The 252,035-nt window shown below is 40.9% G+C and overlaps 7 protein-coding genes and 7 long non-coding RNA genes across 38 annotated transcripts; 4 read left to right on the top strand and 10 right to left on the bottom strand.

Moving 5' to 3' along the window:
- Positions 1-16,727: 16,727 nt before the first annotated feature.
- LOC135283244 (uncharacterized) lies at positions 16,728-18,168 on the bottom strand. The gene is made up of 3 exons (XR_010349087.1): positions 17,090-18,168; positions 16,984-17,011; positions 16,728-16,889 (listed from the first exon to the last, which is right to left on the bottom strand). It is a non-coding gene; the product is annotated as an uncharacterized LOC135283244 (long non-coding RNA).
- A 131-nt stretch (positions 18,169-18,299) lies between these two features.
- LOC135283243 (uncharacterized) lies at positions 18,300-20,004 on the bottom strand. Its single transcript, XR_010349086.1, has 4 exons — positions 19,941-20,004; positions 18,796-19,863; positions 18,654-18,695; positions 18,300-18,569 (listed from the first exon to the last, which is right to left on the bottom strand). It is a non-coding gene; the product is annotated as an uncharacterized LOC135283243 (long non-coding RNA).
- Positions 20,005-20,090: 86 nt separating this feature from the next.
- Positions 20,091-20,838, bottom strand: LOC135283245 (uncharacterized). Its single transcript, XR_010349089.1, has 3 exons — positions 20,453-20,838; positions 20,347-20,374; positions 20,091-20,252 (listed from the first exon to the last, which is right to left on the bottom strand). It is a non-coding gene; the product is annotated as an uncharacterized LOC135283245 (long non-coding RNA).
- Positions 20,839-21,662: 824 nt separating this feature from the next.
- On the bottom strand, positions 21,663-23,366 carry LOC135283396 (uncharacterized). The gene is made up of 4 exons (XR_010349172.1): positions 23,304-23,366; positions 22,159-23,226; positions 22,017-22,058; positions 21,663-21,932 (listed from the first exon to the last, which is right to left on the bottom strand). It is a non-coding gene; the product is annotated as an uncharacterized LOC135283396 (long non-coding RNA).
- Positions 23,367-23,453: 87 nt separating this feature from the next.
- On the bottom strand, positions 23,454-27,795 carry LOC135283397 (uncharacterized). Its single transcript, XR_010349173.1, has 4 exons — positions 27,781-27,795; positions 23,816-23,878; positions 23,710-23,737; positions 23,454-23,615 (listed from the first exon to the last, which is right to left on the bottom strand). It is a non-coding gene; the product is annotated as an uncharacterized LOC135283397 (long non-coding RNA).
- Positions 27,796-28,900: 1,105 nt separating this feature from the next.
- On the top strand, positions 28,901-59,361 carry GARNL3 (GTPase activating Rap/RanGAP domain like 3). 2 transcript variants are annotated; one of them, XM_064394149.1, is made up of 29 exons: positions 28,902-29,107; positions 31,282-31,351; positions 32,424-32,498; positions 33,695-33,794; positions 34,254-34,372; positions 34,997-35,061; positions 35,676-35,739; positions 35,951-35,977; positions 36,349-36,424; positions 37,005-37,103; positions 37,643-37,746; positions 38,926-39,034; positions 40,133-40,178; positions 40,465-40,571; positions 41,376-41,497; positions 42,179-42,283; positions 43,013-43,087; positions 44,017-44,128; positions 44,875-44,973; positions 45,874-45,990; positions 46,678-46,850; positions 47,155-47,313; positions 49,165-49,231; positions 49,872-49,979; positions 50,401-50,519; positions 50,747-50,882; positions 51,914-52,120; positions 52,444-52,555; positions 53,300-59,361. In XM_064394149.1, exons 1-29 carry the CDS (start codon positions 29,052-29,054, stop codon positions 53,454-53,456), a joined length of 2,985 nt encoding a protein of 994 aa, XP_064250219.1. In that variant the 5' UTR covers positions 28,902-29,051; the 3' UTR covers positions 53,457-59,361. The 2 variants fall into 2 exon arrangements, with proteins under 2 accessions (XP_064250220.1, XP_064250219.1); XM_064394150.1 differs by lacking the exon at positions 32,424-32,498 and having other exon boundaries at positions 28,901-29,107.
- A 1,194-nt stretch (positions 59,362-60,555) lies between these two features.
- Positions 60,556-70,798, top strand: FBXW2 (F-box and WD repeat domain containing 2). Of its 6 annotated transcripts, none has more exons than XM_064394161.1 (7): positions 60,556-60,870; positions 62,358-62,867; positions 64,097-64,291; positions 65,086-65,219; positions 65,817-65,903; positions 66,549-66,648; positions 68,156-70,798. In XM_064394161.1, exons 2-7 carry the CDS (start codon positions 62,378-62,380, stop codon positions 68,245-68,247), a joined length of 1,098 nt encoding a protein of 365 aa, XP_064250231.1. In that variant the 5' UTR covers positions 60,556-60,870; positions 62,358-62,377; the 3' UTR covers positions 68,248-70,798. The 6 variants fall into 6 exon arrangements, with proteins under 6 accessions (XP_064250231.1, XP_064250228.1, XP_064250229.1 ...); XM_064394158.1 differs by having other exon boundaries at positions 66,549-66,718; XM_064394159.1 differs by having other exon boundaries at positions 60,580-60,942; positions 66,549-66,718.
- On the bottom strand, positions 66,341-78,962 carry LOC135283394 (uncharacterized). 8 transcript variants are annotated; one of them, XM_064394170.1, is made up of 3 exons: positions 78,656-78,962; positions 77,770-77,919; positions 66,341-72,892 (listed from the first exon to the last, which is right to left on the bottom strand). In XM_064394170.1, exon 3 carries the CDS (start codon positions 72,830-72,832, stop codon positions 71,525-71,527), a length of 1,308 nt encoding a protein of 435 aa, XP_064250240.1. In that variant the 5' UTR covers positions 72,833-72,892; positions 77,770-77,919; positions 78,656-78,962; the 3' UTR covers positions 66,341-71,524. The 8 variants fall into 8 exon arrangements, with proteins under 8 accessions (XP_064250240.1, XP_064250241.1, XP_064250243.1 ...); XM_064394171.1 differs by having other exon boundaries at positions 77,770-77,914; XM_064394173.1 differs by having other exon boundaries at positions 78,739-78,962.
- Positions 78,649-81,579, top strand: LOC135283395 (uncharacterized). The gene is made up of 2 exons (XR_010349171.1): positions 78,649-78,795; positions 79,043-81,579. It is a non-coding gene; the product is annotated as an uncharacterized LOC135283395 (long non-coding RNA).
- RALGPS1 (Ral GEF with PH domain and SH3 binding motif 1) lies at positions 80,579-145,569 on the bottom strand. Of its 5 annotated transcripts, XR_010349170.1 has the most exons (23): positions 145,413-145,568; positions 143,008-143,124; positions 140,970-141,157; positions 139,066-139,188; positions 138,584-138,691; positions 138,147-138,197; positions 135,117-135,200; positions 134,542-134,631; positions 132,869-132,961; positions 130,917-131,043; positions 110,891-111,028; positions 110,063-110,156; positions 101,459-101,526; positions 89,829-89,955; positions 89,121-89,272; positions 87,896-87,947; positions 87,541-87,621; positions 86,649-86,754; positions 85,568-85,660; positions 85,288-85,393; positions 84,512-84,632; positions 83,813-83,904; positions 80,579-83,424 (listed from the first exon to the last, which is right to left on the bottom strand). XR_010349170.1 is itself a non-coding variant. In XM_064394154.1 (22 exons), the coding sequence occupies exons 4-22, from the start codon at positions 139,120-139,122 to the stop codon at positions 83,395-83,397; spliced, it is 1,746 nt and encodes a 581-aa protein (XP_064250224.1). In that variant the 5' UTR covers positions 139,123-139,188; positions 140,970-141,157; positions 143,008-143,124; positions 145,413-145,569; the 3' UTR covers positions 80,579-83,394. The 5 variants fall into 5 exon arrangements, 4 of the variants coding, with proteins under 4 accessions (XP_064250224.1, XP_064250221.1, XP_064250222.1 ...); XM_064394154.1 differs by lacking the exon at positions 84,512-84,632 and having other exon boundaries at positions 132,869-132,958; positions 145,413-145,569; XM_064394151.1 differs by lacking the exon at positions 84,512-84,632.
- ANGPTL2 (angiopoietin like 2) lies at positions 117,970-130,243 on the top strand. Of its 2 annotated transcripts, none has more exons than XM_064394157.1 (5): positions 117,970-118,348; positions 122,299-123,155; positions 127,449-127,642; positions 127,879-128,149; positions 128,662-130,243. In XM_064394157.1, the coding sequence occupies exons 2-5, from the start codon at positions 122,348-122,350 to the stop codon at positions 128,859-128,861; spliced, it is 1,473 nt and encodes a 490-aa protein (XP_064250227.1). In that variant the 5' UTR covers positions 117,970-118,348; positions 122,299-122,347; the 3' UTR covers positions 128,862-130,243. The 2 variants fall into 2 exon arrangements, with proteins under 2 accessions (XP_064250227.1, XP_064250226.1); XM_064394156.1 differs by having other exon boundaries at positions 117,970-118,398.
- A 3,421-nt stretch (positions 145,570-148,990) lies between the features above and the next one.
- ZBTB34 (zinc finger and BTB domain containing 34) lies at positions 148,991-162,196 on the bottom strand. 3 transcript variants are annotated; one of them, XM_064393908.1, is made up of 3 exons: positions 161,598-161,710; positions 155,763-155,877; positions 148,991-155,135 (listed from the first exon to the last, which is right to left on the bottom strand). In XM_064393908.1, the coding sequence occupies exons 2-3, from the start codon at positions 155,801-155,803 to the stop codon at positions 153,614-153,616; spliced, it is 1,563 nt and encodes a 520-aa protein (XP_064249978.1). In that variant the 5' UTR covers positions 155,804-155,877; positions 161,598-161,710; the 3' UTR covers positions 148,991-153,613. The 3 variants fall into 3 exon arrangements, with proteins under 3 accessions (XP_064249978.1, XP_064249979.1, XP_064249977.1); XM_064393909.1 differs by lacking the exon at positions 161,598-161,710 and adding an exon at positions 161,134-161,547; XM_064393907.1 differs by lacking the exon at positions 155,763-155,877 and having other exon boundaries at positions 161,598-162,196.
- Positions 162,197-163,162: 966 nt separating this feature from the next.
- On the bottom strand, positions 163,163-172,422 carry ZBTB43 (zinc finger and BTB domain containing 43). 5 transcript variants are annotated; one of them, XM_064393911.1, is made up of 4 exons: positions 172,282-172,300; positions 171,500-171,548; positions 170,195-170,342; positions 163,163-170,080 (listed from the first exon to the last, which is right to left on the bottom strand). In XM_064393911.1, exon 4 carries the CDS (start codon positions 170,055-170,057, stop codon positions 168,663-168,665), a length of 1,395 nt encoding a protein of 464 aa, XP_064249981.1. In that variant the 5' UTR covers positions 170,058-170,080; positions 170,195-170,342; positions 171,500-171,548; positions 172,282-172,300; the 3' UTR covers positions 163,163-168,662. The 5 variants fall into 5 exon arrangements, with proteins under 5 accessions (XP_064249981.1, XP_064249982.1, XP_064249984.1 ...); XM_064393912.1 differs by lacking the exon at positions 171,500-171,548 and having other exon boundaries at positions 172,282-172,341; XM_064393914.1 differs by lacking the exon at positions 170,195-170,342.
- A 64,484-nt stretch (positions 172,423-236,906) lies between these two features.
- Positions 236,907-244,787, bottom strand: LOC135283249 (uncharacterized). Its single transcript, XR_010349095.1, has 3 exons — positions 244,702-244,787; positions 244,055-244,550; positions 236,907-240,219 (listed from the first exon to the last, which is right to left on the bottom strand). It is a non-coding gene; the product is annotated as an uncharacterized LOC135283249 (long non-coding RNA).
- Positions 244,788-252,035: the final 7,248 nt, after the last annotated feature.

Genomic DNA, 252,035 nt, shown 5'->3' with positions numbered 1-252,035 from the left:
AACCCTAACCCTAACCCTAACCCTAACCCTAACCCTAACCCTAACCCTAACCCTAACCCTAACCCTAACCCTAACCCTAACCCTAACCCTAACCCTAACCCTAACCCTAACCCTAACCCTAACCCTAACCCTAACCCTAACCCTAACCCTAACCCTAACCCTAACCCTAACCCTAACCCTAACCCTAACCCTAACCCTAACCCTAACCCTAACCCTAACCCTAACCCTAACCCTAACCCTAACCCTAACCCTAACCCTAACCCTAACCCTAACCCTAACCCTAACCCTAACCCTAACCCTAACCCTAACCCTAACCCTAACCCTAACCCTAACCCTAACCCTAACCCTAACCCTAACCCTAACCCTAACCCTAACCCTAACCCTAACCCTAACCCTAACCCTAACCCTAACCCTAACCCTAACCCTAACCCTAACCCTAACCCTAACCCTAACCCTAACCCTAACCCTAACCCTAACCCTAACCCTAACCCTAACCCTAACCCTAACCCTAACCCTAACCCTAACCCTAACCCTAACCCTAACCCTAACCCTAACCCTAACCCTAACCCTAACCCTAACCCTAACCCTAACCCTAACCCTAACCCTAACCCTAACCCTAACCCTAACCCTAACCCTAACCCTAACCCTAACCCTAACCCTAACCCTAACCCTAACCCTAACCCTAACCCTAACCCTAACCCTAACCCTAACCCTAACCCTAACCCTAACCCTAACCCTAACCCTAACCCTAACCCTAACCCTAACCCTAACCCTAACCCTAACCCTAACCCTAACCCTAACCCTAACCCTAACCCTAACCCTAACCCTAACCCTAACCCTAACCCTAACCCTAACCCTAACCCTAACCCTAACCCTAACCCTAACCCTAACCCTAACCCTAACCCTAACCCTAACCCTAACCCTAACCCTAACCCTAACCCTAACCCTAACCCTAACCCTAACCCTAACCCTAACCCTAACCCTAACCCTAACCCTAACCCTAACCCTAACCCTAACCCTAACCCTAACCCTAACCCTAACCCTAACCCTAACCCTAACCCTAACCCTAACCCTAACCCTAACCCTAACCCTAACCCTAACCCTAACCCTAACCCTAACCCTAACCCTAACCCTAACCCTAACCCTAACCCTAACCCTAACCCTAACCCTAACCCTAACCCTAACCCTAACCCTAACCCTAACCCTAACCCTAACCCTAACCCTAACCCTAACCCTAACCCTAACCCTAACCCTAACCCTAACCCTAACCCTAACCCTAACCCTAACCCTAACCCTAACCCTAACCCTAACCCTAACCCTAACCCTAACCCTAACCCTAACCCTAACCCTAACCCTAACCCTAACCCTAACCCTAACCCTAACCCTAACCCTAACCCTAACCCTAACCCTAACCCTAACCCTAACCCTAACCCTAACCCTAACCCTAACCCTAACCCTAACCCTAACCCTAACCCTAACCCTAACCCTAACCCTAACCCTAACCCTAACCCTAACCCTAACCCTAACCCTAACCCTAACCCTAACCCTAACCCTAACCCTAACCCTAACCCTAACCCTAACCCTAACCCTAACCCTAACCCTAACCCTAACCCTAACCCTAACCCTAACCCTAACCCTAACCCTAACCCTAACCCTAACCCTAACCCTAACCCTAACCCTAACCCTAACCCTAACCCTAACCCTAACCCTAACCCTAACCCTAACCCTAACCCTAACCCTAACCCTAACCCTAACCCTAACCCTAACCCTAACCCTAACCCTAACCCTAACCCTAACCCTAACCCTAACCCTAACCCTAACCCTAACCCTAACCCTAACCCTAACCCTAACCCTAACCCTAACCCTAACCCTAACCCTAACCCTAACCCTAACCCTAACCCTAACCCTAACCCTAACCCTAACCCTAACCCTAACCCTAACCCTAACCCTAACCCTAACCCTAACCCTAACCCTAACCCTAACCCTAACCCTAACCCTAACCCTAACCCTAACCCTAACCCTAACCCTAACCCTAACCCTAACCCTAACCCTAACCCTAACCCTAACCCTAACCCTAACCCTAACCCTAACCCTAACCCTAACCCTAACCCTAACCCTAACCCTAACCCTAACCCTAACCCTAACCCTAACCCTAACCCTAACCCTAACCCTAACCCTAACCCTAACCCTAACCCTAACCCTAACCCTAACCCTAACCCTAACCCTAACCCTAACCCTAACCCTAACCCTAACCCTAACCCTAACCCTAACCCTAACCCTAACCCTAACCCTAACCCTAACCCTAACCCTAACCCTAACCCTAACCCTAACCCTAACCCTAACCCTAACCCTAACCCTAACCCTAACCCTAACCCTAACCCTAACCCTAACCCTAACCCTAACCCTAACCCTAACCCTAACCCTAACCCTAACCCTAACCCTAACCCTAACCCTAACCCTAACCCTAACCCTAACCCTAACCCTAACCCTAACCCTAACCCTAACCCTAACCCTAACCCTAACCCTAACCCTAACCCTAACCCTAACCCTAACCCTAACCCTAACCCTAACCCTAACCCTAACCCTAACCCTAACCCTAACCCTAACCCTAACCCTAACCCTAACCCTAACCCTAACCCTAACCCTAACCCTAACCCTAACCCTAACCCTAACCCTAACCCTAACCCTAACCCTAACCCTAACCCTAACCCTAACCCTAACCCTAACCCTAACCCTAACCCTAACCCTAACCCTAACCCTAACCCTAACCCTAACCCTAACCCTAACCCTAACCCTAACCCTAACCCTAACCCTAACCCTAACCCTAACCCTAACCCTAACCCTAACCCTAACCCTAACCCTAACCCTAACCCTAACCCTAACCCTAACCCTAACCCTAACCCTAACCCTAACCCTAACCCTAACCCTAACCCTAACCCTAACCCTAACCCTAACCCTAACCCTAACCCTAACCCTAACCCTAACCCTAACCCTAACCCTAACCCTAACCCTAACCCTAACCCTAACCCTAACCCTAACCCTAACCCTAACCCTAACCCTAACCCTAACCCTAACCCTAACCCTAACCCTAACCCTAACCCTAACCCTAACCCTAACCCTAACCCTAACCCTAACCCTAACCCTAACCCTAACCCTAACCCTAACCCTAACCCTAACCCTAACCCTAACCCTAACCCTAACCCTAACCCTAACCCTAACCCTAACCCTAACCCTAACCCTAACCCTAACCCTAACCCTAACCCTAACCCTAACCCTAACCCTAACCCTAACCCTAACCCTAACCCTAACCCTAACCCTAACCCTAACCCTAACCCTAACCCTAACCCTAACCCTAACCCTAACCCTAACCCTAACCCTAACCCTAACCCTAACCCTAACCCTAACCCTAACCCTAACCCTAACCCTAACCCTAACCCTAACCCTAACCCTAACCCTAACCCTAACCCTAACCCTAACCCTAACCCTAACCCTAACCCTAACCCTAACCCTAACCCTAACCCTAACCCTAACCCTAACCCTAACCCTAACCCTAACCCTAACCCTAACCCTAACCCTAACCCTAACCCTAACCCTAACCCTAACCCTAACCCTAACCCTAACCCTAACCCTAACCCTAACCCTAACCCTAACCCTAACCCTAACCCTAACCCTAACCCTAACCCTAACCCTAACCCTAACCCTAACCCTAACCCTAACCCTAACCCTAACCCTAACCCTAACCCTAACCCTAACCCTAACCCTAACCCTAACCCTAACCCTAACCCTAACCCTAACCCTAACCCTAACCCTAACCCTAACCCTAACCCTAACCCTAACCCTAACCCTAACCCTAACCCTAACCCTAACCCTAACCCTAACCCTAACCCTAACCCTAACCCTAACCCTAACCCTAACCCTAACCCTAACCCTAACCCTAACCCTAACCCTAACCCTAACCCTAACCCTAACCCTAACCCTAACCCTAACCCTAACCCTAACCCTAACCCTAACCCTAACCCTAACCCTAACCCTAACCCTAACCCTAACCCTAACCCTAACCCTAACCCTAACCCTAACCCTAACCCTAACCCTAACCCTAACCCTAACCCTAACCCTAACCCTAACCCTAACCCTAACCCTAACCCTAACCCTAACCCTAACCCTAACCCTAACCCTAACCCTAACCCTAACCCTAACCCTAACCCTAACCCTAACCCTAACCCTAACCCTAACCCTAACCCTAACCCTAACCCTAACCCTAACCCTAACCCTAACCCTAACCCTAACCCTAACCCTAACCCTAACCCTAACCCTAACCCTAACCCTAACCCTAACCCTAACCCTAACCCTAACCCTAACCCTAACCCTAACCCTAACCCTAACCCTAACCCTAACCCTAACCCTAACCCTAACCCTAACCCTAACCCTAACCCTAACCCTAACCCTAACCCTAACCCTAACCCTAACCCTAACCCTAACCCTAACCCTAACCCTAACCCTAACCCTAACCCTAACCCTAACCCTAACCCTAACCCTAACCCTAACCCTAACCCTAACCCTAACCCTAACCCTAACCCTAACCCTAACCCTAACCCTAACCCTAACCCTAACCCTAACCCTAACCCTAACCCTAACCCTAACCCTAACCCTAACCCTAACCCTAACCCTAACCCTAACCCTAACCCTAACCCTAACCCTAACCCTAACCCTAACCCTAACCCTAACCCTAACCCTAACCCTAACCCTAACCCTAACCCTAACCCTAACCCTAACCCTAACCCTAACCCTAACCCTAACCCTAACCCTAACCCTAACCCTAACCCTAACCCTAACCCTAACCCTAACCCTAACCCTAACCCTAACCCTAACCCTAACCCTAACCCTAACCCTAACCCTAACCCTAACCCTAACCCTAACCCTAACCCTAACCCTAACCCTAACCCTAACCCTAACCCTAACCCTAACCCTAACCCTAACCCTAACCCTAACCCTAACCCTAACCCTAACCCTAACCCTAACCCTAACCCTAACCCTAACCCTAACCCTAACCCTAACCCTAACCCTAACCCTAACCCTAACCCTAACCCTAACCCTAACCCTAACCCTAACCCTAACCCTAACCCTAACCCTAACCCTAACCCTAACCCTAACCCTAACCCTAACCCTAACCCTAACCCTAACCCTAACCCTAACCCTAACCCTAACCCTAACCCTAACCCTAACCCTAACCCTAACCCTAACCCTAACCCTAACCCTAACCCTAACCCTAACCCTAACCCTAACCCTAACCCTAACCCTAACCCTAACCCTAACCCTAACCCTAACCCTAACCCTAACCCTAACCCTAACCCTAACCCTAACCCTAACCCTAACCCTAACCCTAACCCTAACCCTAACCCTAACCCTAACCCTAACCCTAACCCTAACCCTAACCCTAACCCTAACCCTAACCCTAACCCTAACCCTAACCCTAACCCTAACCCTAACCCTAACCCTAACCCTAACCCTAACCCTAACCCTAACCCTAACCCTAACCCTAACCCTAACCCTAACCCTAACCCTAACCCTAACCCTAACCCTAACCCTAACCCTAACCCTAACCCTAACCCTAACCCTAACCCTAACCCTAACCCTAACCCTAACCCTAACCCTAACCCTAACCCTAACCCTAACCCTAACCCTAACCCTAACCCTAACCCTAACCCTAACCCTAACCCTAACCCTAACCCTAACCCTAACCCTAACCCTAACCCTAACCCTAACCCTAACCCTAACCCTAACCCTAACCCTAACCCTAACCCTAACCCTAACCCTAACCCTAACCCTAACCCTAACCCTAACCCTAACCCTAACCCTAACCCTAACCCTAACCCTAACCCTAACCCTAACCCTAACCCTAACCCTAACCCTAACCCTAACCCTAACCCTAACCCTAACCCTAACCCTAACCCTAACCCTAACCCTAACCCTAACCCTAACCCTAACCCTAACCCTAACCCTAACCCTAACCCTAACCCTAACCCTAACCCTAACCCTAACCCTAACCCTAACCCTAACCCTAACCCTAACCCTAACCCTAACCCTAACCCTAACCCTAACCCTAACCCTAACCCTAACCCTAACCCTAACCCTAACCCTAACCCTAACCCTAACCCTAACCCTAACCCTAACCCTAACCCTAACCCTAACCCTAACCCTAACCCTAACCCTAACCCTAACCCTAACCCTAACCCTAACCCTAACCCTAACCCTAACCCTAACCCTAACCCTAACCCTAACCCTAACCCTAACCCTAACCCTAACCCTAACCCTAACCCTAACCCTAACCCTAACCCTAACCCTAACCCTAACCCTAACCCTAACCCTAACCCTAACCCTAACCCTAACCCTAACCCTAACCCTAACCCTAACCCTAACCCTAACCCTAACCCTAACCCTAACCCTAACCCTAACCCTAACCCTAACCCTAACCCTAACCCTAACCCTAACCCTAACCCTAACCCTAACCCTAACCCTAACCCTAACCCTAACCCTAACCCTAACCCTAACCCTAACCCTAACCCTAACCCTAACCCTAACCCTAACCCTAACCCTAACCCTAACCCTAACCCTAACCCTAACCCTAACCCTAACCCTAACCCTAACCCTAACCCTAACCCTAACCCTAACCCTAACCCTAACCCTAACCCTAACCCTAACCCTAACCCTAACCCTAACCCTAACCCTAACCCTAACCCTAACCCTAACCCTAACCCTAACCCTAACCCTAACCCTAACCCTAACCCTAACCCTAACCCTAACCCTAACCCTAACCCTAACCCTAACCCTAACCCTAACCCTAACCCTAACCCTAACCCTAACCCTAACCCTAACCCTAACCCTAACCCTAACCCTAACCCTAACCCTAACCCTAACCCTAACCCTAACCCTAACCCTAACCCTAACCCTAACCCTAACCCTAACCCTAACCCTAACCCTAACCCTAACCCTAACCCTAACCCTAACCCTAACCCTAACCCTAACCCTAACCCTAACCCTAACCCTAACCCTAACCCTAACCCTAACCCTAACCCTAACCCTAACCCTAACCCTAACCCTAACCCTAACCCTAACCCTAACCCTAACCCTAACCCTAACCCTAACCCTAACCCTAACCCTAACCCTAACCCTAACCCTAACCCTAACCCTAACCCTAACCCTAACCCTAACCCTAACCCTAACCCTAACCCTAACCCTAACCCTAACCCTAACCCTAACCCTAACCCTAACCCTAACCCTAACCCTAACCCTAACCCTAACCCTAACCCTAACCCTAACCCTAACCCTAACCCTAACCCTAACCCTAACCCTAACCCTAACCCTAACCCTAACCCTAACCCTAACCCTAACCCTAACCCTAACCCTAACCCTAACCCTAACCCTAACCCTAACCCTAACCCTAACCCTAACCCTAACCCTAACCCTAACCCTAACCCTAACCCTAACCCTAACCCTAACCCTAACCCTAACCCTAACCCTAACCCTAACCCTAACCCTAACCCTAACCCTAACCCTAACCCTAACCCTAACCCTAACCCTAACCCTAACCCTAACCCTAACCCTAACCCTAACCCTAACCCTAACCCTAACCCTAACCCTAACCCTAACCCTAACCCTAACCCTAACCCTAACCCTAACCCTAACCCTAACCCTAACCCTAACCCTAACCCTAACCCTAACCCTAACCCTAACCCTAACCCTAACCCTAACCCTAACCCTAACCCTAACCCTAACCCTAACCCTAACCCTAACCCTAACCCTAACCCTAACCCTAACCCTAACCCTAACCCTAACCCTAACCCTAACCCTAACCCTAACCCTAACCCTAACCCTAACCCTAACCCTAACCCTAACCCTAACCCTAACCCTAACCCTAACCCTAACCCTAACCCTAACCCTAACCCTAACCCTAACCCTAACCCTAACCCTAACCCTAACCCTAACCCTAACCCTAACCCTAACCCTAACCCTAACCCTAACCCTAACCCTAACCCTAACCCTAACCCTAACCCTAACCCTAACCCTAACCCTAACCCTAACCCTAACCCTAACCCTAACCCTAACCCTAACCCTAACCCTAACCCTAACCCTAACCCTAACCCTAACCCTAACCCTAACCCTAACCCTAACCCTAACCCTAACCCTAACCCTAACCCTAACCCTAACCCTAACCCTAACCCTAACCCTAACCCTAACCCTAACCCTAACCCTAACCCTAACCCTAACCCTAACCCTAACCCTAACCCTAACCCTAACCCTAACCCTAACCCTAACCCTAACCCTAACCCTAACCCTAACCCTAACCCTAACCCTAACCCTAACCCTAACCCTAACCCTAACCCTAACCCTAACCCTAACCCTAACCCTAACCCTAACCCTAACCCTAACCCTAACCCTAACCCTAACCCTAACCCTAACCCTAACCCTAACCCTAACCCTAACCCTAACCCTAACCCTAACCCTAACCCTAACCCTAACCCTAACCCTAACCCTAACCCTAACCCTAACCCTAACCCTAACCCTAACCCTAACCCTAACCCTAACCCTAACCCTAACCCTAACCCTAACCCTAACCCTAACCCTAACCCTAACCCTAACCCTAACCCTAACCCTAACCCTAACCCTAACCCTAACCCTAACCCTAACCCTAACCCTAACCCTAACCCTAACCCTAACCCTAACCCTAACCCTAACCCTAACCCTAACCCTAACCCTAACCCTAACCCTAACCCTAACCCTAACCCTAACCCTAACCCTAACCCTAACCCTAACCCTAACCCTAACCCTAACCCTAACCCTAACCCTAACCCTAACCCTAACCCTAACCCTAACCCTAACCCTAACCCTAACCCTAACCCTAACCCTAACCCTAACCCTAACCCTAACCCTAACCCTAACCCTAACCCTAACCCTAACCCTAACCCTAACCCTAACCCTAACCCTAACCCTAACCCTAACCCTAACCCTAACCCTAACCCTAACCCTAACCCTAACCCTAACCCTAACCCTAACCCTAACCCTAACCCTAACCCTAACCCTAACCCTAACCCTAACCCTAACCCTAACCCTAACCCTAACCCTAACCCTAACCCTAACCCTAACCCTAACCCTAACCCTAACCCTAACCCTAACCCTAACCCTAACCCTAACCCTAACCCTAACCCTAACCCTAACCCTAACCCTAACCCTAACCCTAACCCTAACCCTAACCCTAACCCTAACCCTAACCCTAACCCTAACCCTAACCCTAACCCTAACCCTAACCCTAACCCTAACCCTAACCCTAACCCTAACCCTAACCCTAACCCTAACCCTAACCCTAACCCTAACCCTAACCCTAACCCTAACCCTAACCCTAACCCTAACCCTAACCCTAACCCTAACCCTAACCCTAACCCTAACCCTAACCCTAACCCTAACCCTAACCCTAACCCTAACCCTAACCCTAACCCTAACCCTAACCCTAACCCTAACCCTAACCCTAACCCTAACCCTAACCCTAACCCTAACCCTAACCCTAACCCTAACCCTAACCCTAACCCTAACCCTAACCCTAACCCTAACCCTAACCCTAACCCTAACCCTAACCCTAACCCTAACCCTAACCCTAACCCTAACCCTAACCCTAACCCTAACCCTAACCCTAACCCTAACCCTAACCCTAACCCTAACCCTAACCCTAACCCTAACCCTAACCCTAACCCTAACCCTAACCCTAACCCTAACCCTAACCCTAACCCTAACCCTAACCCTAACCCTAACCCTAACCCTAACCCTAACCCTAACCCTAACCCTAACCCTAACCCTAACCCTAACCCTAACCCTAGTTCGTACAAGATGGCGGCCCCCATGCAGTCACGTGGTTGGCGGCCAAGATGGCGTCCTCCGTGTCGTCACGTGATCGGAGTCAAGATGGCGGCGGTCATCAGGTCACGTGGTACGGCAGCCAAGATGGCGGCCACTAGTGGGTCACGTGATTCCGTACAAAATGGCGGTTTCCGGCCCGGGGTCCTGCTCATCGATTTTTGTCGTTTTTTCTGCGTGTTTCGCGTTGCGGTTTTGCTCGCGGTGGCATTCCGGTGTCGGTGAATCGATTGGCGCCGTGCGGGGGTGTTTTTGGAGCCTGGGGTGGGTTTCTGCGTTTCGGTCAGGCATCTGTGTGGACGCCTATGCCTTGGGGGCTTTCCTGAGGCGCTGGGGGCGGGGTCGTGGGCGGGGTCTAGCTGGGGGCGGGGTTAGGGGCGGGTAACGGGGCGTGACTAGGGGCGGGGTGACGTATGGACGCAGTGACGTAATGCGGGGTGTTCTGCCTGCAGTTGCTGGTAGCAGTCGCCAGGTGGCGGTGTACTTGCAGATCCGCGCTGCGGGCACCAGGTGGCGCTGCAGTGGCAGTACCTAATGCTGGTCGGCAGGGGGCGGTGTGGTACTGCTGTCGGCGGGATGTGCCCGGCGCGGAGGGGTTTCTTGAGCCTAGGTGGGTTTGGTGTTCACGAGGGTGGTGTGTTTGTGTACGTAGGTGTGTGATTAGTGTTTGACTTGTAATGTGGGTGCGGATACTGATGCTATGGTGCTTGTTTACTGTTTTGGGGTCCCCGGGGGGGGGGGGGGGGGGGAAGGAGGAAACGAGAGAGGGTGGCAGCCCCCCCAATGTACTGTATGTATAAAAAGAAGAAAAACTATATGTCTGGTGCAGCAGTAGAACCTTTCAGGCTCCCAGGGAGTAAGTAGATTTAAATTTAAAATTTTTTTTTTTTTTTACCCCCAGGGAGCCTGAAAGGTTCTACTGCTGCTTTTTTTTTTAATATCTAGGAAGAGAGACAAAATTGAACTGAAAGGTAGAGAGAAAATAGAGAGAAGGAAAGAGTGAGACATAGGTAGAGAAAAAGACAGGGAGAGAAAGGAAGAGAAATGGAGAAGACAGAGAAGAACAAAGGAGAGGGACAAGAGAGGAGAGTGAAATAAGATGAGATAACAGGAGACAGCAAAAAGAGTAGAGAGTGAAAAGACAAGAGAGGAAACAGGAGAGAGTGAAAAGAGAACAGAAGTCAGTGGAGAGAAAATAGTGAAATGAGAAGGGAGAGAACAGCAGTGAAAGAAGAGAGAGTGAAGAGAGAAAGAGTGAAAACAAGAGAGCAACAGAGTTAAGAAAGACCCAACTCAGAGGGAAAAGGAAGACTGGTTAGGGTTAAAGTGAAAATGAAAAGGAGTAAGACCAAAAAAGAGTGAAAAAGGGGAGGAGAGGGGACAAAGAATGAGTGACTGTAGAAAAGAAGAACAAAAAGCTACAGTTAAGGCTACAGAGAAGAAAAATAGTTAGAGAGAAATAGTACAATACAGAAACAGAGGGAAAACAAATCAGGGAAACAGTTACAGAAGCACACAGCTACAGGCACTGAAAAACAAACACACAGTTAGAGACAGACAGAAATGAAGTTAGCAACAGAAAAGTAAAGCAAGAGGTAAAAGGAAGAAGGGCAGTGGAAAAAAATTACTAAACCACACCAAATAAAGACAGGAGCCAAGGGGGGGGGGTGTGGGGGAATCTTTATTCAGGTTGATTCAACTTTATTGAATGAATTTTCCTATTTACACTTGAGCAAAACACATGGAAAGAGTGTATACAAATGCAAGTACACATACAATCCATACACATGCTGGTAAAAGTCCAATTTACATACAGAGCAATATACAGAAATGCAAATACAAGACAACACCGAACATAAGCCAAACACATATTAACACAAGATGACAACCTTTTTTCTACTTTCATTACACTTGGATTTATTGTTACAGGAACCCCAAAACAAAGGCAGCACACAGAACGCAACACACATCCATTGTGAACACCTCCTTCACATTACACGCAAACCCATCCTCGCTCGCACCTCAACCGCCCTGCTGACCCCCGGCACGCATTCGTGCCGCTCCTCGGGAACGTGGTTCCCGGGAGCCTCCAAAAAAATCCTCCTGCCTGACAAAAACCCCGGTCCCGGGACGGTCCGCCCCCAAACTTTGGCGATGAACGTCGCCTCGCGGACCGGCCGGGACCAAGGAAAAAAAAACCCAGCCGGGGGGAAAAAAAAAAAACCCCCCCGGCTGGGGATTTTTTATTCTAAATTTTAAAATGTGTTGAAAAACCTGAAAGGAAAAAGTCATACGCACAAGGTTAGAACCAGTCATCAACACACGCACCCACGGCTCTCCTTCACCTTACACGCAAACCCATCCTCGCTCGCACCTCAACCGCCCTGCTGACCCCCGGCACGCATTCGTGCCGCTCCTCGGGAACGTGGTTCCCGGGAGCCTCCAAAAAAATCCTCCTGCCTGACAAAAACCCCGGTCCCGGGACGGTCCGCCCCCAAACTTTGGCGATGAACGTCGCCTCGCGGACCGGCCGGGACCGAGGAAAAAAAAACCCAGCCGGGGAGAAAAAAAAAAAAAACCCCGGCTGGGGATTTTTTATTCTAAATTTTAAAATGAGTTGAAAAACCTGAAAGGCAAAAATCACACACACAAGGTTAGAACCGGTCAGCATTCACTCGCTTGCACACACACCTCCTTCAGCTTACACACAAACCCCAGACAGCGGCACGCATTCGTGGCGCTCCTCGGGAACGTGGTTCCCGGGAGCCTCCCTAAAAATCCTCCTGCCTGACAAAAACCCCGGTCCCGGGACGGTCCGCCCCCAAACTTTGGCGATGAACGTCGCCTCGCAGACCGGCCGGGACCGAGGAAAAAAAAACCCAGCCGGGGGGAAAAAAAAAAAAACCCCCCCGGCTGGGGATTTTTTATTCTAAATTTTAAAATGAGTTGAAAAACCTGAAAGGCAAAAATCACACACACAAGGTTAGAACCGGTCAGCATTCACTCGCTTGCACACACACCTCCTTCAGCTTACACACAAACCCCAGACAGCGGCACGCATTCGTGGCGCTCCTCGGGAACGTGGTTCCCGGGAGCCTCCCTAAAAATCCTCCTGCCTGACAAAAACCTCGGTCCCGGGACGGCCCGCCCCCAAACTTTGGCGATGAACGTCGCCTCGCGGACCGGCCGGGACCGAGGAAAAAAAAACCCAGCCGGGGGGAAAAAAAAAAAAACCCCCCGGCTGGGGATTTTTTATTCTAAATTTTAAAATGTGTTGAAAAACCTGAAAGGCAAACATCACACGCACAAGGTTAGATCTGGTCAGCATACACTCACACACACAGAGACAAGCGGACGCAGACGGGCGCTCACACTCACGCAGACTCGCACGCTCTTCGACTTACACGCTCGCTGCAGCCCTACTTGAAACCCTGAACAACGTGCTTCGACGCGTCATCCGGCTGCCGCTCCTTGACGTCAAATGGTAGATTCCGGGAACATCGGTCGCCTCGGGGACCTGTGAGACAACGGGAGGTGGTCAACGAGTGGCTATCTGACGGCTAGGACTTGTCCCTGCTCCAGGCCCCTAAGTTTTCTACCCAAAATCCCATAGAAGATAGATGAATGGTAAAGTTTTTATAACTGTTCTACCTAACTGTGACTACATGCCAGGGCAGGGCAGCTCCGACCGTAAGTGGCGCAATATAAGTACGCACAATATAAGCCAACAGAATTACATACCATACAAGTACGCACAATATAAGCCAACAGAATTACATACCATACAAGTACATGCAAATATATGCCAACATAATTAGATACAATATAAGCACATACAATATAAGCCAACATAGATTCATACAATATAATTACATACAATATAAGCCAACATAGGTACATACAACATAAGCACATACAATGTAAACCAGGACTTCGGATAACTCTCTGGAAGATTAATTCTTGAGCACCGTACCCTTTGAGAAGATGGAACCTACAGAACTATGGCAGTCACATGAGGAGGGTGTAAGACACTCCCTATAGAAGCCCAAGAGAATAGCACAGGAAGAAAAAGGCACTACCACAGCTGAGACGGAAGACTGATGAGAACCTCTTGTTTACTTCTTTGTGTCTCAAAAGAGAGATGGCAGAATAAGCAATGTCTGGGAAGGAACGCGAGTAAAATATGGCCGATACGGCACGGAATGAGGCCGATATGGCGTTGAGATGTAACAAAGGCCTACGACACGGAAGACGATGGACACAGACTACATAACGCAGACACCGTAACGTAGACAACATAACACAGACACAGGTGACATAACACAGACACAGGTGGAAACTGCCTAGCAGTTTCACCTTATGGACTCAAGATTCCTAGCACAAGATGAGCCAGAGGCCAAAGATGCCAAAGGAAAGCGAGTCCTATGGCAATAGCGTGTGATGATGAAACGTAACTCCTTAGTGCCAAGAAGTTAAGAGGATGCTCAGGAGGCTCGGTGGGCCTAGAGAAGGAAGCAAAGACTGCCGGGTGATGGTGGCTATAGCTCTGGACCTGAAGGCGAGCTCCTCGGGAGAAAGATCCACAACGACGTCGAGGGTTGAAGGAGGCTGACGACGCAAAGTTCACGAGAACGCGGAGACGGGTCGGAACTGCCCTGCCCGGCAAAGGCTCTGGTGAGGCCGAGGAGAAACCCTCTCCCTTTACTTCCAAGGGACCTGTTCCGCTACAGATTGCTGTGCTAAGCTAACATCAAATTGCTTCCTGTGACAGTAAAGGTTTTTCCCCTTCTCCCAACTACTTAGCTTTTGGAAGGCCCCAGCACTTAGCTTTTGGAAGACGAGCTGACAAAAATCCATCGCCAGTTGGACGTGGATGTTGAGACGGTCTCGTGTGCTTCCAAACTTGGGCTACAAAGCTCCTCGCAGTACCTAAGACAAAACAGAAAATGTGACTATTGCCCTCAACAACAGTAATCCCCGGGACTCCTCCACACCACTGCCCCGGCTCACCTTAAATCTTGATTTGACTCCAGAGTCTGGCCGGAAGATACCTGCAAAAAAAGAAAAGGTACATGCTTAGCATGCTGCTGCATAATGTTCACCTATGAGTCACGCTGCCTAAACAGCGACTCACCCGCTCGCCTCTGTTCCTTGGCGCACCAAGGGCAGTGACGGCACCTGCAAAGAAACAAAGCAAAAAAGCATGCTGAGATACTGTGAAAACACAATCTCCCTAACCTGACAAATAAGCCAGAAGTACACAATAAGCTTGCACCCACCTGGCATCGGGCATCCTTGGCCAGTATGGGTTGCAAGTGGACCACCTAAAATAAAAAAACAACAGTGGATGCTTAGAGTGCCACCAGAAATTGAGACCCCAGTGTCCACTGGTCACTGCTCACCTTGACTGCTGCTATATGGCTTTACTTCCAAAAAAATAAAGAAAAAGAACAATACTGTAACAGAAAGTCACCATTTACATTCCCCCTTGCAGAGACAGGGACTGACCTGATCAGGGGAACCCACTCACCTGGGATAGGGTGCTCTGCCATGGATTTTATCCGTCTGCATCTGAAAGAAAGTCAGAACAAAAGTCAAAGGGCTGCAGAACAACTTCACAGCTCCAGACACCTTGGGTCAACCCAGGAATACCATCCAGAGTCCAACTACACCCCATACTACAAATTTCAAGCCCCCAGGATTTGTCCTATTACACCAGGCTACGCAGCAGGGCAGAGCAGCTCCGGCACAAATAGTGCAGACACCCGTGACACAGGACAGGACGTGACAAACAATGCGGACACAACAGGGACAGAAATCTCTTGACAAGAAGAATTACTGCAAGGACAGAGAGAACGCAAATTAGACGACTGGGGTGAGACCGATGGCGAGCTGTAGAGGCTCAGAGAACCCTGGAGGAAGAATCTGCTAAGACAATGGTCTACACCAAGAACTACAAAGATGGATGTCTGAGAATCCTACGGTCAGAATCCTCTACCTATCCTTACATTCTTACAATTCCTAATCTGCCATAATGGATCCTTGCAATGCACAGCAGTATGTACTGTTCAGAACAAGACCTGCAAAGACATCAGACCGGATGTTCTAAAGAGAAATGCAATTCCAATGCCTGTCTGAGCTCCCGAGTCAAAAGTCCTATGGCATTAGGGCCAGGCCAAGAAATGCAGGGATCAGAGATGCTAAGAGTGATGCCAGGGTTTCTGATGGGCCCCTCAAAGGGCTAAGGTAGATGATGTATGACATGGGACATATAAACAACACATAAGGCACGTTAGACAAGTGACACAACACACACCGGGACTGCTCTACCCTGCACACCTCAGCACTCGGATCAAAAGCGACACTTTCCCTTTATGTGGCCTAAGGGGACACTTCTTAGATAGCCTCAGCCCCAAAGCTGACTCAAAAACCCCTCCCAGCGAGTCCCAACCCAGCAACCCCCTTTCCTCCCCTCTGTGGTTCATAGCCCTCGACTTATCTCTCAGACATCGGGGGATGCCAGTCTGCATCAGGTGCAAAAGAAGGCCACCTCGCCATCTGGGAAGTTCCTGCTGTCACTGGGCTGCTGCCTCAAAGCTACATTAAAGAAAACCAAACATCAGTGTATGGTCCTGCCAGCACATTGCCCAAAACCCAACTCTTCCACTACTCACCATCTCCTAATGCCATTAGCTTCAGCAACACTTGGAGGCCAATGCCATCATGGCAGGGTGTGCCTGGTTTAAGGGGAGACAAGGAGATGAGGCATTGCTGAAACCTGAGCGGACCCTCACTCCTCCTCCCTATTCCCCGACTCACCGCAACTCCTCGTCGGCTGCCGAAGGCCAGCTCGATGGCACCTTTAAACAGAAAGGTTCAGGGCTTCATCACAGAGTCCTGCAATACTTCCACAGGGCTCACAAAAGCAGCAATCCCGTCCATCAGCCGGCTGGAGAGGAGGGCTTGGCATACTCCAAATGGATTACCTAAAGCACACAAACAAGAGTGAAGGCTTAGAGTTGCACCAGAAACTGAGACCTCAGCAATAACAAATGCTTCTGTCCACTGGTCACCGCTCACCTTGACTGCTGATATCTGGCTTTACCTCCTAAAAATAAAAACAAAGAACAGTGCTGTAACAGAGTTACCATTCACACTTCCCCTGCAGAGACAAACGGTGACTGACCTGCTCAGAGGAACCCCCTCAGCCGGGATGGGGTGCTCTGCCACGGATTTCATCCACCTGCATCTGAAAGAAAGTCAGGGCAAAAGTCAAAGGGCTGCAGGATAACTTCACTGCTCCAGACACCTTGTGTCCATCTACAAATCCCATCTAGAATCCAACTGCACCCCACATTACAAATTTCAAGCCCCCAGGACTTGTCCTATCACACCAGATTATGCAGCAGGGCAGAGCAGCTCCAGCACAAATATGTGCAGACACCCGTGACACAGGACAGGACGTGACAAACAATGGGGACAAAACAGGAACAGAAATCTCATGGCAAGAGGAATGAGTGCAAGGAATGAGAGAATACAAGATTAGATGACCGGGGTGAGACTGATGGCAAGCTGATGAGGCTCAGAGAACCCTGGAGGAAGAATCTGCTAAGACAATGGTTTATTCCAAGAACTACAAAGATGGATGCCTGAGAATCCTACGGTCAGAATCTTCTACCTATCTTTGCAGTCTCACAAGTCCTAATCGGCCATAATGGATCCTTGCAATGCACAGCAGTACATACAGCTCAGAACAAGACCTTACAAGACATTTGACTGGATGCTCCTAAAGAGAAATGCAATTCCAATGCCTGTCCGAGCTCCTGAGTCAGAAGTCCTATGGCATTGGTGCAAGGCCAAGGAATGCAGGGATCAGAGATTCTAAGAGTGATGCCAGGGTTTCTGTCAGGCCACTCAAAGGGCTAACGTAAAAGACATGAAACAGCCAAACAACACATAATGCACAATAGCCACGCGACACAACACAAACTGGGACTGCTCTGCCCTGCACACTTCAGCACTGGGATCAAAAGTGACACTTTGCTTTTGTGTGGCCTCAAGACAACATTTCCTGGATATCCTCAGCTCCAAAGCTGACTCAAAAATCCCACCTGGTGAGTCCTGACACAGCAGCCCCCTTCCATCCCCTCTGTGAGTCATAGCCCTCAACTTATCTCTTGGCTGTCCAGGAATGAGAACCCACATCAGGTGCAAAGGAAGGCCACCAGGCTGTCTGGGAGGTTCCTGCTGTCACCGGGCTGCTGTCTCCTAGTCTGTCAAGATAAAGAAAACCAAACATCAGTGCATCATCTTAGCAGCACATCAACCAAAACCCAACAATTCTGCTACTCACCGCCGCCTAAGAATGTTCGGGTCCTTGGGCTGCACGCTTCAGCCGTGCTTTGAGACCGATTCCATCATTGCAGGGTACGCCTAGGTAAAGGGGAGACACGTGAGGTGACACTGCTGAAACCTGAGTGGACCCTGGCTCCTCCTCACTACGACTCCATGGCCATTCCTGAGGGCGACCCAGAAGGGACCTTTAAATAGATAATTTCAAGGCTTCATCACAGGGTCCTGCAATACCTCCACAGGGCTCACAAGAGCAGCAAACCTGGTCCATCAGCTGTTGGTGACAGGGACTTGGCATAATCACAGTGAATTACCTAAGGCACAAAAACAAGAATAGATGCTTAGCGTTGCACCAGAACTTGAGACCTGAGCAATAACTGCTTCTCTCCCATGCTCACCTTACCCACTCCTCCTTGACTGCTGCTATATGGCTATACTTCCTGAAAATAAAGAAAAAGAACAATGCTGTAACAGAGTCACCATTTACGCATCCCCTGCAGAGACAAACAGTCACTGACCTCCTCAAGGGAACCTACTCACCTGGGATGGGGTGCTGTGCCATGGATTTTATCCATCTGCATCTGAAAGAAAGTTAGAACAAAAGTCAAAGGGCTGCAAGACAACTTCACAGCTCCAGACACCTTGGGTCAACCTAGGAATACCATCCAGAGTCCAACTACACCCCATACTACAAATTTCAAGCCCCCAGAATTTGTCCTACTACACCAGGCTACGCAGCAGGGCAGAGCAGCTCCGGCACAAATAGTGCAGACACCCGTGACACAGGACAGGACATGACAAACAATGGGGACACAACAGGGACAGAAATCTCAGGGCAAGAGGAATTACTGCAAGGACAGAGAGAACGCAAATTAGACGACTGGGGTGAGACCAATGGCGAGCTGTAGAGGCTCAGAGAACCCTGGAGGAAGAATCTGCTAAGACAATGGTCTACACCAAGAACTACAAAGATGGATGTCTGAGAATCCTACGGTCAGAATCCTCTACCTATCCTTACATTCCTACAATTCCTAATCTGCCATAATGGATCCTTGCAATGCACAGCAGTATGTACAGCTCAGAACAAGACCTGCAAAGACATCAGACCGGATGTTCCTAAAGAAAAATAAAATTCCAATGCCTGTCTGAGCTCCCGAGTCAAAAGACCTATGGCATTGGCGCCAGACCAAGGAATGCAGGGATCAGAGATGCTAAGAATGACGCCAGGGTTTCTGTCAGGCCACTCAATGGGCTAACGTACAAGATGTGTGACATGAGATATATAAACAACACATAAGGCATATTAGACAAGTGACACAATACACACCGGGACTGCACTGCCCTGCACACCTCAGCACTCGGATCAAAAGCGACACTTTCCCTTTATGTGGCCTAAGGGGACACTTCTTAGATAGCCTCAGCCCCAAAGCTGACTCAAAAACCTCTCCCAGCAAATCCCAACCCAGCAACCCCCTTTCCTCCCCTCTGTGGTTCATAGCCCTCGACTTATCTCTCAGACATCGGGGGATGCCAGTCTGCATCAGGTGCAAAAGAAGGCCACCTCGCCATCTGGGAAGTTCCTGCTGTCACTGGGCTGCTGCCTCAAAGCTACATTAAAGAAAACCAAACATCAGTGTATGGTCCTGCCAGCACATTGCCCAAAACCCAACTCTTCCACTACTCACCATCTCCTAATGCCATTAGCTTCAGCAACACTTGGAGGCCAATGCCATCATGGCAGGGTGTGCCTGGTTTAAGGGGAGACAAGGAGATGAGGCATTGCTGAAACCTGAGCGGACCCTCACTCCTCCTCCCTATTCCCCGACTCACCGCAACTCCTCGTCGGCTGCCGAAGGCCAGCTCGATGGCACCTTTAAACAGAAAGGTTCAGGGCTTCATCACAGAGTCCTGCAATACTTCCACAGGGCTCACAAAAGCAGCAATCCCGTCCATCAGCCGGCTGGAGAGGAGGGCTTGGCATACTCCAAATGGATTACCTAAAGCACACAAACAAGAGTGAAGGCTTAGAGTTGCACCAGAAACTGAGACCTCAGCAATAACAAATGCTTCTGTCCACTGGTCACCGCTCACCTTGACTGCTGATATCTGGCTTTACCTCCTAAAAATAAAAACAAAGAACAGTGCTGTAACAGAGTTACCATTCACACTTCCCCTGCAGGGACAAACGGTGACTGACCTGCTCAGAGGAACCCCCTCAGCCGGGATGGGGTGCTCTGCCACGGATTTCATCCACCTGCATCTGAAAGAAAGTCAGGGCAAAAGTCAAAGGGCTGCAGGATAACTTCACTGCTCCAGACACCTTGTGTCCATCTACAAATCCCATCTAGAATCCAACTGCACCCCACATTACAAATTTCAAGCCCCCAGGACTTGTCCTATCACACCAGATTATGCAGCAGGGCAGAGCAGCTCCAGCACAAATATGTGCAGACACCCGTGACACAGGACAGGACGTGACAAACAATGGGGACAAAACAGGAACAGAAATCTCATGGCAAGAGGAATGAGTGCAAGGAATGAGAGAATACAAGATTAGATGACCGGGGTGAGACTGATGGCAAGCTGATGAGGCTCAGAGAACCCTGGAGGAAGAATCTGCTAAGAGATTGGTTTATTCCAAGAACTACAAAGATGGATGCCTGAGAATCCTACGGTCAGAATCTTCTACCTATCTTTGCAGTCTCACAAGTCCTAATCGGCCATAATGGATCCTTGCAATGCACAGCAGTACATACAGCTCAGAACAAGACCTTACAAGACATTTGACTGGATGCTCCTAAAGAGAAATGCAATTCCAATGCCTGTCCGAGCTCCTGAGTCAGAAGTCCTATGGCATTGGTGCAAGGCCAAGGAATGCAGGGATCAGAGATTCTAAGAGTGATGCCAGGGTTTCTGTCAGGCCACTCAAAGGGCTAACGTAAAAGACATGAAACAGCCAAACAACACATAATGCACAATAGCCACGCGACACAACACAAACTGGGACTGCTCTGCCCTGCACACTTCAGCACTGGGATCAAAAGTGACACTTTGCTTTTGTGTGGCCTCAAGACAACATTTCCTGGATATCCTCAGCTCCAAAGCTGACTCAAAAATCCCACCTGGTGAGTCCTGACACAGCAGCCCCCTTCCATCCCCTCTGTGAGTCATAGCCCTCAACTTATCTCTTGGCTGTCCAGGAATGAGAACCCACATCAGGTGCAAAGGAAGGCCACCAGGCTGTCTGGGAGGTTCCTGCTGTCACCGGGCTGCTGTCTCCTAGTCTGTCAAGATAAAGAAAACCAAACATCAGTGCATCATCTTAGCAGCACATCAACCAAAACCCAACAATTCTGCTACTCACCGCCGCCTAAGAATGTTCGGGTCCTTGGGCTGCACGCTTCAGCCGTGCTTTGAGACCGATTCCATCATTGCAGGGTACGCCTAGGTAAAGGGGAGACACGTGAGGTGACACTGCTGAAACCTGAGTGGACCCTGGCTCCTCCTCACTACGACTCCATGGCCATTCCTGAGGGCGACCCAGAAGGGACCTTTAAATAGATAATTTCAAGGCTTCATCACAGGGTCCTGCAATACCTCCACAGGGCTCACAAGAGCAGCAAACCTGGTCCATCAGCTGTTGGTGACAGGGACTTGGCATAATCACAGTGAATTACCTAAGGCACAAAAACAAGAATAGATGCTTAGCGTTGCACCAGAACTTGAGACCTGAGCAATAACTGCTTCTCTCCCATGCTCACCTTACCCACTCCTCCTTGACTGCTGCTATATGGCTATACTTCCTGAAAATAAAGAAAAAGAACAATGCTGTAACAGAGTCACCATTTACGCATCCCCTGCAGAGACAAACAGTCACTGACCTCCTCAAGGGAACCTACTCACCTGGGATGGGGTGCTGTGCCATGGATTTTATCCATCTGCATCTGAAAGAAAGTTAGAACAAAAGTCAAAGGGCTGCAAGACAACTTCACAGCTCCAGACACCTTGGGTCAACCTAGGAATACCATCCAGAGTCCAACTACACCCCATACTACAAATTTCAAGCCCCCAGAATTTGTCCTACTACACCAGGCTACGCAGCAGGGCAGAGCAGCTCCGGCACAAATAGTGCAGACACCCGTGACACAGGACAGGACATGACAAACAATGGGGACACAACAGGGACAGAAATCTCAGGGCAAGAGGAATTACTGCAAGGACAGAGAGAACGCAAATTAGACGACTGGGGTGAGACCAATGGCGAGCTGTAGAGGCTCAGAGAACCCTGGAGGAAGAATCTGCTAAGACAATGGTCTACACCAAGAACTACAAAGATGGATGTCTGAGAATCCTACGGTCAGAATCCTCTACCTATCCTTACATTCCTACAATTCCTAATCTGCCATAATGGATCCTTGCAATGCACAGCAGTATGTACAGCTCAGAACAAGACCTGCAAAGACATCAGACCGGATGTTCCTAAAGAAAAATAAAATTCCAATGCCTGTCTGAGCTCCCGAGTCAAAAGACCTATGGCATTGGCGCCAGACCAAGGAATGCAGGGATCAGAGATGCTAAGAATGACGCCAGGGTTTCTGTCAGGCCACTCAATGGGCTAACGTACAAGATGTGTGACATGAGATATATAAACAACACATAAGGCATATTAGACAAGTGACACAATACACACCGGGACTGCACTGCCCTGCACACCTCAGCACTCTGATCAAAAGTGACACTTTCCCTTTATGTGGCCTAAGGGGACACTTCTTGGATAGCCTCAGCTCCAAAGCTGACTCAAAAACCTCTCCCAGCAAATCCCAACCCAGCAACCCCCTTTCCTCCCCTCTGTGGTTCATAGCCCTCGACTTATCTCTCAGACATCGGGGGATGCCAGTCTGCATCAGGTGCAAAAGAAGGCCACCTCGCCATCTGGGAAGTTCCTGCTGTCACTGGGCTGCTGCCTCAAAGCTACATTAAAGAAAACCAAACATCAGTGTATGGTCCTGCCAGCACATTGCCCAAAACCCAACTCTTCCACTACTCACCATCTCCTAATGCCATTAGCTTCAGCAACACTTGGAGGCCAATGCCATCATGGCAGGGTGTGCCTGGTTTAAGGGGAGACAGGGAGATGAGGCATTGCTGAAACCTGAGCGGACCCTCACTCCTCCTCCCTATTCCCCGACTCACCGCAACTCCTCGTCGGCTGCCGAAGGCCAGCTCGATGGCACCTTTAAACAGAAAGGTTCAGGGCTTCATCACAGAGTCCTGCAATACTTCCACAGGGCTCACAAAAGCAGCAATCCCGTCCATCAGCCAGTTGGAGAGGAGGGCTTGGCATACTCCAAATGGATTGCCTAAAGCACACAAACAAGAGTGAAGGCTTAGAGTTGCACCAGAAACTGAGACCTCAGCAATAACAAATGCTTCTGTCCACTGGTCACCGCTCACCTTGACTGCTGATATCTGGCTTTACTTCCTAAAAACAAAGACAAAGCACAGTGCTGTAACAGAGTCACCACTTACACTTCCCCTGCAGGGACAAACGGTGACTGACCTGCTCAGAGGAACCCCCTCAGCCGGGATGGGGTGCTCTGCCATGGATTTTATCCGCCTGCATCTGGAACAAAGTTCGGACAAAAGTCAAAGGGCTGCAGGATAACTTCACAGATTCAGGCATCTTGTGTCCATCTACAAATCCTATCTAGAATCCAGCTACACCCCACATTACAAATTTCAAGCCCCCAGGACTTGTCCTATTACACCAGGCTATGCAGCAGGGCAGAGCAGCTCCGGCACAAATATGTGCAGACACCCGTGACACAGGACATGACAAACAAGGTGACGCTAAACACAACAACACGTTATGCTACAAACAATGTGACACAAGGATGAGAAAAATGTTTCTGGTAAGATTTATAATGGCAGGGACTGAGTGGTTGCCAGAAAGGATGACTGATGGTAAGGCAACTGTGGATGGAGGGGGCTCCTTTAAGGAGCAGAAGAAAAGACTGGAACAGTGTGACCTCTTATAGGAACTGTTGGTCACAACGATCAAGATGGCTGTGAGACAATGCTACGTTTAGAATGCTCTCTGTATTGTACGATCTTATAAGCCCTAGGTTTGAGAGCCTAGAGATGATGGCTGATGCTTGCAGTAAGGGCCTCAAGGGGAAAAGGCGGAGATCTCACCCAAGGGACTCCGAGGACACACTAGCTAACACAGTACACCAGATAACACAACACAGACCAGAACTGTTCTGCACTGCACACCCTACAGCTGTAATCAAAAGCAGAGCCTCTCCCTTCAGCTATCCTAAGAAGTCTCTTAGAGAACATCCCTTTACCCTCTGCTAATTTTTAGATCTGTCCCAGGAACTTCCAACCCACTATTCTCCTACCATCCCATCTCCAGGCAGTGGCCCCCAACATATCTTTTTGATGACCGGTGATGTGAATCCTCTTTGGACCTGAAATAAGCCTGCCTCAGAGGGCCCCGTGACTGCCCATTAGCCTCTCAGTCAGCTACAATAAAGAAAAACAAAAACAGTGTATGAGTTTAGTGTTATGTGGGCCAAATCCCAGCAAGTCAGCTACTTGCCCTTGCCTGAGCGTGCCTGGGTCCTCGAGTCCCCAGCTTCGTCCTGCATCTAAGGATGTGGTTGTTATTATGAGTGGCACCTGAGTTAGAGAGAGCCAAAGTTACACAGCATTTCTGTGAGTGCAGTGGATGAGCCTGTGTGCGGTAAGACATGCAAATGCCTCTGCTACGCTTGTGAAACGCCTTGGGGGGGGCCCTCAAATAGACACCGTTTCTCACCCTGCTGCCTTCAAAACCACCCACAACAACTCCTAACTGGATTTATTAAAAGCTCTTCATTCTCCCTCTCCTAGTCACAACGCTTAACTCATTTGAAGCTTCAATCTCAAATATCATCTTGGACACCGAGCAAATCCCTTTTGTGACATTATGAATCTGCTGAAAAAAGTACTCCACTTGACACAATCTGGAATTTCAGAAAGTTGCATTCCTCCCAAAAAGAAGGAAAAAAAAAACCAAAAAAAACAACCACACCCCACAACAAAAACAACAAAAAAAACCACAAAACCCAAAAAAAACCAAAAAGAAAAAAACAAACAACAACCACAACCAACAACAACCACAACCAACAACAACCACAACCAACAACAACCACAACCAACAACAACCACAACCAACAACAACCACAACAAAACCCCAAAAAAACCAAAAAGAAAAAAACAACCAACAACAACCACAACAAAACCCCAAAAAAACCAAAAAGAAAAAAACAACCAACAACAAAACCACAAAACCCCAAAAAAACCAAAAAGAAAAAAACAACCAACAACAAAACCACAAAACCCCAAAAAAACCAAAAAGAAAAAAACAACCAACAACAACAACCAACAACAACAACCAAAAAGAAAACCACCAACAACAACCACCACCAACAACAACCACCACCAACAACAACCACCACCAACAACAACCACCACCAACAACAACCACCACCAACAACAACCACCACCAACAACAACCACCACCAACAACAACCACCACCAACAACAACCACCACCAACAACAACCACCACCAACAACAACCACCACCAACAACAACCACCACCAACAACAACCACCACCAACAACAACCACCACCAACAACAACCACCACCAACAACAACCACCACCAACAACAACCACCACCAACAACAACCACCACCAACAACAACCACCACCAACAACAACCACCACCAACAACAACCACCACCAACAACCACCACCACCAACAACAACCACCACCAACAACCACCACCACCAACAACCACCACCACCAACAACCACCACCACCAACAACCACCACCACCAACAACCACCACCACCAACAACCACCACCACCAACAACCACCACCACCAACAACCACCACCACCAACAACCACCACCACCAACAACCACCACCACCAACAACCACCACCACCAACAACCACCACCACCAACAACCACCACCACCAACAACCACCACCACCAACAACCACCACCACCAACAACCACCACCACCAACAACCACCACCACCAACAACCACCACCACCAACAACCACCACCAACAACAACCACCACCAACAACAACCACCACCAACAACAACCACCACCAACAACAACCACCACCAACAACAACCACCACCAACAACAACCACCACCAACAACAACCACCACCAACAACAACCAACAAGAAAAAAAACAACAACAACCCCACAAAACCCCAAAAAAACCAAAAAGAAAAAAACCAACAACAACAACCACCACAACAACCACACCACAACAACCACACCACAACAACCACACCACAACAACCACACCACAACAACCACACCACAACAACCACACCACAACAACCACACCACAACAACCCAAAAAAAACCAAAAAGAAAAAAACAACCACCACCACCAACAACCACCACCACCAACAACCACCACCACCAACAACCACCACCACCAACAACCACCACCACCAACAACCACCACCACCAACAACCACCACCACCAACAACCACCACCACCAACAACCACCACCACCAACAACCACCACCACCAACAACCACCACCACCAACAACCACCACCACCAACAACCACCACCACCAACAACCACCACCACCAACAACCACCACCACCAACAACCACCACCACCAACAACCACCACCACCAACAACCACCACCACCAACAACCACCACCACCAACAACCACCACCAACAACCACCACCACCAACAACCACCACCACCAACAACCACCACCACCAACAACCACCACCACCAACAACCACCACCACCAACAACCACCACCACCAACAACCACCACCACCAACAACCACCACCACCAACAACCACCACCACCAACAACCACCACCACCAACAACCACCACCACCAACAACCACCACCACCAACAACCACCACCACCAACAACCACCACCACCAACAACCACCACCACCAACAACCACCACCACCAACAACCACCACCACCAACAACCACCACCACCAACAACCACCACCACCAACAACCACCACCAACAACCACCACCACCAACAACACCCCAAAAAACAAAAAAGAAAAAAACAAACAACAACCACCACCAACAACCACCACCAACAACCACCACCAACAACCACCACCAACAACCACCACCAACAACCACCACCAACAACCCAAAAACCACAAAAATACCCAAAAACAGCAACAACAAAAAAGAACAAAAACAAAAAACCCCAAACAAAAACAAAATAAACCCAAACCTAAGAACAAAAGCAGAAATTACAAAAGCACCTTACCCCCCCTGAACCCACAATCCAAAAATCATGAACTTAAATACTCTCTATGCTCCATGCTGTTTTCCTCATGGTATCTTCAAAGCTTCTGTTGCTTTACATACCCAAAAGCACCTGCTGAAAACAAGCTGATATAAGCTGAAAGAGCCTCTTCACTGAAATAAGAGGAGAGCTCTTACCTTAGCAGATCCCCGAGAGGGAATGAAGCCCCTTAGCAAAGGCTGGGGTTAATATACCCCTGATGGGGCCCGCCTCTCGTTGCCACAGCCCCTGGGAAAAGGGAGGGGGCAAATCCCACCCAGTATAAAAGCCCTCAGAGCAGCTGCAGCTGCTTGGCTCCACTCACTTGAATTTGAGGGGGGTAAAGAGCTTACTGTAGGAGAAAACTCTTCAGAGAAATGATAGTGTTTTCTTTTTGCTACAACTGCTTGGACTAAAAAGGGCAGACACGGGTAAGAAATAAAACTTTGTGTTTAGGTTGCGTGATTAGATAAATTGCATAATTTGCTCTTACCTTACATAATTATTTCTTGGTGAGTCCTGAGCGGTGCTTCACATGTGACTAAGTAAGGAGAATGGCAAGCCCAAGGGGCGTGCAGGCTATATCCTTCTGATCACACAGGTGCAATCTGCAAACTCACCCTCTTCTGCTATTACCCTCCCGACCCCCAAGTAAACTGCTTTCCAGTGTCGAGCTACTGAAAGACAAAACTTGTAATTTGACACTAGGATCCAAAAAACGTCTGGGTTTAGACTAGTAACTGCGTTTAACTGTGCTTTATTGTTCAACTTTCAGGACTGTTTTGTAGGAGCTTCTTCTGAAATGAGAAGAAGCTAGTCCTCTCTCCTCTTCATCCTTTGCTTTTCATCTGGTAGGCGAACCACCATGCAAGCTCACTTTTGGTCATGAAGTGTAAATGGAAATCATTGTGGTGTGACACCTGGACTTGAGAGCAGCATTCCGCAGCAAATCTGACCTGTTCGCTTGGCTGTCAAGGAACTGACTAGTTTCTGCTACGTACAGGCATATCGAATAGGTGTACTTTCCATGCAAAACTCTCAGCAGATGTCTGCAACGATGTTTTACCTTGACGTTTACAAAGCCGGCATTTGGGAGGGGCGGTGCTGACTAAGGTCAGCACCAGTGGGCTGCTCCCCGCACAGGAACGAAGGACCTGTTTGATTCCCTCGCGGAACTGCAGCTCCTGGCGGCGGAGGATGGACCGGTGGCTCTCAGTCCGAGACTACAACTCCCGGCAGCTCTGCTGACGGCGCAGCGGCCGACGCGGCGGCCGACGCGGCACATGAGTGGTTGGCGGGCCGGGGCGGACGCGCCGGGCCGTGCGCCGGGGTAGCGGGATGTGCGCGGGGAGCTCCCGGCGCCTCTCCCGCGCGGGACGGAGCGGCGGGAGCGACGCTGGAGGGGTGAAGCCTCCGTCTGGCTGCCCGCATGGAGCTGAGCAGCGCGGAAGGGGCGTCCACCCGGTTCCTCGGCCTCACTCAGCGGTACCAGTGGCGGGAGCTAAGCTCGGGTGGGGCGGGGCGCGGCGTGCTGCCGGTCGCCGATGGCGGAGTGGGAGGCGGTGCTTTGCTTCCGCGGACTGGGAGCTGGAGGGGCCGCCCGGACTGGCGGCGCCGGACGCTCTCGCGGCGTGGGGTGGCTGGCCCTCGGGCTCGCGGAGCAGCAGGAGCCCCCGAGCTGCAGCCGTCTCCCTCGGGCTGCTGCAGGTGGCCTGGGCGGAGTCGGGCGAGCGTCTCGAGTCGGTTTCGCAGCGTATTCAGCGTTGCAAGCAGGTAGCACTGGGATATCAGTAGAATTACACGGCTGCCGACTGCGGTAGCGCTTGTGACTCTTTCTTAAGTGAAAACAGATGGACCGATACTGACTAGTAAACATACAGATGGCAAGGAGAATGGCAAGCCCAAGGGGCGTGCAGGCTATATCCTTCTGATCGCACAGGTGCAATCTGCAAACACACCCTCTTCTGCTATTACCCTCCCGACCCCCAAGTAAACTGCTTTCCAGTGTCGAGCTACTGAAAGACAAAACTTGTAATTTGACACTAGGATCCAAAAAACGTCTGGGTTTAGACTAGCAGCTGCGTTTAATTGTGCTTTATTGTTCAACTTTCAGGACTGTTTTGTAGGAGCTTCTTCTGAAATGAGAAGAAGCTAGTCCTCTCTCCTCTTCATCATTACTGCTCATTTATACAACTGCACCTATGTTTCCAGAAAAATGGGAAAGGGAGGTGTATATACTGTGTAGATACTGTACAAATGCATGTAAGCCGGTTAGTTATATTCATATGAATAAAGGTGCATCTGTATTTAAATACTTTACAATGTAAGTAAATTTTAAATTATTGAGCCCAACTAATGTGAAGCACTGATAAACTAACCTCCTCAGTGCTGGCAGGTCATCTTAATAAGATGAAAACTACTCTAAAAGGGTCATAACTGGAGTAGCTATTTTTCTTATGTAGATCAGGACTGAGGAAGGATGTAATTCAATGAAGAAAATTAATATGAACAGTTGATTTTAATCACACTGTATTTTTTAAATTAGTGGATATGATATGTCAGAGAGTTGAGTACAAATCTTGGTGGTTACCGAGAATGAGAGCCAAAGAGGTATGCAGGTGCAAGAATTCATTAGGGAGTGTTTGCGCTTATGCAAATAGCGTGATAATGTGAATCTTACCTGTGCCTAAATTGAAACTCAGTTGCCTAATCTCTATGAAGTTGTCTCTATAGCATTTATGTTAGTGTGAGATTCTGCTTTAATTACAAGATATGAAGCAGGTGATGTGTGATATAGAGTAGTTAGGTTGAGAAGAAGCAGAGATTTGCTCTTGGGTATAATTCTGATTTTTAAAAGGACTGCTAGTGTGTTTGAAGTTTAGATACGTTTTAGGTAGTTTGAATTGGGACACATGAGAATGTTGATATTAAAGGAGTTTTGTTTTAATCATTAGCTCAGATATACTCCTCTTTTATGAATTATTGAGAGTGCTGTCAGAAACATGCTTTCGATAAGAAAGGGTATGGTTTGTGGCAAGGCAGTCTGTCTTCAAGTTGGTGGAATGCAGTTTATGAAGAGGTGCTGAGTAAATTTATTTGATGGTATGAGGTAGTAATGAAGGTGGCTTTTGAACTCGGCATTCTAGGATTACTTTTGTTTGCTGTTTGTGTTAAGGTGGTGGAGGGAAACCTCTGAAATGCTGTTGTTTCCTCATGCTCTTAAATTAAAATACTGGTTTCTTTTCTCATTGTGTGTAGGCTGAAAAAAGACTGAAAAAATCAGTAGCAACCTGTGGTCTTACAGAGTTGTATAGTGCAGTTGTCCTCTTTGAGGCATTAAGTTTACTTTTCGAACATGGTTGTGAGCCACCACCTGCTTTGGAACTCTGATTGCATCATGCCTTTGTATTTCATTTAATCGTAGCTTTTTTGCTTCCAGTCAGGACATGGACATTTGCTTCGGGAGTAATGTGAAAGCCAGACTGTGATGGCTTCTACAGACTGTGCATGCTGTAAGAAGTGTTCCCTGCATCAATGAGTTAATGTGCTGTGAACCCTGTTCGGCAGAAATGATTTTTTTTTTTAACGGCAGGGTATAGTATTGTGGGAAATGGAAGACTAGTTGACTCGTTTACACTGATGAAGCATTTCCATTCCAGCTCTGTCTCTGAAGATCTGGGTTGCAGACGGGGAGAGTTTAGCAGAAAGCATTACGGATCTGTGGAGCTTGTAAGTGCACATAGCCTGCCCTTCAGTTTATCAGCTTATAATGCAGAGCTTTAATCCTTTTCATTTCCAAGTAAAAGAATTGGATCTAGTTTGGAAAATGTGCGTTTTCAGCTAGACTTGAAAGTTATAAGCTAATACAAAGCGGCTTCTGAATAGATATATATCAGACCTGTGATAGGAGGTCTTTTTATTACCTTATTGAATAATTTTTCATTATAACAGGAAAGGAAGCTTTATATACATACTGTATTACCTCCAGATGGAAATTGAGCCTTTTTTCCTCTTAGAAACTGAAGATGGCAAAATATTATAGGGTAGTATTTAATGAATTACTAGCAATTATGTAAGCTATAAACTGTATACATGCTCATGTGTGTACATACACGTGTGTGTAATTTTATATGTACATGACTCATAGTAGTGGGAGAGGGCTTAAGACTAAACGAACTAGTCAGAATTAGGATTTTGAAAACAGTTCCCTAGAATGTCAGTTTTTCTGCATTTTCTTGAAATTCAGAGATTAAGTTGGCACTACATTTTTCTCATATATCATTTTCTTCTGCATTGTGAAAGTATGTGAGCAGTTAAAACAGTGTCATTCTGATTGCGAGGTCATAATGAAATTTCATAAATTTATTGTAGGATAACAGAAGTGGGGAGGAGTTAAGCAAATGAACTCCACCTCTGTTACTCTGGGATGAAATCACAAGTTTTCTACAAGCTATAGTTGTAATTTTAAAGTTCTTGGGTAGTATATTTACTAACGCGTATGTAAATTGGGTGTAAAATGGAGGCCTAGTTGCTGGAAGTTGCATGTTTAGTTGCCCTTTCAAATTTCTAAATGTTTCAAACAGCTTTTCTTGCTTCATGTTTTCCACAGTAGCATCTCATTCATGTCGCAGAGTTCTTACTGGGTCATTCAGAATTTTTAGTCAAATTGGTAATAGCTGGACTGATCCCATCTCTGTGGGGAGTCATGATGCCTGGAACAAAAAGAAATGATAGTAAGCTTTGATTGCCAATCGTATGGCTATTTTTGGAACTAGAATCTCTATGTTAAACTCTCCTATAGCTTATATCTAGTGATGCTGATGGAGCCATTCAAAGAGCTGGACGGTTCCGTGTGGAAAATGGCTCCTCTGGTGAGGTAAGTGCCCAAAAATGCTCATGGAATGCTGAAGAAAATTTTGCTCGCTCGATCGTGTTAGGAGAAAAATATTTCTGAATGACGCTTCCCGGTCTCCAGTTCATCACTCTATATATATCCTGTCCTGTTGGTACTATGATTTTCAAGCTGACCTCTGTGTTTTAAAGTTTGCTTCTTGGCGTGATGAGGTTTAGTTTTATTTTTTTGACCCTTAGCTATCTTTTGGGAGCTGTGCTTATCTTTAAATAAGAGAGAAAGAAGTTGAGTGGAGCCTCAGAAAGTAATTACTTTCATCTTTCTTGCTGCTAAACTTGCAGTGTGTCCCTGCAACTAATTCAGTGACAATTAGGTTTCCGCTTACCTTCATGTTTTATCTTCCTTTGCAAAACTTTTTCATCTACCATCTTTTTCATCAAATACCATCTTAATATTGAAAGAAAGAAGACCCTCATATTCCAGAGATACTTGTAAGATTTTGGTAAAGAATGTATTGAACTAATAGCAACAGCGAGCTGTTACTGATCATCTGCTTGCATCAGCACTGGCTGCAGAGTTGAAAGCAATCTAACTATTTTGCATTCATTCTTTGGGGAGTTGTGTTTGTTCCTCTGTCTTTTTAGTTCAGTTTCATGCAGTTCAAAAGCCGATTAGCTCGTATCGCAGAAAGATTCGTAGAGTGGGTGGTGGACGACCACATGGTGAATGAATATGGAGAATGGCTTTTTCTTCGCTTGTTAATTCATAGCGGGAAGGTGCTTGAGGGATGCTTGGGAATTTACCTTAATTTATGAGAAACAGCACCGAAGAACTTCCAAAGCACGTTTTGGTCAAGCAAGGAGATTTTGGGGATTAATTTGGGAAGAACTGAGAAAATGAAAGCTGAAGGCATTAATTTAAGTTTTTAAAATGTTTGTCTTCAAATTCCACATTGAAAAACCTTCTTTTTACTGACATTCTAAGATATTACACATAGGAGTGGTACAATAGGGCAAGACTTATCTACTTACAGAGAAACTAGAAAAAAGGGTAAATGAGGTAGAAATTTTTCAGTTACACACCGAGTGACTTCACAAAAATCCTTGCTTTTTAAGTAGCAGTGTACAGCTAAAATTTCACTCTTTATTTGCTTTTGCCTGTATTTTGTCCTTTTTTTTTTCACTTGGCATTTAATGTAGCAATCTCCCATTCTGTTTCAGAATACAGACTGTGCTCCGGGTACATGGCACAGAACGGATGTGCATTTGGAAAACCCAGAGTATCATACGAGATGGTACTTGAAGTATTTTTTGGGGAAAGGTAAATATTTTTTTTTTGCAAATGGATTGGAATTTGGACCAATGAAAATGTAATTTGCAGAAATGCTGTTGCTGTTTCTGTAGTTTTGAACTGTTATTATTTCAATATGGAAAAAGGTATGGTGTTAATTTAGTACTAAAACATTTTCTGTCCTGTACATAAAACAAGTCCTCGCTTCATGTGTTTTTAACCTGAAAGCAGAGGATGGGTGTCTGTAAGGAGTAAAACTCCTGGTACCAAAAAGGGACGTTTTGAAATCCTTCTTGGCTTTGAAAACCATACCCATCTCTTTGGGTGGTTTTTTTACACATCTGTATAAAAATACGTAGTTATTTATGTAGACAATTATATACTTTTACATATGAATGCATATGTTTACGGGTGTCTCTCTGATTCTGCACGAGTGAGTGGGTGTGTCTTCCTTATGATTGATGGTGCTGCTTGTTTTTCTTCCAACAGTTCATCAGAATTATGTAGGTACAGATGCAGAGAAGAACCCTTTCTTTCTGTCTGTTGTACTGTCTGACCAAAATAATCAGCGCATTCCTCAATACCATTCAATACTTTGGAGAAAAACAGTAAGAAACAAATACTTAACTGCCGTTCTGCCGGATATGTTTATCATACTCATTTTCCTCTTTCTTCAGATTCCAGTATTTATTACATATTTTTATTTTGTATAATAAGAACATATCATTCTACCATAGTAGATAACACTAAACTAAATTTGCAGATAACATTATATTAAACTTTTTGACAGAAATCTGTAATGTCAGATATTTTCTAATTCTTCTAACAACTGCTTTTTTTTGGAAATTATGCCTAAATTGTTCTTGGTTACGTTCTATGATCAGTTTAGGTAGTGACTTTACGCTCCTTTTAGGATTTTCTTGTACAATAATAAGAAAATAGGCAGGTCTGATACCGGTTTCACTTTTTTTCCACTTAACGTTCCATGAGATTCTTTTATACAAGCAATTGTTTTAAAACTCTACTGTAGGCATGTATGGTTCATCTTTTTTCTTTTCTTTGCAGCACTCATGACTTTTTTTTTTCTCTAAATAAGCAGTAAATATAGCTAAGTAAAATTACCTTGGTTTTCTTCTTTCTTTTTTAACTTAATTGTTTTTATTAATATTCCTATTTAAATAGGCAGAAAAAGTTTGTGTCCTGTAACATGTCCTAGCTTTTCTTGTTTGCAGGGTACTCAGAAAATATGTCTCCCTTACAGTCCCACAAAAACGTTATCAGTGAAATCTATATTAAGGTATGTATTTACAAGTAAATTATCAGTTTAGATATCTGCCTGTATACCTTTTCCTGTAATTCAGAGCTTGCATTGTTATTTTTATGATAAATATATAAAAACTGTAAAAATGGCTTTGCAAGTCTTAATCATTGAAGACAGCAAAAAGCGGTTTTAAAGCCTGTGCTTGACCAGACAAAGTGAAAAAGTGTGAATTTGATGCTGAACTTCTCATTTTTCAATTGACCTGCCTTGAATTCTTTAAGATGAGAGAGAACTAGAAAAAGAGAGAAATATAATTGGTTATTGAGCCCTTCTAAAATGCTCACCGTGATTATGTTTAGAGCTGAAGTGAAGGGTGATGTAATAGAGCTCGGTGCTTTATAAGGAAATTAATTTAAATCTGATCTCCACACAGGGTCTTACTAATTTCTGTTTTTAAAGTACAAAAGAAGTTTAGGAAGTGTTGGAAGTTAGTATTTTGGGAAAGAAATGGCAGTTCCACAAAACATTCCATTTAACAGAGGCTCTTCGAACAATTCATTTGGTAACCGTTGTAACTGCAATCAGTTGGTGGTTCAGCACTGAAATGTGTATTTGTCCTTCTATAAAGCACTATTTCATTTGCATTTCAGTGCTATGAGTCTTGATAAATTTGAGAAGAGCCCAAGAGAAATTTTTCATCCTGAGATACAAAAGGTAGGAAGTGACTTTTTTTTGTTTGGTTCTTTTTCTTTATTATTTTCTGGAAATACAAGTAATTAATTATACATACTACTAGTTTGTTTCTTCCAGTAGCAGCTAATAATAATAGTAACATAATACTATTTAAACTTATAAACACAAATAAACCATCATCCTTGTAGAATCTTTTATACGAGTGTGCTAAAGATGCTGTTTTTGTTTACAGGATTTATTGGTTCTTGAAGAGCAAGAGGTAAGTATAAACCTAACTACTTCTAGCTCACAGACCCGTCCAGTGAATAGAGCTTTGTATTTTGATGTGCTTATGATGACTTTGAAATCAATTGCTGATTCCAGTAAAAAAATTAATGTTTTTTGAACATGACAGCAAAAATAACTTTAAGCCCCAACTTAATAATAATAGATCACCAATTTACATTAATAATTTTATGCTATACTATCAAAGTTTAAAGGTAAATTATTATGTATTAGGAGATGGTATAAAGTATATGTTCTAATGTGTATGTATACAAAGACACATACATGAAATTCCTTAGGGGAAACAAATTTTTAGGTCTTCTGTTTGACTGTCTTTTTATAATGGTATTTGATTTTATTTCCCAGGGATCTGTGAATTTTAAATTCGGAGTCCTTTATGCTAAGGATGGTCAGCTTACAGATGATGAAATGTTCAGTAATGGTGAGATTTTCACCTTCTCCTTAATTGTTTTGTTCATCTGAAAAAAAAAAAGGCAAGATAGTGCCTGCAGTTGGAAGCAGGCTGGGAGGTAATGGTTATATGAACAGTCATTTGGTTTCATGTGTTGGGTGAAAAATTGTAGCATAGGGCCTTCTATGTCTGTAAGAAGTTGCAGTAGGAAGCCTATTGTTACAGCTTGAGAGTGAAATCTCTCTTCTAGAAATAGTCTGTGTGACATGAACATTTAGAAAAAAGAGGCATTTGAAGGAGACAACTCATTAACTCACTGCTTGTAGTACTTTCACTCTTTTACAGCACGATCACATTCTCCTATGCACTTGAGCAGCATTGGTGCTAGCAAAAGACGTCACTGTTTAATGTCATGTGATGATGCCTGTTCTGCACTGTTGAGGTGCTGTTTCTGGAAAGGCAGTAGGCTTGGAAGACATGAAAGGAAACTAACTCAGCTGAAACTTGTGTCCTGGAAGCAGGACCCATTTCCTTATTTTGGTCATTTTTGAGATTTGTTCTATCACTACAGATGTGCTTGTTTGGTAACATTTCTCCCTCCCACATGTAGAAACTGGAAGTGAAAGCTTTCAACGATTTTTGCATCTCTTGGGTGACACAATTACTTTGAAAGGCTGGTCAGGCTACAGAGGAGGACTGGACACTAAAAGTAAGAACTCATGTGAAGCAATGAAATGGGGGTGGAGCTGCATTCTAAATGTTTCTTCTTATTGCATATTGTGCATATTATATATATCATCGTTATGAAACAATCCCAAAACAGGCTTCCTTGTATGTGTACTAAATGCTCTACTTCACCACAAATGAGTCAGGTTAGCTTAAGTCACTGGTATGGAATGCAGTTATGACAGGTATTATCAAGGCGAACAGTTTCATTTTAAGTTGGAATGAGTTGAACAATAACCTGACATGTTACTTGCTTTGTGATAGAAGGACATTGTGGCTGGAAGACCCATGTGATTTCAGGAGGGTAGGTGAAAGGTGTTGTAGGTTTTAAGTGTGAATATGCAGATGAGATGCAAACTTGGGTTCGGACTCACATGAAACATGCAGTGTGGACGTTTTCTAAAATGTGTCAGACAGAAAAGGGTAACCGAAGAAGATTCGGTAGAAAGACTTGAAATATTTTTTGGTCTTCAGAAAACTTAGAGGAGATACTCCTCCTTAAAATGTTGCCTTCCCTTGCAGATGATACAACAGGAACCTGTTCCATCTATACAGTTTTTCAAGGGCATGAAATTATGTTCCATGTTTCAACCATGCTGCCATATTCTAGAGAGAACAAGCAGCAGGTACATACTTCTCTCTTTATTTCCCTATTTATTTGTTAAATCACAAACTCCAAAACTTTATAAGAAATAATGGAATTCTTGTCTGTTATTATTTGAGAAATGTAAGCCTTGAGACTTTTGCACTTTTTTCCCTCCATATTCTACCTGATGCTGAAAATTTCATTGTTTATTAGAAATAATGCATCCTGTCATTTCCATTAAGGTACAAAAGATACTTGTGAAGAAGATCTAAATTGCTTCACTGACAAGCAATTAAGTGTGATGTTCAGATGACTTGAAGAGCTTCCCTGCTGTAATTATTACCTCAAAGACTTTAGGAAAACTGGAAGTTAGCCTTGTGTGTGAATTGTAGGAATATTCACATGTGTAACATGTGTATATTCACATGTGTAACGCATAGCTCCTGCTTGCATAACAATTAGTGTCGCTTGAAAGAAATGCCCCTTGTGAGCATGTTAATGTTGGTAAGCATAAAGAAGTGCTGTCACACTGCCATGGATTAACTAGCACAAATGTGCTGTCATTTATTGTTCAGGCCTTTCTTTGTGTTTATGATGAAAAAAATGCTTAATAGGCACATATGTTTACTATACATAGTACATCCATAATGATTTACCTAAATTACTTACAAATTACTTGATTTATTATTTATTATACATTCTTACAGTAATATAGTTAGACGATGTAATTAAAATATACTTTTTCTGTTTCTGTGTCAGTTTTCTCATGCTTTTTGCTTGGACTGACGACAAGATCACAGAAGAAAACTGAGGCCAATCAGGATTTTCTTTTTTAAAGAATAATTCAGCACCAGAGTTTTTTGTCCTTTTATTTCAAGTGGTAGATTTGCTTTTTTTTGAATGCTAGAGTTTCCATGCCCGATTCATGAATATTAATTATGGAGACTATGAGTGCTTTTCTAAACATATGCAATATCTATTTTTCTAGAACCTGACTTGTTGTGTGCACCATGTCATGGCTTGGCTTACTTGCTTATAGTTAACTAATGATTTTATATTGTCCTCAGTCATACTGACTGCAATTTTTCTGTTTGCAGTTTAGGAATATTGTTTTATTATTCTGTCACAGAATTGCTAAGATACTTATGTATGTCTTGTAAGTCACTGTGTCTTTTTTTCTGCCTCTTTTTTTCCTTTTTTGTTTTCCTTTTATTTCCAGGTAGAAAGGAAGCGACATATTGGAAATGACATTGTCACTATCATATTTCAAGAAGGTGAAGATTCTTCTCCAGTATTCAAGCCATCCATGATTCGCTCTCATTTTACACGTATCTTTTTCCTGACATTTTCTAATGCTTTGGGTTTGTTTTTTTTTTTAAGATCAACATTCCTTTTAATTCTGCCCTAATTCCTCCCTATATGCTCTTTATGGAAGTGAAACTTACTTTATGAAGATAATTGCATTCTTGCATTCTTCACCTTCAGCTTCTTGACTAGGAGTTTGCAAGTCTGCAACATTAAACAGTGTTTGTTAAATCCGTTAGAAGAGGGGGTAAAAGCAAGAATGTGAGTTTTAAATCATTTTATTGAAAGCATTTATTTGTACAGCCTGTGTTTTTCAGACTTCTGATTGAAAACATTTTGAAGACTATATGATTGCAAAAACCAGCGGCCTATCTCTTGGAGTTACCATTGGGTCACAGTAGTAGTAATCTGTAGACCTCAGCCTGGCATGTGTTAGACTAGATAGAATGGAATGAGGAAAAATGAATTAAAAGAAAACTCTAATTTCTATCTATACTCTGTTGCTGAGTTTTAAAAAGTTATCACAAAGCTTAAGACTTCCAAACCTGGTTCTCAGGCAGACTAAATGTTCCTAGCACCCACTTACTAGGGGATGAAAATGAACAAAGTTTGAAAAAATAATAAAAATCTTTACATATCAAAGGAACCTAAATGCTAGGAAGAATTGTTTACCACATCAATGTAACTACATTGATGTAGATGCTGTACTGTAAGAGCATCAGCCTTAGTATAACTTGCACTTTAAACCATTCTCTCATTTTGCTTATAATTTTGTTGGCTCAATTGTTTCATTGGAATCTTTTCTTCAGTGGAAGCTTTGGTATAAGCAAAGTTCAGTACCATATCAAATACAAATAAGACAAACTTCTGTATGTCTTATGCTGTGTCTGTGGTAGTAGCTTGATTTTGAAAACTGTTGATCAAGCAATAACATTTTCATATGGGACCCATTTTATAAACAGTAAAATCTATATAGTCTAGAATTGTTTATATATTTACATTGACTTGATTAATATATTTTACCTTTATTAAATTTGCAATGTACTGCAGGAAAAGAAAAGTTTATTATAATGCAAGTGAGCTGGATTAGAACTGGATTATCTTCCTTAACTGTATGGCAGATATTTTTGCTTTAGTGAGGTATAATAAGCAGAATGATAGTTACAGGTAGGTGCTGATTGTAACAAATAATTTCACAATGAATTATTGATGGTTTAGAGAAAATGGGAAAACATTTTGGCAAAACATTTTCTTAGTTTGTGTAAAAGAAACATAACTTTGCTCTGCTGAGTAATTCCGTGTGAATCTTTTTTTGTTACCCCCTTTGCAATTCTTATGTAAGACATCCAGGAAGCAGTTTCCATTTTTTTCCTTTGGTTCTGCATAGTGTCTATAAAAAAGGTAGGGTTTGATTGTGACTTTCAATGTAGATAAAGATTTGTACTTTCAATAGGCTGAAAATATTTTCAGAAGAAAGTGTTCCTCTCTTTGGGCCTCCCCTTCCATCCCCACCTGTGTTTACAAATCACCAGGAATTCAGGGATTTTGTGTTGGTGAAATGTAAGTAAGTTTTTCTTTTGCTAGAAACTCTCTTTTAATAATTGTGCTAACAAATTGAAATTCGTGATGCTTAAAACGTATATGCATTTTCTTGTGTATTCTGCTGATCTGTATGCAATTATTTTTTTCACATCTGTTAGCATAGTTGGGATGTCCGTTCTATCAAACTGTTACAGTCAGATTAACAAATAAAAATTTTTCTCAGGCTACTAGACAGAGGCTGACTTTCACGTTTGCAGAACGTGCAGCCATATTTAGCTTTGCATTTCTGTAAAGGGCTTGGGAGATCTGAAAGTGTTTATAATGCTGTTCATTATTTAGTAATAGATGATGTTAAATTAGTAGCTCTGAAAACAGCATCTCTTCTGAATATATTCTTAAAGGTGCTGAAGGATGCCTATGCAGCACTTTTTAATTCTGTAATCATTCAGTTCCGATTTTCATTGATTTGTATTTGCCCTTCTAAATCAGCAAGAAAGGAATTTTTGAAAATTGACCACGTTGATTACAATTAGACCTGAAAGGAGCTTGGTTGTTCATTTTGCGTATGTAAATTGTTTAGTACTTAAATTGACCGGCAGTTTGTCTTCAGTTTTTTATTAGTTAGGTATTTATTCTGATGCCTTGTGGAATTCTTCTATTACAGATTTTTCTCCTTTAACTTAAGTGGGAGTTATTCACTTAAAAAAGGCAAAAAAGAGACAATTTTAAATTAATAGGGGCAGAGCAGGTGTTTTGGTACAGAAGCAAACTAGAGTTGGTGGAGATTGTTGAAGTTCATTTACTTTTTCCATAATCTTTTAGTAATAAATGGTGAAAAAGCCACCTTGGAAACACCAACATTTTCTCAGAAACGTCAGCGCACTCTAGACATGCTGATCCGCTCTTTATACCAAGACATGATGCCTGACCTACACAAGGGAAATGTAAGTCAGAAGTTTCTGCATCCCTCACGTGTGCTGTCCTGTTCTATCTAGTAGCTTGAATGTTCTGTCACTTTAAAGGACTGTAATCCTAAAGAGCACTGAATTGCATAGGATTAAGCTAAATACTGTTTATTGTGTAACTTACTTTACAGTTATATGAAAGCTGACAGACAGTCCTTTTTGAACAGGACTCTTCACCAGGTGTGAGGAGAAGCATAAAAATGTCATCCTTCATCTAAGCTTACCTGTGGCAAGGGAATAGGGAATTTAGGTACTAAAAATACAGGCATTAGTCTCATCACCATAAAATATGCATTTGTTCCCTTATGTGTAAATTTGGATGATTCTTACCCCTGGGTACCTATGAAATAACTTTACTTTGGATGATTAAGACTTACTCTTAAGGTGATTCTTAACTAACTAAAAATAAGTTCAGTACTTCTAAAACTAACAAGGTGCTATTTTTTTCGACCAATGTTTATTTCTTTTATCTATATAGATCTGCTTAAACTTTTCTTTTTCATATATTCATGTCACATATTCATGTGGTATGACTGTACACAGAACGTGACAGTGGTAAACTACGACAAGTTGCAAGGTAAAGCACTGGAGGATTGGAAGAGTTGCAGTTTTTCTTCCCTGAGAAGCTGTGCAGTTAGAAAGAAACATTTTCTGTTTTAGAACATGCTTAATAGAAGATCCTTCAGTGATGTGTTACCAGAGTCCCCAAAATCAACACGGAAAAAAGAGGAAGCTCGACAAGCAGAGTTTGTTCGGCTTGGTCAGGTAGGGTCAGTTTAGAAGGTATGCAGCTATCTTTATAAAGGCTGTGTCACTCCTTTTGTTAGACTTTGATTACCTTGCAGTTATGTCGGGATTTAGTGCAGTTTTCTGTGACCGGAAATAGTTTTGTAATATTACATTATTGTAAGTTACATTAAAATAAAACATGAATAGAAGTATTTATCTGTAACATCTGAGGTATATATGTACAAATATTGATATTGTACATGAGTTAAATGAAGGTTGTAAAAATTGTACCTGAAGAGGATGCCTGGCAATATATCTAGACAGACATATGTATAGTTTGCCTTAGTGTTCGTTAGAAGGTTTTGCAAATCTAAGGTAAGTTTGTGTAATTGACAAGAGGATCCTCTATCTGGTTTCATTATAAAGTAAACTGTGTAGATGATTAAATTCTGTAGTTTGAGGTGGAGGTTTTTCTCTGTTACTATGTTTGACTCTTCTTTTCTGAGTTGCCATTTAGAAAGCAAGTAAACAAAAAAAAAACGCTAACCAAGAAACAGCCAACATAGGTTTTGGCTGAGAGGATACCTAGTAACCATGTGACGTTGCTGAGGATACAGAATTCTGCTTCTTTTTTCATTACTTAAAATGGCATAGGAATTCCAAACTGGAATCACTTTCTAGTCCTAAATTGTCCTTTTAATATAGTCTTTAGTTTGGGTATTGCTGACAAAAACTCAGTTTAAATAAAACATCTGTTTGTATTAGGCGTTGAAATTGAAAACCACTGTGAAAGGGGATACCACAGCTAACTTGGCAACCACAAGCTTTTCTAAAAAGGAGGTGAGTAAATTTGTCAGAGAAGTTATGCAACATTAAACATTATCTAGTATGGTATATATTTATTTACTTCCCTAACTAGATCCTGCAGCAGAAAAGATGAAAGGTACAGTGTCAAAGTGATTCTGCAGTCACTGTTAGATTAATAAAGGATGATCTTGGGACAGAAGCACTTCTCAAGTTAAAGCAAGTGTGGACATTTTTATACCTGAGAAAATTTGATGAAGGTGACATCTTCCATGTGCAATCATCTTTTATTTTAATTTCAGCACATTTGAAACAAGATTCAGAATGAAACACAGTTGTTTTCATTTCCTTTTATTTCATTTGGATTTTCTTTGAAGTCATTAGGGAGTGAAATATGCCAGCTGCACTCTTCTGTGTGCGTTTTATGTACAGAAGCTTCAGAAGTGCTTCTAGAATTTCAGAGATTCCAACTAATATATAAATTGTAAGAGGAGGGGCAGGCTCTGGGAGGTAAGTTCAGAGAACACAGGATGGAAGAACAATTTGGCAGAAAGGCAGTTTTAACTGTACCATGTGCTAGTCACTAAACATCACAAACTGAACCATGAAATGTAAGCAAACTGCATATGCGTAGTGGTACAGACATTTTAACTATATAGGATTGGGATTTTTAAAGGAAAAAAATTACTGCATGATGGTTGCACTGAGTTTCAGCTGCATGTGTTTTAATTCTAGCATTTCAGGTATGTGTCTTACACTTATTAGTCTCCAAACCAGAATTGATGCAGAAAGTCCTCTGCGAGAAAATTATTTCAGTTTTGATATTTCAAATTCCAACAATATACTGTTTGGAATTGTATCCTGCCAAAAGCATTGATGTTATTGCCATTGTCCATCACATTCTGTGTCTGTATTATCTGTATTTTTTAGTGTACTTAATATGTATCCCTTATGTTACTTCATAGCCTTGGGAATCTCAGTCTTTCTACAGTAATTTTCCTCATGAGGTTGTCTGTGCAGATTCTTGGGGCCAGTCCTTGCTGGTTTCTACAGATGCTGGCATCTTGTTAATAGATGGTTAGTAAATGATCTAGTGTTTTTGTGACAATTTTTATGTATCTGACCATTTTCTCGAAAATGTGTGTTCATAAACTGTTCAGGTGTTAGTAAATCTTTATGTAGGGGGATAGTTACTAATCCAAGTAAATCTATTACATTTATGTAACCTAGTTGCAAAAGTTCGTTCTGCAGTAGAATCAAGCCACATTGGGGAGCTAGTGTTAATGCAGATTTCTGAATGTGTTCTTATTTCAGATGTTGTTTTCTTGACCATCTTAAAACCTGTAGGAGGTCACATCCAGGTTCAAGAGGTGTCTAAATGGCTTGTCTGGTTTTCTTAGCCCTTGATAATAGTGAGCATGAAGCCAAGGGCTTACGTGACAATGAAATCCTACTTCTTCCCTTAGCAATGATATTGCTACCCTGACCCCTTTATAATCCTTTGTGTGCTACATAAAGCCAGTGAGATTGAGGGAGTGAAGTTAGTGCTTGGTCATAATTCTCAAACTTGCCAAAGGAATGTCACTTTTAGATTTCAAACGCTTAATCTGATTCATGACAATAATAAAACTCTCCTGTGAGGAAGTATTGACTGTGATGGTGTGGCACATGTAGGAGCTTTGTGTGGTTCTTTTTGGGTTTTTTTTCCTCTTAATTTTTGTAAGAAAAAAACCCAAGACTTTAATTAGAAGAAAGAAATGGTTCAAAACCAGCATCTAGCAAGTTTTAGTAGGGTTTTGAAGACATGTGTGTTTCTTTTTTAGATGGTCAGCCATCAGTGCAAGTATTTGATAAAACTCTCCAAATAAAGCAGATGAATGTGTTGGAAGCTCTGGATCTTTTGATTGCCCGAACAGACAAAGGTAGGAGAGGTCCCTGTTCTTGGATTCTTGCATGATTGCAGATATTGCTGGATATATATGTCTCATGATAATTTTGTCTTGTTTAGAAGGCTTAAATGTGCATAAAATGTGCAATTTTTTAGTGAGGTAGTTTTTACCCAATAAAAGAGTAGTCTGTGATTGAGTTTCATAAAGGGAAAATACACAAAGCAAGATCAGGAAAAGCATTACAGATATGGTTGGTTTATTATTTTTTACCCTGTTGTGTCTATTTCCTCAGTATTTGCTGAAGTTCTGCTTACCCAAGCTTTGGGAAAAACATGGTTCCTTCTGTATCACTGGGAGTTGCCCAGTTTGGTTGCATCTGGTGAAATTCACCCTGAGATCTTACAGAGCTAGCTCAAACTACATGAGAGCCATTTGCAGTTCTCTCAAGACACCTGGAGAATGGCTGACATTTCTGAGGATCTGGCAAGTGTAGTTATATCAAAACTTAGTTTGTGAAATTTCTAGAAAACACCCTTCTGTATCCTGAAGGGTTCAAACTCTGAGGATCCAGTTATCAGTTTCTCAGCTGGATGGTTCCAGCTCTTAAAGTTAACCCTTTTACTCTTGCCTTGTAGTTTATATCTATTGTATTTTTGTTATTTTGCAATATTTTGTGTATTTGCAAAATATTGTGCATTTCACTGTTGGGAAGCTCTCAGATCATTCTTTGGTGCAGCACCACCTAATGGGAAACTCGGCCACTGTGCTGAAAGGGTTGGTTACTAGAACTGTAAATCCTAGAGAGTTCTTAAGTTTTCTGTCCCCAGAGAGGTATTATTTTGCTCTGTTTGTTGCTTCTCGTCGGAAGCATTAATTTCAAACTACCACGTTCTTTTTTTAACTTGTTTTTTCCTGGTTCTCTCCATACATCAGGGAAAGACTCTCGTATCCTTGTCTTCAGACTCAGTGCTGTCCAAAAAGATATAGAGACAAAAAAAATTATAAGAAGCAAATATGACTGCAGAGAAAATAAACTGGAGAGAACCAAAGGTGATATTGTTGTCCTTATCCTGTGTTAAAAACATCTACTGTGCTTTGATGCTGGTAGTTGCCAGGAGTTTATTAGCTCTCTTTGGGCAGGTGTAGGTGTTCGCTTTTAGTTTTTTCTTTGGACAAGTCAATTCAAATTTTGTTAAACTTGTATTTGAAAATTACTCTAGTACAGTCCGGCATGACATTTTTGAATGTTGTAAAAAAACCATGTTACTTGGAAATTGAAGATGATGAAAAGCTTTAGAGAAAAATAGGATTTCAGGGTTGGGACAAATGAGAAGAATTTTGTGGGGATCTTAGACTGAAATAAAGCACACTTTAAGCTGGACTGGCACACTGGTACATCCCCTATTAAACAGTAGTGCTTAGATTAGTCTGGGTGTTATGCGTTATTTTTGTAGAAATAAATGTTTCCTGGTCTTCAGAAGCAAGCTGCTTTGAAAAGCTGGACGTTGCAGAATAGTGACAATCCATGTACTTCGGATTAAGGATAAAAGTAGATTTCAAAAGGGTCATAGGCTTTTGTCTTTTCCTGGAAGTCGATGTAATCCTATTGAGGAGTTTTTAATTCTGTGTTGCCAAGTCATCCATCAGAGCCCTGTTTTATTAATCATCATACAAATACAGAACAAAACAATCAGACCCTATCCCAACCACTTAGAGTCTAGAACATTATTTCCTCAGGCTGCCATTTGTATGCCATTAATACTCACCATGGAAGCGAACTGAGGATTGTTGCAGCTATTCGGAACAAACTACTTCTGGTCACAAAGAAATATAATTCGGATGACACTTCAATCAGCACCTCACTGCTATCGTCTCCTGAATCTCCAGTAGAGGAGTTCCAGTACATCCGGGTATGTGTAATCTAGTTACTAATTATCTTAACACACTGAGCAGCAGTCAGCTAATGGGGGTGCAGGGAAGGCAGAGTATGCATTGTCGTCTTCCTGAACCTACAGACAAATAAAAGTGAGAAGCCAGATGGTGGAGATCAATCATATATGCTAAATAAAACTTTCAGATTTTTTTAAGAATTGTTTCTGCTTGTTCTTTGTTATGCTTCTGTGCTTAGAAAACATCCCTTTAAAGTCATAGAGTACCTGCAGCACCCACAGTAGGAACTTGAGAAAGAGTGTAATTCTATTATTTACGTTATAGGAAATATGCCTTTCTGACCCTCCAGTGGTTATGACACTGGTGGATGGACCTACTGGAGACAGTGACAATATGATCTGTGTAGCATATCGGCATCAGTTTGATTTAATTAATGAGAGTACAGGGGAGTCCTATAGATTGCATCATGTTGAAACAAACAGGGTAAGTTTTCATCATTGAAACTTTTTTTGTAGACCCCCACTGAGCATAGTTTGTTGCAGACTCATTGCATGCTGTGCTGACTTCCTAGGAGTGTAATTTATGGAGATGCTCATGTGTGCTACTTTTCACTTCTATAACCACTGCTTTAGGACATTCTGAGATATTTATTCCTTTTGGGATACATGATGATAACTCCCAAGAGAGGTAGTTATAACATGTGATATGGGGAAAAAGCCTGTGTTTCAGGCTCTGGAATGTTGTTGTCAAAAATTAATTTTTCTGCTTTCTTAGCCAGTAGTTAGCTTTTTGCTTTATTTTTGTGGTATCAGTATTGTTTAAAAAATTGCTTCAAAATAACTTGAATGGTTGACCACCAGTATCTTATTCAGATTTTCCTATTTGCATGTAACTAAAATATTTATATATAGTTTATCATTCTATTTAAGAAACTGCTGTCCAGTCAACTAATAACTGAATATCTGTCTGTCTAGGACATAGGCGTAGGATTTAGGCAATGTCTTTGTTTTCAGAAAAAACTTCCAGTATAGTTTCTAAATAAGGATGTGGATATGTAGCTTTAGACAAATAAAAAAAAAAAAAAGGAAGATTTTGCGCAGGTAATCTGTTGCTGACAATGAGATAAGGGACGACTTTTTTCATGTGATGCTTCTTGACAAGTTTGGTTTTTTTTAAATCGTCTCTATTTTCATTTGGATCTGGTGATGAAGAGGTGCTCCTGGCATGGTTGATCAACTGTAAATGTCTCCACAGCACTGGGAATCAATCTTAATCTGGATGAAGAGGAACTAGAAGTAAAGAATGGGGTTGGAGAAGTACATTACCATCACCATCCACCCATTTCTTTTCCACACCAGAATCCTTATTTCTTTCAGGAAGACAAATAAAGCAGACAATTAATATGAGCTGAGCTAGTGATTTTTATAGTGTTGAAATGGGTTGCCTGCTTATTTCTCTGGACAACAGAGCAGCAACGGCTTTCAGTCACTACAAAAGACAGGTCAAAATGCATTTGGTATGATGTGTAAACGTTCAGATTTTCTTAACGGTTCTTGACCTGCACAGTAATCTTAAATGAAGGAACGTCATGCTGTTCATGGAATCAGACTCTCAGCCTTCTCCCTGTCCAAGTAGTATATATGGTTTGGGAAGCATTTGTCTAATGTAACCTGATGCATTTCACTAATAAGATCTCATTTCCTGAACAGATATCCTACTTTTTGTGGCTGTTTTGGTTTGTTTTTAATCTAAAAGACAAAACCAAAGTTGAATTAAGAGAATTTATGTAGCCTAATCTATGTAAAAAATACTGTGGTTTAACCAGCATTGCTTCTCAATTTGTAAATTCAGACTGTTCAGTAATCCTTAGGTACATCCCTGTTGACCTCAGTAAATGTTAGTGGTTTTGAACCAGTAATTGTTGTATCTGATCTTTTTGCTAGTCGTGATGTGCATTTGAAGATCACTTTTTGAAAAGAATTATTATCTTTAACGTACCATGTTGATTCATAGCTTCCTGAAATCATCCTATTTCCCAAAATTTGTATTGCTAAATAAGTTATATGTTTTTATTGCTTTACACTGTGGTATGGTTATGTATGTTCGGTACTGCACAGAACCAAATACAAAGGAACTAATTTTCATCTTGAGAACATCCTGAAAATTACATGACAAAAGAAGCTATTTTTATAATTTTTTTCTCTTTTTTTTTTTCCCCTTTTATCTGTGGTTGTGCACTTCCCCAGCCGATTGTATTGCTTGTTAGTCACAACCCAGTTGTAATAACCACAGTATCTTCTGTCTGTTTGTTAATCTTTTCCGTTATCATTGCAGGTTAATTTTGTTGCAGCTATTGATGTGTATGAAGATGGTGAAGCTGGTCTACTGTTGTGTTATAACTGTAAGTGTTTAGGGAAGGCCAGAAATGGTAATAGCGCAACCTGCATATGTAGATCTTCTTTTATTGGAGTCTAGGTCTGTATCTGAAAATAAATGCTAGCGTTTCATTGAAAGTTTGTCAAAATACATTCTTTGGAATTTAAATGCATTTTGAAGAAATTACGAATGCAAGTATTTTAGTCATACTAGCTGTTTTATAGATGTGCAGGTTATATGATTCATGAAATCTTGGTATCTGTAATAACCCATGTGCATAATAGTCTTCAAAGAATGTCAATTACATGAACATATGGCTACTTGAAGGGCAGAGAGATACAATTCTGCAGACACTGCTTTCTGAATTTTTCTTGTCTGTTTCTGTATCTATAGACAAGTTAGGGACCTGGTAACTGCTGATACAGTAATACTTAATTTGTGAAATAAAACAGGTTATTAAAATATAGGTCTTTTATTTTGGTCTTTCCAGTGTGTTCACAGTGAAAGCAGCTTTTGCTTAGCTGTTTGGCTGTAGAGGGACTTTTACATGAATGTTTGATTGTGTGTGAATAATGTCCACCCTTCTGCAAAATCTCCCTATGAAATGGGTGGTGGTCGCTTACCGTGTAAAGTGATGGATGCTTCTTTTTTCCATTTTGCTCCAGATGTTTGTCAATACAGAAAGGTATATCCTTTCAGTGGAGGTTCTCCACTTGTCCAGCCATCAGCTTATGACTTCCACTTCAGCTGGAATCAAGTTCCTTATGCTGTTGGTAAGAAAATATCTCTTTTTAGTAGATTTTTTTTTTCACTACTGTTTTTGCCTGCACTTGGCTCTGGTGGAATTCCGCCAGAGAATCTGGGAATAAGCATGTTACGTTCATGATGCCACTTGATTTAAGTTTCTGGTTAATTTTGAAAAGTGAAGCCTTGGTAGCAAGTTCATCCTTTGTTGAACTTTTTTCCCCTTTCTTTTTTGTGTTTCTCATTTTCCATTCCCTCTATATTCTGCCAGGCATGAAGAGTGAAATTTTCGTCAGGCTCAATGTAGCTCGGTGTACACCAGTATGTTAGACAACACTTTTCTTAAGAAAGGAACATGTCAGAAGAGATCAAGAACAGTTTTCGTGGAGCATCCAAGAAACTTTTGCTTTAACCATTTTTCCTTGCCAAATAACTTCTATTTTGTTGCAGTCTGTGCTTTCCCTTATGTTCTTGCCTTCACTACTGATTCCATTGAGATCCGATTAGTGGTGAATGGGAACTTAGTCCACACAGCAGTTGTGCGTGAGCTTCAACTTGTAGCATCAAGGGTAAGACAGAAAAAATCACGTTTGACTATTTCTGTGATATATTGGGATCTAATTAACATAAAAAGTTGCTGCTGCTAAAAACATAACAAACAAAACCGAAATACACGCTTACTTTATCTGCAATAATTTTTTATGTGTCTGCTCCTAGTTTATATCAACAACAAAGAGAATCAGAAGATGGTTAAGAAAGTCTCACAGTATTAATGATGGGTTATTTGTCATTTCAGTCGGATATTTATTTTAAAGCTACTGCTGCAGTAAGTGGATCATCTGACAGCAGCTCTAAGGAAATGAGTTCAAAGAGTTCTCCTCAAACACCAACAGCTTACGAAAAGCCAGAATTATCTCTTCCTTCTCTAGAAGGTAATGTGATCTCTGATCGTTCCAACAGTTACCAAATCTTGGTGCGGCTGGTCTTATGTAAAGATGGTAAAAAAATTTGTGAAGGACAAGAGATTCTCTGTTTTCCACACATATAAAGCACTCAGCTGAGCTTTTGTACTGTAGTATCTTTTCTGAATACATGGTAGCGTTGTTCTGAAGAAATAAATTCTGTAGGAAGAGAGAAGTTAAACCTCAATATCCTGATGACTCTTTCGCAATGTGACCACGAGTCATAATGCAAAAAGGGGCATAAAATTGTGAGAAAACTTGACATTTCACATACACTATTCCGTTCATTAAAGAAAAGCTGAATAACCACTGAAAGGCTGAAGCTGTTTTGCAAAATAAAAGTAAGAAGCCTTGAAAAGCTTTGCACAGACAATTTAGTGTAATATGATCTACGAACGGTCAATCTATAGTGTAACAATAAAGGAGAAGCGAGGGAACATCAGCTAAATAATGGAAGATGTGTGTACACCTTTCTTCCTTAAATCTGCTGCTTTACTGTTAGCAGATAGGAAAAGGAGAAGGTAATCACAATTTTCTTATTTGTTGGTAAGTTTGGGACTTTGGTTTGTTTTTCTTCTAGGAATTAGGAAAACATGGTACTTTGTTACCTAAGAGGAGGAGTCATAATTTAAATCACTTGGGATCCAGGCTCCAATATGTTTGCAGTATTTTAAAACACACAGGAAGTACTGCACAGAGTGCGGTGTAATAGTCAGAGTACCAGCTGCAGGTCATAAAAATTCACTTCCTAGTTCCGCTCCTGGTTCATCGTGTTGCCAAGAGTCAATCTTCTTTTTCTCTTTAAATCAAATTGGTTCTATTTCTTCCTTCTCCTAGCTTATTTGTATTGAAAGTTCTTTCTCTAGAGCAAGAAAGAACTTTGTCATTTCAGTTAAAAAGTGCCCAGCTCAAGTATAGCTTGTATTTATAACTCTTCATTTGGAATTAAGAACTGATTCTGTTGTGCAAGTGTAATATTCTTTTTTCTTTCTGTGTTTCAGGTGAAGTTCCATGCAAAAACCTGTACAAAATACCTCTCAGCAATCTGGTTGGGCGAAGCATTGAACGACCTCTGAAGTCACCTTTGGCTCCCAAGGTCATCACTACTACATCGAGTGGCATTACCTCTCTTCCAGTTACGCACTCACTACCTTTATCTCGTATGGAAATTAAAGAAATTGCAAGCAGAACACGTAAAGAATTGTTGGGTAAACTCTCCTCATTCCTCAGTGTTACATATCAATTGCCAAACATATACTTTCTAATCTTTGCACCATCACGGGTAGGTTTGTAACATGCAGCTAGTATTCATAAATTATTAAAATTAAAAAAAGGAAACAGTGAGGAAGCGTTATTTGCAAATAGTATAGCCATTGTCTGATCACGTATAAGATGGCCATATTCTAAACTAGGTAGAAATGATTAGTAATGTAACCCAGCAACAGATACCTTAACCTTTTCATGAATACTTTGTTTTCATGAATACTTTGTTTTCTGTTGAAAGTATTAAGTCTTATATTCTTTTATTGAGGTCTCTTGGATGAGCCTATACCCAAGACAGAAAGTGCACAGAAGCTGAAAAAGGTTTCTCGAAGACAGTCAGACCCTAAGCAGGGAGCTGTAAGATCATCTAGTAGTGACAGGTAAATATACTTTAGAAAAGAGCCTAAGTTAGACTGCAAATATTTTCAGAATTGATTGCTCATGCTTATCTCAGTTGGCATAAGGCTGACTGAAACCTACGTATATCCATGTGCATTTTATGCTAATGTGTTTGTTGAAGTATCAGAGTACCATAAGTCCTGAAGCAGTTACACTTTTTGCTAAAGACATGTTAATGAGCAAGCCAAGACTAAATGGCGTTTTGTGGGACCTGCTGCAGCTGAACCTGTTATAAAGATTTGGACTACTGCAGCTGCATTGTGCAGACTCTCTCGTTTTCTTTGTATGCTCTTGTGTTGGTATTTTCAGAATAAATTTTGTGGAAAAAATACTGCAGCATATGTCTGTTTGGCACTCTCCCAAGTTTGCCCTGAACCCGGGTACCCCAGTGCCATTCTCTTGTTTTCATTGTTTCCATAACCTATGTTTGTGTAGAGTACTGGCAGAATACAGAATACTGGCAAGATACAGGAGACTGAGAGTAACAAAACAAAAAATATCTTGCAGTGTGAAGCTATGTTCGATACATTTCCCTACTTGGAAGTTATCTGGGTGAGGGCTTCATTAATACTGCCTTTTGATAATTTTTAGTAGAGTAAAACAGGAGGAAACTTAGTTGTAATGGTCTGTGTGTCTTTAGGATAACTTGATTGAATCTAGAGGTAGCCATTGTTCCTTCCTGTCCATGTGTGTTTTTTTAGTAACTTTTGTCTTTCTCTCTGCAGAATAATCTCAAGCTCGTTTGAAGGCTATTCTGAAAGACGTCATTTTTCTACTAGTTCAGATCCTGATACTTCAGCAAACAAGGAGGAGAGCTCACCATCTAGCTATCCATTTCAGCTGATTTCTTTATATGATGAAGACATCATTGACTTAAAATGAAGACACTTTTAAAACCCTTCTTCCTTACTTCACATTTTCTTACAGCTCTGTAAGCTCTATGGCAATGTCACAAACACTGCTTCTGGTAGTAAAATGTGGCTGAAGTACTGGTGATAAATCCTTATGGAACCTGTGTTCTGGTTAGCACACCCTGATTTGGCAATGCTTGTATCTTTGACGTAGGTATGTTTTCTCAGTTAATGAAGCATTATACTTTTCATGGCATTCTAACAGTAGGTAATCAATGGGAGATTTAGGCTGAAACTCAAGTAAACAAAAAGTATTACTTGTTCTAAGCTTCTTATAATTTGACTCACCTAAATGACATGCAGCAAAGTTAATTGCTGTTATTGCTATCATGAGTTGTTTTACAACAGTGTACGTCATGTTGGAAGAGGAATTTTATAACACAGACCACTACTTTTGGTTTTTCAGTCTTTAAAAAACAAAACAACAACAGCGACAAAAAAAAGGCTTGCAGGCAAGGTCATTTCAAACACTGGAGTCAGGCCCTAAATTGATGTATCTGTGGTATGTTCACTGAAGAATCAGGTGAGATATGAAGATGGTGTTTCCTTGGCTCATTGCTTAGAGAAACTTGAAAACACTTTTGGCATAAAGAATCTCTGGGCAGAGAACCTTTCTATAGGACACACAAACTTCCAGAATATTTCTTAAAAATTGGAAACTGAAAAAACTAAAAAACCACAAACAAATAAAAAAATCCTGAAACAAAAACTCCGGTCCATCATCTGGAAAACTCCTATTGTAGTGCATCTGCAGATGTTTCCATTACAGGCAGAAAAGGTGACCCAAATTGTCTTTGACTACAAAAAGATTCTTATGCAGAGGTCATCATTAGCTGCTGTCTGTACTTGCACCAACAGTATAAGTAATGATTTCAGATAGTTGTATTTTCTAACTGGATGCAGACTGAAATTTCAGTGGTAATAAGGTCTTCTGTGATGCAACAATGATCTTGTCTCTTACTGTGTTAAAGAAGAGGAGTTTATATTTAAAGTTTGATTTTTTTTTAACCCTTTCCTCTAGAACACCTTTGCAAGGATTTTGTTTGGTCGTGGTTTTTTTTTTCATGAAAGCCTTTCTATCTATGATGTTTTTAGCTTTATTAGCAAGTGTTTCTTGTTCTAAATGTAGAAATATTTCTGTATCCTTGATTTTATTTCATAATACCACCCATGTGTCATGATTTCACTTTTATTCGAGCATGATCGTCTGGAGAAGCATGCCTTTTGCTGCCATCTGTCTGAATGTAAAACTGGTTTTGCAAAGTGATTTTTTTTTCTGTTTGTTGTATAATATGGCTGAATTGCTTCGCTTAAGAAAATATGCAAGGTCTTATCTGGAATCATAATTTCTTACTCTCAACTGGGGTAGCTAATCAACAGAAGAAGCAGTATTTTCAATAGTAATTAGTCTAGGAGCAGAAGGCTATTATTACTTTAGTGGGTTTTGCACTCATAAATGTGTGGGGTGAACCTTAATAAGCATCTAAAAGGAAGTACCAGATTGAAGTATTTACCAAAATTTGTAATTATTTTTTGAGAATGTTGTTTGCAGAGACTACCCTATCCTTATTTATTTGGACAGATAAGGTTTAAAGAAAATCAATCTGAAAGTACCACATGGTACTTATTTTCCTGGAAGTTGTAAACACTTCTGAATCCACTGAATCCACTTTTGGAGTCACTGCTGACACATATTTTTAAAAAGGAAAAGAACCGGCTTTTTCCAAGAACAGCTCTCTCAATGTAGTATTTGATTTCTGGTTTGTGCCTATTTTTGAAGACTATCAGTGTGTTGCAAAACTGGGGCTTTAGTTAAAATTTTAACTGGAAACTTTGCTTTAACCTGTTAGGATACTGGATTTTAAATATACTGCAGATGTTCACCTGTGCTATCACAGCACGATTTAAAATTATTAACTATTGTTTGATAGCAGTTGAAACAATATATTGAGATTTTTAAACTTGTTTTGAAGAACCTGAGTAAACACATACTTACGTATCCTGAAAGACTAGCCTTAGAGCTGGAGCACTAGGGAGAACAAGAAGAATGATAAAAGCTTGACAGAAAGCTTGACAACTGTCTATGATGGTAGTCAGAATGCATACAGATACAGCATTTGCATTATATCGTAAACATGATTATAGAAGAAAGGGCTATAAAGCAAGAGTTATTTTCTTGAATCAGAAGTGCAGCAGTGGCTGTAAAGTATTACCATTAATTAAGAGAGTGTTGGGGGAGTGGGAATGTGTCTGTGTGTGTGAGAGACCCTTTGAAGGTTTGCCTGTAATTACAGCATTGATGACATCTAGCAAATGAACTCTAAGGAGTACAGATACTGGATTACTGAAGCACAATACCAGATCATACTGGCTTCATGATACATACCTGGAACAGGATATTGGTATCATTTGAAGAGGGAAGCCCAGCAACTGCATCCCTGCCCACCTGCCCCAGCTGCTTTTATGCTATAGCATGACTTAATGGGTCTGGTACAAGCTGCTAAGCAAGTCACACTGGGAACTACCAGACCTTAACAGACTGTTGCTCATATAGGAGAGGAAGGAGCTGAATCCTGAGAAAAAATTAATGTCTTCATTCTTAATGTATCCAGTAAGTGCCTTGTTAAGTTTTTGCTTCTGTACTTAGAGTGTCGTAGAGGGATAATATCTAATGTGGCAAAAGAAGTAGAGAGCGATACAACATTTTGTTTGGGTTATGTGACACCTAGAGTTCGTAGCTGAGGCTTTACAGTCATGTATATGTAGTTTACTACCTAGTTACTGTATGAGAGCAGCCCAGAACATAGGTAGAAGGCAGAGAACATGGAACTAATATTCCAATTTTATTTGCCACAAGCCACAGGAACCAAATTCTGTGAAGGTCTTTATCACATTTATTGTATCCAAAAAAAAAAAAAAAATTACCAACACAATAATGTGAAATTGCTAGTGTACACAACCTTGTACAAGGATGTGGCTTCTTTGAGTTTTTAGTAGTCTGAACAGACAACTATGATTTCCATGTCTCTTCATGTGAGGAGAACTAGCTTCTATCTCAAAACATCATCCTTACTATTCAGACCGCTAATTAAAACTAGAGGCAGTTGGTGGTATTGATACTGAAGCTCTTGTGCATCATTTATAAAGGGCAAAGTTCTTACACACCTGTGGAACCTCTCCTTCTTAAGACTGGCGTAAGATGACAAGGCTTGTTGGAAGGCTGCTGGGATGGCTGTAGTGTTGTTTACTCCAGTGTTGGAGCCATGTTGTTTGCCCTCTGTTTTTCCAGCATGTGCATGCATATACTTTCTAAAACTTAAAAAGTAGTCTTGGGCACAAACTGTAGCCATGTCCACTGTAAGCACAACCCTTTCTCCTTTCACATCAGATGTTCAAGCTGCCTGTAGGCTACATTCTTGATGCTTGCTGATCATCTCATGGTTAGGAGAAAAGATAATCTTTGAATCTACTGTGTAAGATGGGTGTTGTTCTGAATGGAAAACAGAAAAATGTTGCTACAGATGGACAGAAGGAAGGAATTATTTCTGTGAAGGAAGAATTGTTACCAGATTGAACACTTGCTAAGGCTAAGTCTAACTGAAGGCCCATTCTGGACTCTTGGCTAAGTTTTTGCAATAAATACTTTCTATCCCAGTGTGCTGGATTTGTAGGCAACAGCAGGACTCTTAACTCCTTCTGGCTAAATGGTGTTGGTCACCACTTCATCCCTGTGCCTTAGTTTGACTAAATTAGAGGAATGTCATTTACATTAGTGCAAGCATTAGATTGTAAGGTAGTTAATTTAGAATGTACTTATGTGTTCTCACCAGCATGGTTAATAATGCATGGAAACACAAAATAGTTGAGGGTAGAAAGGACCACTGTGTTATCATGTATTTCATTACACACACCTGTGCACCACCATTCAAAAATCTGTTCAAAATGGATATGCAAGATTTTGGGCTACTTGTCATCTTTGTCATGCATTTGAATTACAGCAAAACTATCACCACAACTTTGAAGTGTGACTAGAACTTAAGAACCCCCAGACACATAGCTAAGTTAATTCACACATACACAATATGGAGCCCTTAAGGCTTTGATGAGCTGTTTGCAAGGTCCCTAAAGCCCCGTTTGGGCTTTAGAAGCCAGTACAAAGAGTAAGTTTTGTCCAGTTCCTTATTCCAGTGGCAATCCAGTACACATAAATATTTTAAATGTGTTCAAAAGTAATGAAACACTTCCACAGTACCAAGAGAACTGCTCTCTAGGTTCAGTGAATGCATGCATACATTCAGTTTCCTGCTTTGCAAAGAAGTAAGGCCTATTCTAGTTACAGTCCTTTACTAGTTTGGGGGTGTGGCAGGGATTCTTGGTTTGGTTTGTGTGGTTTCTGGAGGCTGGTGGTATGGGCAGGTTTTTTGTTGGTTTGTTGGGATTTTTTTTTTTTTCAGGTTTTGGAGGGGTGTCTGGCTGGGTTTTTTGGTTGTTTGGGGGTTTTTTTTGGTTGTTTTTTGTGGGGTTTTTTTTTTTTCGGTTGGTTTGCTGTTGTTTTTCAATGCATAACATACTTGCAAGTATGCACCTGGAATGATCAGCAGGTTTATTCTCTGCCTTCATGTGATTATTTCTATAAATGTGCATGTAACTTGTAATTGATAGATTCAAATTGAATTTTTTAGTACTTGACAGTAAACAGAATAAATATTTAAACAGTACTTAAGAGGGCAGGGAATGGGTAACGTTATTGCTTAACTAGTTACATATGGTTAAGGTTGCTACTCCTGACATATATTTTCTGCTGTTCTAAGTATATTTGACCAGTAACGGCTAGCTCAAACATGTTTTTCTAAAGGTGTGGGTCTATAACTTGTCCTTACAGATGCAGTGGCTTTTCCAGAGCTGTTGGCTTAGTCTGCATTTGAAATATATAACCCTTTTCATTTGGATTTGGTTTTTACTATATATACATATATAGGTGTATATATATTTGTAATTTCTGCTGTAAATTTTCAGGGATTAAAAATCCTGAGTTATATATATAGGAATTTAAAGTAATAGGATCGTAAAAGGCAGGGGAAGGGAAAATCCCATTAGCAAGTGATAAGGTATTTCCAAATAATTTCTGTTGCCTTCTGTGTATGAAAATGGGTATCACGCTATTTTCATTCTTAACAATTCGATGTCATGGTTCATATGCACAGTGCTTGCTTATTCTGTTAAAGCACTTGTTTTCTCAGATAGGCTTAATCTGTTTTTGTGAAGGACTAAATTATACTCTGGGGAACCCAATATTAACAATATGGGAAGGCTCAAGAGATTATGCAGCAAACATCTGTACTTGCATGCAGGTTAGAAAGTATTTTTACTCTTATTACTTGAGCACAGCAACTTCACCAGCCTGTATACTGCTTAGCTGCTTCACTTTGTTGCTGACCTGTAACTGACTGACTCCTCTTTGCTACTAGAAGCTGTGGTACTAGCATCTGACTTGAAGAGAAAATTGAGATAATTTTTTGCATATTTACCTGGTTGAATGGAAAATGTTATGTAAAGGTTTATGCATTATCAATCTAGAATGTCAGTTTAATTGTCTTTGGTAGCAGACTGCTTTGTAATTTCATAATGGCATATTGTTAAGACTGTTGCTACGTTTGTGATCAAAGACTCTTTACCATTGGTCCTAAATGCTCATGTATAACCATTGTTTTTAATGTCATATGATAGCATGCATAGCATGCATGGTTTGTATTTTAGATACAACATCCAAATAGAAACAGTCCTATTACATCTAAAACTGTTTTAAGTGCTATTTATCACCTTTGTGAAGAAGAAACATTACTTATTTCTTCATCTGTAATAAACTATAAATTTGACCCCACCTGTTTCTTTCACCTGTTTCACGCACACAGGACTAATGATTTTCAAATTTGCAAAGTAAAAAGATGAGAAATCAAAAAGACAGGATGTAGTACAGAGCACTGCTTTTTCCATTTGAGTTTTCTGAAATGCTGTATCATGCCTATGAGATTGCTGTTTGTGTCTTAAGCTTTAGCCATCTTTGATAAAAGCCATAATCTAGCTTTGGTTTATGTTTCCAGGCATCTTTTAGACTTTTGGAGACCTGCTTCAGAATTTGTAAACTAACATGACAATGTAGTTTTTCTCCCTTTCTGGCTAAGTGTGTATTCTTACTGTTTCCAAGACTTCGCAATTCCTTTTGAAAAAGCAATCATCTTTCCTGAAGTATTAGTGACATTCTTTTAAGAGCTACAACCCTTCTTGTGATTTAAATGTATTCTTAGCCACCTTGACAATAGGAAAAAAAAACTTAAATCCATGAAAGTCAAGAATTCATCTCCATTTGGGATTAATACTTAATTTTGTGGTCAGAATGAACAGAAATAACAGCCACACAAACATCAAATACTGCAGTCTGAAACTAACATTACCCAGGCTATGTTGTGCACCATAAGGAAAAGCAAGAAAATTTTATTTATTTATAAAATTAGATTTTATTTTACATCTTAGAAGAAAAAGATACTGACCCCAATACAATTAATATTCTCACATGGGCATTACAGTCAGTACACTAGGTTAAAAGAACACACGAACTGAAGAAATGAGTGCAATTCACGATGCTTACTATAAAATCCCAAAATTCTTTGGACCCAGGCAAAGGCAAAACCTGCAATTACAAGGTGAAGACAATAAATGCAAGTTAAGTAGGAAAAAGTAAATTATGTCCAGATTAATCAAATAAGGGGGATGCAGTTTTCACGTAAGATTTGTGCATGGTTCCACCAACACCGTACCTCTGCCAGAAGGAGAGAGAATACTTGATTTTAAGTCAGTATGATAAACACTAGTGCATTTTTCATCATAATAACTACAGGAATATTCTTAACAAACAGAACTTGCTAAAACCTCGGGTACGAGTGGGAAGCGGCGGAACCCAGCAGGCAGCGGGATTCCGGGGGATTCCTGTGGGAAGCGCCCGGCCCGTTCCCGGCGGCCTCTGGCCGGGCCGGCGGAAGCGGCGGGGCACGATGACGCTGGGGTGCGCCGGAAGCCGCCTGGCCGTGAGAGCGACGCGTCGGGGAGCGCCTTCTCTCCGGTGCCGGCGGATCGCCCAGCGCGGGCTTGGCCCAGCCCTCCCTCCCTTCAGCGCCGAGCGGTCGTGAGGCCCTAGTCTCGTCTTGAGAGCGACCCTTCTGTCGTGGGTGCCTGGAGGTTGTGGCGCGGGCTGCGGAAGCGCTGAGAGCCGGTCCTGCCGTGGGAGCGATGGCCGCAGGGAAGCACCCGGCCGTGCTGGACTCCGGGAGTCCGCGCAAGCCGTGGCGACTGCCCGCCGACGGACACCCCGCAGCGGGCTGCTACCTGAGGTGAGCGACGCGGAGCTGCCGGCGGGAGCGGCGCTGAGTCTGCAGTCCTCGCCGTGCTCTTTGCGTGCGGAGGTATATTGGGAGCGGGCGGGGAGAGCGGATAGGGCTGGCTGCGTAGCACCTGGAAAAGAGGCTCGAGCACCGGCTTCAGCGGCCTCACAGCAGCCCTTGATTTCAGTAATAGCTTCACGTATTGAATACAGCAAATGCCTTGGGGCTCACGGAGTTTCTATTCGTAGCCGGCCTATTAGAATTTTTTACTTGCTTTAAAGAGAACACGTGCCTGTTTCAACAGTAACTGTATTCACTGCCATATGTGCTGAGGAAAGCCGGTAAGTGCTGTCTGCAGTAAAAGTTACTGTAATGAATCAACATAGTGATTTAATAGGAGCCGCTGCTTCTGTGCATTTGACATCCAGAATCTTCTTGTTTGTTTTATCAACAATTGCATGCCATGTGCAGCCTTTTACATTGGTGACTGTAATTTTCTGTACTCCTATGCCCTGTTAAGAGGTGTACTCTAAGATCTTCTATGATGGTAAAATGTCTGTATAGAAGTAAGCATGCTGTTGAGTCCCACTCAAATATCTCAGTTCTTTCAGTTTGGTAGTGCTGTGAAATTCAGACAGTTATCTAATGAATTAGACCTTCCAGAAAAAATAAATGTATGTTATTTTTTAACTGTTTACCTGATGTTTAACTTCTTAACCAATGTCCCAGGTCACTGAAGAAACTTGAGATGTCACAGGATAGTATAAGTGCTTTCAGGGAGTGGTATTCAATTTCACAGTTAAGTCTCAGTGGAAATAAACTGAGAAAATAGGAAAAAAAATACAACAACTGGATTTTTAAAATGCATTTAGGTCAAAGTGGTGCAGACTCATCAAAACTGATGCTACACCAGCACAAGTTCAGGTCTTTACCTGCGCCAAATAGAAAGATTAGAAAGACTAACGTATCCTCCAACACAGTTTGTCAGACATCTCTGTATACTTTTTTAAAAACTAACTAGTTACCTGCTTTGTATTTAAAATAGTTCAGGAGGAAGGTATGAGTAAATTATGTCAGCAACTAGCTTATCGCTCTGCTTATGTGTTTTGTTTTTTCCTTTTATCAGAATAATCCATGAGTGAACTCTAAGATACTGTTTATTGGCTGTAATAGGTGTAAAATGTAAACTAACTCCTACCTTATTGGACTCAGAATTTGAAAGTGTTAATCTGAAACAAGAGATATGTTAACATTCATAATGAATGCTAACATTCACTAGCTACATACAATTTACTTGTAAGTCTGCTGTGGGACAAATGATAGTTCAGGGTGCATGCAAAGGCTGAGTCCTAACCTAAAGAATATTTTAAAAGGCATTTGGTCGCTTCAATCTGTGTGTTAACATGCTATTTGGAATACTTATGTACCAGTAATAAAGATGTGATTCATACCTTATTTTCTGAACGGAACTAATACAGTATTTTGATGTATCACAGGTAAATTTTTCCATAACCTTATGGAGAAAAAGGACTTTGAAGCATGGCTTGATAACATTTCTATTGCATTTCTTTCTCTGACGGACTTGCAGAAAAATGAAACTCTGGATCACCTGATTAGCTTGAGTGGAGCAGTCCAGCTCAGGCACCTCTCCAATAATCTAGAGATTCTACTCAAGAGGGATTTCCTCAAACTTCTTCCATTGGAACTTAGTTTTTATCTGTTAAAATGGCTTGATCCGCAGACCTTACTCACATGTTGCCTCGTCTCTAAGCAGTGGAACAAGGTTATAAGTGCCTGTACAGAGGTGTGGCAGACTGCGTGTAAGAATTTGGGTTGGCAGATAGATGACTCTGTTCAGGATCCTCTACATTGGAAGAAGGTTTACCTAAAAGCTATTTTAAGGATGAAGCAACTGAAGGACCACGAAGCCTTTGAGACATCCTCTTTAATTGGACACAGTGCCAGAGTATATGCACTTTACTATAAAGATGGACTTCTGTGTACAGGTAGGAAGGACAGACAACTTGGAAGTCTTAAAATTCTTTGTTTTCTCTTCCCCCTCATAAGATTAATGACAATTTGCTTTTCTTTTACCAGACAAATTATTTTCATAGTGTGAATACAGATGATGATTCAAAATTACTTAATTTTTCTGTTTTTTAAACATCTGGTGTACTAATAAACTCATTAGTCACTTTACTAAGAACACAAGGAGACCGATGTCTTTGTTGGATAAAGAAATAGTAACAGTAGGGATCATTGTCCCTGCCAATGGCACGGTGGTTGGAACTAAATGATTTTTAAGGGCCCTTCCAGATTGCTCTATGATTTTGATCATGCTGTTACTTTAAGTAAGCCCATTTGAGAAGTACGGGTATGTTAGCTGTCCTCTTAGACGATAGCTTTCAATTAAAAGGACTTCGGGCTGTGAGAGAACTTCCGTCTCCCAGAGCATGGAAGAAAAAGTCAAGAAGACAAAAGAAAAATGTCTTCTTTGAAACAAGGCTGTAAGCACTTTCAGTTCCTAACATAAGTGTTTTATGAAGTGCTGTAAAACTAGATTTAACCTTGCTACTAGTCTGACTTGCACATAATTTCAGCTTCCTCCCTGAAGAGATTTCAATATTTCAGTTTAAACTTAAGTTACAGACAGAACATAAATGAAAGAATAATAACAGAGTTACAGTGAATCGCTGTCAGAGCATGTTCCAAGGATTTTCCAGTCATTTGGTATGACAGTGTTATTCTCAATGTAAGTTGGGAATACTGACTTCAGTCGGTCATTTGCTGGTACATTAGGATTCTTACTAGAAGCCAACAACTAGATTCTAGCCAGTCTTTCACTTACCTACTCAGCAGTGAATGTTATACACAGAAAACAGCATTGTCAAAACTTTCTGACAACTTTTATACTGAAATCCCCAGGAGAGGAAGCAGATGTAAGGAGTCCAGGGTTTTATTTTGTTCTCCAAAGATAGCAGTTGAAAAAAGAGGAGCTTCAGGCAGAGAAAAGAAAGTGGCAGGATATGAGGCCTGGTATTCATCTATATTTCAAGGTTTGCTGGAACCCTTTCCTTCCTGGAAGAAACTAAAGTTTGCAGTATAGTCAGTGGCTCTGCAAACCTGAGTAATGTGTCACGTGAACTTCCATGCATCTGTTTCAGTAGACACTATCAGTAACAGGTAGTGCCAGAATCTACCAATCTTGCATTTATCCCGTTGTTTTATATTCTAGGATCAGATGACTTGTCTGCAAAACTGTGGGATGTAAGCACAGGTCAGTGCATATATGGTATCCAGACACACACGTGTGCTGCAGTGAAGTTTGATGAACAGAAGCTTGTAACAGGATCTTTCGATAACACAGTAGCCTGTTGGGAATGGAGCTCTGGGGCAAAGACACAACATTTCAGAGGACATACTGGTGCAGGTATGTTGAAATTTGAAAATTGTCATTTCACCAGTGAAGTAAGATACATCGTCATCAAACAAAATATAATTTCAGTTAGCTTTTTGCGCACTAGCTTTTTTGGTTTGTTCAGCCTCTGTTCTCTGTCACCTGAGTCCCCTCAGTTGCCATCGACAGGGAGTGACTAGAACAGATATACACTTGTCCTTGAATATGCTAAAGCTTAGCCATGTAGCATTTTGCAATTGCATGGGAGTAACAATAAATGCCATGGTTATTCAGTAGCTCCATGTCTCAAACAGGTGCAAATCTCAGGTAGCAGGGCATACATGGCCACGGCCATTTTTTCTGTTCCCACATTGGACATGAGCTTAAAACGAAGAGCAAAATAGGACCTGGGAATTTGTATTTGCATTGCCCTCATAATTAAATTATTTGTCATGTACTTAGAAATACCGTCAGCTCAGCTGTAGTTTTTTTTTTTTTCCTTGTGTTTATAAAATACACTAATCCTGTGGAATTGTCTTACTAAAACTCTGGAAATAGGAACCACCTTAAGTTACACTTTGCTACAATCCAGCCATAAAGGAAGCACTGATATACATGCTCTTAATTTGGGCAAAAAACCAGTAATTTCACAATGTAAACTTAGGCATCCAGAGCAATAATTCATTTATATAGTTCAAGAACAATTAAAGATGTAGTAGCATATGAATTTAGAAGCTGCTGAATTCATATAGATACTACTAGTGTCTCAGAGAAAAATGCATGCATAGAGACTGGTAGTCCTTATTTAGTTCCTTCTTTGCTTGAAGTTTTTAGCGTGGATTACAATGATGAACTTGATATTCTGGTCAGTGGCTCTGCAGACTTCACTGTGAAAGTGTGGGCCTTATCAACAGGAACGTGCCTGAATACCCTTACTGGACACACAGAATGGGTCACTAAGGTGGGAATATTGATTTATAATTAATCTCACACACTTATTTTCACTAAATTTGTAACATGTTCTAAATTTTTATTTCCTAATCCTGCATGTAAATTTAGAATCAGAAGAACATCTGGAAATACTACAAAATAACATTTCAACAGAAAAAATATTTAAGCTGTAATTGAACCTTTCAGACCATTGAAGGTATTTCAATTCCAAAGCTGCTGGGCTAATACTAGGAAGCAGTGTTTTGATTCAAAGACTGAATAAAAACTGGTTCTGAAAGAAGAACGGCTTAAAAAGTTTTGTAAAAAATTGGATTATCTTGATAACAAAAATCTGATCATGAAACAATATTTTTCCTCTGGTTATTTCAGAACTTGAAAGATGAAGGGTGTGACTGTAGAGGTGAAATATGTATGTTTGCTTATTAGTACAGTAAATTATCTCTAGTAGGAACAAGAGGAGTGTAAACTGTAGTTTTCCTTCAGTTGCTAAAAAGTATTTGTACTGCCTTTATACACTATGCAGGTGGTCAGTGAAATGAAAAATGCAAATGAAAATTTTGTTTATTTAACAGCATCAACATAAATCATTACTATCCTTCAATTACAGGTCGTTTTGCAGAAATGCAAAGTAAAATCTCTTATGCATAGTCCTGGGGATTATATTCTCCTAAGTGCAGATAAGTATGAAATCAAGGTATGTACCATATATCATGCATGTATTATTTGGTACATTGGGAAACAAAAAGCTTGAGTGATTTGCTAAAGTTTACAAACAATAGAAGGATTTCGTTTTTCCCCACATTTCCCGCTTTAGAGGCTGCATGCAGAACATGAAACTCTTTGGAAGCTAATTTTTCAATGCTTGCCTTAGCATTTAGTTTTAAATGATAGCTCTACAACAATGGTAATGCAGAGAATCTGTGCTTCCAGGTCATGTCAGTGAAGCAGGTAAATGCAAATACTGTTACTGTTGGGGACTTTGGGCTTGGAAAGTGCTGTAAGTTTGTGGCTATAGAAGTGCTTCATAACTGAAGCACTGTTACATTTGTGTCCCAGTTGGATGGTTGATTTTTTTTTTTTTCCATTCTTTAAAGTACCCATTTTCACTGGGAATTTTTTTTGCTAGTAACATGTGCTGCACCAATACTGTAAGACAAGTCACTTGATGTTTGAGGAATTGATGTTCCTACATGAAAAAGATAAATGTTTCTGAAAAAAACTCATGCACACATTTACCTGATGCTTAAAAAAAGACTGTGAGGCTTGCTCTATTTATGTGACAGTTTTTATGGGTTATAATATGAAGTTTTTATGGTCTTAAACTGTGTTTTAATTGTAGATTTGGCCTATTGGAAGGGAAATAAACTGCAAATGCTTAAGAACATTGTCTGTTTCTGAAGACCGCAGCATCTCCCTACAGCCCAGGCTGCACTTTGATGGTAAATACATAGTGTGCAGTTCAGCACTAGGATTATACCAGTGGGACTTTGCCAGCTATGATATTCTCAGGTAAACTGTTCAGCTTAGGATCAGTCTTCATTAAATAAAAAAGAAGTAATTTACCAGTTTTAATTTACCTTAAATGTGGACCAAAAGCATCTTGAATAAAATCCTGTAAACATTTTGCTTTACACATATCGAGTGGTTTAATTCTAATCTTGTCATTTGATAATATGAATCATTTCATTGCTGTTTTGGTTTCTGGCCACATGCTAGTTCTCTTCCGTATTTTCATTCTGTAAGCTGAAGTGTTTCTGTATAGACTTAAACCAGACTGCAATACTGTAGTTGGGAATGTGGAAATGTAGTGATGCAGAGCTAATGTTACCATGGAGACTGCTATACAGAGAACCAAGCAGGAATTTCTGGGGGTACTTTGATGGGACAAGAAATTAAAAAGACTCTTTTTCCTTATAGTACTACTGATCTGTCACTTCTTCTAATGTTGTGGAATGACAGTGAAATCTATCAGACTGCAATAAGGGACCAAACATGATGGCATTCAATTTCCACATAAAGAATCAGGCTGTATAAGTTGGAAATGGTGGCATCAAAGATAGTTAGTAACTAAAGAAAAAAAAAAGCATTTTAGAACTGCTAGCAGACTTCTTAATTCAAATAGCCTGAATAATTGTGGATATTTGAAAGATCTCCAGAAATGCTTCTTATGAGTAAGAATAACTGAGTAATTTCACCTCTTAGTTTACCCTCCCATCTTTCAAAACAGAAAGATGGTCTCTTACTGCTGAGAGCAGATTTTCATCCCCACACATTTTGCTGCCTCAGTTCTTTGCTTTATGGTATTATCAAACATGCAGGCAGTTGTGGAAGACTCAACTCTTCAGTTTCTGTTCCAAGTTTTATTTATTAAGGGAAGACATCATAAAGGTGTTGGGGAACTTAAAAATACTTTTATTTCTCCCCATGGTTAATTTAACATAAAACATCAGTAAAACAGCACTCTAAGGACCAGTCTTGGATGATTTATCTGACCTGCTTATCACAAGAAGGCGTGTCTGTGTTTCACTTCTGCCTTTTACAGGGGTGATCAAAAGAATATTAACAGCTTTTACCTCTTAGTGTAAAGATACTGATGCATGAAATCCCTATGGAAATTTACTGTAAAACACAAGTACATTTGCTCTTTCATTTGTATGTGGAAATGGCTGTTTTTTTCTTGAGCTCTGCAGAATAATCCGCTTAAAACCTTAGCTTTCACTTATGTTCAGATGGGTCTGTCCTGAATGCATAAAGTCAGAAGTGAAACCACAGGCCCTGACTGTGGCTAAGTGTTCAGTTGCTTAAGTTGAAAGATTTGCATACAGTTCTTTCTAAATTACTTCAGAATGATTAATTTAGACGCATTTTTTGTAGACACACAGGATTTGCTTTAGTAATTCAAGCTCATGACAAGGGAGATTCTAACACTGTTTTCTTGTCTTCTAGGGTTATCAGACCTCCAGACTTCTCAAATGTGTCGTTGCTGGGCTTTGGAGAGATATTTGCTCTACTGTTTGACAACAGATACCTGTACATAATGGACTTGAGGACAGAAAAACTGATAAGCCGCTGGCCTTTACCAGAATATAGAAAGTCAAAGAGAGGTTCAAGCTTCTTGGCTGGTGAAATGTCTTGGTTAAATGGACTAAATGGCCAAAATGATACGGGCTTGGTTTTTGCCACCAGTATGCCAGACCATAGTATCCATTTGGTGTTATGGAAAGAACATGGCTGAAAAGCTCACACATACAGAATCTTCAGGAATTGATGGCCTATCAGCAGTGTGTCCATAAAACGAGACTTTGCATGAACCAAAGTTGCACATCCAATGGTATCATCATGCAATGCACAATCATTTACTTTTATGTGGGCATTTGGGAATGGGTTGTTTTGGAAATAATGCAATGCAGCATGCTAACAGTATTCACCACAAATTTTTGTCTATATTCATGTTTAAATATACCTATTTGGGCTCTGAAGTATAGCTTGTAATGTTTAAACCATTCAAATCTACTACCAAGTCTGAAATCAAGTTGTGCTCGACCTGACTTCTGACCTTTTTTTTTGTTGTTGAAACAGAAGGTGAAGCTACTGTTTTAGAACCATAGGCTTTTGTACGTCTAACAGCAAATACTGGTTGCAGTGCATGGCTGCTTAACAAAAATGAGAAAACAACAAACCCTCTCTCTCTCCAGAATCTTTGTCTTCAAAATGTTTTTCCATATGATAGCTTTAAATACTTAGCCTTTGACACAGAAGAATCAAACAAGTCCTTTAACAAATATTTTTCCACATTTTTGTGCTATTTGACATGTCGTTAAAAGTTGTATCTACATCACATGCTTTAGAAATGCTTTAGGTTGACCTACCTTCCTTCCTGCCTTCCCTCCCTCCCTCCCTCCCGCCTTAATGTCATTTGTTTTTTACACAACTTGAAAACATGGGTTTTCATGAAAATTGGTTCATGCCCTTGAAAAGACAAAATTGTCTAGCATTACTAGTGTGATTTTTTTCTTCCCATTATTCAAGGAGACCTGATTTCATACTTAATACTGAATGAAGGCCACAATTCCCAAATGTATGTGGTATTAATTACACCAGTGAAGGAGAGTTCTCATATGCAAGAATTAGGATTTGAGGATGCCATAGGAGTTGCTTAAAGTCACAGTGGAACAATCTCTTAAATACAAAGCCAGACTCTTAAGCATTCAGTTTTTCCACCTTTACTCACATCAATTTACGTTGAAAAATGTTGTCTGTACTCAAGGATTTTATCAAGCAGAAGCCAAATTCACAACTCTCCAAACTGCATTGTGTGGGGCATAAATGATGAGCTCACAAAAGTGAGCTTTTGTTGTCTCACTCCTAAGTGAAGAAAGCCTCCGTGAAAAAGAATGTTTTCAGTAACTTAACTTCAATAATTTATCTTGAAACCCAGTTCTCATCATTCTTATTGTGGGAGTAACATTACAGTATCATTATGATGTATGCTTCTGAAGGAACCACCTATACAGCACTGCATACTTTGAAAGACTGAGGCATGCCAGAAATGTCCTTGTTTCCAAGTCAGCAAATCAGAAAAACTTGGTTAACTACTTCTTTTAGTGACCTTGATTATACAGAGTCCACAGAGAGGTGGAGTGCAAGATGGCTGAGAAACAGACCTAAGCTGAGCCCTCCAGATGGGAAAATGGTGGGCATGGGATGGGGAGGCACTACTACTGTCTCCAGCTAACTAGTAAATGATAAAGAAAACAGTGTCGGACTGATTTTGGCATCTTGCAGCAAGACAATGGTCAATGGTTCTTGTGACAAGAGAAATTCTCCACAGTGAGTTTATTTTAAGACTGAAACAGGTTGCTCAGCCTTCCTAGACAATGCCAGGGAGTTGGACTTGCAGATGCCCCTTCTAAACAATGAGTCTGAAATTTTACATGGACCTGTTGCCACACAAGGTTGTATGACTGATAGCAGCAGGTATCTCATATCCTAACACAGCTGCCAGTTTGTTGATAAAGACTGGGAGATGCTACCAGTCACTGTGCATCGAAGTAAAAGTTACCTTTGGACATTGCTAATGATACTATTCCACTAATAACTGAGCTCTTTAAGGGCACACGTATGTGCCACTACCAAGTAGATAAAGGAACGACAGCATGAAACTAATGTAGAAATTTTAAAAAGCATACTTGCTCTCACACACTTCTGTCTGACACCAGTGTCAGGCTATTGCTGCCTTCAAATGTACCTTCAGTAGGAAGGTATGAGTATATTGCCACAACACATGCAATGCATGTAGTTCTGGGGGCTTGTCAAACTGAAACTGAAACTGTGAAACAGAAGTGAGCAAATGGCTCTTCTGTTTGCTTTGGTTTCCACCTAGCCCTTCAGCAAAAGTCACTACTTAGCACTATTTCCAGACAGAGGCTGGAAAAAATGCAGCTTCTATACCCTCACACCTACTAAGGAAGCAATATAAATCAACTTACCTATCACATAAAGGACTAAAATCCAACTTGTGTCTAAATTTCATAACATTTTCTAATGAGGCTTCAAGATGCCAGAAAAAAAAAAAACAAACCAACAAAATACTACATTTCATAAAAGTTGTTTGGCCATCTATTTTTTCCTCCTTGAAATAGGTTCTTTTTGGTTCACAAAATTATCTTTTTCATTAAGATGAATCTCTGTCCCTTTCCTCTACACAACTCAGCACTTACCACTTTAGTAATTCAGAACAGGTGCAATCACTCTTCTCAAACTTACATGTCTCCAAAGCCCAGTAGAACAAGACATTTTTTATCAGCAAAACTCCAACTGCTGTGTTTAGTGTTACAATCCATCACATTTCTAACATACACTATTTCCAAGAATATAAGGGGTAGTTTTTTCACAATTGAAAGAAAGATTGTACTCAATTACTTGTCTACTTTTTTACTCAAATTGATGCATACAAATTTAGTACACAGTGACATACAAACTGCAAGAATTAAGCAATGCTACCTTTAATACTAGTGATTGTATTTGTACTTTTTGTACATAGGTTGAAAACGGTATTGCATTATTTGAATCAGTTGACAAATACTGACTTTAATTATTTACTGAAAACAAATTGTACATTTCTCAGAAGAGGTATTGCAATCTGCATTGATCATTGGTATCATTAAATGATTCATGGCTTTGCTACAGATTCCCTAAATAATTGCAGAAAAATGTAGACTCCATGTGGAAATCAATGTCATGTGATTTTTAAATTATATCCTGTCTTCCCACAATACAGGTAGCCCTCCACTTTCACTCCCTATAACTGAAGTTTCAATTTTGAGTTTGCAGCATGGTTTGAGATAGAACCTTGTTAACATTCATGATTAATGATGAGTTATATCTCCACAGTGTTGTATCCCTGATGAGAGATTCTCTGGGAAGGTTTCCTTGAAGGCCCTTCCGACAGTGATAAATGAGGGCAACATCCATGGGAACATTCACACTGTTCCCATAAGCACGTAGGACAGAATGGACTGAAGTCTGAATCACCTTTCGTGGATCAACTATCATTTTCCTGGGATTGATTACATCTTTCCTGTCAGGCTCTCTGTATACATGCTGTAATATGTTAACACCTGGCAGAGTATTCCAAGATGAAATGTTGAACATGTGAGAAAATACCGTTTCTGGGAAGATATGGTTCTCAAAGAGGAAAACACTAGTCCCTGGGTTTTGCTCCTGAAGACTGTTCATCATTGTTTTCCAGTCTGGGTGGTTAAGGGGAAGAATTATTTCATCAGCATCATTAAGGACCACAAACTTGCTCTTTTCCATGTTACGGTATATACAGTCATTTAGAGCCGTGATTTGTCCATAGTAGCCAATGTGTGTCCCGTCTTGCATGTAGCGCCAATTAGAAGAAACCCTGAGGTGTGAGTTTATTGGCCAGGGAATTACCTCAACAGTTCCTTCTTCTATATAAAACTTCAAGACTTTCTCCATCAGATGGCTACAGTTGTTCTTATAGATCACCACTTTCTGTACTCCAAGAATCTTATACATTTCCATACTCTGTATAAACTGCAAGACATTGTTGTAGTTTCCAAACATGGCAGAAATGCACACGGTGAAGTCAACAGAAAAGGTCTCAGGCTCGCGATTCTTAATTTCAAACCTCGGCAGCTGGTCAATATTTCCATATGGAGACTGATGAATTGATACATGTGTTGGATCACAATTTTTAGGTTCCAAACAAACTATATCTGTTGCACCATAAGGGAATCCAAATCTGTCTGAGTGAACATCAATTTTTGCTTTTGATACATATATCTTTCCATTGCCCTGACAGCAGAACCAGCAGTACAGCTGTTTTACATCTTCATGGTGAACAATCCCAATCACACGAGTGACTTTGCTTTCTCTGCCATCAAAGTATGGGGATATAATAAAAGTTTTGTTACCTTCTAATGCTGTTATTGTGCTAATGGCAATTTTCCCTCTACATCTTCTACCTTCTTGAATTACTTTTGGCTGATGAGAAAGTCTCTGTAACTTCAGATAAGAAACTGCAAGCATTGAAGTTACAGTCATAATGCACACAGCTGCAGCAAAGTAAGATTTTTTCCCAGCACACAACATTTTGAACGTATCTAAATGTCCATGCAAATTTCGTTGTCCTTGTACTTTATGCTGCCTTATCTGCAGAAAAGAAAAGGCTGTATGAGATAATACTGAGCCACGATCATTGCTGAAGAACTTCACAAACAAGATGGGGGTAAGTCTCTATCACAGTGCACTGACTTACTCAGAGACCCAGCTACTGTGTTTTTATAAAAAAACAGACAGAGAACATGCATTTAATGATATGTATGGTATGTGACACTGAATGCCTCTATTTGTCAAATGTGTGGAGCAGTTTCTCTACATGGAGGGTTCTGTAGAAGAATATAACAGAGGTCTATATACAGCAATACAAGGAGTATTTTTTTTTTCAAGAAACCAAATTTTAGAATATCCAATTTAATAACTAGGCAGTAATTCTTAAAGCAAAGCAAAACTTTTCTTTTTTTCCATCTACACTGTATGTATGTAAATTATGTTTAAAAAAAACAAACTCAACCAGACTTCTCATAGACAAGAATTAATCAAGTTCATAATAAATAGGCTAATTAGGAATTACATGATGGTCCAGATATAATCACAAATTTATGAATTCCCAAACTTTCAGATCACCACAGATGAGACCATACACACAGAGGAAAGTCAATTCATATAATCTAGCAAAGGCAGGTGAAATCAATGCAGGTGTAAAACTCAGTTTGCCACTCTACCCTACATAACCCTGTACGAGGCAGGAGCTGCAGGAAAGGTCATCTCATATTAATGCTTACTAGAGATCTGGGCCTCTTCACACTGGATCAACGCTGTCTCAGCTCCTGGCATGATTTGGGGGTGAGGGCTTAAAACTCTTGCTGCTGCAGGAACAGGTAGGCAGTCCTGAGTGACTGGATAACCGAAGTCTTCAGCAGCATTTGTGCTAGCAAGTGCCAATGCCTGAGTGGGAGTTTATGCCACTCTCAAGCACTAATTTCTGCAAGTGGAGCCTAGATAAAAGTTTTCTCTACAAATTCATCTTTAGGTACTCAGATATGATCCATAAACAGACAAGTCTCCTCAAAGGCCTGCTTGTACCACAGAGATTCTTGGGGAAAAAAGGTGTCCCAGATTAATTAAATTCATGTCAGATCAGAAAACTGCATTGGTAGAAGAGAGTTTCCCCAACTGCCAGCAGGAAGTGTGTAGTAAAATGCCAGGATGGAATGAACTGATACTGTTGCATAAGACAACAAAAATGTTTCTAGCAGGTGAAAAATAATTGCCTGTGCCCTCAAAATAATGTACCATATTTTCACAATTGCTATTTCATGAAAAAGTGAACTAGGAAGAACCACAGTTACAACACACTCCTGAAAATGTCCCATATGCCAAGGCTGAAGTGATTTACAGCAGCCTTTGCCAGCTACCAAGAAACTGCTTTTCAGAAGAGAATAGTCATAGGGGCACTGAAAATCTCACTACATCACACTAGGCACCAAGCAGAAAAGAAAGCACTGACTCTTCTATCTCTGAAATGGAGATAGTATCCCCATAAGGCCTTAAAATTGACAGCAGAACAGCAAATACATGGTAAGAATCTGCTACTGCCATACGACTTCCAGCTGGAGATTTGTGACTGAAAGCAACTCAAACATTTTAAGTCTTTTTATGATACATTCTAAAATACACGTTTCCCCCAAGCATTCTTATTCCAAGGTTGTTATATATTTTAGCGTTTTTACAAAGAGAAGGTCACTTTTAACATTCTTCCCCTTGGTTTCATCTATTTATGACTTAATATATTGATCTATCTTACAAATAACTATTTTTAATTAAAGAAATATCAAAACACATCAACAGTAAATAACAAAATAAATGTATTACCTGTTCTTTCTTCTGCTTTTTCTAGCAATAAATAACTAACAAGGAAAAAAATATCTTTTCAATTGCATTTTGAACAGCAAACACTGGAAAGGAAAAAGTACCTTTTATAGTAGCAGAGTGGGGCTCTGTTTAGTCCTCCCTTCATTTTTTTTGCTAAATTATTTTGCTAAAGTAATCTACTAATTGTTTATTTTAAACAGATAAAAACTTAAATACTTTTAAGGTAAATTGCAGTAATTGTTCAATACAGAACAATACTGTGAGGATAAAAACTGGCACAATACCTAAGATACTTCCTGGCACATTTTATTTCACATAGCTGTTGCTATTTTAATGTCAGTAACAGCCACACCTACCAGAAAAACAAGTTTCCCTTCTCTTGAGTAAAGTACACACAGTTGTGTTGCAAGAACTTAATGCAAGTTACAAATGAGTATGGAGATGTTGAAGAAAATCAAACATTTTTCATGGATTTTTTAAGGCTACTTAAGTTTTCTTCTGAAAATTAATCATGAATGTTGATATAAACCCAGTTCACACACGTACTTAAAAAGAACTAGAAAAATAGACTATATATATCTGCATTTCTTGGACAAATATTTTTTTCATAACATGCTATAAGGCCTAGCTAGAACATGTAGATACAAATTCTGATTAGGAACTGTGAGAGTGCTGAAACAACAGCGAGTTCTAGAAGCTAAGAAAAAGAGCAAAATCAAGAGCTCAAAGACACACAGAGCACTGACTCTTAAAGAAAAGAAATATGTAGTTATTTGATGAATGAAATTCATGGTTTCCTCAACACAACTCATTAATTTTGCTCTCCTGAAATAAACAGCACAAATATGCAGTCATAAAATACATTAAGTCAGTATAATTAAAAATATTACATTTATATTTCCTCACTATAGAAAGGGTAAAATGGCAAATTTTAACTTTAAAAGTATGCTTTCAGTATATTTAAATGCTCTTCTTTTATAGTAACAATTAATTTAGATTTTGCATTTTTTAATTCCAATTACTATACAAGTAAGCATGACACAAATTATGCAGATTTGCTTTAATACTAAATTTACCTAATGGTATCGATGGCTTCTTTGCAGCATTCCACTTAACTATAAACAGACTTTCTTCCTCCCCACCGCCCTGACAGACTGCAGTAGTATTACCTCCTCATCTTCATGTTCATTACCTTTTGATTCAACACCATTGTTTCTTATGACAAGGTTTTACCTTTCATTGAACTGTCTTCCTTCACCAACTGTTTCTCTGCAGTTGGCTCAGTTTCCATTACTCTCTAGTACAGGAGACTAGAAATGTCTGTACCTTATCCATTTGAGTGTGGCAAGTTAACAAGCCCTCATCATTGTTAGAAATTTTCCTTCTTAATGTGTGCTAGGACTACATTTTTTGGAGATGCAACATATTGCACAGATACATCTGAGCTTGTCATCAGCCTACAACTGATATATCTGCCCAGTCAGTCAGGCAAGTGCAGTTACACAATGTTTTCTTCTGAAGCAAGGTCATAATAAAGAGCTCTTGTCATGGTTAGAATCACAGAATGGCTTGGGTTGGACAGGATTTTAAAATATCTAGTCCAAATCCCCTTGCTGTAGGTGAGATCTTTTGCTAGACTGAGCTGCTCAAATTAATAATGTTTCTCCGTATTTTGTTGGTCACAGTCCTGCTAAAATGTACTCTAAAACCTTGTATGGGACCAAGAACACACTTTAAAACTTTCATATATTGAAATCATCTTTATTTCCCCATCCTAAACCAAGGAATCACTCATGCTCTAGCCACACTGTACCACTATGCTCACAACACATTTATTAATCTCCCATTACAGCTTCTTCCAATAGCTTGTCTTTTTAGAATTTTGAAATTCTTTTTTTTTTTTTGTATCGCCTTCAAATTGGATGTTGCTATTACCTTTGCTGTCCAGCTTCTATTTTCAGACCTTCCTTTCCAACATCTTTCTAAAACCCTCCACAACTAGCACTGTCCTTACTGAAAGCTGGTACCAATTGCTAATTTAGCTCAAGAATCATTCCTGAGAAATAATTAATCTCCCTCACATGCTCTATGCATTATGGCCTTCCTTTGTTTTGTTCGCATGGAGAAGGCTGACAACTATTTATGCTGCTCATTTCAATATCTTGACAACGTTTACATTGTATTAAGTTTTTCATAACTCTCATCTTATTACTTTATCTCCCAATCTAGGGTAAGGATAGAGGGCAAGTAACAAGAGGTGACTGCAGTTTGAGTTGTTAATATGAAGTATTAGCTTTAGCAGTATAAGAACAATAAACAACCTAATCCTTGTTTATCCAGGGTCCAATTAAAAACCCCCCACCAGAAAAACAGGCTTACAAAACTTACCATTTTTGAAAAAATATTATTCTCTATAGTTTATGATTTTTGTCAAAGGCAAAACCACAGATCACTGTGTTATTAACACAGTGTTAATATTAACAAATATGAACAATAGTTTACCATCTTTACCTCAACTGCCTGTTGTTAATCTTTTGATAGCTTACTTTTTTCAGAAAGGTTCTTTGACACACCAGGTGTCCTTCCTCTTTTATAAGATCCAAAATCCAAAGCATATTGTTTGAAGGATTAAACTGAACGCAGTACTTTTCCATCAATAAAATACTATTCTAAAAAAATTAGTGTCTATTTATATTCTAAATACAAAGACAGTAAGCCAGAACAATATACAGTGTTGTCATACAACTGTCAACATACAGTTTTTTTACTTATTTTGTGCTATTAGAACTGACAAACCCCACACTTCCTGTATACTCAGAAACTTCCCCATTATAATCTGCTGTACATCCGTAAGCCAAACTCCTCCTATTGTAAACATTTAAACTTTGTGTCCTTTGAAAATCAAACAGATTGGGCAAAACAAAAACTGCATGACATTTCAAAGACTGTTATTTCAAATTTTTTCTTTCACACTCTACTTTTTTAGCTGGGGCCGAGTTAATTTTCTTCCTAGTAGCTAGCAGGGTGCTGTGTTCTGAGACCAAAGCAAGTGCTTCAAACACACTGATGTTTAGCTATCACTGAATAGTACTTACACAGAGTCAAGGCCATCTCTGCTTCTCCTGTGGCTCCTGTCCCAGGAATTGGATGGCACAAGAAGTTTGCATGGAACACAGCCGGGACTTCTGAACCAACCAACCAAAGGCCTATTCCACACCGTATGATGCCATGCTCAACCATCTAAGCTGGAGGAAGAAGGAGAAAGGAGGAAACACACGACATGACGGCATAGGGCTTCCCGAGTCACTGCTAAACCGGATGAAGTCGTGCTTTCCTGGAAATGGCTAGAAACATGCCTGCTAAGAGGACACAATGGATAGATTACACATTCTATTTTACATGCTGCTTTGCTTTACCCTTTATCCTGTCTTTATCTCAGGGGAAACCCACAGGATTTCCCACGTCTGCCTTTCTGATTCTATCCCCATCCCACTGCAAGAGGAAGGGTGAGCCTTGAGCTGCCTGCCCGGATTAACTCACAACACACACTGGAACTATGCTTTGGAGGAGTTTTGCATTCTTCAAATCTAAAGTTAACCTCCACCCTCAGTACGAATTCAGACAGAGACTCAGAAATCCTGCTTTGGACAATTAATAGGTACCTTTAACTTACCGTTAAGCGGTTAACCCCACTACTGAAAAATAATGCTACAGCTGATCACCATCCTCCTATTTCTTGAGTGGAAATAAAAGCCCGAATCCGTCGCGCCTCTCCCGCGAGCGCTGCCGGCCACAGGACGCCGAGCAGGCGCCGCTGCCCGAGCTCCGCTTCGGCGGCGGCAGGTTCACCGCGCTCGCAGAGCCGGCAGCGCGCCGCTTCCCGTCCCGCGGGGCCCGCCCCTCCGGCGCGGGGCGTGGGCGGCGGCGCCGGAGCCCCGTGCGGAGCTGGCTCGGCGCCGCTGGAGCCCCCGTGTCTCGTACCTGGGTCCCTCTGCGGTACCGACAGCAGCACCCGCAACACGCCTCCGAGGCCCGGGGCTGGCGGGAGCGCTGCGTCCTCTCACCTCTCACCCGGGAAGGCGGCGGCGGCCGTGATCGCGGAGACCCCGGCCGTACCTCAGGTAGAGCCCCCGCCCGGCGTGGTCCGGGCGGGGCCGATCGCGCTTGGAGCGGCTTCTCGTCGCTTCGAACCGCGGTGGCGCCTCCGCGGCTTGCTGTGCACCGTCGGTGGGCGAGCGGCCCCGCCGCAGCGCGGCTCCGGGGGTCTTGTTCGGCGAGCGACGGGGAGTCCGCCTCGGACGGAGGGATCCCCACCGGCGCGGGCGGCAGCCTTCCCCACCACGCCTCTGGCCTCTCCGCCACTCCCAGGTGCCCCGAGGCTTTGGTGACGGAGGCCCCCTGTAAGACCACGAATGGGGGGAACGCGGCGGCCTCTGGACGCTAATGCATTTTGGGGAGCAGAGCCTGCCCGTCCCGCCGCAGATCCGCACGCCAGCGGCTCCGGAGCGCTGATTACTCAGGTCCACAGGCTGTGCCCGGGGGGAACGCTCCCACACACCACATCCTGGAAATGAACGGCATAGGCGGCACAAGTGCAAAAGAAGAACATCAGCAGTGGTGCACTGTTCTCGAGGAGGTCTCTGGATTCGACCCCGACGCCTGTCAAATTAACTTTTATAAAATGTAGAAACACAAACTAGCCATTATATTTTCAAAATGCAAGTCAATTTTTAAAAAGTACAGGGAAATTGATAATTACACAATGATAAAAATCCAGTAGCTTACTGGAGTCCTGTCCGCTTTTAGAGATAGATGTGACAGCTGAATAATTTCTACTAATAAAATACATATTATTAATATTTCTACTAATAAAATACAAAGTTGGCATTCGTAGGAGCTCTGTGGTGGGATTTTCTTTTCTAGTGCCAAAGGCCATAAGGCCACAGACCTTTTTTCCAGTTATAGAGACCTCACACATAGAGTGTCTTTATTTCTGGGGAGAACACAGGAATAAAATGCTTATTACAATGAAATGCTTTAAATTTCATTATTACATTTAAAACTGTAGCATACCCAGCACAGCTCTCTTTCAGAGCCAAAGCTGTGTATCTCCCAAGGGATGGATCCTTGATAAGAGGTATGTCACACCAGTTTCCTGCAAAGACCTGGACGGTGCTATTAGGCACTTCCCAACCAGCTGCAAATACCTGTAGAAAACAGCAGACTGAGGCCTCAACCATCCTATGTGGACCAAATAATTTTTTCCAATTTGAAAGAATATCTTTCCTAGATACATTGATCCAGTTCACAACAGGTTCACATCTTTCCTACCAAGGACTTGAGAGCTGGATGAAGCACTCCACGTGAGATCTCACGTGAGCTGAGTGGAGTGAGGGGCAGAATCACCTCTGTCACCTGCTGCCCACACTGCTTTTGATGCAGCCCAGGACATGGCTGGCTTCTGAGCTGCCAGCACACATGGCCAGGACATGTCCAGCCTCTCATACAACAGAACCCCCAAGTCCTTCTCAGCAGAGTTTCTCTTGATCTGTTCGTTAGAATTATGTCAGCCCAAGCCACTTATCAAGCTTGTCCAGACCCCAGTCCTCAGGTGTGGCAACTGTATGACTCAGTTTGGTGTCATCTGCAAACCTGCTGTGTTAAAATTTAAAGTGCAAAGAAATTTGTCTCTACTTTTTTGGACTTTCAAAATCTCACTTGAAAAAGCTGCAAATTTGTAGGCTTTTTAATTTTTATCCCAGAAAGGTTGATTCCGTTGTATTTATACTACTAAATGGCTAGACTCTGTGCTCCATAAAGTCTGTTCAATTATATTACCATTCATTCACAAATAAAACATGCATGCTGCCTTTGAGCTAAAACATTCCTTCTGTACCTCTGCTATTCTTTTTCATAATATTTTATTGTCAACAGCATACATACCCTGCACATTTTTAAACTTACCACCAATGCTATTACTGTTGTAGTAAACAAACTTTTTTTTACATTAAAGTATTTAATTAGCAAAACAATCATTATTATCAATGTAACAAACTGAAAAATGCAGCAACTCGATACAAGACTGAGGTAACAAAATTGCCAAAAACCTAGATTTCAACACCAGAGTTCTTACAGGTGAGACAGTTCACAAGAATTATAGAAAGAATCCTTTACACAAATGGCATGCAGTGGACTGCTGGAAAACACAGCCAAATTTAGTGCAACAGTTTCCACACAAAACAAACCAAAATTTTGAAATTGATTAACATTATAGTGTGACAAATCAGTCTCACTTTGAAAACTAGTTTCTTTGCCTCATTTTAGTGCTATTTGGAAAAACATGCATTTTGGCACTGAATGACATAAAAATTAATAAATAAAAATAAATAATGGTTAATTAAATAATAAAAATTAAAAATTAATTAAATTAATTAATACATTCAATAAACGAATAATATTACCTATAGTTATTATATCTTCACAATTCTGAAAATGGTAATTATGAGATAATGTTTACTTTTACATAACTATTGTAGTTGTTCTCTTTGATGGAGAAAAAACTTGTACGGCTTGTGATTTTTTTTTTTTTGTGGATATGCTGTAACAATCAGTAGTGACAGGCAACCTATTATATTTCAATAGCAGCTTTCAATTAACCATAGAACTACCTGGTAATAGCAAATGGTACCAAATGGCATTGTTACACCTCTAATCAGCAGCTACAAACTGTTTAATACTTGAAGACTAATTTAAAATTGTTTTAAGATGTTTTACTAGTATTCTTTCACTGCCATCAATCCGAATTTCTCAATACTGTGCAGAAATTTCACAGTTGTGCTATACGGGAAAGATGTTTAATCTCATTGATGACGAATCACAAAAATCCACAGGTGCAGAACAATTCAGACTATATCATTGCCTAACAGTATGAAGTCATTCACTGCTGTCAGGATGTTACCACATTCAAAAGCTTCTACACCATCTCTAATGGCGTGCGATGCTCTGCCCTTGCAGATAACCATGTTTTTCCTAGTTCCAAGTTAAGTTAGCAAAGAAAGAGAAAAACAATACAAATATATATTTTAATTACCACTCTTTTCACACAGTTCCTCAGTTATCAAACAAATTTTATCAACTTTACATACATTTTCTCATGTCCCAGGATCTAAATGCAGTTGTCATCAGGAGCTGTTTTTCTTGAACACCTGGTATATATTAGGCTTTCAGGATTGTAACATGAACTCTTAAAAGAACAATAAATTTACTTTTGACCTACATTTAACAATACAGTTGTTTTTTTCTCCTTGTTGTTAGAGAAATTTCAAAATTAAAACAGAAAAAATCATGGAAGTCCACAGAATACATACTGCTAATGCCAAGGAGCTTGTTCTAGTAGAGGTTCGGTTCACTTAAACTGACTTTCATGGTGTTCCTGGTTTGTAAATTAGAGGCTGGCTTGCTAATTTCTCCTCTACGCAATCTTAGGAAAGTCAGAAGAGGTTCTCTGGTGATTGATGAAGTCGGAATAATGATACTATATGCCAAGAGAGTTTCAAAAAGAAAAAGTGATGAATTTAACATGCGAACAGAAAACGATTCTGACTGCAGGAGTGGCAGGGTACAGCAGGAATACAGCACAGAGAGAGTTCCTTCAGAGGAGAAGATGCAGTGACATTTCTTTTGTTTGTTTGCTTATTCTCTGCATATAGATGTGGAGTTGTACTTGCTCCACTGTTACACAGTCTTTCACTGCCACCACAATTTTATAATAGCAGTACCATCTACCAGTACTAATGTCCTGAATTCACAACACATACTGGAATTGAGTGGAGCCAAGTCGTCCACAGAAGGACAGAACAGAAACAATGATATGGAGTAATTCTGAGGAGCCAGGACCATGTGATATAAAACACATGATTACCTGCTTCCCTGTGCTAAGGGATTTGAAATGAACAACCAAACACCAAATTTATACGCAAGTATGCCATTGGTAAAAGAACAAAAGACAAACTTCAGTACAACATAAATCTAAACAGCCTTAAATCTATTACCAGTGTATTCCTGACCAAAATAACTGAATGAAAAAGAAAACCAACTGTCCTACGCCAAAACACTTTTTCCCAAATAGCTCAAATATGAACAGCATATTGTCCAGAGATTTGATAGAAAATTTGAGGCAGCCACATTGCTAAGCAACTCAGTGCACTTAGATTATAAAAATGTTGTTCCACAATTTTCTATTCTAATTGACACTTTGGAGCAAGTTAACACTGTCAATCATTCTGTGCATTAGAAAGAATTGAAACCCAACATGGGCCAAATATTCTTCAGTCACACAAAGCAGCTTAACAATAAAAAGAACCATTTGAAAAAGAACAGGCAGAAGATATAATGCTCAGTTTGCGGCCAAACACCATTTCATGCAGTCTCTGACCACAAATAGTTGAGGGCTCTAGAATCCTGCAGGAGTCAGGATTCATCTTCTGTCCATCTAACTTGTCTGTTTTCACTCAGTGCATGAGACTTTATCTGGTCCTAGGGATAACATTCACTTTCTGCTTTTAAAAGCTGTGTCAGAGTCACTTTCAAGTTACATAGGAAAGTGCTGAAATATCTGAGGCTGGCTCATGTCAGGAAAATCATTCTCCTCTTCCTCCTTAGAGAACAATAACCTGTTTCTTCAGTTTGGCACTTGAAGTCACACCAGGTAGGAGAGGAAATTATTCGAATGACATTAGATTAGCAGGTACCTGGAAGAGATTGTAAATTACTCATAGAATCATTACATTTGGGAAAGATCTCTAAGATCATTGAGTCCATCCTAGTATGTTGCTTTCATTTTCCATGCAACAGTCCTTCTAAAGAAGAGACGAGGTTATCTTGCTTGAAGCAACTGAGAGTAGAGGTTATATGCTCTTAAGGTAACCAAGCCAATAGCTAGACCTGCACAAAACCTGATTCTCTAATTTTAAATAATCTTTCTTTCTGCTATTGAAAAAATGGATCAGTATACAGAATGAGGAATTATGTCTGTCCCAACAGGAATGCGTATGCACACAGATTGAAAGAGCTTTTCAAGTAAGGATTCTCTGGAAAATAGGAAAAATAAATAGGTAGAAATAGTTTTCACAACCTTACCTGAGGCTTGTTGCTTTTGCACGCGTCATCCAGATGTTTATGCCATAATATTGCATGAAACCTTGAACCAGTCTGAAACTTGTAAACATTGCCTACAAAAACAAGAAAATGAAAGACTCAGAATTTGCAGACAGACATGTAGTTTCAAAGGACTCTGATTTCTGTGCAGAAGCCAAAGTCCTGAAGTAAACTCTTACAGTAATTTGCACCTCAAATGCTCAAATTTGATGCTGCTAATATAACAGAGCCCATGTGAGGCATGTTACCCAGCAGTTCTTGGGTGAAGCAAGTATGAGAACATATGTGGCCTCATAGGCAGAAAGGCTGAATTACAGCCACAGAAAAGACCATGTAGGTCGGTGTGCGGCAAGAAAACAAAGAACACTTAGTAATAAGAGAACAAAGCCCACTTGGTTAAGAAGAACCAGAACTATTCAGTCAAGGCATGGCAGATGTAACAAAGTTTCTAAAATGTAACAGACAGCAGAACCTCAGTAATTGGCAGAAAAAACTGTTATACAAGCACTGGATTTAAAGAAAAAATGCTGACGTGAATACTAGGAATGTGATCCCTTAAATTATTGGTTAGCAGACGCATGAACAGTTACAGTATTGGCTATCCAGGCGTGTGATATTCTAATCTGATACTGAAAATATTATAAAGCTATATACACTTTTAATAAATGTTTCTGGTTATACCACAACTGGGGACTCTGCATCATTCATACGCCGCAGGTCAGATCTAATTTAATCCTGGCTTTCTTCTCAGCAAGGCTTCTGTAAACTTAGTTTTCTTCAATGTCCTACTGCAAATTGTTTCCTGCAATCAAATATTTTGTGCATTTTAGTTAACACCCAGATGATGCACTTCACAGAATAGATGGGACTCCATATCCAGCACCAAAGCTGAAAACATGGAAACTGAAGAAAGCCTCAAGAACCTGTAAGCAGCCACTCAAAGTGCAAAATAACTCCAGGAGTTTTCTTATCTTTTGAAGTTTTTGAAGTTTAATCAAGGGAAATGAGTTATGGCATTGCAAAATTAATTATTAAAAAGTGATAATTACTTAGCAGACTTATTTTGGTAAATGGCTTGATATTTTAATTTGCCTCAGTGTAAGTCAAGATTTGATACTGACTGATTTTAAGGAAGCTATTCAGAGACTTGGAGATCAATGTAAGGAGATATATGGACGTGCTGCAATCTCATATTAGCTGAGGAATTTCTGCGAAACTTACAGTAACTGTCAAAAGAAAGGAATCTCTGCAGGCAGCACAGAAGCACCACAGCATATTGTAGAAATACGTTCCATTTAATTTGTACGCTCCCTGGAAAATTCTGTATTGAAGAGCTCCCTCTTCAGTATTTATGAGTGCCACTGCAAGTTCTGTAATCTACAAGCTCATTAATAGATATTAATCTACTTCCTGTCACAGAAATGTAATGCAGACATTGTCCATCTTGCAATATCTACCTTTGTCAGGGTTATTTAGCTGGAAAATATCAGGATGCTCTGGGTCATCAGGCAGTGCCACCATCCAGCCTACAATGGAGACTTTTTTCCCAGGTGTAGATTTATACTGGAAAAGAAAGACAAATCAGTCATAGCTGAGACTGTAGCAGAGATTAACTTTTGACTGTAGAAGTTGTGCAGAAATATGGCTTAGTTTGGAACAGAAAGTACACTTTGGATGCCCTTCCAGATCTAGTTATGAGTATTCAATATTTGGTTTTAGAATAAATTTAAAACTTACATGTTTTCTTTCAGTGCCTCTTAAAGCTTTTGCTCCGAAGTACAAAAGAGTTGATCCTGAAAGCATAACCCAGTATCTAGTCCATGAGGAGAGCTGAAAAAAAAGAAAAGAATTAGGAAAAACTCTGCATACCTCTGACATTTCAAAAATTTTATTCACAGGCAAGTGAATTGCCATGACTTTGGTGCTGGCTGTGAATACAATCATTCTTTGTTGGGTATCTCATGGAAGTACCAGTACTGATTGTTTAGAGAAGAACAGTGTGCAGCCTTCTCCTATACAGATCTTAGGCTTTTGATTTTAAAAAAAAAACTGAGTTGACAACTCTGCAATTCTTCAAATCTTTTAGCTCTGTACTAAATCTTTAGAACTGTACTGGGTTGCATGAGAAATACATAAATCAACTCTACAGAAAATAAATAAATTATCAAATGCATAGGACAAGAACCATGTGAAACCCTTGAATTCAAATTAAATATGAATTGCCATGACTTTGGTGCTATGGGTGGCTGATCTGCAGCCGTTCCATTTTAATGTGATATCTCAAAAGCACCAAAATATATTGTAGAACTATGATCAATTGTATTTGTACCCTCCCTTGAAAATTCTGTATTGAAGAGCTCCCTCTTCAGTCTTTTATGAGTGCCATTGCAAGTTCTGTAATCTACAAGCTCATTAATAGATATTAATCTACTTCCTGTCACAGAAATGTAATGCAGACATCTTGCAATATCTGCTTTGTCAGGGTTATTTAGCTGGAAAGTATCAGGATGCTCTGGGTCATCAGGCAGTGCCGCAAGATTTATTTCTGCCCTCACAACATTGCTTGCTGGTTACACAATTGCTTCACTCCTGCTCTGCTGTCACAGTTAGAAACCTGACTTGCAAACTGCTGTATATCAAATGACACACAAAGGTTGCAACCTCCTTACAACCTGGTTATAACTTTGATCAGAAAATTACAACTGATAAAACCATTGTTTTGTGTGGTATCAAGCTGCAGGTTTAATATAATTCTGAAAATTAAACCAGCCACTAATGAATTAGGGCCATAGGAATAATTATAATTAGAATCACTTACAGTAGGTTTCTTGCCTTCTTTGAGCAGTGTTTTTCTTCTTAAAGGCCCTTCCATAGTAATGACTCCTGTGGAACCACCTGCTGTGCAGCTGCATGCACCTGTTAGGCTGGAGAGACAAAGCATTCCTCTACTTGAGCAGACAAATAAGGATGACAAGTAAGAAATATAATTTAGCTCTAAATATATCTTACCCTGCACTGCTTTATGTATATTGTATAAACTGAAATGTGACTCTAGAATATGTGTTTTCATAACCTAGGTATCAAATAGGAACCAAGATCTTTCAAAAAGGTTTCTATTCTGGGGGCTTAGACATGAAAAAATAAAACAGAATAAATACTGAAACCCAAAGTCAAAGTGAAACAGGCACCACTTCTCAGTGACTAGCAACATTGTGAGCACCTACATATGGCTTGTGGATGTTCCCTCTCTTACTTGAGGTCCAAGGTCCAACCCTTTTACTGAACAAAATCAACACACTACACAGACATGGAAAGATATCATGGGTAGCTGTCTGGTAAATCAAGATTGTGGGAAAGGGTCAAGCAGGCATCCTTCTAACATCATCATTTGTAACAGGAGTCAAAGATGGCCTTCATGACAAACCTGCTTCCATAAAGGTTTCATAAAACCCCAAGTAAAGCCTAGTTTTCTGCAAAATGGGAGCCAGACATCATTAGTTAAATCAATAGCTAAACTGAATTTCATCTGAATGGGCCATAACCCTGCTTTATCATTAACAGGAATTCTTACAAGCAGGAGGGGGAAACTTCGTAAATTGTTATGGGCACACAAGGATATTTGGACACAAAATACATTACACTAGGAAAGCATAAAGACCCAAATTGAAGTTTAGCACCTTACAATGAAAGAAGCAGACCCTGAACTGTACCTGTAGACACAGCTTCGACTCCGAGGAGAATTCCTGATTGGTACCCTCCAGTTAGGTCCCAGTGTGGCATATAAACGACCCCTGTTTGTGAATGCAAATATCTGATGAAGGATATTCTAGTTTGAGACTTCAATAGTTAGGGTTTGGTAAACATGACAGAGATAGTTCCCAATCTTTTCAGGTCCAATACCTTTACAGTGCTTTATTTCAAAATGTTTGCCATTTTTTTCCTAACTAATCAATAATTTGATAAAAATAACTATTGATTTAGGGCTTACCTATGTATGGGATCATTTGTGAATTTCTTAGCTAAGTCTGTAGAGTGCTCAGTGAGTGTACATGAAGACTAACTCACCTTTCAAGCCCTGACGGCAGCTCCTCACTAAATTCTGAGCTTTCACTGCTATCTAGAAAGAGAGTAGTACAGAGAAGGAGTAAGAAAACCACCCATGTGAAAATACAAAGCCAATGTATGTGGATCACCAGAATACTCTTTTGTATAGTACCATGGACACCACTTACTCAAATCATGTTTTGAAGAAGTGTTTAGAGTTCGTGGTAAAATCTTTAGTTGGAGGAGACCTACATGAGCCTCTCCATTTATATTATCTCACTCTTAATTCATGTTATTGCTGTGTTTTAATACCATTACTTTAATTTTCATCATGCTTTTACTTCAGAAGCTGAGCACTTCACGTACATAAAATCCAGCTCCTTTGTAAGACAATATTTCTACCACAATATCCATAAGTGAATTGAAGTTATTAGATATGGTATCATGGTTTATTTTCAAGAAGCAAACACACCTCTAATAGAGGATCTATCAGCTGTATGCTGCTGCTAGGAGTTAATAATATATATATATATATATATATGATGGTATTCACAACTAAAGTTCCTATCTCTCCTTCAAGCCCATCACCTATCTGTCCCTTTTAATTTGCCCAGGACTGATCTTCTAATGCTCAGTTTTAATACAGTGAGCTGTTCCTGTATTTTCAGAAGTGCAAAGATCATCTCAGTGTCCAACTCTTGGTCAAGAAATGTGCTATCTTTTACAGTCAATTATTCTAGAAATTGCCCAAGTCTCTTAAAAGGTGTCTTTCTCTTGCTTAGAACACAGATTCTTCATCACTTTTTTGATATTATAATAATTGCTTTATTTATTGTAATATCATAATGTGTTCATTTTATGTTTCTTTGTAAGTCTTAGAGAGTACTACCAAACAAATCCCCTAGCTTCTAAAACATATAGTCAAAATTAAAGCTTTCTTTGTGTAAAGGTAGCTTTTAAAATACATATCCACTTTCCCTGTGGTAAAAGCTGACAAACGCTTTGTGTCACACACCGAGCATCTACAAAACCAAACTTCATGCCACTTTTACCAAAAGCATCAGTGGATAACCGAGGAAAGCTGATGTAACATTGACCAGGTAGCAGTTCTGGTCAACTTTCATCCATGAAAACAATCAGTCTTTGCAAGGGAACTAATAATCCTCCTAACTCTCTGCTTTCAGACAGTGAGTCTGCAGCGTCCTGGGGACAGGAGCGCGGCTGTCACTCCCCAGGCACACGGTACCTATGGAGAGGCCGTTGGCAAGGCGCGTGCCGGGTGTGTGGCCGCGCACGGGGCTGTGACACTCCAGGACACTGTCATCCAGCAGGTGCCGCGGCCGCTCCGTCGGGAAGGTGGCGCTTTTGCTCTCCACGACGCTCAACTGACACATCATACTGGAACATGGAAGAAGAGAAAAGCATGAAAGCCCTCTTATGTCATCTAACAGCAACCCTAGGCTCACATTATTTCCACTCAGCCTCTGCCTCATCAGCAGGTTATTAAGGAGCAGGCAATTATACGCTACCATGTACTGTACATATGCTCCTTTACTACCAAAATGAGTTTCAGATTTTACTTCTCTTTGTCAGTAACAATTACTAAATTTCTGCAGCTGGGAAGTTGTAAATGTTTTAACTCCTCCATATAAAACCTGAACATCCTTGGTGGCAGCAAAAGCAGAAACCAAGAAAAAGGAGACATACCAGGAATCCACAGACCAAAGTGGATAAGCAGCTTTCAAGTATTGCCAGTGCCTGGCACTAGCAGAGAATAGAGTCAGCAAAACTAACAAAAGTGTAAAGAGAAAACCTAGAGAATACATAGTAGAGCCTGAAACATTTTTGCAATACAAGAATTTGAAAGGACAAATACTAGTACGTTCTCTGCTGCTATCTTAAATTTTTGTGACACACGTAACTGCCTGAGCATAAGACAGCTGAGATTACACACTTGTTTCCTAAGCTGTGACTCTTCCGGTGCCTTGGTACAGGAGGTGTAGGTAGACTTGCTGCTACTGAGGCATCAGGACATGTGGGTCTCCTGCTGAATTTCATAACTGCTGATATATCAGACGGACCTAAAAGACAGAGATATTTAATACTAGACTGATGCAAATTCCAGAAATTTCATTAGCTGGTGTGTTTAGGAACTGATTAAAATTAATTTTTACAGATAACCAAAAGGCACCATTTCTGAAGCACTGTTTCTTGCCCATTAGGGTTACACCATCCATTTTTGTTATAAATTCATCTCCATAATCTTGAACTCCCTGGAGTAATTTTTTAAAAAGTTTTGCTCATACTTTTAACAATGAACTACAAAATCTCTCAGTATCCTTACAACAGCTGGATGTGCCAAAGCATAATATGCAGAGCCATAAAGTCAGTTTGTACTTCAAGTGTGAACAGGAATGTTCACGTGTGTTTTGAATTTTGTTCACAACTTCATGTTGTGAATAAACTGTAAACAATCTTCTCATGCTGACTCACAGCTTGAGCATGTAAGAAAAACCAAGGGCTCTTCATATACCTAATGGACAGACAGATGTATTACTTCTTAAACATCTATGAACTCTAGAGATGTCTCACTGCAATCATTCTTCCTCTCAATTTAGAGAATTTATGAGGCCTCACATGAAACATGGACAAGCTGGTTTTGTTCCAGCTCCTTGATGCTGTTCACGAAAGGCAGGCAGTGACCTTTGTAATACAGTGGAAAACATGGACTATCATCATCTTTAGTAAATGCCAGGCTCTTCTTGGCTTCACAGCAAACAGTTGAGATTTCACTTTTAAACACTTAGTTATGGCATTGGTGTTTGTGATGAAAGTGGGAACAGTGGTCATGAATCTGCCCCATATCTTTCTCCTTGGGACAGTCCAGGTACTAGCAGAACAGATTTTCCTCTACATTACAAAAAATCACTTCTTGGAGGTTCCAGCAACCTCAGCTTAGTCAGCTTCTGGACTCTTACCAAAACCCACTCATTAAGAGGTTGACACAAGAAGAAACTTTGTGATGTGAAAAGCCATGTACAATCATCATCAGAATCTTTACAAAAGTGTCTGGAATCAAATAAGTAATAAACTGAAAGAACAAAAAAAAAAAACCCTCAAAACCAATCCAAAACACCAACATTCCGCGGCACAGTTTGACAACAGGATGTGAACATGAACTTTTAACAGAAACAGTTCTGAGAGACAAGACTTCCCAGGGAAGTGGTCATGGCACCAAGCCTGTCAGAGCACAAGGTGAGTCTGGTTATATCACAACACTCTTAGTGATATAATGTAGTTTTATGTAGCCCTGCCAGGAGCAGGAAGTTGGACTCAATGATCCTTACAGGTCTCTCCTTATTTGAGACATTCTATTTGTTATACAGGCTGCTCCCTCTATCCTGACACACCCTGAAGGAAGGTATCAACTTCTGCCTTGAACTGGCGATTATGAGACACAAGAAGAAATAGGAGAAACAGTAATGAGTTTGTCTTCAAAAAGAGGACAAAAAAAAAAAAAAAAGAAAAAGGACAAAAAGTAAGAAGCAAAAAAACCCCAAATAAATGCAAGATGCTTTCCTGCCCATACTCACTCGGCAATATAGACTTAATCAAGTTGTAGGGAACATAGAAATTAATTCCAAATTATCTGTATTTTTATTTCGCCCTAGCCCAGACTCTGGAATCTCACTGTGAACTGGATTGTAACTAGGAAAAATTGCAAAGGGTTTTCCCTAGCAGTAAGGGGAAAGATTTAATCCACAGAGTATTCTGCACATTTGAGCAAACAGTTCATTATGTTGATTAATTAATAATGAAGGGAGCCCCAAGACAAGCAAAAAGACACAATTTCTTTTAGCAATACAGAGAGGAGGGACAAGTTTGTTAGAGGAACCTTCAGTAGTATTATTCATCACACCATCAATTTAGTAGGAGAACAAAGACAAAACAGTTTCTAAGCATGTTTTCTGCCTCATTCATATATACCATCAGGACAGCATTTTTCCCTGCCCACCTTTGTTACCAACACACAACTGCAAATCTGTGAAACACAACAGTCATAGCATCAGTCACTGGCATATGCAGCTTCAGAGAAGGTCTTATACATAATGGCCACATGCAGTTTAAAAAAATGCACTTTCAGTCATTACTTCATCCAGAGATTCACCTAAAGACACACATCTGGGATGTTGGAGAGGGCCCAGTACAACGTTCTTGCTGCACATGCAACTAAAATTTTGGTGCATTTGGGCTGTAACACAACACAGGAAGCTTCTTCCCTAAAACCAAAGCAGTTCATCTTCCATTTCTGCCATGGAGTTGAAGCACAAATTAGGACAGAAAAAGTATGATTATGAATGCAATTATGTGTTGCCTAGTTTAATGTAAAAACTGTATGGATTCCTGGATTTCAGACCTATGGATTAGGTCTGAAAAATCTTATCTGCTGCATTAGTATCAAGAATATACATTTCACTAAAGTCTTTTACCATGGATTTTCATTACAAATTCAAATGTATGCAGAGACAAAACAAATGCCTTCAGAATTTTCAGAAATTTTTACAAGTTCTTTAGTTCGAAAACCTCCAGTTCTTCTGATGGACTAGGTTCCCAAAAAGGAAGTTTGCTCTACATGCTCTCTTTGTAGTGCCTTTCCATCAGATATTTTTCAACTTGTGAACAGGAAAATACATAGGACTATTAAGATATTTATTACCTGCTAAGAAGTCTAAAATATATTGGAATTGAAACCCAGGATAAAAACAGTGGCAGCTAAAAAAGAATTTCCCTGAAAATTATGAGCATTTATCAGCAAGAGTTTAATCTGAAACTGAGCATAAACCTCAGTGTTAATATGCCTACTCTGAGGCTTGTCCCTTAATTTGTTGCAGGACTTGTTCATTTTTATATTGCTTCCTGCTGTGTCATTCAGGTGTTTCTGAGGCCAGTTCTCAATCTTGGTTTACATTAAGTTTTTTTCAAGTGGATGACATTAAGTTCTTTTAAGTTCACTGAATGCTACTGAAGTATTATTTTTAACAAGTTACTGAAACCACAGCCTGTGAAATAGTAGCAATCTTAAGGCATAGCCCTATAGGATTATCAGTATAGTTCAGTGCTTTTTCACATAGACATTGAACCACATGTAGAAACACCTGTTAAATTTTGTAAACATAATAGTTTAATGGTTAAGTTTCTCACTGGGGAGAATCAGGGACCTGAAAGCAGTTTGATTAATTGTGTTCCAAAGCATTGATATGCAACAAAACAAAAGCATGAGACTGCATAAAAATTACTTTATCAGAAAGAACAGCAAAATAACAAGTCCACTGCTGACACAATCAAGTTATTACAAAATCAAAGCTGGCTGGATTTGACTCCAGGTAGGTTCAAATGTTACTATCAAAACCACAAAGAGTAAGAGACATTATCTAGCAAGAAATCATAGTTTGATACTTTTCACTCTACGCTCCCTTTTTTTCTCTCTCTCTTTAGGGAGCATGGACTGAAATTTACTCTCATATGATTGCAACACGAAACTATCTAAAGATTGATCATTATAAAGATGATAATTACTTGATTGAAGCAAGAGCTTTTATTTCCTGAACAGCTTTAGAACAGAAGAAGTTTGATAAACTGTCACCCTCCCCCTGAAACAAATTATGTAGCATGTCTAAAAGGACTCCACATGTCAGATTATAATATAATAATAGGGAATATTATGAATAATATAAAAATAATATTAGGGATTAAAATTTCAGTTGACATAAAAATATTGCCAGGCTTAAGGTGTGACATGTCAAGGGTGACAGTTTGTGGAAATAGGTGTAAGAGTCTTACAACTTAAGACAACAGTCCAACTTGGCTTCCTTGCTATTATATATGGCAATCACAATTGCTTGCACCAGTCCTGTCAAAGAAGGAAATGGATCTGGGTTGACAGACCACTGGAACAGGCTGCCTAGAGAGAGCTTGTGGAGCTTCCTTCATTGGAGGCATTCCAGAGCCATCTGACACAATCCTGTGCCATGTGCTGTAGGATGACCCTACTTGAGCAGGGAGCCTGGACTAGATGACCCACTGTGGTCTCTTCCAACTATGCTGTGATTCTGCAACTTATTCAAATTCCTAGTCAGTGAAGATTCTGATGGCAGAAAACAAAATGCTTGTGGGATCAGATGAAAACAGAAATATCATCTGTGCTGGTATTATTATGGTTGGACTGACCATTTTCAACGCAGTTCTGCATTCTCCTCTTCTCCAAGGAGTGAAGGAAATCCATACAGTTTAGCTCTGTTAGCCCTGTGCTAAGGTAATAAGAACTTGAACTTGAACACCTTTACATAGTCTTTGTATCTGCTCTGCTGCCAAATGTCTATGAAGAAGAATGGGGAAGTTTATAGAGTTCTCCTCAGCTAGCTACACTTAGAAGCAAGAAATCTGGGGTACAGTGAGTGTCAGCATGAGTTATAAGGCATCGAGCAGATGACCTCATTTCTGTAAAGGAGTAAGAGACAAAGAGAGCCCATGTCAAGAAGGATGGCAAGAGGGCAAGCAGTGAGATACTGATGACAACTGCACAGACCAAAGGGATGTTTATGGACATACCAGACTGCTGAGCAATTAGCTGGGGAAGTTATGCTTGATACTGCTGATAACAAAATTCCAATACTTAAATTCATTTGGGATTGAGTTATTTCGCCCCTTTTTTCCAATAAGTGAAGTCATCTGCTACTGCTAAATCTTGTCTTTACTCTTCTGGCTCCACTCCTAGTGCATACTGTTACCATGATTGCTATTCTGTTATTTTGCCTTTCATGGAGACAAAGCACTCTTAGCAGGATTTTCCAGTCAGCTGGCATGAACAAGGGTTAGTTTGGTTTTCATTATTTCTCAGCATCATTTTCAAGATTATGCTGACATGCACAGGAATGATGTATAAAAATATTAAAATGTTATTAAAAATGTGTTTGCATTAGGGAACGTGAGACAACTTCATCAGAGCAAGTCAAATGCTGTTCAGAGATCTGTGGCAAGAACATTTGGAAAAGTTTACACATATCCCAAAGGATCTCACTGTTTTTTCCTTTGCATAATTTTTCCATGAATAATCCTTCAAATGTTATAAATGAATGTTACTTTTGCAATCCTTCAGTAAAACATGTGAACATTTACAGTCTCCAGAGCTTTTAAAAAAAGCAGCAGGGTGAGGGAGTTACAGTTCACAATTTTTCTCCACTAAAAAGCTATCAATAAACCAGTACTAGATATCCAAACTAAAAACTGAAAATGTATTGCATATTATATGATGAAGAACTGAGTGATTTTTCAGGAAAGTAGAACAGTCTCAACTATTCACTATTTTTTGGTGAGCAGTTAAGAAGTAAAACTTACCAGCTCTGTTTCTAAAAAATAAAGACATTCCAAACTACGACTCTCTAGTTAAATTTTTACTGGAAATTTTTACTACTCTGTTTCCATTGTAACCAGTATGTGATAATTAAAACTTTCAAAGAGAAAGACCTAGAAACACACAATAAATAACTTTAGATTAATTGTGTGCACAGAATCAAGAATGACAGAAAAAAATTACACCTAGAATGATGGCTATTATAAAAGAGCAGTTTTAATTTTCAGAGTATTGCTTTACAATTCAACAGAAGGTTACTAATGCATACAACATGTAAGAGACATTAGGTTATGGCTGCTTCTCAGACAAGAACAAACTAAAACCAAGAATCTGAGTTGTTGACTGCACTTCCCTGTGCTCCTCCAAGGTCCCTAAAAGCTGTCACACACACACACACACACGTACTTCTGATTGCACAGTAAGCACACTTGAGTGTATTTCCTTCAAATGCTTCCTGTATAGAAGTGATATTTTCAATTTTAACTGTCACTTTTATGGAATCACTAATTGTCAGCATTTGTGTTATTTATTCTGTACCAGTGGAATGCGCAAACCCCAGACTTACACTTCAGCAAAAATGCTGACGTTTTTGCAGTTGGATCTACAAGGCAGTATATGGGCTTGGGTGACATCAAGATTGGCAATGAAGACATAGACATTGTGGGAGTACAGCCGCAGGGAGACTAAAGTTTGAATTCAACCAAATACATTAACCAATCAGTCAAAACAAACAACAACAACAACAACAAAAACAAAAACAAAAACAAAAAAAAAACAAAAAAAACAAACACCAAGTTTTTACAGAAACTACTTCAGGTGACTGCTGTGAAAAAAAAGTCAAAACCAAAAGAACAAAACCAACTAAACCTCTAAAAAACAAGGCAGAAAAGCCCTTTGTCCTCTGGCTGGTCTATATTTGCAACATTCCTCAGGATAATAGCTTGGTAGTTAAAATAAGCATCAATGAACTAGGACATTAGACTTGTTTGGTAAGGAAGTCACAGAAAGTAATAGAAAGTGAGGAAGTTAAAAACTGAGCACAATCATTCTCTCCATGGAAAATTCATATTTGTTTTGACAGAATATTCTTCTGCAATTTTTGTGAAGCTTTGGTATGTTAAGAAAAAACCCACAGTACACTAATTCCAGCTGGATTTAGTGGCTGATAACGTGAATCCACAGATTTGTCTGGTACTGATTTGTTTCAAAAATACTCCAGTGAGTTGTAGAAGTTTTTCAGGAAAGTATCACAGACTAAGAGAATGTAAACCAAAGAGTAAAGTTTTCTGGACAGTCTGTAAATTTATATGAAGAAAACTTAGTTCTTCCATTTCTACCCTAAGTCCTGTGTAAGAAAAGCAGACATGGTGCACATGAAGCAATGACCAAGAACTTTCACAAGGATTAGACAATCCTCATTTCCACAGAATGACTGGCTGCTAAAGCACTTAGCACAAACTATTTATTAGTTGCCAAAGCAACCAGTAAAACAAATGGCAAAACTAAATGTCAAACTCAGTGTTTACATGGAAAATGATAGTGTGGGGGTTTTTTATTATAAAATGCTGTAACTGCTGCAGAGATATCACTAATGTAGTACAGTTAGTTCAGAGGGTTACAAATGTGCAAACATCCCCAGTCTTTCCTCCTTCTGTTTCTAGATTTTCAATTCCTATATATCACATATTCTACATCCAATAATTGATCTCTTCTAATTAATTAAAATATATACTCTAAGTTTGTTATGAGCTAGCTCTCAAAGCTGAATGGACTTGGCAATATGGGTTGAATTTTACCCCAGTAACAAAGAAGTGAATATACCTGTTTCAGATTAATTATTCCACATTCCTGGTATGATGGTAACAGAAAACCTCTGGTCTAATTATTTTCCCCTCAAGAATTACACCAAGACCTACTTGGGGGAAAAAACAAAAAGGAAAAAAAAAACCAAAAGGAGAGGTGAAGGTCCATCTCTGACTACTGCATAACAAATCCCCCAAAATAAGGGCTACCCACAGCAGAGGCCTGTCTGCTGCTAAATTTTAATGCTAGGTGTTAATTTTAGTGAAAGGGTTAATTACAAATCACAGAATTGTTAAGACCAGTCTTTGAGTCACTTAGTATTAGATATAATTTTCTGGATATGGTAATTATTTTACCATTATTTTAACTTTTTATATTGTTTTTCAAGACAGAGCAAATATGCTATATTCCAGAGAACGAGTAACCACTTTGTATGTTCTGCTTAGCACTGCACCCTGAACTTTTCCAAATAACATGATGAGAAAGAGTATGCATAACAGAACATTTCTCTACTGAGCTACACTTGGTGTGCAAATTCTGAGGAACTTCAGTTGCTTAGAAGGGTTACATTTACCATATATTGCATTAAATCTTTTCCTTTGTTGTGGGAAAATTTATTGAGTTACACCTTCCAAAACAACCTAACAGCCATACCATAAATGACAAGCACCTTTCAGCTAACACTGCAGGAACAGAGATGTCTTTTACAGCTAATTCAACTAGAAACTGTGAACAGTTAGCATACTATAAGTCCTCCAGCTACATTCTCTCTCTCTCTCTCTCAAACCACAGCAAGGCAGAATGAACAGACGTAAGTTGCTGCCAAGGAAGTTGTGTGAATCACACGGTTCCCAAAAGCATTCAACTGAACTGCTTAAAGCTCCTTCTTAAATTATACTTGCGAGGGACAAGAATCTCTGCAGCATTATGGAAGACATTAAATCTTCCTGTGAAAGCACTATTCACAATTATATATGCATTTGGTAATTAAATGAGACCCTCTTAGCCACTAATATACAAAACATAGCTTGTTGTGAGACAGTCACTTTAATCAGATGCCTGCCTCCTGTTTGAATTTACTGGAAAACTAGTTGGCAAAAGAAGTGGAAAATGGACACATGGTTTTCTCCAGCACTTTGCAAATAGAAATGCTGCAGAACTTAACTGTTTTCATTGAGCCTCACACTCATAAAGATATTTCAAGGGGAAAAAAGAAACCCACAATGTCTCTGGCTACAGTAAACTGTTAATATTTTTTTGAAAGAGAGAAAACTGGGTAGAAGATAAATTCACAGTGCTGGCAAGTAAAATCCATTTCCGTCATCAATGCATGCAATTATATTTTAGAACACAAAGATGACACTAATTCCTGCACTTAATCCCATTATAGGCTTTGGAATTATTACCAATAACATTGAACTTTTTTGTGTCTCTGGAAACACATGCTGATCTCTAAGGAGGCAGCATGTCACAGGCAAAACTCAACTAGACTTATTGCTATTAGTAATGTATTAACCTTTGTACTATCAGGACAACTGAACTGATGACTGGCCTTATGAGCTAAGAACTTTTAACTTTAAATCACTATTATCAGACTCCCATGCCTTAAACCATTAACTAGAACATTAAACTACTGCCCAAAGTATTTTGAGATCATCTATTATCATTGTAGCTTACCTCCTGCAAAGGACTTACTTCTGGTATACAATGTCCAAAGTGGAATTAATTTCAAGGTGTAATTTGGATCCAAATAAAATTGAGAGCAATACCTGTAAATGTGCTATTTTTAATTCTCCATGTTCAAATATCTCATTACTAATATTTGAGTATTTTTGTCCAGAATTATTCAAAACTAACATATGGCAATACTCCTATTTATTAATGTTGTGAAATAAACAATAAATTATTGCCTTCATGCTTAGTTAGATTTCTATTTAAATTCATGCTAACTAATAAACCTTCTCCAGAAATAAAGTTTTCAGTAAAACTTATTTTCAGTAAAATGTACTGGATTCCATTTAGTAGCATTTTTCCAGCCACACAGGTGCATCTCACTGAAAAATTCCTGTGGGTATTACAAAATGCTGATGGCATTCATTGTCTAACTGGCAGTAAGTGAGAACTCTCTAGCTGAGCAAGAAATAAATACAGCAATCCACAAAAGGGTCAAGCTTTCGAAGGAAATACTAACAGAATAATGGAGCAATAGGAATGACTCAGCACTTGGTTTCTAGTCATCACATTGATTTTCACTCTGAGTAAAGCAACCTTACATAGCACTGAAGGGCACTGCAGATTCAGAAGGGAAAATTCACCCTAATACTACCAGATACTATAGGATGACATATTCAATGAAGTAGGTACTACTGAACATTGTCCCAATCATTTTTTGTGGACCCCAGCTGAGCTCACTGCAGTATCATGCTGTATGCCTTGCCTAGATCAGACAAGTTCAAAATTCTTGTTTCCAGCTTAGGAACTGTATTTTTAATTGCCTTCCATTAGAGTTCTAATAAGGTCTCAGCCATTGATTAAGACTTACAGAGTACTGGTGATGATCATATGCCATGCTGCTATGACTGAAATTGTATTCCTTAATCATACAAATGAAGTGCTTCAACATCAAAGTTCAAGAGTTGAACATGCAGATGTGAGTAATACAAAGTAAAAGCCAGAAAACAAAAAGAGTTTACTTCTCTGGTTTATATATGTAAGAAAGATGTAATCAAATGAGAGGCAATGACTTCGTTTCAAGTCTCTAGTATGAAAAATCAAATCCACACAAAAGCAGAAGAAAATGAGGCATGATGCAGTCAGTTGACTTTCATGGGCTGTCAGTACCCCCCATCCTTCCCAGGACAAGGTGAAGAAAATAAGATACAAAACCTTTGTGGGCTGAGATAAAGGCAAATTAATTTTAAAAAGCAACAACTGTGTGCAGAAGCAAAAGAAATCAAAAGAAAAATTTATCATCTACTTCCCATCAGCGGGCAATAAGAAGCTACGGCCTAACCCAAGCATTGTAGCACATGCTTAGGAAGATAAACACCTTAATAATAAATGCCTCACTCCCCCCTTTTTCTTAGCTTTTATTGATGAGTGTATCATATAATATAGAATATCTCTTTGGGCAGCTTAAATCAGCTGTCCTGGCTATGTACCCTCCCAACCTCTTGCCTGTCCCCAGCCCACTGGCCTTTTTGGCAGGGGGTTGGGTTTGGAGAGATAGCCTTAATGCAGTGGGCACTGCTTAGCAGAAGCCTGGTAACTTATCAACACCTTTCCAGACACAGATACAGAGAGCAACACTGTGATGGCTTCTGTGGGGAAGTAAACTTCCAAATGCATTTCTGTATGAAGAAAGTATTCATTACGAACTATTATTGAACTCATCTAATAACAAACCAAAATATCCTGTGAACTATTCCTTTATGCAGCAATTAATAATACTGAGCATTAAGCAGGGAAAGGAAAAGCACCTTCCTAAAGAAACTGAAGACCATGTCAAATGTTTTTCTGACTCTGGACATAGCAATCACAAAACAAGGACAAACAACAGGTTCCCTATAAACAACAGGTCATTTGACAGCAGCCAACACAAAGAGCTGGGAGGCAGAAGAAAAACACGTGGAATTTTTCCTTGTTTTATATTTATCATGTTCCTTTTTCTTTTTCTCAGTTACTGTGCCTTTCATTGGTGAGAAAAAAAGACAGTTTGAATGTCAATTAATGTCAGATGTGGTCTGGTCTCCTTGGGGTTTTTACATTCACACACGTTTCACATAATGAGACAGAAAATTGGCCATTCAGGTTCAAGAGATTAAAACAGAACAGCTTTTGATATAATGGCTCATATAGCAGGAAGTACATTTCACATAGCCTGATGTTTGTTTAGTCTGGTCATAGCAATAAACAGCAGATTAGCATTTGTCAACTTATGGATGGTACTCTAGTTTTCCCGATATTGCTAGAAGCTACTGTTGCTACAAATCTTTTGTCCTCTTGCTGTCCACAATGAAATTGTCTCAAATGTATGTGATCACACAGAAACCTGAAGGAAGAATTTCCTGTGCTATTCACTGAATTGTTTTTTTTTTTTTTAAATGCTGCAAGAGGGCTCTTTTTCTTCACTTATTAAATAATGATGAAAACACAAGCATTGTAAAAAAATCCCATAATCTGACACCTGTTCTAACACTAGCAAACACTCTGTGACGTCCCTTGAACTGGAACTGCTTTTATACAAGTCAGCAATCTTTCTTGTTGATTCATGCTACTGATGTACCTCTGGGTTTTCCCATATACTACAGTAGAGGATTTCTGTAATTAAAATTATTTCCTTACTCAAATTTTCAAATGATGTTTTATACCTGCAAGATCTTCTTTGGAGGAAACCAGTCGAGGAGAGCTGTTACCTGGCTCAATTCTTAAAGATAATCTGGAAAAACAAGTTTTTAGAGAAATTAACAAAAAAAAAATTCTCAATAAAAGTTGAAAGAAATTGAAGAAGTAATTATTTTGGCAGTGCTAACTAAGAATTTTACTTTCTTGGAAGTGTAGTTATTTATTCTATGATGTAACAAAACAATTATTTTTTTGAAGTAAATCACTACCTGTCAGAACCAAGAAAGAAACTCTGAGGGAAGTCTATGAAAGCAGAAAGAGAAATCATTATTTAATCCTCCCTCTCAATTCAAAAACGTAATCCAGTCTTTTGCCTTGGGAAAAAAAAACCAAAAAACTAAAAAAGTTAATAATTTAGATATAAACCTAACATTTTATTCCCTCTAAACATGAAAGCAAATTTATGTTACCATGTCAAAATGTGCACACAGAAATAGCTATTTTGTTACTGTGATTTATAGAAAAGAAGCTTAATAGGGCAAAGTGACCAACACTTAATGATAAAGAAAGTAATTAGAAGAAAGTATTATATGCCACGCTGCCTCACTCCATGTGTTTTATTATGTACTCACTCTTGTGCTCTCAGCACTCCAACAATCTCAATGTCCCAATGCACATCACTTCTGCAATTTCTCAAGTTTAGGCAGTCTTAACTTGACATTCATGGGTCCTTTGCTCTGTACCAGTCTAACAAAAAGGTATGAAGGACTACAATGTTAAGTAAATTTTAACGGAATAGGCATAAATCCAAAGGAAATAACTGCTGTCATTGCCCAGCAGTGAACACACACAAAAGCTGGAAAGTTTCCAGCTGCAGCACCCTGCTGTGCACCCCAAGGAAAGGCTTTCTAACTTCAGATAAAAACACGCAACAGGGTGGAGGGAGAAACCTATGACAGCATTTCAAAATATCACGTATGGCTCAGCCATCACCCTCCTTATTACTCTTTATCGGGAATACCTTTCAGTTCCTTCTCTACAGTATTCCAACATTGTCAATTACATTTTAGTGTGAAGTCAGTTAACAAAGCCACAGTTCTTTTCATGTTTTTGAATTTCTATTCTTCTGACAGTACTAGATTCTTTTCACTACTCAAAAGTAATGTATTTCAAGTAGGTAATGAATCATTCCTTTCCAGACTACTTTTCTTTCTGTCCACTTGATTTCTGCAACCAGGAAGCAGTAACATAACACTCCTAGAGAGTTACAACAATACAAGTCAGTGCATGATTCAAATGTTGATCACATGGGAATATGGAAAAAAGGCAAAATAATTGAGTTCTTAATGAAGATTTAAGGCAAGTGCATTCTTACACCTTCTTTAGTGACAAAAGCAAGCAGGATCAACTTCCATGCAACTACTTGCACTATACTATTTCTCTCTCTGTCTAAAATTATTCTTGTGAGGAAGAAAAGAGGAACACAACAGCAGGAACAAAAGCTTAATATATTTATGCTTTTAACAAGGTTTTAGGAAGAGCTATGCTATGATTACACCCCCTAGAAAGCACGCGTGTTGTGTTGCTGCACTTAGAAATTTACTAAGAGAGCAACAAATGAGTCTCCAGTGCTATCAAATGAGATTACATCACTCTCCACTGGTCATCTCCCCAGAATATGTGAGGTTAGATAATGCTGGTTATCTGTTTGGTTATGTTAAACTGTACTCTGAATCTTAGCCCTTTCTAAGTCTCTGACAGTTTGGATGTCAACTTCCATGATGCCAGAATTCTGCAATGTTTCCAGAAAAACTAGAATGCAATTTATCTACTTTCAACCACCCAAATTAAATTTTGCAATTCCTGTGACATTCCATTTTCCATGGAACAGCACAAGTTCCACACAAGCACACACATGCTCAGTGTTTCCCAAAGAGGACTCCTGGAGCCACTCTCTGTGGCCCCTGAGAGGCTTAGTGTGATACTTTCAATAGATCAGTGCATGGAGACCTGAAGCGCGTACCACCAACAAGCATCATCCATATCCTCACAGACCTAACGACATTCTCAGAGCTAAATGTTCAATGTCAATCACTAGCATTACTTTAAGTTAAAAACTACCTTGGTTCCAGCATGCCTAACAATCCACTCATAAGGCATAAAGACACTCTGTTTTGTGTTTGCCCCTGCGTATCATCAGAAATTCATCTCGGAAGTCACTATATTCATCCAGTATCACAGTATTGTTAGGATTTATTTTTTGTTTCAGGAAACCTTTTCAAAAAACAAATCTTTGTTTTACCATGGTAAGGAAGCCTAGTTTTAGTGCATGGTCTAAATGTCGACATATGAAATTCCAACATTCCAAATTTATACTGCAAGAGCTCAGCTAAGAGACACATCAGCATAAATCCTAGCTATCAGCCTCAGAAACTGCCCACAAGAAACTGAAACTTCAAAACTGAGGAGTTAGTATTAATAATCTAAGGTCAAACAAGAATTGAAAGTAAAATCTCTAGGAAAAAAATCAGCATAGGGATTCGCTGAATTAACAAATACCAACCCACCATTGGAAATTAAGACAAAGTTTCTACAGGAACAGGCACAGGAAGAGTATCTGAAGGCTTTGTTCTTGGATTGTAGCAAGATGGCTGAACAATTTCTGGTTGTTTAAGCCTGATACTCAAAATATTTTCTGGAACATGTTAGAGCAGGTATGCTCTGGAAAGTAAGATGGACAGAGTTCTATTTCAACCTAGTTTTAAATAACACTTTGCTCCTGGGCCATACAGCTCATTTTAGAGTAACCTTCCTAGCAAGCAGGAAAAGAGGAACCTAACATAATGCAGAAAATAAAACAGGGAGTCAGTCTTGAACATAGTTCTTTCTCATGGGAGTATGCTCTCCAGTACAGGATGGAACTACTGCTAGGACAGTACAGGCACTGTAACTCAATTTTTCTTGTATCAAGCAAGTGAATGAAGACAAAGAATAGTCTTTCACAGAAGTTTAGCTGCTCCATGAGGAGGCTGAACAAAACTTATTAATCTTTGGTGAAACAAGGATGATGTTAGTTGCACCAAAGCAGTGCAGTCCTCAAAGCTGTCCCTTAGGGCATTTCTGACCATTACTTGTGTACCAAACAAGATGGGTCTGGCAGATCTGGAACATTCTGGACTGCCAGTCTAGCGTTTAAACACTAGGTCCTGTGACAGTAGGTCAAGCAACAGTAGGTTGCTGGGACCTTCTGCTGGAAGGATACCGTCCCCAAGTATCCCCCAATTTTCTCCTGGAGAGGCTGCAGCCCATGGCTTGGACAAGTGGACTCTTCACTGGGAAACACCTGGTTGGATGACTGGGCCTAGAGAGTGGTGGGGAATGGTGCCACATCCAGTTGGGGCCAGTCCCTAATGGGGTTCCCCATGGCTCAGTCTTGGGCACGGTCCTATTTAATATCATTGTTGATGATCTGGACAAGAAGTTCGAGTGCACTCTTGGTAAGTTCATGGATGACAGTAAGCTGGGTGGGAGTGTTGATGTGTTGGAGGGTAGGAATGCTCTGCAGAAGGATCTGGACAGGCTGGACTGATGGGCTGAGATCAATGATGTGAGGTTCAACAAGATGAAATGCTAGTTCCTGCAATTCAGTTACAACAACCCCATGCATTGCTACAGGATGGGAAAGAGTGGCTGGAGAGTGCTCCAGGAGAAAGGGACCTAGGGATGCTGATCAACAACAGCTGAGCATAAGCTCATGTATGCCCAGGTGGGCAAGAAGGCCAATGGCATCCTGGCCTGTATCAAAAGTACTATGGCCAGCAGGTCTAGGGAAGTGATTGTCCCTCTGTACTGGTGAGGCCAAAACTTGAATCCTGGATTCAGCTCTGGGAACCTTGCTGCAGGAAAGACGTTGACGCACTGGAGCATGCCCAGAGAAGGGCAACAAAGCTGAGAAAGGACCTAAAAGGATAAGGCATTTGAGGAGCAGCTCATGGAGATGGTGCAGCCTAGCCTGGGTAAAAAGAGGCACGGGGGGACTTTCTCTGCAATTGCCTGACTGGAGGGTACAGCCAGCTGGGGAGTCAGCCTCTTCTCCCAGGCAACCAGCAACAGGTCAAGAAGCAATAGTCTCAAACTGTGCCAGGGGAGGTTCAGGACGGACATCAGGAAGAATTTCTCCACAGAACGGGTTGTCAGGCATTGGGAAAGGGCTGACCAGGCACGTAGTGAAATCATTATCCCTGGAACTGTTCAAGAAACAACTGAATGTGGCACTCAGTTTACCTAGTGTAGTTGACAAGGCGGTGATCAGTCAAAGGTTGAACTTGATGATCTTGGAGGTCTTTTCCAACCTTAGTGATTCCATGCTTCTGTGATTCTATTTTGTCTATAATAGTCCTGTGGAAGGGGGCAGTCAAACCACAATTACAGCTACTGAACCATATGGCCACTGGATCCCTATGAATCTCAGACTAACAGTGAAGGTTTTCTCCACCACACCTTTCACCACAATTCTTGGTGGAAAAGATCCAGAGAATATAGCTGCCTGGGAGGCTTACTGAAGACAAACTGCAACAAAGGTTCACTGCTGCAAGTACTAATTTAAGTACTAATACTTACTATTGCTGCAAGTACTAATTTAAGTACTAATACTTACTATAAGTACTAAGCACCTGGCATTTAATACTTGTTCCCTTAGGACTGGAACTAACACAGTACAGCTAGGACTTCTATAGCACCATCATTGCTAGGAACCAGTATAGCCTTTTAATTGCCGATCAGTTTCTCTTGAATGTTTTCCCATAGCATCTTGCCTATCTGAACCTAAATTTGAACTGATTTTTCTGTAAGTCATCTTATTACAATATTGCCTAATATGCACTGAAGAACCAAACCCCCGTCCACACTGATAATAGTATAATACAAATAACAGTCTTCACACTGGTTCCACTCAAAAAACAACTGTGAGAATACAAGGCCTGACCTAACGATGTCAAAAGGTCAGGAAAAAATTTATAGGAATGGCTGCAAGGTATGTCTGGTTAGGAGAGGATGTAGCATTGTGCCACAATGCTACATACTGTTAAAACTGAGCAGCTTCTGCAGAAAACAGTATTTGGGCTGACCAAGAAAGATCTGTTATTTTTAGGATATGACATCATTGTCAGGGGTTTTCTGGAGCATTCCTACTTGCTGACAAGCACAAACCTAAAGGAAGCAATTGGACTGGCACAAAAAAATTGTAGAGAAAAGCTTTGTTTATATAAAGTGGCTGCCATATTTTCCTTTCCAGTGTAATTGAGGTTCTCATTTGGCAAAACACGTGCTGGGATTCTGCCAATACATTTTAGGACAACTATCTAAGCGTCTCTCCCTGACAGCCTGGTACTGAGATAGTTCTGTTCTTCATGCCAAAGGTGACACACACTTCTCTGCAGAGAGCACTAATGCTGTCCCTGGCTCAAAAAGAGCAGTCACTGCAAAGAAAAAGACAGAAGAGATTCTTACCCACTCTAAAAACTTAGTACTCCCTGCATTTTTAAAGCTTACAGTTTCCTCTGGCAGGAGACCCAAAAATGCTATGAAACTAAAGGGAAACTAAGAGGAAAATGTGAAATCACTCAAAACAAAATCCAAAAACTTCTTACCCAGTGTAAAAATGGAAGAGGAAGGAGAGTTTTCTTTAAGGGTAGATCTGACAAGTTTTGATGAATTAATTAAATTAAATATTTTAAAAATTAAAGTTTTATTCTGAAAAAAGATCAAAGTTCTCCAATGTATATAAGCTGTAGCAAATTTCCTGTGGTAAGAATCAAATCTTTCCCTCTTTTCAATACCTTTTGTGACTTTAGTCCAGTTTTTCCTTGCCACAGTGGAAGCCTGGCAAGAAAACCACTAAACTTGATTGAATTAATCTCACAAATAACTAAATTTTTTTTAAAGGATTAAATTATCTTTAAGATATATCAAATACCTTCAAGCCTTATTAGTAAGGTTGCTACTAAAGTTACAATAATATTCAAATTTAAAATGGAATTACTTCTAGTTTTTACAAATATTATATTATGGTATCATATGTTTGTGGAAAACACTTGTTTAATTAATTTTTTTCTGAAATAGTACAGGTCATGAAAGCTGTTGTATACATGGTGTTAACACTGTTGCACCATCAGGAAACTCCATCTAAAAATCAATTGAACAATATGAAGTTTCTTTAATCCAATCCAGGGGTTGTAAAGCCTCTCCTAACTACAGTTCTTCACCTTTACTAATGACTGCTTAGTTTAATTTTTCTGTCTTCACAACTTTAACGAAGTACAGAAGCATGTGTGAAATTAGTAAGAATTTACACATTCTACCATAGTACTCTGGCAGGAATTCTCATTCTGTGGAGCAGATACATTTTGCTATCAGAACAATAAACACTTTCTTTTTTTTTCCAAATTATTTTCCTAGAGAAAAATCACTATTCTTAGTTTCTGTGGTCAACCAGACACAAAAGCAGAAACATCTCAAATCATCACCAAGCACAAGCTTTTGAAGTGAATGACCCAATGCTCTTTCAGCTTCTTTTTGAAGTGAATGACCCAGTGCCCAGCTTCGTTTGCAGAAGTTTAGCCTAAGCAAGGGGACAAATTTTAGACATTTTATCTCTATTTGAAATATGATAATACTGATAATACTTTGAGAAGTTCCAAAAGAACACCTTATCTGAATGCTTTTACTTTTAGAACTGTTCTCTCAGGGAAAGCAAAGTTCCACACAAATTAATCACAAGAATTCCTATCAGATCTGGTCAAGGTATAGTCCTGCATGCGCTGTGGCTGGAGCCAGAGCTCAGAGGAACAGCTGGAGTTACCACCAACTGCAGCTCTATTCAAAATTGAAAATACAAACTGTCTGAATCATGCTATGCTAAAACATGGGTTGTTTTGTCTCTGTTATGATGACACCTTTTCTTCCATCTCAGTAGGAGGTTGCATCTGTATGCCAGCAGCGTCAGCAGTAATTGCAGCAAAATGTACATGGTTGGTGTAAGTCACTCTTCACATGCATGTGTACATGACTCCACACAGTAATGCAGTCTTCTGATTACTGAATATGCTCTTCTCTTCTCACAAACACTAAATGGTAGCCTTCACTTCATTAACTGATCAGGTTTCAACTTAAAATTATTTTATTATTTGTCTCACTACTCCAAATAAGAAGAGGTTCCAGAATTCCATTACTCTGATAGTTACAAACCACATTTCAACATTTAGCTTCTACAAATTTTCTATGCGTTTTATCTTTGTGATATCATTACAATTTCATTTAAATTTCTTTCTGGCCTCTCCATTTTCTTCCAGCTGTGTTTATACATAGTGATTCCCTTACCTAAGCTTCTTGTTTCCCAGGTTAAGGCCCAATCTAGTTCTTTACATCTAGGATTAGAAGATACATTTTATTCATCTGATTGCACCATAATTTACTTAAACTCTCAAGCATGCAAGCATAGATGGCCAGAACTGCACACATGCTCCATGTAAGCTCTCACCAGCTCCTTCTGAAGTAGTATAAACAACTCTAATTTTTAACAGAAACACTATATTTGATAAGCAATAGGGATGAATACTTTCATGGCTGTAGCTCACTCGTGATAGCTTTCTACAGATCAACACCGTAAACTAATGTTAGAATAATTACATAACATTCTGGGGTTGGTGGCACTATCATTTTAGTAATCAAATTCATTATTTGTGATATCCAAACCACATTCTATTTCAATGAACCCTTCCATCACTGTTTTATTAGCACACAGTCTAAGTACACATAAATTCTGAGAGAAAATTCTTAAATTAAGTATTTCACAAAACTGGTAGCAAGACTGGTTTTAAGAAAGTTCATTACCAACCCTGCTCTCTAAAACATATGCTAAAATATTTTATACTAGCATTGTATGATTGAACATATGTTTGCTTTGAATACTTCAAATTCTGCTCACCTAATTAGTTCCTCTATTTGTCAATAGCTAATTGTATAGCATTGCAACTAGCTTGGTTGAGCTATTTAAAACCTTCGTTCCTTAGCCTATGACTTAATTTGCTAGCTCTCTCAGAATTACTGGCCAGGGATTATCACTTCTTTTAACTAGAGTACATTCACATATTGACTAATGTGCTCTGCTTCAAACCTCTGTGTGGGTTAACTCTTCTCCAGGTCTTTTGTAAATATTGTTTTAATACACTTAAACCCCCAAAACTTAAACCCCCAAATCATAAGTATTAACTTATTAAAACTAATAACTTGAAATTGGTATATATTCTCAATGTATTATTCATAATACTATAGAGTCAATGCTGGACATCTGGGAGATTAGTGTTACTGAACAAAATTCTCAGAACACAATCATCATGTGATAGAATAAAGACTAGATTTTCATCTACTCTAAACTGTTACTTTTCACTAGTGTATTTCACTTTGTAAATTTGCTTACAGTCAAAGAAAGACAGTCATTCTGGATTTTACATAGCAAAAACACCCTAAAACATCTTCAGCCAAGAGCTTTTTGCTCAGCTCTTAATAAAACTAAGGACTAAGTAATCTTTCTGTTACATTTCCCAATGCCTGAAGTAAACAGCAGTACTTACTTGTAATTGTCATCTTCTACAAACTTCTGAAGTTCTTCAATGTAACGGACAGACTTCAAATACTTTTGTACATGGGGAAGTGTTGTGAGATGATCTGTGGAGTGTTCAAACAAACAAACAAAATGTCAACCAAAATTATAATTTTTTCAGGTTTTTTTTTCTGGTTCTTATGATACCTTTATGGAAACAGAATTTGAACCTCCCTAAAAAATAAACTGGGCAGAAATATTACTCTGACTCTAAAAAGGTGTTAAAGACTTGACTGAGCAAAAGTGATGCTCTCAGTTGTTAAAGAAAACACAGATGCATTTCATCATCATGAAACCTGGTGGATTTTATTAGGTGCTATCTTACAGGTGGAAAAAAATTATCTGCTGCAAAACTGCTTGAACTTTTCGTTCATTGTTCTGGGGAAAATCAAAGCCTGTAGCTATAGGTATTAGTGGTTCTCATATGTCCAAGAACTGAAGAGACTTAAAAGTTATTAAATAGCTAATTAAGAATTACAATATCAGGAATGAAAGACACTAAGTTCAGAATGACAGAAAAACCTCTTGACACATGGTGCATGGACAGGAACATGCCTTTTAGTACCTAACAGGTAACAGGAAACTCTACACAACCTCTGTTATAGCTCTTACAATTTCAAATGCTTATTTGCCCAATTTACTGGTAAGACTGAAGCTACACAGAAGTGGAAGCTACATCACTTACTAGTGTTCAACTCTACCAACATTTGCCTCTTGTGTTCTCTCAAAATCTGCTTCCACAATTTCACACTAAAGAAATTTTAGTTAAGGCTTGATAGGCATAACAAAATTTACCAACCATAGTTGCAGGATACTTGCAGATCAGCTATTATTCGGAGAATATTGTTCATTTGATTGGATCTTTGTTCATTCTCCATTATGCTGTCTGAAGCAGGATATGCAGAATCTATGTAGATTAAATCCAAGAGATAAATTCCTGAAACAAACAAATCAATCAACCAATTGATCTAGTGTTTTCAAACAGAAACAGTTGCAATTTTTAATGAATATAGCAGCCAGAAGCTGTTTATCCACCCTGTGCTCTGTAAAATTAAGTTTTATGATTTTTATTTTAATCTTGGCAGTGATGTTTTAAACTGTTCTATATATATGATGTGATAGTAGGCATAGATAAGAATCAGTTCATTTTGCACAGAGGAATGACAAAATTATTCCCTTCAGCAAAAGACTTCAAGACCCGTTTCTCAAAGGAAAGCCTCAGGGCTGCCCCATGCCAAAGCAAACACACAGCACTAGCTTTTCAAACTTTGGCTCACATTTGTGCTACTGTGCACTGAAAAAAACTAGGATGTGAGGCCACCGGGATATTTTCCAGAGGGTGAGCTCATGGGCAGCTTCTTCCACAGGCAAGTATCATTTTCCACTGATACTCACTTTTCTCCATTGTCACCAGAACTAATTTTTCAGCTGGATATTGTATGCAGACAACAGTGTTCACTAGTTTATGGTCCCATGGAAGTAATAACACATGCTGAGGAAAAGCACAGCCAAATAATCCAGGACTACATTTATTAATGAAAATCACTCTGTGTAAAGGGGACAAATAATTTTTACGTTGGTAAAAAAAACCCAGACCTGTAATACCAAGCTTTTAATCTTCTACTGGAGAATTCAAACAAAGAAGCAATATTAGTAACAGTTTAAAGACAGGAAAACATTAATACGGCAAAAAAGTGAACTTCAAATGTAGCAGTCAATGCCACCCGGTTAGCACACTTTGAATCCTCCATCCACCAGACAACAATTTCCAAGGCTAAATTTTACTGAAAAAAATATTTATGGAGAACTGCAGTGTCCAGCAGCATGCAAACCTAGGTCTGTATACTTGTGTCTTGATTTACAGTTAAGCTTCTCCTATTATTTTCTTTATTCAATACTCAAGGCTTCTGAGAAAGTAGCACTGAGGCAGATAATAAATAAGCATACTTTGGAGTTGATGGGTACTAACAAAAAGATCCCAATAAAAATACTCCCAAGCCCTTGAAAAATCAGTGACTATTCAGCTTCACTCAGTTCTGAAGAACCTGAATTGGAGAATGTAAGCTTTAAAATGTTCATGAACAACTATGGTGCGCAGTTTTTTCCTCGTTATGAAAGACTGACATAACATGCTATGAAAGACAAAACACTTTCAGTCAAGTAAACCACATGTACAAATTTATACTAATGAGAAAAGCTGAGCAGGTATTACTTTAAATAGCAGTAACAGAAACAAAGAGAAATTGGTTTTTTTTAAGGCATTTTCCTGCAAATTAAAAAGTTTTCTGTTCTGCCACAGATTTCTTTTACCTGAGCAGCACTATTTATTCTTAACAATTCAGAATTTGGGGGGTTTATGACAATTTGAAGGCATTAGGTGTAATCCAAAACTTACAGCACCTAAAATTGTTTCACAAATATACACTGTTGCAAAACTGATCATAAAAAACATATGTGCAGATAAAGACTGAAAACCTGCATAATTATCAAATGATTATAAAACTGTACTGAAAGATAGTCAGGCTACACACAACCAAAAATTAGGTGGTTAAACCACACCACTACTGCATACTTGATGTATACTTTCATGCATAGTGCTCTGTTAAGGGTCTGCCCAATTCTGCAAGTGCAAGTAAGCTAGGAAACAGCCAATGTATGATATTTTTGTCAGTCAGACATTCCCTACTTTGCAACAAAAAATAATTAGCTGATAGAGAAGTATTTCACACAAACCTGAGGACTCCAATGTATTATTCTTAGGTAACATTTTGATCAAGTATAATTAAACCATTACAGTTATTTGGTAAATTGTACTATTACTGTGAAAACCACAAACACATGCTGTAAAAGGAGGTAAAAAAAAAGTTAAATGTTTTAATGAACAATTTAGTTCCCTACTTACAATCATGTACACTTCTAAAGATATTCACAGCCCCTGAATGCACATATGCTGCTGTGTAACACAGATGTCTGGGCATAGAGCATTCCTCCAGTACAGGAAGCAGAGTCTGCAAGACACGCAGTAGCTGGCACACATAACAGAAGAGAATCTTTGGAAAGTAATTATTTTCCATTTTTGCTCCTCACAAATTGAATAGTGACACTGGTGTGACTGGAGGGCCAGAAGAGACAAGGATGTATATCCAATTTGTACTCAACTGTATTTATGAAAGCATTTTCCTACATACAGTAGTGTGGTTGTATCGCACTAAACAGAGCAGAGGACAGAGGGACAGTAACTTATCAATTAGCTATGTGGTAGAAAGTCCAAACTACTACAGTCAGCAGTTTGTAAAACCAAAGACACCATTGTTAGGAGATTAGCTCATAGGCAAAAAAGCCAACTGTTTTGTGGTATTGCTGGTTTCAAGAAGACTGGATATTTTCCAAGGATTAAGGGCTGGAAAAATTTTCTACAAAACCAAATGTATATACTGGTTAACCTTGGTAGGATTTGGAATAGTCTAAAAAAATCTGAAGACAAACCTTTGTTAAGGCAACACCATGTGATTTGTAACACACAGAAATGTATTCATCATAAAATGTCTCAAGAGAGACTTTACACATTTATGACATGGTCCCATGGACGGCCGTCAAAGTGATTACAGGATTGGAAAGCTTGCCATATGAAAAAAGGCTACAGGAATTGGGTTTGTTCAGCTTAGAGAAGTGAAGGGGCAGGAAGGGAACCTAACTGCTCCTCCAGTACACACAGAGCAGTCACAGGGAAGATGGAAATCCACTCTCCAGAGTGATAGCAACAGGTCAAGAAGTGATGGGGAGCATTCTATCTGCATATAAGCAAATTTCTTCTCTGTGAATACACTTAAATATTGAAATAGGTTTCCCAGAGGAGGACAGCAATTTCCCTTGCTGGAAATACTCAAGATATGGCTTGACTGGACACTGGGTAACCTCATTTATGGCCCTGCTTTCCACAGAAGGTAGACCAGATAATCTCTAGGGGTCTCTTCAAGCCACAACTCTACTGTTCTATGACAAGTTTGAAAAAAATGTGCTGGCCTATACCTGCATATCTATTATTGAAGGGGAGTTTGAAGTACAGCAGTTAAATGGACTAATTTGCAGCAGCAGGAAGGCTCTGTATGTACAAGCAGACAATGGATCCTGATTTTAACTCTGAATAAAGCGAGTACTTCAAGCATCTTCTATCATGTGATATAAGCAAAATTTACCTTATAAAAATGTAGAGCTAGAGAGGGCACATTATTTTGGTTCAATCTGTCTCAGCAACATCAACTAACAAAATTAAAATTTGATGTTGATCCCATGGTCTTTCCTGAGTAATCTCACCATATTCAACCCTGGGAATTAATCATCCCACATTTGCCACTACAGAGATGAAGCCTAATATAAAAAAAAAAACAACAGATCAATCAGTGCAACAAAACCCAAGGAACTTTCAAACTAAGATACCAGTTGGTGAAAGAAAATGTTACCAAGAACTCAACTAGAATTACATTCAAGAAGCTGTACTGTGAATCATCTCTGACTGGTGTAAATCATTTTGTTATCCACTGAAACAGGCTAAAAAATTCTGAAGCTGTCTGGAGCTTTCTACCAAAGCTTTCCCCCTAAACAAATCAGATTTTCTCCAGAATACTGTCTTTTTTTTTTTTTTTTCATTTTCCCCCAAAACCCAGCTATTTCCTAATACTTTTCCCATGAATCAGGAAAAATACATTACAGAAGATTAAACACTTTAAGAGTGATGCATTTTAATATTTTTAAACATACGTTATCCTATGTCAGAAAGCAGAAAATGCTTCAAAAACGACTATAGGAAAAAGGCAAAGGTACAATAGCTGTTTTCCAGATGTTGCTTCCTGTCAGCAGCAAGTGGTGGTTAGGGACTTCCTGAGACAGATCTTACATAAACACTTTCGGGTTTAAGTCTGGGTGGTCATTTTTCTTCACAATGTTTTTTCTCTGGATCTATCAATTTTTTCTTTTTCCTGCTATTCCTACAAGATGACTTATCCTTTTTTAACTTTTGGGTTTGAAAGATCTTGTGGCAAATGAATCTGGCAATTGAACTGCACCCTGCCTGGAAAAACAATGTTTGATTTCTCAAAGTTTACCTTTTTAAGATTGGCATATTCTTATCTCTTTCTGCTTGTCTTGAAATTCTGGTCACTGACTCAAAGTTAATTTCTATGACCAGATGTTTTATAGTATTTTCACTCATTCTCAAAGCCAAGTCTTTCAAAGCACTCCTTGCCAACTGTATTACATTGCTGAAGACAACTGTCAGACTTCACAGCCAGAAATAACTGGATGTTAGTACCTTTCTGCCAGTAGGGTGTTTTATTCTTTAATCATAGACTTTAATACAAGCTCATCACCGAGATTCTCAGGATGAAGGACAAATCAACTATGAAATCTTTTGCAAATCACATCACTCAGCCTAAAGCCTCTTAAAAAAAACAGTGAACTGCACTTCACAGTGTTACAAAAAGTATGTCCATTTGGTCCAAGCAGAATGCCCACACAAAGGCAAATCCTGTTTTTTCTCTTCAGTCCTTCCAAAGGAGCAAACAACTATTGTTATCCAAACAATTCAGTTATGTTACAAACACCTGGCACATCCAAATAAAAGCTCCCTTTATCAAGTTGGCACAACTTCTCTTTTACCCTGTAGACAAAACTGCAACAGGTTGAAGAAATAAGCTTTGTCATGTGCTATTTGGAATAACCCATACACAAAAGCTTACAGGTTATTTAGAGAGCTTTTAAAAGACAAATAAAGCACTCAGTACTTAATCAAAAGGTTGATCTGTGTAAAAATATGTTTCTTGTTCAACAAAGAGGACAGTCAAAGAAACAGAGTTTGGCTAATTTTGATTTTTCAAGTATTTTATTTATAACATATAAGAGAACACTGTAAGAGAACACTAATGACTAAAAAAAACACCACAAGAGAAGTCTCTAGGCTCCTTCAATGAGTAAAAATTTTAGGTATTTAACTGCATTTATTTAAGTGCCCTAAAGTCAATGCACCTAAACTATATGTTAAAGAGCTTAGAAGTAGTTATGGATACTTTATAAATATAGGCCTAAATCAACAACCTCATCATTAGGAACAGTTTTTTTCAAAAACCTTGGTGCTGCGGGGCATAACTTCAAGTTAGAAACGGGTATTTTCCTACAAAAGCGAAGAATCTAAAACTATTAATTTTTAAATGAAAACTAAATACTCCACCCAAGTAGTAATCTAGCTAGAGAATCACTTACAAGCAATTAGGAACTGTAGAAACTGATCAGGAAACGACGACAGGAAACAACCACTCTAATATCCTGACAAACACTCATGACAACCCATTCCCTTCGCCCTTCCTGCTCCCACTTCCCTCCCTTGAGCAGCTCTGTCTATCCTGGGCTGAAAAAGCACCTTGGGAAGGAAGGAGTGTGAATCATACACATGTTGAAAGAAAGTTTAATGGGAATATTGCTAAATTGGTCAAAAATTAACAGAATTATCACTTTCTTGTTCCAGCTTTTTCAGTATAAAACTGGTACACTGGAAAAACTTTGGGCTGCTTTAATCCCAAGCATCCAGACTATGCTCCTAACTAGCACTGAAAGGGCCACTCCAGTCAGTGGTGCTCTCTCTTTAGAATAGAAATAACCTTCTGAGTTAAAACAGAAAATAATTAATAGTAAGTTAAAGTAATCACAGGCCATACAGGAAAGGAAATAAGGAAAAACTTAAAAAGCCTAAAGCATATTGAATAGTGTATTGTTAGTGTATTGATAGCATATTGATAGTGTAATATAGTTAGACATGGGGTTTTTTCTGACATTCACTTTTACGATGGAAATAATTTATCATTATAATAACAACTACTTGTTCATGTTTTAACTTCAACAGAACTAGTTTTAATACAGTATCTTTAAATCTCTTTATTTGTCCTCTGGTTAACTCAATGCCCTCATATTGGTTTTGTCCAATTCTACAAAACGCAAATCTCTTCAAAACTGACAAATTGTGAACAAGCCCATTATTACAATACTATACAGCTTCCTATGATGTCAATGATATACAGCAACTGAAACAACCATTTGGTTTCCTAAACTGTAATAATAATAAAAAAAAAAATTATGTTGCAAAGTTTCACTTTTAATTTTGCTAATTTCTTTGCAGGATCCCCAGCAAGTTATAAAGGCAGATTTTAAATTCATTCATTCATTTGACAAATCTTTTTTAAACCCAGAGCTAACAGCTAATAACCAAAAACATTCTACACACACAGAGTTCCATAATAGCAAATTTTCAGAGGTTCTAGGAAAGTTGCAGGAATTCCCATCATTCAAATGAGAAACAAGCTTTAGATTACCAGGACAAGTATGAAGAATCATTCAAAATGCACGGAGGTTCAGCCAAACAATGAATTCTCAATCTGCATTAGAATGCTTTAAGAGCTTGCTTGGACAATTTTCTTGTCCATTATTTCTGTTTTCGAGCTGTTGCCTGACAAAGACGACCTAGGAAGTACTAAGAAAGGAGCCCCTCAGCGCTACGCTGAGCGTGTCTGCTGGCTCCGTTGGCGCCCGCCCGAGCGCCTGGGATGAGCATCCATCCCTGCATCCCCGAGCACGCCGTGCCGAGCGCCGAGGGCAGGAAGTGTCCCCCGGCCCCCGACATTTTGGGGCCGAGTCCCATGCAGTCAGCCACCCTCACCGCCGCTAGAGTCAACAGAGCGGACCCGCGTTCCTCGCGGCCCCCCCAGCTGCCCCTCAACCCCGGCATTAGCGTTGTTTGGCGGCTGGAACTCGGCTTCCCCCGAGGCCAGGTCCCGCAGCCCCCGCCGGGCTGGCCGAGGCACGAAGCTCCTCCCGGCAGCGCCGCTGCCGCGGCCCGGGGGCGGAGGCAGCTCGCCCGTCCAACCAGCGCCCGGCAGCTCGCCGCTGCTTTGCCTTCTCTCCCCCTTCCCGGCCAGGACAAGCCTGCCACAAAGAGCAGGGGTTCAAATGAGGCAGCTCCGGGCCGCCTGAAGGGACGGCCGGGAGCGCCGCGCGCCCCGCGGGAACGTGCCTCTTCGGACGTGGGACGCAGCCCAGAACGCTCTTGAGCAAGAAAAACGCAGGAGAGGAAAAGAATTGTGCCTCTCGCCCCAGCACGTCCCGTCTGGTCCCAGCACGACACACGCGGACCCCGGGTCGCCGAGGCGATGTCACCGCGGTCGGGCCGCGGCGGCAGCTGCTGAGGGAGCGGCCGGGGAGCCGAGCAGCCGCGGTAAGCACGGGCACTGCCGGGGAGCGCAGCGGAGGAGCCGAGCAGCCGCGGTAAGCACGGGCACTGCCGGACGGGCGCGGCGGGTTCCGCACGCGCGGCTCCGAGCTCCCGCTGCACGGAGCCACCCAGCCAAGGCGAGCTTAGCCGAGTAGGGCTGCTCCCTAGGACAGAGCAGCAAGCCTGCTTTCTGACTTCAAAAGAACAAAAAATATCCCCGAGCCCAAACAAAAATCCGCCACATATTAAAATAAAAGTTGTAAAGATAGCTGAGACATTACGTGCCAGGCAGCGAAAGCCTTGGTATTATTTTCAAGAATACGATTTTATTTTTTTAAAAAAATCTTACTTATTTTTGCACGCAACTTTAATATTCACACTTCCTTAAACTTGCCATCCAAGAATTTTTCTAGGACATACTATTTTATAAAGGACGATCTGTCTTAATTTTATGACTTAATTTTATGAAACCTCCATTCAGTCTTTTTTACACTCATGTCTGATTAGGGAGATAGAAAACTTTCTGATACTTGAACAGTCTATAACATAAATATTTGAAGTATTTTTAAAAAACTTAATTTTAAAAAGAAACTAGCATTATGAGTACATTCATGTAGGCATCAAAGTATTACATGGTCTAACTGCTATTTTTCATGGGTAAAATGAGTCACATTTATTAAAATACGACTCTTTAAAGGCTGTTATGGACAATGTGCATGCACATTATGAGCACACACAGTATGAGCACTTTCTGGTAGTGATTGGATTAAGTGAAAATAAGGTGAGGCCGCTGTTAAGGGAAGCAACAACAAAAGCAGTGCTTTCTTTCAGTAATTACATTCCACATGTATGACAGAACTTTAGTAAAGCACAAAGAACAATCCACAAACAACTAAAATTCTTGGTAATCAAGAAGAAAATTTGTATTTCTGGTAACTAAATTTTTTGCCAGAACTTTTAAGAAAGCTACATGGCAACAAAAGATACATAAACTTCTGCAGTTTCTTGCAGCAACTGACAGTATTTCAAAACAAAAGTTCTCCAAGACCTCATGAAGACACTCTCATTCTGATGTGTTGCTTAATCATCCATTTCCGTCATTAGAAAAAGTATTACCTTTCAAGAAAACTGAACTTGTGCTTGAACTAAAATTTCACTTTAAAGTGGGCAGAAAATCTGACAAGAGAATGTATTCTAACACAAGTATCTTAAAGGAATTAATTGGTTAATGCCAGTGTGGCACTTTTTACAATGGAAGTAAGTAACTAGTGGCAAAACTGCAAAAGTGATTCCCTTCGTAAGTTTGGAGTTAAATTTTTCAATTCAGTTTAGTATCATGTTTTCATAACTAGCACTGCATGCTACTATGTGTCAGCCCTTTCCTATGTATTTACTTTAAAACTTATAGCCCAACTTTAAAGTTTTTTTTCAATGCATGTGGTCTACATATTACTGTGCTGTATTATCACTGTGAACTGCTGTTTCCTTTTACAAAACAAAACCAAAAAACATCACTATATAGATTTTTCACAGCAATGCTTTTCATCTAAAAGTTAAGACGTGAGTTCATTCTAAAAGAAATCCTGCAGCAGTGGAAGTCCCTTCTCTTAGAAAAGAGCAAACTTCACATGAAGTTTGAAGATTACTTTTGAGAGGTAAAAATTGACAGGATAATTTAACATAATTCCATGGAAGAAAATATGTGAAGGAGTAAAAAAACAGAGCATGAGCTCTAAGACGAGGGACAGGGAGTAGGAAAGCAAATTCAAGCACATTCAAAAAATTCATGTTTGTCTGTCTTATCACAATGGTGTTGTGAAATCCAGATCATATTACTGGCTTGGTGCCTGGAACATGCCAGCTAACTGTAAGTCCACAAACACGGGCTATCAAAGGGTTCTGTAGAAGCAAAAACCCAAGATTTGTTTAAAAAAATGCAAAACCAAGCCTTCTGATATTTTCATAGCAGGATTTTACATTTTCAACACCCTTGCTTCATTTGTTTTTATAATGCAATAAAAATGTAAAAGTGCACATAAAAATAACTTTCATTATCAAAGACAAAAGTATTAAACAGTGAAGATGTGTTGCTAGCTGTTCTTGTTTCTTCTTTAAAATGCAAAGCTATCAAATTAAGTATGAATTCACAATAAAATACAGCAGTTTATCTTCTAGAGAATAAATGCTGTCTTAGCTAACACTATGCCTTTTGTGAACATGCTTTCCTTTATATGCCTCAGTGCCTGAGGACTCTGCACAGGAGATGGCATATCAGAGGTACAGAGGAAAAGACAGCCCATCATAAGGACTTCTGGCCTCATTTTATTAAATATGACCAGCACAAAAAACAGTGATTAACAGTGGTTTAGCATAGCTGAATGAGCTCATTTGTATCTACAGTATCATTTTTTATTCATAGTCAAAGCAACCATTTCAGAAAATATGAGTGTTATGCAAAAGGGTGCGTGTGTTGTCCTTTTTATATATGTGTTTTCACCTATCTGGGCATTATAAAAGGCTTTGATGTGTGAGAGTAATTACAGTTCATTCAGTTCTGGCACATTGGACCTACATGAACTCCTAACAATCCAGCCTCTAGACTGTAAGCCCTTCCTCAATCAGAACAATTTGTAGAGATAGAAATAAATGCTGAGTGTTGGATCTTGCCTATCCACTCTTTAATTAAGTGGCAGTCACCTATTACAAAAAAACCCAACCCACACCACAGAAATAAAACCCTGCACAGAAAATGGAGTGAAATAGTAAAAGAAATTAACCCCCACAATCCTGAAATTAACTTCTGAGATATACTCTGGGAGCCTTTTTAGGGAGGCTGAGTGACAATGATTATTGTAAAAACAACAGTTGTTATCCCAAAGATGCACGACTTAAATGGAGAATCCTGTTTTAGTTTAACAGCTTCTGATCATTCTGCTTGAGTAAGTCACATAGGAAACCTATCGCATCGTAGCCCAGGAAATTTAATGCCTCCTTAGTTCCTCAGCTGCAGCATTCAAGCCACTAAAAATATTTTCTAAGTTGTTCAAGTTTGCTGCTGTCTGCTTCATATGAAGAAGGTTCTCACTATCAGTTCCACAAACCAAACAGGTAATGTTTGTTATTATCTTTGCAGTAAACTCAACTATACTGCAATCCAAACAGCTCCTCAAGCCCCCCGAAAATGCACTGGCAGCCTGCCATATGCAGCCATTGGTCAAACCCAAGAACAGGCTTTCTAGAGAGGGGTCACTCATATGCTCAGGCAGTGGGACTAGATAATTGTTAAGATGATACATTATAATGAGGCTGACGAACTCTGGCCCATTGTTTTTTGAGAGATTGTGAAGGCTTCAGCTGTCCACCTTGAATATGAATCTGCATGGAGAACTAAGTTAGGACAATTTCACCAAAGGGCAACTGTTGCAGTATGTCAGTAGACAGTAGCAGCTGATTTAAATCACCAGGCATCATCACTGTCCACCATGCACATATGCAGCTATTTTTCCCCTTTCAAGAACGGACTCCGAAGCGAGATGACTAGGCTGAGTGTAGAGACAGTGTCTCCAGTGAGAGTCACAGTAAATGTTTCAGTTATAAGTTCTACAAGTCTAGAAAAGTAGATTTTACTGCCTATAATGTCTGAGTAGTAGAGTTTTTAACTTAGTTATTAAGGACCAATGTAAAATAAGTTTTTTCTTTTTTTTTTTTTAAGCAATGGAGGTTCTTATAGTTCTTGGCAGGCTTTAGATGAACTAGCAACTAGTAACTACAGTTCTGACCATAGAAAGATACAACTATTCCCCATTATGTCCCCTTTAATCAACAAAAGTTGATGCTGGGCCTCATTTGTACACGTAGTTACTATGTACTGTTTTGTAAGTTTTAGAAGAGTTGACAATTTGTAAATCCACACTGATTTCCTACTCATTACTGTTAAATTTATTTTAAAACAGATTTTACGAAGTTCTTTGCAGAAGACTATTTGACGGGAACTAGAGGATCATGATGACAACAAGATTCATCTGTTTAATACTACTGACTGTTGTGGGAGTTACTGCAAGTGAAACACAGGAATTGGAAGGCAATGACAAGGAAAAAGCTCAAGAATTCATTTATATGAATAGATATAAGCGTTCCAGTGACACACAGGACAAATGCACTTACACCTTTATTGTACCTCAGCAGAGAGTGACAGGTGCCATTTGTGTTAATTCTAAGGAGCCTGAAGTTCTGCTTGAAAACAGGGTAAATAAACAAGAATTACAGTTACTTAACAATGAACTTCTTAAACAAAAGAGACAAATAGAAACTCTCCAGCAACTGGTAGAGGTGGATGGTGGAATTGTTAATGAAGTTAAACTCTTAAGAAAAGAGAGCAGAAATATGAATTCTCGTGTCACACAACTCTACATGCAGCTATTACATGAAATTATCCGAAAACGCGATAACGCCTTAGAACTTTCTCAACTTGAAAATAAGATTTTGAACCAAACTGCAGACATGTTGCAGCTTGCAAACAAATACAAAGACTTAGAGCACAAGTATCAACATTTGATGTCAATTGCTAATAATCAGACAATAATAATTGCCCAGCTGGAAGAACACTGTCAAAGAATGCCATCCATAAAGCCACTGCCACAAACTCCACAACCACCAATTAAAGTGTACCAGCCTCCTACTTACAATCGCATTAATAACCAGATATCTACTAATGAGATTCAAAGTGATCAGAACTTAAAGGTTCTGCCACCTACCTTACCAACCATGCCTGCAGTTACTAGTATTCCAACTTCAACTGATAAACCATCTGGTAAGTAATATTATTGATACATTTACATTAGTTTATGCTCATATGCAGAAGGCAACATTTTAATTGTAATATCAAAAATGCAGTCAGAATTTATTTAGCTAGTGAATTTTACATACATGCCATAGTAGAAACACAAAGAAAAAAAGAAAACAACTGTGACTGTCTAAGACAGACACACTAGCCCACATATTTTTCTCCAGTTACTTTGCTAAGACAAACCCATAATTTATATTACATGTATGAGATATAGGACTTTCAGAAGAATCTTACAATTCAAGTCATTTAAATTTTATTTACCCTTTGATCAAGACTGAACTGCTCCAATTCATGTCATCTGAAGGAGTTTAACACTGTGCAAACATATGAAATTATTACACGTTTTTTTTGATCTAGCATCTGTTAATGTGCTTGTGTGATTAAAAAAGGAGTATCTGCTCTGTACCTTACATGGGGCACCTGTGCTGTAGACAGGAGCAAAAGGAAGCAAGTGGAGGAATAGTAACAGGATATTATACAGCCTTATTAAGAGTCTTAGAAGTTCTGCCACAAGCATGATTTGATGGTGTGAAATCACATTAGAAATCAACTGATCTACGTGATAACAAAAATAACAGGTGAAGAACTCAGTTTCACCTATGGTCCCACATTTGGGAAAAAAACCCAAAAAACCAAAAAAAAACAAAACAAAACAAAACAAAAAAAAAAAAAAAAACCACCAAAACAAAAAAAACCACCACCAAAGCAGTTCAGGTATGTGTTCCATACTACTCTTCACTGTGTGGACAACACATACTTTCTTCAGAAAAAATGTAGAGAGTCACAGATCTCTGAACTCAGAACTAACTGAAATACAGTGCAGGGAAACTGCACTCAATATATTTCATGGCTATTTGCAAAATATTCCAAAGGACATCAACAAACTTTTTAGGATTATCCAATAATGTAACTGCCACATGTTAAAAACTAAACAACCCCTGTATTATTTCCCCATGGAAATACTCACAATGAAAGAAACTTGAGCAAGTACACACTGAGTCTCTTAAGTCTATAAGTCTCTAAAACATTTTGCTACAAAGCAGTATTTTCACAGAATTGCCAAAGATAGTGCACCAAAGCCTGCTTTGTGGCATGCAAAACCTCTGCCAGAAATATCATGATGCTGATGTACTATGTAAGGAAAAATTCTCAGAAGAAAATCATGTCTACTACAACTCTTTTGAAGCAATAAACCATGGCCTCTCTAATAATTACATTTTTACTGCAATCTCAAAGTAGGTTCAATCTTGGAACAGTATTCCCCCATCTTTCGGGAAGTGAAATACCTTTCCCCTTCATTCCCTTACACTCTTTAAAAATGTGTTAATTAGTCCACATTCTCCTTGTGCTTTCAAGTCCTTAAACTGGAGCTGAGGATTCACTATCAAACAGCAGAACAGAAAAGTTACTTCCAGTCCACAGTACTTTTGCTGATCTAGCCTCATATGTTTTCCTGCTTTTGAAAAGTAAAACGCTCATTCCAAACTAGTTTGCAACCCTGTAGAACTCCCAGATCTTCACCTGAGGAAGTGCTGGTTATCCAGCAATTTTTCACATTGATCTCCAGAGGTTCCTTTGGCAGTCCACAATTCTAAGATAGATTTCACATCTGTTTCTTCTCCCTGGATCACCTCACTTATCAGAAAAAGAAGTTTCATGTTTCTTCTGCACAAATTGATTATAATATTCTCTCATTTTCTCACTTGCAGCTTTTTATTTGTTCAAGTGAGTTTCCAACCACTGAAGTTAAACTAATTAAGCTTTTATTTCCAGGGTATCCTCCTTCCCCTCTCCTCACGTTTCTTTTCAGTCAAGAAACATTTCATACCTTTTCCTCATCCTCCAGAATGTTCTCCATTCATGAACCACATCTCAAACAAAACCCCTCCTTAAAATTAATGCCATACATGATACTTTAGTCAGATGTCTGGAGGGAACTAGAAAAAGCCTGCAAAAAGACACCCATAAACAACATCCTACAAAACAAACAAAACCCACCACCACAACTGCCCAGCCAGAGGGAAAAATCCACCCATACTTTATCCAGTCCTTTCCATACTATGTGTTGAGTTCTTATCCGAAACTCCTGGCTGAACTAACCATGTGATCACAGCCAACCTGTGCAATGAAAACAGAAGCAAAATACAAGAAAAATAGTAAATGTCTTCTATTAACCTGTTGACAGTCCCCCTTTCTCAAAAAGTAGTAGACTACTATTCTCTCTTCATCACAGACTTACTACAGTCTTTCTAGTCTCAGTAGCTTCACTATTAACCTTGTCCACACTGTCTGTTTTCTGGTTGTGGTTTTTTTGGTAGGTGCCCCATTCCTGGAAGTGTCAAAGACCAGGCTGGATGGGGCTTGGAGCAACCTGGTCTAGTGGAAGATGTCCACTGTGCCTGTGGAAAGGAGGTGGACTAAAACAAACTTTAAGATCCCTTCCAACCAAGTCTTTCTGTGATTCTGCAGCTCCCTAGAGACAGTTTTATCAAAACTACCTACCTTAAAAGTCAGGGTGCTCTCGCTTTTTCAAGAGAAAATATCCTGGTTAAACTTTTCAAAAGTTACTATCTGACCAAAAGCACTTGTCACGAAAAAGTAGCAGCAAATTCTACTTTGATGTACTTCTAATAGTTCATCTTAAATCACTTTCAGAAAAAAGAATCATGTGTTGTAGAGCACTGCTACCATGTGCCATAAAAGAAACTGCAAGATTAGACCAGTGTAAATACTACATTGCATGCTGCTATATATTGTTTTACAAAGACAAGCTCAAAGCTGTTTGACTGTTTTAGAACTTCTTCAATAATGACTTTTTTTATTTTTTAGTAAGTGCCACTACATACATATTGTGATAAAATAAACCAGAGCAATTTAAGTTATTAGTGCTCATTAACATTTTTTCCCATCTCTCAATGAGCCATGCAATGGTGTAACAAGAGCATGGCATCTGTATCTTATCTGCCAGAAATCTAAACAGTTAGCCCCAAAAGAAATGGAGATGAGGCTTATAAGCACAGCTCCAGGTACAGTCTCTGATTGTGACTGAGGCAACAAGAACACAGCATCCACAGAACAAAGACTTGGATTGCCTCTTTGTACACTGACTTGCTGATTAAAATAGTTAAAAATACCAAAACCTCAGTGTTTTAATCTCCAAAACACTGAGATTATTTCTATAAAACTAATTTATTTGCATTTGCTGAGTACCATTAGTAGTGTTTGACAATAAATTATGACAAACCATAGGACGGAAATAATTTAAAACATATATACTTTGACAGCAGTATATGCTTCAGTAAGGCTCCTACTCAGAAGATCTGACATGCCTTACTCCTTCAGTGGGGAGGGAGAATCAATCCAGGGGCTCTAATCTCTAATCCTGAGGATTCTTGTTGACTTCACTCTGCTGCTGAGGAAGCAAAGCAGCTGGGGGAGCATGTCTGCAGATATCAACAAAAGCCTATAAATCATTTATATCCGAATTTATAAATAATTTATTTCTGAATATCTCAGATTCTGTTTTAATGAAACTATCTTACCACTGGAGAAAATTTCTTGAAAAAACAGGAATACAGAATACCTTCAAAAAGCATAAGTTCTTTATGGACTCTGTTGAACTGAAGGAAAAAAAATGCATTCTCCTTCTGAAAACAAGACTGTGTTAACTGCAATTTCTGTGATTTCAAAGTATATTAACAGCCCTCTCATTTATGTAAAGTTTCTCTCACAAGCACCTTATGTTAAATTCTTAATTTCTGTGTTATGTTGTAATTTATTAAGGTGGCAGCAGTAAAACCTACAATCGGAATTTATGTTGTTGCTTCCACTGTTAATGCCCATGCCAATGACATTTTTGGGGACCTAAAAAGCTGAATTTCTCAAAGATAGAATCAAGGTCAAACTTACTGTTTTGTTTTCTAAAGGAAATTCTTATTTATCTATGGAGTCAATTCATATTTAGTTTCTTGAAATACATAATTGTTGGTAAAAGTACCAGTACAGCTGCCTTAAAAAAAACTGTTTCCAAAAGCTACCTTTACCAATAACTCATTGTGAAATGTTCCAGAAATAAAGTTACAATAAATAGATCTGTTTGAAAACACCTGGTGGATACTCATCCTTTAATAAAAGGAAAAACAAATATGCTACTCAGTGAAACCAAACTAGTACAAAAAGCTACCAACTCAAATACTGCCCTGCATTAAAGAAATGCTCAGCAGCAGTTTGATGCAGAGCCTTTCTGTTTTGGCACAGGGCCCTGGAGAGACTGCCTACAAGCATTAGAAGACGGCCATGATACAAGCTCCATCTATCTTGTAAAACCAGAAAACACAAACCAGCTTATGCAGGTCTGGTGTGACCAACGGCATGACCCTGGTGGCTGGACTGTCATTCAGAGACGGCTGGACGGCTCTGTCAACTTTTTCAGGAACTGGGAGACATACAAGGTTAGGACAAGAGAGCTGATTTATGTTTTCCACCCTCTAGAACCTACTGATAAAGTTAAAGGGTGCTTTTAGAGTTTGGCCAAGAGCCTACTTGAACAAGAACTTGCATGTTTACCCTTCCAGAAGAGGAAGTCTCTATAAAATAAGTTACTGCGGTTTTCTACTTAAGAATACATTCAGATTTACCACTAACACAGATGCAGGATATTAACATGCTTCTCTTGCTTCCTTTACAGCAAGGATTTGGTAATATAGATGGAGAATACTGGCTTGGATTAGAAAACATTTATTGGTTAACAAATCAAGGCAACTACAAACTGCTCATAACAATGGAAGACTGGTCAGGTCGAAAAGTATTTGCTGAGTATGCCAGCTTCAGACTGGAGCCAGAGAGTGAGTACTACAAGCTGAGACTGGGACGCTACAACGGCAACGCAGGAGATTCTTTCACGTGGCACAATGGCAAACAGTTCACCACGCTAGACCGGGACCATGACGTATACACAGGTAGGTCCCTCTCAGCTGCCTTGCCATTTTTGCCTTTACATCCCTGTCCCCACCTTTTTTACCTCTTTCTTTTGAAAAAGGAAAAATACTTATGGTCATACATTAAAAAAAAAAAATAAATTCTACTTGCAAAGGGATTTGTCAATTAGCACCTTATGAAATACAAACTGATGTGTCAACCCTTATATACTAACACCAAAATTAAAAGTTTTTACACTATACAAGGGTCTGTAAAAGATACTAAGAAGGGTTATTTGAGACAGTAACACTCAATGATTTTCAGGCAAGAGAAAGAAAAAAAACAAAAAGGATTCTATCTGTAGAACCTAACTACTTAGCTGGTTCCTGAAGAAGCCTAAGTTCACTTTGTACCACAGGATATTTACATGTTAAACATACAGTTACCAAAAAAAAAAGCCCAGAACAACCAACCAATGAAGTTTTGTACTTTGGTTGCTCGCTTTAAGATTTTTCATTTACTTCTCAGCCTGAACTGGAGCTTTCTTTTGCAGGTAACTGTGCTCATTACCAGAAGGGAGGATGGTGGTACAATGCATGTGCTCACTCAAATCTCAATGGAGTCTGGTATCGTGGAGGACACTACCGCAGTAGATATCAGGATGGTGTTTACTGGGCTGAATTCCGGGGAGGATCGTATTCACTAAAGAAAGTTGTTATGATGATAAGACCTAACCCTAACACATTTCATTGAAATAACTCTTCTCTTGGTTTGCTTTGTTGTTCTAAATAAAAATCACATAAAGCTATGATTTTATTACCTGAAATTATCTTTTCAGAAATGAGGAATGTAAGATACTGTACATTTATTGGTAAGGTATGAGAGCTTGTATATTATATTTTCAAGAATCATCCCAGAAAAAAGAGCTGAAGAAAAGGAACTGTAATAACATTCAGAACACCTCTTGGTCCTATTAGAACTTGCAGTTTAGATGAAAACCGTAGATAAACTTCCTGGTTTTTATTCCCTGTAAATTAAGTTTGGATGATAAAAAATATTGCCACCACATTTAAGTATTTTTGTATGTTATGTATAAATATTCTCAAATACAGGAAATATTACAAACTGTACAGCAAGAGTTTTATTATTGTTATGGTTATTATAAGCAATCATTTGACACAGGAATCATATCCTTTGAAATATGTAGCTGGTATATGTACATTAGTGTGATGATTATGTACTCTTTGTTAACTACCATGAATAAAATTAGCACTATATAATTCTGTTTTGGGAGCAGATACTCAAACCATTACTGTCCTGGTAAATCTGGCCTTTTCCCTTCACTAAGTGCATTTAAACAATCTGCTCCTATAAATGCTCACCATTAATTAAAATATTTTAGATTAAAAACATGAATTATTTTTTACCAAAATGAAGTAGCTACTTGCATATGGAAATTAATCCAGATTTATAATAGGTATTATGTGCTCTACAGCCAACATGTTATACTACACAATTGTTACCATATTTTGTACCTGACTTCAGTGATTACCTGCTGTGTAGCCTCTATAATCAGAAATGGCTGGATATAAGTTAAAGGGTCTATCCAACTTTGCAGGCAAATGATGGATACCAATTTATAAGCTATTTAATAGCCTTTAGCTAAAAAATTATATAGAGAACTTATCAGTAGCAAAAAAGTTATTTTAAACATATTTCACAATTATTACTGTCAAATTATTAAACAGATTTACTCATTTATATTTAGAGGTCAGTCACACTTATGAAATACAGACTGGCATAACTCTAATATTCTTCTGAGATAGGTTTCTATAACAGATTGTTAACACACCCATTACAAACAAACTACTACAAAAATACAAGTTAAAGAATGCATCAAAGAGGCAGAGTGAAAACCTCTAGAAGTTCAACATATTTTTTGGTCAGCCTGTATGACACTTGAGTGTTTGTGTGTGTGTGTTTGCATACTTTTCCCTTATTACCTCATCACATCTTTACCACAGTATGGTGTGTGATGTAGCATGTGCTGTATATAACTGAAACTAGGGTTTTTAATATATTAGATCACCCCTGTAATACTGTAACCCTTAATAAAGTACCAAATATTATTTTGATATGTTGAGATTTCATCTTGTTGTAGTTCAGATTACTGATTACTACACAATAGTCTGCATCTGATTCAAACAAATTCTGATATGCAACCACTGTTGATGTGCGTGAAGTGTGGAAATATTATAACACAAAAAAGCAAAACAGTTTTCAGATTAAAACAATACAGAATTTCCACACAGGCCAAGGAGGAACAACTTTTTGTAAGTTATATGAAACACCCACATTTTTCAAACAGTATTCAACCTTTATCTTCCATGGGGTTATCTACTGAATTCTAGAAAATATTTGTATTTTACATTAGAAATATTAAATGTACCTACTGGCCCTAAAGCCTGGCTGCAGTACTCTTACAATTAGTAGCATTAAGGCTACTTCATGCTTGGCTTGAGGAAAGAACACAGAACATCCAGTATCCATCGTGCAGATCTCGAGAATGAGGCATTCCCTAGAAAAGCTATTAGCAGTTGCTCTTCTGTAGCTGGAGATATGGCTGGAAATACATCTTTATAGTACATACACATAATAGGCTTTAAACCCATGTTCAAGCTGACAGTCTTTTGTTAAAATAATCATGTTTCTTAGCCTTTTTGCCTAAAAGGTGAGTCATTTACCTAGATACATTAGCACTTGTCTGTCAATGAGCTACAGATAAATAAGGTAATTGTTCACACTCACCTAAATATGGAATTGTAGGAACCATTTTTAAGCTTCTGATGTACTCTCGTGTCCTTTTATAATTATCTTCCTTAGACAGCAAATAGTCTAACTTCTCAAAGGTGGTCTTGTCTTTCCGATTCAAAAGCTACAGAGGAAAGGGAGATCATAAAATTTTCAAAGACAAATCCACACAAAACTAACAGTCAATAACTTCTTGAATTGCCCTGAGTAAAGGAGAGCATAGTCTAGTTAATATTACATTTAATCATCATCATCCAAAGCAGCACAATGTTTGAAAACATGCTACCTGTTTAAAAAAAAGGCCATTTAGTGTAGGTTTTAAGCTATGAAAAATCATGACCACAATTTCTGACTAATTTGTCAGTGATTCTCACATCGCTAAGTTAGTTTTGAATAACCTCAGCAATATTACATTTTTAGAGAAAAAGTATGTTATAATACAGTCACCAATATTCTCATAACTTAGCAGAGTTGCTAAAAATCCTCTAAACTTAAAAGTACAAACAGCAATGGAAATGCTCTAAATAAATGCAAATTGTGCTATTTTAACAGTACCTTATTAAAAGTATGACTTTTCAGAAAAAAGTATATCATTGTGATATTAAATCCATGTTTTCTACTTATTATACTTATTACAGAAATCTAGAAAAAACATTTCGGAATGCAAAAATCCTAGACACAGGACGCTGAAAAGTAAACATAAAATATACAACTCTAGCTAAAAGAACACATTTTCTGTTTCATCTCTTTTAAGAAACCCCAGCAATATTTTTAGATGGTCTTTAAAGCCAATTGAGCTGGGAGTGAGTGGAGGAGAATGATGCCACTGTACACTGGCTTCTTGCATGTGTCCTTTCTGACAACAGACAACTGCTCCATAGCACATTCTTTCATACACATTTTTCCTCTGGAAAATTCCAGATCTTGTACTGCTTAGCTTTTAAGTCTAGTTGTGGATAAAAAAAATAGCAAGGATAGAAATGAATATATCAGAATAATTTTGCTGTTTTCTTTTTAGCAGCACTGAGAATGGCTTGAGGCCCTCCCACTACAATGTATTGTACTTTTGAACTACTGTGCCTACAAAGAGCCTGGCACTTCTTTAGGTCTAAGTCAAATTAGTCACATACTTCATTTCACAAATGAGCAATTCTCCCTATTTATTTCCAGCTTCATCGAGCTGCTCAAAACATCAGGCACTTACTTTTTTATTATATTTTAACCTCATTCTGACCAATTAAATAATAAAATAGTTGCAAGCATTTTAAAAGCTTGATAAACCTAAGACTTAAGTATAGCCATCTTTACTTAAAAGGTCTGAACAGTCAATGTGATCCATGGTGTGTGGAATACTTAATTGATGAGAATTACCCAAACCTTTGTATAGTTAAATATTACATAGAGTAGAAATAACCTGTAATTGTGTATTCCTCTTTAAAGAAATATTTAAATTTACTCTAAGTTTGGCTAAGAAATTCTACCTTCCAGAGATGGAGTTTCTAAAAACAGAATTATCAATGCTTTTAATTTCTAACATAAATAAAAACTGATGCATCACACAATAATCAGAATTAATGCTTGTATATTTGTAACATGCATTTTTCCTTCCTTTTAGATAATGTATTAAATTATACGCTATGTTTTGGATAAGGGGACGCTGATACACGTTCTGTACAAGGGTGTTCTAAGATCACTTATCAACAGAAGTCTTCTTGAGCATACAACCAGTGGCTTCTAGAACACAGTGAAAAAGGAAATTTACAGGAAAATAGATGCAGCCAAAACTCTACTTTTCACAGAACATGTAACAGACCACTGCTTCTGCTACCACAGTACCACAAAAATAAGAACATAGAAGCATATTCCTCCAGAGTTTACAATATAACAAATTCCAAAGAACCTCAGAATTCAAACAAGACAGAAGGGACAAGGGTGAAGGCAACACTTACAGCCCAAGTTTTAGTCAGCCTGAAGATAGGTGCACTTTGCAGTGCTGACACCACAGACATAAGGGAATGAAGATTGTTCAGTTCTAGAAGCTTCTGAAAAAAGGGAATAGCTTTTAGCACATTTGAAAGTTAAGCAGGATTAATTAATATAAAAGTTGCATTAATAAACTATTATTTTTTCATTAATAAAATACAAAGTTTTCATCTATGACTGCAGACAAAATATTATCCCAATGCTGTCATGTGCAAGATTCTTAAGACCACTTTAAAAGCTGCTAATTTTACAAGTATACCCATCAATATAATAGGCATTTCAGTTTAGAGAATACAAACAGTACTTGATTTGTTTGTTATTTTCTAAGGCTATTCCTTCAGGAAGAGAAAACAGGAAAAAAGTATTTGATGCATTGTTCTTGAAGTCATGTAATTTTAGAAATGAAATATTTAATCAAGCAAAAACCTTACACAAAGATGCTGACAACCTTCTCAGAATTAACACAATTTTTACCTCTGTAATCTGTTTTATAGGAAAAATTTACCTCACTTCAATGTATTTTGAATTTACTCTGTGTTGACAATTACTCAAAACACACTGATCACAGGCAGACAATACTTTGGAATAAAGCCGTCAAGATGATAATGCTTGCTACAACAAGCATAAAAATGTAAAATAGAAAAATGAGAACTGTGTCACGTAGCTTCTTTGTAAAGCTTAATAAGAGGCGGGATTCATCCTTGACTGATCCATTTACTCACTGCGCAAAAGCATTTAAGGAAGATCTGGACTTTATGGTCGGAAAAGCAGGAAAAGTAAAACAGCAAGAGAAGAAAAGAGGGCAGTGTTCCCCCTCATGCAGGCTAAAAAATACCCAAACACCACAACTCTTATTTCTAAGAACAACCTAGGACCTCCAAGTCAAACATTCTCCTATTATTTGGACTATTTTTTTTGTGCCAGTAACTTACCCAGATAAATTTTCTTCTAAAAGTACAAAACTGCTAAGCAAATTGATTAGAAATATGCAATACAAAAATTGTTTTGTACTACATGGAAAATATTTTAATTACCTACACACATATGCAATTTCACACATACAAAATTTGCACTTGGGACTTTGATCCAAGTACTGTCTCACTCAGGGTCATATAAAACAGAATGACTGCAGGTCATGAAAGAGATAAATATTTTTAAATTTGTTTCTTTTAAAGTTAAGAGTAAAATGCAGTGCTCAAACTCAATAAAATAACTGAGCTTTAACAGCAGTGCTTTATACCAGCAACTATAAATTGCATGCAGGAATACAAATCTCATAATAGCTATTTTAGACGCAAGGAATTTATTTTCATAAAAGTTAAGTTAGAAAATGGTGGGAGACAAAAACCACATTTGATGTTGTTAACACACAATTAGACACCAAGAACCCAAACAACTTTTAAACTTGATAGATAGAGGTACAGGATGAGTCCCACTGAACTGGGTAAGTTCATCTAACCAAGCAGAAAAGAACAGTTCTCGTTCCTTTCCTTTATCTTAATCATGTAGTACAACATAACGTATGTGCTAAAACAGAATTGTTACCCTCTGCAATCCAACAAGTGCTCACAGGAGTAGTGCAGAAACAAACACAAAGGAATTAAGGTTTTCAATGACAGTGTAAGAAATCTGCACTTACTTTAGCTATTTTCACAAAGTGGCTCAGTATTTCTGCCCTTATTTTTAAGGTCTGTGCTGTTAATATTTCTCGTACAACCCAAAAACTGACCTATGAAGTAAACACATACAACTTTAATTTATTACAAAAAAATTTACTTTATTATTCTATTAGAGTAAATATTTGCAAACTCCCACAATGGTCCAGGAAGAAAACAGGGTAAGGAAAGAAAAGATTTCTGATTGCTTGAATTCTCATCTGTATCACTGCAATTGCCCTGAAGCATTACCAGCATAAGAGGTAGAGAAGTGAGACAACACCAAGATAACTGAATGAGCAAGTGAAACCCAGAAAAAAAAAATTGCTAATGTTGCACCATAGCAAAACAAATCAGGAACTAATAATTAGGAACAAATGGTCTACAGGAACAACATGAAAATGTGGACAAAGCAATTGAAAACAGGATTTGCAATTTAAACATCTTAATCCTCATTTGGAAAAATAGGTTTTCATTCACATGAGTAGTTCTGTTTAACTTTATACTCAAAGACAACTGTCAAACAGCACCTGTACATGACAGTAATCAAATTATATACCTGGTTAAACCTCCTAGTAAAGGCAACAATATTTGGAGCAAGGGTGTGTTTTTCTTTCTTATTCCATCCACAGCTGGCTAGTTCCTAGGAAACACATTTAAAAATTGTTTTAAAAAACTGATATTGAGTTCTCCTTAACACTAATTCTAAATCACTCTTTTGTTTTTAGAACCGCAAGTCTCAATTTCAATCAAAATGTTGTTCAACTTTCCAAATGTACACTACTAATTTTAGACACCTTTATATGAAAAGGCAGAGTCAGCCAAAGAGAATTCTGCCTCTAAAAAGCACTTTGTAATGCTGATAAATGGAACACACTCTAGAGATCTGTACATGCCTGTGCGAGCAGCAGGAAAAGCACTTCCTGCTCCAAACACATTTTGAATCCCCATCTCCAGCACCTAAAACTTCTGCAGATCAAAATACCAATTTGCATCTGTCAGGACACAGATTCTCCACATGAACAGTCCATGTCTAGTCTTATGATACTAGAAATCTTGTATTTATGTGGAAAAAAAAATCTCAGACACTCTACTTAGGACAGCAAAACTTACCTTTGTCAGAAAAGTGGAAGAGATCAGTAAACTAAGGATATTAAGCGGTTGCAAGAGGGCTAGTGAGTAACCATGTAAAATCCTGTGTATGGAAAAATCATTTGACTAGGTTTAAACTCAGACTGAATAGGAAGGTTGATAAAAGAGAGTGATTCAAAATGCCCCTGCTGATTTTTTTTATACTGCTACAATATACTGTGTTCAAGAATTACACTTCATCTTTTTTTTTTTTTTTGTATGGAGGGATGCTGAATTTCCTCAACATGCACAGTCACAGAAAACATTCCCATCAAGTGTGCAAAACCCTGAAATTTGTGGAGATTGCAATTTCAGGACTTGGGAAAAAATCTAAATAAAGTCACACAGAAATCTAAAATGTAAGCATAATTATTTCTGCTGGAGAACAAAGAATTGTTAACTAGACATCCTCTTTCTAAACTCTGCAAAGTAAAATGCAGATGTGTTTTTTAGTAATAGCTGTTGAAAAGCAGGAAAAAGCCTCAGCCAATATGACACTTAAAGGATGTTTGTGTGTTTGAGATAAGACTTAGCAACCAAAACTCTAAAATCTTAGGTATTTCCATCCATGCATAAGGTCATGTTAAAATAATAAAACCTTAAATTTTAACTAGAAAATGTTAACTTTCTTAGTCTAATAATTTACCTAATAGCAAGGGGCAGTTTCACGACAAATACACCAACTATTTCTTGCTTTAAAACCTAGTCCTACAGTTGTCAGAATTTCAGGATAGAAATAGTTGCTTATTTTTGGCAAACAAACTATATTGATGATGCCCATAAAATGAAAATCAGAAAGCACAATTAACAACTAATAGTTCATTGTAACTGCTACATATTCAAAGATCTATATTCTAGCAGAAGCTAAAAATACAATAGTTTTCCTTCTGATCACTCCTCAGTGAGTTACATCTATTTGCCAGAGTTCTTCAACTTCAGGAAATTTCATTTCCAAAAGGCAAAATGAAGCAATTGCAAAGGAAAAGAAGAACAGCGAATCAATTGTTTTGGCGTATTTTTTGCTATAAAATTCTATGGCACGGGTTTCACAGCAACTAAAGTAAATGTAAAATTTGCTTTAAAAATTAACATCTATAGTTTTGTATTTTATTTTTTAGTTCATTCATCTCCTCAGAGTGTGACATTACTTCTGCTTTTGGCAAAGGTAGTTAGAATAAAAAAACCCATCCATTTTGTTCTGGTATTTGTCTAAACAAAACTTCCTCATGGAAAAGTATCTATGTATCAATTTGTACATATTGAAAATTTTTTGCTAGCAGATTTTTCTATGGGCATTGCTAATTTTTTATTGCATTGTTTCTTTGCCATTTTCTTCCCCACAGGAAAAAAGTCTCCCCAACTGCCTGGAGCACACATGTAATTTCAGAAGCATGAAAGTGTTTTCAGCTATAAAACTGTCTTGGTGTTCTTGAGGGAAAAAAGGTAATTATCTGACAGGAAGGACAGACAACAGATAGACAAATTTTTTACTTCCTTCCTATATTTTCTCAAAATAGAAGTCTGCTAATCTCTCTGAACTATTGTAATGAATGATGGCTTGTTTTGTTAGTGACCTAATTAGCTGGCTAGAGCTTCCACTAAAAACCTTCTAAACTTGACTGCCCTGATGTTGCCAGAAATTCAGTTCTGCTGACATTATGGGGGAGCATGGGCTGCCCTTTATATAACCATGATATTCCAGCCTTAGGACAAGAAGACAACAAACCACAATGGATACATGCTCTTGTATTCAAAAACACCTGAAGCAGGAGTCATGTGATTCTTGTACCTTTAGCAGTAAATAAATTTATCATACTTTTATGCAAATTTGTCATATTCTGACAACTACTTTTATTTGTCATTTCTCAATTTCTTATTACTGATTTTCAAATGTCTATGTTAACTTCGACTGCTGTTCTTCAACAGGCCTCAAGTTCCCTTCTGTGTCTTTCTTAAAAGGTTAAAATCTTAAAAGACTATAATACACTAACTTTTAAGGGCTAGGGCTGATTTAATCCCAGCATTTATTATTCTGAATCTTAAAAACGATTGTACAAATTAAGAAGCTTATAAAGCAGTTGATGCAGTCTAAAATTGAGATTATGAGCAGAGGCAGGAGTCAAAAGTCTGGAATCAGATATTAATTGAAAAACAGCAGCAGAAGGGAGAATAGAAAATTTTTACACTTGATAAACTTATCCTGAAGAAACACTCCTCTCAAAGCAAGACAAGAAGACTTCCAGAAAAGCATAGTTATCCCCTTTGGCAACAGGTGACCAAACAAAGTAACTAATGCTGGATTACAGATTCACAGTACTAACAGAGAATATACCTAGGAAAACATTAAGGCAGTGCAAGAAGGTGAGCATTTTTGATCAAAAAAAGCATTCTTTGAATCGTCACATTTCCTCAGGCACTGAATTCCAAAGATGTAAGCAGATGGTTTAAGAAAACCTACCTCAGGCTGTATAGCTTTAAATACAGGCATATCCATCAATGTTATCTGGCTCTGAAACAAAGACAGAATTTTACATCATGTAATATGAAGAGCTAACAGTGACGTATTTCTATCTGCCCTTCATTAACTACAAACCATACACATATTCCTCACTAACCAGAACTCACCTATGCTAGGGTAACTTAAACACTTAAAAAAATGCAAATTACTTTATACAGTAAAACAAATATGCTGTGTCAGGTCAGTACTAAATTATTAAATCCCAAGACAGGATTATTTTATTGAAGTTGATAAAGTCAGAAATTTGTTTTCAAAAACACTGGAGGTTTATTTAAAAGTTGGGTTTTTTCAAAGAAATAATATTTCATGCATTTTTTAGTACTCTGCAAGTCTGAGTATTATGCAAGCTTAAATGCAAAAACAACATTTATACTTACAGCAAACTCCTCAGGAGTTACTTTCAACACATCAAATACAACTGCATCATAGCTTTTATTGGCATAATCCGAACTTCGCCCTTCCAGAGAATCTGAGCTGCTACTACCCTACAAAGAAAAAATAGTAGGCTTATCTGCAGAATGATTAATTTCATCTCAAAAAGACTGACTCCATTTTGATGGTATATTACATTGCTCTGAACTCACCAATAATACATGGCTGCTCTAAGTTACAGAGCAACAGGTCAAAAGTGTTATTTAAAAGTAAACAAAATTAGTAATCATTAACAATAACAATAAAAAATGTGGCTGTGAACACCAAAAACTATGGAGTGTTCTACAATTACTCTCTTGCCTTGTTAGTTCCTTTTCTTACAAATTGTGTGATATTTGATTAGTAGTGGAAAGGGATTCTGTGAAAGCTGAAACAAGCCAAAATTTCCATTTTGATACAGGAGCTAATAAAACCCAATGAACTGTACCTCTGGAGTGGGGGAGGTGACCATCACACTGGCCATGAGGTCATTCCTTTTATACATGCTCTCCACAAGATGTGGGAAGTTTCAGCTCAGCCAGCACTGGTTGAAAACAGAAAACAGAAATTCCTGCAAAGCAAATTATTTGTGGAATAAATCAAATTTATTTAAAAATCCAAAATGCACAAAGAAAATAACCCAGCAATACAAGATATTTAATTTTTCCTACTCAAAGAAAAGGACTTAGGAAACAATATTATCTTAGGAGATAGATGCTGTTTTCCAGGTACCACCTGTGAAGGAGTACAACTGAAGATTGCTAAAGCCATGCCAAGTCCTTACCCTTACCTCCACTTAACTCAAGAAATGCAGGGGGAAAAAAGTTAATATAACCATGATATTTGTCATTCATGTTGAATTAAGTTTTATATAAAGTCTCTCCCAGACAGGACAAAGTCTCAGAAACTGCAGGCTACCATAAACTGCTTACAGAATTAGCAACTCAGCTCAAGCCCTGATTCTCTTTAACTGAGCAAACAGCATGGTTGCACCATCATTCCCCACAGCACACACGGATGAGCCCATGGCAGGCACTGCCACTGATTCCTGTAAATGGACTCTTTCAGCAAAATCTGTAGTTGGTCATATGTGCAGCAAGGGATACTGCCACATCTCCCTCTGCGTCCTTGTATCCCCTCCCACAACACTGAGTGCACCAACAGAAAGATTCTGAAAAAAACAGAACAGCTAAGAATAAAAATTTATTTTACTCTTTAGAAAGATGAAGTCTTCACTTCTCATTCCTACAATGACAAACAGTTCTCCCCAGGATCTCGCATGAAACAAGTCACTAATTTTGCTTCAAATAATGCCAAAATCTTCTCTGCTAAACAAGGCATGAGTCAATTCCTTTTACATTTTCTCCTGATAAGGTTAACTCATTTTGAGCACTAACAGGCTGCTAAGCATTTCTAGATCTGGAGTTGCTCTTCTTAACACTCCTTACAATCCTGAAGTGGAAAGTAATTCTGTAGATGTAATTTCTTTAACATGTGGCATTTACATTAAGGCCACAAAAATATTCTTGTGTCCTCCATCCCTGCCTTTCTGAATATGTTTTCCAGGGCATGAGGAATCAATAACCATGTGAAAGGGGAAAGAAAAATCCCATATGTGAACTTGTATCATGCCCAAGTTCAGTTTTACACCAGGTTTTAATGTTCATTATATCAAAGTGAGACAAAAATGCTTTAATACCTAAACCCAAAAGCACTAATATACTTTTTCCTTTCAACATTCAGCATGTGCATAAATCTTGCAAGGCTAGAAACTTTCATTCTAGACAGGATCAAAATAGATTTCCCTTGCCTTAGCCCTTCCCCCCAAAATGTTCCAAATATAACACAAGCATTAAAAAGGCACTGCTTTTTCCTATGTGCAGATTTCTCCAAGATTCACATCTATGAAAAAATGCTTCTCTACACACCCACTTGTTTTTCTACCTTCGTGAAAGTCATAGGAAGCAATTATCCTTTTAAGTCAAGTACAGTTGATCATTTGAAGTGTTTCCCCACCTGCAGAAAGCATCACTCTGCATACAAAGTCAGACAGGAGCTAATACTATGCCCATGGTATGAAGAGGCTGTCAGACAACATAGAGAAAGATATCAAAAATAATATTCCCCTGTACTTGCCATATTTCACACCAACAAGAATAAGAAGAAATCTCTCAAATCCCAGAAATTCTCAAAGGTCCAAAATGTTGGCAATAAAATGTAAGAAGTCACTTAAATGACATACAACTTCTTTTCACAGCTTTTGATTAATACAATTTCTTTCAACTTGCTCAGGTTAATTATTAAAATGATGCATTACACAAACAGCACTAAAAATCAAAACTAAGGAAACACCTTATCTGTTTGCATGGGAGGTTCACAGGCACACTGCAGTAGAGCTCCTTCATAGGCTGCCAGAAGCAAAGTGGATAAATCAGGATGCAACAGACACCAGAGGTTGTCTGTTCTTCGTTGCCAGTATGACAAACCCATTTAGATATGGAGCGCTCTTTGAAGCAAAACTGAAGACAGTGCAAAAACAACTGTAAAAAAACCCAAAAATACCACCATCAAAACCAAGCACAGAAACAAACCTTAGAGGCATTATTTTACCAGCATTTGTCTATTCTTGTTATTTATGCCACAGAAGCAACATTCTCTGAAAGCAAAATGCAAATTTTATATTGCTGTAATATGCATGTAATGCAATCGAAGTGCCCGTAAGTTCAGTCTCAGTACTAGTTACCCAACTCACAAGAAAGTCAGAGACTCTTAAGCACAGAAAACCACTTCTGGCCAACAAAGTCCACGCGCTCTCATTTCTGAATGCTAGCAGAGCAATCTGAGGAAGTTCAGACTGACTGTTCACATCACTTTCACCAAATACAAAGATAACCACGTCAGCAATCACTGATGACTGTTGCTCTTATTGATTTTTTTCACTGTAGGGAAAAATAGTGAGCTGTATGTGCTTCTTACCAGTCCTAATTCAGCCATTCCAGACTTAACAAGTCAACTGGCTTAGCTGATTTCAAAAACCATTTACTTACTACTTTCATTAGTTGATTATGGTTTTCCTAATACCACCGCATCATGAACTGAGAGCTGCAACATGCTTTTATGAAAATATACTTCAGCATTCTACCAAAAGATAAATGTTCTTTCTTAAGCTTAAATTAGCTGGACAACTGGTTCAGTGAGAACAATCAAAGTGCCCTAGGGCCCTACCTGGGCACTGATAAACTTGGTAGAACCAACAGAAGTAACCAGCAGGGTTTGCAGTTTTTAAAAAATAAATTTAGAAGGGAAACACAAACCGCAAAAGCACTGAGCAACACTGATCCAATATCATTTAACTCCTGACAGCATCCTCTCCCAAAAGTACAAACACCATGTGTCTTCATTTGTGCCCCATTCAGTAAGTATCACCTCTCAAACTCCATTTCTCATCCCCTCACATATGATTCCTACAAAGTGGAGGGGAAAAGGACCATATCTCCTAGAGTAATTATAGAAAATACCCATGTAAACCCCACTTCCTTCAGAAAATAATTATCTGAGCCCTTTTATGATAGCCACTTCATGTACAAACACAGATATGAGACCAGACAGTTAAGCTGTGTTAATGGTCAAGCCTGGATTTAAATAACTACCTACCAACATTTTATTAAGAACAAAGCAATTACACTACAGAAGATTAGTCACAGAAATGTAATGGCTTTTTAAAGCTCTTACAAATCAAACACTTGTGTATTTTCAGTATCCATTTCACCAGGAAGTCCCCAGGATATTTCACTGTGCTTTAGGCAACAGTACCACCTATAGATAAAATACACTATGAACAATTTAGCAGTTTTATGCACGTTTTCTCAGAAACTTCTTACTGTATTTAGTGAAGAATAATTAAAATGTAACAGAAATAAAATGGCCTGTGGATTAATTCAGCTGACCATAAACTGAGATCAAGACAAGAAATACAGTACAGGTTTCAAATCATTAGAAACCATTTGAAGAACTTTGCATAGACTGGAATTTTATCCGTGTCTTGAAACCTTTACATCAAGGTTCCATATCATGACAAGAGCTTCAGTGCTCTCTCCAGCAGAAGTCCTCCTTCAAAAGTCATTACCCTTCAAGCAAGTCTGCAAACTTGAATATCTTAGAAGACCAAGATATATGTTTAGGGAAGTTTTACTTTAAGGGAATCTTCATGAAAGGAAAAAATCTTCAGTTACAGGAAAAGAAACATGTACCTGTAAACTATAGTAAAATACTACCACAACTCAAGTTCTCTAAACAGAAGAGAACTGACAGACACTTCTGTAATTTCTGGTTATCAAATATAGGTGAAAACGTGAAATACCTGTAACTTTAAATACAATTGCATACTTACGGTGGAATAAGGCAGCTGTGCTCTCAACCCATTTTGCTGCACACCTCCATTAGTTTGTTGCTGGGTCTAGCTCTGGCCTTTCAGCAGTTTTATCTCTTGTTTAAAATCATAGCATTCCTGTAAATACCAGGAAACAGGATTATGGTGACATTTATTTTACAACTCAATTCTTTTCAAACTGTGCAATCCACACCTGAAACACGTGCTCTGGTATATTTATTCTTACCTCTCCCTCACAACTTTCATTGTTAATTCCCCATTCTAGTTTCATTGGTATTTAACAAATTCCCAAACTCAAAAGAACTACATCTACATCACAGAGAGAAGAGCAATAGATTATAAGTTTCAGAGCTAAATATACTCCAGATATGTGCTTGTAACTCCCCCTCACTCTGTCAATCAACACAAGGTCCAAGCCAACATGCATTATTTATTGGTTTCACTCACTTTTTTCAAGGTGCTTTATAAATTGTAAATGCTACTCATCCGCACACCATTTTCTTCAAGGCTTAACTAAACAAAGCAAAATGGACACAAATCCAAATACAGTAATTCTTTTACCTCTGTATCAGCAAATAAAGCCATAGCTTTTCCAACAAATGTGATCAGCTACAAACCTGAGAAAAATACTGCTTAGACAACTAAGTTTGGTGATATTTACATTAGACATAGCCCTTCCCTTTTCTCTTCTTTTGCCTTATACCAACTTCTATAAAACCTAATGTTAAATAAAACTACACATGAAATGAGAAGAAAATAATTTCTAAGACAGCTTACTTTATATAGACTGACATGAAAATCTCATTAAAGCCCATGTTGCTTTGATAAAGGTAAAAATCACTGCAGGTCAATTCATGTTACAACTGTGCCACTACTACAGTTTTTATTTTCGTTCTACCACTAGGGAACCTGCCCCTTAAAAAAGTCTGTCTTCTAGACTATAACTATACACAATTCCTACTGGTGTCAAAGCAAGCTATCTTTTGCTAGAAAAGCAGTATTCTTTTGACACCCCCAGAACTCATCCAATAGACACTCCTTGCATGAGTACATGATCCTAGTTTATAAAATAATCAAAATGACAAGTTAAAAATGGGTTAGTATCTACCTAAATATTTCAATCAAATTACAGACATGATGCCTGCCCTGCATCAGACTGCATTCTAGTGAAGGGCAAACTTTGTAATTACTACGCACCTGAACTTCTGGATGTCTTTGCTTCACTAAAATAAGGCAAATAAACAGAAAAAACTAATAAAATAACTTGGTTTGAAAGTGTTTTGTACTTATTTTTCTTCAAACTGGTGCTACTTCATGCAGGATGGGCAACATACAGAAAACGAACAAGCAAGTGTGTGTAGTTCTGCCCTTTACAGCAGCTTCCTGCCCCTCTCAGACATGAAGAATATCTACCAGGCATGGCATGAATGGTCAACAGGAGAAAAAGTATCTAACTATCAAAGTTAGACATAAACATATTGCAGCATTTGTAGATAAGGTTTAGGATGCAAGGAATAGTCTTCTGTATTTCAGAGACACCAATGCATTTCAATTTTTTCAATAATTGGTATGACAAGAATACATATGCTCCATTTAGTTGGGTTCAGAACAACAAACTACAGACAAAAGGCATGATGTTCTTCTATAACCAAGAATTTCAAAATCCATTCCTCCATCCACTACATGCCAAAGCCCCAGGCTGACATAAGCCTGCAGAAGCTAGACCAAAAACTATCTGAAGCGATTTGAAAAGAGGTCGCAGTCAAGCCTCTCAAACAAGACCCGCACGGTTTCAGCCACATGATACGCAAACAGTTTTCAAATGTATTCCTATAGACACAGGAGGACGCGGCCAACCCCAGGCGGTTTCCATCTGCTCCCACACCCGTACCGCGGCAGCTCCCGCTGCCCGCCCGGCCCCGCGCCGCGCAGCACCGACCGCACGTGCCCGCCGCGCCGGGCCAGCCCCGGAGCCCCGCGGGCGGCAGGGCCGTGGGGAGCGCCACAGCGACACGGCCCGGCGGGGTGCGGCCCGGGGCCCTTGCCGGGAGAGGCCGCGGGGCCGCTCGGGCGCACGCCGAGCGGGGAGCGCCGCCCGGCCCCGGCAGAACCCCGCGCCCACCCCGCCTCCCGGCACCTGCCGCGCCCCGCGCAGGAGGCGCCCGGACGGGCCGCGGCGGGCGGCGATGAGGCAGCACCCCCGCCGCCCCCGGGGAGCCGGCAGCCGCCGGCCTCCCTCCCGCAAGCGGCGCCTCCGGAGGGCGAGCGCCCGTCTGGGCCTGTCGCCGCAGAGCTCCGCCCGCAACACACGCCGGAGCGGGAACGGCAGAAGGCGGACGGACGAGGGGCGGTGGCGGCCTGTCCTAGCCTTTGTGCCGGACACGCGGGGCTCGTCCGCGGCTCACCTGTTCGGGACGCGACGCCCCCAGCGACGCCCTCGACCCCGCTCGGGGAGAGGCAGGCGCCCTCAGCGCCGCCGGGGACGAGGCCCGGCCCGGCTGGGGACCGCGGGGCGGGGCCGCGACTCGCGGACTGACGCGCGTGCCGGCCAACCGGCTCCGCGCGCGGGAGCGCGCACCAATGGGCCCGGGCGGGGCGGGAGCGCGCGAGCGCAGGTGCCGCGGCGCCGTCCTTGGCGGCGCCCGCCCCGCCCGCGCCCCCTGGCGGCCGCAGTGCGGCTGCGCAGGTGTCTCCGTGAGGGCGGCGGGAGCGCGGCCAGCCCGGAGTGCGGCGAGCCCGGGGATCCCGGAGATCCCGGAGCGCGGCCAGCCCGGAGCGCGGCGAGCCCGGGGATCCCGGAGCGCGGCCAGCCCGGGGATCCCGGAGCGAGGCGAGCCCTGGGTCCCGGAGAGCGGCGAGCCCGGGGATCCCGGAGAGCGGCGAGCCCGGGGATCCCGGAGCGCGGCCAGCCCGGGGTCCCGGAGCGAGGCGAGCCCGGGGTCCGGGCAGGGTTTCCGAACAGCCCGAGCGTCCCTCCCGGTCGCGGCTCGGCCCCGAGCAGCGGGTCTGGTGGCTCCCGGAGGAGTCAGCGAAGTGCCGGCCGTTCGCGTCGCCTCGCCGCAGCATGGGCTGTGCCTCTCCCTTGCCGGTGCATCGACGAAACTAAAAGTGGGCTCAGGTTCAGGTCCGGGTGATGATGCTGCGGGTCAGTGACCGTGTGTGTTCTTCCGAGGCAATCAAATAGAGCTTTGTGGGCTTCTTGGTAATTGAGAGTGGTACTTGAAGCAACGAGTCAAAAGGATGGTGCACCTTTCTCTGATTTACAGCTTCTCTAAAAGCACCACTCAGGCACAGTGCGCAGGCATCGCTACAGGAAAACATAGACTCTGTGGAGTGGTAAGGTACATGCAGGATTCCACGCAGCCCATCGGACTGGCCTGCAGGTTTGCATGTTAGAGAACAAAAGACTAGTGAGGGTATGCAGAGGAAGCTTTGAGACACTGCATGATGCCCCAAATACATTTATAAGGTGTCTTTCCAATTTCCTGGTTATCAAAGGTTTTCAGTACCTATCAAACTCAGAGCACTTTAAACATCTTCAGACATCACAACTAAATGTGTATGAGTGTACTTTTCAAAGCAGAAAAAATTCAATTTGATAATAAACTGTAAAAATAACTTTAAACATAGATTTGAAATCTGCTTACAAGTCCTGATGCTCACAACACCAATAACTATATCAAAGCCAAAGGCACTTGAGGTAGTACAGTAGTACACAGAAGATATTCTCCCTACACTTTCCTCCCCATCAGAAAGGCTAAAGAAAATTAATTTCATATGCATCTCCAATAATTTAATTCTTATTTGAGTTTATCCCATTGCTGTACTGCCAAGCAACACACTTTCCTCTAATACGTATAGCATCAGTTCCCATTAGAGCAAAAGTACAGAATTCTCTGACAAAATGTTTTCTTCTCTGTCCTGTATCACTATGCCAGGACATTAAAACAGCATTCCATGTGTTACAGTCTTTGAAAATATACATCGGTTACTGGTATTTCTAGAGGAATTTGGGAAAAAACTATCTGAAAACCAGTTAACTTCTTATCCAAATTATGAGATTCTGACAGTTACCAAACTGATGCTTAACTAAAATGGTGGTGTCACTGCCTAGATAGGTCTCATGCAGCACAGCAGGACAGCCTCTGAAATCCTGGGTACAAACACTGCTCTGCTAATAATGGAATCACCCAGCACCTGCTCCTCTTGAAGGTGTCATAATGAGGACTGGAAACATCTTTTTGTGTTCCTATTTTAGGCTTCTGCTATGTAGAGAGCCTTAAATGACCCCTACATAATGTATTTTTAAAAATCAGCCAGCACCCTCTGGTGGAAAAGAATGCATAGATAGACAAGTAAAGTTACTTTAGACAATGCCATCAGCCATATAATTTCCCTAAATTTTAATGAAATGTTTCTGTCTATAATTCAACTGACTTTTGACATAATATTCAATTTAATTTTTTTCTAAAACCATGCACAATACAAATGAACTATGCTATTTCATATAGCTCATGAAATGTAGCATCCATGGGTTTCGGCTTAATTTTCTCTACATGATTATTGCAGGAAGTATAAATTCTGTATGTGACGTTTATTGGCTATTCTGCCTTCCCCTCAACCTGTTTTCAAGAAGTTTGCATTATGAAAAGTTAAGCAATGGAGCCTGTATCTGCATGTACACAAAGATCAGGTGAACAGAACTGGTCATTTTTAACCTAAACCAGTTTTTTTCCTTAGCCATCTTAAAAAACTTTTTCACAAAATCTTTGTCTTCTGTTTTCTGCCTTGCTGAAAGTTGTATTTCACAGCATTTTTTAAACAAGTATCCAGTCTCTGGGTCTGTTTTTCCCTTGATGCTGAATTCAGATGTGCCAGCTACAATGAGAGAAATTCAGGTATTTCAGAACGCTCATAGGATCAGAATGATTTGGGTTGGAAGGGACTTAAAAGCTCAACTCATTCCACCTCCCTGCCATGGGCAGAGAGACCTTCCACTGCACCAGGTTGCTTCAAGCCTGGTCGTCTGGCCTTGGACACTACAGGGATGGGGCAGCCCCAGCTGCTCTGGGCACCCTGTGCCAGGGTCCAGCCACCCTCCCAGGGAAAAATTCCTGCCCAATATCCCATCTAACCCTGCCCTCTGGCAGTGGGAAGCACTCCAGGCCCTTGTCAAAAGTCCCTCTCCAGCTCTCCTGGAGCCCCTTTAGATGCCTCTGAGGTTTCCCCAGACCCTTCTCTTCCCCAGGTGAGCACCCCCCAGCCCTTCCAGCCTGGCTCCAGAGCAGAGATGCTCCAGACACCTGATCACCTCAGTTGCCTGGATTCCAGTGCAACAGTATGTTTACCCCACTCCTAACAGTCAGGTCTTGTTTACCCCATTCCGCAGTACTTGAAGTTTCAGACCTTATAAGAAGGGGATGTGAAGGGAGGTTTCTCTGGAATAGGTACTCTGACACCAACAGGGACTCAGGGACTCACCCACTCAACTCCAGTCCCTCCAAATCCCACTGCCAGTCAAGACAACCATGCCTACAGCTGCACTGGGGCTGCTCCTGTTAAATTCAATGTTGTGGGTGAGGAGGAGTGTACCTACACTTGCTGGGAGCAGCATTACCCCTACTAATGTATGTGGCAGAATATAAAACATAAAAGCTGCTGGAAGAACGAATCAGGATGTCCCTCCTCGAGAGACTGGCCTTGGAATGGCATGGATGGATTGACACCACCTGGCTGAGTTTTTTGTTTTGCTCTGAAAGTTGGGTGAGGTTTTGGAGCACACAACTCAAGTGATCGTCTTTTCTGAACGGAGCAATTAATGCTGGCAAAACAGAGAAACTTCAAGAGTAATTGTCTCTGAAGACTTTTGATTTCTAGTTGGTAGATCAGTATTAAAATGCTTCTTGTAACACTTCAGTAATAGCACCTAAAATGCAAGCTCCTCAGTAATTAAAAATCTAAATGTAGACACTGACACCACAGATTTGCTCTAGAAGCATTTTAATTTACAAACAGCAATTCCGATTGACTTTATACCATAAAAAAGGCAATTTACAAGCAAGAAACAAATTCATCAGAACAAAATAAAGCAGCACAGAAATATTCATGTCACAAATCTAAAAACAAAGTGAATACAAGAGTAAAATATCATTTGAATAAATATTTTAAAGTTCATGCTGTAAAATAATCCTTAATGGCAAGTTACTAAATCTTACAGCATCAGCTTAGCTAGCTTCATTTACTTCACGTGGCGATGAAGTGCGGAGGTGTGAGGTTCCCGGTTTATATTGCAAGATAATGACACCAAGTCAAGTCATTCAAACTGTTCAATTATTTATCTTGAAAAATAACCATACAAATAAAATTTATTTAACAATACAAATTTTCAGTCAGAAACAAACACTGTTAAAATCGTGCAAGAGCTCTACCTCTAACCAGAACTACAACCAGAGGTTCTCAGGCTGAGTTCAAAGGCTGAATCCCTGGCCTGTGGGAATGGGAGTCAGCAGTTCTGTATCTGCCATAGCAGGAGTGAGCTACAGGAGCAGGAAGCAACCCTGCTCAGTCAGTGATACGTGGCTTCACATACCCTGAAGAAATACTGGAACACATGTCCCAGAGGCTTACTTATTTGTTTAGCTTTTTTTTTTTTTTAAATGTAAACTTGCGTAACTTTAAGTTAATGCTGCCACAGGGATGTGCAAGTAGTATTAAATCTACAACATTAAATACAAGTATTCTGGCACTTGATAAAATATATGTAAAATGCACACAGATTATAAAGTTTGAACATTTTGAATGACTTTACTAAACTTCCAATTTGATCACTGAGTATTATGAAATTTACAATTCATGAAATAAAGAGATTCATATAAAGAATTTACATAATTCCCCAAATACTTTCAAATATAAAATTTAATAAATAACCCTGACCAGTCAAAAAGCACCATTCAAGGGTAAAATTCCCTTGGAAAATAGATTAGGTGTTGCATATTTGAGTCCCTTTCAATGGTTTCATGTAAAACCTGTTTAGAAAAATGACAATAAAAGAATCACAGTAAACTAATACAAAAATTAAAATAATATATATATATTTAAAGGTAAAGCTTATTCAATATTTTCCCAGCCCTTGATTTTATTCCTGTTGTTCTTCCCATAATTCAGCCTAAACATATTAAGAGGCCTCATTGTTTTGTCTAAAGTAAACCAAAGGCTTCAGCATAAAACATGACTTTATGCTGGGGAAGACTGCATTAAAACTCTCAATTTAGGCCTACAGTCTCCCCTGCTGACAGTGAACTGACAGTATCCTTTATGCCACAGAAAGATTTCACACTCAAAAAGCAGAGCCAATCTTGAGGCCTTAGTGACCAAACTGAACTTTTAATACACTGTAAGTATTTACAAAGCTATTTTGTAAATGTATTTACAAGTTTAAAAGAAGTAATATGGAAGATAACTGATAAAGAAAACTAAAATCATAGTTTTAAACCAGAAACATTAGCAAAGGTATAAAATCCTTTATTTTCACAGTTTGTCAGAATAGGTTAAGCATCTAGAGGAAAGGACACTGTCACTGTTTTCACATTTGTCTAGAATTAAAAAGGTAGATTAAGAAGAGACTCAATTATGAACCAGCCTGTATAATTTCATTACTTATTTTGCTGTCAAATATTTCTTCACATATTCTATTGACTTTTGCATTTATTGTAAATGAAATGCGTAACAGCTCTGTGCTGAGAACTGCACAGACACGAGACACTGTACAGTGCTTCCACCCTTTGCTAAAGTAATGGCCTCCTGCTCGGTGGGCTGGTGACATGAAGTCCATCAGGTGACCTCGTGTGTGTGACAGTGCTGATCCTGGCACCCCGCTGTGACAAGGCACGCTGGCAGTGCTGCTGCCCGGGGTGACGCTGGTGGCCGCAGAGCCCGCAGAGCTGACTATGGCTTGGAGGCAAGAACGGGGAGGGACACACACTGCTCAATCACGGCTTATAGAAAAATGCATCATTTCCTGCCCCTTAACAGTCTGTTACAATGTTTTGAACCTGAACCTGTACAATCAACGTGATGTTGTTTTCTTGTTTGCTTTTGTCTGAGACAATTTTGGATAAGTCACTCTTTGGTAAACTCAAACCATTTTAATACATTTAAAAATACAAAGAACTAGATTTAAATAATGCTAAGATTGTGACACAGAGAAATTCAAGAAATATAAATTTGTACCCATATCCTGCTATCCTCAAGTCATCCTTCCAGGGAAAAAGTCACACCAAAGGCACCACAGCACAGGTTCAAGATAAAGGGTTAAGAATAACTGTACATTTCTTGGATTTTGCATGTCTCAAACTTAATTTACCAAAACACACTTTTTGCATTTAATTACTTAAAACAAACACTCAAGGAAAAAACTGTATCAGGACCAGCATGTTTTAGGTGGGTAAACATTCAGACAACCTGCCTTTAGACACAGACTATCCCTTCCCTTACTGGAAACAAAATTACTGTTGTTGCTTCAAGGAGAGAAACATCTCCCCACCCCCTGCCTCCTTATTTAGGCAGTTTTAGGACAAAGAGGCAGATGATGTACTTAATTTAACAGAAACTGCTCCAATGGAGCAGGTGGGGGTTATACTGTAAATCTATATTTGAGACATTAATTCTTATTGCAGCGTGTCATAATATTAAGAACTAGTGTATTTAATAAAGCCACTGCACAAATATGCCTCAGCTTCACAGAGGCCAAAAAGTTTTAAAAGATATCAAACCTACCTTTTTCTTTTGAATAATTTAGAAAAGAGCGTTTATTTTCTAATTTTTGGGAGTTAAACAACACGTTCACAAATGGATTTTCAGTATTAGCTAAACAAACATAAGACCCAATAATATAAAACCTGTATTCTAAAGAAGTATGTGATTAGTTTAATAATTAATTCTGTTCATCAGGTAGAATGTTAAACAGTAGTGTTTGCCAGCCCATGCTTTTGAGGTCTTTTAGGCCTTTTTTTTTTTTTTTTGTGGTATGGGATTGGGTTTTTTTCTTTTTTTTTTTTAATTTTCTTTTTCTTTTTTTTTTCCCTGTTTGGTTGGGATTTTGGGGGAGTTGGTTTGTGTAGGGGGGCCTTTGTTTGTCTGTTTTTGGGGATTTCTTTTCCTTGACCATTATGTTTCACATGTTATATATTATACTGACCTAAATTATGAAGTTAGCACCATATTAAAAACATATATTTGGTGAAACAAAAAAGATTTAGAGTATTTTTAAAGTTGTTGGTAGCTCCTTTATAGAGGGAAAAAAACACTGAAAAAACAGAGAGGCCATAGCAACTCTGTAATACTCACACATGAAATAACATATTGCTCAAAATTCCCATAAAGTATTTGTTTTTCTATACAAAAAAAGTACAAATTCCAAGTGCTGGCATGTCACTCGGAGATTTAAGTAGGAAGCCAACGTGCACCTGAAAACAGCTCTCTGTGAAGAGACCTATTAAAATACTGCTTGGAAATACTGTGGTTTAAACTACATCTCTCTCATGTTTTAGCCAACCATGAAGAGTGATGAAGTTAAGTTTAATTACCTGGTATGGTTCTACAGTACAAAATGAAGGTAGATTCTGAGGCCAGTAAAAACACATTTTAGACCACAATGCTACTTTTAGGTTTGCTAATATTTTTTTTAATATATAGATATATATATATGTGTATATCTATATATATATATAGATATATCTATCTCTATATATATAAAAAGGTCAGCACCACAGGTTGTCCAGCTTGCATCCTAGACAACTAACAAAACCTTTCAACAATTTAACCATAGTTTAATAGATTTATGGCATTTGGTTTACATATGTTATAAAGCAAAGCTATTAAAACAAGGTAATTCACTTTGCTCACTTTTGCACACAAAGTAATAGTTTAATAAAATGAAAACCAAACAACATTTGTTTAAAACCAAAACCATCCTCCCAAAGTCCAAAGTTCTAAACTCTAAGCAGAGAGGAGTCCTAATGGTTGATAGAGTGGCATATGGTATTAGCCTTGACACAGAACAGGTAAAGTGAAAGCATTTTATATATATAAAGCAAATTTATATATATAAACAGTCTCACCACCAAAACCAGTTAGTAAGAGTGAACATTGTGACAGGAGAGGAATCACAGCTGTAATATTCTCTCTCCCAACTGCTGTGTAACTCATTACCAGCAACAGGATTTAAGAAATAAAGGAAATTACAGCTTCTTTGAGCATTCAGCAGAGCTGCCAATCTTATTCTAATATCTTTCTCCACTGGCATTTGCATCTCACCAGATCAATCAGCAGGGACACTTCACCAGACTCTTCCTAGACTTTCCCCAGTACACTGTCTTTATACTCTGAGCATCTTCAAATATAAAAAAACAAACTCTGAACAATTCAGCCTCCTTCAAAACCAAAGAATACTTCTGAAGTCTTCTCCAGAAACCATTTCTAACTGATTTCCAGAAGGTGAGGAAAATGAAAAGGCTGTTACACTTGTACTGAAGATTACTAAAATAATAAAATACTTTAAAAATACATTAGTAATGTGCTTGTCTGTGTTTCACTTAGATGTATGATTTTAATCAGATGTGTTAGACATTGCATGAATTTCCATACTAGAATCCATGGCTTCAGAAGCTGAAGCATCATTATCTACTTTCTGTTCCACAAACGATTCTGTTCTGTCTGGAGACTCAACCCTGTTTCTCACTTCTGTAACCCCTGGGTGATTTTTTCGCAAGTGCTGGTTTAGTGTACCCTGGAAAGGAAAACATTTTCCACAGATCTCACAGCGAAAGGGTTTGTCATCTGTGTGACCACGAATATGATACTCAAGTTGGTCCTTACGGGTATATTTCTTTCCACAAAACTTGCACACAAAAGGAGTTATTCCCATGTGCAATCGCATGTGTCGATCAAGGCTCCCTTTCTGGTTGAAAGACTTGCCACAGTAAATACAAATTAACCTCTCATTGTATGGATACCAATGACCTCTTGCATTTCTTTCCCGTGGACTATTTTCATATCCTGGATTACTCACCATGGATTCACTGTCAGCCCCTTGCACCAAGCCCTGGACATCACTATGCAAGTGACCCGTAGGTACTCGTTTTTGGCGTGCACGACCCCCTCTGAAACAGCTCAGCATTGACCTTGAAGGACTTGTATTGCTCATGCTTCCAAAGGTTTCTGACACACCTGTAGCCTGTGATGAGGCATGAGTAAATGAATAAACATGTTGTAAGACAGACCCATAGGAACCAACGTTTACCGCCACCACCTGCTCTCCATCCACCATTTCAGTGTGATATCCATCATCACCAAGGGAAGAGCTATCAGAGCAGCTTGGTCTGTCAGACTTTTCCATTTTAACTTTCACCTCTGCAATCTGACTTTCCCTTACTATCAGGTCTCCTTGCTCATGATCACCTTCAATCTGAATCTCATATTCAGAGATACTCCCGCTGCTCCCTCGGTCTGAATGCCCTTCTTCTTGCAGACGACTACGAAGAATTTTGCCTGGAGTAGTTTCCATCCGAAGATCACTGCCTGCTGTTGACTGTCGCACCTGAGAGCAATAGGGAGGAGATATCTCAATAGGGTTGGCAAAGTAGCTGCTGTCTTTAACGCCGTTACGATTCTCTGAATTTTCTTCAGCACCAACAGTAACAGAATCAACATCACCAACACTGATCTTTGAATGAATACTCTCCAGTATCTGTGTGCACTTGTCAATGACGCACTGCATCTGTAGGAAGCTAGCTGCAGTCAGAAAACTGACAACATCCTTCAGTTGCAAGGACATTCTTCCAGTGTAACAAAAAGAAAGCAACTGTTCAAAAACATTGGGGTTTTTAATAACTGATATAGATAGGCCACTCATGGTGCTTAATGCTGAATGGTCGCGGAAATAGGGAGAGCTGGCAGCTAAGACAGCTTTATGGGCACGGAACGGCTGACCCTGGATGTGCACGATTATGTCACAGAGTTTCCCTTGCAAGCGGAGTTCGTTTAACTGGCTCAGAACAGTGTTGCTGTACTCCGGCACATCAAACTGAATGAAACTGCTGCTGTCCATTTCTACAGATGTAAAGAGTAATCTGAAAGAAAAAATTGGAAGATTTAAAACAGAGAATACAGAGTTTTCCATTTCAAAAACAAATGCTTGCAAATGTTTAAGTCACATCACCCCACTGATCTGTTAAAGGTGCATTACAACAAAACATTTAGCATAAATACTCCGTATAATAAAAAAGCACAGTCTTAATACGAAAGATTTGAAAGAAAAATGTTTGAGCCACCCATGGACTTTCAATTAAAAAAAAAAAAAAAAGTCTCTTGTGATTTTAGTTTTTGGGTTTTTTTAACAAACCATGGTGTGAACTTTGAAGCTCATCTGACACAGCAGATTTCCTAGCTAGAATAATTTGACATTTAAATTCTAACCTAAGTTAAAAGCCATGGGTACTTAAACAGCAGGAAAGGATATTCAAAGAAGCCTTAAAGAAATGTATAGCACTCCAAACAAAAGCTAAAGAAAAGCACTTTTCACAGATTACTATTGTAAAAAGCACACACACACTATCAGCCTGAGAATGTTGATCTGCATCATTACCCTACATTTCCAAGACTGAACACTAATCATGTGCCCAAGAACCCTCAGATTTTTATTGCTATTCTAGTTTTTATTAATGCAGAAGTCTAAAGACATAATATTGCCACCGTACCTGCTTTTCCAATTGAACAAACAGATCTCAACATCATCCATTGACTTCAGATGCAGGAAGCATATCCAATGTATCACAATATACTAGTGGATTTTTTTTTCTATTATGTTACATGCTGTAATGGGACACAGGAACAATTTAAATCAAATTATGAAAATTCATGTATTCTAAAAAGAAAACTGACAGGTAGAAATAGGATTAAAAGCCTAAAAGGAAGCACTGGAGCTCTATCAGCTGACCCTCACTTAAAACTAACATTCACAACCTTCAAAAATGGAACTTCTTTTCAGCAGACACAAGAAAGCCAGCTTCCTGTCTGGACATTATGTTTGACTTAGAAAACTGGCAAAAACTCTCACAGAACATTCAAAATCAAGTTATCAGACTTGCTAAATATGTTCTCTAACTCACCAGTGTCATTACCCATTAAAATAAGTAAATGGGAATAAATTTGAGGTTTTTTGGCTGAGAGGTATAAGTGAGAAAAAAGACATTTTCTAGGCTCTTACATCTGAGGTGAGAAATAAGGACTGCAAAATGGCTACCAGAAGTGACATGTCTGCAGCAATCCCTTCAGAGATGGCTTTGGCTGGACAGTTCTTTCATTCAGCAAACAAAGGTACAAAACAGTCCAGAGTTATGAGCTGATATAAGTCAAAAATAAAACAGCACAACACATAACCTATCCCAGCTGTGGGGCAGTTACATGGCAAGATTAACTTTGCTTTTCTGAGCATCCCTGCCTGTTGTGCAGAGAATCACTATCCCAGTCCTATGCAGAAGACAGGAGTATCAGCAGTTGGATGCATGTCTGTGTCACAAATTAGTGTTTTAAGGTCACTTAAGGAATCACCGGGGGGAGGGAATGCACCATCACAATCTGTCACCTTCACTTGTGTCTGACAGGGCAGCAAGCTCCTTAGAAACCCAGCACAGGAAACCTTTAATTTGTGGGGCTTTTAGCTATGCACAGATGCAACATCAGGCATTCGTGATTAAGTTTCTGTGCTAAATGGAGGAAGAGTTTGTGTTGACTTGAAGTGACATGAATAGACAAGTTACCTGGGTCAGGGACTCTGTACAAACCAAAAGACCAGCCACCAGCAACAATAATCTGGCATTCTAGCCTAGGATGTACAGAAAGTTTGTCACATATAGACATTGGAGTTTCTCCTTGTCCCATACTTCCCCCTAAGGGCTCTTACCCAGCAAAATGGAGAATAACTTACTCCTGGAGAAAGTATTAAAATATAAATTGTCACCACTAACTCTGGTTCAGACAGAAGGAATTAATTAAGGGTAGGTACCTGAGAAGAAAGAACATGGACATTTTATGCCTTATGATAGAGGGGGAAAAGATGATACTCTTTTCGTCATAGCATCTCTAGATGAATTCATGGTCCCTGGGGCACAGCCACACATTGAAAATGGACTGTAAACACATACCAGAGAAAGCATGAGAAGCAGAAAGTCACCAAGGAGACAGGAATCCACTGTGATCCTTGCCTATCATGACTGTTAGAACACTCCATTATATCCATATGCATGTACATATCTGTAAGTAATTCTTAGAGTCTGGGAACCTGTTTACAATTAGATCTTCTCTTAACCTTTCCTCAAAAGTAGGTCAAAGTGTTTAAGGTTTTCATAACTATTATGTATCCAAGAAACTGGCTGAAGGCACAGGCCAAAACTCCACACCAGGTTCACTAAGTCCTAGAAGGGCTCCGTGTTGAGCCTCACATCTATTTTGTAGCAGATGATGCAGTCACATTCAAAAGAATCATATAAATTATCTTTGCACCTGCAAAGAGAATTACACTTATTCATCAGGGTTTTATACAGCAAATATAGCCCGCAAAATGGCTTTAGTAGTAGTGGATCGCTGCCCTATGGCTTCAAAGAAAAGTGTTCATTGAAGTACCTCTGAACACCAGAGGGATAACATTTCTTATTAGATTTCAAAATAAATTTCCTTTAAAAATTATGTTCTAGGAAAATGCTTATTTAATTTATAAAACAAGAATAGATGTTGACAAACCACATTAGGTATTTAATTTTACTGACATCATACAGTAGCAGTGGAGAAGCATCATATAACTATAACACGAAGCTGCGTGTCTGCCAACATAGTATTAGTTTCTGCTTCTAAGTCTGCACCTGTTTAATTTCCTTCACTCACTGAAGTATGATTCACCATTCCCACAGACAGGTGAATGACACAAATTATACTCATTTTAACTCACACTAAGGTGTGAGAAAAGATCCCTTACATTTTCTTAAATTAGCTCAGCAACAAGGAATCCTTGGGAAAAAACCCCACATTACAAACCATTACTGTTGTAGCACATCTGAGAACAGAAATGCATAGGAGGGTCATAATGAAAGTTAAGACAAAACCAAAACAAAGTACTCCATGACACCAAAAATGCCTCTACCAGGCAACAAGTGATAGGACAAGAAGAAACAACCTGCAGCAAGGGAGGCTCAGGTTGGAAATTGGGAAGAATTTCTTCACTGAAAGGGTTGTTAAGCATGGAAACAGGCTGCCCAGGGAGGTGGTGGAGTCACCATCCCTGGAGGAGTTACAGAAATGACGCATGTGGCACTCAGTGGCCTGGCCTGGTTGACAATGTGGCGATCAGTTAGACTGGACTCGATGATCTTGGAGGTCTTTTCAACTTCAGTGTGATACTTCCTCCACACATTACTGCTCAGAATACAGAGAAAGGGCAAGAAAATAAACAGGTATTTGTATAAATCAGTGCACTCCTCCCTTGCATTTTGTAGGACCTAGTATCTGCACCATCTGTGTGAGAACTCAGGACATCATCACTGCAAATATCATTCAAGTGAATTTTAACCTAGGAAAGTTACCTTATCAGCTATGATCGTGGAAGTTTTTGGGTAAAAGTCTTCATCACTCTTACTCTTTTCAGACTGCATTTGCATCACTCTTCAAATTTACAAAAGCCACAGTAATTAACACTAGCTGTATCAAAGGAAAACTGCCATCAAGTATGTCACAGGCTAGGGGGAGGTCTCCAAGACACTCTCGAAATAATCTTTGAAAATAGGGGAGCAAATGATCATAGAACATTTTAACAGTTTATACCTCTCGTAACAGTGAAATACTAATTATCCTTTAAAAGTCAATATATAGTGTTCTTGGATGGCCTTAAATAGCATGCCACACAGCACAGCTGCTGTACTGAAACTCCATCCCCAAAGCAGGGGGACCTACCCCACTGATAAAAAACAGTTTAATTTTGCAGCCAATAAAAAACCCAAAACTAAAGGAGGGTAAGAAACCCACATAATCTCCTAACAACTGTGAACATTTTGAAGTTCAACAAATTTCTAATAATACAAGCAGCACTATGCAAATATGCAGAATTGGTTTTTGCATAATTTCTTCACTTCCTCCAAAATGCCCATTGGAATCAAAGAAGATAGAGGCAGTTTGCCTAAATTATCTGCAGGAAAGCACACACAAAAGGTGCATGTGGCATATTATTAATTGGAAAACAGTTAGTCTTGAAAGTTAGTCTGCTTCATGTCTGGTTTGGACTCCAATACAAAATCTGTTAGGTGACAACTACACAGCAATTTAAAACTTTATTACTTTACCTCCTAAAAATGCAGGAAATGCCCACTTCCTCAGAAACACAAGCCAGTTAATACAGGCTGAACTGTAGTTGCTAGAAAACTTAGCTCTTACATGCTTGCATCCGTAGGTATCAGACCACTCCAGTGAAACTAATTATTTCTTCTCTGCAGCCAAACAGGCCACATTCTACCCAAAGTACTGAACAGCTGCAGTGAAACCACAAGCAAAGCTCCTGCCTGGCAGGTGAGGTCTCTGGCAGTGCTGTGGGACACAACCTCACTAACTGCCTGGGGAGCAAAGCAGTAACCCCTGACACTCAGTTCAGTAAAGCTTTACTAATTCAGACATTTGTCTAACAAAAATTTTAAAGTATTCATTTTTAACTAACCAAGATTCACAACATGATGTACAGAAAATTACTTCAAAGAGTGGATGATTTTAGCATCAAAATAAAATAAATTTATTTAGATGTATGTACATACATGGACATGCATACAGAAGCACATGCCAATACCAGCAACACTGCAAACTCATTCTCAATGGTCTGCATGGTGCAGCAGAGATATTGTTGGAACTGCATATTTAGGATTTTATAGAAAAAAAAGGACCCTTTTATTTGAGCAAATATCCACAGAAAGCAGATATGAAACTGAAGTCCAAGTGACACCTTAGTCCCTTATTCTCTTAACTGTCCTCCTCAAATTGCTTGCCTGTGTGGAAGTGATTGAAAAGGAAAAAATGAAACACCTATCAATGCATAAAAATAGTTTCACCTAAGAATTAGAAACCTCAATAGGAATAATCTCTAAATCTTGACTCCAAAAATCAAATTGCCATAACAGTAGTTGCAGGTACGCATCTATTTCTGAATGCAAAAAAATAGTTACCAGGAGGCAAACTGGAGATAAGCCAAGATCAAAAGGTGTCTTCCAAATAAAACTATTCTATGTGTCTATGATTCCAGTATCAACAAATGTATTGTGCCAGACAAACAAAACAAAGGGGCATGTTGATGATACATACACTTCAAAGCAAGATCTTACAAGTAATGATCAAAAGCTTTTATTTTGTGCACAAATTTCACAATATCTCCATAATGTAATGTAAAATAGCCACATTTTCTGAATACGTAACAACTTTGAGATGTCACTACCATTAAAAAAAAAATCCAGCCGGTATTTTGAGAGTGAGGATATATACACAGCTGGAACTTTCACAAAGTGGGAAGAGAGTTCTTGAACCTTCTGATATTATAATTTTATTTACAATCAAGGTAGTAGTTCATCACTATTGTGCATTTTAATCTGTCCACTTTCTTTTTTGTTTTTGGTGGGGCTTTGTTTGTTTGTTTTTTAACAGTAGCCATTCTTCATCAAATTGTTGACTTTTTGGCTCCGATGTTTCTTTACCGTAATGAAGTGACTATGTTCTCTAGATATCAGCAACGTTTTTTGCAGTAGATTTACAATAGCTGCAAAGAGCACATTTTCGTGGTATTTTCCCAGCACACGACTTGGGACAGATGGAACTGTTTGGAGCTGTCCCTGGACAGGCAATGAAACACAGGCACATTCTGATCCAGATGTTGAGTATTCTATAACATGTAACAACTGCAGTGCAGCTAATCCCATAGCACTTTGTTTTCCCTTGGAAACCAGGCTCACCCACATCTATGTTTCTAAGACTGTTCTGGCTCGTTCCAAATTAACTCTCGACTCTGATTTACTCTAAGCCAATTCCAATCCTACGTGCTGTGCACACCTGCCGGGATTTGGAAAGACCTTTGCATTACGGAGATTGCGGTTTCCCTAGACCTTCCACCGGACGGAACAGCAGCAGCTGAAAGGTCCCGCAGCTCCCGGCAATGAACACCTCCCCGCACGGGGCCAGGTTCGTTCCGCCCCAGTCCGCCGTGCCGAGGATTCCACGCCTCGCTCGGGTTAACAGCGGACCCCGACACAGGCGCGTCCGCCCTCCCTGCCCGCACGCCAAGGCTGCACCAGAGCCGCCGACTCGGCTTACGCGACAGCTCCTGCCCAGGCACGGCCGGGCGAAAGCCGCCTCGACGAAGCCGCTGCCGCCGCTCCAGGCAGCCGGACCGAGCCACGGCCCGCCGGGCCGCGGTCGCCGCCCCGCGGGGCCTGTCAGGCGCCGGGAGCCCTCCTGAGCACGGCCCGTCCCATCGGGGAGCGCCGCGCCGCCCCGGCCGAGCGCCCCTCGCTCACCTGGGGCTGTCCGGGGCTCTCACATGGCGGATCCCGGCCGGCCCGGGCCGCTCCCAGCGCCGCTTCCCGCCCGCTCCCACAGCCACTCGCACCCGGAACTGATTGCGCTGGCGGCCGTTCCGCTTCCTGGCGACGCCCCGGCGGCGGGCGGTGCCGCGGGCCGCTCGCAGCGCGGGCGCTGCCCCCGCCCCGACGGGCGCGGCCGCCCCGGCAGCCCGCTCCTCGCCACGGCAGGAGGCTGCGGCACGGGCTGGAGCCGCTGCGTGCGCGGGCAGAGCTCTTCCGAGAACTCGCACGGTGTGCAGCTCCAGAAGAGAACCCAGAGTCATGCCCCCATGGGCAGTCGCAGATACAGCGAGGGGGTTTTTGGGGGAGGACATCCCCCGCTCCAGCTGTTAACTGCCGCCTTTATTGAGCAAAGAATTCAAAAGTTCACCTGTGTTATACTGGCCTTGTCACTCACAGAAATCACTTCAGCAAGCATGTGCTAACTTTTTTTTTGCGTTATCCTGCATATGCTTGTAGGTCAGGTAGTGCAAGGATTCAGTTTATGAACCAGACAGTTCGTGTACTGGTTATCACGTAGAAAACAGTCAGAGTGACTGGTGCCAGTACGTCCTGCTGGGATATCCACCCGGTCCAACCAGACACCACATTCTGTCTTCTGGAGGTATGTCTTTCTCTCCCTTTAAGATACAGAACAGAATCTTCACACATTAGGCATTGAATGCTGATCAAATAAAGCAGCAGCCTGAGAAGCATCCTGGCCAGGGCACAAATAACAGAGTTAAAGAACACAGAGACAAACTGTATTTGTTCACTCAGATACAAAACACTCAAACAAGTAATTCTGAACAGACAGAAAACTTTGGGCTTATTCTTCTGTGTTCAGTAAATGTAACCAAAATAGAAAATTAATCTTCTTGTACCATATTCCATTTGAATTTGATGAAGACTGTGTTACATAAATATTGACTTCTCTGGGTACTGACTGAACATACTTTCAGTGAGAACGAGTTCATTTTTTTCTTACATAGTAAGCAGGGGCTGGGACAGTTCCACAAGGACTGAGCAGATGGAGGCTGGACAAATTCAAGTGTTCAGTATAAGTACCTAAATTTAGTGAAGGAGAGAAAGAAGCCTCACAGGAAGGTAAGGGAAACTTAATCTTTAATACTTTTCACAGCATGAAATTTCCTTCATACTTAGTCAAGAAAAAAAAAATACATGTTATCTTTGCTTACTCCAACTGTACCAAGAGGCCTTTTGGACATGTGGCTGCTGCAACTATGAAGTGAGTGTTCTGGAATTTTTCTACCAGCATGTACATTCTCTATTGTAACTTCAGAGATCATCATTCTGCAAAAAAAAACCAGTTACAACAAAACCTGTTTGACAAATTTGAACTAGCATGGAAGCCAATTACCTAAAGCAGCAAAGAAATGGGTCTAATTCCACAAATTCATCAAACTTACTGTGTCATAAAAATCAGGTTTTAGTTTAATGTTATCTTAGACTAGGCTGGCATGTTATCATTATTTCAAGAAGACACATTACTAGATAGATACACTTTTTAATATATTTAATAAAGTTATATATCAACAACTTTTGGATTTTTACTTTTGAGCACTTATTTTGGCAAAGTGAAATATTAAATACTAGTACTAGACATGCATTCCTTTCATTCAAGCTTAAGAAAACATTTACAAAGTTGACAGATAACATTTATTAAAACATGTTATAGAAAAAAAGGGGCATGGGACTCTTCTATAAGAAGAAAATCTTGAACAGTAACATTAAATTAAAACCATGCTGTACAATTAGGACAGCAATATTTATAGACAAAACTATCCAACCTCTGCAATACAGGCATAACATCTCACAAAATATCAAGATATGCAAATTTACTATTATAAATGACTTGTTTAGAATAAAAACTTATAGCTCATTAAGGAAGATTCACTTGACTTGCATAAACAGTTACATTTCTGAAAGAAATATGGAATCCCATGAATTAAAAAAAAGGAGCAGCAATCGACAGACACAGGCTTCAAGCAAAAATCAGAACTTGCAATTTAATCACATTAAAAATATACCATCTTCTTTTCCAGCATCTTCCCCTAGGCCACTGACAGTTTACAGCTAATAGCTAAAGAAGCCAAGCTACCCAATGAAGCATTTAAAAGACAAAAAAACCCCAACTTTCCTTTGTTGCTTTGAGAAGGGTCCTAATTCTGTTATAGCAAAACACTCAATGTACTGCTGTGGGCTCTCATAATTCAGAGACAGGTCATCTTGCTGGTACCCACACAAAAGCATTGAGATTACAAATCCTGATATGCCTCCTTTCTTTCATGATCAGTAACACTGGAACACTCCATACATAAGCCTTTGATCATCTGCCTTGCTTATGATACAGGATGGTTTCTCAACCTTAGACACACCTCAGATGAAAAAAGCTGTGACCAAAAATTGTACTGACAATATCTTCTAGGGTCTATCTGCTCACCCATAAAACTAACAAGGAAAGTTTAAAAAATGAAACAACAAAAAAGCACCCCGCAAACCAACACTGGTGTGTGAAACAGGAACCTTCTCCCTCAAAAGGGTCCAATATACACCTCAGCAGATTTTAACCCTGCTAACAGTTGAATTTTCAGAATGGCAGTTACACAGATTCCATGGTAATTAACATCATAGTTACAAAATGGAATGAAAAGGAACTTAGCTGTAGTATTATTAAGTCTTCTTACCACTGCTAGGACAATGAATGGCTTCAAAGCAGCAGGAAAGTCTGAAAGCCACCTGGGTATACAATATGGCTGGTTTTCAGAAGACACTCACTTTACTACAGCCAACAGCCACATCATCAAAGGTAATGAAGCATATGGGAAGATTAGTGAAATTCATCATATACATATGCAGTCATATTATATATATACATATATATGGATTGCTTCCCTCCTCCCCACAAATAAGAAATAATTTTTCATACCTTGAACAAGACCACTCCATTAGCAAAGATCAGAAGCTTGACAGAAGCTGCATCTGTATGTCTTGGCTTGCTATGTTCAACTGCACTGGCCACCAGTGGCAGGGACTGCAGGGGTGACACGTGGCTAGTTTGCAGGCTGCCCTGCACTAGTCTAAAGAAGTTCAGTGTGCACAAAAAATGGATGTGAACAATCCACTGTCAGCCAAAATCTCAGCCAGAGGTGCACAAAATGCTTCTGCTAAATACACTTAAGGAAGAGTGGCAGCTGCTAGCAAGAGGTGCATGGAGACACATGGAGAAGATACTTCTGGATACAGGTGAAAAGACTGAAGAGCTGCTCTTGGGAAAACACCTGAAGAAGTCACTGAGAACATGTATAGACACACTCACAGAAGGACACACTCCCTGCCTGAGGAGATTCACTTCTAAGATGACTTTGGCCTACAGCTAAGCCCTGCTAGAGCAGGTACACCTCTGAAATAACTGAGTTCCACAGAAGAACCAAGTTGGAACAGACACATACATCCCTGAAGGGACTGTGGCCCAGTGTCACCATGAATAGTGACACTGACCAGGCCAAAGCACCAGAGGACACCCACTAAGAAATGAAAAGCATCAGACAAGGAAGTGTGCATATGACCCCAACCTCCTCTGTGACCTGTCACCTTACTAAAGGAAATGGCAGGAACTGAGTACAACTCTTGGTGAAAGCAAGAAAACTGAGAATACAAAGGCAGGGAGAAGAGGCAGGGAGAAGAGACTTAAGCTGAGCCTGAGGAAGATGGTTTAAGTGATATTTTATCTTCCCCCCAGTACCTGAACTGGTGATTAGAAGTTTGACAAAGGGCAATAAACTGAGTTCAAGAAAAATACCACAAGACAACTGTTTCACCTGTGACATGCAAATGTAAGAATTTTAGACATGTATCTCACGCTATCCTTAAATCATCAATCCTCTCAACCTGATCTCATGACAATCAGATCAGTATTTTCCTGCAATCAATTTGTTTCGTGTAAATTAACAGCAGAAAGCCAAGTGCTACAAAAATCACTGGAGCAACATTTGCTGGACTTTCAAGACAATGCCATAATATGGAGTAAAACAGCAAGAGGCAAATACTAAAAAGTTACTATTCATGCTAAGTCGTTTAAAAAGGACATGGTTCTATAATATGATCTACTGAACCTGTTATAAAATCTTTAAAGTGTCTCTCGCAGTACATTTGATTTTAAAGCTCTATTTCAAAGTAATTAACTGCAAATAGAAGTAACATTAAACCTTGAAATATCCCATATAAAAGTCATTCCAAGCTGGTAAAAGAAACAGTTTTGCTGGCAGCTCTGTAGGATGGTCTGAGTTCAACTTTTTTTTTTTTTTTTTTGACCACAGTTTTCAGACTGGTGTTTCTGTCCAGCCCTTTTATGGTTAAATCGGAAGAGGCACCCTTAACCTTTTTATGCAAAACTAAAGCAACAATTGGAAAGGGGCTGAGAACCAATGTAATATACAAGATCATTCTTGAAATGAGTATGAGAATAAACATCCTGGACATGTTCAAGGCCAGGCTGGATGGGGCTCTGAGCAACCTGGCCTAGCTGAAGGTGTCCATGCTTATGGCAAAAGGGTTGGAAGTAGATGACCTTCAAAGTCTCCTTCCAACCCAAACCATTCTATGATTCTAATGCCTTCCTTCAAATGTGATGATGGTACTTACAGAAATGACACCATGTATGTGGTAAGGCCTTGGAGAATGGAAAAATAGGGCCACCGAGTGCGAGAACCCTTTCCTCTACCCTCATGTAAACAGGCAAGCATTATAGTATTTTTTAGTATTAAAAAGGACAGTGTTAGCAGTGTGTAAACAAACCATAGAGGGAATATAATTTCTAAGTTTAAAAAACATACTTATAAAGTATTATGGTTTGGTTTTTCTGTTGTTTTTGTTTTCGGAGGGTTTTTTTTTGTCTGTTTTTTGGGGGGTTTTTTTGTGGGTTTTTTTTTTTTTTGGTTTTGTTTAGTTTAAATACAAAGTGCTATACATTAAGCAGGTTACAGTGTTAGTGAGCAAAATCCCTGTTTTGGTACCTTGATCACAAAGGTTAAACATGGCCACCATGTTATTTGTAGAGTTCAATTAAGTGCGAAGAACTGGAACTCTGTGGTGCTGAGCATTCATACCCATTGCCAGCAATGGGTTCATTGTACTTGGGAACATCTGTTTTAACAAAATTCCATATGAAAAAATATTTGAAGCATTAGAAGATTAATAATTAAGAGCCTCTTAAAAAATCATGTTTTTAAGTAGAATGCCAGTAAAGCAATTACAGTAATTACAGCTCACCGAGTAGAAAACCCTCAGCTTGCAGCAGACATTCAGGATACAGTTCAGTTGTATCTTAAGACAATTTGCAACAGGGAGTTCAAAAAAGAATCTGAAGTGTAATAATCTTTGTGTGGTTTTGCTTCACCATACAGGGTCATCTGTTCAGTACATTATCCTGCACACAACAGTACCTAATACAGAAACTGGGGTCAGATAGTCTTAGGTCTTAATGCTGGTTAACTTTTTCCCCATGTGGACAGCACTGTACTTGGTTATCACCTCTTTCTATTATTTTCTATGTATGTTCTTTCCTTGTCATATTTCAGTAAGCTACAAAGAAGCTTTTGCTTACTAAGAAGCAATTGCTTTTGCATTGGACTGCATTAAGCTTTCAACCCCAAAATCCTGTTGTCACCTTTACAACTGATGCCTTTACTCAATCTGCACAGCTGGCAGCATCTCTTAGAACTATACACACTCCTCCATCTATCTCCATGAATGAGAGCCCTGCACACAGATCCTCATCTTAACACAGAACAAGTGTCACTTTCCCAGCAAAAATACCAGCTTCAGACGTAAGCATGGTACCATGTTCTGCAGTACCATTAGAAGATCCCAAATCACATACTTCCTACTTTTTTCCACAAGCAACTTCAAGGAAGCAAACAACTCTGCTTGTGATCACCAGTCACAGTAGTTCAGTACCAAGAATTAGTATTATATACTATTCAAATAGTAAAGAATTAGAAGTATAAATACCTATCAATGACTATGTAATTTTCCTAAAGCAGGTTTCTAAAACTAGATAGAAGTTCTCAAAGAAGTTTTTGTACCAATAACAAGTCAGTTCATTAATCCAGAGTTTGGTACTTGCTACTGTACTAAGCCACAAAAATTTGAACAGAAATTTACACTTTAAATATTTGATTATTTTGACTAAGTTCCAAATGTTACATTTTACTTTTAGTTGGGGTCTTATTTTTTACTAAGACATACTTATTACACACACTTCTAGAAGCTCTCACAACTTAGTAATTAAAATCTAATGAAGTCAAGAGTCATACAGCATTAGACCCTAGAACAGCGAGTATACTTAATATATACTGAAGTTTATATAGTGAAAACTGTAAGTGCATTACAGACTCTAAACACAAATCAGCACAAAATTAGACATCTGTTTTACTGAAGATAAATTTTAAAAAAAGATGATGGATAACAGAAAACCAAACCACCTTTACCACTGCCTCTCATTAAGCAATACAACAAAGGCTACTGAATGATGCACACTACCTAATGATGCTTCACCTTGAAGTGGAATTCTCTTTTTTTTCCTTCATTTAAATGTGAATCATATAAGCCAGTTTGGTCATCTTAGTTTTCTTTTCCATTAAGGAGTACTACCTGAATTTCTCATCCATCTAAGTATTTTCAGGATTTTTGTCAATTTAAAGCTGAGTTTTACTGTGAATTTAGATGACCTGGAAATACAAGATGGCTTCTAGATACTGCTGTGATTACAATCAATCTCAGACCTCATTTTGCAGGCACCTTTCAGATTAACCACATGCACTTCCCACAATAAACACCTGGAGTAATATTGCAGGAAGCAAAATACATTTGATCTGTTTATACCAGCGTACTTATTAAAACTTTTGTTTTGAGAACATACAATAGCAAGTACCAGACATTATTTGCATAATTAGTTTATTTTTCTTACTTTACTAAACAAATGTAAGCACTAATGTCTTAGTTCATCTCAGTAGTACTCTGCTCAGCTTTAGAAGCCTGATAGGACTTGGTACAAGAGGTCACATGCCGATGAAAACTGTCCCGCCACATAAATCTTTTCCCACAGATGTTACACTCATACGGTTTTATGCCTGTATGAATTTTCATATGGCCTACAAGATGGTGTTTCATTTTGAATTTCTTACCACAGACACCACAGCCATAAGGTCGAAGACCAAGGTGCATACTCATATGCCGATCTCTCTGACTTTTGTGTGTAAAGCTTTTTCCACACTGACAAGGATAGAGCTTATCGGCATGGGAGAATCCAGTGAGTGATGTTTCTTCTTTAATCCCCGTGGCCATATCAATGCTTTCACCATAGCCTGCTGCCATCATAAGATCCTGTCTGTGAGCACTTAAATTTCCATCTGCCCTTTCACCGGAAAATTCTTCCATAGACGAGCCATAGAAGTCAACTTGTTCATCATAATTACTTTCATCTGCCTGTTCATCAAATTCTGCTTCCATCTTTTTGTCACCTATGTGAAAATCTTCAACACCTGAAGACTGGATTGAGTGATCTGCCTGGATGGTATTCATGGATTCAGAAACTTGGTGTTCATCATAAGGATTATCAACGCCTTCACAGTCTTGTTCAAACCTTTCTGGTTTCACATGGATCCACCGCTTGTGAGACATGATACTGGGTTTGCTATACATTGGTCTGCTATACTGGTACTCTGCACTGTCACTAGTTCCCTCTTCCCCATCCTGACTGGTCATTCCAGTGCTAAGTCTGTCATGTTCTGTTGAAGAATTACTGGGAAGGTACTCGTGTTCTGTCAGCTGACATGACAGTTCATCTTTAGAGCTCTCTTCTTCATTTTCACCATCCCTTAGTTCCTGCACTTTGTGGAATTCTGTCTGTCCTCCAGAGCCAAGTTCAAAGGTTTCAACAAGGCCGTTGTAGCTACTACTGCTTGGAGACTGATGGTCACTGCCATGATTCATCTTCTGACACAGAACCGTTGGGTTTCCCTCAAGCACTTCTGTGCACTTATCCACTACGTGCCACATCTGAAGGAAACTTGCTGCTGTCAGATAACTAACAATTTCTGGTGCAGGCATTACCAGCCGGCCTGTATAGGTAGACAGAAGAATGTTTTCAAATACTCTGGGATTCATCACATCAGGCAGGACTATTCGCCTGCTGTTTTTCAGGAGAACCTGATCACAGAAGTAAGGTGAACTAGCTGCAAGAACAGCTTTATGGGCTCTGAAGAGATGGCCCTGAACCACAATGGACACATCACATAATTGTCCTTGCTGGCGCTGCTGGTTTAGCTTCTGCAGAATGGTGCTAGAAAAATCTGGAAATTCCACTCGAAAGGAGCTTGACCCAGACTCCATTTCATTACAAATTTAGTGTTGTGCTGCAAGAAAAAAATATATATAAAAAAAAGAAATAAAATTAGAAATTCTGCTTGGTCAGTTACCGAGCTTTCCATTTTCTTCTACGTTTTTTTCTTTTTTCTTAACAGACTCACATGGAACTCAACCTTTTGCCACTGTTGTATTTCTCTCAAGCCACCTCATTTCTCTCTTCTGACAGCTGTATTAAGGCCATAAATTGCTATTCCAGCATATTTTGTTGTGTTTCTTCTCTTCAAGAGGACTCATCAACTACAGCAGGAGCTACAAACAGCAAGCTATCCAGTTAGGATAGACTAAGCATTTCAAACATGAGTTTAGGCTGATGAAACTGTTATTTCACAGAATTATACAGTAGAGTTCTAACTCCAGGATGTCCCACAGTTTGTACCAGCATACAAAAGATTTTATATTTCAAATGCCAACAAAAACAACTCATTTATCCCCAACAAACACTGATTTTACTCATTAAATATTTCACTTAACATCAATTTTTCAAAAGCAACTGCATCAACTGACAGGATGACACTGGAAGCACAGGCAGAACCCCACTAAGAGTGAGGCTTATGACCCTTCTCATGTATTCCCCTACTGTTTCACTAACTGAAAGGTGGAACAGCAACAGCTTGTACAGTTTTTAATTCCAAGCTTATTGAGTTATTTGGGTTAGTACTAGGATTATAATGTTCCTTTTAGAGAAATCACATAGAATTTAAAGGATCAATCAAGAAATTGATACCTTTGCTGCACAGAACTTTTCCTGCTTGCTCCTCATGGATTTGTAATGACATAACAATTACATGACAAAATGTCAGCTAAGAGCTCCCAGATTTTCACATCTGTATTCTCACATAATCCAGATGTTTTACCAAAAGATTAACAGCCCTTTTAGCAGTAATACAACCTTATCAAATGCATACTTGAAGTTTTAAATTGAAATTAAGAAAAATTTGCATGTTACTATAATTAGAAATGGCAGAAATTTAAATGCCACTATGAAAAACCAATATCAACTGCTTGAGTAAGTTAAACCTGTGCAATTTTTCTATTTGATAATGTGCAAATGGAGTGCTGTAGGATTCCTGAAGAGCCATGGAGCAGCAAGTGGTTTCTGTGGTCAAGTTCCATGAAGTTGCCACCCACATAATTGCAGAAGACCACCTTTAAATTTACTGTCTTCAGCACTCCTCAGGTTCTTTTCCTCAAAGCACAAACCTCTTCAGAACTGAATCAGCTGCCAATACTTTTCTGGTGAGCAACGGAATACTGCGCCTGCCAGTTCAATTGTTAATTTTTCCTACCACTTTGCTTAAAACAATTTGACATAATTATTTAAGTATTTCAAGTGATCTTATACCTTGTGTATATTACATCCATTATTTTAAGCAATCAGATTTTCTTCTACAGATGCAGTTCCTTACCTCCCTTCAGAATACTCTCACAATTAAGATTCTATTTTTCAATATTTGCCTACAAAAAAAAATAAGCCTTCAGAAGATGTTTAACTGAAGTTTAAAGACAGATGCCTGTAAAATTCATACACAATTACTGATAATCTAAACTGCCGTCTTTCAGCAGGGAGCTAGCATGTCACCACAAAAACATTTCCAGATGACAGCAGACTTTTTTGTATTCTCAGTTGCTGTGCAGACATAATGCAAGTAAAATATTTTCAATTAGCAAAGCCATACAAGTCAAGCAAAGCAGTTTTCCAAAGGGGTATCACTCCCTCCTTCTACAATCCGCTTTGTTTTGCACTTTTACTCCAAACTCACGAAGAATAAAGTCTTTCTAATTAAATTATTAATAATTAAAAAAACAATATCCATGCTGGAGCGTTGAGTAGAACACACAAGTCCCATTTAAGCTGCTTTACAATACCATTATCTCTAATAAGTGGCAGGGAGCTCCCTCCCCTCTCGGCGCGCAGGCCTGCGGATCTCGCTCTCACCCCCGCGCCCCGCCGGGCCCCGCTCCAGCCTTCGGCACCTGCCGCGGACCCGCCACAGGGCCCCGGCCGGAGCGGAGCCCGCTCCCGCTCGCCCCGGGGACACCGGCCCGGCCCGGCCCGGCCCGGCCGAGCGCGGGACCTGCGGCCGCGGGGCGCGGGAAGGCCTCGCGCGCCGCCCCGCCCCAGCGCGGCCCTGCGGGCCGGGCCCGCCGGCGGCACGGCCGCGCGGGGCGCACGGGGGCAGCGCCTCACCTGCGGCCGGCGGCGTGTCTCTCATAGCGGGCGCCGTCCGCGCGGCCCCGGCCCGGCCCTGCCCGCGCCCACCCCGGCCCGCACCGGAAGCGGCTGCCCCCCTTCCGGCAGGCTCTTCCGCGTCCCGGTCACGTGGCGCTGGCCCAGCCCTTCCGCCCCGCGCCCGCGGGGACTGTGGGCCGGGCAGCGCCCCCTGCTGGCTGCGCTCGGAGCGGAGCGGTTGGGCCGGGGCGCTCCGTGGGAAGGGTGCGCACCCCAAACCCCGGGCGCGAGCTGTCCCGTGCGGCCCCGGCCCGCCCTCTGCGCCGCAGCTGCTCCCCGCGGCAGTGCTCTCAGCGCTGCTGTGAGCACTGCCAGGAGGGGGCCGCCAGGCAGTACAGCTGAAGCCCACAGCGTGTTCCGCACTGGTGCCTGGTGTGCTGGGGCACGGGGCTTGTCCCACAGCCGCTCCAGCGGGCACAGCCGTGTGGGACCCCTGGCACAGCTCGGCTCGGGCCCGCAGGGGGCGCCGCTCCCCGCCCCGGGCCCCAAATCCGCCCCTCTCTGCGGGAAAACGCCCCAAATAAACTGATTAAAAATGAGTATAAATTATGCTTAATCTTTAATGTTTTTCAATAAAACGGACGACAATATCTCAGTTTTTAAATGCATCACAAAGACTTCAGCTGGGCCGTCGATACAGCCCGGGCTGGCTCCGTGTGCGGTGGCAGCAGCCTCGGCAGGGCTCCGGGCCGCAGCGTGAGGGTCTGATCTGAACAGCAGCGTGAGGGTCTGCCCTGAACAGCAGCGTGAGGGTCTGCCCTGAACAGCAGCACGAGGGTCTGCGCTGAACAGCAGCGTGAGGGTCTGCTCGGGACAGCAGCACGAGGGTCTGCTCGGGACAGCAGCATGAGGGTCTGCCCTGAACAGCAGCACGAGGGTCTGCCCTGAACAGCAGCACGAGGGTCTGCCCTGAACAGCAGCGTGAGGGTCTGCTCTGGTTCTGCTCCGAACCGCAGCACGAGGTTCTGCTTTGGTTCTGCTCTGGTTCTGCTCCGAACCGCAGCACGAGGTCCTGCTCTGGTTCTGCTCCGAACCGCAGCACGAGGTCCTGCTCAGGTTCTGCTCTGAGCAGCAGCACGAGGTTCTGTGGGGCAGAGCTGTCCCGGCTCACAGCTCGTGTCCCTGGAAATGTCACCGTGTGAAGGCCATAGAGGTTCCTGTGGCTGAGCTGGAGCAAGAGAGAGTGCTAAAGCCCTGGGGTAGGAGGGAGAGCAAGCTGTTCCTGGGAGTGAAAGAGCTCTCCTAGAGAGAAGCCATCCCCGCTTTAGCAAATACTATATCTGAACCGAATTTGATCTCTTGCCTGTATTTTCATCTCTGATAGTGCACATTCACATATTAAGTAAATATCCTTCCTACATTAATAGGACTGGAATCCTAATAAAAACTGTAATACACAAATGAGAAAAGAGAAGGATGATGTTTAACATAACACAATTATTTAGTTTTCTCTTACAGGCATTATGAGAATACATGACTTTTGCTATCTTTTTCTTCTTTCCAGCATTTTTTTCAGGAAAAAAAATTCATGTTTTTAAAGGTAAAATCTGCCACAGTACCAGTTATAATTAAACATGAGTGTGGCATGAAAAGCACTTTGGATTTCCTTCATGTGATCAGTTCCGCAGTCATGATGTGATAACACTGACTGCAGGAGCAGGGCTGCAGGGTCAAGGCTAGTTTGTTAAATCAAAATTTATGTTTCACAAAGGAAGCAAATGGAAACAGCATTAACTAATGTTTGTATGTTTTACCTTTTCCTGAGTTTATGGAAGTTTGGGTCAAATTCATGAATGATCATTCAGCTAATCTTAGAGACTATATTTTTTCTCCCTTGAATGCTTTTCTTATTATAGTATGTTTTTTAACTCCTCTGTACTCCCTGCTGTGATTAATTTAAATAATTTCTTTTTAAGGCAGTGGGTTTCATACCTTTTCTGTTATAGCAAGAAATGCAGTGTTCTAATAAGTGAGCTGAAAGGGAATTTTTTCTTGCCATTTGATAGGCTGACACAAATGTCTCTCCAAAGCATACTTGTTTGGATTTTGAAATGGAGATAGTCTGCACCACCTTGTCTTTGTAAATAAAAGGTCTCTGTAGTTCTTGCATGACAAGATTCTACAATTTTATGAGAACAACAGTGCTTTAGCTTCACTCTGATGGTGAAAAAATGTCTTTAGGTCTGTCCCATATTGTTCATATATTCTGAAAGTTTGTATTCTTGGTACATCTAGTAAGATGACAGTGGTTATTCTTTGCTGTATGAGTCAGACTTTAATTACCAAACTACTCAGAAGGGCAAACCAGTACTTGTGGATTCTGTGTAGTTACATAGAAAAGTTTTCTTCTGCAGAAAACTTGAGGTTCAATGCCACAGACCCTGCTCACATAAACCTGCTGCTGATTTTCAGTCCTGGAGAACTTGTCTCAGAGACAAATAGGGAGGGTATTTTTTTCTTTAATCAGCTTCTTCAGAGTTTTAAAATTTCTTCCTCTAAGTGAGTAGAAAAAATTGATACAGCTGTAATTATGTAGGGTAGGTCATTTGTATGTTGTTAGTTTTGATTTTACATTTGTATAAAATTTTATATTTCAACAGACAGACACTGTCACAAAATGCATTGTAGCACTACAGCTCAGAAATAAAATAATCTATTAATCTCACCATTATATTATTGAGGAATTAAAAAACCAGTGAGCATTGATGGAAGTCTAGGAAATAATTATGTGTGTATCAAATATTTATTGTTTGCTCATAAAAAAGGGAATGCCACAATGATAAGACAGATACACTTTAAAATGTAACAAAAAGAATTGTAAAATTTTATAGCACTCATCAAGAACAGGAAAGTATTCAGTTCCACAACACCTTTAAATTTTAAACAGACACACATTGCAAAATCCCTTGAGCAAAGCTTAAATAATACATTATAAAAATATAAATTTCATTCTGCTTCTCCCCAAAAAGGGACGCCTGTGTGTTGAGAAGACCATCCTGTGTTGAAAATAGACCCCAACACTGATGTGTGCAGAAAACAAACCAACCAAACAAACCTCCATTTATGATCCAGCTATAGACTTGTTTTTATTGTACTTATAAAATATACATAGCCTTTTATTGAATTGCCTGCTGTCGAAATCTGCAAGAATTTTATTGCTTTTTACTGTCCTGGAGAGGAATAAAGCAGCAGCCTCTGTGTAATTTCATAAGAAGCAAGGACACTAAATCTAATTTTGCTGGATATAGGCTCAATCATAAAAAACCACGCAAGGACCAAAATTTAGAATTTTGGAGTATGGAGTATCTGTATGTTTCTCCTCATTTGTATTTTCAAAAAAAAATTCCATTATATTTATATCTGAACACAGACTGCATTACAGTGCTTTATATTGTAAGCTTTGCATTTATTTATCTCTCATGATGGGTGCATGAGTCTGTTCCAGTATTACATCAGAGTCTGCGCACTTTAAAGCAGTATCTCCTTTCTTTCACTTTGAAATGGGGTGGAGTAGACTCTGCAATACCATGGGAATAAGGTGGACTTGGCTGTTGAACAAAATGCTTCCCTTTATCTTTTGTCACCTTTTCTCAGAACTTTTTGAGGGATCAAAGCATGACACACCCAGACTGTCTCCAGAGAAGCCACTATGCTTGAACCTGAAAATTGGGATATAATTTTTAAGTAAAATGTGTAGCTTAGGAACTTCTCAACAAGATTCACAATATGCTTCTGTTGGCTGTGTTTCCAGTCTTGGGATCCAATGTGTCTTTCCCAAATTTCCCAGATATCTGAGAGAATATTTGACCAATATATGCCTAGTTGTTTATCACATACTTTCAGGGGTGAAATAAAACTCTTGAAAAATTATTTGACCTCTTATTTGCCAAATACTGGTGTTGAGTGACAAGGTCAGTTCAACAGTTCAAGAAAAAAAGTAGGAAGAAAAAGTACTTTTCTATTAAAAGTTCAGTAGTTTTACATGAGGAAAGGACATGCAGGAGCTGATACTACCAGGCACGGTCCATCTGCTCTTGCTCTGGAGGGTCCCAAAGACTTCACACTTTAAAGTTCTGATGCAGCTTTGGCCTAAGTCCTTGAAACTTTGATCACTGGGAATTGAAGATGTTCAGAATCAAACTGTTAAATTAATAACATTCCAGGACAGGCAGTCAAGAAGAAAGAGTAATTCTACTGAAAGTTTTGAATGCAAGGTGGTATGAAAGGAGAAAATTTACAGAAGAAGCAGTATTGCACACAGATTGCTGAGAAAAAAAAAATCATCTTCTCAACATAGGACATATGAGTAAGGGACTGTTTCTGTTTCTGCTACCAGAGGACTACAGCATCTCAGTCACAATAAAGCATGGAACGGCCTGGAAGCAGGATTTTCTTTTACCACAATATGAAAAGCCCCTCAGTCATAATAAGACCTGCCTGTGAGTCATAAACTTGTTTCTATCTCAAGTGTTGAAAATCTTTACTGATCTTTTAATCTAAATTTTGTTTGTAAAGCCCATTGAAGTTTAAATTAATTATGTTTTCATGTAAAAATAGTGAATTTCATCCCAGGGAGAAACCTGAAGAAAGCTCTCAGGGGAAACAGTTGGGCTTCATTTGAGTAAACAGAACAAACACTCCTTAGGATGAATTTGAGCATCATCACAAAATTCTTTAAAAAGAAGCTAGTGCCTGTATGGGAAAATTCATTGAGAAAAGTCTACAAAGCAGAAAAACATTTTAGCTCGGCTTTGACAGAGCAGCTAGGGGGAGGATGCATCTCTGATGTCGAGGTGGTGGCTTTGGCCAGTATGTGTTTCTCCTGCCCATCATTGGTGATGGATGGAGCCCATTTCAGGCAGGCAGCAGAGCCAGCACTGAGAAACCCTGTGGGACAGGCATGTTGAGGTGCTGGGCATGTGGGCTGTCCTATCCCACCCTGGTAAAGGCACTGCATGGAAAGTGCAGATGTAGCTGGAAGTACTTCAAAAATTACTACTAAATTGTGGTGGTTGTTATAGAGGTTTTCTGAGAGGTAAAAAGAAAATTTTGTGTCACATGTCTCAAAAAATGTGCCTTATTCTCAGATATTTCTTTACACAATGTGTTTGCATTCCATCTGAATTTCTTTTGGTCCTGGTTTTTTTTGAACTGCACAGGCACTTATGAGGAGATATCTCTCTGGAAGCACCTTGGACAAAAAAAAAAGGTAAAAAATTATTTGGCGTCATGTGCTATATCTTGGTATTTTCAAGAAGCAGCTTGATGCCAATGACTGCAAGTGGACACATATTTTGGAATAAACTGACACCAGACTCCTGCAGGAATCATTTGTTATCAGATGCTGGCTCTTTAAAGCTCTTAGATATTGGATACCTGCAAAAATTCAATTCATTCTTTCTTGTGCAGCAATCTGATTCTAAGTGTTTTACTGTCTAAGTTCTGTCACAAGGCCAGGAATGAGATATAGGGCTCTGTGCATGTACTGGTGCTGTCTATTCTTTCAGCAACCTCAATGCAAAAGGAACTCAAATGGAGCTTGAACATGTAGTTACAGAGGAAAAAAAGCCATGTTAACCTTTCCTCAGATGTACAGGCATGGGAGTTATCCAAAAATTAAGGGCTACAACTTTGAGCATGTCACTGGTAGAGGGTCAAAAAGGATCAGAAAGGGTCAGCCCTGCAAAAATTGACTCTGGGTGGATCCTCTGAAACTCCTGCTCTATTCCTAAAAGCATATCTCTGGAGAACTGCTCAGACTGGGGTATGCTGGGATGTGCTCATGCAGGGCAGGTTCTGTGTGGCTGTGTGAATGGGCTCATGGGCAGGGCCAAGAGCCAGCTGGGCACCCTAGCAACTCGTGTGTGGGTCCAAAACCTGCAACAATCCCAGAGCTGGTGCTGGGGAAAGCAGGTCATTTCCCAAGGCTAAATAGTTTCAGAGGCCAAAGTGAGTGTTGCCAGCCAGTTTGGCAATGCAATTGCATATTTTTAATTTTTTTTTTCTGGAATGTGAACTACTGCCTTTAAAATCAGTCTGTTTGGAGATTGGTGGTGGTGTCAGTCTTGCTTTTGTGAGGCTACAACTCTACTGCCCATAAAGAGTTTTTGTTGACATGTGGCCGAGTCTCAGGCAGGACAGCACACAGCCAGGGCTTTCTGCTGTGACTCAGCTGATTAACGCCATAGATCACCCTTGCTGTGATGGAATCAATGGCTGTGGCTAAAGGTCTCTTAAAGGGTTTTTCCAGTAATGAGTTTGTAACAAAGCTGCCACCAAATAGTTTAGTGCCATGTGATTTCTCCTTTATTGATTTCAATAAAAAGGCTAATTTGGAGATATGCTGGATTGTCATTACTGGGTGGAGGGTGGTTAATATAACTAACGGCACTGCTGTGGCACAATGGAGACATCGACCCTGACACACAGAGAACAGAGGGAGTTTAGCAGGCAAAGAAAGATGTTCCAAGTCCATATCCTGGGCTTGACAAGACATGGCAGCTACTCAGCTGCATGCTGGTGGAAGTGCCTGTAAAAACCACAGCCAGATCAGCCAGGCTCTTGCTTGTTCTAGAAAACCAGCACCGGTGTCCAGGCCTTGTTGGTGTCCTGCCAGCCCCGGGCCATGGCGTGGCTGCCAGCCACTGGGGCTGTCAAGGGACAAGGCCACCTGGGCTGAGCAGTGCAGGGGACAGAGCCAGCCTGGCCCTCCAGGGTCTGAGCCCAGCCTGGAGCAGAGTGTGGCCAGTGCCCATGGTGGGAGCCAGCTCTGCCAAAAGGGAGACCACAGGTGTGGACATGGTACTGGCCTGCCCCAGACCCTGGCTGTGACCAGGGTGAACCTCCAGAACCACAGGGACATTCAGACCAAAGCTGCCCCCCTCTGTGCTCCCAGACCATGGTAGCATTTGCAGGGTCAAGCAATCTCTGTGCAAGGAGCTGCCTAATCCTCTGAGCCAGGAGATCATGGAGGGCCCCTGAGCACAGCCAGGGGGGCTTCTTCACCTCTGCATGTTGCTAGAATTCACAGAGATTATTTCTTCTGGGCTCAAGTTTCCTTGGGTTTAGATCCTAATCTGTTCACTGCATCATCTCATAAGTGTTAGGATTATAAATTCTAATGCTTTTCAGAGTGCCAGGACTATGCTCAGAAGAAGGCTGCTGTCAGAAGTTGATGCAAGATTTGCCACAATAGTTTAAAAACATAGAACTTGCTTAGACAAAAAAATACTTCAGTGTCAAACTCTGAAGTACATGGCTCTGAGCCATTTGAGATTGTGCCCATAGCTTTTTAAAGAATTCTGGCTTTGGAAATATTAGCTTAAGTAGTTCTGAGCAATACTTCAGGAAAGTATTATATTGGCTTTAGCTACTATAAGTCCAGCATTAGTAACAAAACTCCAGTTAAATACTTGATGAAAAAAAAAAAACATTCTCAAAAAACCGGATCTGTTTAAAAGTGGTATCCACTTTGGTTATATAAAAAGTTCCCTTATTTCAAAAGAAAAGGATTAAACCAATTTTTTAAAAACCCACCAAACTAAACATTGTTTGACAATGAAGAAAGCCTCTTTAGCTGTCATCTCTTCTAAATACTAACCTCCATTCAGTGCAACATAATGGGAGCCTGCAGCTGCCTACTGAGGCTCTGTGGTTTGTGATGGAAGGTGAGTTAGTCCCAGCACTAGCTTCTCGAGCACCAGTTGCTAAGCACAATGCAGCCAGTGGAAGAACTCACACTCATTTCCACTCTCTGTCCTCTCATCAGCTCTGATCTTTGTCTTTCTTCTCCCATACCTCCCAGTCCTTTCTCTCTTAGGGAAGTGCTGGTAACTTCTGAGGCTCTGGGGTACTAAAAGTAAATTGGTAGTCTTGTTTCCAAGCAAGAGTGTGTCCAGTCGCTCTAGTCTGTAGCTTCTGCCTGTGTTTTAACTTGCTATGACCACAAATGAACTTCAACAATGTTATAATGCATTTGCTGCATGTTTAGCTTTTGCATGTGTTTACTCAAGGAAAAGTTAACTGCTTGGAAACCGGTATGTGTATGACACATGCATGTGCCAATCTGTGCACACACAAGGCTGCATCACAGGTGTGTAGAGATGAGCACACGGGGACCTTTCTTGTTTCACCTCCTTTTACTTTCACGAGTGGACACCACGCAGGTGCATATCTCTAGCTTCTGTGATCTGATAGGGGAGTTCTTCAGTTTTCATCTCTGCTTATAAATTAAATTGGTCAAATCACTGATATAAAAACACAACAGAAGCTGCTCAGTTGAATGATTTTTAGCACAATATGAAGAAAAAAATAGGTTCTGGCTTCTCTTTCAAATAAGTGCTGTGCTCTGCAGAGCAAAGATCAAGCCAAAGTTCACCTTATCAGCTGCTGTACCTCACCTGGGGCTCTGTTATTGATAGGTCTGTCATCCTCCCTAATATTGGAGGGGTAATAGCAGCCGATGATTAGGCCACTCTCAAGCTATTAACTACATTTCTTATCCCTTTTATAAGAGCTTCTTAGTCAGCTGGGAAACAAAGGCTGCCTTCAATGAACAAGAGCCCAAATTGTGGGTCTGCATCCTGCAACCTGAAAGACACAACTGTTGCACTTAGAGGAGCCTCCAACGGCAGCGAGGGGGTGGATGTCAAAGGTTACCCCGTGGTGTTATCTGAAATGAGCGGGCTCTGGCTGCCTCTTGTGCTGACAGAAGCTTGCAGAGAAATTACAGAAAATTGCCTGTTTTGTCAACATTTTCTCGTGAGGTTTAGAAAAAAAAAGTACTCTAGTTTCAGCAAGTCAAAGGGGCTCAGTCAGCCTAGGAGTGACTGACAAACACTCTATTATTCATCTATGTAAAAAAGTGATATTTTATATCATTTCTTTGAGTGATTGTTAAGTGACTGGATAGTGACACTGACATGCAAGCTTATCCCAGTAATATTTCCAGTTATTGTTTGAAGGCAGACTTACATATTTGTCAGCGCTGACAGTAGGTATATTCAAAAAGAAGTGGTGATGAAAAACCAGTGCCTAGTACAATCCCAAAGCTCTGGGAGGACCTGTACCCTCAGAATTCAGTGCAGAGTGCACAGGCAATGGACAGAACTGTGATAGGAAAGGCAGTCCTGTAGTCCCTTAAACAAGTCATTCACCTAGGGTAAAACCACAGAGATAGGACTCTACAGTTCTATCGAGTACTACAGTAGGACTTCTGCCACACTGTAGCTAGAAAATGTTTTACTGTCTGGCTCTTGTTTTAGCCATACAACAGATTTTTTTTCTGTACAGACTGTTACTGAATTGGAAATGTTTTTACAGGAATGAAACATCCAGTAATCTCGGAAAAAAGTGTCTTTATTAAATCTTGCTTAAGCATGGTGGATGAAGGCAATGAAAGAATCGGATCTGTAACTCTCCTTGCTTTCTGACAGAACATGGAGTCTAAGAACGTGGAGAAGTGAGAACATATTTTAGCAAGGAGAACAGATGATTTGGGAGAGCAAATTCTGCAGATGAAGTGCAGCCTTTAGTCAAAGAAAAGTAGTTCATAAAAATTGGACAAACTTACTACAAACTGTTAGAATTACATTACTGAAATCTAAGCTCTAGGGCTACTCTCTCATTCTTAAAATGATACAATGCAAATATCAGTGAGTCCATAGGCAGGCAACAAAAAGTGTTCAATTTTACTGTAAATAACTTGGTTTTGTTGAGAGAAGAGATGAAAAAGAGAGAATGTAATAATGAGAAATCAAAAAAGTCCACAGAAATCACACTTGCATTTATCCTTGCTCATAATGTAAGAGCAAATGCAGCTGAGGACAGGAAAGGCTCTTTTGCCTGGTCATCCTGTGGAATGCACGGGATGTTCTAGCAGGTGCTTATCAGATTTTAAACTGCAAAAGAAATAACATTCATGGTTCCTTTCACCTTCAGAGAGGTTAAAAATTGTTGCTTCTGATGAAACAAGCATGTTGAGGAAGAAACTGGCCCTGTGAAGGGAAGCTGGATGAGATAATGGAATGTCCAACTGCCAAAATCTTATGGAGAAGATTCAGCCTCACCTTGCCTCTCCTCTCCAATTTAAATTTCTCTATTCCGTTCTCTCTCATATGCTGCTATTTCAGATGTGAGGAATGCCTGTATACCTAGAAGCTTGTCTGATGCTCCTGTATTAGGTGATATAATAAAAGATATATATTACTCTGTAATTCTTGGGTTTGCTTCCACTATTCCATCCAGAGATGTTCTCACTCTTCTTACCACTCTATGAACATTTTTTCAGCCATCCCATTGGCAGAGTAGAAGAGGGTTTTCCACTGGCACTCCCTCATGTATTACAGCTGTGACGGTGCAGCAGTGTGGCACAGAAGAAAAGGTGAAATTAGATGGTATTTGAGGGCTGTCTCCAGAAATTAGATTATAAACAGACCAGTATTTATATACTCAGATTAAATAAGACAAAACACTTGGACACTTTATCATAGCTAATGTAACCAGCACCTCTCCCTCTCTGCACTCAGTGCATTGCAAATACAAACCAAAATAGTTTGCTTTACATTTCCCCCCATGAGAAAATGCTAGCATGTTTTACCTCGTGTTTGTGCCCAGTTTGCTCTCAGTACCTGGGACTGAGAGCAAACTGGGCACACTGAGCCCAGTGGGAGCTCAGCTGCTGCTGGGACAGCCAGGGAGCACGTGGAGGGGCAGAGCAGGTAGTGGCCACCACTGCCAGCCACATATTTCAGCTGAGGTTGTCACATTAAACCACTAAGATCAAAGAACATTTTACATCTTCATAATCTGAAAAACAGTTTCTGTATTTAATGCTTCTCTCGCTGCAGTCTTGCCAGGTACATGTGCATATGAAAAGAAGAACTAAATAAAAAGGTGGCAGAAATTGTGTAGAAGTCTTTGTCTCCATTGGTTAGTCATTGTCTACACTTTGCAGGGACTTCTTATTCATTCATATTGAGATATTGCTTTAAAAATGTATAGCTTTCAATTCTCTTCAAAACCAGGGAATTTGTTGGAAGAATATTGGCTGTTTAAGCACCACATTCAAAGGGAACTGCTATTATGTCCCATTTGTAACAGTGGTAATGTGTATATGACAAGATGTCAAGAATATGCTCAGAAATCTGATACTCTACATGAAACCTCTGAGTTAATTTTATTCGGGGACTGTGCCACTCACCTTGTGACCTCTGTAGTAACATTCTTGGCTCTTTCAGAGTACCAGATGTCAGTTTACTATTAACCATTTGGCTTCTGAGTGTAGCAAGGCAGCTCTCAGCCGCATGCGTTCTTGAGATAGGACAAGCAGGAGAAAGTTTCAACAAAGCATAATAATTTAATATTTTAATTGTGTAGGAGCCAGAGTTTTGCTGTGAGCTCAGAGCAACTGTCAGAGACATAGGCCTTGGATGCCACTGCTGTAGTACTATATTAATATTGCCAGTAATGTTTGGTTATAAAACTGAAACCAGAGATTTTTACTATCTCATGTATGTTTAGTATTTAATAAGGACATCTGATTGCCTGCTCTCATAAAGTTCTAATCACAGAGTTTCTTGTGTTACAGGATTAGTATGGCAAATCTTAAATCTTCTCCCTCAGGTAACCTGAATGTTAGTATTTTCTTTCACATTTGTTTGCTGCGTGACACATTTTGGGTGCTGGGATAGCAAATAATAAAATTGGCAGATTATTAAAAATAATCTAGTGGTGATGTAATATGCCACTATGTAGTAGTATGTTGTCCATTAATCTTTGTTCATCTTTGCAGAGGATGTTTTAGTCATTAAAATATATCTCTCACCAAAGTCTGCAGTTTAAAATTCTGCAGAGTAAGAGTTCTTACATACCTGGGCTTTTACCACTTATCTTCAGAGCTGTTTCCATCACATCAAGGGGTCCTCATGTGCTTTTTCAAAAGTGCTCTTCTATTATTGTTTTGCATTACAAAGCCTGGATATCGTAAGAATAAACTAAGATGGTGACCTCGTCGGGGTGTGACCAGTTCTTACAATTATTTTTAATTATTTGACAAGTTATGTTGCATTAAAAAGAAGGGCTAGGACTGAAATAATATTAATATAATAATAATTCATAATAATATAATAAATATATTAAATAGAATAATAATGCGTACAGTCTGTCTAAGATGCAAAACCCTGACCACAGATTGCAACCAAAGGACGCAGCATAAATGTGATAATATTTCCTCAACTTGTTTCTGGCTTCTGGCCTCAAAAAACAAAACAAAACAAAACAAAACAAAACCAGGATGGCCACTTGGCATTTTGGAAAAGAGGAGAAGACACATGTCCTGAAGTGCTTCTCCCAGCCACTGAAAGTCTCCTGTTTCCAAACGGGTTCACCAGTCTTTTCTGCAGTGGGTTTTTCATGTTTTTCCAAGAATCCCTTTCCCTCAGATGGCTGGACAAAGAGGGCTTGCCTATGGTCATATGGGACATGAGAGTTTTTATGATGCTGCACTTTCACAGCCCCATTTGGCAGTAGAATATTTAGAACTCTTTGTAGTCTTACTACATACAACACCAATGCCCCAATTAGACAAAGGTGTGACAAATTTTGTGTAACAAGAAAGACCAAACCATTATCTTATGAAACCATGGAAGTTCAGGATTCACCATGCTACTTGTTGGCAATGTTCTGTGATGTGTTGATATAATTTCCTTTTCTCCCTTAGCTCATACTTTCCAATTGGAATATTCACAACTGTAAATGAATCTGTATTCTACCTTTTTCTTTGTGAATTGGATTGGGAGTGCTGCCTTAGAATTTTTCATGTACAAGAAGGATTGATATGTAGAAATAATGCAAACATGACTGCTGATACTGTTCACTCGCAATGGTATTTTGTATGATTTTATCAAGAAAACAAAATTCTTTAATGCCACTTTGGCAAGCCTAGTAGTATTCCCAGCAACCACAAAGTCCAGTCTCTTGAAAACTTGGTGTCCCATCTTTTACTTCTCAGCAGTGATAGTTCAGATCTACCTGCTACAGAGCACTGGGGTGTTTCTCTGCAAGTATTTTTTTTTAATAGACCCTTTAATGTGCTCTAGAAATGCCTTTCCAACCTGAGTTTTCTCTCAGTGTTATTAATTTTTTTATTACAGATCTTGTTATTTTCAAGGTTCCCAAGGGACCTATTTACAGCAGACATTTATGGAAAAGAAGCATGGTTAAACTGGTGAAAATAACTGCAGAAGTCATAAGTAAGTAATATAAGCTGCAGCAAGGACACTGTGTGTTGTTTTAATTTCCAAAATAGCAACAGTTCAGACATTTAATTGCATTTTTATGACTTTTTTTTTCATAGATGTCTGGTGTAAAATACGTTGCTGGTAATATGTAACTGCTAATAACTTTAAGTTTCCTAAGCTGGCATTAGATTTCTTATCCTATTGGAGAGGAAGGTCACTTAATATACTCTTCATCCTTATGAGGAAAAAAAAATGTGTATGGTGGATATATATCTATGTTTTTACACTTGCATTACCTGAAATCTTTTCTTCAGTAAGAAAGATACAGGACAATTAATTATTTATGTCCTATCATAGTCTTAGGTGTGTAAAGGGAGCTTTTCTGCCCAAGGGATTTTTTGAGAAGCTAGCTTAGCTTAATTTTGCAATAACTGACTCCTAGGGTCATGGCTCCATCCTACTGTGCCTACCAGCTCTTATTGTGTAGGGACACAGGCTGTTGCAGTGCTCAGCTTGGCCTTAATACTGACCTAAACAAATATTAATACCAGTAGTAACTTATGACAGGGGGAAAATGAAGCAGACAAAGACACAATCCTGCTCTGTCTATAGGTCATGTCTGTGATGTTCATGGTTAGTGTCCTTTGGGAAAGAGCATGTCTATCCATACCTGCAGAAGCTGGTCATGTTTTCCTTGCATGCCATGTGCTCCCAAAACATCTAATTGTAATTTCTGTAGTAATTAAAGGGGGGGGGGAGGCTAGATTATTTTTAAAATATTGCATAGAGGATGAATGTTCTGTGCCTTGTGGCATGGCACAAAGGTGGATTGGAGGCTTTTGAGGGGGTGTTCGGTGCCTGTCCTGGACAGAGGCAGAATAATTTGCCTATCATGCAAATTATGCATTTGCATTTCTCATACATAATTTCTTCCAGGAGTATCCCTTGTGTGAATTAGTTAGCTTGCTCTGCTTAGGTTAGTTTAAGGATGGAATTAACTACAACTAGAAAGTAACTTAAGTATTGTAACAGAAGTTTGGGTTATGCAGACACCAGGGTCTACATTAAATAAGGAGCAAGTTGGATTGGTAGGTTAGCCACAGGGAGGGCTAAATGACATGTTGAGAACCAATATGACCATATAAGTAACTTACTTCCTTCTCTGCTTCATATCTTTAATCTTGATGCCAAAAAAGAGATACACAAATTCTCTAAACTCATAACAAGGTATTATTCACATCATGGTCTCTCTCTTGACCTCTTCTTCCTCCATCCACTGACTTCTTTCTAAATCCCTGACAGTATGCTGAGGAGGCATTGTATTTATTAGGATCCAGTAATGCATTACATACAATGCATTCTTCCAAGTGATGCACTTCTAATTATTCCCTTGAGAATTATTCAAGCAATACTGATGTTGGGAATATACATTATGACTGTTCAGGTTAATGGCCCAGTGATTCATTAGACATTCTTGGAAAGTAATTGATTGTATTAACTGTTCACTGAATAGTGTGAACCACAGCTGCTGCACAGCCCTCCCAGCACTGGCCCAGAGCTTCTGCCATCAGTAGGGTGAATTGTTGCTAGCTGTTGCGCTGTGGCTTTTGGATCTCCTTGTTTTGCTTTGCCCAAGGCTGGCATCTGCTGCCATTGTCACTCTGACTCTAAATCCTTCAAGAGATCTGTGATAACAGCTCAGAGTGGAGTTGGTGCTGAGGCAGGGGGAGTGATGTTGAACTGGCAGTGCAGAAGGTTACCTGCTCTTTGGCACTGGTCAACATTAGGTTACTCAATAGTCTCATTCAGTGCAGTTGAAAATAGGGCAATTTTCAAACCTCTATTACGCTCAAAACAGCAAATGCCTTGGTGAAAGTCATATTGCTCAGATGGAATGCAGCTGTGATTCGAACTCTCACAACTGCTGAAGGTGAAGACTAAATGGCCTGCAACAGTGAGAGATAAAGCGGAGCAACTGGGCCCAATATGACCAGCTCTTAGGTCATGTACTCCATTTTTCATATGGTAGTGTTCCCCTTGCCTTTGCTGCAATGACCCAAGGAAGACAAACAGCAGCAATGCAGCTCCTGTTACACCTGAGATTTAAAGCAGCCTGTTAGCCTGTGCAAGCTATTCGTGTCCCTGTCCTTTTTTGCATCCACTCTGCTCTGCAGCCTGTGGCAAGAAACCTGTCCTCTGGGTTTGGCTTTGGGTTTAACAATGGTAAAGGCAATGGACCTCAAACCTGCGGGTGCCTGCCGAATCTTCAGGTCTGAGGTTCTAGTTTTCTCTGGTCAGAGATTTATAGCTATCCTCTTCCTACTCTGGCAGCACAAAAGCTGACATTTACACTGAGTGGTACCAGACTCTCATTCCCTTCTGGGGTGACTCATCCCAGCATCTCTGTGGGCTGCTGGGTCCTCCCTGTCCTGTGTAGCTCTGAAAGCTCATTCTCACAGGTCAGAGAGATTTTCTAGAGTAGAACTGACACTGAAATATGTGCCAGACACTGTATGGAAAGATCTGCTTTAGATCCGCAGGAATTGCTGCGTACTGGTGACAGAAGGAAGGCTTCCCTTGTAGAATTAGCTCACCATAGAATGCTTTATCCCAGAACGAAAAGTAAAAATTCCCCTACACAGGGAGCAAAACCTGGTTCTTTGTTCTGTGTTGCTCTGAGCTTGCAGAGGGCACTGCTTGGGCAGGAGTAGCTGTGCTTACAAGCAGCCTTTCCAAGATGGAATCACATGAGATGTAAATCAGCTGAGATGTAAATGTCACCTACCCCCCAAAAAAGGCTGTCACAGAGGGACACAGAGATAATACTGAAGACCAGTACAGTCAGCACCTGGCTCTATTTGCAGGGGGTGAAATTGTGCCAACAAAATTAATATGTATTGAAGTAAAAGCAATGCAAGACATTGGTGCAAACCTCTATGACAATGATGCATCCCACTATGGCAGTCATTATTATGACCCTTACAGTGTCTGGCCTTGAAAAACATGGAATCTGAATCAGGCATTCTTATTTCTGATCATTTTAGAGGTCAGGCCAGAGAAATTTGGCAACTTGTAATTAAGGTAACAATTTGTAGAAGACTTGGTGATAAGGAGTCAAAAGTGTCACAAGAGAGTAAACTTCTGTAATTATAGTTTGTTTAAATACTCCCTTAGAGATTTCATCTCTGTAATTTACTATTGCTTAGAATGTTATCTTTGTGAGGAGTCATGGTGATTGATTACTTGGTGAGTATCTGAGCAGTCAAACAGGAAAGAGTTGTGTAACTTCTTATAGAGAATCCCTAAATCTTGCAAATTCCTGACAGGACAGTCCTCCAGATATTCTGTACCTGGTCCAGCCTTTACCTGGCATATGTATATAAAATATGTGTGTGTGTGTGTGTGTATTATTATATCTGCTTAGGAAAACTGCACACATTATAGTGAACATTGCTCAAGTATTTAAGCACTGCTTTGCTACACACATATGGAAAGCAATCTATTAAAAATACAAAAGCAAATGCAAATCAGGACAGCTGCTCTTGTCTTGGGGTCTGTGTAGGGAGCTGTTTGGGGTGTGGAGGAGCTGAACTCTTCATTGCTGCTGGGTGTATGTGTGTCACGCTGTGGCATATGTGGACTGATACAGTCCTTCAGAGAGATAACACTGGCTTTAGAGAGACATTAGGTAATAACCTCAATTAGTCTGAATTTGGAAAATATATGTTTGCCATATGAAAATGCAACATTACTGCCAAGAAGCAAACACCACAGAGAGCATACCTTTGTTTTCAGTTACTGAAGAAAATTATTTGGTACTTTGGAATCAATAAATTTGGCTTAAAAGATGAAGCTCAAGGCAATCTTAACTAATCACCTATGTAGTTTTTTAAAGTATATAAAATTCAACAAAAAGCTTTAAAAAGAGATGTCTTCGACACCATATCAGTGTCAGGGAGAGTAAAACCTTCTTTGAACATCCTGCCAACCGCTAGTCACTTACTGAAGTTTTATAACATTAGCTTAGTAGTGGCAGCCTTCTTTATCTGTCACATCTTGTTTTATTTGCATCAGAGGCTATAATTATATTCATACAAACTTTACGTCATTTTAAAAGCTGAAAGCAGCCCCTGATTTATGCTCCCTACAAGGCAATATTTTCTCTTCTGGATATAATATGTCACAGAGAAGAGTGAAACTGCGGCTGCTGCCATCCTTGTGCCTCCTCCAAGCCTCCTCCAGGACACTGCAGCTACAGGAGCAGGAAGCCCAGCAAGGCTCACACGCAGGGCAGTGAGAGAGCCCCGAACTGTGGCTTCAAAGAGGGCTTACGTCTTAAAGTAAGGAGAACAGAGAGGACATGGGGGCATTGCAAACCCCTTTGTCCATACCCTGCCCACTTTTGGCTAAAGCACTGATGTCCTTGCTTGAGCTTCATCTTCACTCATAAAATATCTAAAATAAATTTTGAACAACAAAACTTTTCTGGAAGAGCAGACATAACACATACACCACCAGTGCTACCATTTCAAAGGCATTGGTGTGAAAAATTTTGCCACTAAACTACTGAATTTTCCTGCAGTCTCCCCAGCTCCACTTCTAAAGAAATTCATCTGCCTGTCAAAATGCCAATAGCTGACTAGAAAGATAAGGCTTTTGGCTAAAAGGCTAAAATGCAGATTTATGGCCTGTGATGAATCTCCCTAGGGTCATTTCCCAAATTATCATGCAGAAGACTGACACTGACCCCTTACCATATATATGTTTTGACAACTTTCTTCAAGCTGCCTCTTTATTGTCTCTTAAAACTAAAGAATTTTCTGAAAACCCTTGGTAATGTCAGTTAACATGAAGCCAGCTTTCAATTGCTTAGCAAGGGTTTGTCTTGAGGGTAACTGGTATGCAAACAGAAAAAATTAAGAAATTTTTAGAAAAATTTGAGCCAAATACAGAAGTATTTCTTATGGACAAATACTGCATAGGTTTATGTTTCTAAATGAATTGAGTTTGCACATTTCTGAAGAAACAACTGGGAAAGGAAATCCTGACCTCAGAGCCATTCCAGTCAGTGACAGCATGTGGAAATGCCAGGCTTTGTGACGTTTCCCGTTTTTATTTACATCATTAACACAGGATCAGCGTGAGCAAACACCCATCAGCTCACGCCTCATGTGCTCACCCGTGGTCTCTGCTGAAGCCACTGTTGGTTCAGCACAGCCATGTGAGAGGAATGGCCAGAAAAGCCACATCAGATCTGCCTGAGAGGTCTCTCCTGAGGTCATGACAAGTTCCTTCACAGAGAGCAGCACTGTGGAGGCATCAGTCCCTTGGTGTTTCCAAGCCACCACTGGATCTGAATTTTCTGACATCTTCCCAGCCAAAAAAGTTTCCCTGTGAAAAATCCGTTCTTGCCTACATCATGTCATTTTCCCAGCAGCTTCTGAGACCCTCCACAGATGTGTTGAGATTTCTGAGGAAACGTGGGTCACAGAAAGCTGCAGTAGGAGTAAGCCTCTGGAGCCAGTGCCCAGCAAGTGGAGCTGAGGAATTTACAGCCCTCCTAGTGCTCACACTTTATTTCTCCCCACAGCCATGTGACCCTTCTGTGTTGTGTCAGCAGAGATCTCGAGCAGGGAGCAGAGTGCGTTCCCGTGCTTGCTTGCTGCTGTTTTCCCAAGTTTCCCATCTCTGCACTCGGGCACGTTTCCTCCTGCCCGGGGTGTGTGGATGTCATGGGCTGAGCGGGGGGCAGGGGCTGTCCCTGGGAGCAGAGGGGCTGCCGTGGTCCTGGAGGGAAGCACAAGCCGACCCCCACCCTGGTCACCACTGACCCCAGGACAGGGGGACTGATGGCCCCCAGACCCTCCCAGGACAATATGCACTTCTGCATTGCTCATAAACAAATGTATCTAAACCACCACACTTTACATCCACTTAAAATTCTGAATACCTTTTCATTTATCTAAAGCTTGCTGAGGTGAGTTCCTATAAGGGAAGACTTATTTCATTTCCATGAAATGTTTATATTTTCTGGGAAGTTTCTCTCTCACCTCTTTAAATTTTACTGCAGTTGGCGTGCAGCCTGTAGTAGGGTCCTCCCAAGGAAGCTGGTGAGGCAGAAAGGTTCAAGAGGGACTATAAATTTCAAACTTTCTGGGTTAGAATAATTTAAGTGCACCAAGTTCTTAACCTTAAAGGATCAATAGTGAGGTTTTTTTTCCTTGTAGTGCTGTAAAATTCAAGTTAAAAAAAAAAAAGAAAAAATACCAACAAAACCCAAACCCAAATCAAAACCAATTCTCCCCAAACTCAGATTTAAAATGAATAAAGGTTGTGTATGAACAGGGGATTGATCCTGAGCTGTTTCTGGAGTTTCAAATTCCATTGTCTGAAGGATGTCTGCTTTGGCTGTTCAGGAGAATAACTATCTCAAGAAAGTTTTGTTGAAAAAGGAATAAATATCCATAACCCGGTACTCATCCTTGCAAAATGGATGTAGTTCTCTTTCTGCAATTAATTTCTTTGTTCTAAGTCCACAAGGGACTTGGCCATTTCAGCACTGATTTTTGGAATGGATCAGGGCTGGCTGATCTGATGTGTGCCCATGGGTGAGTCTGCAGCTGTACAGACCACTTCTCTGAATTACATCCTGCTGTAATTACATTTTCTGACCAGTTTGCTGAGGCTCTGGCTTAATATTGAGCATATATATGCCATTTTTATGTCCTCTCATATGGCATTTGTATTAAAGGCATTGACCAACCTGTTACCTTCTCAGAATATTAATGCATGGCCTGAGTGAAATATCTTGCAGTATATTCCAGCTTCCATATTTGTTTTGGTAAAAACCCCACTGCCTTCAAATAAAGTTCACAAACTTCTACCAAAAAACACAAAACAAATTGCAGTGCAATACAAAAATGTCAGCTGTTGTTTCTCCTGCAGGAATGTCAGGTAGATGGAAGTCAAAAGAAATATTAATATACCATATCTAGCAGAATAGATACCACATTTAGCTGAATATATGAGATCATCAATCTAATATGGGAAACATAGGACCCTGAGGTCAGCATTTGACAAGTAGTGCAGGAGAAACTGTTTTATAAAAAACAAATTCCCGTTTAGCCTCTAACCCTTCACAGAGTCTCTCACAATAATTTTCAGTCTGAAATCTCTGTCCTCTGTGGGAGAATGATGCTGAGTCCTCCTTCTGCAGGAGTAGACTGACAGGAGATGAAAAGGGTCAGTACAGGCCACATTCAGGATGTTTTAAACACTTGTTCCTAACAGCCTGGCCCAAAATAAAAATGTGAGACCTGGACAGTCAGAGCAAACTAGGGTCTCTGGGTCTGTTTTGGAACTCTCCAGGAGCAGCCCTATAGAAAAAATTCCTAGATTAATCTTCTGGATTCCCTTGCTTGATCTGAGATTACAGAGATGAAGCTCATTTTGGCATCTTACGTAGAAACTCCATTTGTAGATCCAAGAACCGCTCAGAAGAAATAAAAAACACCTTGTGTGACAGTGGCAAGGGTTTCTGCAAGGAAAGTGTCATCTTTCCAAACCAGATGTGCAGCACAGAAGCACCCCACATGCAGGGTACTGGGCATTTCACAGAGCCTGCAGATCTACCTGCCTGTCTGCTGCTGGCAGCACTCAGTGCCTGGAGGGTGGAGGGCTGCACCCCGTGCCCACCTGTGGGGTGTGCAGTGATGGCAGGAGGTGACACTACTGCCACTGCTGCCTGATTTGCAGGCTCAGTGCCTCCAGAGACACCATCCTGGCCGGGCACCTCTTTCTGCAGTACCCCTAGCTTTTCTGGGGTTTAGGAAACATAACTGAATGCAATTGAATCTGTGTAAAATCTGAGAACAAACTGCACTGACACCTCTCTGTCCTAAGAACCTGGGATACAGGGTAGGAGTGGCAGGGTTTCTCCTGATAGAAACATTTAAACTGGGAGTATTCAGCTGGTGCTTGAAAAAGGAGTAAAGAAACCAGTGTCTTAGATGTAGCTATTATCTAGTAATCCAATTATGTATATTTCCTGCCAGTTCTTTCTGGCATAGTTTGTAACTCCCAAAATCATCTCTGGGCAATGACAAAAACTATGAATTCATACTAAGGAATTCCACCTTGACCCATCAGTGGACCTTCTGAGAAGCCAAAAAATAGCAGAGCCACAGCAAAGTTCGTGGTGCTTCTGGTCACATCAGCTCCAGGTGAGACTGGTCTTGTTGGCCATCAGCCAAACGAAACCCAGAGGGACCATTTTCCAGCAGCAAGGTCCACCCTTCACTCTCCAGCGTGCATGCAGCCACTGTCTGTGTTTTATCCAGAAAAAATACCCAAACATGTTCTAGATAAGCATCTTCAAGCCAGCCACAGCCTTTCCAAGAGGTGACTTCAGGGCAGAGGTTTATGAAGCTGCAGTGTGGCAGGAGCCAAGGTGGGGTCCCATGCTAACACACTCTGTCCTCCCACAGCTTTCAGGATAAGAAGGGAAACATGGTACTGATTTACCTAGTGAAAGTGACAGATCCCAACATGTGGAACCCACCCCTGCTTGTCACTCAGCCCTGCTTGGTCTTTTTGGACAAGGCTGCTTGTACCTATGAAGTTATGAAGCAGGATCAACCCATCAGAGCAGCTTCAGAACAGGCAGGGACCACAGCAGTTCCTAGAGCCTGGGAACTGCCAAATGCCTCTCAGAAATCTGCACATCCATCTCTAGTAACATATACAGACACCTGATTCTAGAGACACATTTCTGTTCCTGGACTTAAATGACTCATGAGCCTAGTTCAATTAATAATTAACCCGAGCAACTTGTAATTCATATTTTTTTAATCCAGCAAACCTAAGGAGTGATACTGTTGAGACCAACATACAGAAGAAAAAGCCTAGGAAATGTATCCACAGTTAGTCAGTGGCTCTTGCTTTATAAATGTCACAGTTTCTAGGTGTATCTAGTAAAAAATTAAGGCTGATAATGGCCATTTTGTAAGAAGCTCCTCCCAGGGTCTGGGGACTCCTATTAATTAAGGTCTGAGCAAAGCACAATGCATATTTGCCCTTTGTTGATATCAAAAAGTGCTGGGACTGCATCTGAGACTAATGTTAAATGAGGTTGTCTGTTTTGGAAGGTCAGTAAGGGTCCTGCTCATCCTTCCTCTCTCTTCATCCTGATTGTCTTCATCAAGCTGGTAAGGAGCAATGCCTGTCTGTGACCTTCTTAGGAAGTAAATGAGCCTAGCTATTCCTAGACCTAATGTTTTTAATACTTAGATGAGCAGTAGCTTTAAGGTTCTTGCACACAACTTACTGTAATAAGAAAAAATTCCTTTGCCATGGCAAATAAGGTGAGCTCCAGTGCAAGCTGCAGAGCACTCTGCAGTTCTCCCTGCCATGTGATCCAGCATTGCAGAAAATGAGCAATGGCAACAATAAATAATGACAGAATCAAAAACCATGGAACCCCTTTTCCTGTAACAATATATATCTTTCAGTGAAACACTCTGATCTCACAGCAGTAATGCACCATTATGCCCCTGAGGCCACTCCTCTGATTCCACATTTTATGGACCAGCTCTTTATTCCTAAATTCAGCAGATGCATGGCTTATAGCTGGTCCCAGCATGGAATGCATCACAAGCAGCTTGTCTATTACAAGTGACCTGCTAAAGAGAAGAAATAGTGTTTGTATCCTCTGCAGCATTTTTAAAGCTGAAAAAGGATATGTGAAAGATTTCTTTTTTTCTGGATCCTGTGTATTGCTCAATATTAAGTATTTGGAATACAAAAAACCCTGAAGACCCATCATTCATTTATTTTTCTTTTGGAAACAGAGGATGAGTACTGGAAATTCTTGGAAATTGAACAGTAAGACAACTAGAAATTATCTACAACTGCTCTCTGGGATTTTGGCTGAATAATCCTTCTCATATGGAATTTTAAAGGCTTTACTAATAGTATTATTTTTTAAATAATCTGTTTAAACTGTTGTGGAAAGCTTTATAGGGTTTTTAAATTTATTTTGAAGATTTCTGTTCAAAGGATCCTTATGCTTTTCCTTTAATGTTGTATTTGTTATTATAGCACAGTGTATACTAAGTAACCACAGAAGTCTTCTTATGTCCTTAAAAATGGTGTATTGTATAGCTGTCCTTCCAGACCACAGACTCCTCTATCTAGTGCCTGCTTTTGGGATGCAGAGGTGGGCTGTGTGCCAGGTTTGAAGTGGTCCACACCCTATTCTGGTAAACATCTATCCAAATTCCTGAGATAATGGCAGACAAATCTATTGAATATTTAAAGAATGGGCTTGTACTTTCTCAAGCTAAGTTCTTCAACTTCATTTCCTCATTACAAGCCAATCTAAAAACCTCTGTGTTACTTGATCACCACTCAGCGTGCTACCTATGTCAGAGGTTGAAATCCCCTTGTTACCAATGGTTCATTTTTCAGAATGTGTACTGCCATTTACAAAGCAAAAAAGATTAAATATTGGGGAAAGGAGAAGGCAGTGGAAGAACTAGCTCCCATGTTATAGAAAAATCTAATCTTACCTGAAACCATTTGGGCATCCAAACACAACATGACTGCAGCAGGAAAAGGGAGGGAGTGGTCATTTCTTCCCTGAAATGGAACTAAATGTCTCAAACTAATACTTGGCCAAGAAGCTTTATTATTGTTGCTTTGATTTCAGAATTATAAGGAAAAAGCTCTGAGTACTGATGGGGAGAACTTGCACTCTTACTTCATGGTGCTTAAAATTTTAAAATAATCCCTTGAAAGATGAGCACAATTGGAATCACAGTCGAATGTGTTGATTCTTTTCCCTGCAAAGTCTACAGAGAGCCTTAAAAAAAAGGGTAAAAATCATCGGTGTGGCCTTGAAACCTTATATAATGTTTCAGTGTTGGGCCAATAAAAAATATCCTAACTGTTATTTTGTCTGAGCTCAAGTCCTGAAGGAAATGTCAGACCGAGTAGGAAAAAAGTTCTACAGTTACAGGTCTTATAATTCTCAGAGCTTTCCCCCAAATACCCCCCATTTCCAAGCCCTGTCTCCAAACACTCCAACTGTGGAAGTGATAACCTGCAGACTTGGCAGTGTACATGACATTTTACTAAGGGAGCTAATACAAATATTATCTCAAGTGAAATGAGGGTTTAATTCTATTATCTGTGGCTTTTCTTTCCCTGGGGTCAAAAGTACAGAAAGTGGTCATGTTGTCTTTATAGCCCAAGAAACAAAAGACCTGTTTTTAAACCAAATAATTAGTCATCCAGAACTAATGTCCCACAGCTCTAACCACTAAGGGGGCTTTGGAGTGATCTGAACCAGCGTGCAGCTCTCCAGACACATCATTTCAGAGGTGCTAGTGTGGAGCACAGCAGAGGATTCTCTTGGGGTGGCTGACACCATGGCCAGGGAACGAGGAGCAGGGATGCTGCAGGTACTGTAAAGAAACCCTGCAATTGCCTATTTCTGCAAGAGTCCTGCTTCTTGTTTTACACTGAGAATTCCATTCACTGCTGCTTTGTCTTTGTGCAGGTTGCAGGTGTGTGGCTATGCATGGCAAAGCTTGTGACAGACAGCAGTGCCCTGCAGAGATCAAGGAGGGTGCTGGTGGAGTTCAAATGTCATAAGTGTGGTCTGTCATCCTTCAAGGCTTGTTAAATTCTGCAGCTGTGATCAGAGATGTTCAGAAGGAGGAATCAGCATCAGCACTTTGGCTTTGACTCACTTTTAGCAGCTCTTGTACAAAACTAAACGGGTCCAGCTTCAGTTTTCTGCCTTTTAAACTGTTTGTGTCCCAGATTTGGGAATTCTGAAATTTGCAAGGGACTGAAAAGCACCAAAGCACATTTTTTAGCAATGGAACTAAAATCTGAGTAACTCCATTGTCTGAATTTTTTCTCCTCTGCTTCTGCTGAGGGTATGGGCTCCAAGGAGCTCACAGTCTAGACAAAAGACTCATGGAAAAGGCACACAGTGCTGCAGCAATGCTTGCTGTACACATTGGGTGACCTACTCCTGCAGAGTTGTCTCTGTAGGTAATAAGTACTGTAAGAAAAAATGATACAAGCTCCCTCTGACCAGGATTTTGGCAGTGGATCAGGTCAGAGGTTGTGCAAAGAACTTGTGGAAGTGGCATGACCTGAAAGAATGCATTGGGCAGGATATCTGTGCCAGTGATGCACACATCCATGAGCTCTGCCTTTTATGGCAAGTGACACTGCAAATAGAGCTGGGCGAGCCTGGCTCCCAACAGAATGGAAACCCTCAAGTGCTTGTAGTAGTCATGACATTGGCTCAGGGGCTTACTACAGTTCATGTCCCCAGCCAAATCCTTTAGCTGGTCATTAATTTACAACCAGTGCCCACAGCACTGATTATTGTTCCCTAGAAGAAATCTTCAAATCCAGCTAAAGATTTTTTTAATGCTTCCCTCTCAGATGCCCATTGCAAGGCTGAAAGCTGGATCTTCTTGTTCATTACAGGTTCTCAAGAAGGAGGTTAGTTAATTTCAAAATGCCTTTTCTTTTATCTTCCAAGACTTTTTATTCTCCTAACATTCACTGTGACTACATATAGTTGGCCAACAAATTTCATAGGTACTTCATTTTACTGGTTTTGACTGGGATAACATTTCTTTTCTTCCAAGAAGCTGGTATGGTGCAGTGATCTGAATGTGTCTCAATACCAAGCTGGTGCTGCAGTTATTGGTGAGCATGATTTATTCCAACTTGGTGGCAAGGGGCTGAGGACACCAGAGGTGGGGAGAGGACATAGCCAGGACAGCTGACCCCAATGGCCAGTGGTGGCTGTCCCACACCATGGCACATCATGCACAGCAACAGAAGCTTGGGGAAGAGGGAGGAAGGAGAGGCTGTGGGGTGGTGGTGCTTGTCTTCCTGAGCCACCGTCACACGTGCTGCAGTCCTGGAGGTGGCTGAACACCTGCCTACCCCTAGGAGTCTTGAATTAATTTCTTGTTTTGCTTTGCTTGCACTCAAAGCTTTTGCTTTACTGTTAAACTGTCTCTATCTCATCTCACAGGTCTTCCTCAGTTTGCCCTCTCAGTTCTCTTACATTGCCCATCCCACTCTGGGGCAGAGGTGTGAGTGAATGTCTGTGTGGGCTGCATTGCTGCCAGGCTGAACCCAGAGCATGAAACAGCAGCTGAGACTTCCAGCTCACCCTGAGGATTTGATTTTCTCAGGTAAAAAATTCAGCACTTTCTCAGGATTCAAGAGATACTCTCCACTTTCTCCTGCTCCCAGAGTTATCTCAGACTGTTCTCTCATGTTTGTTTTTTTTTCCTCAGAGTGCATTGTGATAACTGAATAAATGCAAAAATGGGTGTTTTGATCAAGAAGAAACTGAAAAATATGCTTTGTTGACAGCATGCGCCAGAGTAATAAGACCTAATGCTGCTGCTGTAGTAATTACAAGTGAAATAGTCCTTCACTCTAAAAGATACTCTGCAGGCTCTGTTTGTTCAGATGGCATAGTGTCCTTTTGGTCTAAAGCAATTACTTACATTTTCCACATAACAACTTCCCAAAGATGCCTTTGAAAATTTCTAAAGACAACATGTATTTAATACTTTAATATAAACAGGTTTGATTCAATACAGATTGTTCAGAAGCACCAAATATCTGTGGATGTATCTTAGGTTGTATCTAAATCTGTACTTCCGTGCATAGTTTTGTGTCTGAAAGCAATCCCAAGCCACATGGTCTGTGAAACAGCACAAGGAGCTTAGTAGAAATATAAACCATGTGAACTGTGATGCCACTAAATCACAGATCTTCCTTTTGTCTGTTTTGATAGCCCTTGATCCTCCAAGGACGTGGAAGTATTTTTCAGTCCAGCAACTGAAAAATAAGGCCACTTTGGATACTGGAAAGAAAAACATTCTGTTTAAATCCATCCCTCTTTAATTTTGTTTTCAGACACTGTCTGTCAGTCTAGCCTTTGAAATTAGCACAAATACCCATGAGAAATTTAATCCTGCTCAAGGCTCTGAATTAAATACATTGCAGCCGATAAATAGTTGCCCTTTGACTTCTAAATGATGTTTAATCTTTGAAGCAGGTACAGTAACCTTGGGTAATCTGCTCATCAGTTTTCTAGGTTAAATAAATGAATATATTAGTTTCCTCTAGATTTCAATGTTTTATCATAGCAATGGGAACATAAAATCAGCACCACAAAAAAGAACTCAGAACTGTCTGCTATGCTTTGTGGAGTCTATTAACGAGCCTCAGAAAAAAGGATCATTATTGCCCATGAATTTACTCTGTGCTGCCCAGGGGGTCAGTCAGTGTTTCTGGGGTGAGGGAACTCCAGGCATGTCAGGTCTGCCTTAGCCAGGTGTAACTGCCCAGCAGAGCTGCTGACTCTTGGACTGAAAGGACCTGTGCTTTGTTCTGGGCCACAGGGGACACTGAGCTGACACCCTCATTCTGCTTGAGGTGGAAATGATGTCACTGAACTTCTCTTTTCATGGTTTGCCCCTTCCTTGTCTGTATGTCAATATCCCTGGCCTTGCAGGTACTTGTTGGAGATAAATTTACTTGGGCTAAAGCACAGAAAAAGAAAATGACTACTTCAAAAGGTTAAAGGACCAATACAAGGAAGATTAGCTAAAAGATACTTTTACATATTATTGGGTATGCTAGGAAAAATCTTCAAAGGAAGTCAAAATAAGGTTAGTATATTTAGATGTAAATACTTTTAAAATTCAGATCCAGCTCACTAAAGTAGCTGAGAGAACCCAATGTACAGTCCATAGAAGTCAGGCAGTTCATGATTTTAAGATTCTCCTTTTTTTCCAAAGCAAATCAGGAAATAAAAATGAAGCTTATGTAGAACAAATGAACCTGGACACAGCAATCTCAAAGTCTGGGAGCCTCTGTGTTCATGAGATGGTGTCCTTCTGCATTATCTTTGGGTAGGACACTGTTACATATTTTTCTCAATGTGAGTGAATATACTCAGCTTGGCTTCCTTATTATGCAAATCATCAAAATTATTGGAGCATATACAATTACCTGCCTCAAATTCATACTCGTGGGACTGACAGGCAATGAGGAAACTGTAAAATTCATTGTTTAATGGAAGTTATTGATTATTTGCAGAGATGATTTATGGAATTACAAGGGTCTGACATTCATTGACCACCAAATTACCCTTTGAATTATTCAGTGCTTTAGAGATTATTTACTGACCTGCTGTGACCTAGCCTGAGCTGATTCCTGCAGCAGTGCAGAGCATTGCCTGCTGCTGTGGTGCATGTAGGACACATGCACATTTTACATCCTGTTGGCAGTAAAAAACATTAATTATGTCCAAACTATTTTGTGATATAAAGCTATAAAAAAAGCACTATAGTGAAGGCCATATCAGTCAAGATTCCTCGTATCCTTTTCCAAAAAGAGAGCAAGTTCCCCACACCATTACTTTATTACGGCAGAAATCAGGTTAGGACCCTGTTTGCCAAATCTAATAAACAAAGCCAGGCATTTTTCAAAAGGTAGAAGAGGTACACTGTTACTTTCATCAGCTTGAGTGGTAATGATCTTCATCTGGCTACTCAGGAGGTTTTGTGACAAAGCAAGCAGCTCGGACGCCCTTAGTGGCAATATCTCTGGCACTAACTCCATACTCCAGAAGCCATTGCTTGCTGGAATAATTGTGGCATTTTCTTTTACTTTTGGTTGACAAATAGGTCTCTGAAAACAAAGAAGAAAGCCACAGAAACTTCCCACCTCTTTTTATTTAATACTCAGAGATTAAATAGTATTTGTCATATTTATAAGAAAAATAAAATTGAAAGTTTTGTTATGAATTTCAGGCTATGGTAAAATGAAAGCGCTTCCTTAGCATATCATGCTAAATAAGTGAGATTGATGGGGGGACTGCTTTTTAGAAAGCCACTGAAATTTTTAGAAGATGATCAGACTTTCAGAGAGACTCATGCAGGAGTTAGTGATCCTGATAGGAGCTGGTAAACCTGATAGATGCTGTCCACAACTCAAGTTAATTAGAGAATGATGACCATGCAAAGATGACAAGCTGAAGCAGGTCTAGACACATGGATGGTAAAAGACTATTGTATAAGAAGCATTTTGGTACAGGTGAAGAATCCCCCCCAGGTATACAGGTGACATTTACACAAATTCGAAGTTTGCCTGGAGTTAGACTTGCCCTATTAGCATAAGGAGAAGGGGTATTACTTTTTAAAAGTTTTTATGAGTTATTGTGAGAAATTATTCAGAAAGCATGTTCCTTCCCAAGTCCTGAAGTGTGTCCCAAAGTCTCTCATGGTGCCCTTTTTGTCATTTTACTGATGAAATTGTTAGGCTAGCTGTGTAAGTTTCCCTGTAGTTCCTGAAAGGCACTTTAAATTGGGACAAACTTTCCTGTACAGGTGTGTATAGCAAGCTAGCAAACCTGCAGGAATTGAATTGTGTCTCTCCAATGTCCATAGAACATGAGTAATCTCTGAATTTCCCATGAGCATGCTATAAACCAGCTGAAGGGAAGAGTGCATAGAATACATTTCTTCATAGGTGTGTTACAAGAACTTGCTCTTTAGACTGTCTCTCCTAAATTTACACTCTCCCTATCTTTGTAACTGATTCTGCAGGTAAATATTGTGATTGGCATTATACTTATCTGAACAAATTATAGTTACAGTTATTCAACTCCTCCAAAGGCAAAACCACAATTATATGGATTTCAGAACAGCACAAGAAGGGCTCTTCTCTGCCTGTCCTTGACATTCACTATCTTCAGGGGACATCACAGGTACTGTGAACAATCATAATGATCAGGGAGCTCTTGACCTGTGCTGCTCAGGGTGTTCCAGCTGCCCAACAACAAAAGCAAAAGGGCTGGAAGTATTTAGGACAGAGATCTATCAGACCAGGGATTACTGCTCCCAGGCTGCTGTGCTAGCCCAGCCCTTGGAGCCAGAGCTGTCCCTGCTTTGTGCCAGATGCCATCGGGGTCTCGTGGCTCAGGGAGGTTTTATTTTCCTTCTGAAGATCACTTGTGCATCAGGCTGAGAGCCTGTGGATGGGTGTGTATGTGGGATGTAAGGTGCCCTGATCAGTCCTGCCGGTTTGCAGGATTAGGAACTGGTAACTCAGCTGGATTTCTTCTCTGCTGGCTGTAGCTTCAGCTGGGAGGCTTTGCCAGCTGCGGGGAAGCAAAGCCGGGGATCCAATGGATCCAGTGGCCGTTAGGTGGTGCCCCTGTCTTGAGTAAAAAAAAAAAGCACACAAAAGACTGTATGTCCTCATTTTAGTTATGCAGATAGGAACAGCTCTAAGAAGGAAACTGTAGCAGAAGATTAAGTTCTAATGTGGGAATACATTAAGTGTATATATGCGTTTTATATATATATATATATATATACACACACACCAAAAAAAAAACCAAAAAAAACCACAAAACCAAAAACCTCTTTGAACCTCAAAAGAGATTTTGGCTGTTGAAACAGTTGGTAGAGGAGAGCAGTTTCTTCCAGTTCAGTTGGGTCTGTTATCTATCTTCACTGCAGCCTGTGTCCCATGGGTGCCATCTCACCCCTAACTATTCTCACTGCAGTTTGTGCCAGTTGTAGGGGCCCAGAGTTGTCTCTGACACACAGAGGCACTTTACACACCACAGCATGCTTTCTTCTGCATCACTGCCTAAACTTATGTATTTCTCTCTGCAATATTTTGAGTTTTGTCATTTTTTTTGACCCATCTTAAATCCTGAAGTGCTTTGCCTGCTGATAGAAATGCAACACTATAAAATTACTTATTTGCCTGTATTTTTTATTGACTACTTTTAATTATGTTGTTTTCTGCCCCTTGCCCAGTGGTGAAAGGACGTGGCTATTATTCAGCAGAGCGAATCCAGCTCATGACATAATCTGTCTAGTTGCAAGTGACCCACAGAATTCAATGTGATGTCTTTGTGCATGCCATGTACAGTCACCTGTCACTGTTTGCTGTGCCCTGAGGCTTAGCTCATGGCACAAGGTAAGTGAGCCACATCCTGAACCTTTCCCAGTGACTGACAGTGAATGAAGTTCAGAGCTGCTGACTGCCTGCCTGAGTGTTCATTTATTCCTCACTCCACAATGGCACGTGAACATCTTGTTCCATTGAAAGAATTTTGCCTGCAAACAGGGAAGATTTTAGGAAAACAAAAGTTCCCTGACTTGGATATTTTCATTTCAGCTGCTTCCTAGGTAAGCTCCACAGTACAGCTTAGAATAACAGCAGGTGAGTTGGGGGTACTGCTAAGGATGATTGTGGCTGCCTTTCTTTAGAACATGTTTGACTTTTTTTAAAAACAAGCATGTGTATTTCCTGTCCATGGGACCAGTTGGACGAAAACAGCTGGTAAGAGCAAAGACCTGGGGAGGTACCTAGTGCTCCTGGGTTCCAGCAATTGGAGGAAAATCAACAGCCCCGTTTCTCCACACCAGCTTTTCCATTAGCATAATTGAGAATAATGAACTGAACCAACAACCTTAAGGCTGACTAATAACTACAGCTTCTCTGGTGATGAAAAGCATTCCATATCCTATTATTAGCAGATCAATGCGAATAATTTGCAGACATTCAACAAAAGCCACCCATTGCAGCAATTTCATTATAGTTTTTGAATAAAATTTAAACAACTCCATTTTTATTATTTAAATATTATGGCTTAGATTTAATCTCTCCAAACATTTGAAATTGTTATTATTTTTATAAGTTGCTTACTTACAATTACAGAAACCAGAACCTTGTCCTAACCCCTTTGTTTCTTACCTTACATCACTCTCTCTATCCCTAACATTGCTCTTGTAAAATGTGCATCAACATTGTGAGTCCCAGCTTGGGACAAGCTGCTGCTGCCACTGCCACGTACACCCCCTCTCAGTGAATTACCCACCGTGCTGTCTTCCCTCTTCTGAGGCTGTTCAGTGCTAATGGTGAGCTGCTTAGGAGGAGAGAGTTTCTGTAGTTCTTCTGGCCTTACTGTCAGGGAAAATTATCTTCCCTCCTGCACATCTGCTGAGCATAAAGCCACAGTATTCAGCTGGAGTGAAGGAACAAAACAGCTGTAGTTTCTTTTTGAAATAGAGATCAAATACCTGCAAACTCAAATGAGCTGGCATTGGACCTGGGTGCTCTCTTCACTGAGCAGGTTACTGGAGAAGGTATCTGGCTGGACGGGCAGCTCCTGTGCTTGACCTCACACCTCTTCAGTCAGCAGAGCCAGGAGCTCTGCCTGGGCTCTGTCAGGGGCTGCACAGCGAGGGAGAGCTTGCTCCTCATGTTTTTGCACGAGTGATGCTGCAGATGGTCTGTGTCAGGGTAGTCCAGAGACTGGGAAGGGTTTGTCTGGGGCTGGGCAGCCCTGTGCCCAGCAGGCTGAGCACTGCACTGAGCTCAGTGCAGTCCTTGTGCTGGAAGAGAGCCATTTTACCTCCCTCCAGCCCTGGCAAAGCTGGCACCTACAGGGCACAGGTGAGGAGAAGTGGGAAGGAGGATTCTCTCTGCGATGCCATCATTGTACTCATCTCTCCAAGATTTGCAAGATCTGGCCACTGTCTCAGCATTTTACGTGCAGTTTATGCCAGCCATTCTCCTGACCTCCACCTGGCTGGGGAGAGGAGTGTGAAGGCTGAGTGCAGGACGGTCACCATCTTTTGTTTATTCTTTATTATTTACTTATGCTGTGTTTAATTTTTTTAAATACAACCTGTTCTTTTTGAGAGTGATTCCCCCATCCCCCCCCCCCTTTTTAATTTCCTAAAATTAATGTAACTAATATGGAAAGAATCTTGTACTAGGAAATTTGCAGATGAAAGCATGTCTCTAGCACTGGTTACCTGCACTGGACCTGACCCTGACCTGTGGATTAACTTTGTGTCTTGACCCTGGACCTCCCTCACTGCCACAGACTTGCTGGATGATCTGGGCTCTTTGCTGACAGCGGCTGCCATCCCTGGGCTTGTCCTGCTCTGCCCACCTTGTTCAGATACTCCAGGACAGGCAGAGGTCCCTTTACTGCCAGTCATGCTGTCACACTTTGTCCCCACCCCTTACAAGCAGTTGGCCTTTGCTACCTCTTGCCACCTGCCACATTTCTAACTTAAATCACATTTTCTCAAAAATACATTCGCTGTTGATGCTATCTGACTTCTAAGTCTACAGAGATATTTTTAACAAGCCACCATGAACTTACAAAAACTAAATGTGATGTCCCTGTGTGCCACTTGTTCCATCTATTTCAGGGTTTTCTGGAATTCCTAATACACCTTTTCTTGCAGGAAGTTCACTGTGAATCCACCCTGATGCTAGGTGAGACAAGAAATGTTCTGGGGACATTAGGGCTCTGAATTTGCTGTCAGTATTACTCTCAGCTGTTCAGCTCCAGATCTGACTGGAGCCAGAGTACAGTTTCTCACTGTGGATGGGGACAAATTTAACCCAACAGATATTTTCCTTGCTTAGAATACCAGGTTTCTACTAACTGAGGGCACGGGGGACAACTGAAAGGAAAATTGAAAATAAGCATGGTGCAATTAACAACCAGCTTGTGTTCTCTCAAGTTCATTGTTTTCTTGTGCTAAAACCAATTATACAAGTTCTGAATTTGTAAGCTGAAGTTGCTCTTGGCTTCTGTGAAGATGAGCATTTGTTTCTCTTGTCCCTCTTGATCTTGTTTTCAAACTTCCTTTCTCAGTAATATCTTTTTGACATGAATGAAAAGCTGTCCATGTACAGATTGTCTTTCCATCCTAATTTCATCTGCACTGCAGGCTTCTTGTGAAGCTATCCTTACAGGAGCCAATCTGCACCACAGGCTACTGCCAGCTGTGTGCTCTGGGCAGCGGGGAGAGGCAAGCACAGGAGAAGGCTGACATACTGATTCACCTGGGAGTTAGTTTAACACCTGTGTGCTAGTTTAACTCTGCCTTACCTGGACTTGGTGTCTGGAGCTTCCTGTGGAGCAGCACGCAGGTACTAGGTTATTAAAATCTAACCTGCAGCTGTCAGACCAAGTGCACATACTGGTGTGTAGGACCTGCTTCTGAAGCCACATTGGCAATCAGTTTGCACCTGTAAATCAGTCAAGCCATGTGTTTCCTCAGTGCTTTCAACTTTTTCACAATTCAAAAAGCCACCATAAGCTGCTGGGTCTTTGACTTAAGAACAACTACATCCTGGTGGGTTGGAGGTGGACCCCAGCCAAGGACACAGCCCAGTGGATCTCAGCAGCATCACTGCAGGGCTCTGTCCCTGGTGGCAGACAGCTCCCGTGTCTGTGGCCACCCAACCCTCTGGCTGGGATTCTGCTTTCTCAGCTAGGCAGCAGAGAAGACAATCTGCATAAAACCTTGACTTTCTGTAGGCTGACTGCACTGCAGATTGACTTGATGAAACAGGAAAAGTCCACCTCTTGTGGACATTTTTAATGTTCAGACATAATATATTGAAATGTAAAATGCATTCAAATTAGAGACTAGGTGTAACAGCGTTAGTGGCTTACCGCAGCTGGAATTCAGTGCTGAGCTAGGAACCCAGTGCAGACCAGCTTTAATTTGGATCAGATGGCATGCCAGAACTTGTGCACTGAATCTGGAAGGATTTCTGTGGGTATGGCAGGGGGTAGCCAGCACCACAATAGCGGCACAGATCTGAGCAGTCAGCCTAGCTCTGTTCCATGAAAGTAAGCATTGAATAGATACCCCATCCCAGTAAAGGAGAGATTGATCTCAGCAGGGTGGCCCAGTCAAATAATTGTGTCAATAAGAAGGGGGAGTAAAATATCTTCTCACTTTTCTGAAAATCCCTGGGCTCTGCCAAGGCAGGACCAGCACAGGGTAGTGGGGCTGTGCAGGAAACAAGGACTCGAGTGGCTCCTGGGGAAGGGCCTGCACTCTCCAGCCTCAGAAAGGTGCAGGGAGGCAGGTGCTGCCCCTTGGTGCAGAGAGCAGCTACTCATAAAAAACATTGAGTGAAAAATTATTTTGAACCCCCTAATAGTGCTTTGACCCAATTACTGAGCTTGGTTGGACAATCTGGCTTTATTGCTCTCTGTAGATTTTCTCAAGAGGCTGAGAACTACCCTGATACAGTGGCAGTAAAAGAAACTCATCTGACTAAATTTCATATAGTGCTCCACAAACTGGCCAAGTGCAGAAATATCAAGCCAAGAGCTACAAGTATGTGTGAAATGGGAAAACTCTGCCCACTGTTGCTACCCACAATGCAATAAAGCTCTCCCACTAACAGAGCATAAGACTCTTATGCTTTATTAGCTAATTACAGACAGGAGATTCATTCAGCACTATTGATAACAGAGTACTGCCTCCACTTGATACTTGTCAAGAAAATATTGCATCTGTCTTGGAAAGGAATTTCACCACCTCCACTTAGAATGGGAGAGTTGTGAAGTATCCCAATAGTAAATAAACATCAGAACCTGAACTAAACATTTTATTTTTTGCGTCCTATTCTTGGTGTCTTTAGCTAGTTATAAGGACTCTAGAGAAAAATGTATGGCAAATATTCTTATCTTCTGCCTGTGAAATACCAGAAATATGTTGTGATTTTATTTTATATTTATTAACTCAAATGCTTTTTCATCTTTTGGACTAATGATTATAAGGAAGGTACTGATAAAACAGTAAGCAAAAAGTATGCCTGACAGTCCAATATGTGGCTACATGCTGGAGAAGAAAGAATAAAAATTGCTGAGGTTTCAGCAGACTGGCTTTCTTTGAGTTTAACATCTCCTTTCCTTGGTTTGGGATTCCTGCTAGTACAACTGGAGCTGATGCTTGTGGTAGACTCACTGACACTGCCTTCTTGGTCTCAAGTATCCCCTGTATCTTCACCTTTATTCTGCTAAATAATACAGCCCACTGTCTGCAGTTTCCCTTAAGACATTTCAAGGAGTTCTTAGTGTCAGCTGTAATTCTTTCAGTAACTCAATCCAGGATGGGTTCTCACTGTTTTGTAATGCTCTTGAACTCTGTTGCTCCTTGGAAGCAGTTGATAAATTAATGTAAATAATGCCCTTGGGATAATAGATGATACCACTTTTTTATTTTTTATCTGTAAACAAAATAAGACCCATTTCCACTGGGAATGCAACTAGCCTGGTAAAGGGATCCCAGGATGTGCTAGCTTCAAAATCCACATCTCTTTATCAAAAGAGGAAACTGTCCTGAGTATTAACATAATCAGGGTCCCACACTTGGAAAGAACAGCAGATGGGATAAAACATGGAAATAAAAATATGAGACAAGATGTCTTCTTTTCTTGAGGGCCAAGTATTATCAGTAGATGGTTGCAAGAAAATAAAGCATGTGCAAAGATACCAGCACTTCTGTGTCAGCTGCTGAGCATTACTCCTCCTCCTCACCCAGCTGCTGACAGATTAAAATAGCCTGGATCAGCAGCTAGAGAAGAACTCTCTTAGCAGCCCCTGCTCCAGAGAAGAGTTGCTTTTTCCTTGCTAGCCCTTGTCAGGCTGGGAAAGAAAGGGATGCATCTGAAAGAGTGGAGAGGTGCAGACCACTGGAAAATGGCACGAGCCTGGTGCTGCTCTGGGTCATCACTGAGCTCTAGCAGTTCAGGAGAGGCTGGGATTGACAGGTAAGCATGGGAAGGAGGTACAGCCCTGCCCTAACCTCATCTTCCCAATATTTAGCCTCTTCTCAAACTTTTGAGAAAGTTTGCCCCATATGCCCCATTACAGCAGATATGTAGCTATAGACAAGCTGCAGCTGCCTGGGTCACTGTGTTACGTAGCACAGCAACAATCCAATGCCAAGGGGAAGGTAACAATCCTTTAGGATATATCTATATTCCCAGATATTCCTATATTCCTTCAGGATATATCTGTGCTGCTGCTGAAATCATACCTGTAGTCATAGCTCTGCCTCAAGACAACATGTGATCCCTATGGCAAATGTACATCTTCCTTTGACCTGAGCAAACCTATGTTAATGTTATCTGCTTTAGTGAATTACTCTGGAGCAGCACAGTTTTGTGTAAGAGCAATTATTTGGGCTGGTAGGCATAAAACACACTGGGTGGGAGGGCACTGGCTTCTACCAGCATGTCTTAAAGTGCTTTGCAATACTGAGAACAAGACAAGGTACATTTCTCCAGTCTCATGCCTGAATAATATGAATTCTTTTTCTTTCTTTTTTTTTTTTTTGAGAGAGAGAGTGTTGTGTTCTTTTGCAGAGTCTGACACCCCAGATGCTTTGGTATGTGTGAGCATTCTTTCTGTCATCCTGAAAGAGTCTCACCAATTTTGAATCAGTCTAATCCCCCTCTTTGCTCTCACTGCAAAAGAAAAAGAGGGGACTATATTTGGCACACAAATGCTTATCTAAAATATCTTTTTTCTATTTTAAGTTTATTCTGCAGTTTAAAAATGGGGCACCTGAAACTACCATCTGAAATGGATAGGCAGGCTCTTCAAAATAATTCTTCTGATTTTAGGGTACAGAAATCTGTTGCATGGCAAGGAGGGGAAAATTTGGAGGGATGTAGCTGTCAGGATGTTTTTATAGGATGTTTATCTTTGGCAAAAGTACTTGTGTTATGGTGAGTAATGCCACGGAACCTCTCCCCTGCATCCCATTTCTCAGTGCTGGAGAACCCGACGTCTCAGCACGCTCAGTGCAGTGAGCACACACCTACTGAAAGCAGATTAGAAAGATTTTTTTATATCTTCCTGAGATATTGCTCTCTCTTTCAGTAAGTTTTTACATGTGTCTTGGATGGAATTTTTAGAGTTTTTCAAGGTTCTTGAGATTGTTAATAATACTGCTCAGGGCCTCAGGGAATGGACAAGATGGTCTAACAGGTTGTTTCCATCTCTTATTTCTGTGTCTCTTTGATTTAAGGATTTTCTGCATTTATTGGCTGTTGCTTCTCTTGGCCACTTTATACACTGTGTAGTGATTTTAACAATCATAGGGAATGGCGGAGGCTACTTGAAACCCCCCCGTTGCCATAGAAACACAACAGCATCTAGCTGGCTCTACCCTCACTCTCCCATACCAACCCCCATGGGAAGCAGAAATTCAGGCCTTAAAATTTAATCAATTTGATGTTAAGTTTTAGAAGTGATTTTCTTTTTGTTGCCTGGTCTCCTGACGGATGTTTTCATGCAGATTTAATTATTTACACTACTAATATTTTATTTAAATTACAGTAACTAATTATTAGCACCAGTAGCACTGGAGATTTCCAGAGCCATCATAGCTCCTATTGTTTGGGTGCTTTAAAGACTGACAGCATTTGTGTTTCAGTCAGCTACTGATGCAGCCACAGAGGGAAACTCCAACATGAGAGATGTAAACCCAGAGAGACTGGGAGAGATGTCTGGGGGTGTGTGGGGCTGGAGGGTCCTGTGCTGGGCTGTGTCCCCCAGCCAGTCCCTGCCACAGCACTGCTGCTCCTCTTGCTCTGGATCACGTTTCTCTCTCTGCAGCCACAGGCACTTCTCAGTCCCCTGCAAACCCTGTGGAGTGCACGGTGCTGTGGCCTCATATTTGGCGGGATCTCATTTGAGACTGATTTTCCTCTTTTACTGATGGTTTTCAGATTTCTGTACCTTTTATGGGAAAGTGCTGGCTATCCCCTGGGCTGTAGTTTGACACTGGCCCCGTGTAAGTCCCCTGACACAATTCCATGATCACTTTAGCCTCTAACATTCTGTTGCTTTCTCCTCTTACTCCCATTTAAACATGACAATATCTTCAGGTCTCAAGATAGGAAAACACCTTTGTAGCACAAGTTCTGGGGTGGGCTGTTCCTGTGGTGCTTGCCTCAGGTAGCATGACTTTACCTTTGGGTGCATAGAGAACAATAATTTCAGGTAATCTTTAATAATTTGCAGCTTCCAGGAGTCCCTGAGAACCAGAACTTTTTTTTGCTTATTTCAGTCAATGTGAGTTGTGAGCTTGGGTTGGTTTACTGTTGTTGCACATCCTAATGAGCACATACTCTGGCATCAAAGGACAAGGCTGGAGCTGGGATACTTTAAACAGGATGGAGAGAAAGCATATAGCTACTGTTTTAAATTGCCATTACTGATTAAAAAGTGATAGCAAAGGGTTTTGCTGAGTGAGCTCTGCATCATAAAGAGTGAGCAGAGTCAGGCCCATGGCAGATAATGTGCTAGGAAAGGCAAGTTACTGGAATCACCTGCTTCTCCCATTTGCTTTTCTCCAGTGACTGCTGCTGCCAGAGAAGTTTGGAAAAGAAAAAAAATATAAAGGATTTGCAATATGAATAGCTTCTGGCAAGCAAATACTGTTTCTCTGTTTACTTGGAGATGACATCAGGCCTTACAACCCCTCTCTCGTCCTGGTCTATGGGAATAGGAGGTCTAAGAATTTTACCTAGGAGTTGGTTTTTTTTTTAATTAACCTCACTGTGAGAACAGTGGCAAACACCTCTAGTAAAATAAAGGAATTCTGTGAGGATTAGCCCCCTAAAAGTGGTTTATACTGCAAAAGTTTTGTCTTGCCAGGACTGGCTTAGGAAATTATGGATGCACCTCTAGGACCTCCTTCCTGTGCTCCCATGATTAGATCAGGCTGTAACCTTCCAATACAAAAAATGTAATTGGTGTGTGTCTCCAAAACTTTAGGAGACAACCTTAGAATCTATATGGAATAGAACTGGCTGTAAGTGCAGGGACAGCTGCCTGTGTTTGATGAGAGTCTGAAGAGAGAACTTGGACACAGCAAGAACTCCTGGCTTATTTCCAGGAGGTGTTCACGTCAAGACCAGGAGCTCCAGGAGCTACCTGTGCCTCTGGGGTGGAGCTGTGCACAGCAGTGAGGGCAGTGCTGGTGGCTTGGCCAGAGCAGAAGCCAGCTGGTGATGCTGCTGGGATTGCTGGGAACAGGCTGCTGTGCTGGGAATTGCCCAGATTCCCAGGGCCCCACCGTGCCACATCGCTGCTGAGCTGTGCTGATAGTCTCATTGCTGTAACAGAAATTTACATGTTTTTCTTTTGTAAAACAGCAAAAGCATTGATGTCCTTGGTGTTGTTAAACTGAGTTTGCCCCTGTAAAATCCTGTGCCGTTTTGGAGCTTGCAGTTCATTTTCCCACTCAGTATTTTTATGTTTCTTGGAGAGCTCCTGTAACTTTACTCTTCCCTTCCCTCTCCTGGCTGACGTGTTTCTGATCTGTACCAGCCCATATAAAAGCCTAGAGAGGAGAAACAGTTTCTGCTCTCTTTCCATAAACTGGTAAACCTCTTCCTAAGCCTTCACAACCCTTTGGAAGCACACAAAGTACATTTCATAATTTCCAGGTACAGTGCATGAAAATTCTGCTAAGTAAACACTATAAAGTAGGTTTTGAGAAAATATTAGTCACCATTATGCAATTCCAAAACCAAAACCACAAAGAGAGTGCCAGTATATTTTGTTTTATTGGTTGTGACTGCAAATACTATGCACACAAAGGAAACCTTTGAAAACCAACCAGCCTATGTTTGTATGCATATTACTCTTAAAAGGTAATTTGTCTAGTAATCTCAGTGTTAATATTTTTCATCTGGTACACACTGCTGATACACCAGTATTCTGTAACACATCTGAAAAATCCCATGTAGAGTAATTTTTTTTTTGCTTATCTTATTTGTAATTTTCTAAAAATAAATTTACCTGCTTTTCTTTTTTGCCTTTGCTAGTAAATGTAGTGAAGATAATATTTTCATACAGTGTCTTTTAACTTCAAAGTTTTCAAAGTAAATAGAAGCAATGTGCACTCTATTAGAAAAAAAATGCACAAAGTACCTAAATCCTAATTTTTCAGGCCTGCCAGAGCTGCATCTGTTTAAACATGTTACTTATATGCATGTGTACAGTACAGGAAGCTGGACTGCTTTCCAGAATTGCCTGGAGTTGTATCTTTTTTTTATTCTTCTCTTTCTCAAAACAATTTTAAATCTACAAAAAAGGTCAGGGGAGGTCATGATTCCTGACCCAGGGCTGAACTGAGCCTGCCTGTTCCATCTGTTTGATGATCCGACCAGGGTCACTGAACTGGGGGTTATTACTGGCTCCCTGTGTCTATGAGGCACAGCCTATCCCAAACAATTTTTAAATTACCACTGGCATGAGACTGTCAGGAAGGATAGTAGCTGGGAATGTCTAGACGCTGCCGCCAAGACAAGCTCCCCTAGAGCGGAGCCGGGGGTCAGCGAGAGGGGCCGGGAGCTGCCCGCCGCTGAAAGACAAAACTCCCATCACGTGCCCTGCAATTTGCTCCAGGGGCTTAGCCAAAGAATTTAAGATAAGGAAATCTATAGGCATTGCAACTGGGAGAATTTTTAACTGCTTTATTGCTTTCCATAGATTCTAAAGCCAGTTGTCTGCTTTTATGAGCTCTTTAAATCACACATCAGTTTCTCTTGGCTTCAGTCACACTAAACTGCCTCTGGATTTATACTGGTTCTTCTTGACTTTATTCTTCAGAAATTAACATGGAGGTATGACTTTAAGGTTGTATCAATGAATTCTCATCCTTCTGCAAAGCTGCATCACCTTCCAGTGCTGGCCAACAATCCTGTATGGTGTCTAAGGCACAGACAAGGCCATGGTGGTCTTTAAATTGTATCTTTTCCTGGTTCATCACTCTGCTTAAGCAGAACTGCAAGGGAAAAGAGAGATTCAATACACCTTCTACTCTTTCCAGCTCAATTAATTGCATTTTTTAGGAAATTTAATTCAGAATGTGCAGGCAAATTATTTAATAATGATATATCAAAATTTACTAGTATCATCATTCACTCATTAATAAACAACCTGTTATTTACAATAACAACACAGTTATTTTGAACTTCATATTCCAAGATATTTTTAATGGAAAAATGCCCGGATCAGTTAGGTTAATTGGTGGTGGGCACAGCAGAGCTGGAGCCCCAGCCACACACTGGGCACTGTGTGGGAGCTGCCCTGAGCAGGGACAGGGAGTTGGGTGTGCCTGGGCTGTGGGAGAGGGCATCCCCTGCTTTGCCTCCTGGTGGCTGAACATTAAAGCACCTCACAAAATCCCGTGTATTTCTCTAAAAGCAGCTGAATGGTGATTATTTCCCTAGGAAAAGTAAAGCTGTATGGAAACTGGAGTGCTTTCCCTTATGCCCCTTGTTAAAGTCCACCATTCTCCAAAGGGGCAGCTTTCCTGCTTTTCCCCTGGACCACACTATCATGGCTTTCACAGCATTTTTGGGCTAACCTGAATGTCAGTGGGAAAAACTTTCCATAAGCCCAGAGCTGTGTTTGCATTGTGGAAGTTGTGATGTGTCCCACAGCAGAGCTCCAGCCCCTCAGGCCACTGGGGAGCACACAGCAGGGACAGCAGGGAGAGCGCATGGCTGGCACACAGTAGGGACACTGCCTTGTCCCAGCAGAGCTGGGCCCTCGTGTGCACCCCTGACCTGTCAGAGAGGGCTCTCAGTCACCGAGTGAAACATCACTGCCTGCTCTCTCACTGAGCAGGAAACAGGCTGGTACACCTCCTTGTCATGCTGATACTCCAAAGCCAAATTTGCCGCATAAATTAATTTACATTTCAGTTGTTAGCTTGTGTGCAATTTAATAACAAAACAAAAAATCCCCAAAGAGATGATACTACACTTGCTATATATAAAGTCTTCTAAAGGGCAGTGGCATTAGGGAAATGACAGTCCTTACCTCGCTCCCAGCAGAGATCTCTCAGTGAAACTGTTATCACACCTGTGCCTCAGCCTCACACTGAGGGCTGCAGGTGGACTTAGGGAAAGACAGGAGAGATTCCTTTGCTCATGCACTGCAGCCTCTCAGCCCGTCCAGAGTGGCACACTGCTGGGAGGCAGATTACAGGTGCCAAGCTTGTCATCACTCTCAGAGGTCACAGGCAAACCTCTGCTTTTGAGGTTGCCTCTCTGCAGACTGGGCTGAGATGCAGCTGGGATGTGAGTGCTCCCAGTGCTCTCTGGCTCTTCCTGCTCTCGTCTGCTCTCGGGGCAGCACCAGCCCCAGGAATCCAGCCTGCTCAGCCTGCTGACGTGCTGGGAGAGTCACCACACTAAGTCTGAGGACCGTTTTTACCTCTTCATTTTGTTAAACTACATTGGAAAATTAACACACATAAAGTAATGCCCTTCATATTCCCCAGGTACAATTCCGCCCCCCCCCCCCCCCCCCCCCCGCCCCGCCGTGTTTCTCTATTAGTTTATTCCAATTTTTTAATGCCTGCTAGTTGACTAGGAAAAAGATGCCTTTATGCCTTCAAGTGGGAGTTAATCAAGAACAGTTGAGGCAAGTTATTTTACAGTAGCTGCCTTCAGGAGCTGGCCTTCATCTGCTGAGATCTTCAGCCCAAGTACGACTACAGGTTAGTGCACTTTGCATTGCTTTTTCTTACACCCTGTAATAATTGTGTGAACCAACAATTTTTCTAAAGTTGGATCTGCCTGTTAATAATCCTATTTTAAACTAAGCTTCTTTCTCACAAGCTCACATACAGTTTTGTGGAGCAACAGATCCTGTTTCTGAGGATGCAAGAAAAATAATTCTCCTCTCCTTGAGGCAAATGTTTGCAAAGAAATGTATTGCTCATCTAAAACCTGCCTATTACTGCTTCAATCTGTTAAGCTTGGGATGTAAGTGCATGTGCAAATAAGAACTCTTGCCTGACTGCCTTCCCTGCCTATCCTGGCAGCCCCTCTCTAGGGCATCTGACCTGTGCTGGCCCAGGTGTGTTGGCAGCTCACTGCTCACCCAGCGCCATCCCTGAACTGCAGGGGTAAACAAGATTCAGGCTGCAGCTGGACAAACTGGCCCCAAATGCTTCTAGAGACTGAGGGGTGAGCCACTGAGCATGGCAAGGGGCAGGATTTAACTTGGCTGAGGTAGAGGAAAATTCAGTGAGCAAAGAACGAAGCGGGACAAGAACCCAGCCAAGAACAAAGACTCTCCTGGGGCATCACCTGTGAGTGATGTGAGTTATGTAATCTGGGGCAGTACTAGTTTTGCTGAATGTGATATCTGCATATGGCATAAAGATGCATTTCTACAGAAGATGACACCAACATTTGTGAGCAGAGGGTCTCTGATTTAAGGCATGTGATACAGTTTTGATGCCTGTTTTTAAAGAATGCTTCTCTGAATATTCCAACTTGAAAAATGCTGTTGAACATTAAAATGCAGAAGCTGAACGTCTAATTCCAAAGAGAAAATTTAGAATGAGAAAAAGGAACCCTATTAGTCACCATGAAATACAAAAGGAAAACACACAAATAGAGTGCTGTCCAGAAATCAGTCAGTGAAATATCCCAGTATCTCTGGACTTTGCTCACTCTATCATCGTGGGTCCCCTTCCCCCTTGTGCTATCTGCTATGGACCTTCCTAGCTCTTAAGTGTTTAAAAATATGTTTTAAAGAAAAATCAGTAGCACTTATCAACTAAAAAAATTGAAAAAAATAGTTCAAACAATTTATCTCCCAGTGTACATCAGAGTTAGAGAAGCCCAAGAAATAAAATTATTGCTGTTACACTCATGATTTTCATGCAGTTGATGAAGACAGAAGAAGTCTCAGAGCCCTCCCAGGGGCCCCTCAGCTGCTCTCTGGGGCTGGCGGGGCAGCCCCAGGAACAGGAGCCACTATGGGTCCTGCTTGAGCTGGCTGTTTTTATTTACCTGTGGCAAACAGCTCAAAACTCAGGAGTAAGGCAAATCATTTGCAGAGCTAAGTTAAAATTCATGTTAGCTGTCTTCTTCACTTGCAAAGTTCCCTATTCTGTGCAGCAGGTGATATATAATGACACTTGTGATGACCCATCCTGGAGCCCTGCCCTGCCTGGGAAGCAGTGGCATTGCCTTTCTGCCTTTCCTGCTGGCTCTTGCAGTCTCTTTTGTTTTGGTAGTTTTTTTAAAATTTTTTATCTCCCTGCTTCTCCACACTCTTGTTTATACAGAGGCTTCCTGTGTCTCTGGGTGCATGAATAATATACTTGATGGGATGTATGTGTGCATGTTCCCTCTCCTCAGAGGTACTGTCTTGCCCTGATTTTTGTCATCTCCTGGGCAAATATTTCAGGGTTATGTACAGTTTAGAAATTCATTTTGGAAGCTTCAAAATTATTGTAGCAAGTAGGGAAAATATAGCAAGTAGAGAAAAAGAGAATTTCCCGATAGATTTCTCAGTCATAGGAGCACCATAGTTTTAGTGATGAAATAATACTCCAGAAGAAGCAGAAAGTTACAGGTTTAGTGTTAACAGAATTTTTTTTTAAAAAAAGAAACCTTTATAAGGAACTCACAGAATAAAATTATAATATTCAATTGGGTAAGAGCAATTTTCTTTTAAAATATAAATTTGAAAGGACTTTCACAATTATGTCTTATATTTTATACATAAAGTCACTTGTGTGCATAACTGCAGAGCAAGCCTTTAAATTAAAAAGAAATGGTTTATGTAATGTAAAAATGTTTACTGAAAAGGATTAAAAAATAAACTCACTATGTTTGTGCCAAATTGTTCCAGTCTAAGCCAACTGATTCTACATTGCAGCGTTCTATCTCTTGTTGTCATGTTTTCATTCTAATTTTCCAATGTGTTGATTATTATAAGCTCACAGCAAACCCAAGCTGGATGTGAGCATGTGTATAACATCTCTCTCCACATGAGCTACGAAATACATTTTTTTTTACTAATCATATCAACTGCAAAGCATTTTCAGAACAGTGATCATTCAAAAATAAGGTCTTTTCATGTAAGCAAGGCACTGTACCTTACAGCACTGACATAGTGTCACTTCACACATTTTTGCAGGACTTCTGTATTCTGCTTTTGACCTTTAAAGTATTGCAGTGCATAATTATAGTTATCTTTTATGAAAAAAAAAGCTTCAAATAACCAATTTTCATTGAAATCGTTAGAGCAATTTCTGTTTTATACAGATCATTGAGAAAGGCCAGCAGTTATGAATCTGCTGCAAATACTCTGCATGGAGCCTGATTTAAGGAATGCAAGTTTATTAATGCATGTTTAATAAAAAGAGCCTCTCCGTTCTTCCTGTGCATGACTATCAAATCTGTTGGTACCTAGGATGATGAGACGTGGTTCCAAGTGTAATACCCATTTCAAAAGAATTTGTGATTACTGACCTCATAGTAAGTTTAAATTGTGGGACACATTTTAAAACAAGAAGGTGAAAAGAATCTTGTTAGATCACATGCGGACTAAATTCTTTGAAATTAGAAAATTCCCCTAAATTCTGAGGGATGGCAAGCATCAGACTTTTGCCCTCTTAACCTTCTCCAAACTTTGAAGATAGAGACTGATTTCAGCATGTAACAGGAAAGTAACTGGGAAAAATAATTCAAAAAGCCCACAAAACTGGATGTGCAATTTTGACACCAAGTCGTTCAAGACCAAGGATTATTTATATAACATGAGGGCAGTAAATCAAGGGATTTTGTCACAGTTTTTTGTCATGCTAATACTCCAAACAGGAGCACCCACATTGCCTCGTACAGAAAAAATGTTTTTTAAAAAGACTTCTTTCTTTTAATTTTCCATCACTAATAAGCTGTGATTGTGGTGTTCTACCTGTAAAAACTCATCCTAAATTACACTGCACTTATTGCAGAACACTTTAATCTAATTTGTGTTTTCTTAATTATGATACAATCCAAACACACTTTGAGAAGATCAATGACATTTACAGTGAGAAATGATAGAGCAAAGCGAGATATTCTTCCCTTTAAAACAAGATTTTTGTCTTTTCACTCATCTGCTTAGGATACATTCAAATGTAATTTGAATTACAGAAGTTTCTGTGGAGGATTACTTCCCATTAACTAATAAGGAATCAAACTGCAGCAAATAACATTTTTTTTTTAACTTTTATCAGTGCTGTAGTTAAGCAGATAAATTGGCATACTGATTGAAGAGTTTTCAGAGCATTCAGTTCCTAAACCTCAGCATACTAACACATCTAAATAGCGTATTTCATTTCAAAAAATAAAATTAATCTCATATATTAATTTATTGGGGTGGTGGAGCAGCAGTAATAATACAGACACAGTTTCAGCCCTAAAGAGTATTACAGCTTTGTTTTTCATTAGGCTTTTGAATCGCAAATAAGGTAGGTTAAACATCTATTTTGTCTCAGTGTTCAATAAGAATTTAATATTTATTCTTATTGAATCAGATTCTTCAAAGTCTGTAATAAGCCAATTCTTTGTTGTTAATTTTAACATGAGTGAACCTAATTTTTCAGTGTGTATAGGAGCTTAGTGTAAGGAGTTTTGAAGTTAAATAGAAAACCCAGGGAGCAATATTTATAAAGCAGTGTGGCCAACTGCATTTAAAATGCAGAATATTTGTGACTTTGCTAACCAGCAAATCCTTTTCTACTCTCTGCTTAGCTACAGCAGCTGGTGATTTTTCAGTTTCCAGGTACAGTATCAGCAGCATAGCCTTTCTTTTGTGACAAAGGAATATAAGTTGCCTTGGAGATTTTTAATTAACTCTTCTCCTGTAGCTCTGCCTGCTTATCATTTCAGCAGTTATTTAGGCTTCATATCAGATTTTGGATATTGTTCTTCAGAAATGTCTTCTTAATCTACACAAATTAGCATTTCAGCAAAACAATGTTTCCATAATGGACCATTCACTACACTTTTTTTAAAGGTGTAGTCAGTGTTTACACCCATTAATTCAGCCTTGAAAAACAGATGAATCCTAAAGAGAGGAACATGTGTGGATCCTGCAACTAAAAGAAACTATTCTGCACAAAAGAAGTGATGGTCATACCTTAATTAGACTAAGATACTCCTTAATTACTTTTTATTATTTGTTCTTATCAATAAATAAAGGTGAATAGACTGGTTTTGGATAAATTGGGATTCTTCTGACTAATTTGTTATTTAATGCACTATCATTCCTTTAACAAATAAATTTACCTAGCAAAATGTCCCTAGCTTTCTCACTGCCATTTTGAAATGGCTGGTTGTCTCAACCAAGTGGGTGAAGACATATATGTATATTTCTATGTGTGAAAATAAAAGAGAATAAAGTTGAAAGAGGCAGAAATGTGCTTATGACAGTCACATCCCCTGACGTCACAAATCTTTTCCCTATACTGCTTTTTTAAAACGTCTGGAATTTACTGTCATCATTGTTGCTAATGCCATTCAGCTAGCAGCTCAGCTTCAGGGGGCTTTTTTTTTTTTCCAGACGAATTATAAATGTCATAAATGCTTCCAGGAATACAGAATCAGAAGCCTTTTCTACCCTGAAAATGGAGGTAGGAGTTTGAGCAAATATGATTTACAGACTCGGGGTTAATGCTATAAGCTAGAGGGAGCTCCTCCACAACGAAATGCAGAGGTTCCGTTTCATTTATCAATGTGCTTCCCCGGCTTTGTCTGCTCGTGAACATAAAAGACACGGTTTTATTGCAGATATTATCTACACCATTCTGTGATATGAATGTTATTGTCTAAACTGTTGCTGAGACATAAAACAGCTGAAACCCTCTACCAACACCATATTTATGCCAAACCTTTTGATAAATATACAGGTCTTTTTGTTCACCTTCCCTGTCTTTGTCTCCATCTTACCACTCAGCCATTTTTAATGAAAACGCGTCTTCTATAAATCCCGAGCACAGAAATGCACCAAGAGCCGATCTCGTGTCCATAATTGTGCAAGATAATGTCCAGCAGTTGGAATTCTGGGCCAGCCCCAAGCCCGGGGTGTGCAGATAAAAATATCTCCCCAGTAATTTCACAGTGCTCTTTCCAAAGTAATCAACACCACAAATTCATCCCAGTAACAACCCGGTTTATTCCACAACTGGGCCTAAAGAGGATTCAGTGAAGGGAGGTTGGAGTAACCTGTTTAGAAAGCACGTAGTTATTATAACTGGAACATTGATAATCTTTAATAATTGCTTCTATTGAGCATCTCAGAGACACAGTGATCTATCCACAGTTCCAATAATTCTCCAGGAATCCTGTTACGCCTTCTGGAGCATTGGCTAAAGGACAGTGTTTGTCCACTGTTATTTTTAGATGCCTTTTTAGTGTTAGAATAATTTTTCTTAATTTGCATCCCTGCCTTGCCTTTATGCACTGAAATTCTGGAGCACTGAAATTCTGGAGCCTGCTTTTGGGGTTATTCTTTCTTACCTCTTGGTCCTCTATCTCAGCAGATGATATTGCACTGGTCATAGAGATAATATAAAAGCACTTAATATCTTCTTATTGATTTTTGTTAATAAAATGTCACTTCAAAGAGAAAGCAACAGCTGAAACCATGAAGACTGAGTCATGGCTGTGTTAATGAACTTAATTTTTGTCTGTATTTGGTGTCTAATTCATGGTGAATCATTTTTTAAGTAAATAAGTCCTCTTTCTCATTTGTAGAATACCCACAAGCAAATTATGACCTTATTCCACTTTCTAGAAACAATATTTTTGTTTTCTTCTATCTACTTTTAAAACTTTCTAACGTAATTGACCAACCCAAAAACTTTAAACGAAACTGATCAAGTCTCTTCTCCTTCAGCACAATTGGCTGCCTCCGCAGAGCACGGTGTTTTCAGAGCAGAGAATGGGTTCCAGCTTTCCAAGCAGCCTTACCACTAATGTTCTCCCAGCACAAATTTAAAATGGGATTTCCAAATATGCTGTAAAGATTTTTCAACCTTGCTGTGCAACAGCATTCCCGAGTTTAAAACCTCGTAGGCTTGACCTCACTTGTAGGAAAAGGCTGGAACAAGGCTTAGAGCTGGTCTGGGGTTGGTCATCCAAGACTCAAGAGGAGGATTTGACCCTTTGTTTCCACCAAGACTTAGAGCCTTGCATTCGCGCAGCTCATGAGTTCCTCGAAGCTAGAAACATAGTAACCACACCTTAAAACCACATGCAGGTGTTAATCTTACACGTGATACATTTTCTATATGTAATGTTTCTTTGCTAACTTCTGAAGAGTTGGGGTTTTTTTTGAATGAAACAAACAGGATGTTTTTCTCCCATATTTATGGGAGACATGGACTTATTTCTGCTCCTTTTATAAGTTATGGCATATCTACTGAGTTATTCATATATTTGTACAGTATTTTTTGTGTCTCTGTGCTTTAAAAAAGAAGTCTGAATGTTCTGCTCACAGATGGGCTCTCCAGGATGCTGAGAGGGGCAGTTTTGCCTCTGCTCCAGGGGAGGGAATAGAAGTTTTAGTAGATATGCTGGCAATTTAGGAGCCATTTCTAGGGCTGTCTGCATACAGGCTAGACCTCACCTGGTGGGGCTTTAGGGAAAGGCTGTTGTCTGCTTCAGCAGGCTCTGGAGCAGACCTGGGTGAACAGCAGATCAGCCTCAGTAAGTGTGCCAGAAATGTTATCACTCTGAGAACTCCACCTGCAGAACTGGCATTAACTTGCAGGTCAGGATGTTTGTTTCCAGCAAAATGCCTAAATTTACTTCTTAAAGGATTTTAATTTCTGTTACACAAAACAAAAATACTTAATAATCTCAATAAACTGTAAATATCCTCAGACATCACACAAGAAAAAGCACCTCTGTTGAAAAGGACCTTTTTTCTTTCCCTTTCTCAGCCTGGAATAAACGTTTCAATGCAGACGTTCTAAGGAAAATATGCTTTGGTCAGAAGTGGTGAAACAAAACTGTTGTTTTCCTGACAAGTCTGGGCTGCCAGCAGATATGTTTACTAACATCTGTCTTTAGACCATGCAATCATTCTGTATTTCCTTAAAAATAGAATAAAAAGGCAGAATGTGATTTCTCATTTCTGAGCCTCCAGTACCACTAAAGCCTTTTATCTGAGAAGTTCTCTCTTGAAAAGTTTTTTTTTACTTAATTTGCTATTTAGTATTAAATAATGCAATATGATCAAGTTCTTAGTGGTCTTACAAGTATGCAAGCAGCAATTCTTGGACTTGCTCCAAAGCCCAGCTTCCACCATCACCGCCGTGCCACAGCAGCGAGGGGCTCGGGGAGTGATATGGTCAGAGAGGATTTCCAAATAGTAATTTTACAGGCAGCTGTTTGTCAGTCCTCAGTTTGCTGAAAAGTCCTGCTCAACATCTTTTTGATTTTAACCAGTGTTTGCTTCTTTGCCGTATGGGATCACCCTCAGACACAGCCAGGGGATGCAGCCCCAGTGCAGGTTCTGCTGCACCACACTGCACAGGTTGCCATAGTGACAGACAGGAGAGACTTTACTTCAGAAATGTTGCTTTATTGCAGCTAAAGTGTATTTTGAAACACGATCACATTTCAAGTCACTCCCTGTGTTTCATATCAGAGCAAGCAGAATTATTGGCTTCTAGAAATAAGAATTAGTTTGAACCTGCCCATTCCCCAGCAGACACTCAGAGGTCCATCACAATGTGCTGCAGGTGCTTTCCATTCCTTCTGGGTAAAAGAGGCCAGAACACCCCTCCTCTCTCTCTCACTATGTGCACAAACACACTTTGCCTCTCTGCTGCCTTCAGAGCTGCCCCTGCTTCCAAGCAGGCCCACAAACACCATGTCACTGCCAGCTCTGATGTGCCATGCCTTTTATTAGTAAAGGGTATCTTACTTTGGATTCCATCAATTTTGTTCACATTAATGCAGCAGAGACATCAGGTGAGATATTTGAAGGATTCTTGATTGTGTTATGTCCTGACAAATGAACCAAATAAGGGACATTCTGCAAGAACAGCACTGCCTGGTCAGCCTGGGCTGTCTCCCAGATCTGAGATGGGATTCCCCATGGGAACACCAAGCCCATGGAGATTCAAGGTGCAAAAATCATCAGCCATTCTGTCCCCTGCAGTGCCAGCTCCATCCCAGAGCTGGGGCAGGCCCAGGGCTACCAGCATCCCACCTCACCACTGATTCAACCATCCCCACCGTTTCCCACAATAAATAGGATGAGAGGGTGTGCTGGGAGGAGCTTGGGCACAGTTTCGAAGCAGGTGAGTTGGCAGTTTGCAGGGGGAAGGTTCAAGCCCTGAGAGCCCTCCAGGCACAGGGCTCTCCTTCCCACAAACAGGGATGGGTCACTGGAGCTCTGTAGGAGCACAGCTGGCACCAGGGCAGTGCCAGCTGAATTCTTAACACAGGAGCAATGCAGGACAGAAAGGTCTTGCTGCTTTTTGGAATGGACTTTTGATCTATGCCTTGGATTTTATAGCTTGTTCTTTTACATCCTTTCCTTTCCATTTCTGCATCTCATAGATAGGAATTATATTTTTTCTGCAGTAGATAGCTACAAAGGACAGACACATTATTCAAATCCTGTGGTCTTGTGCATCTACTTATAGTTGTGCTCACATAATATACTAACAGTACAGTCACAAAGTAAAATGTTGATTTCAAACCTGCCCAGCACTCTCCTTCCAAAACACACAGTCCAAGTCAGATTTCTTTATTAGAGAATAAATAACGTACTGTTCCACCAGCTCCTTCCTTCCTGGCTCTTTGTTCCCTGGACTGAGAACAATTAGGAAGATTAGATTTTTTATTTTACCTCTTGCTCATTCTTTGTCTATCTGCCTAAGCAGACATGACTGTATTTCCAATTATTTTGAACCATCTCAACTACCAAGTCAAGTAACAAGCACAGGCATTGGATGAATTCTTGTCTTGAATAATTTTATTTTCTTGTCCATCAGTCAGCAACTGGACAAAGAAGTGGATTAAAGTGTAATGCTCCAGGTTTCTTATGATGCTAAAGAACAGCAGGAATAATTAATATGGGGAAAACATCCCTATTTTCTCATGTGGAAAAAACTGAATCTCTCTTCTATAGAAACTTCAAAAATAAGAGTAGACCTCTGGCACAGAGAGCTGAAGGCATCAGCTTCAGTTTTCCACAGGAATGGTGATCACAGTCAGATGTGCCCATAGGTGGAAAACTTCGGGTCCTGTGAAGGGGATCCTTGATTTGAACATTCTGTGAATGAGGAGAACCCAGAACCAGTGGGCAGAGTCTGCTGCAGCTCACAGCAAAGCCTGGGGAAGGGAACCTGTGTCAGGAGTTACAGCCTGTGCCACAGAGAGCCAAGGGCTTGGCATCAGGACAGGTGAGCCCAGCTCTAACCACTGAGCTTGATTTAAACTGTGCCCTGTCTTCTCTCAGGTGCAGGAAATGGGCTGAAAGGAGGCAAAATGTGGCAGACTTTATGTCTGGCTCTTTTGTACACCCTCATGCAAACACTGTCTTTTCTTTCCTTATATTCCTGCATGAAACCACACACTTGTGGTTTGCTTTGTAATTAGTTTTGGCGCTGAGAGAAGACAAGAGAACTTCTTGTTAGATGGATTAAAGGGATCTGTGCTCTACACCACTTGAGTGACAAGAACCATGTCAGACCAGTCTGCTGTCAAGTGAATAAAAGTGACAGCACAGTCTGAGCGAGACGAGTTCTCCCACTCAGCGAGTGGCAGAGGCAGGCACGAACTAGCCCTGTCAGGGAGCAGCCACAGGTGACTGGGTCAAAGCAGCTGGGACAGAGATGAAAACACAGCCACAGCCATTCCTCCTCGACTTAGCCCAGGCTCTCCTGCTGAGACTTGTGTCTTCCTACCAGGGCAACTAGAAAACGCCTTGAGTCAAGGAGTGGGAAGGGGAGGAGCCTGGATCCAGCTCTGCACAAGGATTTCCTAGGTTGCAGCCAGCACTTTGGAACAGTGTTTACCTGTGATGTGCAGCAACAGGGACTCTCGTTGAGTCAAAGAGGATGGAAAGTAGAACAGAGCTCTCTGCGCCTGTGTCAGTGTGGCTGAAATCCAGCTTCGAGTCAGCAGAAGGGAGATTGTGACTCAGAGGAGTGGTTCCCTTTTTGTTCCAGTGCCCAAGAACTCTGCTGGCATTGGACATCAGGGTGCTGTGGAGAGGCTTGTGCCCCCCACGACTGGACAGCTCAGTGGTGCTCTGCCTGCTCACTGCATTAGGATTATTGGCTGAACTAGCTCATTCTCAGCTCCACAGGCCCTAACATTATGCCAGAAATATCACAAATATTCAAGATTCAAATGCTTTAGGTGCTGGAGAAGTAAGGTAGTATGGAATGAATGCTCCAAATTTGAAGTCATAGAATAAGTCCATGTTGGAAAAAAACCCCTTCCTCTCCTCTGAACTTCTACCTTAGTTCTGAATACTGAAATTCTGAAGCCCACAAACAAATCAAATCTGCCTTTTCTGCCCCTAACCTGAATAAACACATAGTTTAATGCAAATTTTACCAAGCATGACTATCAGTACCTTGAAATTTATTGACAGAAAACAGCCCATGAGACCATGAGACCATGATCTTTGTTTAACTGTTTCCAAGGGCTTGGAAAAGGGACACTGCAGCTCTCACCTAGCCACCTGAACTTGCCCGTGCACAGCAGATGCCCACAGCAGAGCATCCTTTCCCTCAAGACTGTGGAAGAGAGCTCAGCTCTGCAGGGCAGTCCCTGCACCCTCCTTAAGCCTCCTGTCACTGCAGGCACAGGCTGTGATGGCAAATATGCACCTGTAGCTGTCAGAGCATCAGCAGTTCTTCAGCCACAGACGTGTGGGGACTGTTCTGACTGTGTGGACCAGCATCAGCTGATTGATACCTGATGTTCTGCAGATCTTTGTGATCTTTACCTACTGTGAATCGTCTTATATCAGGACTGCCAGCATATCAGGGCAGATAATAATAATGCCAGCATCAGTATAACTGCAGCTTAGAGGGCTTCATGTGTGGTGAAAGTTGTGCGCCCAGCCATGGTGGGACTGCCATGGAATGTGTGAAGAGCAACAGGGCAGGAAGGACAAAGTGATCCAAATGCTTTAAAACTCTGTAATGCTGATGCAGGACATGAGGAAATAAATAATTTTGTGATGATCAGAAAAATAATGGCATGAAAATAACTAGTGAGGTGACAACAAAACCAGTCGTGCAGAGTGCAAGGCTCAGCATTGCAGCTATTGGATCAATGGCAAGTGTTGAAGTTGAGAATTGTATGCAAAGCTATCAGCTATAAGCCATAAAATCTCCTGATTTTAATCCAAGTCTCTGATTACAAATTGACAATTGTTTTGGTTTAGTTTGTTTTTTGGTGGTGTTTTTTTGGTTTTTTTGTTTTTTTTGGGTTTTTGGTTTTTTTTTACATCTTAGTCTATGACTCTGAAATGTGGACAAGTTAGGACAAGAACATCAGAGGAAACAGAAATCATTAATCAACAATACCTTCAAGCTATTATGCTTATAATTGTCAAGAGAAAGATTATGAGTAATGATTTTCTGCAGTACATTTTCACAATTTTTTTTAAAGTACTTAGAAAAGTATCAGGTCTTCTGGACAGCACCTTTTTTCCTGGCTAAAAGGAATTAATATCAAATTATATTTTAATGGAGAGATAAAAACACATAAAAGGGGTAAAATATCTAGGAAGAGCTTTTCTGTCATCACTAGGAGCTCAACAGAAGCTGAAGTCCTTATGGCACATTGACAATTACTGATATGTTGGTTACCAAGCAGAAAAGAACTTCTGCAGAGACTTGCTGTGTTTTGAAGTAGCCTAAAAATCAAAACCAGACTTTTTTATCTGTCCTGCCTTTCACAGAAGTCCTGAAAAAACTGAAATTCATGATGGACAACAGTGACTAGAACTAGTTCTTTTCCTCAGATTCCTGGTGCAGTGGGTTGTCTCCAATTTAAGAACATCTCTCAGCTTTTCAGGCCAAGAACTCTGATTGCATGCAGGCATCAGATAATTCCCTGTAGCCTAGGGTATCTGCAATATCATGGTTGAACATTCAATGCTTTGCATACGTCCTGCTCTGTTACCTCCTTTTTATCATCTGAAAATACAACTTCTTATTAAAAGTTTTCACACCAGGAATTTTTTCATTGCATTTGAGATGAACAAACACCTCAGGAGAAATAGTATCAGCAGGAAAGGTCAGAGTGGTTGCTCTGTAAAACATTTTAAAAAGGTCTTAAAAACAATATTGGGATAGGTCTGACAAAGTTTTCAAAAGTCAAATAACTGGGAAATTGTCAGTCCGCTTCAATTAAATGATCTTACATTTGTACTGTCAGCTGCAATAACACCAGTTATTAGTCTTCTGAGAATTTTAAAGCCTGCATTTTGTACTCCAAAAGCATAGCACTAGGAAGGGAAAATGCCAGCCAAGGAGCTGTCTGTGGAGGCAGGTTTGGTTAAGGGACAGAAGTATCTCTCTTATTGAGGAATGGCTGAGGGAGTGGGCCTGTTCAGCCTTGAGAAGAAATTAGAGGGGAACTCGTCAGTGTCTGAAGGGAGGATGCCAAGATTCAGGCTCTTCTTGGTGGTGCTGAGCAGTGACCAGAGGCAATGGACAGAAACTGATGCACAGGAAGTTCCACCTGAACACAAGAAAGAATTTCTCTCCTAGAGGGGTGACTGAACACTGGAACAAAGCCCAGAGAGGTTATGGGGGTCTCCTTCTCTGGAGACATTCCAGAATCATCTGGACACAGTCCTGCACCATGTGCTCCAGGATGACACTGGCTGAGCAGGGAGGTTGGACCCACCGTGGTCCCTGCCAGCCTGATCCCTTCTGTGGTTCTGTGATTCTCAGGCAGTGTACAGCACCCAGTGGCTGTGCCAGTGGGGAGCAGCTGCCTTCCCTCCCCAGGAAAGCCCCTTGCCAGTCACACCCAATGTCTCTTTTTTACATGTTCTTCTCTGGGAGATGCTTCTTCCTCATTCTGTACTGCAGTCACAGATCCCATGTTCTTATCTTGACATTAAAGAAATAGATTTAATTGTCAGTCCTCTTAAACAAGCGTTTAATTCCATTCTGTGGGGACTAAAGACAGTCTTAAATAATTGAGCGGCCAAGAGATTGGGTATTTCTGTTTTCATTGCCCATATTGATTTAAGTGCAGTTAATCCTTTCAAATACCCATGTCACACTGGGCCTGATGGCTCTCTTTAGGGCAATATTGTTCCTCTGGCTAGATTATTTGACATCAAGCATTGTAATGTCACAATAAATCCTTCATGTAGGCTCCTCTTTTCAGAGAAGTAGCAGATGGGGACTTCAGCTCTTACATTAAGCTCTTGGTTTTACTAGTCAGAAGTTGGTCTTGTGAATAATTTTCATTAAATTTTCTTTTGTGCTTCATAAAAACTACCTCTTCAGCAGTGACATTAAATAATCAGAAGCCCAATTAAACAGGCATGTTGACATAAAACAAGCCAAGGTGTTCCCCCTCACCGCAAATTAAATATAGTTGTGTGTAAAATAATCTCATTTGGGGTAGTCCCCAATACAGAACTTGTGGAATGGATTTTACGAACAAAAGTGGGGATAGCTGAAGCAAAGATCCAACAGACATGTTTTACAAGTCATTGCAGCATTTCTTACTTCTGGTTAAGTCCTAAATTTGTCTGTCTATCCTGAGCTCCATCCTATTAATTGAATAATTCTCCACTTGCTATTCATCAGTGCATCCAAGTGAACACAATAAATATCTGTTCTCTGAAACTTCCTTTGTTTGGTGCACTCATTCTTTCTTCCTCCTTTACTGTGCTTTTCATCACTGCATAGCCTTTGCAATAACTCTGGAATTAGTTGGCAGCGGGAAGTGGGAAAGCAGAGCAGTGGATGAATTTTCCTTGAAGCAGAAGATCTTGTGCTTTTTCCTGTGCTATTAATGTGGACAGTTGCTCCATGGAAGCCTTTTTAACTTTCTTCTTCTCTGGCCTTCCTTCTGTTTGGTAATATTTGTGTTGTCTGCTTTTATGGTTTCTTTGGGGTGTTTTTTGTTTAGATTTATTATGAGAATGCTTAATGGCCAACTGATAAAGAACCTGCATGGTGATTATTTGGCTCTGTCTCCAAAGAAAGTAATTACACACACAACTTTATGCTGCCCAGTTAGGCAGGGGTGTCAGGGAGGGATGCACAGGACCACGGTGGGGGACCAGGCTCATGGCATATTAACTGGGCATGGTCCCCATCTCCCTGGCTAGTGACTACTAGGGGATCCATTTTATCAAATTCAAGATGAAGTTTTTATAGGAGTTCTTGTTACTCAGCCAAGAGGTCTAAAGTCCTGGCCAATTAAACAAACATGGCACTCTGCTAATTTAAGCCATATCTCAGCATTGCTTTGGAAGCAGCAACGGCAGGACTTGGGCTCTTGGTCTTCAAGTTGTACTGTGGGGACTGGGTCCCTTTAGCAACAAAGATCTTCTGCACCAGCAACTTCTACATTAACCAAGGAAGATAGATTTTTCAGTTGTTGATAAGAAATTCTTCTTTTATTACTGCTTTCTTATTAACCAGATGCGTAATTGAAATTCCTGAATTTTAAACTTCATCTGGATGAAGCATCTGGATCCATCTCACTGAGTAGCCTTTAGTGACAGAAAATATTTTGGATTGGCAGCTGAAAGGACACAGAGATTATCAGCTGTTTGAGCTCTGCTTACATCAGCACCTCCCCTTTCACAGCATCTCTCCTTACCTAGCTGTCCCTTTCCTGTTGTCACACAGGTTGCTGGTGCACTCTGAAAGGTGTTCATGCACTATCAACCCTTAGAATAAAAGTATTATCTACTTCTACAGCAGGAGCAATCTTCATGGCATGTGAATTAAATGATGTTAAAATCTGTTCCCTGTGGACTCCCTGTCTGTCAGGGCTGTCCTTCTTCCTAAGCAGAAAGATGATGTCCAAGAACAAGAGTGTACTAGAAAACCAGGCAGATGAGTTCTGCAAACCCAAAGAGATGTGTGTTTCAGGCTGTGGTTTTCTGGACAAGGATACAGATACTCATTGCACTTGTGGGTTGTTCCAAAGCAGTTTCACTTCCATTCACTGAGCAGATTCTATAAAGAACTTATGGCTGTTACCTGTCTGCTTTGGGTATTTACAGTATAGCAGCATACTTTTTTTTACTATTGATTAGTATTCTTCTGTTCTCTTGCCACAGACCTACCCTAAACTCATTCTGGGTGGCCTCAACTGCTTTGGGATCAGCAGCAAGGCACAGATAAATGTATGGGTCACTTCTGCTGTCCATTTGGTCACTTTTCCCAGTTAATTTTAAGTACATGTTACTGTCAAATCCTATCCTGCCTGAGTAAGAGTTTACATATTTGATGCATTTTTAGATGACATTTTAAAGAAGTTTTCTTAAGATCATAATGGAGACAGCCTGTCAAGAATGCAGCTCCCAGCAGCGTGGGAGCATTCCAGCGGCATTACCGGCTCAGCAGCCACACACCCAACGTGGCTCTGCCTCGTTATGCCCAGAGGTGTAAGAATAGCTGTGAACAGCTAATAAGAATCAATGCTATTGGAGACATCTGGTTCAGTTTTCATTTTTCAGTGTTATTAGTGCTTATTGGTACAAGGCTCAGGAATGCAGCCAATCCCTTTGAAGTGGAGTGTATTGTAGGGCTGGAGGCATTGTGAGCCTTGTTGATGACCCTGTGTGTAACCTTTCATTTGAACATCCGTAATGCACGGAATGAGAAAGGCCTCCTTAAAAGAGAAGACTGGTATACTGGAAATCTCGTTGCTGACATTTTAGTATTCATTTTGGATTTTATAATCTCCAACAAAAAACAATTTTTAATCTTTCAAGATTCTTTAATTTTTAAAAAAATATTTTACTCGGGTCATATGAAGACATCACTGTTCTTTTAATTATTAATAGGAATGAAGGTCCTTAATCTGTGCACAGTACTAGCAACCAGGGAAGATACAGCTCTTTGACCTCAACCTAGAAAATAAAACAGAGGTCAAGCAGAGCTGAAGTCAGCTGTCACCTGTGCCTTGTCCCCTCAAATTCTCACCACAGGCATTTACAGCAGCCTGGAACAGGAGCACAATTTGACTTGTGAATAGATTGATCTGCATAAGCCCTGGAGTTTAGAGGGAGGTTTCCAGAGGCATTTTGTGGAGCACAGGGAGGTCAGCACAGCCTTAGGAAGCTCCTGTCACAGGCTCAGAGCAGCAGCATGGTGAGATTGGGGGGTTCTGTGGGTGCCATGCTCTCTGGAGGCTGATCTGAGTAAAGAGACTGTCACAAATGCAGCAGTGACCTGGAGAAAGCTGGGAGATGATTTGTGTGACAGCCATCACTACTCTGAAGACAGTGCTAGTGTACTTTGATCTATACACGAGAAAACTTTTTTGAGCTTCCTCTGACAGTCTGATCAAATCAGTTCCTGCCACCTGTGAAAGGCACTTTTATCAAGACAAAGAGAAGCTCCCCCAGCTGCTGAGTACTGGATGCTGGATGGTAGCTGGCTGCTGCTCATTCATGGAGGACAGCATAAAATTTTGCAAATCCTCTGCACAGATGTGGCAAATCTATCACAGAGTTTATAATGCCATGAATGATGCAAGCCCTCCCTCCCAGTTGCCCTGAGGGGGAGCAAGCTACAGTGTCTGCCCTCTTTTTCCGACTGGTGTATTGGGATGAAGCTGGTGCTCAGACAGCAAGATGTAACTCCAGTACCTAGCACGTGTTAGTAAAAGACACCTGGTGCTCTCTGACTTCAGCATGGACAAGTAAAGGCAGATGAGCAGAAGTGGAACCAAGCACACAGCATGAGACAAAGCAGTACGGTGGGTGAATGGTGGCAGTGGAACCCCCCCAGTGGGCTCTGCTTCTCATTAGCAGTGGGGAGTGTCAGCTTGGATTTTTCAACTATTAGTGTGAAGACTGAACTCATTAACTTGTGGGGGTTTTATAGAGCGATTAATACAATTACTTACTTGTACTTAAATGTAAATAGTCACAAATATTTGCAAGAATCAAAATACTTTAAAAAATAGGCCAATAGTGAGATGAAAAAAGTGGCAGAAGTTGGTTGGCTTAAAAGGTAAGATGTTATAGCAGACATAAGTAGGAGAGGAGTTACTCAGGATCATAAATTGAATGAATCTATCATTCTATCAGGATAATAATGGCAAAGCTTGGGCTGGCAGTGAGATCTGCAGGGCTGTGAGAAAGTTTCATAAGTGAAGTGTCAAGTGTATCACTAAGGACATTTAAATCTACTAAAACAAGGTAGAGCAGAAAATATCTTCTGAATAAAATACCTTGGTCCTTTCGGCTGAGATAGAGGATGTTACAGAGCCAGCAAGCTCTCTCTGTCTATTTGGAGTAGCCACCAAGATTGCTCCTGGGACATAGTTTGGCATCATGTGAAGGGGACAGAAAGTGTGGTAGTGATCATTCTGAATGGTGTGGACAAAATAGGATGTAGATAGTATGTCTTTTCTGCAGCAGAAATATACATTTGGTTAAAAGTTGTCCCTTTCAACTCCTGTTTGCAGGAGCCCTGAGTAGCAACAAAAGCAAGATATCAACTAAAGCTACCAAATGAATTTTTGTTTCCCATGGAAAGAGTGATCAATGATTTTTTAAAAAAGTATAGACACTTTAGAATTGTTGTTTCCCAGTACAGGTAGCAAGGATATGTTTTAAACCAGGAACACTCTTTAACTGTTAATCTATATAAGAATGAACTAATATGTTCTTCACCTCTTGAGAAAGAAACAAGGTGGCACATTGGGGCAGTGTGCAAAAATGTAGAACAGAGAGAACTAGCCCACCATGACAGTGGAAATAAGAAAACTGCACATTCCTCTGCCTGGGGCTTCTTCGCACCTCAGTATCCTTAATTATGTTCCAGGGTATTTTGGCATTCCTTCTATTTGCATTTAGATCTTTCATCAGGAAGTTAATGTTCTCAGAGCAAGTAAAATCTCAAACCCCATAAATCCTAATGTTTAATACGTTAACGATATAGAGATAAGTATTTAATTTTGCTTTATGCATGACAGAGAAGCCAATGACAAATAGCACTGAGTAATATTTATGAGTTCCATGCCTGAAGGAATAATAAGCACCTTAAATTATTGTAAATTCCAACAAGGCACATACATTGAAGGCTTTATAAAACTTTATACTTTATGCATGTTAACTACCACATTGTTCTGCCTACCATAGTTCAACTTTTGGTGTTTCCAGCAGCTGTGATTACAAAGCAGCATCTTCCCATGCTGAAACAATCTGTGGGAATGTATCTGTCCTTCTTGATATTGTTCTGGCCTCCAGGTTCCAGCTATGTCCTGAAAAGTGCCATGAAAAGGGCAACAACAAAATTTAATGCAGTGCTAAGCAAGTAGCATATGATTACTAAACATCTATCATGGCTAGAAACAAAATAGAGTTAATCTTTCGTTTCTCTCCTTCATTATGTGAATATCAACTTTATATGCCAGTTTTGCTGACCAGCATTTCCTGGGCTTGCTGAAGGGCAGCTGGAGAAAGGAACCTCACACACCCAGGTGCACAGCAGCAGTTTCTACATGAGTCTTACACCAGCTCAGCAATGAAGAATGAAGAGCTATGGGAACAGAAGATGGACTTTAGCCAAGGAATCTATAGGAAGCCATTTCATTTCTTGGATTTTCAAGTGCACCTTATAACTGGACTCAGAAGAAGTCACAAGTGTACATGGAGGTATCAATTCCTCTGCTGATTTTGTGCCAGATAATGGTGGCAAAATGAAGATGCCTTGGCGGGTAAGGAAATATTTACAAATATTTGTGGGAGAAGATGACAGCCTGGTGCAAAATTATACAGTTGCCAATTGTCATCACCAGCACTAACTATACACTGAAGGACTTAAAGGGTGGTAGGCATGCAGGCAGATCCCCACAGCCAGAGCAGCGTGCTGAGAATGAACCACAGCAGTGGCTGGGTCAGTCTGACAATTTGCTCTACCTTCAAACATGTAACTCATCAGGTGAGGGTCACTGGGGCTTTGCAGGGGGCTGAAGCTGCTCAGATTCCCTGCCCTTGGGGGGAGTTGCTGAAACATGTCCTTCTCCTTTGGGCAGCCCTGGGTGGGAGCTGGTGGGCTGGTCAAGGTCCAGCTCCTCAGAGGATGCCAAATCTCCTGTTGTTTTCTGGGGCTGAGCATGGGGACTCCCTGGCAGGGTGTGGGAACCTGGGGGTTGGTATCAGGGCAATAAAAGGGCAATAAATTCACATTTAGGGCCCTTGTCTACCATGGTGGAAGATCAGCTTCATGGCTCAGTTTTTGCTAGCATTCATTTAGGAAAAATTAATAACAAAACATAAACCATTTGCTTTGCTGAAAGTGTTGCAACAAGGTTTTTGAAAACGTATTTCAGAACTTTGCTTCATAAGGATATGGGGCACTCCTCTTGACTTTCTGCACTGTTTTACCAGGATGCTGTGAGGACCCTACCCCCCTCCAGCCTCTGCTAGAACGATTGAGTTGCCTGAATGTGGAGGAGGGTTTTTAAGTGCTTGGAGGAGGGGCAGCCTGGTGACCAAGCAAGGTTTAAATCCTCCGAGTGCTTCTCTACTCTTCAAATTAGTCAAGGTATTTCTCTGCAAGGAGAATTTTCCTGCACTCCCAAACAAGTATTGCAAGAGATTATTTAAAACATAGCTGCCAGTGCCTTCTAGCACTAAGCCTGATAAAATTTCTCTCGTGTCTTGGAGGACTGCTTGCTTTCAGGACATACTTGCTTTCAGGAGGATGGCAAAGCACCAGCACTGCCAGGAGATCCATGTCAATGTGTGAGGTACCTCTGCAGTAAAAATGACAGCCAGAAATTGGTAGCTGGTGCTTATAATTTAGACCCCAGAAGCTAAGATTGACATTTTCTGGCAGCAGGTTTGTTGTGGTTAAATATCTTTTTTCTTTAGCCCATGAAAAATACTCACACAAGAATTACTTGATCCACAGCAGAAGAATAGGATTAGCATCAGGAAGAGGTGTCTGGTGGCAGCCTCAACAGTCCAAGCTTCCCTCCCTGAATGGGATTCATTCTTTCCCAGCTGAGCCGGTGGGAAGTTCTTGCTCCTACAGGAAAGTGCACGGAGGGCTGCCGCAGTGTTGTTTTTTGCTCTCATGTTATGCCCTTTTCCAGGGGTCAAGAGTTCTTCCATAACACTCACTCCAAGCTAGAGGTCTCAGCATAAGGAGCCTACTTGGCATGTCCTCTCAGAAAGGATTTTATACATGGGGTGATGGAGCTCTCATGAAATGCTTGTCAGCCCAGCACTGTTTGTTTATTCCAGGTTCACTGGAAGGAGACCTCACTTCACTCTTCAGCCTGGCCTGGCAATGTTTTTCATACATTTTCTCTACCACAGCCACATCTCAGTGAGATCTCTGCCACAGCCAAGTGGCTCCTCCAGGCTGACAGTCTGGCACAGGCACACAAAGCTGACTGAGGCATTGACAAACCCAAGGTGCCGCCCATTATTTGAGCATGGTGGAGTGGACAACTGCTGGGAGATCTCAGTGCCAGACAATGGACGAGTCCTCTGCGGTTAATTGTCATCCCTGCCAATGAGAGGAGCTTCGTCGCTCTCGCAATCAAGGACAAAAGTCTTTTCTTTGGCCCTTTATTGCCTGTCACAAAGCTGGTTGGTGCAGCTGGGATCAGGCCCACAGCTGATCCTTCTCTCCCCCGCCCTGGGCCATTCCTGCCAGCTCAGCTGGGGTCACCAGGACAATGGGGAAGCTGCGTCTGCTGTGTCACACCAGCGCGGGTCTATAACCCGGACAGCCCTAGAATATGTGTGTATTCTCCCCCTTGATGTTCAGGGGCTTGGTACCTCTTTGTTTGCTTTGCTTCATTGTAAGGTAAAATGGAAGAAGGGAAAATGCTCCTGCCTAGAAATACAGATGCATTGTGACATAAAAGGGATGAGAAAGGCACATTTCAGCTGTGAGCCTCACACCCCACCTCAGCACAGGGCTGGTGTAGCAGAGGCTGTCACAGTAGCTGTGCTGCCTCGCTGCAAGGCTTCTACAGAGGGGATCCTCTCCACAAAGCAAAGCCTGTTTCATGTTCAGGTAACAGGCTGCCTACTGTAAGATGTCAGGATAATTTGGCAGCTCCTCTGGCAGATTGCTCTCCATGCAGGAGTGAACAGGCAGGTCTGACTAACCTGCAAGCAGACGAGCCATCAGAAAATAGTGATCAGAAAGTAGTGCTGCTCTCTGTTTTCCTGTGTTGGAACTTTGCTTCCCCGATGTGTTTGATGTAGGTGCCCTAAAAGCATGGAATAATTTTTTCCACTCTCTGTGTTTTTGTGGTTACCTTTCTCCCAGCTTGGGAGCCAGCAAGCAGATCCCAGCATGTCCATTTGCTACTACCCACTTGTGCCTCAGCAAGACATAGCACAACCTGTGCAATCTGTGCTTGTCTCATTAGGACCTAACCTGGTTACCTGCTTCCCAGAATTTACCTAGTGGGCCTTATGGAAAATCACTGCCTTGTGTCCTCATTTCCATAAAGCTACTGCCACCAGGAGTGTCGCAGCAGCTCGCTGCTTTTCCCACAGTTTGTCATACGTGATGACTAAACTGCATTTATTCTTTATATTCATCTAAGCAACTGCCTGTGTTCACACCTGCACTAAGCACCAAAGGAACAATGCCCAGTGGTGTGGATTAAATAAAAGTATGCCCTTGCCAGATCACCACCAAGGAGCTGGAGAAAGGTCAAAACTGCAGTGGTGTCCATGCCCTTGTCCCTGCTGTTATGACTGTTATTACACCTTCAGTGCAAAGAGCAGCAGAGGCTGATAAGCATCCTGAAAGAGATGATTTAACTTGTATTTACCTATGCATATGAACCAGGCTTGAGACAACACAGGCATCTAATGTTAAAGAAATGAATGGCTCTTAGTTCATCTGCTATTATGGAATAATGTATTCCCTGATTTTTCAGGTGTCATTGGATTATTGATAGTTATTGTGTTCTATCTGCATATCAGTGCTTGTACTCTCTCTGCAAAAGATGCTCACCTGGAAGCCTGTGGAAATCAAATACATATTCAGGACTCAAAACAATTCCTGCCTGATGTATTCAAACACAGCAGCAGAATTTCATCACCTACCTCACCTCCAAATTCTTTTCAGATCTTATCTTTTCCAGTCATAAGCTAAAAAAGATGCATGATACAATATCCTAGCAGTGCTGCAGGGGATGTGACTCCACCAGTAATTTGTGAGATAGATGTTGGGAGTGCCCCTAACTAAAATTGTTTGAGGATAAAATTACTGAGCACAGTGCTGAAATGGTGCATCACCCACTGGCCTGGTCCAGGATTTCCAGAGGGCTTCTAGGACTTATCTGCCAAAATGCTACTGAATATCAATGGGAATTTTGTTTAATTCAGTTGCCTAATTCAGTTGTCTGAAACCAAACTAATCCTTCCCATAATGTTTCTTTCAGGTTTTGAATAGTGATTACATTAGAAATCCTACGGACTTTGATGAACATTTGCTTTGATGTGGTAGAGCTTTGATAGCCACATCAACATGAAATCAAAATAAAAGAAAAATTTAGAGATGTTTATCAGTTTACGATGGCAACTATTCATAAAAATCTCTGATAGAACTGGTGCAAATGTGATATTTAGGTACAGTCTGAGAAACACAAGCCAGAGGACCAAGTTCTGATGCAAAATCAAGGTGTTGTTAATGACAAAAAACTCAAACACTCCCACAGTAGAAATTATGATGCCTGTGAACCCCTGTTCCAGACCAGACTGGGGGTCTAGGAGTTGCCATGTCCTTTACTTGCCACCACAGGCGACAATATGAGTATTTTTAACAGAGACTAGAAACATCCGTTGGTTTCTGACAGAGCACCACCAACATGGGTTTGAATTGGGACTTGTTGAGTTCTGGCTGCTGGTTCCTTAGAAAAGGACAAGATCTCAGGTACAGGTTTTCTTCCTGAGAGCAGGTGTGCAGGGACAAAGTGCTGGAGAGACCCTGTGCCCTGAGGAACACACCCCTGCTCTCCATCAGCACCCATGGAACTGCCACAGGAGCACTGAAGGCATTTGGCATAACTCGAGGGCAGGATTTTCCCTTTACTGGCCACAGTGTTTGTACAAGAAAGACCTGCATGGCTGATTGGAAGAAAAGAACATTTGTATCTTATATATTGGAGAAATTGTTCAGGAACAGTTAATCCCTGTGAAAGTCCTGCTCTGAAATGCTGCCAAGAGCAGAGGCTGTGTTGGTATTTGCCATGTCAAAGCCAGTCTGTGAGGAGCACCCTCTCACTGTGTGGCTCTGGAAAATACAGTGGGACATTTTTCTGCCAGCAGGACACAGCAGATTCTATCCTTAATGCTGCCTGGGCTCCAGGAGTGCCAGCTTTTCCTGCCCCTGGGGCATTTCTCCGTGGGCTGCATGGCAGTGGCCAGCCAGCAGCATTGTGCTTACAGGTGGAGCACACCTTGTCCAGGCATGCCTCACCTGGAGAGCTTCTTCACACTCCATGGACAGTGTGTACACTGAGCATCTGTTTTATCTCACTGGTTCTTGTTGATTGCAGCCTGTGTCCTCGACTCACAATGCTCTGCACTCTGTGTCATTCAAAATCAGGTTCTCCCCAGCCTGCTGCTGTCACACAGGATATATCTGTGAAACCTGCCCACCTCAGGGATGATGCTCATCATTTAACATAATCTTGTGCTTTCCTTCGTGCTTCATTTTTCATGCTCTTAGCAGCTATAACAAGTCTGAAAGGTAAATGATGAGAAGCCTGAAGTATGCAAGGAATGACTATTTGATTCTCCTGCAACACTGGGAAAGAAAAGCCACAAACACCTTTGAATTTTCACATATATAAGATCTTGTTCATGCCACACCCATTCTGGGCTCAGAAACATAAAACATGCCAACCTATATTTATAGGAAAATCAGAACAGGTATCTGGAACATAATGAAGTTCTGTAAGAGCACTTTGGAGAAAAAACAGGTCTTATTCCGATATTCTTAATTCTAATTCAGAAATATAAAATAAAATAATATTTGCATAGAAATGCCACATCAAGTAAACATTGTATTTACTTTTCAGTTGTACTGAAATAGTAATGTTATCATTGTATTTTCATCAATAAAAGCTTTAATCACTCATATGTGCATTTGGTTCAAAACCAATAATTTCAGACTTTTTTTCCCCAGTGGTCAGAAAGTTAGCTTTCCATTCCAGTGTGTTAGATTTTTCACTAAAATAAAAAAGTCCTTTTTTCTCCAGTGTTATCAAGTTTGACAAAGCAAAATGATGATTAAAATTCTACCTTTGCTTTGACTAAACCTGTTTGGGTTTCTTGCCTTATTCTGTAAAGGTTTGCTTTTCTTCTTGTGGTGTAATTGTTACTTTTGATACAGAAACACAAATATTCCAGGCTTGCAGATACCAGCTCTAGTTCTCCAAGACTCACTATCCTCAGACAGCTAATTGAGGCACTGCTTCATTAGCGGAGTGAGCAGAGCTGCTCTGCCTTCCTTGTCCTCGTGGCACGGCTCCTTTGGGAGTGGGTGAGCAGAATTATGTAGGGAAAGGCAGCACTGAGACAAAGCAGGGACTAGCAAGGCTGGGTGGGTTTGTCATGGGCCAGGACAGCTCTGAGCTGTGAAGCCCTGGTCACCTAGAGGGAGCTTGTGGTGGTCTGGCTTCTCAGGGTACTTCTCCTAGCAGCTGAATGCTGCTTCATGTTTTCAGAAGATTAGAAAAGAAAGAGAGAGTGTTCTTCATTAGAAGCTGAAAATTACTAAATGCAGTGATAGATCTGGTGTAGAAGTTTGAATAACAGTTTGAACATGTGAATTAGGGTTCAGAAATTTACTGTGATGCCCTCAGGGGCATGTCTTTGCAGTAGCTCTCTGTAGAGATAAGCAAGGTACCATGAGAATCAATTCCTGCTTTTTGTAGCTACGGTAATTTGGGCTAATTAGGGCAAGCTGAGCACCACCCTGGTGCTGAACAGAGAGCTGTATATAAATTCAAAATAACTAAGCTGTCAACTTCAGCGAGTTCCTCATCCAAAAGGCCTCACTTGCAATCTACCTGTGGAAAAAAGCTACTTGCACAGACAGGATCCTGAGAACATCCCAAGCCACGAAAAAACGTTTCAGTTCTGAAGAAGATGCAATGCTTAGAGCTTCCTGCCAAGCTTCCCTGGTGTTGTGTGCAGGGTGCCAGGCTGCCAAGCCTTTGGGGAGACTCAGTGCCCGGGGACAGCTCTGGGTGCCTGACCTGCCTCAAAAGGGCAGAGAGAAACTGAGTGCACTTCCCACCTGCTCTGCCCAGCACCAAGTGCAGCAGAGCCTGGCCATGCTTCCAGCAGTACCCACGAGATGAAAGGCTGAGGTCTGCCAGTCTGCCACCTGCCCTGCCCAGCCCCAGCTCAGCAGTGCCCCGCAGCCGCCTGAATCATCGCAGCAGCACCAGCACCACGGTTTGCCTTGCGAGGCATCAGCTCCTTCACGCCTGTCTCTGCTCCGGTTCCCACTTGGCTGAAATGATGAAACCCTGCACAATATCAGTCTGACACAACTGCTTACTCCAGGGGAGGATTCCTTTGCTGCATTGACAAAGCTGCCAGGTATGTGGAAGGGGAAGGGCTAGGCTGCGGTCACATGCTCCAAAAGCAGTTAAGGAACCTGAAAACACAGCACAATCTGATGTAAACAAACAAGTTCTGCATATTCTCCCTTCCCAAATATTCAGAAGTCTTAAAAGAATTGGGTGTGTAATTGAAAGTAGCCGAAGGCAGCTCCATCCTGTGCTACCAGCGCTTACGCAGCCGATCACCCGAGGTTTCACTTGGCAGCCTGACAGGGTTACGCTTTTCACATGGGTGAACACTTCTCTGACAGAGCACTGCAGCTCGAACAGCACTGAAAACCACATTGGCTTGTTACATGGACTCTGATTTCAACAGGCTGGAAGAGAAATTTTTCTTTCTTCACTCCAGCCTTACCACCGAGCCCCTTGCCTGAAAAAGCCTTCCAGCACCAGGAATCTATTTCCTTTGACCTCTTGAATCTCACTTGTATTTTCAGGAAGAGATAGCATCCCTTGTGTTCTGCCCCGTGTCCTTGCTAAGCTCCTCTGGAGACATAGCTCCTGATGTCAAGGGATCCTGCTGTCAGGAAAAGATCTGAACCTGCTGCATTTCGGATTTTGGAAGATCGTTGCTCAGAAAATGTGACACTTGCAAGGGATGCAATTGTTCTGAGAAGGGAGAAGCATTTAGCTGCAAACCCAAGCAGTCCAGAGGAAGGAGCTACAGGGAACAGCACTGGCTCCAGAGTACCAGGTTGGCTTCCTTGCATGCCATAACCTGCACTTTCTTCTCTTATGGACCAGAGAGGAAAATCACTCCAGGGAAAGAAAATTCAGTATGTAAACAAGATGATGAACCACGAAGTAGGGGGCAGGATGAGCCTCTTACAGTTCTGCACTAACAGAGAAGCTTGCCCTCATGGCAGCTCAGTAGCTCTCTTGAAAATATTGGATTTCCCATCTTTTGAGAAGCCCCACTTTTGATGACTTTGTTCCATACTAAAAAGAACTTTTTTTTTTTACTACTGAAATATGACAAGATAAACAGAAAACTGACAACATGGGCAGACTGTTTTCATTCATGTATATGCTATTTCCTTTCTACATGCATAACTTAAAAATATGTGAAAGCCCTAGAGTGCTCCTGAGAGCTCCATCCCAGGGAAACAGTTTGAGGTGCTGAGCTGAACCAACAAGAGCAATACTCTTAAGTAAATCAATAAGGAGCCAAGGTAAAAAAAAAAAAAAAAAAGTAGCAGTCTCTTCATGTAGTTGATTTCTGTTGTTTTGGGGGATAAAAGATGCTTTTTTCACTCACTACTCTTGTGAGGGACATAAAAGTCCATCTACAGTACAAATCACGTTGTTTATCAAAACCACAACCAAGAGCATTTCTGGTTCCTTCTGCAGAAAGCTTTGATGCCAAAAAGCTTTTGACATCATCTCCAGGCATTCCCAGCATGGAGACAAATTTATTTATTCATTAATTTAATATATTCAATAAGCCAACCAGCACACAGACTTATTCTTTACAAGTAATTAGAATGTATTACAAGCATACAAATGTGCCTAAGATTGAGAACTTGGGTTATAATCTAATGAAAATATTGTCACTGAATTAATTTCCTATGTGGTGCCAGTCTCACAGAATAAAACGTGTATTGAAAGTCTTCAGAGACCTACTGTCAACAGCCCAGCACTACCTCTATTTTAAGCATGAGAAGATTAGATTTCAAAAGCCTGTTCTTTTTCATGCATGTTCTAGTTGTCTTAGAGGAATCTTCTGTACTTGAAAGGCCCCATGGAAGTTTCAGAAATTAAGAAAGTGAAGACACTGGCGTCTTTTGCTACGAATAAAATTAGTACTTAATTATTCATAACTTATCTATTAATTGAAAACTAATTATTTATTAGGTTTTTTATGGCGAGATTGATTGATTATTAGCCATTAGTCATTAAAAATGCATCAGTCTCACAGAAAGGGAGCTCAGCTGTCAGCTTACCGGGCTCAAGGCAGTTGTTCCTCCCTGTGCCGAGCTGCAGGGCTGGGAGCTGCGGGTTGCATCGCGGCAGCAATTAAAACCTGGGCTGGGTCCTGGCCAGACCCTCAGCGGCACTCAGCCCTCGCCAGAGCCCCCATCCCGCACTCGCCTGAGATGTTAACGTTTTGCAGGTGGCTGTTAGTGCAGCAGTGAGGAATCTGTCCGGGAATGGGCGATGTGATCTCGGTGGCACACGGGCTGGGCTGTCACAGCAGCTGCCGGCAGCCCTTCGCAGAGGAGCCACAGCCGGGATATCGGCTCCAACTTTCTGTTCTGATCGGCTGACACGGAAACCAGGCAGGAACAGCCGCGTCTGGGGGCAGTTTCAGACCCAGGCTGCAGCCCCGTGTGAAGCCGCATCCCTGGAGCATCCCAGGAGCTGCCAGCCTGATAGCAATCTGCCTCCCAACACACTTGTTTCTTTCTGCCTAGTGTACAGCCTGGGGGCTTCTCCCTCCTTATAGAAGTAAAAAAAAAAAAAAAATCTAAGTTATCCAGGGCTACGTAATTAATTGGTTTTAGTCAGATGTATTTTGCCTGCTTCAGTATGCATCAGGCTTCCATTGCTGTCCTGCGTGACAAAGGACTGCCACTGGGAGTACAATTACCTGTTTTCTCTTCTCAGTCCTAAAACAAAAGGTTTCCGCATAGTGCTGAAGTGTAAAGAAAGATCAAGGAATACCCAAGGTTCCCAGAGAGCCCTTCAGTGCAAGGCTTATCAGCGGCTCCTTATCGCCACTAATCTGACAACACAGGTGCGATGGGATGCCCCAGCTGGGACGGATCTCTGGTAATCTGATCAGGAGCAACTCATTGTGTGCTGCTGGACACCAGTTTACTCGTTACCCATTGAACAAAGGAACAAACTAAGCCTACCTGAGAGGTGCTGCACCCGCAGGGGTGTGGTGGGGAGACCTGGGCTGTGTGAGGATGTGCAGCTCCCAACCATTGCACCGCACCCCTGACATGCTCCCGGGGACAGGCATTTCATACCCCATGTTCCTCATTTTAATAATACAGATGGCTCACTGTGAAGCATCTTCCAAAAAAAACCCCTGTGTGGCCCTCATCCTTGCTGCAGTGACAGAGCCAGAGCAGCAGCCTGTGCCTTCCCACTGCTCTGGGGAAAGGTCCCTGTCCCACCCGACGGGCAGGACTTGTCCCCTCATCTGGGTCAGAGAAGTTCATGGCTGAAAGGGTCAGTGTCTGGTTACAGCCAGGGTCACAAAGCAGAGAGGTGCCCTCCCCAGCTCAGCCCAAAATGCCATGCACAGAGGTGGGCATCAATGCATGATCAGCTCTGCTCCTCTGTGGACCAGGTCTCCCTCACCTTCTTCATTTCCAACTCCCTGCTTGTGCTCCCTGGGCCCCACCACCTGAGGGAAGAAGGCAGCATGCCAAAACATTGTCTTGAACACCAAACTGAAGCAGCAAAAGAACTACAAATAATTTGGGAAAGAACTGTGTTGTGCTCCAAATGAGGTTGATTGTTTATTCAGGAAATAGTATTTCAGGTAGAAAGCTGTAAGGAGCCCTTCAGTGCTGTACTCTTTTCCACAGTGATTTGAATGGAAAAATGGCTCAACTCTGACAAAACCAGGTGAATTCTACCTAAGCCTGTTTAAATGTAAAATATCACAGCATATAGAAAGATTTGTTTGGAAGGGTAGGGACACAGAAGCTCATGACAATGACAAAAATTTCTGTCACTGATGGATGACATGAGAGGTTTGAGCCAGGCTCCTGTGCTCTATGTACAGCTCCAGCCTGTCCCTCCTGTCAGCTGCTAAAGGTTTGCCATAAAACATTGCTTTTATCTGCCTGTCTTACAGAATCTTTTTTTGCTTTGGACATCATTTGACTCTGCCAGGGTCTGATCAAACCCTCATTCCCTGCTGCTTCTAGGAACTGGATCTGCCCTCTCTGCTAGTCAGTCAGCACAAGGGATGGCAAGAAGATTTTGGGCTGAGCAGATGTTTTCTTAGATCCCTGCATGGTTCCCTGTGGATGCACCATCCCAAAGGCATACAAAAATATCACTTCTCTTCCACATTTTGGCTAAAGATGAGAGAATGTGATGCCCTCTTGCTAGCTAAGGGTCAAGATACTGTCAGTGTAAATCCAGAGGCAGAGCAGAGGCTCTGTCATCATTCAGTGCAGTGAAATGTGCATTGCTCAAGTTCATGTTATGCTTTACGTAATTTTCCACTTTTATTTTCTTTGTAGTTTGGGGTGCAGCTTTGGCCATGTCCAATGCTGGGCTTTGCTCACTGGGTGATGCTGCAAAAGCCATGCTGAGCTTTCCATGATAAAAACATCCAGCCCTGGCCATGGCTGCTGAGAACCATCAGACCTGTGCAAGGAGCTGCAGGCCAAGGACATGTGCAGATCGTTTCTGAATTTAAGGTCTTCACACATACAATGACACCGTGCTATCACTTTATGCAAGTGATTCATATTTAGTTCTTCAAGAATGAGAAAAAACAGCTGAAGATTGCAAGTGGTGGCTGTGGCTTTGACAAATACTGCAGGCCAAATTCATTAGTAAGCTTTCAGAGAGAATTGTTTCATTTTCCCATCAAAAGTAAACAAAGGAATAGCATTTCTATCACCTAATTTCAGAATGTACCTGCTGGTTCTGGGGCTAATTATCATGTTCTTTCTATGATGGAAAATAGCCCTACAGCATCTTAACTGCAAAATTTGGTTTTCAGGAAAGAATGGTTTTCTGAGGACATAAAAATGTGTTTCATTCTTACTGAGTAATTGGTTTATATTTATATTTGAATATAAATAAATGAGAAGCAAGTATACCATCTATTTCATAGCATTTGAGGTACAATCATTTATACAGTGGGGCCATATTCATAATAGTTCTTTTATGTTATTAAAATTACTGATAAAACACTAGACATTCATTTGTTACACCACTTCCAAGTGCACGGGAGGATGAACAAATGTGTTTTCATTATAAGAGGTAATAATAATTAAGAGTGACAGAACCTTATCCTCAGGATCTGCCTCCCAGCAGCAGTTTGGCTGATAAAAAACCAGAAGTTAAGATAAGGCAGCAATTATTAAGACAAATCTTTTGAAGGGCTGTTTGAACTCCTGTGTCCAGCCGATAATCTGATTTTACAAGGTGCTCCAAGGCGGGGGAGGCTGCATGGGAAGCAGTACCCAGGTGCAGGCCTTTAGCCCCTTGCACCGGCATTTTTACCTCTAGCCATTTCCCTGGTCTCTTCTTCTTTTGTTTGTTACAGCTGTGGCACATAAATCAGTCTCCATTCTGTCTCACTGACACCAAAGAGAAGCAGAACACAAACAATGCACAACACCAAGCCCCAAATGTATTCATCTTTTTTTTTTCTCCCTTTTTTTTTTTTTTGTGATCCCTTTCACCTATTTTTGGGGGGAGATTCAAAAATGGCTATGGGCAACTCTAATTCTTCCTTCATGAATATTAGATATACACAGAGCATGAATATTTGAGTAGTTAATTCTGACTTAGGTGAATCCAATTGCTAATGGCAATCCATTTTTCCTCAGTGACATTCCACCAATAACCAGTGTGAGTGGGACAGGATGATGCAGTTTGGAGCTGGAAAGCAAAAGGGAATGAAAACAGGAGCAGAAATGCTTTATTGATCCAGTCCTTGGGTGGGACTTGGGGCTTGCCTCCTCCCTTACCTTGGGAAGAGTTTGAGCAGAGGGATCTGTGCTCAGCAGTTACATTGTGGATCTTTAAGAACAAAATAGGGGGAAAACTTTTAAACTGATTTTTATTATGTTACTGAGATAGCGCCTGTTGATGTGTTGTGCCCTTTGGGATGTCACCAGTGCCAGCAGCTCCCTGGGACACCGTGTCCTTGTGTCCTGGCTGCTGGGGCTGGGAATGCCTGTTATCCAGGCAGGGGAACACACCTTGCTGCACAAGGGCTACAGGGATGTGCTGAGGTGGCATGGCAGGGTGGAAATGGGGCTGTCCCATTTTAGTGATACTAGGTTATCTGCAGAACTGCATGCTTTGATTTTTTTATTAAAAAAATAGAAATTGTGATTTGATGTCCAAGGCATAGAAAAGAAATGGGGTGTTTCTGGACCTAGAACAGGTAATCAGATATGACCAGATCAGATCTCAGCTGAGGTTCCATGTCTATGTTTACATGACCCAAGAGACACCAGCAAGTATCTATCATTTTATATTAGTCTCAAATTTGCCATTACTAGGTGGATACTTTATAATCCACTGCTAATACTTACACACTTTGTCTGCTTTAGCATGAGGCTGCCCTTGCATGTGCTTTGCACAGCAAAGATCACACTGGGTGTCTGAAATCACCACGGAGCAGCTCCTCTGCCGGGCTGGGTTTGGGCTGTCTGGCCAGCCAGCCGCAGGAGCCAGGATGTGTCACAGGCTGTCACCATCCCTGCAGAACAGCTCTCAACATTCAGAGGCCAGAAACCAGCGCAAAAGGAGCCTCTGCCATCAGCCTTGCTGTCCCTGCACCAGCAGCCTGGGCTGCACAGCACTAGAGCCATCGAGGCAGTGCCCTCTGTCCCTGCCCTGGGCTCTCCAGGACACCGGTGCCAGCCCCGGGACACAGAGAACACACTCTCAGTCTGCAAAGGCAAAGAAAGAACTGCACTCTGAGAGAAAGTCCTGCTTAGTTTACAGGTTGCTTTTATTTACAAATATACTGAAGTGTAATCTCTCTCTTATTTTTCTTTTTCTGTTTTTGTTTATACTCTGTGTGTATGTGTGTGTGTGTGTACGTGCACATGCACGTGGGAAGGAACATGATGCATGAGAAACATGGATCTTAGCTGCCAGCAATGGCAGCAGGAAAAAAAATTGAAGTGAAATGAAAATTAAAAACACTAATAAATAATTTAATAATGACAAATAATTAAATTAAAAAAAATTCCAATCTACATACATTATGGTGGTTTGTTTCCGACACGGAGGGAAAGGAGAAGCGAATCTACAGTGAAAGGAGCTGGTTAAGTATGAGAGAGCACAGTCATATTTTTTACAAGTTAAACAAATTGTAACAGACAGCTACAAAATACTACATTTCGATAACATAAATACAGAATATATAAATATACAAGTAATACAGCCATACACAGCTAAAAAATAGGGTGTTCACCTAAAAACAGAGTTCCCAATGCAAAGTGTCTGGCAGCCCCTTCACAGCTGCTGCTGAACAGAACCAGAGTGCCCCGAGCCAAGGTGATGCAGCCAGCAGGAGGGAAAGAGCCATCAGCGCAGTCAGATCGGCCTCAGAGGCGCAGGGCCGTGTTGAAAGCCCACCAAAGCCAAAAGACTTCAGGCAAGCAAATGCCCAAGCACGTCCCTAAGCAAGGAGCACAGGTGCCTGAGGTCCTGGCCTTGTGGCTGCCCTGTGCCCCAGCCACAGGAGGGGCTCTGGAGGGACCCCTGTGCTAGGAGCAGCCACTGGTCACAGACTGGAGGGCTGGGCTGGGCACGGGGCTGTGTGAAGCACGATCCGAAGCACTGAGACTCTGGGGACTGTGGCTCCAGCTCCCACAGCCGTGCTGTGCTTCAGCTGCCTCTGTCCTTCCACTGCTGTGACCCAGCTCCAGCTGGTGAGAATCCTCCCCTTCCTCATGATTCTGCTGCTCGTTTCTAGTGACATTCAGAGAGAACCAGAGTTCTTATGACACGGTTCATAGAGGTGTTCTTGTAAAGCCCAGTTTGCAGCATCCCAGCAGCATCCCAGAGCTGGGTTCAGAGTACCTAGGGCAGTGGCTTGGGATATACCTCTGACCCTTAAGGAAACTGGAAGGAAGTCCTGAGCACAGGAGGAAGAGGGAAGTGGGTTCACCAGGAAGGTTTGCTGGCATGAAGGACCTTCCCCATGACATGATGCACAGCATGGTGGCTGAGCAATGACCCTTCAAAGGACCTGGTAATGATCATCAGAGGTCTGCAGGGTGGATTTGAAAAATCCACTCAGCGGCTACTGTGTGACTAACACGAGCCACATCTCAGGCATGGTTAGCTGCAACTGGGCCAAGTGATCTGGGTGTTTTTGATGACAGAGCTTAAAGAAGAAAAGGAGATCAAAATACCCAGGATGATGTTTCAATATAAGTGAGTGTAACCACCACCATTTATTTACACCAACATAATTGTCTTCAATATTGTTCCTATGAAATGTCTGTCCCCAGCCCCAGGGCTGTCCCTCAGGGACAGGGTCCCTGATAAGGAGGGTCTGGAGTCCCCTCACAGCCAAGGGAAGGTGCTGCTGCCCATCCCAGAGCCCAGCTGGGACCCAGCTCCAGCAGCTCGGGGACTGCTCAGGGGTGCTGGGAACCCCACAGACCTGCAGCTGCACAAGAAGGACCTCTGAGCTCATACCCAGCACATTGATTCTGATCTCACAATCATCTTTTTTGTACATTATTAAGCACACTGAAACCTAATCAATCATCTTTTACTTAATTGCATCTTGTCACCACTTTAGCTGCACACTTATTCCTTGATTAGCCAAAACAATATGATGGAAACACCGTGAAGAGCTCACTTGATGCATTTCTGTTAGAGAGGGGTTAATTTCCTAGGGAAAATGATCACTGTAAGGTGCATGTAATAAACTGCTGTCATGACCTCTAGCCTTTGAGCTCCCATATGTGCAATCATTGTTTGTGGTTTCCGTGGAAGTGCCAGATGCTAAGAATTTTTGGCAAGAGTTTATCAATTTGACTCAATGTAAGATATTACTGTGATATGGCCCATTAAACATTTTACTTTCACCTGATCAGGGACATTCCCTTGACAACAGAAGAGTAAAGCAGAAATCAAAGAGGTCAGAGGTTGCTGTATAATCTTTTACTGCAAGGTCCCAGGTTAAAACCACAATGATCACACTCCAGTAGGATAATTTATTCCACAAAAAGAAGTGACATTTATTTTCCTTTAATGAACTTTGGCCTTTGCCAGCTATTGCAGGCCCACTGGAAATCCTTGCCTATGCATTCCTTCCCTGGACCAGCAGTGGCCCACCATGGCATGGAAAATGTTACACGTGCCAAGGGCCTGAATGTGTGCGTGTATGTGGCTCCAAAGGTGGCAGAACATGGGGCAACAAACAGCTAAGGCATCATCATACGACACACCAAGGGAGAGGAGATACTATGTACAAGCATGGAAAAAAAAGGTGGCAAACAGTCATCCAAAAAATCAGCAAAGAATTATAGTTCAACTATAAAATGGGATGTCTGATTTTTTCCTTGGAGATGGATTGTTTTTCAACATCCATCCCAGATGCAGAGGTAGAGTTGGGACAAGGCAGTTCTCCAAACTGTAGGTCATGTTATAGTTCTCATGTAAGTCCCTGTAAACACCAAAAATGCCATTTTGATCCTGCCAGTAATGAGATATGAAGCAAGGCTGTGCTTGTGTGAGGAGTCTACAAACTGGTGCGTCTGAGAGGCTTTTCTATGACTGTAAAGTAGCACAGCAGAGGGGAGAAGAGGGAAACGATGAATCCATTGAGATCGGTGGTGACAAATGACATGTTTACATGTGCCATATGAAACCTGCTTGCTTCTGCCCTGCAAGCAGTGAGGATCACCTGAGTTCTTTATAGATGTTTGCTATCATGCAGAGAGAAAGGAAATTGTTATTTTGATACACAAGGAAAGGGAAAAATACTTGAACAGGATGGGTAAGAAAAGAAAATCCTTTCAATTTCAAAATATATCCAGGGGCTCACAATGTTCAGTTGAAACCACATCCTTGCCAGAAAGCAGGGAATGGTCACTAGGCAGAGCATATGGACGCAGCAGACCCACCTTCCTGGGGATGGCAGCAGTCAGGGACAGGGACAGGGACAGGGATAGGGACAGGGACAGGGACAGGGACAGGGACAGGGACAGGGATGTCCCCTAAACCCTCACAGAGCCACCAGGC

Source organism: Passer domesticus, chromosome 18, assembly GCF_036417665.1.
Source record: "Passer domesticus isolate bPasDom1 chromosome 18, bPasDom1.hap1, whole genome shotgun sequence".
Classification (NCBI taxonomy): Eukaryota; Metazoa; Chordata; class Aves; order Passeriformes; family Passeridae; genus Passer; species Passer domesticus.
The sequence above is the reverse complement of the archived record's forward strand: the minus strand, read 5'-3'. Positions and strand labels throughout refer to the sequence as shown.

Bases quoted from the DNA above. Each gene is read 5' to 3' on its own strand.
- GARNL3 (XM_064394149.1), top strand. From the start codon at position 29,052: ATGGAGCTGAGCAGCGCGGAAGGGGCGTCCACCCGGTTCCTCGGCCTC. The intron at 35,978-36,348 runs GTAAGTATAAAC...TTTATTTCCCAG, and splicing joins TGGTTCTTGAAGAGCAAGAG to GGATCTGTGAATTTTAAATT. The intron at 50,520-50,746 runs GTAAGACAGAAA...TTGTCATTTCAG, and splicing joins TTCAACTTGTAGCATCAAGG to TCGGATATTTATTTTAAAGC.
- FBXW2 (XM_064394158.1), top strand. From the start codon at position 62,378: ATGGAGAAAAAGGACTTTGAAGCATGGCTTGATAACATTTCTATTGCA. The intron at 62,868-64,096 runs GTAGGAAGGACA...TTTATATTCTAG, and splicing joins AGATGGACTTCTGTGTACAG to GATCAGATGACTTGTCTGCA. The intron at 64,292-65,085 runs GTATGTTGAAAT...CTTTGCTTGAAG, and splicing joins CAGAGGACATACTGGTGCAG to TTTTTAGCGTGGATTACAAT.
- LOC135283394 (XM_064394170.1), bottom strand. From the start codon at position 72,832: ATGTTGTGTGCTGGGAAAAAATCTTACTTTGCTGCAGCTGTGTGCATT.
- ANGPTL2 (XM_064394157.1), top strand. From the start codon at position 122,348: ATGATGACAACAAGATTCATCTGTTTAATACTACTGACTGTTGTGGGA. The intron at 127,643-127,878 runs GTTAGGACAAGA...CTTCCTTTACAG, and splicing joins GGAACTGGGAGACATACAAG to CAAGGATTTGGTAATATAGA. The intron at 128,150-128,661 runs GTAGGTCCCTCT...TTTCTTTTGCAG, and splicing joins GGACCATGACGTATACACAG to GTAACTGTGCTCATTACCAG.
- RALGPS1 (XM_064394151.1), bottom strand. From the start codon at position 139,122: ATGTATAAAAGGAATGACCTCATGGCCAGTGTGATGGTCACCTCCCCC. The intron at 101,527-110,062 runs GTAAGTACTGCT...TTGTTTTTCCAG, and splicing joins GTAGAAGATGACAATTACAA to ATTATCTTTAAGAATTGAGC. The intron at 86,755-87,540 runs GTACAGTTCAGG...TTGTCTCTCCAG, and splicing joins AGTCGAAGCTGTGTCTACAG to CCTAACAGGTGCATGCAGCT.
- ZBTB34 (XM_064393907.1), bottom strand. From the start codon at position 161,977: ATGTCCTCCCCCAAAAACCCCCTCGCTGTATCTGCGACTGCCCATGGG. The intron at 155,136-161,597 runs GTGAGCGAGGGG...TTTTTCTTTCAG, and splicing joins AGAGCCCCGGACAGCCCCAG to ATTACTCTTTACATCTGTAG.
- ZBTB43 (XM_064393913.1), bottom strand. From the start codon at position 170,057: ATGGAGTCTGGGTCAAGCTCCTTTCGAGTGGAATTTCCAGATTTTTCT.